At 33.5% G+C, this 258,070-nt stretch overlaps 31 protein-coding genes, 1 long non-coding RNA gene, 2 other non-coding genes and 1 pseudogene across 52 annotated transcripts; 18 read left to right on the top strand and 17 right to left on the bottom strand.

Moving 5' to 3' along the window:
- Positions 1-5,920: 5,920 nt before the first annotated feature.
- On the bottom strand, positions 5,921-6,624 carry LOC110012707 (uncharacterized). Its single transcript, XR_002287914.2, has 2 exons — positions 6,472-6,624; positions 5,921-6,338 (listed from the first exon to the last, which is right to left on the bottom strand). It is a non-coding gene; the product is annotated as an uncharacterized LOC110012707 (long non-coding RNA).
- Positions 6,625-9,305: 2,681 nt separating this feature from the next.
- LOC105172817 (WAT1-related protein At1g68170) lies at positions 9,306-14,175 on the bottom strand. Of its 2 annotated transcripts, none has more exons than XM_020697417.2 (7): positions 13,452-14,175; positions 13,235-13,297; positions 11,090-11,206; positions 10,737-10,995; positions 10,487-10,645; positions 10,200-10,351; positions 9,306-9,750 (listed from the first exon to the last, which is right to left on the bottom strand). In XM_020697417.2, exons 1-7 carry the CDS (start codon positions 13,652-13,654, stop codon positions 9,483-9,485), a joined length of 1,221 nt encoding a protein of 406 aa, XP_020553076.2. In that variant the 5' UTR covers positions 13,655-14,175; the 3' UTR covers positions 9,306-9,482. The 2 variants fall into 2 exon arrangements, with proteins under 2 accessions (XP_020553076.2, XP_088742152.1); XM_088886026.1 differs by having other exon boundaries at positions 13,514-14,175.
- A 5,962-nt stretch (positions 14,176-20,137) lies between these two features.
- LOC105172585 (actin-2-like) lies at positions 20,138-22,829 on the bottom strand. 2 transcript variants are annotated; one of them, XM_088885790.1, is made up of 5 exons: positions 22,638-22,829; positions 21,947-22,008; positions 21,464-21,850; positions 20,553-21,166; positions 20,138-20,440 (listed from the first exon to the last, which is right to left on the bottom strand). In XM_088885790.1, exons 3-5 carry the CDS (start codon positions 21,666-21,668, stop codon positions 20,375-20,377), a joined length of 885 nt encoding a protein of 294 aa, XP_088741916.1. In that variant the 5' UTR covers positions 21,669-21,850; positions 21,947-22,008; positions 22,638-22,829; the 3' UTR covers positions 20,138-20,374. The 2 variants fall into 2 exon arrangements, with proteins under 2 accessions (XP_088741916.1, XP_088741917.1); XM_088885791.1 differs by lacking the exons at positions 21,947-22,008; positions 22,638-22,829 and having other exon boundaries at positions 21,464-21,856.
- A 2,748-nt stretch (positions 22,830-25,577) lies between these two features.
- On the top strand, positions 25,578-29,281 carry LOC110012682 (cytochrome b-c1 complex subunit 6-1, mitochondrial-like). Its single transcript, XM_088885628.1, has 5 exons — positions 25,578-25,717; positions 25,875-25,905; positions 26,425-26,509; positions 28,878-28,967; positions 29,071-29,281. Coding segments are annotated over exons 2-5 (210 nt in total). The 5' UTR covers positions 25,578-25,717; positions 25,875-25,903; the 3' UTR covers positions 29,104-29,281.
- Positions 29,282-34,336: 5,055 nt separating this feature from the next.
- LOC105172586 (uncharacterized) lies at positions 34,337-39,178 on the top strand. The gene is made up of 2 exons (XM_011094091.3): positions 34,337-36,543; positions 38,945-39,178. The coding sequence occupies exons 1-2, from the start codon at positions 34,507-34,509 to the stop codon at positions 38,951-38,953; spliced, it is 2,046 nt and encodes a 681-aa protein (XP_011092393.1). The 5' UTR covers positions 34,337-34,506; the 3' UTR covers positions 38,954-39,178.
- Positions 39,179-41,352: 2,174 nt separating this feature from the next.
- On the top strand, positions 41,353-42,248 carry LOC105172587 (vacuolar iron transporter homolog 4). Its single transcript, XM_011094093.3, has one exon. It carries the CDS (start codon positions 41,429-41,431, stop codon positions 42,086-42,088), a length of 660 nt encoding a protein of 219 aa, XP_011092395.1. The 5' UTR covers positions 41,353-41,428; the 3' UTR covers positions 42,089-42,248.
- A 3,968-nt stretch (positions 42,249-46,216) lies between these two features.
- ATRZ-1A (RNA-binding (RRM/RBD/RNP motifs) family protein with retrovirus zinc finger-like domain-containing protein) lies at positions 46,217-49,069 on the bottom strand. 3 transcript variants are annotated; one of them, XM_011094094.3, is made up of 4 exons: positions 48,911-49,069; positions 47,709-47,839; positions 46,553-47,058; positions 46,217-46,449 (listed from the first exon to the last, which is right to left on the bottom strand). In XM_011094094.3, exons 2-4 carry the CDS (start codon positions 47,817-47,819, stop codon positions 46,446-46,448), a joined length of 621 nt encoding a protein of 206 aa, XP_011092396.1. In that variant the 5' UTR covers positions 47,820-47,839; positions 48,911-49,069; the 3' UTR covers positions 46,217-46,445. The 3 variants fall into 3 exon arrangements, with proteins under 3 accessions (XP_011092396.1, XP_020552929.1, XP_088742139.1); XM_020697270.2 differs by lacking the exon at positions 48,911-49,069 and adding an exon at positions 48,647-48,781; XM_088886013.1 differs by lacking the exon at positions 46,217-46,449 and having other exon boundaries at positions 46,549-47,058.
- A 6,257-nt stretch (positions 49,070-55,326) lies between these two features.
- LOC105172589 (peroxidase 43) lies at positions 55,327-58,481 on the top strand. The gene is made up of 4 exons (XM_011094097.2): positions 55,327-55,619; positions 55,888-56,073; positions 56,156-56,318; positions 57,882-58,481. Exons 1-4 carry the CDS (start codon positions 55,419-55,421, stop codon positions 58,289-58,291), a joined length of 960 nt encoding a protein of 319 aa, XP_011092399.2. The 5' UTR covers positions 55,327-55,418; the 3' UTR covers positions 58,292-58,481.
- Positions 58,482-61,085: 2,604 nt separating this feature from the next.
- On the top strand, positions 61,086-63,192 carry LOC105172818 (putative clathrin assembly protein At4g02650). Its single transcript, XM_011094393.3, has 2 exons — positions 61,086-61,980; positions 62,065-63,192. The coding sequence occupies exons 1-2, from the start codon at positions 61,332-61,334 to the stop codon at positions 63,168-63,170; spliced, it is 1,755 nt and encodes a 584-aa protein (XP_011092695.1). The 5' UTR covers positions 61,086-61,331; the 3' UTR covers positions 63,171-63,192.
- A 1,704-nt stretch (positions 63,193-64,896) lies between these two features.
- On the top strand, positions 64,897-70,222 carry LOC105172590 (Mitochondrial substrate carrier family protein). Its single transcript, XM_011094098.3, has 6 exons — positions 64,897-65,346; positions 65,446-65,521; positions 66,214-66,309; positions 67,721-68,237; positions 68,808-68,943; positions 69,790-70,222. Exons 1-6 carry the CDS (start codon positions 65,230-65,232, stop codon positions 69,982-69,984), a joined length of 1,137 nt encoding a protein of 378 aa, XP_011092400.1. The 5' UTR covers positions 64,897-65,229; the 3' UTR covers positions 69,985-70,222.
- A 3,397-nt stretch (positions 70,223-73,619) lies between these two features.
- On the bottom strand, positions 73,620-74,717 carry LOC105172819 (NAC domain-containing protein 104). Of its 2 annotated transcripts, none has more exons than XM_088886045.1 (3): positions 74,457-74,717; positions 74,015-74,280; positions 73,620-73,929 (listed from the first exon to the last, which is right to left on the bottom strand). In XM_088886045.1, exons 1-3 carry the CDS (start codon positions 74,536-74,538, stop codon positions 73,795-73,797), a joined length of 483 nt encoding a protein of 160 aa, XP_088742171.1. In that variant the 5' UTR covers positions 74,539-74,717; the 3' UTR covers positions 73,620-73,794. The 2 variants fall into 2 exon arrangements, with proteins under 2 accessions (XP_088742171.1, XP_088742170.1); XM_088886044.1 differs by having other exon boundaries at positions 74,376-74,714.
- A 9,537-nt stretch (positions 74,718-84,254) lies between these two features.
- LOC105172591 (uncharacterized) lies at positions 84,255-88,679 on the bottom strand. Of its 3 annotated transcripts, XM_011094104.3 has the most exons (3): positions 88,483-88,679; positions 86,141-86,669; positions 84,255-86,044 (listed from the first exon to the last, which is right to left on the bottom strand). In XM_011094104.3, the coding sequence occupies exons 2-3, from the start codon at positions 86,352-86,354 to the stop codon at positions 84,444-84,446; spliced, it is 1,815 nt and encodes a 604-aa protein (XP_011092406.1). In that variant the 5' UTR covers positions 86,355-86,669; positions 88,483-88,679; the 3' UTR covers positions 84,255-84,443. The 3 variants fall into 3 exon arrangements, with proteins under 3 accessions (XP_011092406.1, XP_011092401.1, XP_011092403.1); XM_011094099.3 differs by having other exon boundaries at positions 84,255-86,669; positions 88,483-88,678; XM_011094101.3 differs by lacking the exon at positions 88,483-88,679 and adding an exon at positions 87,997-88,437 and having other exon boundaries at positions 84,255-86,669.
- Positions 88,680-100,123: 11,444 nt separating this feature from the next.
- Positions 100,124-104,659, bottom strand: LOC105172593 (beta-xylosidase/alpha-L-arabinofuranosidase 2). The gene is made up of 7 exons (XM_011094105.3): positions 103,893-104,659; positions 102,537-102,824; positions 102,274-102,443; positions 102,069-102,166; positions 101,626-101,976; positions 101,130-101,540; positions 100,124-100,952 (listed from the first exon to the last, which is right to left on the bottom strand). Exons 1-7 carry the CDS (start codon positions 104,307-104,309, stop codon positions 100,381-100,383), a joined length of 2,307 nt encoding a protein of 768 aa, XP_011092407.1. The 5' UTR covers positions 104,310-104,659; the 3' UTR covers positions 100,124-100,380.
- An 18,925-nt stretch (positions 104,660-123,584) lies between these two features.
- Positions 123,585-130,692, top strand: LOC105172594 (BRASSINOSTEROID INSENSITIVE 1-associated receptor kinase 1). The gene is made up of 11 exons (XM_011094107.3): positions 123,585-124,199; positions 124,705-124,837; positions 124,933-125,004; positions 126,023-126,166; positions 127,114-127,185; positions 127,278-127,349; positions 127,429-127,508; positions 127,948-128,079; positions 128,154-128,495; positions 129,457-129,851; positions 130,042-130,692. The coding sequence occupies exons 1-11, from the start codon at positions 124,103-124,105 to the stop codon at positions 130,357-130,359; spliced, it is 1,857 nt and encodes a 618-aa protein (XP_011092409.1). The 5' UTR covers positions 123,585-124,102; the 3' UTR covers positions 130,360-130,692.
- Positions 130,693-130,779: 87 nt separating this feature from the next.
- On the bottom strand, positions 130,780-135,015 carry LOC105172595 (protein RAE1). Its single transcript, XM_011094108.3, has 11 exons — positions 134,742-135,015; positions 134,493-134,579; positions 134,038-134,115; positions 133,764-133,957; positions 132,871-133,012; positions 132,215-132,295; positions 131,719-131,847; positions 131,551-131,628; positions 131,377-131,448; positions 131,084-131,164; positions 130,780-130,987 (listed from the first exon to the last, which is right to left on the bottom strand). The coding sequence occupies exons 1-11, from the start codon at positions 134,793-134,795 to the stop codon at positions 130,937-130,939; spliced, it is 1,047 nt and encodes a 348-aa protein (XP_011092410.1). The 5' UTR covers positions 134,796-135,015; the 3' UTR covers positions 130,780-130,936.
- Positions 135,016-140,473: 5,458 nt separating this feature from the next.
- On the top strand, positions 140,474-145,006 carry LOC105172820 (aminotransferase ALD1, chloroplastic). Of its 3 annotated transcripts, XM_088886022.1 has the most exons (11): positions 140,474-140,600; positions 140,712-140,737; positions 140,820-140,893; positions 141,028-141,144; positions 141,455-141,517; positions 141,655-141,759; positions 142,342-142,392; positions 142,782-143,102; positions 143,584-143,790; positions 144,436-144,546; positions 144,644-145,006. In XM_088886022.1, exons 1-11 carry the CDS (start codon positions 140,539-140,541, stop codon positions 144,656-144,658), a joined length of 1,152 nt encoding a protein of 383 aa, XP_088742148.1. In that variant the 5' UTR covers positions 140,474-140,538; the 3' UTR covers positions 144,659-145,006. The 3 variants fall into 3 exon arrangements, with proteins under 3 accessions (XP_088742148.1, XP_011092698.2, XP_020552824.1); XM_011094396.3 differs by having other exon boundaries at positions 144,436-145,006; XM_020697165.2 differs by lacking the exon at positions 142,342-142,392 and having other exon boundaries at positions 144,436-145,006.
- A 6,676-nt stretch (positions 145,007-151,682) lies between these two features.
- Positions 151,683-158,736, top strand: LOC105172596 (sulfate transporter 1.3). The gene is made up of 15 exons (XM_088885964.1): positions 151,683-151,905; positions 151,998-152,093; positions 154,653-155,198; positions 155,560-155,608; positions 155,691-155,895; positions 155,987-156,161; positions 156,263-156,328; positions 156,416-156,529; positions 156,618-156,734; positions 156,926-157,052; positions 157,134-157,420; positions 157,508-157,698; positions 157,851-157,936; positions 158,049-158,125; positions 158,239-158,736. The coding sequence occupies exons 3-15, from the start codon at positions 154,875-154,877 to the stop codon at positions 158,374-158,376; spliced, it is 1,956 nt and encodes a 651-aa protein (XP_088742090.1). The 5' UTR covers positions 151,683-151,905; positions 151,998-152,093; positions 154,653-154,874; the 3' UTR covers positions 158,377-158,736.
- Positions 158,737-158,963: 227 nt separating this feature from the next.
- On the bottom strand, positions 158,964-159,066 carry LOC148785180 (U6 spliceosomal RNA). The gene has a single exon (XR_016061806.1). It is a non-coding gene; the product is annotated as a U6 spliceosomal RNA (small nuclear RNA).
- Positions 159,067-161,731: 2,665 nt separating this feature from the next.
- XYP1 (Bifunctional inhibitor/lipid-transfer protein/seed storage 2S albumin superfamily protein) lies at positions 161,732-163,752 on the bottom strand. Its single transcript, XM_011094111.3, has 3 exons — positions 163,325-163,752; positions 162,910-162,936; positions 161,732-162,136 (listed from the first exon to the last, which is right to left on the bottom strand). The coding sequence occupies exons 1-3, from the start codon at positions 163,665-163,667 to the stop codon at positions 161,967-161,969; spliced, it is 540 nt and encodes a 179-aa protein (XP_011092413.1). The 5' UTR covers positions 163,668-163,752; the 3' UTR covers positions 161,732-161,966.
- A 4,794-nt stretch (positions 163,753-168,546) lies between these two features.
- Positions 168,547-169,594, top strand: LOC105172598 (chlorophyll a-b binding protein CP24 10A, chloroplastic). The gene is made up of 2 exons (XM_011094112.3): positions 168,547-168,824; positions 168,911-169,594. The coding sequence occupies exons 1-2, from the start codon at positions 168,613-168,615 to the stop codon at positions 169,458-169,460; spliced, it is 762 nt and encodes a 253-aa protein (XP_011092414.1). The 5' UTR covers positions 168,547-168,612; the 3' UTR covers positions 169,461-169,594.
- A 1,734-nt stretch (positions 169,595-171,328) lies between these two features.
- Positions 171,329-172,271, top strand: LOC105172599 (early nodulin-93). The gene is made up of 4 exons (XM_011094113.3): positions 171,329-171,474; positions 171,622-171,683; positions 171,769-171,844; positions 172,074-172,271. Exons 1-4 carry the CDS (start codon positions 171,387-171,389, stop codon positions 172,169-172,171), a joined length of 324 nt encoding a protein of 107 aa, XP_011092415.1. The 5' UTR covers positions 171,329-171,386; the 3' UTR covers positions 172,172-172,271.
- Positions 172,272-174,874: 2,603 nt separating this feature from the next.
- On the top strand, positions 174,875-177,018 carry LOC105172600 (plant/protein). The gene is made up of 4 exons (XM_011094115.3): positions 174,875-175,146; positions 175,285-175,405; positions 176,380-176,554; positions 176,685-177,018. Exons 1-4 carry the CDS (start codon positions 174,946-174,948, stop codon positions 176,902-176,904), a joined length of 717 nt encoding a protein of 238 aa, XP_011092417.1. The 5' UTR covers positions 174,875-174,945; the 3' UTR covers positions 176,905-177,018.
- Positions 177,019-177,916: 898 nt separating this feature from the next.
- On the bottom strand, positions 177,917-182,945 carry LOC105172601 (protein LNK1). Of its 4 annotated transcripts, none has more exons than XM_020697137.2 (9): positions 182,787-182,942; positions 182,113-182,223; positions 180,966-181,540; positions 180,570-180,888; positions 180,399-180,470; positions 179,469-180,134; positions 178,668-178,819; positions 178,325-178,460; positions 177,917-178,226 (listed from the first exon to the last, which is right to left on the bottom strand). In XM_020697137.2, the coding sequence occupies exons 2-9, from the start codon at positions 182,134-182,136 to the stop codon at positions 178,140-178,142; spliced, it is 2,031 nt and encodes a 676-aa protein (XP_020552796.1). In that variant the 5' UTR covers positions 182,137-182,223; positions 182,787-182,942; the 3' UTR covers positions 177,917-178,139. The 4 variants fall into 4 exon arrangements, with proteins under 4 accessions (XP_020552796.1, XP_020552797.1, XP_020552798.1 ...); XM_020697138.2 differs by having other exon boundaries at positions 180,570-180,885; XM_020697139.2 differs by lacking the exon at positions 182,113-182,223 and having other exon boundaries at positions 182,787-182,945.
- A 2,873-nt stretch (positions 182,946-185,818) lies between these two features.
- Positions 185,819-190,707, bottom strand: LOC105172821 (putative pumilio homolog 7, chloroplastic). Its single transcript, XM_088885595.1, has 6 exons — positions 190,668-190,707; positions 188,278-189,875; positions 188,041-188,203; positions 187,568-187,731; positions 186,787-187,045; positions 185,819-186,252 (listed from the first exon to the last, which is right to left on the bottom strand). The coding sequence occupies exons 2-6, from the start codon at positions 189,849-189,851 to the stop codon at positions 186,145-186,147; spliced, it is 2,268 nt and encodes a 755-aa protein (XP_088741721.1). The 5' UTR covers positions 189,852-189,875; positions 190,668-190,707; the 3' UTR covers positions 185,819-186,144.
- Positions 190,708-194,159: 3,452 nt separating this feature from the next.
- On the top strand, positions 194,160-196,829 carry LOC105172602 (uncharacterized). Of its 4 annotated transcripts, none has more exons than XM_011094119.3 (4): positions 194,160-194,386; positions 195,495-195,651; positions 196,003-196,146; positions 196,466-196,829. In XM_011094119.3, exons 1-3 carry the CDS (start codon positions 194,201-194,203, stop codon positions 196,134-196,136), a joined length of 477 nt encoding a protein of 158 aa, XP_011092421.2. In that variant the 5' UTR covers positions 194,160-194,200; the 3' UTR covers positions 196,137-196,146; positions 196,466-196,829. The 4 variants fall into 4 exon arrangements, with proteins under 4 accessions (XP_011092421.2, XP_011092420.2, XP_088742277.1 ...); XM_011094118.3 differs by having other exon boundaries at positions 196,462-196,829; XM_011094117.3 differs by having other exon boundaries at positions 194,161-194,386; positions 196,475-196,829.
- Positions 196,830-198,062: 1,233 nt separating this feature from the next.
- Positions 198,063-206,145, top strand: LOC105172603 (potassium transporter 7). Its single transcript, XM_011094120.3, has 10 exons — positions 198,063-198,504; positions 199,755-199,983; positions 200,062-200,310; positions 200,474-200,524; positions 201,811-202,071; positions 202,856-202,908; positions 203,016-203,130; positions 203,342-203,596; positions 203,968-204,490; positions 205,326-206,145. Exons 1-10 carry the CDS (start codon positions 198,250-198,252, stop codon positions 205,861-205,863), a joined length of 2,529 nt encoding a protein of 842 aa, XP_011092422.1. The 5' UTR covers positions 198,063-198,249; the 3' UTR covers positions 205,864-206,145.
- Positions 206,146-206,941: 796 nt separating this feature from the next.
- On the bottom strand, positions 206,942-209,742 carry AOX2 (alternative oxidase 2). The gene is made up of 4 exons (XM_011094121.3): positions 209,285-209,742; positions 208,299-208,427; positions 207,455-207,943; positions 206,942-207,180 (listed from the first exon to the last, which is right to left on the bottom strand). The coding sequence occupies exons 1-4, from the start codon at positions 209,633-209,635 to the stop codon at positions 207,121-207,123; spliced, it is 1,029 nt and encodes a 342-aa protein (XP_011092423.1). The 5' UTR covers positions 209,636-209,742; the 3' UTR covers positions 206,942-207,120.
- Positions 209,743-214,093: 4,351 nt separating this feature from the next.
- On the top strand, positions 214,094-222,970 carry LOC105172606 (Calmodulin-binding transcription activator protein with CG-1 and Ankyrin domain). Of its 2 annotated transcripts, XM_011094122.3 has the most exons (13): positions 214,094-214,372; positions 215,437-215,556; positions 215,835-215,950; positions 216,714-216,802; positions 217,492-217,534; positions 218,067-218,208; positions 218,328-218,435; positions 218,538-218,684; positions 218,772-219,319; positions 219,712-220,403; positions 220,684-221,257; positions 221,566-221,892; positions 222,676-222,970. In XM_011094122.3, the coding sequence occupies exons 1-13, from the start codon at positions 214,333-214,335 to the stop codon at positions 222,793-222,795; spliced, it is 3,066 nt and encodes a 1,021-aa protein (XP_011092424.1). In that variant the 5' UTR covers positions 214,094-214,332; the 3' UTR covers positions 222,796-222,970. The 2 variants fall into 2 exon arrangements, with proteins under 2 accessions (XP_011092424.1, XP_088741950.1); XM_088885824.1 differs by lacking the exon at positions 214,094-214,372 and having other exon boundaries at positions 215,437-215,552.
- A 2,674-nt stretch (positions 222,971-225,644) lies between these two features.
- LOC105172607 (putative protein phosphatase 2C 10) lies at positions 225,645-230,009 on the top strand. Of its 2 annotated transcripts, XM_011094123.3 has the most exons (6): positions 225,645-226,122; positions 226,216-226,324; positions 227,210-227,449; positions 227,680-227,956; positions 229,152-229,306; positions 229,403-230,009. In XM_011094123.3, exons 2-6 carry the CDS (start codon positions 226,286-226,288, stop codon positions 229,535-229,537), a joined length of 846 nt encoding a protein of 281 aa, XP_011092425.1. In that variant the 5' UTR covers positions 225,645-226,122; positions 226,216-226,285; the 3' UTR covers positions 229,538-230,009. The 2 variants fall into 2 exon arrangements, with proteins under 2 accessions (XP_011092425.1, XP_020553170.1); XM_020697511.2 differs by lacking the exon at positions 225,645-226,122 and having other exon boundaries at positions 227,217-227,449.
- Positions 230,010-231,118: 1,109 nt separating this feature from the next.
- Positions 231,119-238,674, top strand: LOC105172608 (outer envelope protein 64, mitochondrial-like; annotated as a pseudogene). The gene is made up of 13 exons (XR_016067721.1): positions 231,119-231,535; positions 231,953-232,105; positions 232,286-232,410; positions 232,822-232,947; positions 233,295-233,477; positions 233,628-233,772; positions 234,063-234,231; positions 234,992-235,126; positions 235,294-235,491; positions 237,297-237,420; positions 237,509-237,560; positions 237,914-237,983; positions 238,293-238,674. The product of XR_016067721.1 is annotated as an outer envelope protein 64, mitochondrial-like (transcript).
- A 1,297-nt stretch (positions 238,675-239,971) lies between these two features.
- LOC105172822 (metacaspase-1) lies at positions 239,972-242,402 on the bottom strand. The gene is made up of 5 exons (XM_020697049.2): positions 242,033-242,402; positions 241,419-241,743; positions 240,974-241,085; positions 240,633-240,830; positions 239,972-240,308 (listed from the first exon to the last, which is right to left on the bottom strand). The coding sequence occupies exons 1-5, from the start codon at positions 242,400-242,402 to the stop codon at positions 240,252-240,254; spliced, it is 1,062 nt and encodes a 353-aa protein (XP_020552708.1). The 3' UTR covers positions 239,972-240,251.
- A 1,375-nt stretch (positions 242,403-243,777) lies between these two features.
- Positions 243,778-243,863, bottom strand: TRNAY-GUA (transfer RNA tyrosine (anticodon GUA)). The gene is given in 2 exon segments: positions 243,778-243,813; positions 243,827-243,863. It is a non-coding gene; the product is annotated as a tRNA-Tyr (tRNA).
- A 1,126-nt stretch (positions 243,864-244,989) lies between these two features.
- On the bottom strand, positions 244,990-247,819 carry LDL1 (LSD1-like 1). Its single transcript, XM_088885611.1, has one exon. The coding sequence runs from the start codon at positions 247,745-247,747 to the stop codon at positions 245,267-245,269; it is 2,481 nt and encodes an 826-aa protein (XP_088741737.1). The 5' UTR covers positions 247,748-247,819; the 3' UTR covers positions 244,990-245,266.
- A 1,169-nt stretch (positions 247,820-248,988) lies between these two features.
- On the top strand, positions 248,989-250,838 carry LOC105172610 (7-deoxyloganetin glucosyltransferase). The gene is made up of 3 exons (XM_011094126.3): positions 248,989-249,517; positions 249,681-250,051; positions 250,141-250,838. Exons 1-3 carry the CDS (start codon positions 249,082-249,084, stop codon positions 250,720-250,722), a joined length of 1,389 nt encoding a protein of 462 aa, XP_011092428.1. The 5' UTR covers positions 248,989-249,081; the 3' UTR covers positions 250,723-250,838.
- Positions 250,839-251,028: 190 nt separating this feature from the next.
- LOC105172611 (7-deoxyloganetin glucosyltransferase) lies at positions 251,029-254,365 on the bottom strand. Its single transcript, XM_011094127.3, has 2 exons — positions 253,801-254,365; positions 251,029-252,226 (listed from the first exon to the last, which is right to left on the bottom strand). Exons 1-2 carry the CDS (start codon positions 254,309-254,311, stop codon positions 251,301-251,303), a joined length of 1,437 nt encoding a protein of 478 aa, XP_011092429.1. The 5' UTR covers positions 254,312-254,365; the 3' UTR covers positions 251,029-251,300.
- Positions 254,366-258,070: the final 3,705 nt, after the last annotated feature.

Here is a 258,070-nt window from a genome sequence, read left to right as displayed (position 1 = left end):
TTGATGAAATTGAATGTACGTCCTGACTTGTTGTTTGTGAAATGGTTAGGACATGCGATTAACTATTTTAACTGTACATAAATCATACAAAAAATGTATTGTACTTGCTATATAATTAGTTTCAAGTTCGACCAAGTTCAATTTGAATTAGAATTTTTCATTCCTACAAATTACACTCGTGAGAACTTTTTCACATTTTAAATATTATTTTAAAATGTAAGTATCTCTGTAAATAATATATATTTTTGAGAGTACATCGTAATCTGATATTTTTCTCTCAATTGAAGTTGTTAGAAATCTTGTTTAAAAAAAATAAATAAAAAGGAACATTATTGTATATGTTCAAAATTATGATGTATTTCACATACATGTATGCAACTACTTGTGTAGTTTATTGTGACAAATTCGCATATGTACGTGTCTAGGAAAGCATGCCGTATATACATATATATATATATATACATATAAATACGTATATTGAGAGGTAGACATTATTTTTTATTAATATATATTTAGATTTTGTTACTAGACTTTGTACAATATTTTGTATACGTGTAACAATGTATATGTACGTGATAAATTATACGTACGACTACTTATATAGAACAAAAAACAACAACATATCAATTAGTTTCATATATAATACATTTAAATATACGATCGTGACCCAAAATAATTAATGATACTAATATTTTATTTTTATGCCTCCATCCTTCTAAAAAAATAAATTATTTTCAGGATATTTTATATACTTTTAATTAAAGGATTAAATGCAATTTGCCCTTATAAAATTAAAAAAATTCAAAAAAATCCCTATATATACAAAAAAAGATACGAAAAACCCTCTATGCAAGGAGGCAAAGTGCATCATTTTTCAAATATCAAGGGCTTTTTTTGTATCTTTTTTTTTTATAAGGGATTTTTTGAAAATTTTAAATTTCATAGGGGTAAATTGTATTTAACCATATTTTTAAATATCTTACAATATACTTCCTTTTTCTCTTAAAAAAAAAATAAATCTTCTTTAAGTTAGCATTCAAAGCTGGAAAAGAAAAGGAAAAATAAAAATTGTGCTTTGCATTGTGGAGAATTCCTCCGGTATTAGTTGACTCTGCCATTATAAAAAGCAGCACGCTTTTTGAGCAGCTTCACCAAATAAAGTGCGACTTCTCAAGAATACTTAGGGTTCATATATAGTGTGCAAGGAGCTGAAACTGCCTGGTAATAGCTGCTGTTTAACTCCTAATTTGATTACAACTCTTTATATTAAAAAATATTATGTAAATGATAAAATGTTACGTAATATTTTTAATTTTTTTATTAGAAATAAATATTGTATGATTTTGATTTTGTTGCAGTGACATGAATTTTACTTTAATTGTCGTCTATACCTATACCTATACTAATATAAATAAAAAAGATAATTTTTATTGTGTCAATATTACTTTTAAATTAGTTTTCGAGCTACTTGCTAGATGAAATTCTCCAACGGCCATTGCGAGGGGCAAAGACTGTGCGAATATTAATGACGGTTTGTGAACTACCCGTCGCAAATTTCGTAGTTTGGACCGATTATATTTTATGTATTTTGCGACAAAGATTCCAACGCATTTTAAGGAGGACGATAATTTTGAACATGTTTCATCAATGTAACGGTTAAGGAATGGTCATTTGCGACTGCACTGTCGCAAATGTTCAAGCGTAATTTGGGATGTATTGGCTGTCGAAAATTTCACACGATTTTGCAATCGATTGAATTGTACAACTGTTTGCGACGATAGGTGTGTTAAAAATCAATAGTAATTTTTTTTTAATTTTTCTACTTAATTTAATTGTATTCTTAAATTAGATTACATTATATTTTTAAATTTAATTTTAATTTTTTGTAAAAAATTGAATGGAAGACAATTAAATTAAAAATAGAACGAGTAAATTAAGAAAATGTGCTTTTCGATGAAAAATGTAACAAAATTCAGTACAATTTTATTTTAAAATTAAAAAAATACAAAAACAAATAATCATATTCTAACATGGGCTCCTCCTATTGAAACAGTATTATGCTTCTAGTCAGACATGAACCAACCAACAAGTATAATACACTTATAATATGATTTATTTACAATTTAAGGAGAGTGGTCAATTACATAATAAGTGTATTACACACTACAAAGAATTAATTTATTCTCAATATTATAAATCAATACGGCTAATCTACATTATCTAATATATAGTTCAAACAATTTCTTCCTAAATTCATTAGCAAGTAAATTTTCGTTGCAAAATTCATTACCAAATAGATTTCTTATATTAAATAAAATAGATTAACAACGAGAATTTTACTTATTAATTAGCTCGACGATAATTTTTTTTGGTTGATATTGAAATTATTTTTTTGTAGTGCTATGAACAGGTGGAAATTCAGACGCACTTATTACAGTACAAAAAAGTTGACAAAAAAAATAATAAAAAAGAAAAGAAAAGTGAGAATTAAAAAGCATTGACAATATGGAATTATTTTTTACCTAAAAAACTTATCTTGCTTTTTGAGATTTGCATCAAATTGGGAAAATACCCATTCATTAATCCAAGAATTTTTCCAATTAAAGGCCGCCTGAAAACCTGATCAATTTTCCTCTAACATGCAAAATTTTACATAATACGCAATCATTATCGATGTGGTGCGGGTTTCTTAAATTATAATAGTGCCCGTTATAACTTAATAACGTAGGTAAGCGTTCCATATGATAATAAATGAGAAATTTGAGTGGCTTATAAGTCCGAAAACCTTCTCTTTCTAACGAAGCGCCTTTTTAGGGCGAAACCGTGAGGCTCATACGAAATCAGAGCGGGCAACACCTTGCGCAACAACAACATAAATCGAGTTGCAAGCCGCCTCACTTAGTAAAATAATGACGAGGTTATCTATGATATTTTGGTCCAGATGAATAAAGTGAGGTTTCATAAATAAGTTTAAAATTATGAGTTCTAGTTTCACCAAAGGGTATTTGTCGCACTTCATATGAGTTTATTGTAATGGATATTCATTTTGATTGTAATATCTATTTATTGTACTGTGAATTTATTGATCGAATTAATATATTTACGAGTTTTTGATATTAATAATGGCGAGGTTATAAACTTGAGACTGATATCCCATGATATGCAGGAATAATTAAGGTTATGAATTATATGTAATTCTATCACATTTGTTTAATTTATATAAATTTGTTTTCTCACTATTAGCTTCAAAATATTCAATGGTATATTAAAATTGTATTAGTTGTATTAAGTGGGGGAAATAATACATTTAGTCTTATAAGTTAGGTACGTTTTATTTTTGATCCCATTCATTATAGGATTAGTATTTTTAATCTCTCAACTTACAAAAATTAACACTTTTGGTCCTCATCTACTTTTTGTCTACAATTTAATGGTGTAGAGTACGTGACTAGCATATGAACGTTAAATATTTTTGGTTAGAGAGAAAATTGATTTGTTTTTCCCAATTAATTGGTAACAATTATTTTCATGATTTGAATAGTACGTCACTTATTGTGTAAAAGTTGTCACCGGCAATAATTAATGATATAAAAATACTGCATAAATTTGTTATTATAAATAATTAGCGACATATGATAGCGAATAATTGTTAGAGTAATTACATTTTGTCATTTGAACTATGCCCATTTGTATACTTTATCATAAAGTTTTTTTTTTTTTGTCAATTTACTATCCTAACTTTATGAAATTTGTACATTGCCATATACGATTGTTATTTTGTTGATTTTCTACTGGAAAAACATCACGTGTTGTGCATATGTGCAAAATACCACATCACATAACTTTTAAATATCACATGTGCACTGCATGTAATTTTTTTTGTTGATAAAAAACTTGATTGAAAGATTATTATAAATGACAATGTGTAAAATTTCGTAAAATTGAGATGGTAAATTGACACAAAAAAAAGTTTAAATTTCGTATAGTATAAAAATAAACATTGAACTTTGATTTAGAGAAAATATTAATATTAAAGGTGGGTTGCAATGGGGAGTGGGTAGTTGTGGCTGTTAGCACAAACGTGTACTCCATTCATATCAATTAGCTGCAAATTCAGCTTTCACCACTATTCATATATATAAAAACTTCTTGTCAGAATTTGGTTTGTCGAATTAAATTAATCATAGAATAAATGTATCACATTTGTCATATAATTGGTTACTTTTTCTACTACATATTAATTACACGATAAGTGTATTACACTAATTATATAATTAATTTAGATTTGATCGGACCAAATTCAGATTAAAATTCCATATATATATATATCAAAATTAAAGCATTATCATAACAATTTGACATGGTACAAAGATTTGGAATATGGACTGCAATTTTAGCTATAATGGTACCAATACTTCATCACTTTATTGCTTACACTTATCAACCCATCCACAATTCTATTTAAGTGGTGTACAAATAGATAACATGAAAATTAATTTGCTTTGGTATGGAAGTCCAACAATTCTTATTATTTTTCCAGGTACATCTCATCCACCTTTCATAAAATTTTATATTTTTTTATATATATTATTTTATTATTTCAGACCTCAATATAAGTAATTTAGTATTTGAGTAAGAGAGCTTCTTCCTACATTAATTTTTTATCATAGATTTTAATTAAATTAATAACTATTAATATTTATTATTTTTTTAAAAAAAGGTCCACATACGTTCGTTTCACCACTTAAACCAAGCTTTGTTGGCTTCTTTTGAAAATGGCAACAATGTAGGTATGGAGAGGAAACCTAAACCTATCGCGTCCTACTCTGTGATAATCACAAGCCTCCCTTCCCCTTCCCCTTCCCCTCCCCCAACCCTGTAAGATTCATGAAAACTACCTTCGTGCCCGACTTGGAGCCCATTTAATCAACTTTGATCTACCGGATCTATTGTCATACATATTGATTAGTCATCTGAACGTACATTACTGAAATTCTAAAAAATTGTGAGCATTATCTCACATACATTAATTTGTAGTAACTTATTATTTTCTTGGATTTTATAACTTAATTCTTTTTAAATACAACATCGAATTATTATTCGAAATTTTGAGGTAATGATAAATTATTAATTGTATAAGAAAAAGAAATTATGGATATATATATATATATTGACGGATAACATAACATCAATAATGCGAAACTATAATTAGTAACAATTCAAAATTACCACTTTTTACATTTATAGTCGCATATGTATATAAGTTGGAAATTTGTGTAAGGCACATTGCAATGGAACGCTTTTACCCTTTGTACACAGTTAGAGAGCTTCTTCCTATCTGCGTTTCCTTCTTCCTTTATTTCTGTTTTTGGGTTGGGAAACAAATAGCACTTTTTTGTGCACGTCCTCGTCCACCAATTACACGATAAGTATAATTATGATTGATAGATACATAATTCAAAAAGTATAATCAAACACATAATATATACAGTTCTATTTACTATAATATTGGTTCGATTTGATTAAATTTGATTTAGATCATAACTTTTCCTAAAAAATTACGAAAAAAGCAGATACAATCTTTACATAAACAAGAAAACAAAGAAGAATTATATTTGTTAAGATATCATTTTTCCGCATCTAACAAGTATTTATGCGCATCTACGAGATGCCATGAGATCGATGTCGTTATGTAAAGAGGCACCCCTTTCCATTAAGATCGATGTTCTAAATTCTCCGAAATTTTCCAATTAAAAATATTCAACGGTCCATATGAATTCAACAATAAAAGTACTAATGGAAGCCGTTCGGGTCTTGTATTCTACTTTATGTATACATGCCACGGGTATAATTACACACAGTATTTATACATATCTAAGGAAACATAGAATACAAGGAGAATATTCGTATAGAATATCGATTTGAACTAGAAACCTGTACTATTATAAATGCCTTTTTTCCAATATATACGTAAAATGATGTCATAAAGTGAAATACTGATATCACCTCGCATAGTTTCATCCTTCTGAACTAATATATATCACCTGAAAGTTGTGAATTATATGAAATTGACTATGCAGTAAGGGCTTTGAGATCCCGAAATTACATAACCAGGGTATACGATCGGAATTAACGACCAATTATTTCACAGACATCCTATCATAGTAAACACGCAAACGAAACGATTAATGTTGTTTTAGTAGAACGGAATTCAAACAGGGATTTGGCCCTGTATTTCTCATCTCCGCAATGGTACATCTTGCCTCACCGAGATAATGGCAGTCCATGATTTTAATTGACCAGAACTTCACTTTAGAAACGCCCGTTAGCTTCAAGTCCTGCCAATGATGGAAAAGATCATGATTGCAGGCACAGCAAGAACAAGAATCATAGTACAATCCAGGTGTCAAACACGTGCATATGGTGGTTATTATCAATGTGAAAAAAGATGTATTGTTTCCGAGTTCTGACCCTAAGTTTCTTGAGGATTTGAATGTGTATGTTTGCCATCTAGTCCGCATGTGAGATAGCAGATGTAAATTTACCATCTTGACAAGCTAGGCAACAAAATCATTTGCAATTACAAGAAACAGCTTGAATTTCCTCATACATGGTATGATCAAACTTCTGTACCTGCATCACCTTGTAATTACCAGATAAATCGACTAACTTTAGAAGGGCACAGATGGTGGTAAGGAAAAACAAGATGGAAATTTATATTCTCATTTTCCTATTGTTTGGGGATGAAATAGTTTCCCAACCTTGTTAGCTGTGGTGGGAGGAAACTAGGATTAAAACAGATTCTTTACCACATTTTAGACAAAATATTAGTTAAAAGATAACAAGCAACAGAATTTCGTTCCATCTTCCACCAATATCCTAGCTGTAGAAACTATACAAGATTGATATCTTTAGAATTGTTTTGTTTCTTCCGCTCAACCTTCCGTACACCGTTGGCAAATCCAGTGTTTTGGTAAAGGGGAACTAGGTGGACGGGAAGATAGAAAAGACACAGAAATTTATTTTTCACTGTTAGTTTGGAAACCGGGATTGCTCATAATTATGAGTAACACTTGAGGCATAACTATATTTACATAAAATCCCTGCTCAGAAAGTGTGTGACTGATCATGTTTCCTATTTCCTCCATACACATACACAAGAAACGAAAACAACTTTGCTTCAAACAAAATGCAAAGTCAAATAGATGAGTAGCTTAAGTTGAACTTCATGTTTCTCAAACTTAAATCTACAATAAATCAAGTCAAGAACAGTTGAAACGAGCTTTTACACAGGGTTAATTCCAGATGAACTAATCGTGACAACGACAATGCGCATATGAGCTGAGTTTTTGCATCAATTCGGATTTGTTCACTTTCAAAAGAACAAAGATCGATCCGTTCTACATATTCCCATCACTATTCTCTTTCAGGCACTCCTATTTCCCTCTCCACCCACAAAAGTCACACACATCTCAAGCATAAATCAAGAGAAACAAAAATGTCAACTTGCACTATCCCCCTCCTAGAGTAGTGCTTTCTATTGTCCGTATGAAATGATACACTATGAACCACTAAACGGAAATATGACAAATCCCACTATGTAGCATGGGACAAGCTCTTATCTACATCTAGTCATATTTCTTATACTTGATTATATTGTAAAATTCTAGCCAACGAATCCAGCCAGACCTGAACCAAACCAATCGCACAAGGGTGATTTGTGCACAGGTCATGAAGAATTACTAATCACATGAGAATTACGGCGTATTAGACTTGCTATGACCAGGTCTACTTAAGAAACTTTCCCAATTATCAGTTACCACTAACAGCAAGAACTGCCAATATTAGCATACATACTGAATCAAGACAATCTTGCAGCACAAAATATTTATCACAAAGAGTGGAAATCGGGAACAATACCTGGACTGCACCTAATCTGGCACTTGCGATCGCAGCGAGCAGTAAGCCTAGCTGATAATTCCCCAAAAAAAAGTAAAAATCAGAAATCACAAGGGCAAAGAAAACCCACCAAAAATCATGAACCAAAAAGGGAAATGAGGAAGAGTAGAGAGTAATTTACGATCAGGTTGGACGCAGGCAGTAGAACAGCCGTCGTAACAGTCGGAAGCGTCGGACTTAACAGAGTCCATATTTGCTGAAATTAACAAAAGAACCATGGTTAACACTATCACCATCTTCTTCTCCATTTCTCCTCAATCCTTCCTTCCTTCAGTTTGCTGCTTCTGTATTTGTCGCAAATGCCTTTTGTAGACATACCCGACGCCGCAAGATTTGACGGCTTTTTGAAAATTTGACTGCATTAACGGGAAACCGCGGCGGACGCCGACAGCCACCAGTTCTGAACATGGTGGGACTGGGGCATTAGGAAAAGGATAATATTAAAAATAAAAATGCTTATTCCTTATTTATATATAAATATTAAAAAAGCAATTTTTTTTTAATTTATTTATTCTTTTAACAGCAAATTTTATTCTCTCCAAAAAATTAAAGTAAATATATTTCTCTTAAAAAAAAAGAAATTAAAGTAAATATATTTCAATTTATTGTTATTTGTATGTTATTATAAATAAAAATAAAAAATATGTTATCTTTCAAAATATTTATTTATTGTGAGAAAAAGAAAATACAATGAGTTTTGCCTTATATTGTGTTTGAAAATACGTATTTGTAGCTAAAATTTTCAAATTTATAATAATAAATCAGTAAAATTTTCCGTCCTGTGTGTAAATATATATTTGTTGTACTTTGATCCTTTATCTTTTGAACAAACGCATTTAATTGAAAATTTTTGCGTAATGGTCGCTCGCAGAAAATACTAATGTAATAAGAATAGAATAAAACGAAATTTTTCACAAGAAAACCACACATTCTCATTTTTCAAACCGGAGTTTGGATAATTATATATCTGATCAAATGATTTGAAACCGTTTAATTTTTATTTTAAATTATTTTTAATACCATATATATACGTAATCATTTGAAATTCTATTCTCAACTAATTCGGACAAATTTAAATCCATTCCCAAAACAAAGTCTTGGAAAGATTCAATATATACAGACCATGTTCTAAGACACAGGCGGTGTTCTGTAAAAACAATATATATATTTATATACACATACCACGTGAAAGAATAAAGTGTAATTTACTTTTTTTGTAATTTAAATTACAAGGGTTAAATTGTATTTTATTTTTTTATAGAGATTTTTTTGTATTTCTTTATTAACACAAGGGATAAATTGTATTTAATCCAATTTACAACAGAAAAATTCAATTCGATCATTGATTGGCTCGCAAGGGACTGCAATGTGTTGTACGGAAAATCTAAAAATTTACATTAAATGTTACATGACTACTATTCTATTAATTTTTTTTGTCCATTTAAATCAGTTTGAAAAAAGGGTTACCTAAATCTAGTTTCTTTGGTTTTTTTTTTTAATAGAAAATCTAATATCATTTACGATTATGGGTATATGTAAAGACCACCTAGAATTTCGGAGCTAGCATGAGAATCCCTTTTGTCTTCTTCTCTTTCCTCCTCCGCGTCCGCCTCCTTTTTGCTGCTGCCGCTGCCGCCATGGCTACTGCCACTCCGCCGCGGCAGCGGCATGTCGACGGCCACTTGATGCTCTTGATTTTCCGGCATCAGCTGGGACACCTTCTTCAATTCCTTGCCTTTTCCCCATAACACAACGTATAGTCCGCCCACGATCAGTATGGCCCCCAGCACCCTGCACCAACCATTATATTTATCGTGTAATTGATTCACATCTGAATAGTCTCGATCCAAACTAGAATGACCCAATTTGACTCCATACATTAAAAGACGAAATTATACTTTTAGTCCCATAGAATATAATGAAGTTACACACTTTTAACATTTTACTTTAGGAGATTTTCAAAATGGTATCAAAATTTAAAAAAATTAACACATTTAATCTTATATTTTATCGGTTTTCAAAGTAGTTCTAAAATTAGAAAAAACTCGACACATTTATTCCCATAAATCCTGTAAATTAAGCAGAATGCTTAATGTATTGAATTTTCTCAATTTTAAAAACTTTTTGAAAATTTTGTAATATAAGGGACTAAAAATTTTGAACCCTCTACATATTTTGAACTCGGACTAAAAGTGTAATTTTGGCAAGAAAGTAGTGATTGATACTTGGATTTAACATACATTCCAAGATGAAGCTTCTCTTCCAAGAACAAAGATCCAGCAATGGCCACAATGACAAGCATCAGCGGGTTGAATATCGACACGAACAGCGGCCCTCTCATCCGCACACACCAGGCTACCAGGGTAAACATCAGTCCTGACCCGACAACCCCCTGTCCAAATTTCAGCAAAGAAATCAGATCAACACTAAATTACCTCGTACGAACTATAAGTCTGATGATCACATGCATGCATGGATAAAGAATGTAATAAAGACACTATATATCAAAATAATTTATAACACCTACAGCAACAGCTACTGTAAGAAGCCTTATATCCCACCCAAGAATCCAGTTGCTCCAATCCCTCTCCATGCAAAGAGCAAACGCGACGCTCTGAAGCGATCCCCACACCGTCATCATGGCCGTGATGGAATAAGGGCACGGGTAGTGCTCCGAGGCCTTAGCCTGCTCAAAAAGAGATTAAAACCATGTATCGTTTTCTCCATGTTTGGAAATCAAACTATGAATGTAAGAAAAACGTTTGTTTATCAGACACCTGAACGATCAGCCAGAGTGAGTAGCAGACACAACTAGCCAGGGCTAGAAAGGCACCCAAAACGAGGTTATGACCGGGCACGTGGCTCTGCTCAGCTTGATGATGTGTCTTGGTCATTTCGAGGAGGTTTATGTTTGTGTTCCAAAGATTGAGCTCTGGGCCTTTGTATAATGTGAGGAGCATCGCTCCGCCTATGCCCATTATGGTACCAAGAACCTTTGCTTTACCTGCCGATGTGTTGAAGCCCAGTCGTTCTAACCTGAATTATTAATGTATATGTAAGAAAGTTTGAGAAAATTAATGAAAAATGATGATGATGATGAGACAAAGATTTTAATATTGTAATTGCATGCCTTAAGCAAATGGCAACGAGGAATGTAATGGCTGGAATGAGATTGGTCATGGCAGAGGCAAAAGTTGCAGAAGTGAGAGAGAGGCTCTTCAAGTATAGGTTTTGGCCCAGTGATCCCCTGTAAATTTGATCAGGAAGAACTGGTTTAGTACACAAAAAGCCCTTGAAATTAGAGAAACAATCCAAATATTAATTATCATGGATTAAAATTAAACTTATAGGAAAAAAGGAGATTATATTTTTAATCTCATATAATAGAGAATTCAACACTTTTTGTTCTTTACTTTACATTAATTTTTAAAATGGTTCCAAGGAAATCTCATCCCGTGAAGTAGAGAACTAAATTTTTTCAATTTTTTGGACCAATTTGGAAATTCTGTGAAGATAGAGACCGAATGTGTCTAATTTTTTTTTTAATTTTGAAAATTGCGTAAAATATATGACTAAATGTAATAAACTCGCCATTCTATGGGACTAAAAATATAATTTTGTCAGAATTAAAATTATACGTATTTATATTTGATAGAAATTTATATTTGTATGTGTAACCCATGAAATAAATAAATACCCTAAACTTGAAATTTAGTTTTCAAGTTAAAAAATTCGAAATTCCTGATGAAATCAACAAATTCTTGCATTATAAATTGAGGAAATTATACAAAAACTCCATCCCAAAAATTATTTTTTTATATTCAAATAATTTCATAAATTTTCTTTTCTCTATCTACAGAAGTTTCCAAAAGTTGTTTTTTTGCAGACATATATACTAAAGGTGAATTTCTCATTTAATTTCAAACAATCAACAAATGAATCACTTCAAGAAAATATGTCAAATTAAATAGGGCAAAAGACAATTTTCGTCCCACAGCTATAGGCCATTTTCGTTTTAATCCCGTAAGTATCTAGGGTTTCAATTTGGTCCCGTAAAACTGAAAAATTCGCAATTTTAGTCCAAATTTCGCCGGAAAATTTTGTGGGTCGCCTTTAAAATTGGGGGCTCGATCTTGATTGGCTGGAGAAGCTGATGTGGCGCATATGTGGCGCATACGTGGAAATTAAAAAAAAAAAACGACGAAAATCGAGCTCGCGACCGTCGGCAAAGGCGGAGGATGGCTTTCGTCAAATCTTTGCACAGAGGTGACGAGCAGGTGGTTCGTTCGGACGAAGGAGAATACGCCGGCGGAAGGTGCAGTCGCTGCGGACGACGACCGAAATCTTCAAAACGATGGATCTTTGCACCTAGTTGATGAAAATGGATGAGACTAGTCCCATTAAAACCGCAGTGAGGAGACGAATCCAATGGTACCAATCCGCGATCGTGGGTCGTCCTGTCGCCGGCGAATCGACAGTAATTGTCCGCGGCGGTCAATTTCAAAGCCCAGTCGCTGTCGTGGTGGGATCTCAAAATTGGTTGAGGGGTTTTGTTCTCCTTGATGTGGGGAATCGAATGGTATATGTGGTGGCCAGAAATTCCAAGTAACGGCGGCGGAATTGAAGAGAGAAGGTGGCGGCGACTGGCGGGCGATTTTTAATCCACATCAGTCGTTTTTTTTTTTTTTTAATTTTCACATATGCGCCACATCAGCTTCTCCAGCCAATCAGGATCGAGCCCCCAATTTTAAAAGTCACATGCATCGCATGTGACCTTTTCCGACGACCCACAAAATTTTTCGGCGAAATTTGGACTGAAATTGCGAATTTTTCAGTTTTACGGGATCAAATTGAAACCCTAGATACTTACGGGACTAAAACGAAAATGGCACCTCAATATAATTTTATATATTTCAAATTTCTTTAACTAATTTCTTAATTAAGATGAAGCCAAGCAAGATGGAGCCAAGAAAAAATTAATAAAATAAAAGTAACTATAATTAATATTTAATGGTAGATATATATATATATATGTGTGTGTGTGTGTGTGTGAGATTGTAAGAGTCACCTGTCGATCGTCACCAAAACTGCAGTTACAAAGGTACAATTTACACGGCAATAATTAAATTCCAACCACATTTCACACACTTAGCCAAATTTTTGTGGATCAACACTCTTCATCTTCAAAAGGGTCACTTTTCTATATACGAATCTGTATGTAAAGCTTTTGAGGGGTGGGGGGGGGGGGTGGGGTGGGGGTACGTAGAGAACTTACCCGAACAAACCACAAAGAAAGCCATAGAACCCTATCTTCCATGTCAACTTGGGCCTCTTTTTCCTAAACCATCAAACAAAAAGCATTCAAGAAAAGTTAATTCTATTTTGAACAGGTTTCATTTCATTTAAAATATACAAGAATCGTACGGAAAGCCGATTCTTGAATTTTCTTGCATGCAAATTAGAGAAAAAAGGGGGGGAAATTAAAACTCAACCTTTCGACAAAAAATGCAATAGGAAGAATAAAAGCAGCACCAAACATAAATCTGTAGCCCACCAAGATGGGGAGACGCATGCCGTCATTTGCAGCAAGTTTATATCCGACATTGACGACTGCGATTATGGCTTGAACCATTACCATAATCAGAGTCGGCTTCAGCCCGTGTAGATTATTGCAAATCTTTGCCCCTGCATCCATCTTTCTTTCTTCAATCTCTCTCCTCAAGACTCAGAGAGATAGAGAGAGAGTATGAAGAAGAAGAAGAAGAAGGAATTAATAATATCTTTCTTCAATCTCTCTCCCCTCAAGACTCTGATCAATCTTTAACAGAAGACACTGCGCGATCTGTGTCTGCTTTAATTATAGTCAAGAACAGAAGAATTATTCTAGAGAGAGAAGACAGTGAAGAATCAGTAGTAATTGTATGTTGCCTCAGTCTCTCCGCAAGACTGACTGATCTGCAGACAGTTCTGCATGCGTGTCTGTGTCTGTGTTCTGTGTCTTCTTTAAATACAGAGAAGAAGGGAAGAATTAATCTAGAGAGAGAGAGTGAGAGAAGAAGAAGAAAACAAGAAGGTGTATATCTAGCGTAAGTTGTTGCTTGTCATTCAAGAATAGGGATCGGGAGGGGTTTTTTCATATGAACAGGAAAAGTTCAAAGTAGGTATATACACATGCATGTATTAATAGAGAGAGAGAGAGAGAGGGATTTTGTGCTGGTCTAGTGCCGCTCTTGTTCCTCAATCTTGAAAAACAACATTTATAGAGAGAGAGAGAGAGTATTCTTGCAAAATCTGAGAGAGAGAGTGTCTGCGTGTATTCTTGCAAAGTTAGAGAGAGAGAGAAAGGCAATGTTTGGATTCATGTTTTTAATATTTTAATATTAACTTCATAATATATATATATAGTAAAAACATAATAATACGATTATGGATATTGAATAATTTATCCATATCTTATTATAATATATAGTACGTAATTCTCAACAATTCTAACTTAATTGTACATAACTATTGATAGTATTAAATTTTGTAAAAAATATTATTTGATAAAAATAAAAATAAAAATTAAAAGTTACCCGTTGACTCTTTTTTTTTTTATATATATTTGATGTGGGATTAAGAAGAAGTGCTAGGAAAATATAAAAAATGCCCTTCATTAAGGCCGTTTTAGTCATTTAAGCAAGGATCCGCGCATTTTCCATCGGTTGGATCGAAAGGACCGGACCCGGGTCTGTCTGCCCTTAAAGACCCGGACAATTGTAGCCGTCCAATTATGGACGCCGGCCAGTAGGATGTGACCACGTGGCTGGTCAATGCTACCTTGTTGTACCCTATATATAGACCCAAAACGCCGCAATTAAAGGTAACTGTTCTACATTTATTGAGATCGAACCTTGTGATCGCACACTTTTCTCTCGATCAACCTAACTTGAGTGTCGGAGGGTCATTGTCGAGGACGTGACCGACGAGCTCATTGTTCTTGTCTTATTCTCAGGGAACTCAAAATCTGATCTCGGAGGAGTTAGCTATCTGTGACGAGTTCGTGTCTCGAGATCGTTGAATTCGAGCCGGATCAATATTTTTTGTGTAGGAAATAGTTCTGCTTTTTTTTTTTTCTTTCTTTTTATTTGGTAAATTTGCATAATCCTAAAATATTTTTAAATACTCACTAATTAACCTTTTTCATTAAAATCTTGATAATAAATTAAAATTCCTCATTATAAATAGTAATTATTTCAAACAATGTGAACCTTAGAATTGCGTACGTCGTTTGAGTCCTAATGAAACTTATGACGTTAGCACTTGCATACATATGAGGTCAAAATTGTTGACCTTAGTTGGTATTAATTGTGTAAGATTTCTGTGAACCAAAACCCTAAATCATGTGATTTTTTTAAAAAAATTGTCCCTTGATTTCAACACATTTTCTTGATGATTGACAGATCTTCTGTTGGAAATAAATTTTAAAATTTTCATATTTTTTAAAATACTGTCATTATTTTATTATTTCATAATTTTCAATAATGACCCATTATGTTGCGAGTTGATTATCGTATTCATTATATGATCATTGGACTTTTAATATTTATTTTATGACCCGTCACTAGAAAAAATATAATTTTTCACTATGGTTAATAACCATGATAATAAAAGGTTATAGTGGATACTTATTAATCACGATTGCTCAATAGCCATTGGCATTATTTCTACAAACAAGGCCAGAACATTTACTATAGTTAAAAAATTATAACAAATATTTTGATCATAAAAAAATCTATGGTGATTGTTGGTCAAAAGTTAGTTTTTGTATCGATTTTGTTTGATTATAGTAGATAGTATTGTTCTATTATGATATTTAAGTCCTAGTAATTTATAGCATGGGGAATAATTATTTTTTTTTTCTGTAGTGCCTCTTATCGCGATTTATGATTTGATTTGTAATCATATTTATTTTCAATTTATAATATGATTTAATAGGGCCATTATTTCATATATATATATATATATGTCATATATTTTAATCTATATAAAGAGGTCATTTGAGGTGTTTGGAAAAGTAAGACGACTAGATACTTTATTCTTATTCTTACAAGTATTTGAGTATTTTGGTAATGTGACTGTTGATTGATTGGTCTCTTTATGGTTGTGCATATGGGATGAGACATTGTTGAAAACTAATATGATTCTACCGCGAAGTTATGGTTACCCATTAATACTTACACGTAAGGAGACAAGAATGATTTTGGGACAACGACAAATATCCATATGTGCAACTATTCTAATTATCAAGATTTGTGACATTACTATATGAATTCTGATAATTTATTGTATTGATATTTATATTTGAGAGAATATAAATACGAATGACACAATATCCACAATACTTTCTGCTGGCATCGAGCTCATATGATGTGAAAAATAATAGGATAAAGCTTATACCTAGTAAACATTTGTAAGAATTTTAGGGATATCTGAACATCCACTAACCAATTTTCGATTTTCTTAAAATCTGCTCTCTAGCACTCTTTTCGATATTTTTGACATTCTCTACACGATATTAAGCTTGTTACGTTTATGTTTTTATTTAAATTATCTTATTTTACTCTTTAAAATACCTTATTAATTTAAATATCAAAATCCATAAAAAAATCCTTCGATCTGTATGGTACTACGTACGAATGGGATTCCATAACCAATAGAAATGTGATGGTTCACCAATTATCCTCTTTTCAATTATAAAAGAATAATATGAATTCCATAAATATAAAATGGATTATTATAAACTCAAAACATACAATTAAAATAAAATAAAATGAAATGAAACTTTGGAATTAGAGAGCATAAGTAGAAAATTAAGGAGTAAAAGATAAAGGCCGAAAATAGGTATGGAAAAACTGACGGCCGTGCATCTCATGATCGAACCATTCAATCACGAGATGATAAAGCTCCGCCACACAATTTCCATCCGGAACTTTTATCTTTTTCTTTTTTTTCAGAATTAATTAATTTATTGAACCCATTCTTTTTAATTTATTACGTATTTTCTTTTTTTAAATAAAGAAGGATTAATCCAACATAGACCTTATTTGAAAATGATGAATTATATTTTCTCCAAAAATAATATTATAAAATTACACTTACACACCATTCGAGAGTTCATTGTTTATGTATACCCGACTCCCTTACACTAGGGTTTGAATGAAAAATGTCAATATTAAAAAAAGATTATAATAAATATTTAATTTTATCCATTATTTAATTTTATGTAATAATTTTTTACTAATAAGGCGAAAAATATAATAATATTAACATCACTTTATATATATAGATATATAAATATATAACATTTATTTCTTTATTGGATGGCTAACATTTGTCCCAAAATCTGTCCCAAATTGGAAAGGTTTTGGGACGACGTCAGACGGATTTGGGACGAAAAGTTTGCTCTAGTACTCACTGTCCCAAAATAACAAGGTCATCCCAAAAAGGAACAAAAAATAGTAACTGTTTGAAACCATCCCAAATGTTGCTAATTTTAAATTTTAATATTTTTGTTTTGAAAATAGAATTGTGAATTATACATTGAATTTAAATTATTTTGGCTAATTTTAATTTCTTTCTTATAAAAATATTGTCTTCAATCATAATTTTAATACAGTAAAATTTCCTCTAACAAAAAATATAAAAATAAAAAAAGAAAATTATTTCTTTAAAGGTTAACTAAAAAAAGGGATGATATTCGGGATGACACTCTGTCCCAAATAAAAAAGAAAATACGTTCGAAACGCCGTCCCAAAAATTGTTCAAAAAATACTACGTCCGATTTAAAAGTTAAGTCCCAAACCATCTGTAAGTATGTTCCAAATTTATATTTTACTTATTCAACTCAAATAAAAAAAGAAAATATGTCCCACAAGTTATTCTAGACACCATCCCAAACCATCCATGAGGCTGTCCCAAATTTGTAGTTCAATTATTCGTACTTTGGGTGGATTTTGGAACGGTTTTTATAGCTTGTCCCAAATTTCATCCTAAATTGTAGGACAACTTCAACAAATTGTCCCAAAATCATCCGAAATATTTTTCGACGAGTGTTTTCAGATGGATATTGTGGCGTCCCAAACCTAATAAGATTTTTTCTTTTTGTAGTGAGTATAAAAATATATATGAGAACATTAAATGGGGGGCAAAACTGAAAAATTATGTCAGTTTCTTTTGTTGAAATTATCAGTTTTTGTCTAAATCTTGACGAAAGGGGGTTATGTAAAAAAAAAAAAAAGAATTTCTGAAAAAGTGTAAGTCCAATTTCAAAACTTCTTTTGAAAAAATTAGGACCTTCATAAGACATGCAAGTTAGGTAAACATGGAGAATCCCAACATTGAATTGGACTATGTGTAGCTAAATTTGTCTTTGATTTAAAACTTTATTAATAATTAAGAAAGAAATGATTTTCCGTCTCTAAATTTGTCTCTAGATTTCTTTTTAAGGTTTTTAGACTTTATCTTTTTTGCAGTAAATAATGAAAATTACTATTACAACAAAGCAAGATATAGTTAGTAGTTATCCAAATTCAAAAATTGATGCGATCAACATTATTTTTCTTTTATATATATAAGTCAAAATCGAATACTTTACAACTTAAATACTCATAGTATTGAACAAATACGACGTCCACACTATATATGTTAAAGTACAAAAATACACTTCGATCTTAAAAGACTTAGCTGTTTCCAAACAAAGATAGGTCGATTACTAGTCTAACCCAATGATGTCACCATTGTGATTAGCTGTTCGAGTTATTGAGAATCCACGGCTAACAATGAAGAATATAAATTGACGTAACGTATTAAATGACCACCAACTATCAGTATCCCTCACCCCACCATTCTCGGAGAAAAATTGTATTTTGGTCTCATAAGATAAATGGTGTTACATTTTTTATCTCACACCTCATGAGTTACTATATTTGGTCTCATGTGTTACATTTTGATCATTTTTTTTAATTATACACCAATCACAACATAAGTGTATTACATTAGTCATATAATTAGTTCAAATTTGACCAAACACGACCTAGGTTAGAATTTTCCAATAGGGAATTAATGCTGGTTTTTTTTGTTCTTTCAACTTGAAAGTTAATTGATTCTTGTATTTTTTATAAATTAGTTCTGTAATACTCTCATTATTAAATTGGGCACATGAGAAATTTAGTAACTTCAAATGGGTGAAATGCATTTTGCCCCATTTGTTATTTTTAATGTTAAAAAAATTCCCCTATAATAAAATAATTGCAAAAAATCCCTTATGATACAAAAAATGTAGAATAAAACCCCTCTTGGATAAAAGTGGCGTAGACGTGCCTGTTATGCAACTATTTTACCTCATTTTGTCTATTAAATGAAATAATTGCCCCCTTATTTAATACAATATTTATTAATAGTTTTATATGTATAATAAATATTATTTATTTTATATTTTAAATATTTGTACATATGAAACAAATATAAGTGGGTGCAGCATTCAAATGGACGACGGAGTTGCGGCGGCGGTGTAAGGGATTTGTTTGTTGAAATTGGTTGGGGGTGGGGCAAAGTTGGTGGGCAGGGGTCTTAGGTGGTCGTTTTGCTGAAACTATTTGGGTTGGTTGGGGGAGGGGGGAAGAAGATGGCACTGGGGGCGAAGAGGGGGAGGCAAAGGTGGTAAGGTGGACGCCGAAGTAGGGGGGAGATGGGGGTGGTGGCTGCAGCCAAGGGGCAGGAAGGGGGCGCGGTGTATTGGTTGTGGAAGGGGAGAAGGTGGATTTGCTTGGCTGCCAGTGTCCTCCGCCGAAGGTGGGGGTGGGGATGTATATTCTATTAAATATATATTTATATATTATTATTGAATATATATTTACTTATAAATATATAATTTGATAAGACAAAAAATATAAATTGCTATCAATAGAATCTGACCATTGATTTTTTAATCATGTAAAATCTAACTGTTTATAAATAAAGGTATAAATGTAATTATTTAACTAAAAATTTGAAAAAAAATAATAAATCGGAGTGTGTACCACATTTTTATATATAAGGGGATTGATTGCTATATTTTTTAAATTACGAGATCTTATGCTATTATTTTTTTATTATAAAAGTTGTTTTTTTTTAACATTAAGAATAACAGGGGGGTAAATGCTTTGAACCCAACTTCAAATTATTGAAGAAATAGTGCCTCTGCAATACTCTCGTCTTTCAAGAACACACAGTAAAAATATAGGAACATCAACCTGGGAAAAAACAAGTCTCTCGTACCGTGGATATGAACATAAACAAACGTTTGTCCAGGGCAGGACAGAAAACAGAGACATGGACTAAGTTTCACACCTTTGACAGACACATGGATTCGACGTTCTTGAAGGCATTAATAACCTTAGAAGCATTTATGATGAACGATGGCAGGGCCGGACTCCTCGTACTCGGATTTGGTTATCCACATCTGCAGCATGTTCATGTAATGAATGGGTCAATCATATCGTCGAGGTTTTCAGTTGAAACATAGAGAAAGACTAAATTCTTTGAAGCAAATTGTGTGATCATTGTAGTTTTACCTGCTGAAATGTGCTAAGAGAAGCTAGAATTGATCCCCCGATCCAAACGCTGTATTTTCGTTCCGGAGGCGCCACCACCTTGATCTTCATGCTGGTCGGAGCGAGTGCGTTGATTTCCTTCCCCATACGGTCGGCGATTCCAGGGAACATGGTGGATCCCCCGCTCAGCACAATGTTAGAGTAGAGATCCTTCCTGATATCAACGTCGCTCTTCATGATTGAACTATAGATCGTTTTGTGGACTCCGGGTAATTCCATTCCGAGGAACGATGGCTGGAACAAGACCTCCGCACAACGGAACCTCTCCGACCCAATGGTGATGACCTGTCCGTCTGGCAACTCGTAGCTCTTCTCCAGGGTGGAGCTGCTCCTAGCGATCTCCATCTCCTGCTCATAGTCGAGGGCTACGTAACCGAGCTTCTCCTTCAAGTCACGCACAATTTCTCGCTCCGCCGCAGTGGAGAAATTGTACCCTCTTTCCCTAAGGATTGTTATTAGATACTCCGTCAGATCACGTCCAGCGAGGTCCAATCGGAGGATGGCATGGGGAAGGGCGTATCCTTCATAAATTGGCACCGTGTGGCTTACACCGTCGCCAGAGTCCAAGACGATCCATTTATAAAAGCAAGAAAGCATAGCCAAGAATATATTACGCAAACGAACAATTTACCCCTCATGAAGAAAAAAATCAACAATTTGCCTCCCTATCTATTTTAAAATAGAACAATTTACCACCTATCTAAGTGATAAATTGTTTCGTCTAGAAAAACACCGATAATGTTTTACTTCCTTATTTTTTTTTAATTTTTTGTGCATAGGGGTGTTATGCACACACCCAATATCGCGGGGGCTGCTTGTATTTTTTTTTTATAAAGGGACGGAAGGAAATAAAGCTTAGTTGGAACACAAACCTGTTGTCCGACCACTAGCATAAAGAGACAACACGGCCTGGATGTTAACATACATCGCAGGGACACTAAAGTTTTCAAACATGATTTGTGTCATCTTCTCACGGTTAGCCTTTGGGTTCAGTGGCGCTTCGGTGAGTAGAACAGGGTGGTCTTCGGGCGCAACACGGAGCTCGTTGTAGAATGTGTGGTGCCAAATCTTCTCCATGTCGTCCCAATTGTTGACAATTCAATGGGGTATTTGATGACGAGCATGCCTCTTTTCGACTGAGCTTCATCGCCAATGTAGGCGTCCTTCTGGCCCATCCCAACCATCACGCCAGTGTATTTGGGTACACCTATGACACTGGGAAACACAGCCCTTGGAGCATCGTCCCCTGCAAATCCAGCCTGCATTGGAATAACAGAGGACAAGGGACAGCAGAAGTTGAGGTTTATGTTTTGTCTTGTCTTGGTGAGGGACAAACTTCAATGGTGAACACAAACCTTAACCATTCCAGTTCCATTGTCGCAGACAATCGGCTGTATATCCTCGACATCAGCCATTTCTAGCAACACAGAACAACAAGAAAGGGTGACTCAGAGCCGCCAACACAAACGTACGACTTTCAGACCAGTGAAAAATAACATTAATCTTGACTAACTTAGACGTACAGCCAGATATCTGCTCAAAAGATTTACAGAAATTACACAGTATGCTAACAGAATACATAAAGGGAACAAACTATATATACATACTCGCAGATAGTTGGACTTTACAATCACTTAAGATTTACAGACATTATTCCGAGAAAAATTCGATCTAGTCAAGCGAAAAGCAACTCAATCTTCAGTCCGGTATCATTAAAACACAGACACTGCCCTAATCATATATAGATGTGTAACTATAAACAGAAAAACACATAAAATTAAGAACATACACAACGCAAAATTTTCTTACAAGAGAAAATAAAAAAACCCCCAAATTAAAACACAAAAACATTCGTTATCAACTCGAAACGTACAAATAAACAAACCCCAATTTCGATCGAAGTAAAGAATCCTTCAAACTCAAGAATCAACCATGGAGACAGGTACGAAAACGAGTGTAAACAACGTTCGGACTTCGATCGACTTAGAAACACGCACATATCATCACGAGCTACATGTGATCACCAAAAGCTAACGTTATTATTACCAGAAAGCAACATGAAAGAGTTGGTAAGAGTACCCGTTGATGGTGAGAGAAAGGGGAGAGTAATTTGTTTGGCAGTTCTGTTGGTATGGACACTGAAGACGAATAGGGTAGTACGGAAACTCTGAATGGGTATGGTAAGAACATTCAGTGAGTAGAAAATCTGCAACTGGAAACCATATCATAATATTTTTTCCATGTTCCTCCGCTGTCAATTTTGAGAACTCACAGAGTAGTTAACGAAAAATTATTACTCGAATTAGATTTGATTGAATCAAATAAATTAAAATTTGCTATGTCATCAAACATTATTTTTAAATGGTACATCCATTACATAATAAATATAGTACACGTACCATATAATTCATTTAAGTTTACACGAGTTAGATCCAAACTAAAATTTCCATAGACCACATCCGCCCTCTGAAATTCCAGTTCGGACAAACCTAACTCTTTTTCGTTATAATTTAGACAAAAAGTCCTGATGTTAGAAAAAATATTACATACCTCTCTTTTAATATTCTCATGTAATAATTTTATACTTATACGGATAATAAAAATTACTAATGTTGACCTTACTTTATACATATATTGCATTTATCCCGTTATAAGCATAAAAATATATATAAAAAATTAAATAAGAGGCAAAAATATTTATTATTGATGTTAATATTTTTCTTTCAAATCTTGACTGAAGGTGATCAACTGTAAATGAAAAAATTAGAAAGGGTGTAAGTGTAATTTTTTTTCTTTAAAAAAGTGTAATTTCACATTTTAGATGGGGTGTAAGTGTAATTAATCACATTTATTAAGATAAATTACAATGATTATTTTTAGATTTGACATAATTACAGTCTAACAATTAATTCAATTCATTAATCTCCATTATATTTTTATCCATTTTTTTATGAATTAACCAAAATGCATTTCTGAATTATGGTCAAACTTGTTTTTTGAAATTTTCTTAAACTTTTTTTATGGATTAAGTAGATAATATTTTTATACTCTTTAAAAAAAAAAATTCATCCACCTTGTTTGATCTTTTTATAATTTTTAAAAAAAGACTACAACAAGAGTAAAATTGTTATTTCAAATCTGTATTCAAGAATTATATATGATTTCTTCAAACATCATAAAGACATTTATAATTATTCAAATAACGAGAGTGTATTCGAAATTATGCTATTAGGTAATTATAATCTATACTAATATAAAAAAACCTTTTTATCGTACCAACTTTTGAATACTCAAATTTATCTTTTAACTCATTTTGTATCTTAAAAAAGATTTGGTCATAATAGTAATTTCTATATTTTCAATAATATCATAATTTAATTTTTTTTCTCTCTCAACCCACTACTCCATATTTCTTTCTCATCTCTTCGTTTTTTCCCCTTACAAACTTCTAAATTTTAATAAATCAATAATTATAATTTTTTTCCTCACAATCTTTCATATTTTCGATAAATCCATAACTATAATTTATTTATTTTTTTCTCACCTTACCCCACGTTTCTTTCTTTTCACAATTTTTTTTCTTTATCTCCCCACCTCACACAACATTTGCATCTTTTCATGTTTTGTTTTCATTTCATCTCACATTATGGTTCTTTTTATATATTTGTAGAGACCGTTTGCAACAACAACTAATTTAACAAAAAAAAAAAAAAGAAAGTCAATAGTCACTCATAGGTCCTCATCACGAAGATCATAATCGCCCATCCATAGGCCGCCGCATTGGCCTTTACTGATATGGAATTAAGAAAAATACGAGGTGTTATTTAAGGATTCAATAAATGATAGTACTTTTATTTCATTAGATGATTGGTTCATGTTTTATTTTTTAAAAATAAATGTATATGACAATTGTTCATATATTTAATACATAAAGCATTTAGTATTTTATGAATCTAACTGTTAATTAATTTTAAATTATATATTAAAAAATAAATTATAAATAAAACACTTATCTACACTCCTATTTATAAGAGTTGGGGTAAGAAAAAAAAAATGAGAAGGCTGTTGAGCATAATTTAGATATGCCTTGGTTCCTTGAGAAGTCCACTTTTTGGGGATGTGGTTGGTCCAATTGTGTGTTATGTTATTTGTATCTCTTGTTGATATGTTTTTCGATTGGCATGTCATTTGAAGTGTGAATGAGTTGTTGATGTGTCGGTTTAGTTGGTTAGGCCAATGACGGTTTGAATTTGAATATTTTTTTTTTTATAATAATCACGCACCCATGTACACATCTAATGTTTGAACATAAGACATTCCATAAGGAAGTATTGTGCTTAAATCATTAGGTTGTTTCGCTTCCCCCTACAAATGGCTTCAAAATTGAACGTGGACTAACTTCTAGGTTTCAGTTGGCATATTATTTTAAGTGTGGAGGTGTTGATGTGTTGGTTGGGCCAAAGACGGCTTGGAGTTATTTTATTATTTTGCACAATCACATACCTAACACACGCACACATCCAAGATTCGAACATGAGACCTCCCATAAAGAAGTCTTGTGCGAACCATTAGGTTATTCTCTCTTCCCCTGAAATGGCTTGAAATTAAACTTGGATTAGCTTGAATCTTGTCAATAAGTTTCAATTGGTGTCTTTGGCCCATCGGGTTTAGTGTGTATAATCAGTTAATTTTTTATTTTAATTGGGTCTGAATTTTAAGTCAATCAAACTGATTATTTACTTTGAATTCTTAAAAAATTTGAAACCCATGATACCAACTAGTGAAGTAAAAACAAATAATTTTAGCCAAATACCCACTTAATATAAACCAAAAACTTTTTTATTATTAGAACTAAAAACAAATTAATATGAAAAATTCACAAAAAGCATAGTGAAGTAAAAAGAGTAAATGTCGAGAAAGCCCCTGGATCCACTTGGCGCCTTTTAGAGATTTCTAATTTTCAGTTATTAAAATGAAACCAGTCAAGGGCAGCGCGTAGCATACGCACCCGGCGCACGTTACTTGAGGCAACCAGATCCCCAACCAAACCCCTCTCTCTATAGTCTAATTTATCTTTCCGCTTCCTCCTCGCTGCTCCCTCTACCTCCGCCACCTCGCTTCCTCCGGTGAGTTACTCTGATTTTGCATTTCTCTTTTGGATCCATTTCCCATTCATCTTTTTCTTCGATCTCCATTCTAGGGTTTCGTTTTACGTATTTATGCTGCGTGCTTATTTTTCCTCGGTTTGATAAGTGGACTTATTGGATTCGCTTTGTTTTGCAGGTTGCTTCGCTTGATTGTTAGATTTAACTATGTAAGTATTGTTTTTTGTTTTCGTTCAGAATAAATGCGTTTTCTTCAGGTGTATTTATTTATATTTTGGATCAGTGAGTGACTGTGGTTTTGAAACTAAATATAGTGGTATTCGGTCTAATCTGTAGGGCTTAAGCATTTTTTGGGATTCCGTATGGATGCGACCCGATGAGATTATAGAAAATGCTTGGAATTCCTTGAGTGAAGAGTTATAGTTAGGACTTACATTGCTTGTTTCCAGATTTTGGATGTAATTACTAGTTGCAGAAAAAGACTTAATCTATAGGGTGGTTTCTGCGACATCAATATGATTAATAACAACAAGAATTGGGCTTCTTTAAAGAGGCGTAATCTATTCTAAGAACAAATGAAATTATCTTTAGTGTTCTAGAGAAAACACACTTTGGGCAAATGGGGTGATTTATTGCTACCAGTCGTGCAGTTTCTCAGAATTTGTGTGTTTGAGCTGTATGTAAGACTTAGTCTCCTAACCGGTTGTTTGAAAATGCTTGTAATTTAGGGCCGACGATGAGCCTGTAGATCCGAAGAGGGAACTCGAAGACCGTTGCAAGGCACCATGCACACGGCCACTTAAAGAATATCAGGTGATTTATATTTGAATGAATTGATTGTTATCTGATGTTTAGTACGTTTCACTAGATTTTTAGTTCCTTATATCGCTTTTTTCGTAATGCATAATTCATTGAATTAGTTATGTAATGATTGTTTTCCATTTTTGTTGAGCTTATTTTTCTATGATCTTTTTAGGCTTATGCCTATATGGTGGGGGTGTACAGGAGCAGCAATTTGTCCCTTCTGAATATGCACATTACTTAGGAAACATAATAATTGTTAATTTTTTTGGCTAGTTTGAATTACTTTTCTCCATCATATGCTATAAATATAATATATTAATATATTTAGAGTCCGTTCAACTCTTGGTTTTTGAAAATTATAATTTGCATATGTGAATGTTAGTTGTGTATTCACCATGATCATTTAATTTTTTCTCAGAGTTACTATCTTGTATGTTCAAAGTGCATACTACAGGGATATAACATTTTTCATTATTTGAAATAGGTTATTGATAGAAACTTATTGTTCTCTATTCAGAATATATATATATATATAGTTTCATGTGGTGTTCGGAAATGGCCAACTTTTAATTTTCTTTCTGTCGTGTATTGTTATTTGTTTTTTAAAAATTGTTTTGAATGCTAATCTGTCACATAAGTTCTTTTATATCTTATCAGCCTCTTTGTCATGCATTGGTTATAGTTAGAATCATGTTTTGAAAAGAAAGAAACGGCTTCTGCAGAGAGGCGGGTGTTTATACAGACCCCCACCAGAGGTTTTTCCAAGCTTCAACCTGGGGTGGGGTGTTATACCTTTGGATTCTTATTCTCAATGTTTTAAAACCCGGACTGGTCATCAGACCAGAAAATTCAGTGGGTTACTGGTCGTTGGTTCAACTATTGGTCCAACTGTGGTCGAACCGGTGACATCATATATATGTAATAAATAATTATAAAATAAATAAAAATTAACTTTAATATTTAAATAATATAAATATATTGAAATATTTTGTGTTTTAAATATTTTCCTCTTTACAATTAATATTTTTAATAATATATGCTTATAATTAAGTAACATAAAATAGATATGTAATAACCTAATACGATAAATGTAGTATAAAAATACAAAAAATTCAAATAATAAAAGTCAAGCCACACCCAAAATGAAGAAATGGGAAGAAAATTAGGATTTAAGCCTATTTTTAAAACAAGCCAAGACCCGGCCGCTTCACTGGTTCGGCCGTCCGACCACCGGGTCGGCCGGTTCTCTAAAAAACACGGTTTTTGGCTTCCACCGGCTTTTGTCTTTCACCCATCCATTTTATAGCCCGGTAAACGGTTCGGGCGGTTCGACCAGGCGGTCTAGTTGGGCTTTAAAACACTTCTTATTCTATAAAAGCGAAAGTAAGAACTCATATTGTATGATTTACTTCCGCGATTACTTTTGTTGTGTTCTGACTACCTCTTGATTATCTATCACTCTTATGATGTTTTCCCCCAGCTTTTATCCTATACTCTCTGTAAAGCACCCTGTTGTTCTCACTTGTGCTTGTGTTAATTTTTTGGCAAGTGAAAAATTGTTTCCTTGCTGATAAACTTTCGACCCCAGATGAATGGTATGAAATCACCAAGTTTTTACAAAAATCGCTTAGGTTGCATTTGGACGGAAGGATTTTTGAGGGAAAAATTTGAAATAAGAATTCAATGCCTCCATATTAAATGGATTTGATATTTATTACAATGCCACAACATATAGTTCAAAATGAAAGTTCCAAGGATTTCAAATCTTTTGTGGCATGAATTTATCCAAGCAAGTTTGATGGATTTGTTATTAAGGATTTTTAAAATTCTTAGATCCAAAATCCGTTGATCCAAACACAATCACAATAATAGATACTCTAAAACCTGGAGAGCAAGTTCAAAGTAGTATGTATTGCAATGGTACTAGTTATCTTTGACCATTTGGTCTCTGGCTATTACTATTAAGGCACACCTCCTCCAATATGCCATCTAATATCCTTTTCTTTTTCTTTCCTTTATTTGCCTTTCTGTTTGCAGTTCTCTTATGTTATATCCCTCTTTCTAATCCTTTTGTGTTAAATTTATAACAGTGATGATTTGACAGAGAATTGATTGCAATTTAAGAACCTGTTGAGGAGGTTGATAAGAATCTTTTAATATTTTATTGAGGTAGCGGGCAGCTTGAGCTTTTTCTTAATGAGTTGCTGTGCATCAATTTCAGAGAATTCCTGCCTGTTTCCTTTCAGTGGCTTGTGTGCTTCACTCATAATAAACCAGTTTAGATGCATTCACTGTATGGATTATACTTGATTATGCTAGGAAATCAACAAAATAGATTGCATAATATGAAAATTCTAATATTCTTTTTTTCTGACAGGCATGTTCTAAGAGAATTGAGGGTGATGATTCTGGGCACAAGCACTGTACCGGACAATACTTTGACTATTGGCGCTGTGTTGACAAATGTGTAAGCTCCATTTCTCCACTTTACCTTCTTTGTTTGTGTTCCTTTTATATTGTCAATTCCTCATTGTCGGTGCTGATTTACTGTTGAATTTTCTTGCATGCAGGTTGCCACTAAGCTATTCACTCATCTTAAATAACAGAACAGGACGTGGTTTGTATAATAGAGCCTGATTATGCTCTTTTCTTTTTAAAAGACGTAGGAATTTGATTTTGTTATTGCTACAAGCTACTGATGCTTTTTGCGCCCAACTCCTTAGCTCCATGGAATTTTGAGGCAAGGAGGCTTCTTGGATCAATAAAATGAGAATTGTGGAATTGAATCTTTTTTCACGATGATTGAATTTCCTCCGTGTTTGGTGCCGGCTGCGGTATTTTATGCACACGATTTTGTTGCAGTTATATTACCATTTCTTTGTTTGAGACGTATACAAAGTTTCAACTGAGCTAGCATATGTTACATTCTCACAATTAGGTGAATGGTGTTATATTGGGCAGAAAGAATTGTGTAAGTTGAAGCAAGGATGTAGTGTTCTCACAATTATCAGTTTATAGGCATAGCATTGGCCTGTGAATGGGCGGGTAGTACATTACTTGGTTGGGGTCTAGGTTTTAGTTATTATGGTTTGAGTTTGGGAATGCCTTCCGATTAACAAGTCCAATAATGTGAAAATACCGTAATAATATAATTTCATCAAATATGATTTTGCCCTTCAGCATTTTGGACCTTATACATATATATATCTAATTGAGAAAAAAAAAATGTATCCCTTACCATATATATCTAATTGAGAAAAAAAATGTAGTTAATGTAATTATAAATAATTGCAACAATCCAATGAATGAAAAATTACACTGGTGCTGGTTTATTTGCACCCTGCAATTTTAAAATTTTACTCAAATTTTATTTAATTTATATTTTAGAATTTATAGCTTTTTTTAAATTATATAATAAAAAATTTACAAGCTCAATATATGTAAATCCCAATATTGATTATATATGTTAAAAATTATACGTAAATATATGTAAATCGTGATATAACTATATATATTATATGTATAAATTTGTATATTTTACAATACATTTATAAGTTTGATAATATTTTAAAAATTTGGCAAAAATTCAATTATATAACAACACAAATAAAAATTAAGTAAATTTGGACAATTGTGTAAAAATATAATGATTGTAAATATATAGATTTTGCATAAATTCTAGGATAAAATACACTCTGCCTTCCTGAATTATTTTTTATATAATATTTACCCCCTAAATTAATAAATATGACACTTAACCCCTTGGTTGGACAAAAATGCCCTCATCCTTGAATAATTAAATCAAGGATATTACATTATCACCAAATTATTTTTAGACTAATTTTTTTAATAAGTGAAGAATTTAAATTAAAAGTGGAGTATAAATTAATATATACGGTAAATATATTATAAATATAAAATAACCAACAACTCATATATGTTTTTTTTAAAAACAATAGATAAATATATATACTTAACCAAAAGTTAAATAGAAAAAAATAAATAAATAAGTTTTAGCATATTTTTAAAGAAAATATATTCAAGAAACCAATATGTAATTACTCATTTTTATCTAAAAAAATAAATAGTTGATAACTTATATTATCAAATTAATAAAATCTTTTCACGTAAATTTTTTGTGCATTTATTGTATCCATTCATTACTTAACTTTGAGTTTGTCAAAAAACATAAACTTTGAACTATTTAACTCACTAATTGTATTTTACTTTATTATAAATAATAAATATTTTTTCAATAAATAAAGTTTAATTAAAGTTAAAATAAAAAATTGCTAAAAGAAAATTCTTTGAACAAAATATATATAATAATACTGTTCAAAAATTTAATTGTGGGGGGTAAGGTTTATATTTATTAGTTTAGGGGTAAATGTTACATTAGGGCAAGGTGTATTTTACCCTAAGTCTATGCTAGAAAAAACATAAATTTTTGGTAATATTTATTTTAAGTAATAATAATTTAAGATATGTTTTTGAAAAATAATTTTAATTAATTTTTTTTGAGGGTGTAAATAATAAAAATATTTAGTTACAAAAAATTAATCTATATCATGGGTGAGGGGTAATTTGTTATATTTTATAATATAGAGGGTAAATGGGTAATTCGGGGATGGAAAGTTCTGCCCAATCTTTTAAATACTCGGTTTAGATCAAACAAAACAATTGGTGAAACTCAAATAAAGAAAGGAGAGATGAGGGATCAAGAACACAAATTCTTGTTGAAGAAGACGGCAATGCTCTACCGCCGTCCACCACCACCGCGGAATATGGAAACCCCACCAAGAGACGGTGAGTCCGCTTTATCCCCCATCATCTTTTCAAGAGCCATCTCCTCTCCATCCCTCTTCTTCACACTCCGCCGCCTCCCCCTCTCGGAGCCCGGACAGTGACACCACCAATTCTGCACATTGTCAGAATTTCCCACTTCTCACAGGCCCAGTCTTGAAACAGCCACTATCCCGGTAGAAATATGGTTCAAGAATCCCATCCACTTCAAGAAAGTTCCAACACCAAAATATTGGTCAAGAATCCGATCCACTGCAAGAAACTTCCAACGGAAACATAGTTCAAGAGTCATACCCAGTTCCAACACCTATCGGCATGTGGCGGCCGTCAGCGGTGTTCTGCCACTTTGAGTTGTATCTTTCAATGTTAACTTCTTTACAGAATTTGATCGGTTTCTTGATTGAAGCAAAAGGCATTAGTCATTGTGTTTAATTCTGGAGACTGAAGCGCATGAAAGATTGGCTCAAAGAGATAGGCCAATGATGGAATCAAGTACCGCGGGAAAGGCGATTAAGAATATTTCTGAACCTGAAAATCTCAGCACCGACGACATCGCCAAGGTCTCAATTGTTTTCCAAATTTTTCAATTATTCTTCAGTTTTCATGTTTTTTGGCTTTTCCCCCTTAAATTGTATGTATAATATATAGTTGTATGAGTTGAATTCGAACTTTTGTTCATTGTTGTCTTGGCATATTTATGAGGGATTTCTCGTTTGAAGTATGTCGGATTGTTTAAGTTCAAACTTGTGTTGTTCAACAATACTATTTCTTGGCAGAATCGATATTTGATCTTTAAACAATTCCTGAATTTTGTTTTATGTGTTTGCTACTGTATCGATGTTTTAAGGTTAGCATCAGTATGCACGTGATCGGAATGCCTATATCATATTTGGCTGCATTCTTCCTGTTGATTGCATGTATTTTGATGAACCTAGGAAGTTCACTGAGCACATCTGTCATCCCCAGTGTTAATATGCAAGTGTTGATAAAATATCAACAAGTATACTTGGTTAGAAAGGTATGTCGACTAGGTATAGTTTTCTGCAATATTTCTAGTGGTAGATTGAAGAATGAGGCAAGTTGGAAATGCAAAATTGACATACAGAATGTGCTGTTTTCGACTACTGTTTCATTGTTCATTCAATCTGGCCTGTTGGCTATGAAATATATATAACTACAGTGTCCACCGAGTATTGTAAAATTATGAAAAAGTGCCTTGGGAGTATACGGGCAGGGATGGAATACCACTCAAAGCTCATCACCAATCGGCAGGTGTGCAGATGGCGGTGTTCCGCTTCGCCAACCTGTGGCGAGAATTTTTTTGGGGTCTTGAAGCTGTCGAGAGAGACCTAGTGCCAAGGGGGTTGTCATCTGCAACTTTTGAGTTGTATCTGTAAATTTGTTATCTTCTTTACACAATTTGATCGGTTTTTTGATTGAGAAAAAAGGCATTAGTGTTTGTGTTTAATACTGGAGGCTGAAGAGCATGAAAGATTGGCTCAAAGAGATAGGCCACTGATGGAACCCAGTCCTGCGTGAAAGCGAAGAAGCAGATTTCTGAACCTGAAAATCACAGCACCGTCGGCAATGCCAATTGGTCTCAGTTGTTTTCCAAACTTTTCCCATAATTTTCCCACTTTTCATGTTTCCCTAAAATTTTATGTCTAATATTTGTATGATTTCATTATTTTCTTGGCATAGTGCTGTAATTTTGAGGTTGACTATCTTCTTCTTCGCTGTCATGCACAACTTGATTCCACCATTGGCTCTTCTCTTTCAGTTAATCTTTCATTCTCTTCTGTCTCTGCGATTGAACACAACCGTTAATTTCTCTTTTCTCAATCAAGAAATCGGTTAAATTTTGTAATAAAGACAACAAATTTATGGATACAACTCGAAATTGCACAAGACAACCCACTTTGGTACTAGGTCTCTCTCCACAGCTTGGAGACCTTGAAAATTTTCTCTCCAGATGTAGGCGCGGCGGTGCTCCGCCGTCGAGCACCACCTGCCGATTAGAATCTGTGCTCGGCAAGAAAGGTTTAAAGAGAGCCGTACGATCAAGAGCTTGACTCAAGCAACAAACGACAATGTTTCAACATATTTGACACCACCCACGTTCAAGCCAACCAACGACGTTTTGGAGGGGCGACCGACTCAGATGAACGGTGCAGATGAAGTGCATCCAAAGGCCGTAAGACCATTCTGTTGTTAATTAGTTTCCTTGTATTAATTTTCTATTAGGGTTTATTTTTTTTAAAGTTCACCTTCTTTGTTTTATTCTCAGTTTTTTATTTTTATTTTTCACTTGAATCATAATTTAAAATATATTTGAATTAATATACTTTGTGATTTGTTTTTATGAAAAGATGTGATGTAATGATCAAATGTATATAAATTAAAATATTTTATACAAAAAATTATGATAAAATTAAAAATTTGAGGGTGGTAAAATAAATAATCTATAGAGAATATTAGCTCATAAAAATATTTTTGAGAATTATAAAATTATAATTTATAATTCAAAAGAGCATTTTGGTCAGTTCACTATAAAAATTGGATGAAAACCTAACGGAATGGTATCATTGTTAGGTGGACGATAAAATTAGGGGGATATTTGAAAATTCAAACAACGAGAAATTATTTGTAACTATACCAATTTCAGAAAAGATGATTGTAATTTACCCTAATTTGGATTAAATTCACTTTGTCCCCCTCGACTGTTAGGATGGTATCAAATACCACCCATGCAGTGTAAAACATCAGACACCTCCCTCTAAGTCATCTGGTTTGTAAGTGAAAATATCGTAACAACTTTATAAGTTCAAATTTTTATAAAATAAACGATGTCTGTATCGAAGTTATAATTATAATAATAGTTACATGTTTATTCAAAGATAAAATTTATGTAAATATTTTTTTGAAAAATATTATATTATCACATATTACGGTGTAGTTATAATTTTATAAAAAAAATATGTATTTTAACCGGTTGTAAATATAGTTTTTCCAAAACAAAGAGAAAGTTAAAAGAAAATGCGTGGATAGGCGAGTAGAAGAGTGTAAAACTACCAACGGTTGCAATTTCTAAAACCCTAACTCTGGGAATTTTCCCCATTTTCGAGCGGAGTTGCCTATTTTCCAGCGGAAAATGGTGAGTGCAAATTGAATATTAATCAAAATCCTGAGAGAAAATTCTCAGCATGGCGCCTTCTCCTACTCCGTCCTCTTCCAAGAAGCTTCTCATTACCGAACCGAAGCCCAAGTCAGTGCTGCCTCCGAATTCCGCCTCCTCTTCCTCTACCACGGCGACGCCGCCGCCTGAGAAGAGGACTCGGGATCAGCCGAATTTATCTGACTGCCATTGTTGTGGCCGACGAATTAACCACACCAACCCCAAGGATCGACTTCAGCCCCTGGACAGTGTTTGGCGCGTCGTCCTTCTCTGCAGGAAATGTCGGAAGAATGTTCATTCAGGACAGATGTGCACCTATTGCTTCCAGGAAACGGTAAATTCAGGGGATCTTTTTCGGTGCAGCGTGTGTGAGCGCAAGATTCATAAAGATTGTGCAAGGGATTACGGGAATTGGACGCCTTGGTGTTATTTGGGAGCAGGTTTGGAGGGGTTTAGGGTTTGTGTGGATTGCTGGGTTCCTGAGTTGCTCAAGAATTCAATTAAGGGTTGTGGGAGGAGTGAGAATAAGGGTGGGTTGAAAGATAGGGGTGAGGGTAGAGATTTGTTAGAGAAGGTGGTGAAAGATGCAAAATCTGATATGGAGAGGAGTGTGAAGATGGTGGCAAATGCAAAGGAGCAGAAGTTGAGAAGGGCCAAAGGGGCAAAGAATGCAGTGGATTTGGCCAATGGTGCGTCGGATTTGTTGGCTAAGACGGATAGGGATGGCTCAAAGGCTGAGAATTCGAATTGTAATGCTGCAATTGGAGTTGTTGATGATGCAGAACTGGCAATTCATTTACATAGAGCTATTAATAGTTCACCAAGAATTTTGAGGAGTAAGTCCCTGGTGAATTCCAGTGCGTTAGATGTTTTGCAGATTAGGGATTGGAATGGTTTGTCATATAAGAGGTCTCGCTTAGGAAAAAATCATGGTGAAGGTCAGATGCTTGGGACATGTGCTAATGATGTGGAAAATGAAAGAATCAATCAGCCTGGGGAGAATGCTTCACGTGTCAATGTTAATAGATTAAATTTAGGATTGTTACCTTATAAGCGGGACAGGAAGAGAAAGATATGGTGGGATGGTTTATCATATAAGAGCTCCTGCTTAGGAAAAAATTGCGTTGAAGGTCAGATGCTTGGGGCATGTGCTAATGATGTGGAAAATGAAAGAATTAATCAGCCTGGGGAGAATGCTTTATGTGTCAATGTTAATAGTAGATTAAATCTAGGATTGTTACCTTATAAGCGGGACAGGAAGAGAAAGATATGGCAATTAGATGATCAGAACACTGTAGACACTGAATCTAGGTCCAGCCAGCCAGCAGATCTAAAGTTCAACTTACTACATTCAGATGATGCTGGGACTAGGGGTTTAATGAAGTGTGGTGCTGATATATTAGAGGCTTCAATTTGTGTTAACACTGATCGATGTAATTCATGTGTAAATGTTGGTAGATTTGGGAAAGAGCTTGTAAGTTACAGGCGCACTAGGTTCAGACAGAAGGTATGCGAAGTAAATGGCTTGGGTGATATTTCTGGTGAATGCAGCTCTTTGGATGACCATAGAATGGCCTTTAAAGAATCTGAGTCTTCTGGATCAGATGATGCAAAGCTTAGGACAGGTAGTCTAGGCAAGAGTGACACGGCAGTGATTTTGCCAAATGGGACTTGCGACCTACAACGAGACCGCTATCATCTAAAGTATGGAAAGAGAGGCACCAAATCAGGCTCAAGCCTGCTTTGTTCCGGTACTTTTCTTAGTAAAAATCAGGTCTCAGCACCTTCTTTAAGTAACTCTGAGACTGGTTATTCTGCGAAATGTGATGTTGAGTTGATTTTGCCAAATGGGAGCAGTAATCAGGACCCTGACCGCTATTGTTTTAAGTACTCCAAGAGGGTAAAAGGCTCCCAATCCGGCTCAAGTTTTGAAGTACAACTGCATTCTGATGCTTTTCTGAATGAAATTGTGGCTGCTGCTCCTGGAGTAACTACAAATTGCTCAGCAGAATCTAGGACTCTGTCTGATGTTTCGTTTGACTCATTGACTATTGACTGTGATCAGGTAAAATAATTTGTATGAACCTTTTGGCTCTCCTAAACAGATTATGCAGTATTATAATTGTGTCAACTTTGTGGATGCAGATTATGGTGATGCTTTATATTTCTGTTGCTTCTTGTCCTGTTGTGATTATTATTGTTCATTAGGTGTAAGACTTTGCTTCAAAACCGGTGTTTACATCTTCAAAGTTGAGGCCACTGGTAGATCCATTGTCTCGTGACTTGAAAAGTTATGTTTCCAGCAAGAGCAAAAATCTGTTTTGCTTCCTTGTGTTCCAGTATGTTGCCAATGGAAAAGTTGGGCTACTAGACTGTTCTTATTCTTGGATACCACACAAGTAAATGAAATTTCATTTTTAGATCTCAGGGGAAACTCGGTCCAGTATGGACTTGAATTTCATAACTTTTTTTGCTGAAATTGGTGGTGGTATCTGGTGAAATTATGGGATAGATTGTTTGAAGACCATCAAGCTAGCATTTAGGCAATCACCTAGAGTCAACAAGAAAAAGTGAAGTGGAAAATCAAGAAAGTAGGACTATCTCCGGCTCTAGTTATTTTTTCTTCAGTCTTGTTTATACCTTTATGTGATTGGATGCTAGTCCTCTCTTCTTTTTAGGATGAATCTTGGAAACCACATGTCCTATGTATACCTTTCTTCTTTCTTCTTTTATTGCTTTAAATGTTTTTCCATAATCTTTATTTATGCAAGCCGTTGTTAGTCATAGCAGAAAAAAGGTTTTGTGAAGGTCTTAGTCCATATGTGTTAGAAATAGAGTAAACTGACTAGGTCAGGGAGATGATCGCGGGGGTTGGGCAACTTTTGGTGAATTGCACTTGCAGTTGAAGGTAGTACAACACCCCTATATAATTTCTCTTTGGCAGCACCAGAAATAGAGATGATGTGAGAAAGAAGAAAGGGAGGAGAAGAGAGAAAATTGGATTGTAGTTTCCCCTTTTTTCCCTCTATTCTCAAGGACAAGAGAAAAACAACAATAGGATCATACCTTATACTACCCTTTTTCCATAACATTGAGCTGCTGCTTCAGTCTGCAAACAGTGGCTCCAAACTACCCTTCTGTGGAATCAAAATCACATATCTGTTTTATTTACATTAGATCTTGCAATACAGATGCTGCATTGGTAATGTTGGTTCCAATAGTCATGGCTCTACAAATTGGATCTTTGTGAATCATATAGATGGTTTTGAAAAACATGCGCCGGTACAGTTCTCAGGAGTTCATTTAAACCATGTCAAACTGAAAGAAAAATTCAGGACTGTACTGATGGAAATGAAGTCAAAGGTTACGCAAGGATAGCTTGCTGGTTCTTTTGACTATACTTAGTCTACCTCTTGGTCTATTGCTGCTTGTGTTTGTTTCTTAATCATATCTTCTCAAATTCTGGCTGTCTTGTATCTGAATAGACATTGTGCTCTGTGTATATGTTATGCCTTGCACATAAGTCCCCTGGATGTTGAAATCCTGGTGAAAAGAATAACCAACTTCTGAGTGCCTTAAAAGTGTGTGGTTGACTTTAATTTTGTTTCTCATCCCAAATACGACCTTAACATCATCTGCTTGATTGGTGGCTGGCCTGGAAAAGATCCCTGGATTTAATAAAATGAAGGAAAATACATTTAACAATTGTTTGCTATATATGTTCTCCTCGAGTAAAGTAACTTCAGCTTTGTGCAGAATACTTTCTTGCAGTCACCTAGTGCATTGCGAGGCATTAAGTTCTCATTATCAGACATCAGTTTCAGTTTGAGTAGGGTTTTCTTTTGGTTCAGGAGTCGATCAATTGAAAAAAGACATTTTATGGTTGCTTAATTTCATCCATTAAGGGTTTGGGTTTGACTGAAGATGATTTGTCGTGACATCTTGTGCTGAATCTTTATTTTCTGTGTCTTCTCTGATTTTATAATTGCTTTCGTCCCCTGCCTTTGGCCTTGGTTTATCATGGATCTGGAACTATTTTTCTTGTTGCAAGAATTCTCCTTTTTATTTAAAGCTGTCATAATCTGGAAAATACTAGCAGGGTTATAAGATTATTTCTATGATTTAATATATCCAAGGAAAGGGACATGAACCGATGCAGACAAGTCTGAATTGATTCTCTTGTGATTTTCACTAATATACATATATATTTTTTTGAAAAAAAAATTGATTGCACATATCTGACAATGCATATTGCCTGATAAATTTTTCCACTATAATTCCCAAGCATCTGCAAGTAGTGAAGGGGTTTATAATATCGTCACTGGACTTTAAATGTGCATAACTAGGTCAGCCAGTAATAATCATTGGTTTGGCTCGATAGTCGAGTTACAAGTTCATAAGAATATTCTGTGATCTTGAACATGTGAACATAGGGTTCTCTAATATTGTTCTTACCCACTCTGCAGATGATGTAAAGATCCCACCAAAGATGGTGGCTGCAAAATACCATGTATTCCTTCAGTAAACTGGCGAAAATTGTAAAGACGGCAAGAGTAAGAAATCAAGTATTCTTTCCTGTTGTATTATGATAAAAAAATGTATGCTATTATTGAAGTTAAAAGAGTGTTGGTTGGTGATGGTGATATTATTCGAGCTTAGTCTTGCATAGTGCAATATTACATGCTGTGGCCATTTGCTGATGATTCCTGTATAGCTTTCTTGAGCATAACAAAAAGTGCCCTAACCTGGGAATGGATCAATACCCCATCATAAGAAAAGAAAACAAAGTAATTTGCTCTAGTTATTATTCATCTTGTTTGTTTGTACTAAAAAGATGGGACTTATCCACGTTCAACTGTGTGTATTCATTCAGTCATTTAGTTGGCTTCTTATTGCTAATTTTAACTAGAGATCATGACAAGTTGACTGCAACCCAACCCATATATACCTACAACCTCAGTTTTAATTGTGAAATATTCATCATTAATGCAAAATTTATATTAGTCTCATAATAAAGAGAATGGAGAACTACTGTTTGCAAAAGAATCTGCATATGTACCCAAGTTTAGTAAATCAGATTGAAATTGAAATCTTTATTTCTGTAGAAATTTAATTGACAATTTTGGTTTTATTTTTATGAAAATTCTATATTGGACTTGGTTTTGGTGTTTGAATGTTCGATTTATATATGCATATATATTGATTATTTCTTTGCTTATCAAAAGAAAAATAATAAATGGACATATATCTAATATTTAGTAATTGTATTTTAATGAATATTCGATTAATTAATATTGTATGGAAATGCTGAAAATAGTTGGATATTAATCAGTAGAACCCAGTGTGTTTAGAGGTACTGAATTTTCGATAAACTGACAATTTCAATTTGATTTTATAAAAATGAATACCTTTGTGCGTGACTTGAGAGTCATCAGAGTTTGCTATAAATTGCAAATATATATAAACTTGTGGTTAATTATTTATAGGCACTTTCTTAATTTTTGCACAATCGGACCTCAATGCAGGACTTGGCCTGCCTCCTCTGGATGGATGCAAATTCGATTCAATCTTTTTATTTCTCAATAAAATTTTCTAAAAATTAACATTATTATATTAAAAAATAGATTTATTTTGTAAATATATATTAAATAAAAGTTAAAATTTTGTATATAGTTATAACTATTATAAATTTGTGATGTGTTTGCCACAAACCCGATTGAGTACATAAAATAAAAATCTGTCCTCAGACCCACCAAAGCATAAAGCTTTTACTCACACCAACCTAATTAAAAAACATAAATCAGAAGGTAATAAATATTTCTTCTCAATTTTTTCTTCCTTTTGTCTACTTTCTTGAGCGCCACCAATTTGTATCACTGCCCACCAAACACAACGGCAGCGGGACGGCGGAGCAAGCAACCGTTGTGTGTGGTTCGAACAAAAGAGTTTAGGGTTATGGTTTCATGTCGACATGCATGGAACAAATGGGCCAAAAATAAAATTTAATTTTTAGAGTCGACTAATATTTTTTCCTTTGCTTTTGGTAGAGGTAAATTATTAACATTAGTTGGAGTTATATGGTAAAAATTATCAAAATAAGTTGTTACAGAACTAAAATTATAGTTTTTTCTTCGTTCTTTGCTAAATTTAACTGACTTGATCAATCATGAGTGAATGCTCTCTCTCTCTATATATATATATACATATCCTTTGAATGCAAGATATTTATATATATATCCAATATATATATTTATTAAGGTGGATGGTGGTGCACTAGCTATGTCTATGTGAATAATTTATGAAAGAAGCTTGTGGAATTTGTGTGGAATGCACACTCCTTCAAATAATCTAATGCCACTTACTGTGTGGACAACACACATTCCTTCATATTTTATATCTTATCTCTTTCACGTCTCCCTTTCTGCAAGTGCTGTCCTAACCAGCAATCCACCTTCACATACATATATGTTTCTGTATATGTATATATTTTCATTTGTAGGGTTCTTGTCTGAATCATTGCTACACATAAGTAATAATAGGATTTCTGGGCTTCCAAGAGCTGATGAAATTTATGATTTCTTGTAATAACAGCTACATATATCAGCTTTTATTTTGTCTAATTAATTCCTCAATTTTATTGAACATGAAACTTATAAATTTAAAGTGTAGATTAAAGATCATTTCTGCATGCATGTTTTCCTTGATTTTCCTGAGGAATGTACATTTGGTAATTAGACCAAAGAGGGCTGCTATGATTTTAGGCCTTTGTATAGTTTATTACAATTGATATATTTTAATAATCCCACCAAAGGCTTGTGCTCTTCAAACTACAATATTTATTTTTGGACAATTTCTCTATATATACCCTCTCTCTCTTTGCACATTTGCATGCATACTCAAACAAGACAACTTATAGTCATTACAACCATATCTAGTTACATATCTCTCTCATGGCTGCATCCAACGATGTCCAAATTGTTACAATCCCCAAGGACAGTGTAGACCAGAACCAATGCAACCTCAGTGTTGTTCCTGAAGTAGAGGAATTTGACTACTCAAAAAGGGCACAGTGGCTCCGGGCGGCCGTTCTTGGAGCCAATGATGGATTGGTTTCGATTGCATCACTTATGATGGGAGTTGGAGCTGTTAAAGACGATGTTAAGGTCATGATCTTGACAGGGTTTGCAGGGCTGTTTGCCGGTGCTTGCAGCATGGCGATAGGCGAATTTGTTTCTGTGTATTCTCAGCTGGATATAGAGGTAGCCCAGATGAAGAGGGAAACAATAATGGTCGAAAACGACGAAGAGAATGTGGAGAAGGAGAAACTTCCCAACCCTTTCCAAGCTGCCTTGGCATCAGCCCTAGCATTTTCGTTAGGGGCGATTGTGCCGTTGCTGGCAGCTGCTTTTATAGCTGACTATAAGGTTAGGCTGGCAGTCGTAATGGCGGCAACCACCGCGGCTTTGGTGGCGTTTGGCGGTGTGGGTGCAGTGCTGGGGAGGACGAATGTGGTGAGGTCTTGTTGTAGGGTGGTGGTGGGAGGGTTGATGGCCATGGGTATCACATTTGGGCTGACTAAATTGCTTAGCTCTAGGGGTTTGGAGATGTGAGTGCAAAGTGGGAGGTTAGGGTGTCATAATTTGTGTGTGTTTTCATGTGTAAAATGATGTTGGGGTTGTTGGAATGGATTGGAGATGGTAAGCATTATGAACTGTAACATGTTTCTCTTGCAAGCTTGACATGCAATAAGGTTGGATGTTTCTGTTGTAAGCTGACTCTTTTGCATGTTTAACAAATTGCTCTTTCTTTATGGTATAATAATCATTACATCAACACACATATATATATATATATCCCATAATTAAAATAATCAAATTATGAAAGTCATTGTTAAAGTTCAATAATGAAAATCGAACATGAAAATATAAACAAATAATTCTGATAATTTGACTATATATATTTGATGTTGTCTGTCTATCTATCTATATATCTATATGTATTAGAGTCAAAGTCATGCACATAAGAATTTATAAAATCTTTCAACACTAATATTCTCATATTTATAAAAAATGTTTTTAATATTATTCTAAAAAAATATATAGTTTTTAATATTTTAAAAACTTTAGGGATAATTACACTCTCCTCTTCTTTGAAAATTGGTATAATATTTTGCACATAGATCCATGTGATTTGAAAAATATAGCTAATAACCCTAAGCTTTACTTTCATCTAGCGAATAAGTCTTCCCATTAATTAAAATTGATCGAATTTGCTGATATTAGCAAAAAATTGAGGAAAAAAAACCCTATTATATCAACTTTTTAAAATATTTTTGTAAATATCAACAAAATTCACACAAAGGTACCTATTTATAGACAAAAGTCAACTTTAAACTATAAATGTAATTTTTCGAACTACTGATAATTACATCAAATATCAAAAAAAAAAAAAGTATAATTGTTGAATAAGTATCACTTTTCGTCCCTCAATTATGTCACTCATCCAAATTAAATCCCTTATCAGACTTAAGCCGTCAAGGTTATAGATTCAATCAATTTTTGTCCATTTCGTTATCTTTCTGTTAGTTTTAACGGATTAAAAAGAATAAAAATAAAAGACATTTTAGCTGCAAAAAGCACTCGAAATCACAACTTTCTAAGAGAGAAAAGGTGGCCCAACCACTTCATCAACTACACAACTTAATTAAATTAATTAAGTTAATTAGTAGTTATAACTGTAAAATAAAGATCATTTTACACATCTCAAAGTCGTGCTTCAAAATCTTAAAATTAATCAACATTAATCATTACCATCCTATATATCATGATGACAGAAAATTTAAATTATAACCAATCAAAATAATAAAAACATCAAATAATGCCATAAATCACATCACATCAAAAAAGACATGAAGTCATAAACAATTACATAAAAGTCATGTCATCAAATACACAAATACATTTGTTATTACCGATATTGTTTTTATGTATTTGATGACATAACTTTTACGTATTTATTTATAAATTTTTATGTGTTATAATTTACGATACTGTTTAATATTTGTGTTATTCTCATTAGGTATATCACAATATATAAGATGATAATGATCAATTCTAAAAAATTTTGATATAATTTTAAGATGTTCTCTAACATTCATGTTTTTTATTTTACAATAACGTATAATTGATGGAACTTACAAGCATGAAGGGCTAAATTTGATGAAGAGGAAACATAAATATCCAAATATGAATAGTGGTGCAATTGAGGGACTAAAAGTGATAATTTTACCTTGCAGATATTCCATTTTAAGTCGAATCTAACAAGTCTAACCTGTTTGCGTCGTAAATCCGCGACAGTTGGGTCATGTACAATGGCAAAATTCTAATAAAAAAGTGTCTTCAGACATTGAACATATTAATTTAATTGTCTGTTTGTTTATGTTTTCATGTTGGATTTTATTATTAAAATAGTAATTAAAGTGAAAATAAAATATATTTATATGTATTCTTGTTAAAAATATAATTTGATTCTACAATTTAATATAAAACACAATCTCATATACTAATCAAAATATATTCTCATTTTCACACGAAAACTATACAAAATTACAATAGCAAATATCCCGATATCTTTTCATCCTTCTATTCTTAGATAGGTAAATGTTCATAAATCAAACATATTGAGCATTCAGTAATTCAAGCAAAATTTCTGCCTCAGAAATAACATGTATTTTTATGCTTGTTCTAACTTCCAAGAACAAATAACAGTCGAAAAAAATCATATTTCAACCATGTTTACACTGAACCACCACTTCACTTGGCAAGATCAGAGCATCTTCAATGGCCAGAACAAGAAAAATACAAGGTAAAGCATCAAACTTAAGGTTAGATGACCTGCAAGTTGCAAGTCATAATGGTACAGGCCCTGCTTGAACAAGTTCAATCTCTAACCACAACCACCATATCCTTTTTCTCACGCTATGTATGAAGTAGTTCGTTCTCATGCATCACTGAATTTTTATGAATGTACGGAACTGAAATAATGTAGCAGCAACCAAGATTCCGGATATTCAGAGCTTCAGGGAAATTGAGAATGCAATAACTAAAATGCTGGACAGATTATTACAATAAGAGAATAAAAGCTCACAAAGGAAACATAGAAACAGGACGTAGGGGGACTGGACAGAATCTTGGATATTGACATCAATTCACTCGAAAGAAACTTGCAACATGCATGAAGAAACAACTAAGAAAATTCACCATGAAGAGCAGGCTATGGAGGTAAAAGTACAGATAATAGAAAGAAAAGTTCGTGCATGAACAGAACAGGCTGTTTCACCATTAGCTAAGCTACAGCACGAGAAAGAATACTAACATTCCTAACAGAGCTATATGTTATCATCCTCCGGTCAGAATGCATCACATACCATGGAAACAAGTAGAACTTAAAAAAAAATAAATATCTTTAAGATCAACCACAAGAATTCCTGATTCCAGTAACAACAGATCAGAAATTGGATGGTGTATCCTCACAAAGGTAGGTACAAAAAGAGTAACACGAGGGATAAAATTGGGTATCATCTGCTATACATTCAAGTTAACAAGGAGTCGAGCAAACCTACATTAAAATGATAACCATGGCTCAATTGAATGAGCAGAAATGATAATTAGTGTATGCGTCATTTATGAATATGTAATTGAAAAAATATAATCATAACATGCAAAATATAGTGGAGATTGAAGAATTTGTATTTTAGAACCTTCAATAGATGGAAAAAGAAAAGTAAGAAAGAAAATTGAGTTCAAGTTGCAGCCAATGCAGATCTTGAGTAAGTTCGCTCTGGCCATGAAGGGAAAGGACAAAATCTCCTCTGCTCGGACATCTTTCAGAGGGAAATACAAGGCAAAAGGCAGGTGATGAATAGAAAACTTGGGTCAGCCTGATATTTTTTATTCCAGGTCACTCCAAAGTTCAACTTAGGCAGCACTTAGCAGTCTCCAACACACTTAAGGATAAAGTAAGATGCAAGCCTAGAAGCTCAAGCTGAGGTATGATACTGCACCTTGTAACAAACACGATCCAAATCTGAACTATATGATAGGACAGAAACAGAAACAGAACAAGAACCTCTCCCGAGAAAACGACACCAGACAGGATCATAGCAAAGCAGGATAGCAGTTGCTGAAATCGAGAAGAGTATCTATAGGAACTGCCCATGTTTAAGAGGAAACTCTTCCCTTCAGCCACCTTGCAGAAGACAAGGTTGACTAATGATAGAACTTGCAAAGTGCTTATTGCAATCCAAAAAGCTTTTTCAAGTTTATTAGTGTTTAAATGTATCCAATTAGCAAAAGCAAGCCAATCATCAACTTTCCAAACACGCCATTTACTAACCAGGCAGCCTGCCAAAAGTTTAGCAACGTTATCAATAAACAAGAACTGACTTGAAGTCTTAGAAAGGTAAAATATAACTGAAACAAGAAAAATATATTACCCGGTTAATCCCTTTTATATCTTTAAAACCCTGACTTTAGAAGGAGTATAGCTTCTACGACAGCCTCTCTAATTTTGGTGAGGAGCACACCCAGGGATGGGGCCATGTCTTATAATCAGCAATCCCGAGTTTTGACCTCATTCCAAGAACCATACAACTCCATACAGACCATGGGATGTGCAGTTGCCATGCGAAAAAGTATACAAATCCAGCATCACTTAGTAGCAGTGTAAGCAAGGAAGCAGACAACCACAACCAGCAGTAAAATAACATTCAAAAGTGTACGGTCAGATTGGAGTTGCACACGGAGCAATATAAGGACCCGACGAACAAAACTAGAGAACATTTCAGGAACACAACACAGTACATATTAGCCACTTTCACACTTTCAGAAGTTTGATCCATTTTGAGGAGCTACCAGGAGAAGACTTCATCATGATAACTGCACCCACAGCCTGAGGACCTTAAAATCTTCATCTGCCACAAATAGATAAATGATCCAATAAGGCATTTGATGTGGTTGAGACTAGAAATATAAATGCTCAGATTATTTTACATATCATAATAAGAAGTAAATTACCCGGATCGGAAACCCCCAGAGGCACGGCGATCATAAGGCCCAGTGCGGTCGCGGCCATATCGATCACCTCCTCCACGACCACCATCATCCCTGTTACGCCCTCCAAATCGATCTCCATTACGATCAGGGCCGTATCGGCCACCACCTCTGCCACCACCACGGCCGCCATACCTATCATCTCTACCCCCATATCGACCACCTGTCGCCCCCTCACTAGGACACTCCCTAGCAAAGTGCCCTGGCTTGCCACACTTAAAACACTCGCCGCCGCCATTTCCCCGCCCACTTCCATATGCACGTCCTCGATCACGATCACGATCGCGTGAGCGATCATTATCATAATCCCTGCCTGAACCTTGCTGAGGCTGAGCTTTGTCAACAGTTATGGTTCGACCATCTAAATCAATTCCATTCATGGCCTCAATGGCCTCTTCCATAGCTTGTTTTTCGTCAAAAGTGACAAATCCAAATCCGCGAGAACGCCCTGAGACCTTGTCCACAACCACCTAGATTGAAAGAAAAGATACACTTTCATGGTGAGAAGCCTACATCGGTACTCTTACAAAGAAATTTATGAGTCTCAACAAGACAAGAAATGCACCACAAAACACAACATATTTTATTACAATTGTTCTTCCACCTGAATCATTATAGCAATTAATTTTGTTAAAACAGATTTTCTGCAAGAGAACTTCCAGAAGCCCAACTACAATAATATACTCTTGTCATCAACCCCAGAAACGGATCTGAATTATACAGAACTAAATAAAAGTCATATCTTATGACAAGTTATAGTTAATGTATGAATAGAAACAGGCAGCGACACAAAAGCTGATCAACAACAAAATAGAATGGTCATAAAAATAAGCGCAAAGTCGATGTGAGTCAAGTAAAACAAACATGATGATAATTAAGATAAAATATGTTTACGATATAGCTCAAGTTCTCCTCAGTACGTAAAAAAAGTCAAAACTTCAAACAAATCTGTAATAACATCAAGCAAGCAAATTAGCAAACTCAGACTTTCTTCTTTTAATGAACTAACTCATTACAAGTTGGTTAATGAAGTCCTAGACGGTGATATGCTAGTTATTGAGAACAAACATATAGAGTTCATTCAAAATAAGTACTTCAATGCATTAAAACAAGCTATTACCTTTGCCTCAAGAAGATGTCCAAATTTCTCAAATGCGTCTCTGAGACCACGATCAGATGTTGACCATGACAGGCCACCAATGAAGCATCGATACTCAACATCATCTGACATGTTTCAAGCTACTTTCCTTCCTGGTGAGAAAAATAATACAAATCCAATTTTAGGCAATCGGATTATTTCACAATCCAATCATTAGCAGAAAACTAAAAGCCTTATTGCAGTTGTCATACCATGAATTTTTTTACTACAAAATACTTGTAGCCATGGACGCCCATTATTCTAAGTAGACCATATTTGTGAAGATTTTAATGTACTGAAAGTTTCTCCCTTGAACTTTTATCCTATCAAAGAATCTAATTCTGATATTTCACTTTAAAAGCAAGTGTAAGGATAAGACTCGTTACAAAAATATGTACTGCCTCCTACTTCATCAAATCAGTAGCTCCAACAAAAAAATTGTAGAATATATTCGCTATACACAGCTAACAAGGAAGCATATTACTCCAAGAATTTTGCCAAAAATGCCTTGATCACAAATATGGCAGACTCCACAATAGCTGAAGGAAAGAAAATTTTCAACAAGTCTATAGGAACAACAATTTCTTGACACAACATGATCACATGATGCATTCCCAATTTGACAAGAATTAGATTTTCCTGATATATATTTATTTAACATAATCTGCAACCAACCACAATGGGAACTCCACAGATCAATTAGGGGTTCTAGCACATAATTGCGATTCCACCACAATATGCCAATTACTCATGATTAAGTGGTTTAGAAATCTACGAGTTAAACAAATTTCTTACAGAAACATAATGCAACATGGAACCAAGCACTGAACTGCAACCCAAGCAACCTAATAGTTCCTCAACAGTTCAGTGATAACATGAAATAAATCCAAGACGATCGAAAAATAACTTTAAACACGCACATAAGTTGCGTATAAAACCGTTTCTTCAAAGTGAAGACAACCAGACTATAATTAAGCTTCAGCTCCTTCCCAAAATATTCCACACAGGATTCCTCCGATTCCGCAAATCATCTCAAGTCCGAAACAAAAGATTACCAAAAGGCAATATCCATCAAACACCAGATTGTTAAACTTAATTCAGATCTATTCGCTGCAATAATTCCCTAGAATTTGATTGTAAAATCAACTTCAAATACTTAAAAAGTTGAAAAAATTCGGCTGTACCTCAGCGAAGACTCAGAAATAGCGCACGAATCAGCAGATGTGGAGAGAGAAAGAAACCTGCAAACAAAAATCTGGCAATTCACTCAAGTGAGACGGAATTTTCGCTTTTGGATATGTATGAAGTTGTAGAATACTAGAACGAGCTGATAAAGAAATAACGCGTCGATCTGTCGTTGATTCTCGTCCGTTGATGAACCATTTCATGCTGACCGTTGGATGACAAGGTGATGCTTTGATCAACTGCTATCGCAGGGCATCAAGTGGCGGGCATCTGTATCACTTTTGGTTATTTATAATTTAACCCCAATTCTTATAAGAAATTCGGCTTTGAGCATTGACCTTTTCTTTAAGGGTTAAATACATTTGGTACCCTGCAACTATGTATTTACCTTTTAAATTATAAAATATAATAAAATATCTCCTCATGATATGGATCGATTTTTTATGATAAAAATGTCTTATTATTTATACCCTTAAAATATATCTATTATATTCATTTTGTAAAATATAATTTGATTTATTACAAAAAAATTATTTAAATTAATACTAACCAGAATTTATGATTTTTATAATTAGTATTGAGTCTGTATAAATTCTGTAAATTTACAATCACTGTATCTTTATATAAATGTTCAAAAACTTACATAATTTTCGCTTTTGTTGTTATATATATACATATTAAATTTATTTTAAAAATAAATTATCAATACAATTTTAAATTATTACATCGAATATATACATACACACAAACTATAAAATATGCAAATCTATGATATGATTAATCTACAATATTCTATAAAATTTTTTAGTAATAATATGATATATAATAATTATACGCATATGTAATTGAACAAAAACTTACAAGTGACGTACTTTTTTATGAAATTACATGTATTATGTATTTACACATATTTATATATATTTTTTAACATAAATAATTTATTTCGCAAATTTTTTATATATATTGAGCTTAAAAATATTTTTTTGTGTTACATAATGTATAAAAAGCTAGATTATTATTTTGTAAATAAAATTTTAAATTACTAAAAGTAGATTTAGAAGAATTTTTATTAATAAATCATACTTTAGGCAGTAAAATGAAAAGTATAGGGGATAAGTAACAAGGGATTTTTTGTCCTATTAATGTCAAATTATTTTATCAGAGAGGATTTTATAAGCTTTTATACTCTAGAGAATAAATGCGATAATATGTATAATTCAGGAGTGTAAAATATATTTAACTTTTATTTTTAATTACAATCTGGTGCCTTGGAAAACTTAAAATAGCTTAGTTGGCTGCCTCTAGTTTCAAGAAACCCTTGCAACCTAGGGAGAAAAGAGGGATAAGTGGGCAGGATTTTAATCAATTGTATTTTAGGTATTTTGAAATTTTAAATTAAGAATTGTGCTATATTTTTCATATCTGAGTCCATAAAAACTTTAGTTTAGAATTTGCAAAATCTTAGTACACTTGAAATTGATTATATAAAGTGATATGATTTACTATTCATTATTATCCGCAGAGATGACAACGGGGTGAATTTACAGCGACTTTGTCAAAACTCAAGACCATCCTGATCAAAAAAAGTTTTGGATCCCAACCCGTTAATATTTTTAAAATATGATTATAACTTTATAAATATGAGATAGTAATATTAATGAAAGGTTTTGTAAATTTATATGTGCATATTTTAGATATTGAAATATTTAAAAGTTTTAGAATATGTACTATTTATATAAATATTAAAATGTTTATAAACTATTTATTTATATTATTATTTAAATTTACAACAATACTGAGTTTATATAGCAATATTCATATAAATGGGTTGGCATAAAAAGGCCCAAGCAGTGTAAAAAGAAAAAAGAGATGTCAAATTCCAAATGATGCAAGATCTAATGTGCCCCCAGCCTAACTTAGGTAAGGCCTCAAGGTGTCCCTAGGAAGCCTAATCTGGATAGAGTCGGAGTCCGACAGGAGGCGATATCAAAAACTAAATTAGTAAAAAGAAGTCAAATCAGTCCAAAGTCGAAAGGACTCAGATCCAAGAAGGCCTCACAAACCCACAAGTAAGCTTAGGGACTTGAAATCTGTTAATCAAAGTTAAAGCCCATATCACATGGCATCTACAAGTGACCTAGGTGGCATTCATATAAAATCTCTAGAGTCGCACCTCATAAAATCAAATAAGGACCAACAACCCTATCGAGGATACATAGCGCCTCCAGTCAAAAGTAACCTATAAATACTAAATGTTTGGACTCTTGCTAGGAGAAAGGTGTTTCCTCAACCACCTAGCCGACATCATTATCTTTAGAAAATATCTTCATCACACTAGACTCTAACCGCTCCACGAGAATCGGAGGTCTCTAATCGCCAAGAAATAACCCTCCACCGAATCCAAGGGATTCTCCAGCCACCGAGGATCTTCACCAAATCCAAGGGGGATCAGCTCCGATTGCTAGGGACCCTCACTGAGTCCGTGGTTGGTTCATCTAACCACTTTGAGATCATGTTCTACTAGTGGGAGAAGGCGATTGGAGCCTACATACTATAATTTTTACCTTCATGCTACCACTTTAATTTAAAAGAATATTGAATTTCATACCTAGAGTTTCAATTCAATATCAATCTCTCATTTGTATGTGAAAATCGAGCAATAATACTATTTTAATCACTCATTTATACTCTTTTAGTTTTTAGCACTTATTTCATTACTTTCCACTTCAACTGAACCCAAACACCACATCTTTTACTTGCGTTATGTAGTATATGTAAGTATAAATAAGTTATATATTTTTATATATGTATAAATATATTTTATAAAATATAAAAAAAATAAAAAAAAAGCTAGAGGTTTGGGGTGGGTCCGGGTCCCGCCCCGAAACCAATTCAAGGCTTTAAAATCCGGCCCAACTTCATACAAGCTTTAAGATTTTATTTTGAAAATGTCCATCGCCAGAAGAGAAGGATTTGAGACTTATAAGTCGTTCAAACTTTTCATGTGTAATCAATGTAAAACACTTATATACATCTTTACGTACATATTATATTTATTTATATAATATAAAAAGATATATTAATTATACAACATATACAATAATACTTATAATTGGGGAAAAATGCAAGAATCCCCTTGTGATATTATAAATAGGTAAATTACCCCTTTATGAAAAAATAAATAGCAATTTACCTCTCTGTATATTTTAAAATACTACAATTTATCCCCTATAATTTTTAAAATAAAGCAATTTACCTCCCCGTACAAGGGGGTAAATTGCTTCATTTTAAAAAGTACATGAAGGTAAATTGCTATATTTTTTTACAGGGGAATAATGTGCTCATTTTTAATATCACATGGGTAAACTGCTATTCACCCCTTATAATTGTCATGATGTTGTCAAATTGATTGCAATTAGAATTTTTCAAAGAGAATAAAAGTAAAAAGGGGTCTGACAGTTTGGTAAACACTATAATGATGGATTTGAAATTTTTACAATTACAGAAAATTTTAAATTTTACGTTAAAAATATTTACTATATTAATAGTGTGCTTCTTGGTTTTCTTTATAAAGAAAAGATTGGTGAAGATAATTATAATTGTGCAAGAAATTGGGATGTTATTGTTCTAGCGTCTCTTTCTATTTTCTTTATTAAGAAACGCGTGATTAAGAGAATCATAAATAGTCGTGCACACGTTATCAATAATGATAAAGCGATGGAGTACAAGGAATATTAACAGTCGGATAAAAACAAAAGACGTGTGACTTCGATGCGATTTCTCCTTTGTTTTGTTTTTTACGCTTTTGGCAATTCCTCACTTTATTGGGAAAAAACCTGATAGAGACAATGTTGAGTGTTAACTATTCATACAAATTTTGAATCTGCAAACATAAATTACAGGATTAGAAGAAAAAAAATATGTAAAAAAATGAATTTTATAAATTTTAATAAAAATAAAAAGTACAATCTTTAAGAATGAAGATTATAGCGAGATCCAACGACCAGAAATTTTTGTTCTTGAGCTCTTTTAAATCTGTGGGAAAAAATTATGAGTTACTTTGAAATACAGTATCAGGGTTTTGAAAATTTGATGCTAAAATAGACGTGGAACTATCGCAGTTGTAGAACTTCATCGTGACAAAGAGTTTCGAATTTGCGTTGGACTTGAGTCGTTCGAATTTGTTGTAAGTATGTAGTGCGTAGACTTGTCGAATGAATTTTCCTTTTTATAGACAAACTTTATGCAAATTTTTAGGGAAAAGTATTATTTTAGTCCGTTAAGTATGCATAATTTTAATTTTAGTCCGATAACTATGTCTATTTTTATTTAGTTTCAGTAACTTACAAAATTGCTTACTTTTAGTCTTCTGGCAAATTTTCGGACAATTTTACCCCTATGAGTGGACTAAAACTGCCTTTCAAAAGTTACATAGGGGTAAAATTGTCCGAAAATCTGCCAGAGGACTAAAAGTAAGCAATTTCGTAAGTTACCGGATCTAAACAAAAATGGACATAGTTATCGGACTAAAATTAAAATTAGGCATACTTAGCGGACTAAAATAATACTTTTGCCAAACTTTTATTTGGACTTGATATAGATACGTTTTTAACTGGGCCGTACTTAAATATGATTAGACTCAATTAATCAATTCAAAAAAAAAATTATATTTATTTTGAATCTGTCTGTGAAAAATGTGTAAGTGCTAAATTTGTTATCAACTTTAATTTGCAACCAAATTATTAGTCAATTTTGTTTGAGTTTTATAGTTAGTAATTTTGATACAAAAAATCTCAATGTCTACGTATTTTAATTGCATGTCGTTTTCGTTGTTAAAGGAATTGCATAGTGTTCACATAAGAAAAATAGAAAAATGAGACAAAATTTCTTTATTAGTCCCTCATTTATACTTTTCATCCCACTTTGGTCCCTCATTTCTTGGATGCATCGTAATAGTCCCTCAACTTTTAAACATGTTGTATGGTCATTGACCGTCTAAGTTTTGATGAAACCTAATTAAAGTTGATGAAATAATGTATTATTGAGAGGTAAAATTGAAAAATTCATGTACTTGAATAATTTTTCAATAATTCAAAAATATCACGTACTCCGATAATATTAAATATTTTATAAGTAAACAAAAATAGATATCTCGATAGAACAACTACTAATTATTCAAATTAAATAAATATTTATTATAACTGAAAGTTGAATATATTCTTAAAATTTTGCAATGTATATTGAATTTGGATTTTAGTATAAGTTTCTTATAAATGTAGAAAAATAAAGATGGTAGAAAATTATAAAATAATAAAATATTATAATCAATTTCGATAATTAATGTTGAAAAAAATCAGTCGGCTTAAAATAAAAAAAAAAAGAAAAATTGATTTAGATTCATACAAAATCTTTTCTATATATATATTGCCTTATAATACCTAGGCATAAAATACATTTATTATATTTGATTTTTTTTTAATAATTTGTAGTTGTTTTATTAATATTTGTACTTTTATTTAGTTACAAATCATATTATTATTGAAGTATATGATTTTTTTAATAATTCATAAATTATGAAAGTACACGAGTTTTTTCAATTTACTCTTCAATTCATTAGTAGAATATTTTATCCACTTTAATTAGATTCCACTAAAATTTAATGATAAGGAACCATAGTAAAATCTACATAAAATATAATGTACTATTGCGATATATTCGTAAGTTAAGGGACTAAAATGATACAAAAAGTGAAGATAAAGTACTAATGAAGATATTTTGACAAAAAAAAATAATCAACTTTTCACAAAACATTTTTAAATATTATGGAAATTGATGCCCCAAAAATATATAATTATTGATCTAATTAAGACAAAATCATAAATAGTAACACATGGAATAATTTTGAATGGGACCTACTATCAATTCTCTTTCTTCTACAACTTTAAATGCATTTCTTGATATATTTTTATAAGAATTGATTACATGTATTATTAAATTTTAAATATTAGCAATTATAGCAAGATGAATTATTAATAATTAATAATAATTCAATCAATAAATAATCACTATCAGAGTAGAGAACTACTTATAAAATTTGAACCCATAATTTTATAATTATGAGACCTCACCTACACTGCTAAAATGGTACTTATTAGTGTATATATTTTTTTAAATATAATTATATAATTACATACAATACCTCAATAAATGGAGTCATGCATCGATATTCGATCAATCCATCTCCGTAATTAAGAATAATAAAATAAATTACAATAAATAGTTATACAAATATCCACAGATGTGTGGGGCTCGAATCGATTTATAGGACCTTCATATTAACTACTAGACTAATACATCATTGGTTATTGGCGTACAAATATATACATACAACTCCTCCATCTATATATACATCTCCCCAACTATCTCTTTAATTCCACATGCATAATTAGCAATAATACAGCTACAGCCATTCCCTGCACTTTCAAGTTCAGTTTAGTTTGGTTAACAATGGTACTTTCTTTCATACTCCTTCTGATCACTACTTATTTCCTCGGATTCTCCCAAAGCCAGCTCCAAGTTGGGTTCTATGACTCCACCTGCCCCAACGCCGAGGCCGTCGTCGCCGCCATAGTCCGCGATGCCGCTGCCTCCAACCCAAACACCGCCCCCGTCTTGCTCAGGCTTCACTTCCATGACTGCTTCGTTGAGGTAACCCTCCCTCCCCCCCTTCAATTTTAATACATTCTTGCATACAGTGAAAATTCTCGTTATTATTACACTTGTTATGTGATTAGTCACTTACATGGTTCAAACTTTCTTTGGCTAAAATTCCTGTACGGGCTAATGTCATGGTACACATTGGATTTTTCATTGCAAATTTGCTGCCTAGTGTTTGATTAAGACCGAAACAGACAATGATCGGAACTACATTAGTTGATTGCTATACATATAAGTTTGATGCTCTTGAACAATCCAGGGGTGCGAAGGGTCGATTCTGATTGATAACGGGCTGGAAACGGACGAGAGACAGGCGTTCGGGCATCAAGGAGTCGGAGGATTTGACATCATAGAGAGAGCAAAGTCCCAATTGGAAGCTGAGTGCCCCGGAACTGTTTCTTGCGCAGATATAGTGGCTTTGGCTGCCAGAGATGCTGTAGTTGTGGTAAATATTGCTACTATAACTGACACTTTCGAGGGAACTCATTGTCTGTGATTGTTGCTGATCGGTCTGCTTGTAAATTCAGGCAAAAGGGCCGTTCTACGAGGTGGAAACAGGGAGAAGGGATGGCATGGTTTCGAATGTAACATTGGCGGACGATATGCCGGACGTTGGCGATTCCGTTATGAGCCTGAAAGCCAAGTTTTTCAAGAAAGGCCTCAATGAGAAGGATCTTGTGGTTCTCAGTGGTAGGATCACACACCTCTTCTATTTTATCATTTCACTTGTTATGTAATTCGTGTACAATTTAAGTAGAGCTACCAATTATATAATAAATTGTAATATAACTAGTCAACTCAATTCAGATATGTAAATAGATACATCTACATAGGCAGAAAAGTCGTGCAAACCTGGCTAGATACATCTAACTACTCACGTTATATGTTATTATACTTGTTATGTGATCGATCACTCTATTAAAATTGTAGCAAGCATCGGTCACATAAAAATGCAATAGCAAACACACGTATGCTTGCTGAAAAATGCAACTTTTGTGGGTGTCTAAGTCGGTAGACATGCTAAGATAGATGATCTTAGCTTTTGATTAATGCAAGAAAATTCGCAGAGTTTGGAAATAATTTTCTAATTATGTATTAGAAAAGATATATTCATCTATATTTTTTAAAAAATAAGAAGAACAAACCAAAAATATTTATCATTTTTGAATTCCAAAAAATGTAAGCAACCCCTATAATATTGTAAAAGAGCAAATTATCTGTCTATAAAAGAAAGAAATAGCAATTTTCCTCTTTATATTTTTTTTCATTTAAAAAAATATAGAAAGGTAAATTATTTCATTTTAAAAACATATGGAGATAAATTGCTATTTTCTTTTTATAAGAGAGAAATTTGCTCACTTACAATATCACTGAGGATAAATTGCACTAAACCCTTTTTCAATTTGCAGTGAATAATGTAATTCATGAGCACTTGAGTGATTTTTTTTGCTTTTTTAATTGTCAAATAATCAATTTAGGTATAAATTAATTACAGGGAAAAAAATATGGATGTATAATAGCATGCACGTGAGGGTTGAACTGATGGGACATAATTAAAGAATAAAAAAAGATTAGATAGATAGATGAGTTGCATGTGAACAGATGCAAGTTGCTTTCACATAAAAATAAATTAAATGGACACAATTAAGATTATAATTTCCATTTTATGTAAAAATAATTCCACTAGCTAATTAATTTAATTTTTTTTATAATGTGGATAGAAATGTTTAATTATGAAAATTCAATTTAAATCCCATTACTAAGTTTGTGTGATGTCACAAAATTAATGAACGATAAATTAGCTTTGATCTATATTTATATTTTATAGTTTTTTTTCGGACAAAATGTGTAATATTATTTCGAAATAAATACAAATTAATGTGGATAAATATGAATACCCTAGATATTTTTCATGAATATTGGTATGAAAATAAGTTGTCATGTGTGATATTTGGGTCATTGGTTAGATGATGAGGTAGGATGAAAGGGACTACATTAATTAGTGATAGGGGATATTTTATTTTCAAATTTAATGCAGTTGCTTTTGAGCTCTTTTTATCTAATAAAATAAAATTAATTACATTTAGACCCTTGTAAATGCGAAACAATTATCTTAATTACACTTAGACCTCCTTTGATTAAGTGTAATTATGTATTTCTAGAGGGGTTCAAATGTAATTAACCCAAAAAAAATCATAAAAAGTCGATGTTTATGTTCTTCATTTGCTAATTTTATCCGTTTTTTATCTTTAGCTGCACATACAATTGGCACGGCAGCATGCTTCTTCATGGGCCAGAGGCTCTACAGCTTCACGCCCGCTGGCGGCTCAGACCCATCGATAAACCCCGTCTTGCTACCGGAGCTAAAATCAACGTGTCCGGAGAAGGGAGACGTCGGTGTGCGGCTGCCGATAGACAGAGGCAGTGCGGAGACGTTCGACATCCAAATCCTGCAGAACATCAGGAGCGGCTTTGCTGTGCTGCAATCCGATGCTAGCCTGTATCAAGACCAGGCCACGAGGAGCGTCGTGGACTCGTATTTCGTGCCGTTCGGGCCGTCGTTCGAGGCAGATTTCGCCAGTGCAATGGTGAGAATGGGCAGGATTGGTGTGCATACAGGGTCGCAAGGCACCATCAGGCGGACTTGTGCTGCTTTTAATTGATAAGAACTCGTGTGTGTGATTAGCCTTGGTGTTTATATGGCCCTAATTCTACTTATACATACATACATACATACATATATATATTATATGCTCCATTATTATGTGTGATTTGTTTATTATGTAATTGATGGGAATATAGTTTGTAATGGACACATAATTAAGTTTTATAAAAATATGTGTTTAGGTATAATTGTGCGATTCATTACGATAATTTAAATAATACATATTTAACTATTTATCATGTGATTGGTTACGCTGAATATCTCATAAGACAGCCTCAGACTTCTTTGTCTCTTTTTGAGGTGTTTGCGCGTTGAAATTAATTATTTCAAATATCTTAATTAGAAACTCTTACTTTTTGGAGTTTATAAGATATTAATTTTTTGAATTGTTCGAATAAATAAAATTATAAAGCTTGTAAAATATTATTGATGATGATCTTATAATTAATATGATAAAAATCAAACGAGTTTTGTTAGAGTTTAGGGTTATTAATTACAATTAGATCCCCTCTAAAAATATAAAACTACAGTTTCTTTGAAAGAAGCTTAAAAAAATACAATCACACCCCCTCCAAAAATTTATTTTTTACATGCAATTTTCTTTTGTTAGGGTTTAGACGAAAAATATTGACATCAACAAAAAAAATATAAACTTTTAATTTATCCCTTACTTAACATTATATGTAATAATTTCGCACTTATAAGGAAAATTATATATCTGTCCTTGTAAATCAGGTTTAAGAAAAGATACAATCCTTTCATATCCCATCATCGGACGTAGACTTTTAATCGAACCGAGTCACCAAAGTCAAGGCAAGGTTGCTGCTAGCAAGAAAATAACCCTTGGCTTTGATAAATATGCCGTTATATTACGAATGAGAATCAAAAGTATTAATTTTATAAGTTATATGACTAAAAGTGTTGATCCCATAATGAATGGGAGCAAAGTAAAACAGGCCTAATTTATGTGACCAAAAATATAAAAATAACAGACATGAGAATGTTAAATGAGTAGTAAAATTAAAATTTTATATAATTTTTATTGCTTAAGTCGGCATTTTTGGTCCAACAAATAACAGAAAAGAGGGTTAGGTGTAAATAATTTTTTTTTTGAAGTAAGTGTAAGTTTAATTTTAAAACTTAAAACAAAAAAAGTATAATTTCGTGTTTCAAAAATAAGGTCTAAAAAAAATTAACCCTAAACTTTAAAAATAAGTTACGCACGCCTTATAGAAGTTTATAAACTGTTGATATCTTATCTTTTTTTTCATTTTATACACTCCTTTATAAAAAAATTTATCCAACACGTATTAACATTCTATGAACACAGTATACATCCGATCTAAAGTATACGGGTAAAATTCATTTTAATCTCCGTCTTTTCAACTCATTCCAAATTAGTCCCTCTAATGAGTGGTTTTTCTATATTAGCCTTATGAAATTCTTTTTCTTTTTTATTACATAAAATCATTTGCCATTCACTTTTTTATTTCTAATTACAATTTGATCCTTCTATTTTAAATTTTTTTCCATAGTTTTACACCTTCTGCTAATTTTTTCTCCATTACAGATTATTTGATTTTGAGGAAGCCACACTAAATTGGAGTAGATTTTCTATCACAATTACTATTTTGATTTTTTATTTCATTTCACATATACAGATTTAGACCATGTTTATTTTAATACGTAAGTTTGTATAAAAAAATTAATATAAATTAATATAGTATTTACTTTATTGTATGATGGCTCGATATAAAATCAAAACTCTATATTAATTACTGTTACATCTGAACAAACAAGCTTTTTTTTAATATAGTGGTTTTTTTTAATTATTATTTTTATTATTTTTTATTTTTTTTTGGGTGTAAACTTCCTCCCAAGCTCTTTAATCTTACAAACAAGCTTTTCCCCAGCTTGGGATATCCATTTTTGGTAGCTATTTTTCTGAATTTGAGTTGACCTTTTCTTTTTTTTTTTTTCCGAATTTTCTTTTGTAGATCAGTAATAAATAGAAGGATGTGAAAAATCAGATATGAGCATCATTGTAAAGGTAATGTCGGTATTGTAACTTATTTTTCATAATTCTCGAATATAAACATATTTTTTACATGGAGAACGAGGTTGTCCGAATTTATCATCGAATCAGCCGAAGAACCGAAGTGGCCATTCTGCTCCATGCAGTTTTAGTGCAAAGAGGTGATTTTGAGAGAAAAAATTTGTTGTGCATTTAAATTTAGTAGACAAGGGCTAAAAAGTAATTTTGCTACCAAAATCACGAGGATTCTTAAAACTAAATACTTGATAAAATTAATGTAGTTTTGGTAATTCTTGTAAGTAATGACCTTACAATTTATACTAAATATTTTTTTATCATTCATTTAGATAAAGATGATCCTATCACTTATTTAATTCCATTTTCGAAGTAAATGAGGCCCAAGTGTGTAAAATTTCTCCGTAAATATATGACGTAATATTTATACACGTAATGCTCATGCATAAAATGAAATAAAAGATCTAACCGGACAATCAGTATGGCTAACACCCAATAGGATTACACAGATTGATGTAATGATTATGGCCTAAATTAAAGCCAATTTTTCAGAATAAATAAAACATTTTTCTGTGGTTTAAGACAATCAGTATGGTTAACAACCTCATTGATCCATTGGGGACATCCGGGTTTGACGGTAAAAACTGAGGATAATATCTCGTAATTAAGATGAAACATGAAATCAAAAAGATAAAGGGGGAGACAGAGAAGAACATTCTTGTCCGAGCCTGGTTTGACGAGCAGTTTCCTTCTCTTTTTTCACCGTATCTCAATCCCTGACAATAGATATACAAGTGCATCAACTGTTTGTATCAGTGAATGTAGCTCATGAAACATAGTTATTCCTGATGATGTATGCACATATGTTAGTGTTTGTGAAAGAGTTGATCAATGTTGGGCTCGATTTTTGTCAGATTCGACACGTATTTCTATATGATCGAGCAATCAAGATCGGCATATAAGAGACGGGTACCCCAAAAGAACTCTTATGGCTACAAGCAAGATTAGAAAAGCTATTGGGGTAGTGAAGGATCACACCAGCATTGGCCTGGCCAAGGTGGGCGGTGGCACCTCCGTTTCGGACTTGGTAGTAGCCATCGTGAAGGCCACCCGACATGACGAAAACCCACCCGAAGACCGCTACATTCATGAGATCTTATGCCTGACAATGTATTCGCGAGCGATGGTGAGTGCTTGCGTGAGCGGCATTGCCAAGCGCCTCAACAGGACCAGGAATTGGGTAGTGGCCTTAAAAGCCCTCATGCTTGTCCATCGGCTCCTCACCGATGGTGACCATGCCTACGAGCGGGAGATCTTCTCCGCAAAGCGGCATGGGACACGCTTCCTCAACATGTCTCACTTCCAAGATTCCTCTGGGAAACTGGATGCATGGGACTACTCGGCATTTGTTCGCAACTATGCGCTGTACTTGGATGAGAAGCTTGAGTTTAGGATGGAGGGCCGGGGACAGAATGGAGGTTCTGCATATAATGAAGAAGATGATGAAGAAGTTGTTACGTCCAATGACGCGTTGGTGCGGGCTACACCCGTGTGTGAAATGCAGAATGAGAGCATTTTCTCTAAGGTTGATCATCTGACACAGCTTCTTGAAAGGGTTTTATTATGTAGACCAACAGGTACTGGTGTAGGTTTCATGGTCTTTTTTCATTTGGGAGTTGCACATGTGAATAATATTGTGAAGTGAATTTCTTGTAATACAGGTGCTGCAAAGCACAACAGGATTGTGGCTGTGGCTCTCTACGCCATAGTGAAGGAGAGTTTTCAGCTATGCTATGACACAACAGAAGTAATCGGGACGTTGATTGAGCGGTTTATGAAGCTTGAAATACCAGATATGATAAGAGTTCACGCCGTCTTCTGTCGCATTTCAAAGCAGTACGATGAGCTAGATGCATTCTATGACTGGTGCACGACTGCTCGGATTGTGCCCCCTTCCGATTATCCTAAATTTGAGAAAATTCCACAGCAGAAACTCGATATGATGGATGACTTTGTTCACCAAAAGTCGGCCATGTTGAGAAAACGGAAGGCGGCCACAAGAGCTAAGCCAAAGTCCAAACACGTTGAAGAAACAAAGGCGGCAGAAGCAGAACATGTTAAGCATGTAATCAACGAGGTGTCACCAGCTGCACAATTGGTAGAAGCAAGAGAGAAAAACGAAATAAACGAGGCAAAAGAAGATGAGAAAACTCGAGAAATAGGTGATTTGTTGAACTTGGATGAAGATGCACCAAGCATTGAAGAACAAGAGCATGCGTTCGCATTAGCTTTATTTGATGCCGTTCCAGCCACAACCGCTCCAGCAAGTACGCCCACCCCATGGGAAGCCTTGAAGAACTCATCAGGAGATTGGGAGACGGCATTGGTTCAGTCCGCAAGCCATTTGTCAAATCAAAAGGCATCTCTTCCCAAAGGTTTTGATACATTGATGCTTTATCGCATGTATCAACCAGGGGCAATGGCTCCTACCGTTGGTCCTACGGCCACTGGAAGTTCTAGTAGTGTGGCGCAAGGGTCAGCGGGAAGGACGGCCATGCTGGCCTTGCCAGCACCACCGGCAGCCAATGCTGGAAACGACGGTCCATCATCAAGTACTGATCCTTTTGCCGCTTCTCTTGCGGTATTGCCACCAGGGTATGTCCAGATGTCTGAGATGGAGAAGAAGCAGAGATTTTTAGTAGAGGAGCAACTATTTTGGCAGCAATATGCCAAGGGTGGGATGCCGGGACAGGTGGGATTAGCAAATGTACAACAACAAAATCCTCATCAGTATATAATAGGAGGCGGATCGGATCTTCTATTATAAAGTCTATTTCTATCTTCTGCTCCATTCATCGTACACACGTCATATATATAAATCTTTGTTAAAATAAAATATATAATGTCATTCTTATATATACGGTATACGTATGTTGAATGGAATAGAAGATGGACTATGATTTGCAACAGATAATTCAATCCGAATATGAGGTTGCATATAGAGGTAGTGAAGCTTTTCTTTCTCTCTACTTAGAGTTGGCTTCTAGAAACACTCGCGTTGATGTAATCTATGGGAAATTCTAACCCATATCAAGTTGAGACGGATTTGAACTCATTATATGACAAGTGTAATATATTTGTCGTGTAATGGATGTAAAATTTAAGGAAAGTGACCAATTACATGATATATGTATGGCACTTGCTCTACAATTGATTTGATTTGACCGAATCTGACTTAGACAATAATTTTTTTATAATCTAAAAGTTAGGAGAATGCCAAAAAAATAATTATGAATCCATGTATATAATGGTTTTTTAAGGTGTTTTTATACCATGCCAAGAGTCATCAGGACCAAACAACATCAAAACTAAGTAAAAAGTTCATGTTATGTAGAATTCTGTGAGAAATTTGCCATAGTTCATTGCGAAGAACATGTGCATTCAGGCGTGGGATCTACACATTCTAGTTCATCCCACAACATTGTGAATTTTGTAAAATATGAAACCACAACTTTATTTCCTTGAGAAATCGAAGCAATTTCTCACTGCAAATTATAGATCATAGGTCCATTTGTCTGTCCAAACCTAGCTTCCAACTGCAACCATAGATTTCTAGCAGATTTAGCATAAGAAAAGGCCTTTGCCATATTGAATTCATTAGCCACGAAAATACCATACTATCTGTTTCTAATCCCCTGCTTAAACTCTTCAGTATTTTCAGTAGGTTTTGGATACGTTCCATCAATAAAGGACAGTTTCATTTTTGCAGTAAGTGCAACCTTAATGGACCTACTCTGTAACAGATAATTATTTCGCATCAACGGGGTGGAGACCAAAATCATACCTCGAAAATCCGAGCTATGAATCTTCAAATCTTCCGATTCACTAGCCGCACTCGCACCTGAGGTTGAGCTGGAACCGAAACCAGAACCAGCTGCTTCATTCATCACCATTGTTCTTTAGTTGTTTATAACTACCACTTGAGGACTATATATTCAGTATCCAGAGACCATCTGTAACAATCAATATACTGATTATCGACATGAAGTATCTATATTCAATTAAAAATTATCAATAAAGTAGAAAAATAATTACTACAAAAGTAGAATAACAAACCACATCTACGTTTACCAGCTTTAATTTTCTCAATTAAGCTACACCTTATTAGAAAATTCTGAATTAAATTAAGGTAAATTACAATAAATTCTCTTAAAAATATAATATTATAAATATTTTTAATTATTTAAAAAATTATAATTCCCCTCTTGAAATTAATTGTCATTTAATAAATATCCCCTACAATAAGTTGTTATGAAGGAGTATTTATATTAGACGACCATTTATTTAAAATGAATATTTGTATATTTAAATAATAATGAGGTAATTATAATTACGACAAATTTCAAGGGTTCATTGCAATTTACCGATTAAATTATTAGTGACAATGACTTGGGCCTATGTTATGAAAAGGTCAAAGGCCCATTTATTGTGGAATAGGCCCAGCCCGAAGGGCAAGCTATAAAAGGGGAAAGAGAGAAATGGAGAACAGAAACAGAATAGAGAGGAGGAAGGGAAAAAAGGAGAAAGTGGAAGAGCGGGAAGTATCAGAAGATCAAGAACAAACGACGGCGCTGCGGTGGCGGCCGGAGAAGTATAACCGCCGGTGAGGGCGTGACTGTTGGTATCTGCTGGTTATTTTGGTCGGAAAAATCAATTAGGGTTTCCTCACATTGGCTTAGCCGCCAAAGGCACAACTACACTAAGAACAGAGCATGTCATTCTGCGAGCGCGCCAAACAGAGGGATTGCCTTTGAAGAATGTGGAATTTCTTGAGAGATTGTATTTAGTTTGCAACTTAAAGTGTAGGAGGCATTTCATTTGTTAAGATGGATGAACTGTTGAAGAATAAGACATTCGCGGTCCATGCAGCTGCTGCCTCATGGTCCGTGGCGCTAGGCACTGCCATAACCTACCCACTTGATACTCTCAAAGTCTTGATACAGGTTTGAAGACTGAGTGCTTGTATTGCATTCGCGCTTACCCCTATATAATCAGTTTGTTCAGTATATATAAGTGGGATTTATGTGGACAACTGAAAACAGGTTGGTTCCAGCACTAAAAAACAGTTAGCTGTGGCTGATGTTCTTTACAGAGTTCAAGCTTTGTCAGGATATTCCGGTAATTTTTTAGATACAGTTTTTGGACATTTCTTCTGGATGGGAGTTGGGTGAAGTGTAAAATTATTGTGGATTTGTTTGTTATCACTTCTCTTTCGGACATTTTCATCCTTGAATAAGATAATAAGCTTTGCTTCAAATCGAGCATATTATGTGTTCACACACGCTTTATGCACAAACGGGAAATGGTTGCTCCATATAGTGATAGAAATTATTTGGCTAAAAGCGGAGTAAAACGCACAGAATGGACGTTGTTTAAGAACCAGCTTGCTTCTTAGGGATTTAAACAACACCTGAGGGAGAATTAACAAACAGAAGTTGTTGGGGATATGGGGTTTCAGCTGCATGATATCTATGGTCATCAAGAATGTGCAAGTTAGCTTGAGTCATATTGAATAATGAAAAAAATCACACCTTTTATGTTTATACTTAATGGGATTTAATGGTTCATTCAGTATGATGTTTGATTTCTTGCTCACTCAAGTCTCTAGTGTTTGTTTTCTGGTACGTCTCTGCAGCACTTGATTGAGGTTTAACTAATCTGTTTTGCCATTTGTCACATTATAATTTGCCTCTAGCGTGCCCATAACATCATACTCTTTTTATTCTGAATTCAAATTTTCAAAAGTTTTGGCATTCAGATTCTTGGTCCTCCATGTGAGAATCATCAGATATTGACCTGCTTTATTTTAGGTCTGTACAATGGTGTTGGATGGTTGACTTTGGGAAGGACATTAGGTCTGGGAGTTCGCTTTGGTGTTTATGAGTTATTGACAGCATTCTACAAAGGTAAATTTACTTTGTGAATTTATTATGTACTTTAACTTCTCTTTGTGACTCTGCTTCTGGGCGAATGCTGGTTTTCCTCATCTTATCATGATTAAAAAACGACTCCATAATGCATTCGTTTTTTCTATGAAGAAACAAAAAGCTAATAAAATCAGCTTGTGGACAAATACAAGGAGGACTAAATTGATCCCCATCTTCATGCACCTCCCAAGAATATCTAGGTGGTAAGGAGAGAGTTATGCTATAAGACCTCTGACTCTCAAAATATATAACTTGGAGTGAAAAGGAGAGCGTGCCTAGTGTCACCAGGGAAATGTTGATTTCATGAAACAAGGAGGTATTTAGATGTCCTTATAAACATATTTCAGATCACTTGCATCATGTTTAGGGCTCCAGCGAGGATCTTCAGTTGTATATGTCACATATTTGTTCCAGTAACCTATTAGCTACAAATTCACTGGATAACTAACTTAATTTCTACTAAACAAACTTTATAAGAAGAATTACTGAAACTAAAAGAGTTGCAGCAAATGGGTCAAGCTTTACAATTAGTATGTTTTAGGTGCCACAAACATCCAAAAGCATCAGTGAAGATGAGAAGCAAGTTGAAATGGCTCATAGAAACTTTCAAGAGAAAGGGCCTTCTGCAATATGGAGTGAGACTATCAAAGAGAAGAGAGGAGCTTGTGAGTTTTCAAAATAACAAAGTTATACAAGTGGAGGAAGAATAATTGTTGTGAGGCAATAAGAGAAAAATTTGGAAGTGTGATTACATAGCTTATATGAGGATACTCTAAATTTGGTGTATAGTGGAAGAAAATGCTTATGATAAACATCATTCATCATATGCTGTTGCTTTTTTCTGGTCTTTGTATTGAGCAGGAGTCACTAACAAATGTTAGTTGCAAGAGTTTGTGCATGCTGACTTTGCCTTTTTTTCTGTTTGAATGGTTCAAAGTGACCATGTTGCAGATGATGTCTTAATGCTTGGTCAATAAGCTTGAGGCATGATTTTTATTGTTTCAATCCTGGTATCTGGAAACAGAAGGCTGCCTGCATCACTTACTGCTAACTAGAAATAGTAAATTCTATCTTTTCCAGTTACAGAAAGGGAAAATATACCAGTTGGTCTGGTTCCATCATGGTCACTGGTTCAGTTCTAGGATAGAAGCCTTCTGCTGGTTTATTTTGTACTACTTTTCCATATTGCTGTGGTGATCTTTTGTTACAAATTGCTGCAGACAAATATCTTTGTTCATCTGCATGGAAGCATGTACACACTCTTACAAATTAATGTATGAGAGAAAGATTACTATCTGGTTGAAGTGTGGGTCCATTCTTCTTGAGTGTGTTTCGATCAGCTAACCATATATTATATTAAACGGTGCTCACACACATACTTCTTCATCAGATGGTCGGGCAGATGGTAATGTGCATGTCTCTGAGGCTCTAATGGCAGGATTTGCTGCTGGCATGATGGAGTGTCTTGTAAGCTCTCCATTTGAACTTATTAAACTTCGCACCCAGGTGGCTTCTGCTTCTCGTGTATTGAACTCTCAATCTATTGCTGAAAAGAGTAGGGCTTCCTCTTTAGTTTCAAGATTACTGCCTAGGTATTCCCTTGACATGACTGCAATGACAAACTCTCTTGGTCTCTTGTCTACCTTGACCACTAAACAAGCAAATATGCTGGATGCTTTGAAAGAATATCCATGGATGATGACAGGATCTGGTAAACCTCCAGCTGTGAGTAATGTTAGAATGCCATCGGACATTATATCTTTGGAAGGATGGGGTGCTCTGTGGAGAGGTCTTAGATCGGGTTTAGTCCGAGATTCAATATTTTGTGGCATATTTTTCTCAAGTTGGCAATTTTTACACCAAGCTATGTTGAACTGGAAAGCTGTGGGAATGGACCCTGTGCCCAGGTTTTATTCACCGCTTGTTGATTGTCCATTTAAGTTCTCATGGTCAACTAAAATCCCAGATTTAGTATGAAAAATGGTTTCTGAGCATTGCTATCAGTACAATTTGTTGTTTATTTCTGTGCATCCATCGTAGAACCAGAAATGTCTTGGCCAAATACTTAGTCTTGTCAACCTTCTGATATTGTTGGTGAGTCTTCAGCCAATGAAAATGTACAAAGTCTACTCTTTTTTTCTCATTTACGCGCATTTCTTTCTTTCTGCTATACTTCTGTATTCTCTGCCATCCTGTTTGGTATTTGGCATAGTTGGCTACAGCTTAGGATTATCATCTTCAGCAACGTGCAAATTTGATATGTGATAATAGGTCAGTAAAATGGCATAATCTAGTGATATTATTTGTTTTTCTTCCCTTTATGGTCACAGTAGCATTTATTGCTACTTGGCAGATGTACCGTGTGAATCAGAGGTGCACCTATTTATGATTATTTGATGGGATAACAGCAGTATTGTTCTTATTGGGCTGCTTTTTTGTTTTTGCTTTGTTTTCTTACTATAGAAGATGTTTTTCAGGTATGATAATGAAGTTGGTCCTTTATCTCCAATAGCTGTTACTCTTGTTGCTGGAGTTTCTGGTTCATTTGCTGCAGCCGCATCTCATGGTTTTGACACTACTAGAAGTCGATCACAATGCACTGTTCTGCCTAAGGTATGGTACTTGACGAAGAGAAGGGTTTGGTGGAAGATCAGTTTCAGAACTACTCTCCACTTGATAGTCATAAATGCTTTTGCAAACTCTTCAATGCGTCCCTGGGTTCTTTTGTGTGAATGGTTCCCATTTTTCATGTTTACCATTTCGTACAAGTGAATGGTGGTGTTTTATAAATAACACCTGCTATTGCTGAATGTTCGCTTGCAGAGTAAGTGGAGAGGTCCTGGATTGTTGACTGGACCTGGAACTATAAAAGAAAAGGTTGTTAGCCAAATCATAGAATCCGGAGAGGGTGGGGAAAAGGGGCCAAGATTGTAAAGATTTTGAAGGAGAAAGTAACATAAACGGGAGGCTTTCTTAGTAATTGACAGTGGTACTCCTTAGTTGTCTCTGCCATTCTGCTTTAAATGCGGCTTCAATTTTATGTACAACAATTTTCTTCAAGAAAATTGTTGATATGGTATTAAAATTGTTGTTACAATGTTAAGAAGTTAGCTCTCCAGCGTGTCAGCCTTGTAGATTTGCTCCAGGGGTCTTATGGATGCCATTTTGGTTATCACTTTAGTGTGTCCCAGAATTTCTTCTAACTAAAATTTCAGATAGCGTCTACCCCTTGTCAGAATGCCATTTGTTACATTAGAAAATGCATCATAAATTGTTAGATGTCTGAAGTGACAGGACGAAAGTGATGCAAAAGGGGCGAGTGTACATCATAGTCATTACTGGTTATATATTCCTTTTGAAAGGTCAAATAATATGGCAAACTGAGATCTAGGGAGGCAGGTTTTGTTTATTTCCCCCTCTTTTTTCATACTTAATACTATTTTTAATTGCTTCCTGCAGTATGTATCGATGGAGAGGAAATTTCTTAAGTGGAGTAAACCTGGGAAGAGATTTGAGAGGCTAACTGGGATCCACCCGGCTGATAGAAACTTACTACTGAATGGCATATGGTTGCGCGTGGCTCGTTGTGGACTTGCATCATCTGTCATTGTAGGAAGTTACTTTTTCACTATTAGTCACCTGGTCTCTAATTGAAAGTTCCTGCATTGGGAGGACATTGGATTTGCACTTTGTGGTCCAATACACGAATTTGGATTGGAACGGGTCTAAAATCCTTGGGCCTTTTATCAAGACGAGCTACTGATCTGCTCGATTTGCTTATGTTTGATTTTTCTGTAATATGTTTTATAATTTACACTTTGGAACAACAAAGCAGCCACAGAGGTTTACTTCCTCGTCAAATCCTAATTCAGGTTCATATCCTTTTCTCTTAGTCCATCTTATCATTGTTGCTCTTATCTCATTACTTGCTAAGATTAATCGTTCGTCCTAAAACTGAACATTTGATGTTAGAGCTCTTTTTAGTAACTATTGTTGAACGTGCTTTCAGTATTGCATTAGGATTATGATTAATTATTGCAGTAATGATAGGTGTCGAAGGTCATAGGACATGTTCATTCAAATTTGAGATATATCTGCCTAGAGTAACTTGAGGTTCGTTGAGCAATGAAATAATAAGTCACTAGTGTTTGTCATTTTGTGCTGCAAGTGGCATTTCCACTAAGCGCAAGCATGAATATCATCCCCTCTTTGAACTCTATTTACCTATACTTTCCAATCCAAGAAGTTGTGTGGACTGAGTTTAAGCTTTACTTTGACCTTTGTAATTAGCTTTACTCAGAAGCTACATATATCGGGCCAAATAGTTAGGTATTGTTTTTAGTTCTCCATGTGACCAATATTCTTTCAGATAATTATATTACGCCTCCTCAATTATGGTTAAATTACAAAAAGCATCCACATTGTTTGAATAATTAAATTGAGATCCCTTGGCAGTAATTTTTTAGTACACTGACACTGGGGATGTCATGAAAACGTCACTGAAAGAGGTTAGTGTAATTACTAAAACTAATTGAATTACTTTTTTTGTAATTTGCAATAATTTAGGGGGTGTTAGTGTAATCATTCCATATCTTTTTCTCCTTTCCTTTCTGTACCAATCCGTCATGCCCAGAGACTCCAATAGAACCAGTTGGCTTGTGTTTGTGCCAAATTTTCCTCTCTTTCCTTTTGGTGTCTCTATCGATGAAACTTAAAAACTTTTTGGACAAGTGGGTATAGGTCCATGAGGGGCATGTCTTGTGCAATCATAGTGACTTGAAATTTGATTTGGTCTTTTCGAAGCAAAGCTCAAAGAAAAAACAAACCATCAAACTGATACATGGACTTGCCTTTGCTGACAATTAATTGCATTTAGACATGCACCCTCTCTCTCTCTCTCTCTCTCTCACACACACACACACATGCATGTGCCTTGTTTCTAAATGCAATCTGTATGGGTGAGATGATTGCATCTGCATGCTCAGTGCTTACTAGCTAATTAAGCAATGAAATAGTTTTATTATACGTAGAAGGGCTTCATGTTTTGTTTGTACAATTTCTTTTTCTTCTTTCTTAACTCTGACTCAATTAAAGCTCAAGCTGTTCCATGGGCTTTAGCTCTCCTATAATGAATGCTTAGAAAACTATGTAACTTTGATTGGTTCATAATTAGATTCGAATTTGGATGCCTTATGTTTTGACTTATCGAAGTAATTTGATCAATTTCCACTGTTTAATTCCCTTAACCAAATGCCTAAGTTTAATTTAACTGAATACTAATGAGCTTGAATAGATATTACTTCTTTAATTCAGATGTTGTGTGTGTTGAAGTAAAGGAACAGACTTGCTGGTGTAGAGTGAGTTTGAATATATTTTGCTTCTTTTATTCAGATTCTTTTTGCTTCCTCACACACAGTTGTTTTTGTGTGTGTGTGGAAGTAAAGGAACAGATTTGCTGGTGTAGATATTTATTTTGATGTTCTGTGCAGAAGATGCTATTATTTTTTTATTGGGCACAAGATCTGGATTATAGTGTAGTCAATTTAAAAAAATTGGTTGGAGTATAAACAATGTCAACCTAGGAAGTTCACTGAGCACATGTGTCATCCCATAGTTAATATGCAAATGTTGATAAAATATCAACAAGTATGCTTGGTTAGAAAGTTATGTCAAGTGGGTATAGTTTTCTGCAATATTTCTAGTGGTAGGTTGAAGAATTAGGCAAGTTGGAAGTGCCAAATTGACGTAGATTGGGCCCATATTATGGCATGGTTAGTAGTGTTTTCTCAGGATGTTATCTTATAGAAGTTAGGAAAGTTTCTAAACCCCTTTTTATAGTGTAATTAATTGTCCTCTTCTTTCAAGAAGTTGATCTTTGAGAATGAATGTAGACGCATGCAAGTAGTATAACTCTGTTGATGCCTGGAGGATGAGACCCGTTCCTATGTGAGTGTCTGTCTGCACACCACCGGTTCTATATAGATCAGGAAAAGGTTCTTACACCTTTGTATGTTGGTATATTGTATCCCTCTTCTTTATATTTTGTATAGATGGATGTGAATCAGTAATAATTGCTCGAACGATGCCCCAATTTTAAATGCATTAATTTATTAAGCCAAAAAATAAAGCTACACTTAGTTAATGCCCATTATTGTGAAAGCAACTTGTTTAGGAAGCTCTTTAGATTGTGGGAAGTGCTTTCTAGGATTGAGTTCAACATGGAATCAGTACAATGTGCATTGGCCCCTATAAATGAACAAGGCATGTGCTTAATTGGACATATACTACTTTGCCTTATCCAGAATGTTCTGTTTCTATTACTGTTTCATTGTTCTGATAATACAATATTTTGTAGACATTCTAATTATATATATGTCAAAAGGCTTGCAGGCCAGTAATGGAGGACTACTGCCTACCGCTAATATACACAGTTGTTAATTATACAGATTCTTGACGCAATTTTATTTACCCTGTGATTGATTGAAATCATAAGAACATATTTCCTAGAAGTGCTATTTGTGTACATTATCGTATTAAGGCCAATAATATAAGTGGCAACCTTATGTTTGATTTTTATTTTGGTTGAATTACAACAGATTTTTTTTAAAAATTTGTTATAATTATAAATACTCCTCGTTGTTTTAAAAATTACAAAGACCCTTTTTGAAATTAACGACCGTTTAATAAATATTCTTCACAATAAACTGTCACAAGGAATTTTTGTTAGACGATTGTTAATATCAAAAGATATTTAAACAAGATGTAATTGTAATTATAACAAATTTTGTAAGGGCCCACTGCAATTTACTATTTTACTATTACATTCTATGTGAATATGCTTCCACTTTTTCAATGAGGGGGAAAAAGAAGTTTTGAATTTTGAGTTTGCTTGCATCAGAAATGACTGAATGCCTCCCTAAGCACCCACCCACCCACCAGTAGAAGAAAAGAAGAATGTTTTGTGAAACAGGACAACCACCAAATACCAATCATGTCATATGTAATGAAAGCTACAAAAGGGTAATCAGACAAGAGGAAGTTGAACAAAACAAACCATATAAAACTGCCCCTCCAAATCCCCAAATTGTTTCCATTTGGGCCCCACCAACCCCCCCATCTTCCATCTCATCATCCCTCCACGTGAGATTCCCCCAACCTAAAAACATCCATCAAGTGCACAGATTTCTCAAGCAACACCCACTTTTCTCTATTTTGATTCACCCCTTATCTTTTCTTGCATCATCTTATTTCCACGTGTCAGCTTTCAGACAATGCCATGTCACCATACATTTCCAAATTTTTTTTCATTAATTTTGAGCTTCATATGAAAAAGTGTTACACATTTCCTAATAACCATAATGTCTTGGAAATTTAATTCTACAAATAAAACTACATATATAGCTATAGGCCAACATAATTATTAAACCTTAGCTATTCTTTCTTTTTTCTTCTCTTAAAACTTTTCTAGTTAGGCAAGCTGATCTCATCGAGATCGTCCATCGACAGAAAAACTTCATCCAAGCATGAAAGCTCTGTCCCCTCATCGTGGTCGTTGTCGCCTTTCTCATACACTAGACAAACCACCCATTTACTATAATCCTACAAAAATATATAGAAAAAATTATAATTTACACTAATTGAATAGTATGACGAATATAATAAATTTTTTGATTTTTTGACTTACTATCTTGGAATTTCTCCTTTTAGATGATCTACTGGTGGAACTTGAATCCATGAGTCTATATTCCTGCATAATCCAGTTGGTCTTGACGCCTTCCGAGGGTTCACCAATGTAAAAAGCACAGTATTTCTTCATACCAATTCTTTGGCCAGAGCTTGAAAAGATTGGTTCTTCAACCCCTATAGACTGCCAATATCCACTCTCAGTAACCCTACTTTGAGTCCTCCTGCTGTAAAAATACCATTTCCTCCCTTCAGCCATTGCTTTACCTACAAACAATCAAGCAAGATTAATTTCGTGAAAATTCACCAAATTCGTTGTTAATATACATTACTTAGCTATGGGGCGTAAGGTTTATATATACCATCCAGGTCCCAAGGATCATAGGGATAGAGATCGAGATCTGGGATGACGTCTGGATGGCAAGGCAGAAGCAGGGCCTTACGATGGAGGAAATGAACGACAAGTTCCTCGTCCGTAGGGAAAAACCGGAAACCTGGTGGCAGGTTGAAACTGCTATCCCCCATTCTAGATGAGAGCAAGTGATCTTGATATATATATATATATATATATATATATATATATTCACAAGAGTACTTCAAGTCCAATAATATTGGAGATGATGAGCAAATAGTAATACTTTGATCACAAGAAGTGTGTGTGTGTGTGTGTGTGTGTGTGTGTGTGAAGATTGTATTGTAGATGAAGGGTGAGGCTGCTGTATTTATAGTGAGCGAGGGAGGGAGGGTGGGTGGAGGGGTGATTGACGTGAAATGGAAGGGGTGTGTATGTGTGTTGATGAGCAGCAGCATTATCATAGGATGAAGAATGGTGATTGTGTTTTTGTTTTTGTTTCAAGGGCGGGGGAGTTTGTAGAAAACGACGTTGGATGCTTTTCAAGTAACGGGATCCGTTGCCAACTTTGTTTGATGGGGGGATTCTTACTATTTAGGGATAATTATACTCATTTTCTCTAAAATTTGATATAATTATATGTAAATCTTTAGTATTCTTAAATTTGCTTTCGTCTAATAAATAAGTTTTTCTATTAATTAAAATTGATCAAATTTACTGATATTAACAAAAAAATCAAAATAAATATATATTTTTCATAAATTGACTTACTACTAACTTAAAATTTTGATGACATAAGTCATCATCACACTTCATGCTTATATCATCGGTGTCTCATGCCATCAACGTGGCATTGTGGCAATGGGTTCAGTTTGTGGACCTTTGGATCTTAGGTGGAAGGGCCCACCTAATGGGAGTGCCCGTATACCAAATCATTACCATAAAATTAATTTATAAGATGTCCAAATTATTGAGTTATCAGATAATTAATCTTGCAATTTGGAAAAATTTTAGTCTTGATTGAGATTGATTTTACTCAACTATTAATGTACCAAATACTATTATAATACCACTGAAATGATTACTCTTTATTGTATTATACATTGATTATACGATAAATTATATCAACAATTCTTGTAATCATATAAAATTATAAATATATTCATTGAGATTGTAACTATTATTTACGCCAACATCTTCTTGGGAGAAAAACTAATTACACAAACGTTCTTTTAGGAACATTACATCAATATATTCTCAGGAGATCTACTTGTAATATTATAAAGAGTATTAGGTATATGTATAATTAAATTTAATTTTAGGAGGGTATTGATGTAATATAAGATATAATTAATTTATTACGTAATTTACTCAAGTGGGATTGAATCTAATTAATTTAAACTAAAATAAATTTGTTCGTTTGTTTGTTCGCTCTTTTAATTACACGTCACATATATAGCATAAATATGTAAGATATAATATGAAATGTAATGAAAAAAAGAAAGAATCAGAATATTATTTCTTGGGATATATTCTTCACTCAGTTCTGATCCTTCTGATGGGATGGAATCTTAATCTCTTTGTGATGAATAATTAATGAGATATTAAATTGATAATGGTTTCTGATTTAGTAGCCACTCATTTTTGGATCTATGATTAATGATTAATGATTAATGATAAATGAATAGATTAATTTATGTGGATTTTACCACACAAAAACAAGATTACTAAGTAAAGATAGTGCTTATCTATTGAAATCCAATCAGGCCTTTGCACTGTACCTATCTTGGGATATTTCAACATCCTTCTCTCTTTTTTTCCTCAGGTTCTACAGTTCTGTTTAATATATAAACACAACATATGTAAAAATTAAGAACAATCCAATCTAGTTATTCACCAAAATAATAACATGATAAAACAATTACAAGTCCTAATTATTTGACCCAACCCACCTTGATCTCTAATCTAGGCCAACAAAACCTACAGTTGTTTACTTTATTATCTGTATATGAAGGATAAAATTTGAAATTTGGGAGCAAAAGCTTAGCGACTCCAGAAGTGAGTTCATATAAAATAAAATGGTCGATCAAGATAGTTAAACGCATCATATTGCTTGAAACATTATCGATCAAGCATGTGATGTGAATCTGGCTAAGACCAAATCACATATAACTACTTTATGTTTTTCGTAAAAGGACACCCAAGTGGGAGTCGAACTATAAAGCTTCTATGGCAGCTTAATGCTGCCCCAAACTGCCCTGTTAACTGTCCAACCCTGGGTTCATTGACCAGTTAGCAAGAACCACTTGATCAAATTTATAGAGTCAGTCAAACAATCATATAAAAAAGAGATCATCTAAAGAGTCCATGCATACTGAATATTATGACGAAATACACATTATCTATATAAATAGGACATGTTGAATACTTATATAGACTCTAAAGATGACTGTTAACGATTGGGATTGATGTCTTACGACTTAACAAAAATGAGGTTATGATTTATAATTTCCAGTACATGTGAGAATTTATTTCATGTATAAGACTTTGTTTCTCATTTTTCTCTCTGCAAACAGTTGGTTATAAATGAAAATGAATGTATTCAATTTTATAATATGATAATATGTAATTATCTTATTCTTTAAAAGGACTTTATTTGGGATTTCCTAAAGGCATGACAAACAAATTCTTTAAAACACTTACCAAGCACTTTTTATAAAAGAAAATATTAACAAAGCCAAAAAGTGCAAATTAAGTTGAAAAAACAAACATCTTGAAAGGTCAAATTTAACCAACTTTGAATCTGTCCCCCACCCCCAAAAAAGAAAAAAAAGAAAAACTCTAACTTAGTGAAATTCTATAATTTCTTATAAATCATATATAAAAACTTCTGAAATTTTTTTTCTATCTATAATTACTGAAAATTCATAAAATATATATCCAATATCACGCACATATCAAATACATATAAATATCTATATAAATTGTACACATCTTGTAACTATCCTAGATATCATGCCTAGAAGCAATATGTGAACCAGTAATGTTGCAGTCCCACAGAAATGCAGACTAATAGTAATTTTCTCTCCACAGATTACAAAATTTTGTGCATCGGATTCTGCTTTTTCCCATGCCATCCAATTCTAATGTCTGTAATTGGCATCTTTTGCAGCCAAAACAAAGCATTGTTCAGAGTACAACCATGAATTATCCACAGCATTGAGATTAAACCCATTGTGGGCAGTGCTGAAACATGATGAGAAAAAGACTAGAATGGTCAGGAAAAGGACAATATATGATTCAGTGGCATTAGCAAAATCCTGAGAAGATGTTCAAATTCTGCAGTCATAGTCTCTCTCAATTAATGTCCTGAAACCACCATTTTTCACTATGTGTTTTCAATCCCCCATTGGCCCACTATCTCAGTGAAATTGCTCATTGTTTTGGTGTGTGTCCATTTCATCATGGGCAAAACCAAGGGTTGTACAATTTTGGGTTTTTTTTCTTTTCTTTTTTCCGTGTATATATGGTTAAGAATTAGGGTGGCACTTGTAGCAACCTAATCAATCTTCGTTATGTCATGACCTATGCCAACTTATGAATGTATCATACATCAAGAAAATCAATGGGATTAGGCACAGGTTTGGTCCCATCTACATAACACCACCAAAGGATCGATTACAATTCAAAAAAGTCGTAGTTGACCATATCAAACATTTCAACAGCCAGTGCGAGTAGCGCAAATTGATCCGATTTGCATAAAACACCATAAAAAATGATCGAGTTCAATCCAAATTTAAACGATTGATGCAAGTAACGAAAGTTTCGCCCCTTATGCATAATAGCCTCAAAGCATCACATAAAATATATAGAAGCTGATAATGATCTCGCAAGCCAAAGAACGTCTGCTTGATAAATATTTGTGAATTGCGATCAATACTTAGAAAGGACCTGAAACCTATGACATAGGGGTACTACCCCAATCATTCAAAATTAAGATTGGAACCACTCGGACCACTACCCCTTTCAAGTGTCGAGTGTTGTACAAAGATGCTTGTAACAATCATATTTGATCATGGGCTTCTTTCTATTTGGTTTTGACAATCACCAAATAGTTTCACCTTTCAAGTTAATGTTCTTGACTGCACTAATGATAACTACAAGCATAATGCAACACCACACGTGGAAAATTCTCGTCCAAACTCAATACAATTACATCCAAATTGATGATTGAAAATAAAAATTTACAATTGTCATGTGATGGATCAGGTTTGATCAATCTTTACCTGAATCATAGTTTTCAAATTTTTATGTTAATTCTTAATTGAATAGGTATATATAAGGTTAATTGATACTTTGCACAATGATTTTCTTTTACTAAAGTAATGAATGAAACAAGCAAGGCTAGAAGAAAAGAATGAAATGACCATAATGCCCCTATATTACCTCCCCAAGATACATGTTCAACAAATGTAGTATGGTCCTCGAAGAAATTATGAAAAATTGAAAAGGTGTGAATAATGATTAATATATTCTATCAAGAATCAACTACAGACACTTAGTTTAAGTATTAGAGAATTGGATGGAAAGTCTGAGACCTTTAAAATTTATTCCAACAACATTTTAAAATTGAGGGAAACGTGAAATAAAGTGGGTTAGATAGGTTTGGAGAGAGGGGGGCCATGGATTGGATGCATGTCAAGAGAGGCGTATAAGAATTAAGGAGAGATTGTTTGTTTGGATGAATTGAATAAATGATGTGATGAGTGCATAGTTAGTGTAGTGTCACTTCTGTATAGACACTATGTGAGAATCCACTTCATGTTCTTAGTGGCAAAACAGAAGTCATCTTTATCACTTTGGTGTCATAATATCCCTTTTTGCCTAACTAGTACTGCTAGTGGATTTTCATCAATCTTGATAAAAACAATGCCTCATTAATCAGCCATGAGCCTACTTCAATAATGGAAACTTGACCCTTTTGTTTTTTTTTTCCTAATCTCAGCATCTCTTTATTTTTTTTTTTTTGTGTGTGTGTGTGTGTGTGTCTTTTTTACTATTTGAAAATAGAATAGGTGTACTCTATTTTAAACGGAAATATCACTTATTTTTTGTTTCTATAGTTTCTATTATTAATTTGAATATGTAGTTTTATTTTTAGTGTAAAAGCATTCATTCACATTTATGATTCGTATCTGGTTTGTTAATTGGTGGAGAGAGAATATGGCATCAATTATATACTTGCCAAAGTTTTTATTTTTATGGAAATTGCAATAGAAACTAAATCGCAAAGTGTATATATTAAGTATTGCTGTAGTATTATTAGTATTGTATTGACATATAATCCAACTGACTCAACAGAATTTATATTTATTAGAAAATGCTTTTATTTAGTTGTTCTGATTAATACAGATTTCCGGAGGTCAGGGTTAGCTAAGGTTCTCTACGTAGTTGAGTAAAACGAACTGCACCCTACCAGATTATCAACTATCAACTGTACCTTTTATTTCTTTCTATGTGTAAAAAAATAGTTTTTGGTAGATATGTACGTGAAACAATTCTTGAGTCAGAGTTTGAACAGAAAAAAGGTCCAGATATGAGAAACTGTTGATTTGTGTCTTATACTATATAAGGCAGCTGAGTTCAGTATGAAACTTATTTACTCAAACTAGTCTATGGTTGCAGAAGTAATAACTCAAGCATATACGAATATAACCAGTATCCTATTGTGTTTTTAGCCAAAAAGTGAAGCATAAGATTTTGGTAATTTGTCTTACCTCATGCATCCATGTGAACTGTTAGCACGGCTGTGTCTGCCTGATAATAGCATTGAGCTACAGATACTATGCAGTTCGATCTATTTTTAGAGATAAGAAACTGTCAACATATAGATGTAGTAGGAGAAAGTGCAGGCAGAATGCGAGCTTGATTTTATTGTAATACCTGTGGCCTTCTCATACATCTCTTCAGGGTTGGTCTTTTGGCAGTTTTGCACAACACAAGGGATTAGAACCACCTAACAGCTGAAACGAGCTCCACTTTGGAATATTATTCATAGTTTGAATCAGAAATATAATACGGGCACTACAGAATTATAGTATATCTGCGAGTATTATTCAACTGTCTACTGACTTGTCTGTTGTTTCAAAGCCTAAAACGTGAATTCAATCTGAATCAGTGGCATGTACAGTGACGTCAGTTGTTTTTACTTTGTTGCGAAAAGCCGAGTCATATCAACCGGTATTTGTGGCTTCTTCATCAGGGTCATCCCTGATCGACTTAGAAATCTTACCAAGTTCAACAAATGCAGGCAACCTTCTACCAGAACCACGTCCATACAGAACGTTTCGTGAATGAGCATCCATTTCTTGGCTTGAGAAAGGTATCTCAATTCCGTCATCCTGAGGTGTCCAGCCAGGCGGACTAAGAGTAGTATTTGGGGTTGGGCGATTGGAAATGTCACTTAAAGAAGTTTGTGGGGCTTGGAGGGATGATGCAGGCAAGTCTATTGGTGTTCGTGCTGATGACAATGGGAAGGCATCTGCTGCTGCTGTGACTTGGTTAACTGAGGGAAGATTTATGCCCTGTGATGATGAATTTGATTCCTCTAAATTTTCGTTCATTTTGGAGAACTATACCAAGGCAACATTGCAAAACCATATCCAGAAACATAAAAGAATTATGGACTATAAAAACAACCAATCAATAGCTGTTATCGGCAATTAATTTTTGATTCATTGGTAGAGCAACATGAAGAAAAAGGAAAGAAAGATTAGATAAATTAGTTTCCGTACCGGACCCCTGCGATACCTGAGTGATTCACGAGGTTGAAGCACCGCAACTTTGAGTTCAGGGTACTGTTTTAAGTCAAGTTTCAATAAACAGAAGTTTAACAAGAATACGATGCGTTTTCAGTTCTTTATTTGTTTAATCTTTTTCTTTTTTTCATCAGTCCTGATTCGTGAAAGAACAGGAAGAAACCAGATTTCACCTCACCCTCAGATAAAACTTATAAATAAAATTTGATCATAACGTTCTTGGTAAGAGAGAAAGAGAGGGAGAATTTAACCTGGCATTTGCAACCAGGGGATCTACCACGACAAGAACGACATATGTCAGACTTGAGTTCGCTAGTCGCACTCCTGCTACCGCTACTGCTACCCTCTAACAATGATGATGAAATTCAATTTTGGACATACGAACGAAAACTGTTAATTCCGAAGTAGGTTGACATTGCCGATGATCCATTACCTACTTTATTGGACTTTGGCTTTGGAATTCTATCATAAACGAGCTCATCCTCATCGAGAAGTGAGAGGATGCTTTTTAAGGACGTAAGCTGAGAAGTATCCAAATCGCGTTCCTTTCCCGAACCGCGTCCCTTTCCCGAACCGCGTCCCTTTTCCATGGAAATGCTCTGCAGTTTAGCATCAAATGTAGGATTACTGAACATTCAACAAATATCAGTAAATTTTTTGTCGTGTGCACGCTGAAATTATTGCGCAATCCTGATCTGAAACTTGTAATCTTCACTAGGAGAAAAGAATATATATATATATGCAGACGTTATGCCAAAACAGTAGATACACAAGAAAACTCTCTAGAGTGATTGGTTGCAGGTCAAAAATTCAAGCAGCAGCAGCAGCAGCAGCTCCAGACGCAAAGCTAAAAACATCAAACACAATGCGCAGAAAATACGGTTTCGCGCCATTTCTAGGTTTTGAAATCTCGAAAGGACTACGCAAAAATTTCAGTAGAATCACGAACGAGAAGACTTACAAACAGGTTTCAGAAACAGGAACTTATGACTACTATACCGAAAATATCCGAGTCTAGAATCCAGCAGTTGTTAAAAAGCACGCAAAACCAATTCCGCAACACAGTTACAACAGTGAAATTCAAGTTTCCATCAGTTATAACAGCGGAGATTTAGCAAATGTGATGAACTAATCATCATCCTGAAATCGCAAGTGTTTGGTGCAACGCAGTTGAAATGAATCAAAATCTGCGAATCAAGAGTAGAACAGAAACTCTGACTCAGCGCGAGGCTTTTGCCTCTTCTCCGCTTCAATTTTGCGCCATATTTTGAAAACTCGGCGCGCTCCATGCAATATTTATACTGTTCTGCTACAGCCTACAGGTGGGAGGACGGAGTATAAGGGCAATTTAGACCTTTCCTAAGCCATGAAATCTTATCAACTGTTTTTTCCCGGCTCTCCTGTATCAGTAATTTGTGGGTCCCTTCACATAAGCATAATTCTTTAATATAATTTAAAATAAATTTTTATAACTGTGTGCGATGGATCATTTTGTTTAATAAATTCGTAATTTTAATTTATTTTTCACTCTCACATCACTCCACGTTTCTATTTCTCTCACGAACGTCTTTATTTCTCTTCCCCTTGCACCATAAATCTTTTTATATAGTTGTCAGAGCCACGTGTGATAACAACTAAATTGATAAAATATAACAAAATAATAACTTTATATTGAATTTACGGAATGGTGGTAAAAAAAAAAAAAAAAAGATGCACGTAATAAAAATAATAATTATTATTATCAAAAGACAATGGAAGAATAAAAAATTAGATAATTAAATAAATTAAATAAATATTAAAAAATAAAAACCAACATACCAAAAAAAGCGGGACGTCAAAAGGGTCCTCACCTTAAGAATAAAGCACATATTACGAGCAAGCTACAATTGGGAATGTGATATATATATATATATATATATATATATATATCACCTTTTTCGCACGGGACGAGGGTAATAGTGTAATTTCAATAAAAATATAAATTAAAGGTTAATTAAAGGTTTATTACAAAATAACATTACATTCATATCCCATTTAATATATATATATATTATATATACACATATTAAATATATAAACAAATTAATTAAAAATATTGTGTATGTATTTAAGAAAATAGGAGGTATTATTGCAAATTGCAAAGTCCTACAGACTTAGACTCATGAGAAGGGTAATTTGGCTCATAGAATTTTCTATTTTAAATAATATTGTATTCTTTATCTTTAATTAATATAATATGTATAAAGATTATGTTATTTATTTTTGTTTAAAAAAGAAATACGGGATGTGTATATATTAATGTGAATAGAAGATTCACTTTCATTTGAAATTAAAATTCGATCTGACAATTTAAAGTATTTGGTGTATGTTGTTAAAATCGCATGCTCCAAAATATCTTATATATGGTGTTAACATCACGCGCATATCAAAAGGGATTGTGATCACGCACAATCTCCACAGATTTTAATATTACTTTTGCTCGAGAAATTGATATGAAGTTTCAAATAAGAGTTAAAAAAAATTATATGTAAAAGATTATGAACGTCTACATTATAGTCCTTAAATTTAGTAGTCAAATCTTATTTTGGATCATCCCTAAAGAAAAAACGAAAATCATAGCAATAAATATAGGTTAAATTACAATGGGCTCCCTTGAGATCTAGCATAATTACAAATATCCTCTGATTTCAATGGTCATCTAACAATTAGCTCAATTCATTAGTTTTCATTAGGTTTCCGTCTATTTTTTGTGGTTACCTAAACAAAATGTCATTATGGACTATAAATTATAATTTTTTACTTATTTTTTATAATTTTTTATCCATGTCATTCGTTTTTTTATCATTTTTATTTAAAATTACATGTATATACATAACAATGATAAAGTTGACAATTTTAAACTTTAATGCAATGATTACATAACTTTATCAAACATCAAAAGTATATTCATAACTTTTCAAACAATCGGGATATTCATAATTATGTTAAATATAAAAAAAGCTTATTGTAATTTAGCCCTATATCTAAGTATCAGATTGCATGGTAGCAGGAAGGTGTTTGTACAAATATGGTGGCATAATTACAACTTCATTCAAAATTCAATTGCATTTTACAATAAAACATTCCTATTAGACCAACACAAGACATCTCACAGTAAATTACAAGACCTTCTTCAACTGTTTGTACAATTTCCAGCGTCAGGAATTCACAACTACAACAACATAGATTCACAATTGGATGGATGTTGTGGTAGAACCAGTTCAAATCCCATCAATTGCATTATTCAGATTTCCTCCCAACAAGGACAGGAGTCCCCCACCGTGCACTCTCCCCTCAGGAACCATGAAATCCAAGCTCTTTCTGCCATCACCGCTTCTGGTGTCACCCCCCGTGCTCGTTTCTGCCTGCTGTGGTCTTGGGGAAAATGACGAGGCCTTCATCGATAAAGGAACGAGTACTTGAGGAGGGATAAGCTGTTGTCGTTTGGCTGGCTTCTCAAGTGAGTCGATGGAATCTGAGATCACGCTGACACTGGATGATGAACACGTGTTGTCGAAACTGCTCCTCGCAGCAGAGGTAGCTGGTACCAGTCCACGGAAGAGCCCCGGCCCAATCATTCCTTCTTTCTTCGTCTCCCGACCCTGAAGCAGGCTGGTGTGAGCAGCACACAGCCCGCTCTTTCCCCTAGCAAATTTCTCGCATTTTCCCTCGCCCCAGCTGCACCTCTTTCCACCACCGTGGGCCTTGCAGAAGTCAGTGCTGCCCTGAGCGCTCTTACCGCAGTTTTCAAACTTACACCGTTTTCCCCCACCGTGTCTGACACAACAATCAGTCCTGCCACGGGCGCTCTTGGTACAGCCTGGAACAGAACACCTCTTTCCTCCACCATGTGCGACACAGAAATTTGTACCTCCGTGCACGCTTTTAGGGCATATCCCACCACCGTCAAACATGCAACGTTTTCCACCACCGTGCCCTTTGCAGAGAGGCGTACTCCCTTCGGCACCTTTAGTGCAGCCTGCAAATATGCATCTTTTTCCACCGCCATGTGCTTTACAGAACATGGTACTCCCTTGAGCACCTTTAGTACAGCCAAGGAATTGACAACGTCGTCCACCGCCATGAGAGATGCACAGACCAACCTGTCCCTCGGCACTACGTGTGCAGCCTTCCACCTTGCACCTCTTTCCCCCACCATGCCGGATGCACAAACCAGACTTCCCACGTGCAGCTTTCGTGCACCCTCCTGGATGTCCACAGCGTCTTCCACCACCATGTGCTATGCAGAAATCAGTCTTTCCTTCTGCACTTTTAGTGCATCCCAGATGCTGACACCGTCTCCCTCCTCCGTGGGCTTTGCAGAATGCCGTTCGACTCTCTGCACCTTTGTTGCATCCCGGTTTCTGGCATCTTTCCCCACCGCCATGGCCGATGCACAGACCCGTTGCCCCTCGTGCTCCTTTTGTACATCCAGCAAACTTGCATTTCTTTGTGTTACTGCCTTTGTGATCTGAAGATACTGCAGCACTTCCAGGTTCGGATATGGCGCTCATGGAGTAACTAGAGACAGCTGAAGGCTCAGAGCTCAACTGGGATATTTGGCAATGAGATTTTGCTCCAAGTTCGAAAGACTTATTCGCCAACACAATCTCAGCATTTTCCATTCTTGGTGCCAAAATAAGTCTTGTCATATAGCCACCTGATTTCTTGGCTGATGTAGAACCCTCATCAACAACAGGAATTGCAATTCTGTTACCATCTGAAGATACTTGATCAGGTTGACGAGGTGCGTTGAAAGAGCTGTGCATGGAAGCTGAAAACTCGAGTACATTGGAAAACGCATCGGTTCCACCAGACAGACCTAGTTTCAAAGTTGAATCATGTTGAGACGACAACCCTTGATTAAGAATGCTTGTCATTCCTTTGGTTCCGCTACCCCGAGAAGGAGAATACTCACCAGAATATGCACTTGGTGTAGGGCCCAATCCAAGAACTAATTTGCACCCGTCGTCTGGAGCACTCGTGCAAATACCTCGACCGCCAATATTAGTCTGACTGTCCCTATAGGGGGCAGTTTCACGTGTACCGTATCCGAAGCCATCCAACCGCAAAGTAGTGTCTCCAACATTACCATTTTTTGTGAAGTCACCACCATAGAAAGAGGAAAACATTTTGTCTTGCTGAGACCAATCAAATCCCTAAACTATCTTTAAAGAATGAAGGACCAGTACATGAAAGAATACTACTGAATTAACAGGAAAATCCATAAATTAAAATGAAAAAGCCAAGAGAAACAAATCCAAACAAACTACCTCCACCGCTCACAAAACCCGATGTATCTGATCTATCCATTATAAACTGCCTCAGAGAAGCACTGCGTTTATGAAGACAACCCGATGGCGAGTGTTATATAGGAAACTGAGTCGGTTCAATCCAAATATACATGGAACCAAACCTAACTAAAGGGATCCTTAAGATTGAGCCACCTGCCAGAAAAAAATAAATGGCTTAGTTTCACAGCATATACAAAAGGATAAAGGAATCTCACTTCAAATCAAGTGATTCAAAGTACTATCAAGAGTTTCAAAGAATGCCACAGAACCGCAAGGTTCAGAGTACTAGGAATTTTTGCATCTTCTAATATTCAGAAATGATCAGTGTTGGCTAACCAAATAAAACTTCAGAGACTGAATAGAAATCTACATTTGCCAGATACAAGTGGGTGCATCATGTGATAAATAAAACACGCGTCTTCTAGCTCGAAAGTATTCTCACAAAGAAGCAAGCACAGCATAGAGCAAAGTAGCATCTAGATTAACAGGATCAAAATTATATACTGGCAATTGGGTCGAGGCGACCCAACCTACATCGGTAAAGCTGATAGATCCAAAATGCTGACAGGCATTTTAGGTCAATGCCAATGCCACGAAACAAAATGATCAGGGAATCCTATCTCCAATTCGAAACAGAGGGCTGGGATCTTTTTGGAAAATTTTTAAACAAATAAGTACCATATTAGAGTTTCCAACTTAACCTTTTCCTTCCATCTAATGTAAAATAGAAATGTTGGAAGAGAAAAAAAAGGAACTGAAAGTATTAGTTCTGGAACCTCCCCAATATACTGGATAAATATGATCAACACTTCACATCTCAGATACTGCCAAGAACCTTACTCAAGGGATCAGAGTTAGAGAACTAATCAGATCAATGACTCGATTATGAGACAAATAGGTAAAAAGATGATAGCTTGGATGCCCTCTTTTTACACGAGAATGGGTACATGTTATGCATCAACCTAGTCTATGAACCAAAACTCATACGTCAAAACATAATTATACAGGTGAACAATCCTAAGAGAAAATCAGAACTTTGTATCAATAAACACTGCGTCAAACCTGCTTATTGGCAATATTGATGACTCAACATAGTAACTATTTCCACCCCCACCCCCCAAGATCACGACATGCTCGCTTCTCATGTAATTCATCCAACTGATTTCTAAGCCACTTGACCGAAACTGCAAGCTGAAAAATGAGTTACCAATTTCTTGTGCTTCTATATATTACTGTCTTCACTCTATTCGTACAGGAAACTTTACAACATGAATACCTATTTCCAATCCGTCAGCTATAAATAACCACACAAGAACTCGGGAAGAAAGTTGACTTATCTCAAACTCGAGAACGAGTTTTCGGAAAATTCTAAGTTTGCAAAGAACCCTTTAATAGCTAAATATCAATCTTCATTCCTTCACATTATTTATCAAGTTTTACAAGAAGTTCACCAAAAAATATGAGATCTATGGATTTTTACCAGATAACAACGGATGAGTAAAGAGTCAAACCTCTTCTCCAGCTTATAATAGCACAATCTACTACATAACTAAAAGGAGAAAACTAATTACAGAACTCCTGTTTCTGGACTAGAAAAATTCACAACCCACAAGATTAGCTTTTTGTCTTCAAATAAAGCAAAAAGGAACACTCATCAACTGCATCCATAAAAAAGCCTATGAATCCTGAGCAACTCATGTCAAATTCCTCAGCTATCAACACCCAAAAAACTAGAACAGTAGCATTCCAAGAATCAAATTTAGCCAAGAAAACATGGGGAGAAACCCCATTAAAGATAAAACATTTCAGGTAATTCCCATAAAAAAAAAATTTAAGAAAAAAGATTTAGGCCCACATGCATATTAATCAACAGAAATCCAACAAACCACTTTGCTTCTAAAATACACTAAGTTCACTGCACTTCAAGAATTGGATGGCACAATCAAAAAGTAAACAAGAAAATTACCCTATAAAGCAAACTTTCTACAAACATGGAACCTCTCTCAATCCATCAACACCAAGCCAAGTTTACCAATCCAGTCTAGAGAGAGAAAGTGAGCAAGAAAACTGAGAGAGAGACAGGGAGCGCAGCACACAACTGCAAGTCAGAATAATAATCCCAGAGAGTGAGAGAAAAAGAGAGGGAGCTTAATTAAGACTAATGACGAGTTAAACAGAGCTCCACCCCAAAGATTCTTGATTAAACAAAACTTGGATTCCCAAAAATGCCCCTCACGACCCCATCAAGACCACTGCTCCTCTTGACAGTTTAGGGCAGCAGACCACTGATTTGGACAATTCATACTTTTTGGTGAAAGCCACAGTTTGACGGTTTTGCCCTTGGCCAAGTGAGTATTGGCGGGTTACACTAGGGAAAGTTTGGACTTTTCACGACTTTTATTGTTCTTGCAAATGCTATGAGATGAGGAGGGGATGGGGTAGTGGAAATTAGTGGCGGAGGCGGAGCCTAAATTAGCTTTCATGTGGACAGCGATTTGCTTCCAAAAAATCTTTAGCTAATATAAGTTTGAAAAGCTGGCTTATTAGGCTCCCAACACTCCGCCTTACAAACATATTTATAAATTAATCTCTAACATAACTCTCAAATTACATAAACAAATCCAACTCGTAATTATTAAGCTCTAAAATAGTACGTCTTTACGAACTGAGCTAATATGTATTGATGTTAATGTATTTTTTGACTTTGTTGTCTTTAAAGTATCAATATAAATAAGTGATAATTCTTAATATCTGTTACCACCGTTGTAATAATCGAAGCAAAAGTTCCGTTAGAATTTTCAGAAGAGAATGAAGTAGTGTTGTACCTCACAGTCAGATGAGTGGTTGTATTTGTCGATCAGGTGACAAGTAAATGATAAAACTTTATTGTCATGAAAGATATACTATGATGAAGTTGAATCCAGAGTTGAGGGTGATGATAAACTGTTCGTAACAAGCTGACAATCTCCTTCAAAAATAACTCGTTCCCGATCAATATGCCTTTACTCCAAAATTCTTTTATTCTTTTTCTTAGCTAGTATATACTCTCTTCCCATAAATAAAAATTATGGGGAGTAAAAGAGTTATTGTTCTTGTGAATGTTACTTATAATTATCTGGTAATGGTTCACACATTTATTAATTGAATATTTACACTTTTTTATTTATGATTTATTTATATAAATCATCATTATTTTTATGTAAATCAGTCATGACAAAAAATTGGGATAACATGTGTAATATTATTGACATTTTTAGGAGAAGTATGTGTAATTTTATAAAAAGTATTGGTGATTTGTGTAAACGATGTTGACATTTTTTATGGGTATATATGTAATTTTTCAAAATGCATGAGTAGTTTGTGCTAATAGATCATAAATTAGGGGTTGCAGATGTAATCATCCCATATTAAAAATTTTATGCACTGCTAAAATATGTAATTATAAAATCTTGGGTAAATTACAGCAGGCCCTCCTAAAATTTATTATAATTACAAATATTTTCTTATTATTTGAAAATTTATAATTTTTTCTAAAATTACCGATCGTCAAACAAATATTCTCCTACAATAAACTGTCACAAGGCGGTATTTATTATACGATCGTTAATTTTAAGGGAGTATTTATATTTATAACAAATTTAAAAAAAGTCCATTGTAATTTACCCTAAAAATTTTAATACAAGTAAAAATATCAATATATACAAAATATTACTCGGCATATACTATAATAATTTATTGGGTGAATAGCAATTTAACCTCCTGTGATATTAAAAATGAACAAATTACTTCCTTATGAAAAATAAATATCAATTTACCCTCTGTATTTTAAAAAATAAAGCAATACCTTCATGCCTAAGAAGGTAAATTGCTTCATTTTTTAAAACATAGGAGATAAATCACTATTTTATTTTTCATAGGGGGTTGTTTGTCTATTTTTTATAATACAGATAGGTAAATTACAATTTATCCATAATTTATGTTTGAAAGAAAAGGAAGAAAGTGGAGCTTACTCGGCTCGGCTCGGCTCGGCTCATTAAGCTCCACAACATAGGAACAAGAATTAGTTAGGAGGCGTTGGCTGCCTGTCACTCACCCACACGAGGCTGCTGACCTCAGCTCCCCATTCGCTGCATCCAATACGACATCTTTATTCGTTGGGAATCTGCTGGATCGCCACGCGTCTTGTCCTCATTGGGAGGATCCACAATTATTTTCTGGAATCTTACCTCACCCTGACTTTTCTCCTTCTCCAACTGCCACATACTTTCTGCCTTCATGTCCTCAATTAGCACCTCATCACCTGCGCCTTTGGATCTGTGCCCTATTTTAACTGTACGGACATGTGTTACTAAGTGGGATTTTTTAAAAAAAAGAATATTTTAGAGAAAATTTAAGTTTACTCCAAACTAAAATATTTAGGAAATTATGTCTTAGGTATAAATTTATTTTATCAAAGCACAGAATTTATTTAATTTAGGCATAAGTTAATTGATGTGTCGTCAGCGATCGTCGATGCATTTGGTGCGGATAATTTGAATTATATATCAGTTCAAAACCCTTTATTAATATTAATTTATTAATCAGCTCAATCATCTATTACATAATATCGTAACTAATGATATATATATATATATATGTTGTGTTACATTGATGAATAATAATGTCTATATCGTCTTATAAAGTAAGTCGAATCAAATACGAATTTATTTACAACAACAAACTCGATGATTTGATAATAAATAATTATTTTAATTTATTTTGCATCTTGTCCATGTTGTGTGGATGAGTCCAATGATTTTGATAATATGTAAATTAAATCCAAACATTCAACGACGAGTTAGGGGACGGCTCACTAGAAAAAAAAACTTTTTAGGGACGAAATTTTCGACAAAATTTCATCGCTAATAAAAGTTTCAATTTGAAACTGATTGAAAAATTAGGGACAGAGACTATGGAAAAGAGGAGGGGGGGGGACGGAATAAAAGAAAAAGAGAGTGCGGAGAAAAGTTATTTTCAATTTTTTTTTCAAATTCGGTCCAATTTCATTTCAAAACAATAGGAAATAAATTTTCAATTTATTTAAAAAATTAAAATAATTATATTTAGGACTCTTAATTATTCATCATTGAGTAATAAATTGTTATTACAATACGGCCGAATAGAATATAAAAATAATATTTTTTTTATATGTTTACAAAATAAGAATATGAAAATTGGATGTTACCACTTACAAGTATGTTATTACAATCAATCATCCTTACACTACATATTCAATCGAACAATTCAATTTGAAATCCAACCATTAGATAGGATCATCTTGATTGCATATTATTTTTCTTTAAATTTCACATAAATCCAACTTGTCGATATAGATATATCGTATTTGAAAAATTATGTTACTTTTCTTGGATAAATGCGGAGGACATTTTCCAACTGATTTCTGACGACACTTGTTAATCCATTTCAATTTCGTCCCAAAACAGTCGGAAAATAGTTTTTATTTTATTTCAAAAAATTAAAAAAATTAAAATAATTATGTTTAGGACCATTTCCAATGAATTTTGTAATACATTTTGTGACGGAAAAATTTAGTCTTGACAACAGTTGGAATTTTCGACCATCACAATCCATTGAAAAATTCATCCCAAATATAACATTTAGGGACCAAAGTTGCGACAACCAATCGTCAAAAATTCCTTCTGGAATCTTACCGTTGCAAAAAAATTAACAAATTGTGACAAACTCCATCAAAAATCTCAGACGCTTTATGTGCCGTCGGAAATTCTCTCACAAGACTAAAAACATATGTATTTAAATTTGCTATGATTAGCGATGCAAGTACTTTCACGTCCTAATTTTAAGCGGAATTTGCGACATCAGGTTCTATTTTTCGACAGATTGTGCAATTTTTTCATCTATGGAAGGATTCGATCAAAAACTAATAAAATCCATCAGACTTTGGAAGGAAATTTGCGACCAATACAAACCGTTCGAATTTTCAATCCTAATAAAATATTTTTTTTATATAATAAGTCCTGTAGTCATGCTAAATATAGAATTCTTATGCTGATCGTTTTTTCTTCACCTATCAGGAATAAAATAAAAAGTATATATACTTATTGTAAAAAAAACTCAAAAGGGACTCATGCATTAAGATATTATGCCATATTCCCTTGCCTTTCAATTATCAATAAATATATATTAAGATATTTTGTAAATGGGGAGGGGACCAATATTAGAAAATATTTAAAAAATAAATATATATGTGAATGAGAGAGAGAGAGAGAGATTTAATGAGGACCATTGTCATTGGAAAGACCTTTTGTTTGGTATCTCAAGTATGAAATTATGGACTTTGTCTCCACAATTAAATAAATATATATTTAATATTAAATTTTATTTTTTTCCCAAAATATTTTTAAAATTAAATTTTGGCAAAACTTAATAATACAAAGCTCCTAATTAGACTTCACCAATCAGAAAACACTATTGATAAGGTCTATATATTCTTATTTTATTATGGTAAAAGATAATTAATATTGTTTAATAAGTTAATATTCATTATTAATTAATATAAATATATAGTTGTTCAGGACTCAGGAGATGATCCAATTTCAGAGAGGCAGACAATACTTCACTAATTAATCATATACTGTATATTTTTGTTTTCCCAAAGTCTTCCGCTACTCATTTTACATCATCGTTATTTGAAAAATTATCAATAGCCCCCTGACTTTAACGGTCATCTAATAATTAACTCAATCCGTTAGTTTCTGTTAGGTTTTCGTCCAATTTTTGTGGTAATCGATCAAAATATATTTGTGTAATATGAATTATAATTTTATATATTTTAAAAAAATAATTTTTTTTATGGATTACGTGGATACTTTTTTTATCAATTTTTTAAAATTTTCCATCTACCTCTTTTGATTTTTTTATACTCTTTTATGTTTTTTTAGATACAGCCGGGACAAAGTTGATAATTTAATACCTTCATCCAATGATTACATAATTTTGTCAAACATTAAAGGGGTATTTGTAATTTTTCAAATAACTATAGGGTATACGTAATTATATCAAATTTTATGAGAGCTCATTGTAATTTATTCTAAATTTTATGATATTAATTAATCACTAACTATTTTGATCATGATTACTGTACAAATTTATTAATACAAAATATATTTATACAATAATTAGATGGCAGAATTGTCAAATTCAAATTTATTATTTTATATTATTAAGTTCGAATAATAGTTTCAAAAACTTTTGCATTTGAAATATTTCAAAAAAAGATATTCAAAAGTAAAAATAAATAAATTTAACTTTCTTAAATGGGGTAAAACATATATTTTCAAAATCTGAGAGGGGCAAAGTGATGACATGCATAAAGTTGAGGGGGCAAAATGTAAATTCTCCCTGCTAGCTGTTGTTCTGCTTATAATATATATGAAATGTCAACTTGCATGTTAAACTTAAACCTGAGAGTAGCAGTGGAAGCGGTGAGGAGAAAACGACAAAAAGAGATAGATGGCGCATAGGTCTATGCACCACACACGTGTCAGAAAGCGACTGGCGGAAAGCAAGCGACGACGATTGGCTGAAATAAAGCAGGAGAAATTAACCAAGTGCGAGTGACGCCTCAACAACGCATCGGAGCCTACTAAGAATAGTACAACACAACTTGGTTTTTATCAATGATGGAGTGGAGGGGACCATGCGATTGCACCCCACTCACCAATTATTCTTTTTTTTTTTTTTAATTAAATCACCAGAGAGTGGGGAGCTTTTTGGAGTTCCCAACCATTCTTTATTAAAATTAAAAAGCGAGCAAATTTACAACGAGAATAGTACAACAATTTGCTCTTGTAGTATAGTCATAATTGAAACGGGACGTTGAGTTGTTATATAATTCCCCTCTTTTGAGGTTTGATATAATTACACATAGATTCCATGTTGATCGAAAAATTTTACATATAAAGTTTACTTCCGTCTAACAAATAAGTCCCTCCATTAGTCAAAATTATCTGAATTTGCTTATATTAATAAAAAACCGAATGAAAGTTGATATATATCATCGATTGACTGATTACTAACTTATTGCAGGTCAAATAATTTTTTTGTACTAAACTACCCTTATAACGGTGAAGATATACCTCCTCACATGCATTAACGCATTACGACGTATGAGGGTAATTTGATCATTAAAAATTTATTTGATCTGTAATAAGTCAATCAAGGATTAATGTAGATTTTTTTCTGACTTTTTTTTATCAATATTAGTAAATTCGGTGAATTTTGACTAAATGAGGACTTCTTTGTTAGATATAAGCAAATCTCAAAAATATTAAATATAATTTTTCAAACCACAAGAGGTTTATGTGTTAAATTACACTATTGCTCGAAAGGGATAAATTTTAGTACAACGAAAATCGCCCAATCGAAGACATAACCTTTGTGGCACTTATCTAGTCAACTATTTTGTTCCCAATTATTGACAATAAACTTATCTAATTTTGACAAATTGCACTAAATAAAGTCAAATAAGTACCATGAAAAATAAAAAGTTGGCGACCTTTCAGCACCGCAAAATCACTTATCATGATAAATCACTTTTGCGACGAACATAATTAGTGGACGACCATATCAGGGTTCTGTGACGTGATAAGAAAATACATCCTAATTAATTAAATTAATAAAACAAATTTTTCTAAAATTTATCTTAATTATAAACTTTCTCGTTTTTTAAAAAATTATAAATATCTCTGAATTAATGATCGTTTGACAACCACACCCTCTTGACAGGCCATTGTAAGGGAGTATTTGTTATACGATCGTTAATTCTAAAAACGTATTTATAGTTTTTTTTTCAAGAAAACAAGGGGTATTTAAAATCATAGCAAATTTCAGAAGAATCTGTTGTAATTTATTTATTTTTTAAGTTAAACGACCACGAGGTGGAGAAAGCTTTTTGGGGTCCCCATCCCTTCTTTATTCAAAAACAGAAAATAGACAAATTTACAACGGGGAGTACTAATTTCCTAGTATCACCTGAAAAATCATAAATAAGGAATACTACTCCCTTACAATCATCAAAAGCATAAATAAGAAGTATTGTTCCCTTACAGAAATTAACTAGGTGTGCTATTGAAAAAGAGAATCAATTGGAGACGATAATCCAGCATGTCAAAAAATTTCTGTCAATTTACCCGGATCATCGAGACCAACTTATCACCTGCAAAAGCTTCCCCGACCACAAAAAACAGAAAATGTAAAGATCTATAAATTACCGTCAAATTGAGTCAAAAGTGAGGCGTGTCAAAAAGTTTCTGTAACATCACTAGTTAGCAACGAATATATCTCAATTTCAAACCTCTATAATAAACCATTCTTGATTTAAATATTTTTTATTTAATTAATTGGGATGATGCCAAGTTGCGGAATATTCAAGAAGATGCAAAAATAGGCAAATTCCACTTATTAAATTTTAAATATTGGGAGGTACGTTGTGTTAGAAATCCTACCTAGGTGGACTGTCGGATGTCTCTGTCTTACCAACTAATTTCTTTTATTTTTATTATTATTATATCGATTCAACTAATATATTATATAATTAAAAATAATAAATAAATTATAATAACGGGTTTCGATCAATTCATAACTATAATTACAATAATTTATATAAAATTAACGAATATCTATATGTTCGGTGGAATACAAAATCAATGACCTCGAGCATGTTAATAAGACCTTAATTTTAACTATTAAATTAAAATATTACTGGTGTCTAACCCAACCAATTGATAATAGTAAGGTTTTCTTATTTTTCTCCAAAAAAAAAAAAAAACCCTCAAAATTGTGATATTCTTTCTCTAATCTTATACTATACTTATCAATTTATACGCTGTACAAAATATTTTAAATAGCTTATTGGAAGATCTTACAAGCGTCTATTGAAATTTTGTAAAAAGATTTAAAGGAATCCATCTTATTTTTTGTTTTAAATATCTTTTTTTGAATAAAAATATTAAATTGGACTAAACCTGTTACAACTACTCCAACTAAAGAATTTAACGCTGTGAGATATCTGTTCCATCAAAATTGTCGAGACACTGCTCAAATTAGATATTATAATTTGAGCAACACACTAATCAATCAAACATCGTAACCAACCATCATCACTCTTTAATACACCCACGTAAAATGATTATTTTTATATTTTCGTGAGTGAAGTTCGGGATCACGTTAAACTAAAGACATTTAACTTATTATATCTTAATAAAATTGATATTTTTATTACAAATTGAACTATTATAAATTTAAAAAACATTATAAAGTGTCTCTTTCTAAAATATAAATATTAAAAAGTTGTTGTAAATATAAAAATTATAAAAAAAAAAAGGGTTAGCAAAATCAATCAACCTCAAAGAGAGGTGTGTGTATATATAATCCAAGTGGGAATGAGGGGGTCCTCCAAGAATCAAGATTGGTAGTTTATGAATCTTTAAAAATATATTATTGAAAAAGACAAGTAATGCTATTTAATTTTGAGGCTTCTTGTACTTGGGAAAGGGATTGGTTTTCAATTTTTGATTTCTTAATAGTTTTTAATTAGGGTGATGGGATCTAAGTAGGGATGGCAATCCACTCGACTTTTTGGGGTTCCAACTTGGACTTGTTTGCAATGGGACGAGTTTGGTATTTATCAGGTTCGGATTCAGAACGGGTCCTAAAATATTGGATTCAATCGGGTTTGGAGTGGGTTACTAGTTTTGTACCGAACCGCTCCGGTCTTTTTTTTTTAAAAAAAAATATTTTTTATTATTTATTTATTCATATCTAATATATTATTAATAGAAAATTATGATATTATAGGTAAATTTTTAAATAATTTTGCATATATCCAACTCTATATATAACATATCAAAAATAAAATAGTTGGATTATAATTTATTTTAGAGAGAAAATTATGTTAAATTACCTAGTTTTACAATGATATTTAGTATTACTTATAGAAAAAAATTAGTTGAATGTATTATTCGTATTATATAGTTTACTTTAGATAAAACTATGCTGATTTAAATTGATATTACTTATTGAGAATTAAAAATGAGAATGTTTTGTTAATGAAAATTATATTAAAGTACCTAAATCTAAAATAATATTAGTTATTAAAATTAATAAAAAATGACTTGATTGTATTTTTTGTATTATATAATTTATTTTATATCAAAATTTATGTTAAATTACTAAATTTAAAATGATATTATTTAATAAAAATAAAACTTTATTGAGTGTATACTTTGTCTTATACAAATAATTTGATATTGCAAACTATGTTAAAGTATTTAAAGTAAACTAATATTACTTATTAAAAAAAATATTAGTTGAATTTTGTTGTACTATATAATTCATTTTAAATAAAAAAATTATATTAAAGTACTAAATTCAAATTAATATTATTTAATAAAAAAAATAAAAACTTAAATTGAACGAAACAAGACGGATTTACGGGACAGGACAATCCGGAGCGGGGTATGGGTTCGGGATCTAAGAAACGGGGCGGGTCTCGAGCTGGACCAACTCACTCCAGACTCGCTAAGTTGCCATCACTAGATCTAAGTAATTAACAACATATTTGGAAATTATTATTATTATGATGATGATGATGGCGGTGGTTAATTACACTTTTCTCTAAAAAAAACTTTTAAAATTATACTTGCATCCCTTTGAGAATTCTCTATTTATAATTACACTATTTTCATTTAAGTTTTGAATAAAAATACCGAAAAATCACAAACTTCATTCTTACCCCTCATTTCAGACTAGTGTGTGTTTGATGAAATGGAAGTTTATAAATTTTTACTGACTTTAGTATTTTTGGTCCAAATCTTTACGAGATGAACACATTTGTAAAATAAGAATACCTTTTTTCTAAAAACAAAAAATCTATAATTTTGTATGTTTAGAAGAGGTGTAAGTTTTATTATTATTATTATTATTATTATTATTATTATTATTATTATTATTATTTTATAATTTATAATTAGAGTAAAAATATATAACTTTTCTTTTTTTAATTTTCTACCCAATAATCAAAGCAAAATATTTCTTTTTTCAAGGTTTAATGATCTGCAGAAATAAATTTAGTAGAGATGTATAGAGAACTCTGACGTAAATAATTGTGCCGATTTTTGGGCCTAGCATGGTTTGATGCAGATCCTCTAATGAGCCCAGGTAGTTTTATTGGGCCAGAATTTTTATTTTTCTTACTTAAGAAGGACGAAATTATAAACAAGTAAATGTATTTAATTGGAAATTCATGCACTAAAAAAAAAAGTACCGATTTGATTACCTGTATATTCTTAATAAACATTCAATTTTCAAATTAGAGTATATGATATCACATTTGATTAAGTAGGCCCACATGGCCCATCTTAAAGCCCACTACATAGCCCATAGGTAGTTGTTCAAAAAATGTAAGAGCCCAGCCCAAAGATCACCCAGTCCAGGGCCCATTTAAGTTGGAGACTTAAAGTGGCTTTGAAAGTTTAGAGAAATAATCACTTAAAAAATCCTTGGACCATAAAAGGTTTCAAGAGAAGTCTTGTGGCTAGTGTAATTTCTTGCACAATTTTATGATAAAGTTGACCTAGAATCTAGGCATATAAAGTTCATGCTCAACCAACTCCTACGAATAAGAGTCTAGGTTGGTCAAAAGGGGTAATTTTACTTAAACTATTTTAGGGTTTTTCTAATTGGGTTTAAAAATGGAGTAATAAGAGAACTGTAAGTAAAAATAGATTTTATAAGAGATAATTTTGTATTGGTTAGGAGGAAGAGATGGAAATGAAGTAAAACTCGATGTATATGAAACTCTTCAAGAGTCCAATTTTGTTTCCGATCAAAATTGGGCGACAAAGTGAAAGTATAAGACAATAAAGACAAAAAACTATAGTTTTCATTTTTTTTACTTTATTAACCATATATATCTATATATATATATAATTTTTCTCCAATTCTTTTTTCATTCTTGTTGATAATACTGTACATAATTGCCAAAGAAAAAATAACAGAGTCGCTGAAAATCTACTGCATCGAAGCCAATAATCAGGTAAACAATCTTGTTAGTAATTTTTATTTATTTAAATTAAATAGTTAAGAATAAATGAACAATACTCATTTTGATGAATATTTTCCATGTATTCTTTCTTTAATATTTGTCAAGATCATTATTGATTTAAGTATTAGAGTTTTTCGTATGTTGTTGATTAGTCCCCCAAACATATTAGGATACTCAACTCGTCATTGACATTTTACAGTGGTATGGACTCAATAAACATCATAATAAAGGTTTGCTTATAGTTGACTAGCAACGGTTGCACGTGGTCTCCTCACATATAATCCAACTGAATGCAACGGAAGAATTATTCAATTTTTTTCTTCAATTAATGACAAAGTAAAATTAAAATTCCTAACAATTATTGCCTCAACCTTACTATTTCAACAAAATCAAATAGAAAAGAGAAAGAGAAGAAGCATTGAACATAAGGGGCAGGTAATAGTAATGTAAGCTTTAGTAGACATAAACTTTAAAGCCTCACAACTTTCACAACCAACATAAGATGAAATGGCATAACATGGAATTCCTTTCCTTTCACAATATGTGGTTACACAAGTTGGGCAATGCATTTGAAAGAATCAAAGCAAGAAGAAACTTGTTACAATTGTGATCAAATACTTCTTCCTCTATCCAATCTTGCCATATTTTTCCTTTCTTTTCTCTTAAAAAAGAAGGGAAAAAGGTGATAAATATTTTTTTTTGGGAAAAAAAAGATAAAAAAAAATGGCAGTGAGGATTTCTTCAAACCCTCAAGTTCAAGGAGTGTTTCAAGCTTCCCACATGAAGAAGATGCTCTCCCAAGGCGACTTTTCGGTTGCCCTTCTCATCCACGACACTCAAATGCTTGCAAACATCGACGTTGAACCTTACCAGCCCTTCGCCCTGTGGTTCCAAATGCAGTTTTTGGAACCCTAGCAAGTGTTTTTGAGGTGCATTATGAACTTGCGGGGGGCTAGAAAACAAGAAAACAGTGTGACTTCCACTCATATGCCCTACGTTTTTCACTCTCACGTGAATGTCAAACCCTAAGTTCTTGCACGTATGGTCAACAACATCGATGGACTTACACATTGATGAACGACAAACGTGCCCTTCTTCCAAGGGCACGGACACAAGCTTTGGTGCTCTAACTAGGTTATGGTTGAATGTGGAGTAGCTCAGTCCATCCCCGAATGAGAAGACCGTTGGTCCCTTATAGAAACGATATGTTCGACCAGGGTAGCCTGTGTCAGGGTTCGGTCTCATGTGCATGTCTGTCATGTTAACCTTGTCTGCATACGATTGTGGATACCAAGTCATTGGTAGTCTTCCACCTACAACCCGGTAAATTAGCTGTTGTTAGAAACCGTAAAACAGATTGTGAAACATGTGGAAAAATAAAAAAGTCAAGCCCAATAATGTACAAATTTTACAAGGTCTCGAGATAAATTGCTCATGCCATGTGCCTTAAAGTTACCCTTTTTTGTTATGTTAGGATTAGGAAGGCTTACTTGGATTGTAATAACCAAATATCACATCAGCAATTGCAGCTCCACCAGCCTCTCCGGGGAAACCAACCCATAGAATGCTAGTAACTTTTGGATCATCTTTAGCAAACTGAACATCCATTCCACCTCCAGACATTATGACAAGAATCACAGGTCCCTTTGACACTTTTGCAACCTCTGTTACCAGAAGTTGCTGCTGCCCTGGAAGAGTAATATCCACCCGGTCCAGGCTCTCTCGCTCGATTGATTGATCTGAACCCATAACCAGAACAACAGCATCAGCCGCTGCTGCTATTTTCTTGGCAGCATCCACTTGAGCAGAGCCACACGACACATCTGCACAGCCTGGCTGATAGACTGTGGCCGTAGAGGCTGTCAGGCCTTGCAACGGAGTCGTGTACTTGCATGGAGTCCCTGTGAATCATTGAAAATTAAGTGATACTAAAAACTAGAAGAAAATTTTCATTCATGAGACCACTGATTGAAGAGGTGGGAATACCTTCATAACTGCCTAACATGGTGTGTGTTACATTAGCATTGGGACCGATTACTGCCAAGGACTTGATGGTTTTGGGGGACAATGGCAATGACCCTTCTGTGTTCTTGAGCAAAACGATCCCTTCTCGTGCAACTTCACGTGCAAGTTCCTGGTTTGCCGTTGTGCACACATCTGTCGGGCCAAGATTTCCATACAGTTGCTTGCTCGGGTCACCATCGAAGAATCCCAATCTCATCATCGTCGCAAAATTGTTTGACATGGCGCCGTTAATGACTGTTTCATTGAGTAGTCCACGGTCTACAGCAGTTTGAGTGAACTTGCTCAGGAAATCTCCACAATTTAGATCCAAACCTGCATGACAGAGTGATAATCATCTCCCTTTAGTAATAGCTAAGGAAGTGATAAACTCTGATCAGTCTGTTTGATCAATCAAATCTGCAAACCTGAGTTCATAGCCAAAGCAACAGTCTCCTCTGGTGTTTTGGTATACTTTTGGGTATAAAACATCTCATTCAATGAATCACAATCTGTAACAATGTACCTGCACAAACAAAAAACACAATGAGTATCTCTTTTAGTGTTATGTCCCGTTTTCTTAGGCAATAAATGTTCGACAATTTTCCATTTTAGGGCAAATGCAATAGATACCCGTTCAGCTTCCACTGGCCTCGAATCACACCATATAACAGGTCAGGGTCACCACAAGTCGGCTTGCCGTTGACTTGATTATACGAACACATGACGCTAGCAACATTTCCATCAAGAACGCAACTCTTGAACGGTGGCTGGAACGTGTCGTCCAAATCTTGCTGTGTTACCTAAATCATACACAACATATTAAGAAAAAAAATCCCATTTTGTGACAAAACCAGAGAAAAATCATATCGTTACAATTGTTCTTGTCCATCTACCAGAGCATTGAAATTGTATCTCTGTATCCCTTTCCAATTATCCACATCATAAGCAGTGTAATGTTTACAGCATGCAGCAACTTTGAGTCTGTCTTTATCTCCGTCATCTCTTTCTTGCAGACCTCTTACATATGCTGCCCCGTATTTGCTGGAGAGCAAAGGGTCTTCTCCGGCAGTTTCTTGGCCTCGTCCCCATCTGGGATCACGAAATATGTTGATGTTTGGTGACCAGAATGTCAATCCAGCTAATCCGACGTTGTACATTGCTCTGGCCTCTGTGGAAACCACCTGAAGACATCAAAATTGTCAATGCTTGATTACCTAATACAGTTGTGATCTTAAAGATTAGTTGCAACTTTTGTCTAATCTAATGTTATCATACAGCCTAGCTAAAGTGTTCATCACTATGGGCAGAGGTTCTAAGGCTATTACTATAGGAAACGAAATTAGGGGACCCGTAAATCATGCTTGCAACAACAACGGTGACATATCTTCATTTGTTGACCAGTCTTAATCAGATCAACCTTAATTTCAAGGCCGAGATTTATTAAAGCAAGAAAGCAGTGAGCTTTGATGATTCACAATCCAATAATGAGGAGTCCACCTACTTTGGAAAAGCAACTTAAACAATTCACAATCAACTACTTTATTGCTGGATAGGTGTTGTGATTGATACATTCAGCATAACATCGTCTGTAATACGACAACATAGCATGCATACAAGCTTGCCGTCCGCATCTGCATCTGCCTATAACGTAACCAGTGCCCTTAATATAAAGTTTAAGATAATAATATGATGGTGACATACGTCGTAACGTAATTGCCTTCCAGATTTACATGAATATCTCGCAAGAAACCGCGTATCGTTTTCAAAAACTCAACAAGAAAATGGATGTGTATACAGAAACAGAGAGCTGAGTGAAGTGAAATCCCAGAAAATTATGACTTTGTCAATTATGTTTGAATGTTCTTGAACAGAAGGGATGTAAACAAAGATAATCCTAACATCATCTGTCGGCTTAAAGAGCAATGCTAATGAAATTCACTTCAGAAACAGATCCAGATGCATAAATTCATCAAACAACCACTGCAAAGAATTTAGATCCATTGAAATTAACATTGGAGACTTCCTGAATTGGACGAAATTAAAGACATTACTGATGGAGACAACAGAACCTACATTTTCTCGTGCACCAGTTTCTAAGATAGCAAGAATTCACAGAGAAAAACACAGAGTAAAAACAATCAACAGGGCCGAAAAATCAAAGCAGGTGAAGTAAAAACAGAAGGGTTGTGAAGAATGAAGCCGGAAAATCAAAATGCATGATTAAAACAAATGAAGCAAAACCATTTTACCTTTCCAATGATTTCGAACAGGGACTCATTGAAAGTGGCGGCAGTGAGAATGACCTGAGGGAAGCTAGTGGCGCCAGGAACCAGGCCCGAAAACTTGGTTCCAGGCCCGACGTATGAAACTCCATGTAAAGCCTCAGACCACCACTGGTAATCGGGTATGCCAAGCCTACTCACTCCCTTTGCAGTGTTCACAAGCCACCCGATTTTCTCCTGCAATGTCAGCCTGCCCACCAAATCAGCCACTCTGGATTTCACGTCCAATGACTGGTCACAGAAACTGAAATTCTTGAGCCCGGGATTGTTCGACACATCGCAGGCGAAAGCGGGCTTTGTCTGAGCAAAAACGGGCCTGGAAATGAGCAGACTGACGCAGAGGATAGAGAAAGAGAGGAAAAAAGAGTGGTTTGCAGGGGCCATTGATTGAGTTGCTTATGACCTCCTGCCAAGAACTGAAAAGCAAAACCAAAAAAAAACTGAAAATGGGGGTGTGAGTGAAGTGAATGTAACAGGAAGCAATCTTGAGAAGTGGAATTTATAGAGGTGATATAAAGATTATGGGATTATTGTAGACATGTTTGTTTTCTTGCAACCCGTGATGGATAAATGCAATATATACACTTGGGGTCCATTAAATATCACCTTTTACACCAGGGAATCTCTCTCTCTCTCTCAAGAAAACTCCAAGATCTTGAACACAAAGGCAGGACTGTATGAGTCCGTGAAAGATTATGTTTTCTATTATATAATTTTACGATTTTCAATGAGAATTCGGCTTTGTTTGCAGACAGGGAAAGAGTTATCTTCCAGCTTTTCTTTGATATATAAATATATATATATATATATATATAAAGAATTGAATGCCGGTTAAAAAATGGCGAAATGGGACGGTGATAGATACAGTTTTGGTGTGTATCTATCAATCTATATATATACCCATGATCGGTACGAGTGGGTTGGGACGCTGAGTTCAGTTCTTTTAACGTTTGTTTCAGTATAATTGGATTGAATTCTCTACTTTAAGTACTTTTTTTTGTATTTTTTATTTTATTTAATATTTAGGATAAATTACAATAATTTTCTAAAATTTGATATGACTACGAATACCTTCTTTTTATTTGAAAAATTACAAATACATCTATGATATTGATAACATTATGTAAATCTTGAATAGGAGTATTGAATTATCAACTTTTCTCTTAATGTTTTTTTTTTTTTAAAATGAAAGTTTCTAAATAAATTGGATAAGGTGTATGGAAAAAATTGAAACATTCTAAAAGACTTGTCCACTTAATTCATAAAAAAAATTCATAAAAGTTTTAAAAATAAATAAAATTATAATTTATAATTCACATATGCATTTTGTTCAGTTTACCACAAATATAGATGAAAATTTAACATAGATTAACAGAGTAAGGTAGTTGGTGGACGGCTGTTAAAATCAAGGGTATTAATAATTTTTCAAACAAAAAATTAGTATTAGTATAATTATATCAAACCTGAAAGAAGCTCGTTGTGATTTACCCTAATATTTATTATTATAACACGTAATATTTTTATACATATAATCCAATTAAAAAATACAAATCCATACATGATTAAAGATAGAGCATGTCATAAATATTAGAAAAATTGTTACTTACCAAATGATGTAAATTATTCAAAAAAAAATAAACAATTATATTATTATAGATATTTAAGGGTATAATAGTCATTTCAAATTTAAATATTGTAAATTTACAAACTGTCATTTCTGATAAATATATGTAGTATAATTATGAAAAACATACAATTTACCTCCTGTGATATAAGAAATGAGTAAAAATCCTTTTACGAAAAATAAAATAGTAAATTACCTCTTGTGGTTTGAAAATTGAAGCAAATTACTCCCTTATCAAATCGTTGATAGAAGAATAATTTGTTTCATTTTACGAAACACCAGAGGATAATTTCGCTAGCCAAGTCGTGGATGGATGTTTTTTATTTATTCCTTTTTTAAAATATATATATATATATGTACATATATATTGTTCATTGATTATCTCTTATTTTTATTAGAATGTATTTTTGATTGATAGATTTGAATTTGAGGAAAGAATTTGGAAAAAAAATTTCAAATGACTTCGTTTGAAAATAATTTAAAAATCCATTAACGTTTAGTAAAATATGATTCAAAATCAAAATTAAATAATTTTAAATTCTTTAAATTTAGAATTATCGAGACGAATTCAAAGTATTTGTGATTAAGTATTTCAAATTTTTCGATCCAAATGCAACCTCAGATTCTTCCTTATTATTTTATGTACCACACATGGAGGAGGAGTTCGAACAAATTATGAAAATAATTTTGTCAATATAGAGAATACATATATATCTATATCTACAGGCCCGAGGTCTTTGAAAAATTATATGAATTGACTAAAATATCCTTATACTATTTTATTTCATAAACAACTATTACTTTTGATTATTTATTTACATCATTGATTATTTATTCATGTAAATTCAAATTTAATATATTTTGTTTAACGAATCAAAAAATTTTATATAAAATATATTTTTAAGCGTATATATCGAATGTGGCGCTACTACTCGTTTAAGATAACTAAATTATTACAGAATGAACTGTATCGGAGACTATTAATATTCTTATTATCTTTCACTTTTATTTAAAAAAATATATCAATTTAATTCTCGAGGCAATTTTCATGAAAAATTTTATTCTTCTTTTCTCAATAAAAATATAAAGTACATTGGTTTTAAAAACAGTAGGAATTAATTAAGAGGGCAACACTATTTTTTTAGCTTTATTGCAAGTTGATGATCTATGAGAACATTTAAAGTAGAACAAACAATTTAGTACTTTCAAGAATAGATATTTTATTGAGGCACTATCAATAAATTTAAGTTGTTGGGTTCGAGTTTCACGAAATGTTTGGGTATTTATTTCACTTAATATAAATTTATTATAATAAGTATTTATCTCACTTAATGTGAGTTTATTGGTCGAATCGATGTGTATCTTAATTTATAAATATTGATATAAATCATGGAATCACCGTTTTCTATAAAGGAAAAAAAATATTTTATTTACGAATTGGGATAATTATACTGTTCTCCTTTAAAATTTAGTGTAGTTAGATATAGAACTATGTAAGTTAAAAAATTATATTTAATACCCCGATCGTTTGTTTTTATTTAACAAATAAAATTATCTAATAGTCTAAATTTATTAAATTTTAAAAAATTATTAAAAAATAAAAATATAATTTTATTATCAATCGACTTATTATAAATTAAATAAATATTTTTATAACAATATTGTTGGTGGTGTAAATGTAATTATTTGTAGGTGTAAGTAGGTGATGGCTATGAAAGCCGAGCGGGCCGGGAAGTAAAGGCGGAGACGAGAACGGGAGGAAGTAAAACTATAGTAAAAAAAATTGACGCAGTCTCTCTAATCATAGGGGAGGTGCAGAAAAAGGCTTGGCGCGGCCCGTGATTGGTCGGCGAGATGAGTCGAATTTGGCTTCTGATACACCCACGCAATTTTACCAGCTGTCAATCATTGGACTGCTCTGATAATTGTCGCCGTCGGCCCCACCTTTTTTTTTTGTGTGTGTGTGTGGGGAGGAAGGGGATAATTACATTGTTGTTCTTCAAAATTTAATGTAATTATACATCAATTCATTATAATTTCAAAAATTATATTTATTATCTTTAATGTTTATTTTTATTGAATAAATAAATTTTTACTAGTTAAAATTCACTGTATTTGCTGCTATTAACAAAAATACATATATTAACTCACAATGGATTTATTATTGACTTATTGCAGGTCTAATAAAATTTTTTATGACTAAATTAGCCTCATACGTCTTCATGCTTTAATGTATGTGAAGAAATATATCTTCACCATTATAAGGATAGTTTAGTTCAAAAAAAATTATTTTACCTAGAATAAGTCAGTAATCCATTAATCAATGATAAATATCAATCCTTATTCAATATTTTGTTATTACCAACAAATTCAGTGGATTCTAACTAATTGAGGGATTTATTTGTTAGACAAAAGCATACCTTAAAAGTACTGATGTAATTTTTGAAATTATAAAAATTTACATATAATTACATCAAACATCAGGGTTGGGAAGTGTAGTCATCCCTTTTTGTTTTTCAATCCACTTGACTCCTAGATTTGATTTCATTAAAAATACATAAATAACAACACAATTTCATTTTCCTATGTTTTCTTTTTAAATAGGAAAAATATTTCGAAAATGAGAAAATTCTATTATTTTTTTCTTATAGTGTTACTAGTAACTTGTGCTAATTATTTTATTTTACTTTATTTCATTGTTCATATATATTTAAATAATATAAAAAGATATTTTTTATTTTTCACGTTCTTTGAAATTTTTTAACACGATCAGTATTGATTTGCGAGATGCTTTCACTTGAATATTATCTGATATGCACGATTAAATAATAAACTTTAAATCAGAGTTGTTGTCAATATTTTCTTTAATTTATTAAAACTTTGTTGGGTACTGTCTCAATACAGTGAAAACCTATCCCCTTCCTTAATAACCTAATCTGAGGACGAACAATTGTGGAGAAACTCTCAACAAATCTCATATAATACTTAGCTAGTGATAAGAAACACCCAACTTCAATCACATTCTTCAGTGTTCTTTATTCTATAGTAACTTTTATTTTTGCGGGTCAAACATGACCTTGTCTGTAGATATTTTTCGAAACAGATTCAGAAATGAAAACACGAGGGAACTAATAAATTATTATTCAATGTAATGATTTACGTTTAACGAATTTACAAGTTTTATATTAATGTCCATAAATTTAGTTCATGCATATGAAAATTATTGAAAATATTTTTTTAAACGTCTATAATATATATATTTTCAATATGAAAATAACGTGTTCAGGAAATAATTAAATTCATACTATTTTCAATAATATAAATATAATGGTTGTCAAATATTTATTTTTTTTAAAAAAGAAAAAAGTATGTTTCAATCATTTAACTATGTAATATAGTCGTTGGATTTAAATTAATTATATAATAAAGTTAATATATTTATCATTTAATTTAATTTACCTAAGTAAGAAGAATTTATCATGTACTTGCACCAAATATTACATGTACACGATCGTCACTGGTGAGGCCTTGAATTCCTTGATTTTCATTGGGCGTCACATTTTCCTGGGCGCAAACTTCGTAAGATCTCATCATTCCCGGATGGAAATCAACGGACCGCATATAAAATTGTCAAACAGTGGGATCCACCGTACTCACATATCCTCTCCTATCCGCATGCACCGGCTTTCTGCATCCTTCATTCTTCTTTTTCTTTTGCTTTCTCATTATAAGTTTCCTCATCTCACATTCAACATAAAATTAATTATAAGGATAATTATATTTTCTTCCCTTGAAATTTAGTATAATTACACATAAATTTATTATAGTTTAAAAAATTATATCTATTATTCATAAAATTTGTTTTTGTCTAACAAATAGGTCCCATCGTTAGTCAAAATTCATTAAATTTGTCGATATTAATAAAAAAAAAACTTAATAAAAAATAATATTGACCATTGATTGACTTAAAACTAACTTATTGCGGGTCAAATAATTTTTTTCAAACTAAAATACCCTTATAACAGTGAAGATATACTTCCTCACATGCATTAATGCATGAAGACTTATGAGGGTAATTTGATCATAAAAAAATCTATTTGACCTGCTTTCAGTAGTAAGCCAATAGGGAAAAAATATAGAGTTTTTTCTAATTTTTTTATTAATATCAACAAACTCGATAAATTTTGACTAAGGGATGACTTATTTGTTGGGCGAAAGCAAATCTCAGGGGTACTAGATATAATTTTTCAAGCTATAGGAGGTTTACATATAATTACACCAAATTTTAAGAGAGAAAAAGTGTAATTATCTCTATTATATTCACCGGGAGCAAAGTATTAAGACCCTCTCAAGAAATGAGATTCTAATACTTCAAACTCGTACTAGTCATTAACAAAAGTTCGTCTTAAGATACAAAATATATAAAGATATTGAATGAAGTGTAAAATTAAAAATTTATATAATTTTTTACTAATATCAATATTTTTCATACAAATTAATTTTGCATTTTCAGAGTGGGTCTCGCGTCTAATTAACCCTATAAAATTCTAACAATTAAAAATTTTAAATTAGATAATCGTTTAAATGATTCTTGTGTGTTCGAATTCCATTACCACTTATAAAAAAGAAAAAAAAAATTCACGTGCAGCATAATTTAGCACGTGAATGGGAGGGGGAGCGTAGTAATATAATAATATTATTTGGTGAGGAGGATAGAATGTTATTTTTTTTTAATATTAATATTATTCTTCTTTTTTTAGTTTTTTTATTGAAATTAATATATGCCATTTAATTTTATTTATTTTTCATTACTCTCATCTCGTTATTGTTTTTTAGATCCTTTAATTGATTTATTATCCGCACATATATTTAATCTAAAAAAAAAGATTTTTTGTCATGATTAATTCATATAGTCAAAAATAAAATTTCGTGACAACTACTAATCAGACACTATTGCGTAACTGCTATTAGCAGTTAACTTTGCACGTAAATTCGAAATATTAATTATAATTAAAAATTATGATTAATATTTTGACCACTACTGAAATCATGTCGAATTTTTAATTAGATGTCGTAACTTAAAATTCCGCAATGTTTTTGTATGAAATGTGGTTGATAGTATTGATTTATTATTTATATGATGTAGGAAGAATTATTTATTTATTTATTTTTTCAATTTGAAATGGATTATATTATGTTAAATAAAATGACAAATTTCAATAATAGACACTTTTAAAAATTTTCAAGATATCGTAAATGTGAATACATGACTGTTACTTTATACTTTATAGTCAAAATAGTTTTATTAGTTTATTTATATGTATTGTTTAATTTAAAATTATTGATGTAACGACTATATTTTTTTAATCTTTAATTGCAATGGTTGGATCATAAATTAAGATATCAATATTAAATAATTTTCTTTTCCAACAGTTTAAATTTGTATTCATATAAATGATAAATTGCAACAAGCTCCCTTGAAATTTGACATAATTATAAGTATCTATTTATTATTTGAAAAATTATAAATATCCTCCTGAAATTAATGGTTGTATAACAGATAATATTTTGTAACAGCCCATTGTAGGTGGTATTTTGTTAGATATTCATTAATTTTAGGGGATATTTGTATTTTTTCAAACAACGAGATGATAATTTAATGAGAGTCCAATATATTTTACCCAGGAAAAAATTCAAACAACCTCCTTGTGATATCGCAAATGAGCAAATTTTCCCGTTATGAAAAAACAAACAGCAATTTACCTCATTATATTTTTAAAATACAACAATTTATCCCCCTATGATTTTTAAATGAAGCAATTTACCTCCCTGTATAAGGAGGTAAATTGCTTCATTTTAAAAAGTACATGGGAATAAATTACTATATTTTTTTCATAAGGGAGTAATGTGCTCATTTTCAATATCACAGGAAGTAAATTGCTATTCACCCATTTTACCCATATATATGTATATGTATGTATAAAGATTACGTAAAGACACTTGAACAAATCAATATTAGTTGAAGATTTTCGGACCCTTTCCATGTGCCACAATCGCTAGCAAACCTGATAGCTTGAATAATTAAATGAATATATATAATCTTAATTATTTCAATGCGATCGCGAAATACTAAAGAAATTAGATGAAAATTAATTACGTTTCGGGACGTGTTAATTAAGAGAGATTGAGTAGTAGGTGTTAGGTGGAGAGGATTATGGAATCCACATAATCACGTAATTAGTTAATAATTAATATTTTATTATAGTATAAATAATTAGGAGATTATATCGTGGGCATATAATAGGGCTGGATATGGACTAAGGAATCCCGACGTGCAGTTCATGATTGATGGCGGAAGAGACACGTCCGCCGTCGCGATCATGGACCCGGCGGTGATGTGGTGGTCCTCGGTGGACCAGGGGGCCAATCAATGGGTGGATATGCTTCAAATTATTAGGATTTATCCCAACTACCTCAAAAATAGCCTCTGTGGATATTTTAATTTTAAGCGGTAATTATAGATAGATTTCTTTTAAAAATATAAAATTATATTTCTTTAAAAAGATAATTTTGTAATTATATTTACGTTCCTTCTGAAAATTCTTCATTTATATATAGCCTCATTTTATTAGAGTTTGGATAAAAAATACTGATATCGGTAAATTTTTCTTTTACATAAATGTCTAATTTTGCTACTCATTTTTAACATTTTCATGTAATAATTTTGTTATAATGAATATTATAATATATATCAAAATATTAAATAAGGGGCAAAATTGAAAATTTATGTAAATCTTTTTTTCTGCTAATGTCAATATTTTTCATCCAAACCCTAATGGAATGGAGTCATGTGGAAACAGAGAACTACCGAATGATTTATAAGTGTAATTTAAAAAAATTTGGGGGAAAATTATAATTTTATATTTTTAGTAGGGGAGCACGTGAACTTGTAATTAACCCTAATTTTGATTAACTGAATTTATTTTTTTAAGTTTAAAATAATAAGAATAATAGTAATTTGTACTAAAATAATGTGATTTATTTTTTTAATTTCCGGAGGTATTTTCTCGATGTAAGTCAAATAAATTTAAGTCGGGCTGCTTTAACTAATTCAAAAAAATATGAAAAATAATTGAATAATATTGCGACGTACGAACAACCAGGTGATAAAATATTAGAATTATTGATCATATATAGTAGGGTCAATTATTCTTAATTTTTTTAAAAAAAAAATACGAAATTATATTTTTTTTAAAAATAAAATTATACTTACACTCCTTCTCAAAATTCTTTATTTATACCTGACCTCCTTGTGTTAGAATTTGAATAAAAAATATTAATATCATAAAAAAATTATATAAATTTTAAATTTTGCGCATTATTTAACATTCTCATGTATATTATTGTACTTAAACAGATAATATAATACATATATATAGTGGTGTTAACAGTATTACATTTTTTTTTCTTATAAATACAGTTATTACATAGAATTGTCAGATAAGGAATAAAATTACAAATTTACATATATATTTTTTTATTAATGTCAATATTTTTCATTCAAATTTTAACGACGTAAAGTTAGATGTAAATAATAAATTTTTGAAAAAAATGTAAGTATATTTTCATTTTTTTTTTCAGAAGGGGGAATATAGTTTTGAATTTTAATAAATGATCTAAGTGTAATTAACTCGATATAGTAATAGATGGTATGGTCTTTACATTTCTTTAAAAAGTAATTAAATTTCTGCATCATTATATTAAAAATATTCAGGTAATACTTATATAAATGTTCATATATGTTTTTTTATTTATCAAGATTGAAATATTCTACATATGTTTCTCCTCTATTTTTATTTTTTCTTCCCGGAAATAGAAAATAAAGTAATAGGGTGGGGGAATACTAAATAATAGTTTAAATTGGGGTAAATTACAACTGTCTTTTCTGAGATTTTGTATAATTATAAGTATCTCTCATTATTTAAAAAAATATAAATACTCCCCTCAAATAAAAATAATTACGTAGCTCCTAGGCGGTGAAGTACATATTACTATTTTACTCTTGTTGAATTTTTTAAAAAATAAAAAAATATTTTAAAAAACATAAAAGAATTTTAGGGTAGGTGAAATAAATAATCTAGAGAAAATATTAGTCCATAAAAATATTTTAAAAATTATATATATATATAAAATTATAATTTATAATTCAAAAGGGCATCTCGGTCCTTTCGCCACGAAAATTAGATGAAAATCTAACGGAATGAGCTCGTTGTTAGAATGGTGTAAAATTAGGGAGGTATTTATAATTTTTTAAATAATGAGAAAGTATTTATAATTATACCAAATTTCAATAAAAGATACTTACAATTTACCCTTTTAAATTTTAAATAAAAATATATATTAAGCGATAATAATTTTAGTTTGGACGGAGGAAAATTCTCCAAAAGAAGAATGACAATTATATTTTATAAATATATTATTAATTGTCCGTAATACCAATTTTATATATAATTATTTATTGGATACTAACAACTATAATTATTGAAATTATCAAATTAAAATTTTATAATAACTTAATATATAATTAAAATATTATTATTGTTGTTAATAACTAATACATATACACAGGGAGCATTTGGTCTTTTTAGCAATTACTTGAGTAATAGGGCTCCAGCTGTCAATTTAAGACAACTCAGTTGTCTGGCCCACACAATTATGTCAATGTTGCTGCTGCCCAATTCAACCTGTGTTGAAATTGAAATGTGGAAAGCATGCGTCCTAAGTTCAATTGATGAAATTGAGGCCCGTAATTTTAAAATTAAGGATTTAAATTCTACTAATATAAAAGATATTCTCTTGTTTCAATAATTGTATTTAATAGGTATTGATCAGATATAATTATTTGATATTGATAATAATTATCAATTTATTAAATAAATAATAGTTGATCATTTTTATTTTAAAAAATATTTAGAAAATTTTAAATCAAATAAATTTGTTTTTTGTTGGAAATTAATCATTAAAAGATTTTGACATTTGTATTTTTTTTAATCACGTCAAATTAATTTAAATGTGCATTTTAAGTGTTTGAATAAAATAAAATTATAAAACTTATAATATATTAGTAACAAAAATTCTTTTACTAATATGTTCGAGAAATTGAAGGATCAATTAAAGTCTTAAAAATAAATTAAAATTTTCTTAATTTCACAAAAGAAGGTATAAGTGTGTAATATTTTATTTTTTAATGTTATAAACCCGTCTTCATGAAGCACTTTCAAGCGTATTATAAACTCACAAAAAATTTATAAAATATTTTAAAAATTTTATAAGCTGATCCAAATACTATCTTAATTTAATATTTTAATATTATATTTTTCCAAAGAACCAGACTTCAAATTTTTCAAATTTTTTTCCAAATATTTTCAATTTTTATTATAGTTAAAATTAATTTTTTTCTTACAACTTTTTTTCTCATTACAAAAACAAAAGAGTTTGCAAACATCCCCAAACACATAAATGCTTTTCTAGCTGTCCTGTGCCCATTGTGCCCCACAGGGTGTTTGTGGGGTTAGTTAAAGAGATTTCTCAAATCAATGTTGCTTTAACTCTTGAGCACAATCATATTCCTTCTCAATTGATAATATAACGGTGCGGTTTCGATTTTTTTTTTAATTTATTTTAAATTGAATTGTCATTTACGGATTTATAAAATAATGTTTTAAATTGTTATTTTTGAAATCAAAACTAAAGGTGCAGTTTCAGACTGTTTGACAATTTTAATACTTATAACAAAAATAAGTTGAGACTAACAAAAAAAAATAAGAATAAGTGTTTGTATGTAGCAAGCAAAAAATCAATATTGTGCACCATAGACCACCAACAGTTTTCATAATTTTAAGTAGAATAAAGTATAAGATCATATATATTAATTCAATAAAAAAACACTTAATCTAACAAAAGCCAATGGTCGATTTTAGAGAGAATAAAGATAAAAGGCAGAAAGAGATAAATATGGTAAATTACAACGGTCTACATTGAAATTTATCATAATTACAAATACCTTCTCGATATTTGAAAATTTATAAATACCCTTTTAAAATTAACGGTTATCTAACTCCTATAATAGATTGTCACAAGTGGGTATTTTGTTAGATGATCATTAACTTTAGATGGGGTATTTGTAATTTTACAAACAACAAATACGTATTTGTAATCCTAGTAAATTTTGTAGAGTCTGTTGTGATTTACCCATTTAAATTTATAGATATAATTACATTGATATTTATTTAATTATAATCAAATTGTAAAAAAATATTCCTACTTTTAAATAATTATATTAAAATTTATTGTTACTTATAATTATGATAAAATAATATATATATATATATATATGTAAAAAAAAAAAAAAAAAGAGCTTGATTTGCAACTGGAGTAGTAACAAGAAGAACTCTCCAAGAAAGTAGCTTAGATTTTTTTTCTAAAAATATAAAAAAAATTGCAAATTGCAATTTACATTAATTATTTTTTGGTGAAAGAATAAAGTTTGATGTTGACTTAGTATAAAAGAAAACATGAAAGAGCATCAAGTAGTTCCAAAGCAAAAGGTGGTGGTCTCCTCCAAGAATGGATAATTACATCTTGGAAAATGAAATATTTTATCTTTATTTGTTTTGATTAATCACTTTTAGACCCTTATAAGAATATAAAATTATACTTTTCTCTAAACAACTTTTTAAAATTACTCTTGCACCCCTTTCGATTTTAACTTTTTGCAATTTTACCCCTTCCATTAGGGTTTGGACGCTGAATGCTGGCCTCAACAGAAAAATTACATAAATTTTTTCAATTCTACCGTAATGTAGTATTCCATATAGTCTATTGAGAAAGATATATTAATAATCTTTTTATAATTGTAAGGTGGTAAAAGGTGTAATCGTAACAAAATATTGCTCCCGAATAGTACCGTTGCATGAAAAAAAATAGCCATTTGATGAATGAAAATACAAACAATATCGTTAATAATTTGTACGGAATGTTGAAAGTTACGTAAAAATTAGAAGTTATATATATTCTTTTTTGTCGGGGTTAGTATTTTCTATCGAAAATCCTAATAGGTACAATTATAAAAGGAAAATTCTGAAAAAATGTGCAAGTTTATTGGGAAAAAATATAATTTTTTTTGAGGGGATATAAGCATAATTAACCATTTCTTTTTAATCACAAATATGAATGTTAATTTTGCATCTATTTAGCTTCAGATGATCAAAGTATAAATAAGACATCAATGTTAATACTTTCTTTAATATATATATATATATATATATATAAATCAATTACATTATCACTGCAGGGAAAAATGTATCAACAACTACAATGATTAAAGGTTAATCTTTATAAATTAACTATTAATAATTTATGATCGAAATACAATTATTATAAAAATAGATCAAGATTCACGATTGCGAATCCAGAATTTTATATAATAAAATGGCGCTCATCAGCTCGTCTAGATCTAAATACGTCACATGAAGTATCATCTGTTTCAGTCAGAGTATCATGTTTCTGAATTTATACCAGATTTTTCGTCTGTATTCGAAATAATGTACAGATTAGTATATATATATATATATATATATATAAAAGCTCACAACCAATCAAAATATTTCTAAAGATAATTAAAAAAAGGGACCATACTTATGATAAATAGTACAATTTTGGTTAAGAAAATGTAAAGTGGATCTACTTTGAGCTTTAGTTTTGGAAGGGAACATAAATATGAGTGGGTCTTGAAATTTATGATTTCTAACTTAGGATGAAAGCTACAATCCCCACTTGCTGTGAGCCTTTGTCCTACCTATGCAATAATTTCATTTGTCTGCTCACATGATCTTACACTTGTGCATTTTCTTTTTCCTTTTTTTTTTGGAAATAAAAATTAAAAAAATTATCAATATAATCGATTCTCGGATGAATTTTGTCAGACTTGAGACGGGCTCCACATTTTCTTAACAAAACTCGAGACTTGTCCTGTCCCGAATCCAAACCCACCACTTGAAATCTATCCGGCCTTCGGACTCGATGGCTCTAATAAACTATTATTTTTTTTATAAATAAAATAGTATAAAAAATTTCTGTATTCGTTACATTTCAGTAAATCGAACTTCTTATTTAAATTCAATTTGATCGATCTATCAAATCGCGAACACTTTTAGTATTAGTCCAGAAAAGCCCATTGGGTAATAAGAGATTTTCTTTTTCAAACATAATTAAAAACAACTAAAAATGAGTGAATTTTAGTGGGCTTAGAATTACATGTGAGTGAGCAGATTTTAATTGGTCAAGTGACCATAGAGTTATTATAGTTATTGGGCTTACAATTTATATGGGCTGGGCCTATTACATTATCAATTTTCTTAGACTTTTGATTAATAATTTATTCAAAAAAAAAAACATATTGATATTACCTTTTTTTTTTATTTTAATTAAGGAAAAAGAAACCCTAAGAATAATCATAATTGTGGGATTGAATTGTGAAAAGTGGGTAATGAGACAAAGTGGTGCACGTGCATAATCATGTTTGGTTACTTTATTGGCAGACAACTAAACATCATTTGGATTTTTAATAATGCAATCACCTGACCACCCAATCAACACCTAATCATCATAATTTTACTTATTTATTTTTTTTATTCAAAAATTCCAATTAAGTCCCCTCTACATCTTGGAATTAGATTTTGGCACCCCAAAAATATTATATTCTTATCCACATCCCATTTCATAGGTTTCTTTTCTTTCTAAGTTTTCATGTGATATCATATTAAGGTAAACTAGAACAAGATTTTTTATATTTTGTGTAATTATGAATATTGTTTGAAAAATTATAAATATTTTTTAATATTTTATGAAATTATATAATTTTTGGATAGATGTTTATAATTATCAATTTTATAATTAATGATTTTTTAAAATAATAATAATTATAAAAAAATGGGGCAAGATGGATTGAAAATTTTGAAATATTGTTAAAAGAATTATCTACTTAGTTCATAAAATATTTCAAAAATAAGTATTGTTATAATTCTTAGTCCACAATTGAATTTTAGTCAGTTTACCACAAAAATGGATGAAAACATAACGTAGATTAACATATTGGATTAATTGTTAAATAACTATCAAAATAGAAAATATTGATAATTTTACAAATAACAAAAAAATCTTTGTATTTATTCTAAATTTCAGGAGAACTCATAATAATTTATTTTTTCTATTATTATTATTATTATTATTATTGGCGCAACTCATTTCTTCATTCGATTATGGAGATATCAAAAATTGATTAAATATATTCAAATACTTTAAATTTTTGAAATTTTACAAATTTATGATAGATAGTGTGATGCCCCTAAATTATTAGGCCAAGCTCACAAGTTAGGCGTACTAGTCTAGTCGACTAAAAACCCAATTGGCTCATCAGCAGAACAGATAAAGCCCATCATCAGAGAAGAAAGGCCCACAGGCTAACTTACTACTTTAATAAACTGGCAGACCAAAAAAACAAGTTTATTTCAATCGTACACGTCATCATACAACTGGGAGGACATGCCATATAGCTTGCCAACACATCTGTACACATCACCTAAAATATCTCCAGGTGGTTCCAAGTAAATCGGTAACAAATGAATTGGGAAATCCACAAAAACCAACTCCCAGATTTTTAAGTAGATGTGGTAGGGTTCCGTCCAACTCACGTATCTCAGTCAAGGTTGTTAACTGATTGAATCGACTCGCTAGAATCGTTATAGGAAAACTTTGGAGGCTTGGTGAGTATAACTTGAATTCCTGACTCTGATAATACAGGATTAGTTCTCGGACTTGAGGAATCATGGTAGTCCCATGCATATGATGACTATATTTTGGATTTGGCGAGAGATGACTGTATTTTCGATGTGGTCGTTATAAGCTTGTCTAGTGTAGTCGGAGTATGTAGTGAGGACAATGGATTTCAAAATAGAATCTGTCCCTTATCAGTATATGATGGATATATCTCCTATGCGCTCTGAGATGGTTTAGACTCTCTAAGTCTATGACCATAGTGATTGGTCGAATACGAAATGATTTTCTTTGTCGATCAATAGAATAAAAGCATCTCAAGTATTCAGCATAGTTGACTGATCCAAGATGGGAACCGATGTCCTACTCCATGCCCTAGACTAAGGCCTGGAGATAATTGACGGAATGACTATACCTGTATGGAACTCGAGAGCCTAAATGTTAATGCTAACATTCACCTAGTCTCTAGTATCATGGACGATCACCTATCGTGACGGGCGTTTTCGATTAATGGTTAGTTGAAAATAATTAATTAAATTAAATTTAATTAATTATTTGTGTTGGACACAATGCCCAATTTTAGCTGAAGTGAACCTAAAGAGTCACACATAAATCACTATAAAATTGGTGGAATTAATTCGAGAAGAAACAAATTAATTTAATCCAATTAAATTAATTCAAGGAGAATATATATAATTTGGATCATTTATTTAATAATTCATTTGATGGATGACTCAAGAATTAATTAACTAGATTAATTAATTTTTTTGCTTAACACTTTTAAATTAATTGGATTAATTTATTAGGTTTGGCTTAATCAATTGATTGAACCAATTAATTAGTGTTTGAGCTTAGATTTGTTTAATTGGATTAAATAGATCTTTGGACTTTGTTGAGCTAAAATTAATTTAATTAATTATTATCCAATGAATTTTGGTTGAGCTTGATTAAATCAAACCCGGTGCATACTTCAAGTCCAAGTCCATTTTGAGGGAAGTTGGAGCAAGTTAAGAAAGAGTTGAAACTCCTCACCATGATGAGCATCATGGAGTGATTATTTCATCATGGTTGAAAGTTATATGCATGTGTGTGTATAAGTTGTCTTGGAGGCAAACTTGGTAGTTATTGAATTTTGAATTTAATTGTACATAATGTACAAAACTACACACATATCCTATCTAACCAAAACACATAAGCCACAAAATTTTGCTCCTTTTCTCTTTCAAAATATTCTCCTTTTGTTTTATATTGAATTTGATTCAAGTCAGAATATAAAACAATCCAAAAGCACTAAACAATAATATTTGTTTGGATTTATTTTTCTTTTTGTTCTTTGTTCTATCTAGCAATAAAAAAAGAACTATATTTATTTCATAATGTGGTGTGGACAAATCAGAGAGCTTCTAATTTGGATTCCAAAGTGAACGGAAGAGGAACGAAAAGGAAAACAACACATATTGTTGCTCATCTAAACAAACAAAAAGTAAAGTTTCATGTTATATTTCTATGCTTTTGTTTAATCCTCTAGCCACATGTCTAGCATACTTATATGTATGTTATTATGCTTTTGACAAATACCAAACACTCGAGAATTTAAAAGGGAACACTCCTTTGAACCGTTTTAAATAATTTTTTATATTTCACGCTTCCGTTGCGTTCCCCGACCACACCGATTCTTTCATCATAGTGTATAAATGATTATTTCAAACTCCTCATTTTTAAGAAATGAAATATTTATACTATTTATTAAGATTGAAAGCCTCAGAGTAATTAATTTTAATTGACAAAATGTAGATTATCTAACATACCCTTACTTTATTATTTTCCCATAAATAATTTTACTTTTTTTCATTAATTAGTTATATTAATAACTTTCTACCCACACATATTTAAAAATTAATTCATTATTTATTTTTATTTAATTAAATAAATATAATAAAAATTTGAATTATATATACACATCGAATCGAATGTGTGCTGATTGCTAATATCTATTAATTATCTAACTGCTCCATATATTCTGTATCAAATGTAGCATCTACAAGTCTGTGTTTGCTTCCCATACAAAGAAAACGATAAAAGAGGTTCATATCATAAAGGACAGAATGGTCCTTTCCATTATTCTAATGGGGGAGGGAGAGATTTGCCAACTTGATGATGAATCTTTGACCAAGGAGGGCATAAAAGGTATTTACTCTTCTTCCTCCTTAGCCAACATAAATTGATCAATTACAAGTATTTGATATTAATAATTACAATATTATTTATTAATTATTAAAATTTATAATATAATTATAATTAACCCACTAAAAGAAATTAAGTGGGTTCATATACAGCATACGAAATTACACTTTTAATTTCATAAAATAAGAGATTACTATTTTCAATTCTCTAATTTACAAAAAAGTTTAAACAATTTAAAAAATAGGCAAAATTCGACGCATTCAATTCTATATTTTATTAAAATTTAAAAAAAATTCAAAATCAAAAAGTAAATTTAATCTTATAAATTTTATAAAATAAATGACTAAATATATTATTTTTTTAATTTAAAATTATATTAAAATTTTCATAACATAAAATACTAAAAATTTAATTCCGTGTATTTGATATTGGTAGAAGTTAGGTAAATATCATAAATTAGAAGGCGGGAGGGGAGAGTGGCAAAAGCAAAACTAGCTTTCACCATCGTTGTTATTCCATTTTCTCCTAATTGGCGGCGCCCAAGGTGGCCCCATTTTTACTTTGACCAGACTTTTCACCCCCCCCCCTCTCTTTTTTTTTTAAAAAAACTTTTTAATAAAATGTGATATTTTTGTAGAATGTTATAACGATTTTTTTCAAGTTCTATTTTAGTGAAAAACATAATATTCTATTTTTATTTTCGTCAGACGAAAACAAAATATTAGAGTATGTATTTTTTTAAACCATAAAAAAATTACAACGATGTTTTAAGTTATAATTTTTCTTAATGATTATTTGCTTTAGAATTGTATTCAATCCAATGATTATGAATAAAATCGATTTATTAAATAAAATTTATGTATATAGTTGTTGACATCAAAGTTTTAAAATAAATTATCAATTAAAAGTACACATAAATTGATTAATAGTTGAATTTTGAATCAAAGTTCATAACAAATTTAGATTTTACATATATTTAAAATGACGAAGTTCGCATAAGTGACCATATCAAGTTTGGGGCTTATGCACTTTGATAGATTAATTTAAAACAAATTGAGTCAAAGCATGTTCAAGTACAGTTCGTTAGCGGATGTATCCATATCAAAATTTATAGTTTTTAAGCCCAATAGAAGTAAGCAAAGCTACCTATGCCCTATTTATGTCTATACAAAAGAGGGTCTTTACAAATCAACACGTATAACACACGATACAAGATAATAAAACACACACAATAAATAAAAAAATGACTAAAGTCCAAAAGCTCTTTGTCACGATGAAGTTCTGCAACCGCGAAAGTTGTACGTCTTTCTTGGTGTCAAATTCTTCAAGCCTTGATTTCATATTTTTTAAAATAACACATTGTTTGCTTCACAAATGTAAAGGATATTACGCGTCCTCATTCGTAAACAAGCTTCAAGCCTTGATCAAATCCAGAGAGAAGAATCAGTGCATAATTTTCACTTGAAAGATTGTAATATCCTTTTTATTTAAATTAATAAATATATTTTGACCGTATATTTCTTGTCTCGTAATTATTTTTTTAGAATCGAAAAATTGTGTGACCAACAGTAATTCAAGTATAAAAAATCAACCATCAGAATTTGTGGTTATCTAGTTTAATTATATTAGTTGCTTCATCCTATTAATTAAGGCCAAACCCCAAGTTTTAAGGTTTTTGTGTTGTGGTGTTTTTAAGGAGTTTTTGTGTAAGGTTTATCTTTAAACGGGGTGTTCGTATGGCTGTAATTTCCCAAAATATATTGAGTATTTATGTATTTTGTCATAATTTCAGGGTGCCAATATAATTTATTATAAAAAAATTGTCATAAATATATATATATAGTAATATAATAATGTGATCATATAATATAATTTAATGATCACAATTTTACGTAATAATATTAGCTAAATTGGTAGGAAACAAATTTAAGAAAAAGTTGTTGGATCTACATGCATGCATATATTATATATACATAATACATACACATATATATACATATTTATTTAGAGAGAGAAAAGGAGAGAAGGTTTGACTAAAGCATCCATTCTTTCTCTCTCTTCCTCTGCAACGACTTCAAAGTTCAAACCCCATTCCCATTTCCCCTTTCACGGACCGTTGAACTCTCTACTCTACCCCCAAAATTTTACTGAGAATATATATTTCCTCAAATAAATTAAAATAGTGTAAAAAGGAAAAGAAAAACCCTTTTCCAATTTCTTCTCTCTTCCCAGTTTCTTGCATTCCCCATAAATCAACTCAAATTTTATACTACTGTTTTTTGTTTCTTCTGCTGCTCTGTTTTTTTAATCACTTCTGAATTAAGTTCTTGCTTCTTTGGGCTGAATCAGTTCAGCTCAATTCAGGGGTTTCTGATTGATAATTTTTGTTTTTTTTTTCTTTTTCTTTTTGGTTGCTGTTGACTGACGAGGTTAGGTGGATGGTTGTGTTGTTTAAATTATGGAAAGTGGGGAATAGTGTATTTCTTTGATGAAGAATCTAGGTTTTTAGGTGGTGAAGTTGGGGTCAAAGTTTCTTATGGATCGGTGGTCAATGGCCACGATCTTGTTCTCTGGTTTTCTCTGCTTAATTTTGTTGTTCGCAAGACTGTCGCCGGTTTCTGCCAATGCTGAAGGTCTGTTATTTTACTATTATGACTAAATTTATTTATTTATTTTGGTTTTTGCGCCTCTGATGTATTCAGTTTCTCTTGGTGAATTTAATGTGATGGTTGCACGTTGACTTGAACAAATTTCCAGTTGAATGGTAATTTAATGTGTGTTAGCCTGGAATTTGTAGCTTTCTGAGCTAATTGGAGATGATTGGCCTTTTAAAGATACGTTCTATTTATGGGATGCCGTTGTTTGAATTTGTTTCTATATCAATATATGGAGGTTTTACAAATGAAGCATATTAATGAACTCTCAATTTAAAGAATTGTTCATGACTTTGACAGTATTGTTCTGTTCTCGCTGATGGTTGGAAACGTTTTCCTGTTTTCTAGTTAAGCCAAGTTTCAATGAGAGTGGAGTTTAATCATAAATTGTTGGATTGGTGATTGATAATGTTCTTCTGTTCTATTGTAGCTTAACTAGAGTAGAAAAGTGTACTTTGAATTATAACAAGATCATGTGTGGCAGGTGATGCCTTGAATGCGTTGAAGAGCAATTTGGCCGATCCTAACAATGTTCTGCAGAGTTGGGATCCAACCCTTGTCAATCCCTGCACATGGTTTCACGTAACGTGCAACAGTGAAAATAGTGTTACTAGAGTGTAAGCCTGGTTTTATCTCTCAAGTTGAGGTGGTCTTTTTGCTCCTCTTGCAGCACTATGAGATTATAGAATGATTTTATTTGTGTTCTTTACAGTGATCTGGGCAATGCAAATTTGTCTGGTCAACTGGTTCCACAGCTCGGTCAGCTTCAAAATCTACAATACTTGTAAGTTGTGCTTTTTCATATCCAAATTGAGATAAAACAGCTATGTTTTCTGCATCATCTTTTTTCTGATAATATACAGTCATTTGTAAATATGGTGGCATTTATTACATTTCATGGTAAAGTTTTTGTGCAACTTAAATTGACAAGGGGTCTAGCGAGAATTTAAACTTTAGTATATTAAGAAGAAAATGGCGCAAAAAGAGGTATATTTTGACGAATGAATTGGACTATGGACTATTATGTTTCAACACTTCGTTATTAGTAGACCATATACTGAATTCTTCACTATTGTTAAGTGAAGCTTCACACTTCAATAAGGAAGTTGTTTGTTTTGACGGGGAAAGTTGTATTAAATAATGTGGTTAATTTTCGTTTTGTGAAAAATAAATGCCAGGCAGAGTTGTGTATTAGTGATTTCGGGCAAGATTTGGATTCATTATCTTTATTGCAATTATTCGTGTGGTTAAGGGTACCAACTCAATCCCACATCACTTATTTGGAGGATAAAGATCATGCTAGCTACTGCCTTAAAAAATTAAGTTTAAGAAGTCGTTAGACCAATAACTGAGGCTTCTAGAACTTTCCTGCTAATTTTGTATTTAAACTGATTTCTAACGTTTTATATGGGGATTGGTTAAGTGAAGGAAAAGGATTACATGTTTTGGCTGTACCAACTAGCTATTGAGGTCCATGTGACTTATGGACTTTCGAATTCCATGCCAAATTTAGGAAGATTTGTGATCAAGTCTAATGTAGGTCGGGTTAACATGAATAATTCACATCCTTTCATGAACGTGGAGCTGACAATCGAATTTGGGTGTATGCTAAAGCAATAGCTTACCTTTGATGATGGCTTAAGCCTTCTTTTTTTTGGTTCCTGAATGATCTTTAATGATTAATTATCATCTGAAATCCCCCTCACCAGGAATTCGACAAAAGAGGGAAAGAAAGAAGAAAAACGAAAATATCTTAGACTCTCACGTTCCACTCTGATCTATATATCTCTCTTCTCCTGCAGGGAACTTTACAGTAACAATATTAGTGGAAGAATCCCAAATGAGCTGGGCAACTTAACCAACTTGGTTAGCTTGGATCTTTATTTGAATAGATTAAGTGGTCCAATCCCCGACACATTGGGCAAGCTTCAGAGACTACGTTTCTTGTATGGATTTCTTTTTGTCAGCCTTTCTAACTCTGCATTTGTGTCTCTTACTTTTTTTTTCTCAAAGATGTCTTTCATACTTGCCATTTACAACTAGGTGACATACATTTAGAGCGGAATTACTGAAGGTCTTTAGAACTAATTCTTTCATATATCTTCTACAAGATATGAAGTTAAAAGGATAAAAAATGGGGCTAGACAGCCTGTTGTTTGTGATCAGTAAATCTCAATTTGGCTTCTCAAAATTAATTGTATAACTTACTTTGAGAAATAGTTTTCTATTTCCATTAGAAGTTATAATACACCAATTTTTTGGAGTTCTTTTTGGAGTTGGCATTAAGTTGGAAGCTATGATTGACTTTATAGGAATCCGTGGTTTTGTTCTTCCAGAAAAACCTATGCCGAACACATGCCTCTTTCAGACTTCTATTTGGAAATATTCTAAAATGTCCCAATACTATATATATACACACACACAGATACCTTTTTTAATTTATCATATAGTTATTACATTAATTAAAAATATATATTTGCATCTTCCAATCAGTAAAAGTTTGGTGTGACAATCACCAACTAAAAGAATTATTTTCTAAAACTAACTAACAATAAATTCAAAATTGCATCAAATTCATGGATACATTGCTCAAAGATACCTATCTTCAAGCCCACTTTCCTGAATCATTCCTGAGACAACCCCATTATGGACAAAACTTTCTCCAGCATGTTGTTCGACTACTCTGCTTGACTGAAACATTCTGAGAAAATAATGTTTTTTAACTCCATTTTGAAGAAACTAAGTCATAAAGCCCACATTCTTGAGTTTTCCATATTTCTGTCATGAAGACATTGGATCTATGATACGTATGGATAACATTGAGTACATTGTTTTCCCTATGTTAGTGACTGCTTTTGCTAAGCTAAATGTTCTTTGCCCTTGAACAATGTAGGAGGCTCAACAATAACACTTTGAGTGGACAAATTCCCATGTCTCTAACCACCATCACTACGCTTCAAGTCCTGTACGCCAGAAGTCAATGGATCATCTTTTGCTTGCTGCTTTTACCTTTTGTATTTTGATGTACCAATATTTATTTGCATGTTTGATATGCAGTGATCTTTCAACTAACCAGCTTACAGGACCAATTCCAGTTAATGGGTCCTTTCAACTCTTCACTCCTATCAGGTTTAACTGCAATTGTGTTTGCTTCTGGTATGGTCAGTGGAGTGATATAGAGCAATAGCTGACTAATGACTTCTTTCAGTTTTGCCAATAATCCCTTGGAAGCTCTTCCCGTATCTCCGCCTCCTCCACTTCCACCATCAAGTCCAACACCTTCTCGAGGTTTGTCCCCACTCTTCGTCTCATCATCTATTACTTTCCTCAGTTTTCTCCTTTCTGATTCTGTTAGGAGGATTAAGATTTGGTTGTTTAGTTTTATAAATATAATCCGGGGACAACTTTTGAAGATGTGGATGCTTTTACGTCCGCAAGAACATGTATTTTGCTACTGAGAAATTTGAGCATTTGTGTAGAATGCATTTTACCCAACATTTTTTTTCTTATATTCATTCTGAAATTGGTGTATCTTGGATAAATTCAACTTTGTGTTGTCAATTCAAGGACTAATGTGCCATTTTTTCTTGAATTGACAACATTGACTTTGTAGATTACGATTTGTCAACTGAACAGAGTACATGCTTACAAATAAATTACCATCGTGTAGATTATGATTTGTCATCTAAACAGACAGCACAGGCTTATAAATAAATTGCCATTGCAGTTGGCAACAGCGCTACTGGAGCGATTGCAGGAGGTGTTGCTGCTGGGGCTGCTCTTCTATTTGCTGCCCCTGCAATTGCACTTGCTTGGTACCGAAGAAGGAAACCACAAGATCATTTCTTTGACGTTCCTGGTTAGTGGATTAATAAGGTGAATACTATATGCATGTATTGTCAGTTTTTTATGTATTATCTGTATATTTTGCAGCCGAAGAGGATCCCGAAGTTCATCTGGGACAGCTCAAAAGATTTTCACTACGTGAACTTCAAGTCGCGACGGATAATTTTAGTAACAAAAATATTCTTGGCAGAGGTGGATTTGGTAAGGTTTACAAAGGCCGATTAGCAGATGGTTCACTAGTGGCAGTTAAAAGACTAAAAGAAGAGCGTACCCAAGGTGGAGAGCTGCAGTTCCAAACAGAAGTAGAGATGATCAGCATGGCTGTGCATCGAAATTTACTTCGCCTGCGTGGCTTTTGCATGACGCCAACAGAAAGGCTGCTTGTTTATCCTTTTATGGCCAATGGAAGTGTTGCATCATGCTTAAGAGGTTCTTGATTTTATTTTTGCATTTCCCTATAAACTGTACTCAAGCTTCTTGGTCAGGTGTTAATTCTTAGGGTATTATATTGGCCACTATGTAAAGTTCAACAAACGTGTTTTGCCATGAACCTGTCATCTGAGAAGCGAATAAGTACTTTTACCAGTCATCATATTGATGCTAATTGCTTCACATGTGGGTTGCTGTGAATTGTAGTGATTCACGCTCATAGTTTTCATACTTGATATGATATCTTAATCTGGATGTACGGTGATCATGCTGAATCGAGGTAGTTATCTACTTGAAATAATATAGAAGGACTTCAATTTAAGCGATTGACATGTGTTCTGCAGATCCATAATATTAGCATTTCTAGAAATGGCTGAAACTTCGGAATGTTGTTTGGTATCTTTTGGATGAAAATTCTAGTGATTATATGCCATGATTGCCATTTGCTTATCTAGTTAGCTGTAACAAAAGTTTTTTCGTTCAACTGCTGTTAGTGTGTCATCTTCGTGGAATTAAGAAAATGATATGTGGAACGTTTACAGTGGAATCCTTGGAAACAATTGCCCTCCTCATGTAAAAAATCGCAGTAATAAACGGGCATCTATTTCTTTATCTATTCATTATCAACTGGAAATGATATCTGTTGTTTGCCGCAAACACCACTTCTTCAGCTGTTCTTGGCTTTGAACTTAAATGTTGAAACTCTTTACTGGTGTAGCAACTGCATCTACAACCAGCCATATCCACTACCACCTAGTTCATATCTCCCGACTATTTTATCAATACACTACATGTGCATGCTTTTGAATATATCCTAGGATATCCTTTACTTGGCTGTTGAAGTGGTAAGTAAGTTAATAATTTCCTTATCTGACTCTATGAGATCACGTACAGTAGTCTGCTATGGCTTCACTTGTATTTGTCTTAGTTTTCAAATGACCTTTTTGTTTCACTATTTCAGAGCGACCTGAATCACAACCCCCACTTGATTGGCCAATTCGGAAACGGATAGCACTAGGGTCTGCAAGAGGACTTGCTTATTTGCATGATCATTGTGACCCTAAAATCATTCATCGTGATGTCAAAGCTGCCAATATATTGTTGGATGAGGATTTTGAAGCAGTTGTTGGTGACTTTGGGCTGGCCAAACTCATGGACTACAAGGATACTCATGTTACCACGGCTGTACGTGGAACAATTGGTCATATAGCACCTGAATACCTGTCTACCGGTAAATCTTCTGAGAAAACCGATGTTTTCGGCTATGGGGTCATGCTTCTTGAGCTCATCACTGGGCAACGAGCTTTTGATCTGGCTCGGCTAGCTAATGATGATGACGTCATGTTACTCGATTGGGTGAGCTTCACTTCACATACTATCATGTTGCTACATCTGAAAGCTTACAGAGCCAAAAACTTTTTTCTATGATGCACTAAAGTCTTCCACGAAAATCTTGTTTCCTGGTTTTGATATTCTCTTTTGCTCGTCTCATTTAATTGCTGCATAGTGTGTTTTGATACATGAATTCTTCTTATTGTGATTTCAGGTGAAGGGACTTTTAAAGGAGAAAAAGTTGGAAACATTAGTTGATGCGGATCTTCAGGGTAATTACATCGATGAAGAGGTGGAGCAGCTCATCCAAGTAGCTCTACTCTGCACACAGAGCTCTCCAATGGAACGTCCCAAGATGTCGGAAGTCGTCAGAATGCTGGAAGGCGACGGCTTAGCTGAGAGGTGGGAGGAGTGGCAGAAGGAAGAAATGTTCCGTCAAGAGTTCAATCACACACATCACCCGAACACCGATTGGATAATTGCCGACTCCACTTCTAACATCCGACCTGATGAATTGTCTGGGCCAAGATGATTGATCAATGGTTCAGTTGTCTGCGCATATCCTGAACTCTTACAGGGAGGCCCTCTATATTTGATTGACCTTTATCATCTTTGTATATGATTTTCTTTTCCTCTTGTTTTGTTTTAAGTTTTCTATTTTGTTGGTGCTCCAGCATTTTTACGTCCCAGAAGAGAATTTTGATGTTGCAGGAATGTTTATACCTTATAGGTCACAAGTTGTATTTTCAGGTGCCAAATCCACTGCAGGAATCGCGGTGAAAGCACCAATGTATTTTCATTTCTTAACAATGCGCTTCTATTGAATAGCTGAATGTTGTTAAATAAGAATCAGGTTCGTTCTGCAGCAGTGTTTTAATATCAGAATAAGTTGCATTTTCTTTCAGTAGTTACATACAGGAAATGTAGCCTTTCAGGGGTGAAAGCCTCCAGATTGATGAAATAACACTAGAATGACAAGAATGTACTATCATTGTATCCAACAAACAAAGTACAGCATGGTTGGAGTCGTACGCTTTAAAGGACCACTACAGCTCAAAAAGTGAATCTACAAACGAATAATTTCAGTTGTCTAAATGCGGTGAAGAACTTCACTTTCTACTGCCCGTTGCAGCACGTGGTTTGGCTTTCACCTCAGCATCCTGCATGAATAGCAGAGGTAACAGCGATATTGAGTCAAATGGTTCTGATGTTGATTAAAAGAAACTTGAAACAAACTGCAATATGATCAAAGAGACCTGAGGCAGATGCAGGTATATATAAGTCTTTGCTGTTGATGGATTATGATTTTCAGCACCCTTGCCCCAATCATAACACACCTGAAATTTCGAAGAGTAGAGAAGTTTAAGTGCACGACAGTGAGCATGTCTTTTTCTATGAACACACATAATGGAATCTCTGAAGTATCTAAGGGTTGTATGACCATCAAACTGATTGCTCCAGAAGTACTATCAGGACTAAAAATCTTAACAAAGAGTGTTGTTCCAGAAAATCGTGAAAATTCTTCACTGAACACAGTGCCAAAGCATACCGCATATGCAAAGATGGAACCATCGTTGTTGAAAGTGCTGCAAGGTATTGGCTGATTGCATCTCTGCATAGCCTAAAAATAATTAACAAAAATGAACAGTAGCGAGATGAGTACCATATATAAAGTTTAGCATTTTAGATAAGAGTCCCTAAAAGAAACAGAAGTGTGTTATACCTTAAGCCTCTGTTTGCTATCTTTGTCCCAAAAATTGAAGGCCCCATCAGACCCGGCAGTGGCAAACGTGTGGTGTATCTGAGACGGAGCAAAGCTTAGAATTATGTGACAAATCAGGAAATGTTAAATTGCATCTACCTTAATGAACATTCAAATAAAATATCTTACAGGGTGAAAATTCAGTGAGTTAACAGAGTAAATGTCATTGCCATCCCTGTGGCATTTGAAAGTAAAGTTTTTACTTGATTGTGAATCATCAAGGTGGTGTACACCAACTCTTCCTTCAATAGATCCAACCTACAAAACAATGTCAAATGTAGCAGTATATAATGAGCAAATTTATTGTTAAACCGAATCCGGGAGAAGGCAAGTTCTTCCCCAAAATTAGGACTCTTACTCTAAACTCTGGGAATTAAAATTGCCAATTCCATATCATGTTCTGATTACTCTTGCAACTGATACTAATATTCTTCTTCACAGTTCCACAGCTCAACTGCTTTGCATATAGATTTCACATGTCTCGGACATAGGTTTACATCATGATATATTTGTGCTACACCGTTGTTGCATCATGGTAAGTGTCACCCAAGGAAATAAGAACAACACAACTTAGATACTCAGGTAGATAAAGATTATCTACATGATGCAAGGACAAAGAACTTACCAAGAAACCTTGCTGATCAGGGAAAGCAGCTAGACACCTAGTCTGGTACTTTAGGGGTGAAACAATCCGCTTGAACTCAGCCTGACATATTCCAGAAGATATGGGTATCGTGTTTGTGGAGCACAATATATCAGATACCTCATATTGCATTTGATATACTTTGTCAATCAAAGATAGGTAAAGCTCAAAAATACACACAAATGTTCAACTTTTCCCTCTGTCATTCTGCCAGGGAGGGGAGTGGGAGACAATAAAACACCAATACTATCCAGCAGTAGTAGAAAAGTATCTTTTTCCCAAGTGACCAGTTAAATCAAGTTTGCTACTTATAACTAGAACTAAATTGTGTCAGAATGGTGCATGCATTAGGTCTTATAAGAATGAGATACAGAGTAAAGATAGCTGCACATAAGCAAAGATCACACATGTAGATGGCCACAAGACTCAACATGTAGTTTGACCAATAAAGTCATATAAAGGATAAAAGAAGTTCAAAGTTTAATCTTCAAACACAGATTTATATTTTTATGATTTTATCTATCAATAGCTTCTTCCATAAGTACATTTTGTAAAGTACGCAACATTTGACTAATATGAGACTGTCAAAGGCTTCATGAAACAGGCCAGATTGATCACAAACTTTATGAGGAAGAAACCTGAGGGTTTTGCAAGTTGAAGACTATAAGATTTCTATCAGCAGTTCCAACAACCATAAGTGGATGTCTAACAGTAAGCGCGTAGCAGCGCTCAGGAAGTTGTTGCACCCAAGTTGGATTTTGCTGTCTCAGATCCCAATACCTGAAAAGAACCAGCACCTTAAATTTAAACTCTACCATGACAGTAGGAAACTACACCTCCAAAGATAAAAACATCAGACCTCAGAACAACAGGATAAAATTAAGCGGAAAGATTTCACAGAAAATGTTAAAAGTACAAACTATTATTGGAATTGTAATAGCGAGTATGTTTATATTTTCAAACTGCAGAAGTGTTTAATGCCGATGAAGGAGGTAGACTCAATACTAGATAAATCCACAATAGATGAAAACATAAGTCAAGATCAGCATGAGGCCCCAACACAAAGAAAGTGCCCCAGTTGGTCCACACATCCAAAATATTTCCATGCACAGAGGGAGGGGCACATAAATATTGGAATACCAAAACAAACACCGTTTCAATCTGAGCTCTCTTAACAGAAAAGAAATTTGGAAGATTTTCTTTTCCTAATATAGGAATATAGAAGTTATCAATGCTATAAGGCACCAAATGTGAAATGCATAAAGAAGCAAAAGAAACTTCCGAACATACAATGCTGATGAATCCTGCTTGCTGGAAAGTAGCCTAGTTGATAAGAATCCAGAGGTAATTTCCTCTTTTAACACATAAATGTATGGGAGAAACAAGCAACCCTTGCTTTTATGCACCGGGAAGACATGATCATTATTCAGTGTGAGCTAATGCACACATGAACTTGAACATGCTATAAAAGAAGAAACATAGCCAGGCCTGACTTCTCATAGTAACTTTGGGAAGGCACCAACAAATTCACCTTAGTGTCTTGTCCAAGCTTCCAGTGACTAGGAGATTCATCTCTGGGATCCAAGCGAGCTCTTTAACAGGGGCGTCGTGCATGGCCACTGTAACGGGTTGGCCACCAGATAATAGCGGCCACATTTTAACTTGCTTGTCACAGCCCCCAGAAAAGACAGTTGTCCCATCGTCCTTCCATGTTGAGCACAAGACCTGCCAAACTTGCAAAGTGAACAAAAATGGGCAAAACAAATTCACCTGATGATGATCAGAGGATATAAAATGAACATTACTGGCTGATCATGTGATATTGATGCCTTTGGAACAGTGCCAATGGTGGTTCCTGATCTAGTTACCTCCCAACATCGTACCTACAAACAATTGGCATAGCATGCACCACGTTAGCTTTTTCAACAACTAAAGCAACAGCAGAAGCATGATCGTAAACTCCTCTTTTCACCTGTACCCATAATTGACCACATGAAAAAGCCACCACAAACACAAAATTTCACATGAACATAAAAGAGAAAATTGTGCCTGCACTTCATAGAATTCTGTAAGAAACTGACATCATAGCTACCAAAAGAGTGCAACGAACTTGGTTCACATTCGTCAAGCAAAACTAACACCTTGTCTGAAGGAATCACTTACGGAGCAACTCACAATTAGCAAGTACACAGATAAAGAATTACTCCAAATGAACACGAAAAAGAAACAACAAATAGGAAACTTCATAAAATAAACATACCTGATTATCCCACGAAGCAGCCACCAAAAAATTGGCCTTAGGACTGAAACTCAGGCTTGATACTGAATCCGTCGGAGGTTGCACCACCTTATGCAAGAAAAGGGAACATAGTATATCTCAATAACCACACACTATCAGACCAAGATACACAAAAACAGAGGACATGAATCAAGAAACAAAACAATAAACTAGTCGCATTAAAAATCGCTCAAAGCTCCAAAAAAAGTACAACAAATAAGCCATAATTACCTCAGTGGAACGGTTAGGATTTAAGTTAGTCGAAGTAGCGCCGAATGCAGACATTTGAAAATCTCGTTAAACCCTAAATCTCAGCTTATAAGCGCGGGAAGAGAAATCCAAAAATGCTGCAGAAATATCCCAAAGGGATGCAAAAAGCAAAACAATTATACTGTTTGTGTGGGAGAGTGAGACGTATATCCTATACGTATTTATACACGTAGACCGTAGAGTGTCGAGAGAACGCTACGCCGTATATACATTAGCCTTTGTAGAACGCGACTATGCAAAGCGGGAAAAATACATTAAAATTATTATTAATTTAATAATAATATTTTACTTTATAAATACCAGGGGTAATTAGTTTTAAACCCATACCAGAATGCAAATTTACACTTTGCCCCTTAAATTTTCGAAATTATAGTTACACCTATTTTAAAAATCCACACTTGACTCCCATTAATGTTAGAATTTGGACGAAAAATTTTGATAATAGCCAAAAAATTATACAAAATTTTAATTTTACCTCTAATTTAATATTCACATGTAATAACTTTGTATTTATATGAAAAAAACATATGATTACGAACCTTACTTCCTGTATATATATATTATATTTATTCATTTATAAGTTCAAAAATATATTTGAGAATGTTGAAAGAGGGATAAAATTGAACTTTTATGTATTTTTTTTTTTTGGTAACGCTAGCTTTCTTTTTTATCTAAACTCTAAATGAAGGGAGTTATGTATAAATGGATAACTTTTAGAGTGGTGTAAATGCAATTTTATATTTTACAAGAAGTCTAAAGTGTAATTAAGCTTAAATATTATTAAATTCCCAAACCATAGGCCCATTTCTTCAATGTCCCGTTTAAATGGGTTGGGCTATAAACGATACATAGAGGTAAAAGACAGACCTAAAAAAAGTAAAAGCCCAATAAAGGCCCAAATTAGACCATCATCAAGATTGAGTGTTGGGCTGATTTGGGCCCATTAGGAGGATAAAATTCAGTCATGAAATTAAAATTTATGATAAGCATTATTCAAACTAAAATCAAAATACTTATCATACATTAGTAAATTAGGAGGGGAGGGGGGGGTCATCACCCTCATGGAAAACGAGTCTGGTGATGCCATCCACATAAATTTGTATCTATATAAGCTATCAGTTATTGGATCATACATAGTATTATTATTTTATATTAATTCAACAATTTGCAGTTTTTATGAGTACAAATTTACATGACATAAAATTCCCGTACAAAAGATAATATTTAATAGTGCATTAATACATTATTGATACAATTGGAAATTTGAAGGATGTCTCATGCAAGTTTCTTGGAAGTTCTTGAGAAAGTGTGTATGGGATTTTTCTCATCAAATTTCCATTAAGATGCAACTTCTTGGAAATAGTTCCAATATTTCCTATCCCTTAATTAAATAATTTTAATCATTAGCAATTCTACTATATATATATATATATTTATACTATATGATTTTGAAATAAAATAATTTAAATAATATAATATGTGATGTATAAAAGAATTTGGAAAAAAAAGAAAGAAAGTGTATGGATATTGTTAGGCTTGGAAACGTCAAACTTATAGTGATGCATGCATTCTTATTGCATATGTATGGCTGCTTGACCCTATTTTACTACTAAATTTAAAACGTGAACTATTCACAAAGTGATCAATAATGTCCTAATTTAATGGTTAAAATTGTGATTTTATGAATAAGTTTAAATTTTACGGACGTGTTTGTTTGTCTCATTGTATATAAATTTATTGTAATTTGTTTCATTGATGTTCATTATATTAATATTTAAATCGATGTATTATTTAATTTATTAAGATATTGATGTAATTATGGTATTTATTTAACGTTCAGTGCACTATCGACATACAAAACAAGATGATCAAAAGCGAAAATTTGGATGTGGTCATATGTCTAGAGAAAATTTAGATTTGAAAATGACAAATTTCTTGTGATAATATATATATAATGTGTTATTTATATATTATTATTGGGGTGCATATATCTCTTTCAAAATAAATATAGAATGTTGAAGAATTTTATTTTGTCTTTTATACTTTCATTTATTTGAATTTTCTTTTAACTAAAATTTAAAATTTTTGTAATTTTTTCTTAGTTAAAACCAATATAACTGTGGGATTTTGCATACATTTCGATTTTATTTTTGTTAATAAGCTGTGTAATTTTGTTTTAAAATTGTAGTTATAAAGAAGTGCTTATCTGGTTATAATTTATAAAATATTGATATATAATGATAATTTTATAATTGATATGATTAAAAATAAATTAAGAGCTTTGTTCTTTTTATTATGATGTTTTCGCCTAGTGGTTAAAACTGAGGTCCCATGAACAAGTTTGAGTCTCTTCGAACGTGTAGGTATTTGTAATTTATTTATTATTCTCGATTATATTAATATATTAATTGAATGAATATATTGATCAATTTAGCAAAATATTAATATAGTTATTACGTAATTACCTCTTAAAAAAATTAACTCCTTTCTTTTGCAGAAGAACTTATATGCTTCTAATTTCTTAATTTTAGATTGTATGAGTTTATTTTTTCAAAATACTCCACAATATTTATAAACTTTTATATACGTTATAAAGTATTTTAAAAAAAATTATAAATTCACCCAAAAACACTGCTTAGATTCTCATAATATATATATATATATATATATATATATAGATGACTATAAAGACCAGATGAGTACACTTTCCGTTTCATTAGTTTGTAATTTTTATTAATGGTCTCATAAATTATAAAGATTTATACTTTTAGTCCTTTCATCGAATTTCGTTAGTATTTTGACGTTAACTTTGTGGTCTTTTGAATAACGGCCATGTGCATTTGTATTTTTTAAAATTATGGGATAATTTAAGTAATAAGACTAAAAGTGTACGTAGTCTAAGTTATGAGACGAAAAACATGCAATTGTCACTGATTGAGTTAATTACATTTTGTCATTCGAACTATGATCGTTTTTATATTTTGACATCTAATTTTTTTTTTTTTGTATCAACTTACCATTTCAACTTTATTAAATTTTGCACTTTGCTATTTAGGACTGTTTTTCAACCAAATTTTTGATCGAAAAAACATCGCATATAGTACACATGCGATATTTAAGGATTATGTAATGCGATATTTTTCATATATGCACAACAAGTTATGTATTTTTGGCTGAAAAGTCAACAAAAAATCGGTCATATATGCTAAAATGAAAATTTCGCAAAATTGGAATATCTCAGTAGGTTTAAAAAAAATTCAATGATAAAATGTAAAAATATGCATAATTCAAATGGCACAACGTAATTTACCCTTATTAATTATATAATATAAACTACAAAAAATAAAATTAAAATAACATATCAAAATCTCTTAATTTCACAAGATAACACGAGCAAGTTGTAATAAGTTGTCCTATTCAAGAAAGTGTGGTCCTTTGCGTCCTACTCCCTCCTCCATAAATATAAAAGAAAAAAGATTTAAAATGTACGACTAGTCTCGTAATTCAGATTATTTAACGTTCTCATTATTTAATTTATTAAGATAATATTTTAATTTTGTATTTTTGTATTCTTACAATTTCAATCATTTTTTTTCACATGAAGTCCAACGGAGGACCGAAAAGAAAAATATAGAGGACCAAAATACTACTTTAAAAATTCAAAGGACAAACAAGTCAGATGACTAAATTACTGGAACAAAAATACATTTAATAATAATAAAAAAAAAACCCTCCTAGCTAGCTTTTTGGATTTCAAAATTTCTTTATTTTTTATTTTTATTTCCAGTTTTCAAGAGCGTGATGTGATTTCAGTCAAACTGAAAATGAGGGCATGTAATTTCCTGTCAGTCAAATTTCAAAACTGTGGTAATTTAATTTAGGTGCAGACGGTTTTTGACGGTAATTTCACCTGAAAAAGACAAGTCCAGAAGTATATTTTTTGTACATATGGTGTTGTTTTCAAATGTTGATGTCCAAATTTAGGCACATGTCCCTGTTTTTATTTCTTTGCACACCTTTCCTTTTCTCCTACCTTTTTTTTTTTCTTCATTTGTTATAAAACTTTACCAAATTTTATTCAAATGACAATAATGTAAAAGAATTTTTTTTTTTTTTTGGCGGCCTAGCGTAAGACGATCACACAGGCTGCTAAGTAAGTGTAAAACTGGCTGGTGAGGTCCGATGAAAATTTTATGTAAGTTTACATGAAGTTTTATGGAAATTTTCGACGAAAATAATAATGTATATTAGTAATATATAATCATGAAAATGAACTTTCGATACGTACTACATTTGAAGCTTTTTTAAGGAAAAGTTAGGCGTGCTTGATTTTCTATAATTTTGGGAGAAATTGTTAATTACGTACAAGGTTGCTAGAAATTGTGGTGAAAGTGAGTGAGTGTGTGTGTGGAAAAGCAAAAACAGGTCACTTACTTTTGTTTTGTCTTTTGAACAGTTGCTGAGTCGGAATGGTTTTCTAATTTGCTGTATGGAAACGGAAAATGGACAAATTGCCTCGACATTTCTAAGGTGGAAGATGTATTTGCCTATGAATTTCTGTCCTGTCAGCTTAAATGTGACTTTGGTTATGTATCTTTTTGCATTTTGACATTTTAATTGTTTATCTTCTTAGGATAGAAAATAAGTTCTATAATTTTTTAATTTCTTTTAATTTTGGTCTTTCAGTCACCAATATTTTTTTCTAAAAAAAATATTTGAATTTGGACCTTTTGTTCCCATTTTAAGACTAAAATACGAAAAATACAAAAAATATAGGACGAAAATTACATATAGTCCATCTCCTGTCTTCTCAAAATTAGGACTAGTTTGCATGAGACTTGTATTGACTCTTACAAAAGAGCCACCAGAACAACCCCTCTTGTCTCTTTAAGGATGACTAGTTGCAAGAAAAAGATTTTTTTGTTTTATGTTAGAAATTGGACCATCGTCTAGTATTGTATTAAAGTCTAGTTAAATAAGACCGTAGGAAGACTTTTATGCATGCATTGGGCTTTACAAAGAGAATACCATGTACACGTTTCTTTTTATTAAAAAATAATTTAAACTTTTAAATAAGATAGTTGTTCACAGTTTTACCAATATGGTGCTGTGGAGATTGGTTGTGCAACCTCGAAGTTGCATTTAGACACACGACTTAATCCAGCAAGACCCTGTTTGGATCAAACTCAAAGACTAATTTATTTGAAAGAAAATTGGACATCTAACGGTTTCTACAACCTGGTAGCTAGAACCAAAATTAGCCACTCTTCCTAAATTATACACCAATTATATAATAAGTATATTGCACTTGTCATATAACTGGTAAGGTTCGACCAAACCCAAATCTGAATTATTGTTTATTTCTAGAAATACGAAATGGCTGCAGTCTTAGGACAGTTGTTTTGTAAGTTTCCCCTAAGCAAAGAGTAGGAGAAAAGGAGACCAAACAAACGAGGTCGGAATTCTTGAAAAGTTACTCGTGTTCCGGTCTACATTTTGTAAATTACATGGATGCAATATAGTCAAACTACTACTATCAAGAAAGATCAGAACATATACATGTTACGATGGACGATGCTGAGCCGCTAGATCTTGCATGTGTACGCATCTAAAGGAGTCACGACTCACATGGGTCGTTCCTTTGACACTGCATGTGTATAAATACCGCCGACGCCTCTACATGCCACTCATCTCACTCTATATTTTGAGATAACTAACGTTGGAGATCAGCACAATTATAAGTTAGCAGATCGCAACGATGTACAAGAGCTTGTCTCTGAGTTTCATGCCTTGCAAGGCCATGTTGCAGCCTAGAGCTAGGTAATTAAATGTACTTAATTATATTAATAAGCTTTATTTATTTTGTAATTGTCTAATTATGTTGAAATTAATTGCATATATACGTAATAGTGCATTTTTTTTAAATTGCAGAATCACAAGACAAGACAGTGAAAATTGTATGCTATCAACCCTTTTCGGTTTTTTCGATCCATCGTTTATGGTAAGAAAGTTGTTGAGCTGTTTGTATGGTTCATGCAGTTGTTGATTATCGTACAAAAGTTGCTCGTAATCCGACAATGGAGAGGCTGCAGCGTAACTATTTGTTCCCTGAGGTTGGTCGACGATCTTCTTAATCCTCATTCTTGCAGTAGCATTTGATGTACATCAATTTTAGTGAAAACGTCTAATTATTCGAATAAGACTATGTGATTGATCAATTTTATTAAATTGTAAATTAATAACGCAGATATCTGCCCGTGAAGCCGAACACATGGAAAAGTATCCTAATGCAAAAGTGATAAGCCTTGGGATTGGGGACACTACACAGCCATTACCAGATGTTGTAGCTTCCAGCATGGCTAATGTAAGTTTTCAGTTATATAAATTGTAATAAAGTTTTTTGTCGGAACTTGATTCTGTCAAACTAATCCAATCATAGAGCAAGTGTGATTAGTCACTTTTCTTAAACTGTACATCAAGCACATAAAAAGTGCAGTGATTGGAATTTACGTTCGGCCCAGTCGGGTCTGGATAAGAATTTCTATAGATTAATGTCCGAATTTGTCTGAATAAAACTACATTGCCAAAATTGAGGTATTATTAGCTATTAGTATATCGTACTATTAGTTAATAGTATTAGTAAAATTCTTCGTTCGTAATATTCCTTTTTTCAGTACGCACACAACCTCTCGACGCGCACGGGTTATAGAGGCTATGGAGCCGAGCAAGGTTGTAAGGTATGTCTGATTTTGTATTTTGCATTAATTGGATGAACGGAAATAAGTTAAGACACGCTACGGGCAAACGTTGATAATGATTTTGACTGTTAATTTGTTTGTATAACGTTAACTTTGTGCAAGAATAATAACTGCAGGAACTGAGGAAAGCCATAGCAGAGACATTTTACAAGGACATGGGGATACAAGGCAAAGAAGTATTCGTATCCGACGGTGCACAATGTGATATCTCTCGCCTCCAGGTATAATATACGTAGATACATACGTACGAGGACTCAAACGTGTATAGTTTTTTCTTAGCGCTCGTTTGGTTTCCGTGATTTTCTATAATGCATAATCATACGTTATTGACCGATACTAATTTGTGAAAGTAGTACTTTTGCCATACTTTTATAACATTTTTTTTGAAAAAATTAAACATTCGCTTTGTTCTTTTTTTATTTTTAATATTGGATATTAATTTATTTGAACTTATGTTTTGTATGAATATTGGGAAAAGGAAATCTTCCAAAAGAATTTTAAAACATTGTATTTCAAGAAATATTGAGAGTTTTTTACCTAACCTTTTATGGTAATTATTTATAAACTATAATATTAAAATAAAAATAATCTAAAAAAGAATATTGTTTCAACATAGTATCGGATTGTACTATCACATGGGATATCACACATCAAATCAAACAATATGTAAACTAATGATGGGATTAATTATCAGTCCATTTTTTATCGTACTCAATTACATCATACATAGTCATATCACACAGACCAAATGATACCTTATTGTACTAAAACAAAGTGATCTGAGGTTGTATTTCCGGTTGCAGCTGCTCTTTGGGTCCAACATGTCCATAGCCGTTCAAGATCCAATTTTTCCGGTGAAGCTCCATTGCTTAATATCCAAATTTTATTGTGATTTTACTTTAGTGATAATTATATCGTCACCCCTGAAATTTGGATATTAAATAAAATACCCTTAATTTTAAAAACTTACCACTAAACACCCCCTTCAATATGTTTAATTCACAAGTCCCTTCTTTTTCGTTTATTTTTCAGAGAAAATTTGTAATGTAAAATATGACTGTAGAGATTGCATTGTGATTTTTAAAAAATTTGATTAAATTTTCATAATATAACATCAATTTCTACGAAAGATAATTTTATTATCGTTTATTATCATTAAGACAGGAATGTTGAGAGCTTTATGTTTGTACCTAGGACATTATATGCAGTTATGAAATCATTCTTGATGATTTTCTTACAATAGGCCTACGTAGATTCAAGCGTCATAATTGGGCAGACGGGCGATGTTGAGAATGAATCAGGAAGATATCGGAACATTGAGTACATGAAATGCGGACCTCACAATAGTTTTTTCCCGAATCTGTCGAAAGCTGCACGGACGGATATTATCTTCTTCTGCTCTCCCAACAACCCAACTGGGCATGCAGCATCACGGGAGCAATTAGAACGACTCGTCGGATTTGCACAAGAGAATGGTTCGATTATTGTATACGACTCGGCCTACGCTTTCTACATCACAGACGGAAGTCCTCGTTCCATATATGAAATCCCTGGTGCCGAAAAGGTTATTGATTTAGATGATGTTTGGCTAAACTTAATTAAATTTTTTTAATAAATTCATACATTAATTAATTTGTTAATGTATTATTTTCGTTTATAATATATTACTTCTTATTTTATAATAAGTCATAGAATTTATAAAATGTTTGTAGTGACAACGTTTGTTACGAGCAAAGTTGAAATAACATGTTAAAATCTTAAAAACAAGTCTGAAAGCTCCCAATTTTTATTTAGTTTACAAGTTTACAAATATCTAATATTTTTTAAAAAATTATATTTTACATCCCACAATTATATATTTGTATCTATAATAGTGGGGCAAAAAACGCAAATAGATGAGCTTATAAAACGTAAAATTTTATAAATATTATCAAACACTTTGCAACGACTTGTAAGCTACGGGAACAACCCCTTTAAGCAATAATTTTGGGACAGGATCGCACAAGTTTGTCTACTAACGTAGGAAGTGAGTGATGATGTGACAGGTTGCAATAGAAGTCTCATCCTTCTCCAAGATTGCTGGATTCACAGGGGTTCGTCTTGGTTGGACAGTGGTGCCCGAACAACTCTTGTATGCCAACGGTTTTCCTGTCATTAACGACTTCAATCGCATTGTCTGTACATGCTTTAATGGAGCTTCCAGGATTGCTCAAGCTGGTGGCCTAGCTAGTTTATCAAAACACGGCTACAAGGTAAAAACAACCGGTTTGTCATTTTCAGTTTTCGATTTTTGAAATTGTAATTAAAGATAAAATATATTATGTTTATTCATATTTTAATTGAAATTGTATTTGTTTGATACTACAGTTCAATATAAAACACAATCTCATTAACTGATCCAAACATATTCTCATTTAACATGCAAATATATACAAAATCGAAAACACATATTTTCTACTCAAAATAAAAACATAACAAACGGGCCCAACCTTGTATCCCGTTTGGAGTCAGTTTATTTAAGAAGTCGGTTTATCAGGAAAATTACATCAACATTCTCAAACTCATGTTTTGTAATAGTATTTGCTAGAAATCTATAATGTAATAAAGTCTAAAATGTGGGAGATATACTATAAATTTTCAAAACTTAGGGACTTTTTTGATAATATATCAAAATTTTATGGGATGTAAATGTAACTATCTCAGCGTTTACAATATCTCTGATACTAGGAGTCAGTTTACATTTCAATGATTCATTTTTCAGGCCAATTTATAATGTAAAATATGATTGTAAAAAATACAATATAATTTTTTCAAAATTAAGGGGTTCTTTTGCAATAACCCCAAATTTTGTAGGATATCATCAGAATGATCTCATTATTTTGCAACACTTGTTTCAGGCTGTAATCTCGCTCGTTGACTACTACAAGGAGAATGCGGAGATACTACTGGAGACATTCGAATCGCTCGGCCTAAGAACTTACGGAGGTGTAAATGCGCCTTATTTATGGGTACACTTTCCCGGTTCGAATTCTTGGGATGTATTTAATGAAATTCTCGAAAAAACACACATAATAACCGTTCCAGGTAGTGGATTTGGACCGGCAGGTAAAGAGTTCATAAGAGTTACAGCTTTCGGGCACAGAGAAAACATCCTGGAAGCTTCGAAAAGGTTGAGGAGTCTTCTCTAATACACAAATCAAAGGATTTTCGGCTCAACATGAATAAAAAAATCCTGGAGCAGTGACTTGGAATGAATTTACCATTCCTTGAGGACTATTTGGAGATTTCAAGCAGGCAATATAGAGAATAATACTAGAATAAGAGGACTGAAATGAAATTTCAGCATTTTAGCCCAAGGTGGTTTTGCTCTTGTGTTAGCTATAATCAAATGTGACTACTTTCTTTCTTTTTCCTTTGTAATGCAAATACGTGGTAATAACATTTCCAATAAAATTTTTTAAGACAGAACTCTGTTAAAATATTCCTGTCCGGATATGTGTAACTTAGTAGCTTAGCTTTGAACTGAAATTTAATGCAAATAGTTATATATCAAGACTTGAATTTGGTCTGTACATGATGAGAAAGAAAGTTGAGAAAATAATTAATAAAGAACTCGTCTCCAATATTCTATGACTTCGAAATTTGAAAAAAAAAAAAAAGTTTATTTTTAAATAAATTCCCTTAATTTACAGTATTTAAAAGAAAGAGTTTTAACTCAAGTTATGAAAAAAAATTGGATTATATGAAAAAATTATGAAGTTGCACTAAAAAATATCATAACATCCTAACAATAATATGGTCAAATATGAGGCCCAAAGGGCAAATAAAAAGTATAAAAATTAACTAATTAAAGTTAATTGAAAAATGAAAAAAAAATTAACGAACGCCCAAAAGTTGTCGAAACGATGAATTCCGACCTCCTCAAAATAAAATGTTGAATGATTAGTTACTTCTCGAGAAGATGATTGAAACGATAAGTCGATTGCCTCGTAACTTTTTTTTAAAATAAAAAATTATAATTATTTAAAATTTCACCATCAAATCATGTATTCAAAGCAGTATATTTTCGACTTCCGTCGGAGGATTGTGGGGTGATTTGAGAGAGTTTATTTTGTGGATAAAATTGTTTCATTGTGGTCTTTGTTTTGGTTGTTTTCATGTAATATATTTTGTAGAACATTTTAGGCATTTTTAGAAGCATATAAAAAAGCTTTTAGAAAACATTTTGTAAGATATTCTTACACATATTCTTGAAGGACTTTAGAAGTCTTTCTTCAGCCTTTAGATTGTTTTGATTCTCACCGTCTATTTGAGATGGTGAGTAGTATACATAAGGGGTCTATTATCTCAATATGGTGTGTAGTTTTCTTATATGGTCATAATTGAAAATGTGTTTTAAGGTACTCGGCTGGCGCATAACGCCTGCACTATATTGTATTATCTGATGCTCGTGTATTGTTCTGCATCAATATATGAATGTCTTTGTTGCGCATATCACCTCTGAGTGCTCAAAATGCACAAACAAAAGATAAACTTTGCAACGAAATATTAAAGTACAAAAAAGATCAAATATGTTTCTTATAATATTTTTTAAAAAAAAACATATATAATCTTCCGAAAATAATTTGAAGGTGGCGTGTAGAAATAGACAATCCCTTTGCTTATGAAGCAATGTGTACGTCGAAATGGAAAGAAGTATGAAGTCCAAAAATCATTTAAATTAAGAGGTTCTAATGCATTTTAGATTGCTTATCTACTTTGTATTAGCGTTTTACCTCTAGAAATATAGATTGCTAATCTAAGTAGGCAATAGCTCTACTAAACAAGAAACAAAGATATTTACATAGAGTAAGTAGTCCTTATTTACTGCTTTTTTTTAAATTAATAAGTTCCAATCTAAGTAGTGTTTGTTAAAAAAAAAAAAGAAAAAATTCTATCCACATAAGCAACAATTTTCTCCATCAATAAATATATATTGAGTTGGTATAAAAAAAAACTATTGACCACTACAGTTGGATATATTGTTGTTGGGATTAATCTCAACTTATTTGAACTTCATCACATTCTTACTTAACAAACAAACATTATAAACTTCTTTTTCCTACTAATAACTTCAAATTGATCAAAATTAATAAAAAATAAAATAAAGTGAAAGAGGCATAAATTTTAGTCTAGAAGGTGGGCTAAGGATAGGGGTGTAAATGAGTTGAGCTCGACATTTTTTGGTGAGCTCGAGCTTTGATATAATTTTTTATTATTTAATATTATTATTATTATTAGATTAAATCATGGAATTGAATCACCAAATTTTTACATAAATTTATAAGTAATAAAATAGATTGCATAATGTATACTATGTTATAAATATACCAAAAAATAGTATAAAATTTTAATTTATTGTTATAAATATAAACTACAAACTAGTTTAATAGTAATATAATTAGTAAAATATACCTAAAAAAATTCATACTGAACAATTTAAAATTGTAGAAAAGTATCCATTATATGGGATAGTGCCATTAAAATATATAAATATATATTATAGTTGAGATTAATATATATCCACAATTTACAATAAATTTATACACCTATATTAGTATTACATTAATATAACTATCATCTTACATTGTTAAACAATATGGGTTAACCGGGCCATCAAAATCCAGATAAAACCGTTAGATATGATCAAACTTACTGAAAAATATATTTGGTAAAGTTTTAGACTTATTTGATATACGGATGTTCAGATATCGTACTCGAAACATAAGAGTAATCATTCAAGATAGTGTATCATTAAATCAGGCCATGTGATTTTAAATCATACCATCTGATATGATTTAATGAACACAGTATATATTTAAATTTGGTATGAATCGGGTGCCCGAATTTGAAGATATCATAATTATTGTTTAAACTTTTTGATCTCATTATATATATAATAAAATAATAATTAAAATTATTCAACCATTATTTTTAGATTAATTCATAGGAATCACTAAATTTCGACATAAAATTTATAAATAATAAAATAGATGCATAATGCATAGTATGTATATTGATATAAATATAAAACTCAAAAATAGATAAAAAAAAAATTCATAAGTGAATCACTTGTCAATTTAAAAAAGAAAAGTATAACACCATACAAATATATATTAAAATATAGCATAAAGTTTATATGTTTCATATTAAATAATAATTTTAATTATAAAAATATTATAATTTACTAAGTTATTGACTAAATTTGTTTTTGTATAAAGGTTAAATATATAAATAAAAGTACTATAATTTATTATTATTCAAAATAAAATGTATGATATTGATTAATAATTATAGTATACGGTCAATTTTAAGTATAAAACTGATAAAGTATTTAATATGAAATTAAATATATAAAAATTTTAAAATAAGAACACACACATATATATATATATAGAAAAAAAAAAAAGCTCGCGAGCCGATAAGCAGAGAGAATTGAACTCGAGCTGGTTCGACTCAAGCTCAAAATTGAGCCGGCTCGACTCGTCTATCACCCCTAGTTAAAGATATATGTAAAAAAGTCTACAACTTTTAATTTCAATGTCTTTAAGTGCTTTTTTGACAATTAATAGTGGGTCTTCTGCAACTGCCCAATTTATCTAAAATATTGAGTTCAGTCAATAGAATGTCATAGTCCATCTTTTGAAATATATATATATATATATATATATTTTATATATTTTTGAAATATCAAAGAAAAGTATTTTTCAGATCATAGAATTTTTGGATTGATTGTGAATATTCTTAAATAAAATTTCCCGATAATCATATAAAAGCATATTTGTATTAATAAATTGACCTGTTCCACTTATATTCAGAAACACATATTTCAATTATGAAAATAATGATATTACAGAAAAAAAAACAAATAACAATTTCAGTCATAATTTGAGTCTAAATCGGACCGATTCGACGTAAATAAAAGACACGAACCCAATTGTTCTTTGGACAATAACTTTTAGGGACGAGGGTATTTCATCCTTTTGAGACCAATCTACTAATTTAAACAATTCTAACATTAATATCTGTAAAATAACACGCACCCGGACACACACACACACACATATATATATATGGGATAATTATATATTATATTTTTTGAATTCAGTGTAATTATATATAAATTCTCTGTATTTTGAAAAATTATATTTAGCATTTTAGAGGCTTGCTTCCATCTAACAAATTAATCCATCCCGTTAGTTAAAATTTACCGAATTTGCTGATATTAACAGAAAAAATTGAAAAAGGAATCTATGTTTACCTTCAATTGACTTATTACTGATTAATTGTAAGTAAAATGAATATTTTTATGACCACATTACGTTTTCACATGTTAACGCAAGAAATGAGGTATACCTTCATCGTTGTAAGAATAATTTAGTCGAAAAAAAATTATTTGACCTGCAATAAGTCAGTCGAGGGTAAATATCAATTTTCATTCAGTATTTTGATTAATATCATCAAATTTGATAAATTTTGACTAATAAATAAATTTATTTATTGAACAGAAACAAACCTCATAAGTGTTAGAAATAATTATTTAAATTATAGATAATTTAAATATAATCACACCAAAACTCAAGAAATGTGTAATCATCCCATGTATATATGTTGTCCTAAATTCTTGTCATTAATATTAGCATTTAATTCTTTTTTTGGTAATAGTGATGGGAAGTCAATGGTATAGGTAGGGTCCAATCTACCGGCAGCTTCGAAGAAAATGCGACAAAGGGACAACATGCCTTTAGACAAACGGACACACAAAGTCGCATTCGATTATATTTTAGATTCGTTTTACACTTTTGATTTTTCACAAGTTTCCTTTGCTTTCAACCTTAATAATTTCGACCATTGAACCTCTTTGAATGATTAACTGAGCAAATTCGTCGGGTCATGTGATTGAGCATTTCAAATTTGTATTTTCTAATACAATTTAAATGTAATTTTTAGATTTTGATATTTTAATTTTTTTTAATAACAAATAGGTCCTGTAACCTTTTAATTTCCTATGATTTTGATCCTTTAGTCAACAAAAATCGTAAATATCGCGGATAAAAGCATGCGTTCAGCACATACTTTTTTTTAAATTGGAATTTTTGTTCCATGAGATTAAAAGTGTTAGTTTTTAATATTTACAAAATTAAAATGAAAATTCCGTACCAATAAAATAAAAAAAAATTAAATTACAGAAAAAAAATATTATTTTCTATCTATCACCAATTATTGTGAATTATGGAATTTGAAGAGTCAAAAGCTACACAAGACCAACTAGTAGCGTCTGACTTTTCAAAACCCATGGTACAAAACGTCAACGTTTCCTAAAAAAAAAAAAATAGGGTTACGGCTACTCCAACTTTTGCTTATTCTGGACTAAGAGGGCGTTTGGATGATTTTATTTAAAATATCTTATAAAATATTTTGGGATAGTTATACTCTTCTCTCCTAAAATTTGATATAATGATATATAAATCACCTATGATTTGGAAAACTACATCCATCACTCTTAAGGTTTGCTTTCGTCTAACAAATTAGTTCATTCGTTGGTTAAAATTCACTAAATTTGCTGATATTAACTGAAAAAATTGAATGAAAATTAATATATATCATCGATTGACTTATTACTGACTTATTGTAGGTCAAATAATTTTTTCGGACTAAACTACTCTTATAATGGTGAAAATATACCTCCTCATTTGCATTAACGCGTGAAAACATATGAAGGTAATTCGATGATAAAAGGACTTATAAGTTAATAATACGTCTAACAGAAGGACTGATTTGTTAGACGGAAGTAAACCTCAAAGTTGTAGATGTAATTTCTCAAAGCACAGGGGATTTACGCATAATTACATCAAATCTCAGAAGAGCAGAATGCAACATCCCAGATACTTTTAAAATTTATAAGATATCATAATTTATATTTAAAAATAAATTTTTGGGGTATTTAAGTAAAATAATAATAAAATTTATAAGATGTTAATAATAACAACTTCATAAATTAATATAATCAAAATTATAAGAATTTGTTCAATTGTAAATATAAATTTGGAACTCCTTAATTTTCCTAAAGTAATTTATAAATTCAAAATATTTTATTTTTAGATTTTATAATTCTTTTAATAAAAAATTTGTCAGATACTTTTCCATATCTTATAAATTTTTAAATATTTTTAATAGTTTATAAGCTCGCCAAACCCTATCTAAGCTAGAAGCTGAATGATTTAATTGCAAATTTTAAAAAGTCAATTATTATGAGCTTGTTTCAATTTCATTGCACCATTTACACCTAAATCAAGAAAATAAAATTAATAGCTTGCACTATATATATATAGCACCCTCCTAATTTATATATATATATTATATTAATATTAATTATTTTTATATACTATGTATATATATCATTAATTATATTATATCATTTTCTCAAAACCATGGATTTATATATATGTCAAATTGAATAATTAGAACATCTATAGGTGCATGGAAATTGGAATTAATTTCACACAATATTTTTTCTTTGATGTACTTAATTTTTAACTTTGACAAAAAATTGGAATTAATTTCACACAATATTTTTTCTTTGATGTACTTAATTTTTAACTTTGACAAATATATATAAATATATAGATAAATGTAAATTCATTTAATATTATCACTTACAAAAACATGACAGAGTAATTAATTAGGTTCTCTCTCCTCATTATCTTCACGCATGGAATAATTGCACTGCTCTCTTATGAGGTTTGGTGTAATTATTTTTTCAAACATTTTTGTAATTTTCGCTAATGTTTGTTTTCTCCTAATAAATAGATTCATCAATATTCATTAAATTTGTTCATATTAACAAAATAAATAAATAAAAATTCATATTCATCCCGATTAATTTTTACAGGTCAAATAATTCTTTTTTATCAAAGAGGAGCGATGTAAAGATCCTTGATATATATTAAATAAAATAAAAAAATGGAAATTGCATAATCCGAATGACCCCTTCTTGTTATCACATCAAATTACACTAGAATCCAATTGGATACAATCAAGAGAAAGAAGAAAACAAAAAGAAAGAAATGGGATAATGTTGAGATAGGAAAAAATTGCAAATTTAGTCCCACAAAATAGACTTAATTCATAGGGGTTCCCCTATAGTCTCTCCTACCACTCTCCATTTGTCATATACACATGACACATCTCTCTCTCTCTCTCTCTGGATTATTAATTACAAGTGTGGATGAGAAGAGAAATGAGAGTGAGTTGACGATGGATCTCTGAAGAATTCAAGGCGGTTGCATTCATTGAACCTGGACGCATGCAAATCCCTCCTCCAACCAGTATCTCCTCTCCACTCTCACTACTACTCTTGCCATATCAACACTCAGTTACAACTGTACATGTGGTTGACCTGTATATGTCTGTGTTGCAGCTAGCTGAGCACGATCAAATAGGGAGGGAGGGAGACAGCTAACTCACTGCCTTTCATTCCATATATGCATATATAGTCTTCTCATTCACCACACAGGTTTCACTATTCTACTCTCTGCTTCTTTTCTCTCATCCAATCTTAATCATCTCAAAAACTGACATACTTATAATCATGTAATAATTATTACAATTATATAATAATACTTGTCGTGTAATAAGTTCAGTCTTGTAATCCAACCAATAATTTTGAGACGTAAATGGTATTTGGGAGGGACCCTCCATCCATGAGAAATGATCATACCAGTTCAAACAAAACCCCTCTCTCTCTCTCTCTCTCTCTCTCTTTGTTTTGGTTTACATTTTTATTTTATTTATAGATATTAAATGTGAAATATCTTCTTTTTCTTTATATTTAATATTTTCAACCGGAGATTGTTAATATTATTTAGAGTTTGTTCGGATGAGTTTATAAGTTTTTTAAAACATAAATTACATTTTAAGTCCCTATATTTTGCTAAAATAGATTTTCTAGTCCTTCAATTTTTTTGAAGCACCATATTGGTTTCTATCTTTGTAAATTATTACATTTTAAGTGAGAAATACGCGTTTTCTTTTTTTTCTTTTTTCAGTTAGCATTCTCATCAATGTCTAGGACTACGTGTCAAATTTGATAAATTAAAAGATTAAATGTATTGTATACAAATAACTTAATTTAATCATTAAGTAATATAGGACTAAATGTGTGAAAAATATGAACAAAGTGCAACACACCTACATTTACAGCACTAAAAATAATTTAAATAATTTTTTTAGATAAAAGTAAGACGTTCCCAACTTTTCTTGAAAATTTTCACAATCTCCTATGATATTAACCGACGAAAGTATTCAGTTGTTGGGGAAAAATTATCTATCAATACTAATATTTTATAAACCCTATAATTTTATTTTATTCAAATTCTTTAAAAATTTATTTTTAAAATAAATTGTAACAACTTATAAATTCTTGAAAACATTTATTAACAAGGTATCATATATAAAATAAATAAAAAATTTTGAGTTCAAATTTTACTATCACTTATTTTATTACAAATGAAAAAGAAATAGATTACGTGGTCAGCTTTATTGCAATGCTTAATAATATATATATATATAAACTTGTTCACGTGTATATCAATTAATTATTAATATTTATGTATGTGTCCAAAAGTAGGCTTTGGGTTCACCGTAGAAAGTTTGTACACGTCGAAAAGTTTGTGGGGTACACATTTTTACAAGAGGAAAAATTCAAATTCTTTCTAATAAAAAAGGGAAAAAATCAAATGTTTTATTTATTAAGAAAAGGAAAAAAAATCTAATTCTTTTGAATTAATTTGTTCCTCTTTTTTCTTCAGAACTGGGGCCATTTTGCAGTATCTTTTTATTATATATAAATTATATGTATACATATGTGAGAATAAATTACAACGGATATTCTAAAATTTATCATATATAATTACAAATATTTTTCGTTATTTAAAAAATTATAAATATTTTTTTAAAATTAATAATCATCTAACAAATATTTTTTCATAAAATTTTAATTTTGATATATTTTATCTTGAGAAAAATCCAATAATTATTTAATTGATGGTGTTGCTTTCTATCTGCCTGAGAATTGAGAAACGTGAAGAAGAGTCAATGGCACTAATATCGGCTGAGGGCGGAGACTAGAAACTGTCTCCTCATTACTCCTTATACTTTATTTTGTTGAATATCAGCCCTTCTTAGAGGGATGCACAACACACTTTTTCTACCACAACTTACCTTATTTATGACCGACTGCCTAACCTGGCTATTAGAGCTCGTCACTTTATATGGGTATATTATGAAATGACGAGAGTTATCATATAATATTGGCATAATTATATTATCTTTCTGCGTAATTACAGGCAAACTTCATGTGGTTTGAAAAATTATATTTAGTCGTGATGTTTGTTAATGTTTAACACATAGATCGCTCCGTCGGTTAAAATTAATCGAATTTACTAATATTCGCAAAAGAGTTGAATAAAAATCTATATTTACTCTCAAAGTAAAACAAATCTTTTTATAAAAAAATTATGCTTATACATTTTCACACGTTAATGCATGTGTATATATCCATACTTGTAAGAGTATTTTTATCAAAAAAGACAATTAAGTTAGGTTTCTTGACTAGAAATTCTAATTCAGATCGAGTTTGGTCTCGAACCAATTATATGGTCAGTGCAATATACTTGTCGTGTGATGTACAATTCAAGTGTATCATACCTGTTTTATAATTAGTTTGGTTCTACCGAGCGTAATGCGGTTTGAATAATTACAACGAATCTGATCCGACCTAACCCTTAAAAACCTAAAAAGGAAAATCAGCTTATTATAAGCTGCAAGAGAATTATTAAAGGTAGTAGACTAGTATACAATTTTAGACTTCAATCTGAGGTTGTCAGTAGCTAAACTAAAAGTCAACTCATGATCTCTACTAGTTTATGTATAAATCCAACCTTATCTAGTGCTAGAGCTGCAAAATCATCAATCATTCATCACTAAAATAATTCTTTGTCAACAATATGAACTTAGCTAATATCCAAACGCTTCCTCTTAAGGGAATTCTGAATGTAGTTTGTTTCTGATCCAGATTCATGATATCCCATTTGTTCCTGCTGATTCGATACAGTTGACTTCAGTTGCTTGCAGCTTATTTAAGCGATAAGTTGAGCTACCATGTTGCACATTCTCATCATATACACTCCCTTCTGCTTTATTTTTTCTTGCACACTAGCTAATAATTAACAGCTTCCTCTCTTGCAATCTGCATTCGCTACGTCTTCGTCTCAGGTGATTGAATTCTGCAGCCACGATGAGTGGCGGTCGCGTCGCAACCGAGACTGATATTGCTAGTGCAGCTTCTTCACGCCGGTACACTGAGAATGCGCCTTATGTGCACAAGGTGGGAGTGCCCCCCAAACAAAGCCTTTTCAAGGAGTTTACGTATATGTTCAAGGAGACGTTCTTCCACGATGACCCTCTTCGTCCCTTCAAGGACCAACCGAGATCACGGAAGTTGCTGCTCGGGATCCAGGCTGTTTTCCCTATTCTTGATTGGGGACGACGGTACAAACTTCACATGTTTAAAGGAGATCTCATCGCCGGACTCACCATCGCCAGCCTCTGCATTCCTCAGGTAATCAGGAGTTCGATCAAGATGGCATTTGCCTTGAGTTTATAATTACTTCTTTCTCTTTTTTCGGATTGGATGACCAGCACAGCAGCCCTCCACGAGTTTCTTAGAGCGTGTTTGGATGAACTTTTTAAAACATCTTATAAATGTCTGAAAGTTTATAAGGCTTTGTAGAGCATTTTCGCATCAGTTATAAAATATTCGTTATTAATACTTCATAAGCTGTACAATCTTATGCTCAAAATAACCTCTAACATCTTATAAGTTTCGAAAATATTACTTGTAAGATCTTTTTTATACAAGTTTAGCCAAACACCCCCTCAACTGATTTCTGCAGTTTCTAATTACGTCCGTCGTCATGCAGGATATCGGATATGCAAAACTTGCAAACTTGGATCCACAGTTCGGACTATGTAAGCTTCGTTACATCGTCGAATAAATGTACGTTGATCGTAAGTAATTTAACACCTTGAAACCTATTTGTTTTGATTGCAGATAGCAGTTTTGTTCCACCACTGATTTATGCCATCATGGGGAGCTCAAGAGATATTGCCATTGGGCCGGTGGCGGTGGTGTCTCTCTTGCTAGGGAGTTTGGTTCAAAATGAGATTGATCCCAAGCACAAACCCGAGTATCAGCGCCTTATGTTTACGGCTACGTTCTTTGCTGGAGTCACTCAGTTTGTGCTCGGTTTCTTCAGGTATTTTTACCTTTTCTCTCATCGTTATATGCCTTAAAACGGTCAACTAGTAGCCGTTCTCTTGCTATGGTTAATTAGTATTCGCTCTCAGGTTGGGTTTCTTGATCGACTTCCTGTCTCACGCGGCAGTCGTCGGTTTTATGGCCGGAGCGGCCATCACCATCAGCCTTCAACAGCTCAAAGGCTTGCTTGGTGTGAAGAAGTTCACCAAGAAAACCGACATAGTTTCTGTTATGCGTTCCGTGTGGACTAACGTGCATCATGGCGTAAGATCATCGACCTTCTTTTCTCATCTTTTCCCACAATAAACATGCGAAATGCATTTTCATCTACGACGCTAAATTAATGTATCTCATTTGTGTTGCAGTGGAACTGGGAGACTGTTGTAATAGGAGTGTCATTCTTGGCCTTTCTGCTCCTTGCCAAGTACATTGTAAGAATCCTTACAGCTAGTTCTGATCTTTTCGTCCTGATTGTTAAGTTATATTTCCTCGGAAAGTAAGACTTATACCCTCTGCAGGGGAAAAAGAACAGGAAACTGTTCTGGGTTCCTGCAATAGCTCCATTGATTTCAGTCATCATTTCAACCTTCTTTGTCTTCATCACTCATGCAGACAAGAAAGGCGTCCAAATTGTGAGTGCCTTAACAGCAGCTAATTTATTCTAAGACTAGTGTCATTTGTTAAACTTGTGAGAAACTGACATGTTTGCACTGTTTGAAGGTGAACCATATTGAAAGAGGCATCAATCCTCCGTCTGTGCATAAAATCCATTTCACCGGCAGCTATGTGGGCATAGGTTTCAGAATCGGTGCCATTGCTGGAATGATCGGACTTACGGTAAGCCACAAACCTCTACTCAATATCAATATAGTTAGAGACACAAGATTTACGTGGTTCACCTAATTAAACGTCCACGGATGGGAAAAGTACCACAGTGTCAGAAAGAGGTGAAACATAGTGTCAAATGTTAGCCTGTCTTGACTAAAACATGAATCTAGTAAAAGGCCTATTCACTTAATGTACCACAGGAAGCTGTAGCAATTGGAAGAACTTTTGCAGCAATGAAGGATTACCACTTGGATGGCAACAAAGAAATGGTAGCGTTAGGCACGATGAACGTCATCGGCTCAATGACATCTTGTTACGTTGCTACGGGTCGGTATTACCTCATTTTGCAAAGTATATTGCATATTGTTACCTTCACCTTCTTCTGACGAAAACACGTTTTCCTGATAGGATCATTTTCACGCTCTGCTGTGAACTACATGGCCGGATGCAACACTGCCGTCTCAAACATTGTAATGTCGATCGTAGTACTCCTGACATTGGAACTGATTACCCCTTTGTTCAAGTACACGCCGAACACCATTCTGGCCTCGATCATCATATCGGCTGTGGTGGGATTATTCGACTATGAAGCGATGATTCTGATATGGAAGATCGATAAATTCGATTTTGTTGCCTGCATGGGGGCCTTCTTTGGGGTGGTTTTTGCATCGGTCGAGATCGGCCTCCTCATTGCGGTAGGGAAAGCAGCAAACGCTGGAGAAAAAGTTACATATAATATATGAATACGAGCCTGAATTACAAACGGTTTCTTGACATAACAGGTCGCTATATCATTCGCCAAGATTCTTCTCCAAGTTACACGGCCTCGGACAGCAGTTCTTGGTAAGATACCGAGGACTACAGTTTATCGGAACATTCAGCAATATCCCGAGGCGACAAAGGTTCCCGGTGTGCTGATTGTGAGAGTTGATTCTGCTATCTATTTTTCCAACTCAAATTACATCAGGGAGAGGTATAAATAACTTTATTTTCAATTTACACTCCAAACTTAGGACAATCTCTTGATAAACTTCTGATATGTACAGAACAAAAACAAGTGTAACTTGCTTCTACTGATGACATAGTTTTCTCAGAAATAATGAAGCTAGAATTGTTTTTTTCCAGGATACTGAGGTTGCTGGCTGATGAGGAGGAAGAGCAGAAAGCGAATGAACGGCCGAGAATACAGTATTTGATAGTCGAAATGTCTCGTAAGGAAGCTAAAATCCTCATTGTCCTCAATTTTTACATGCATGTCTCAAGGCAAAAAGTACTGTGTAAAAACTAACTCATCATGAGGCTAAACTTTTGTTCTTGTTTCAGCTGTAACTGACATAGACACTAGTGGGATCCATGCCTTAGAAGATCTCTACAAGAATCTGCAGAAGAGAGATGTACAGGTAAGTACACCGTTCAATAACAAATATCTTTATCCAAATCAGGTTTCGGACATCATATCTATACACTTATTAACAACCTTTGCATTGAGTTTTCTTGTTCTCGCATGTTTCAGCTGGTTCTAGCAAATCCGGGGCAGATAGTACTGGACAAGCTCCATACATCGGACTTCGCCAACACGGTTGGAGACGACAAGATCTTCCTCACCGTAGCCGATGCTGTCATGACATTGGCACCCAAGATGGAGCCCTGACATCATTTTCCAATCCAAATAATCACAGTTTCCTCGTCGTATTAACGTTATACTTACCAGTTGGTCTCTCAAGTAGACGACGTACCGAGTTTTGAGTGTGACAATTCAAGGGATTTACACTAATTGAATACATCATTGTAAAGCTATATACCACATATAAGTGTTCAAAACCTCCACATATATCCTGTTTGTCTGTGTGTATTCTCGTACGTGTTTCTTCGATCTTTTCGTCCCTTGTCTCCTTTGTCTCTTTATGGTTTGGTTTTCAATGTTCCCACAATGATCTTGGTCGATCACTGTTGCTATATTTCTGTGTATTGAGCTTAACGGTTTTGAATGTATCCCTAATTTGATTTGTTACCACGAGCACGATGGTCCAATCATAAAATTAATCCTAAAATTATATGTTTAAGTATCACGAATTCAAATCTGGTCGAGAGATAGAACATTGTCATCTGTCCTGTAAGAATTTCACTTTTACATCTCTAATGTGTACTAAGAACAACTCATTTAGATAACATTACTACAGATTTTGGCAATAATCAACGTCCCTATGCGTGAGTAAGAAAATTAATTCGTACACGATCATATATATATCTATGTATATATTTATGTATGGCATCCTTACACAAGGGTTCGTGCTAATTTTCTCTGTATCATTCCAATTTTGTTGAATGTCTCTGAAGAGACAAAACAATTTACATAGCGGCCCGTCCAGGTGCTTAAGCCCAGCACCATAATATAATTATGGGCTATTTGCACCCACATCAAGAGTGATCCAACATACAAATGATCCATTACTCGAATGGTGAGATTGAGATCAGATCGTGAATTCGAGTCTTATAAATGTAGGTATTTTAACCCATTTTTAATAACAATATATTGAATCTTTAAATTTGCAATTAATGATGCAGTGCAAGATTGCAAAAATAGTATATTGATTGATTTAGAACTACTAATGTATTTTCAAAAAAAAAATAATAAAAATGATCCAATATCTTATATTACTAGAAAAAATTTAACATTTGACCATGGTTGATTAGAAATAAATAATCGTAGTAAATAATCAGGTTACGGGCACATAACGGTTGTTGACTGTATTTTTTGTAAGTGTGATTAAAATATTTATCACGACAACAATATTTTTCATGGTAGCTATAACCAAAATAATTTTCATTGCGGATAATCTGATTTTTTGCATTGATTTTTATTTAATTATAATTAATAATAATTATTTATCGCAATTTTAGTCAACTACCAATTTTGTGAATGACAATTCCCGTTCTACGGCAGCTTCAAAATTATTTAGTTTCCTTCAAAAGATTTTCATTTTTCGTAAATTTTCCACCAAAAACTTTGAATTTCTGAGGAATTTTTATATTTTTTTATTTTCTTGTAAAATATTTGTTTCGTGCTTTTGTTGTCCGTTTACTTGGGTGATGGGGGTTTAGGTACTGCAAATAATTATATATTCATCAGTATTTTGATAAAATAATAGATATAAATGCTGTATTGCTTACTTTATGCCATAATTTGAGGTTGAGATGTGAATTAAATTTGTATATTTTCAAATTACCCCTCACCCTATTCACCTACCACTGCTCATGATATCAAAATTAAACAGCCCACGAATCGATATAACATCTAGGCCTGTCAACGAGTCGAGCTCGACTCAGGATCTTCGAGTTCGAGCTCGAGCTCGAGCTCGACAAGCTGGCCGAGGTCAAGCTCGAGCTCGAGCTCGACAATGTATTCTCGAGCGAGCTCGCCAAGCTCGACAGCTCGAATCATTATTATTATTATTATTATTATTGCTTTAAATCATGAGATCGAATCATAAAATTTTACATAAATATAGTTAATTATGTTCATACCGTCTGATATGATCTAATTGACACAGTCTTGTATATATTTAAATTTCGTATGAATCGGGTGCCCGAATTTTAAAATTTCATAATTATTGATTAAATTTTTTACATTTGGTAAAGTTTTAGATTTATTGGGTATACGGATGTTGAGATATCGTACTCGTAACATAAGAGTAATCATTCAAGACGGTATATCGTTGAATCAAGCCATGTAATTTTAAATCATACCGTCGGATATGATCTAATGGGCACAGTCTTGTATGTATTTAAATTTCGTATGAATCAGGTGCCCGAATTTTAAGATATCGTACTTATTGATTAAATTTTTTAATCTCATTATATATAATAAAATAATAATTAGAATTGTTCAACCACTACCATCATCATCATCATCATTATTATTATTGTTGTTGTTATTATTATTATTATTATAATTTTTAGATTAATTCATAGGAATTACTAAATTTTGACATAAATTTATAAATAATAAAAAATTATAAGTGAATTAATTGTCAATTTAAGAAAAATATAACGTAAAACAAATATATATTAAAATATAACATAAAGTTTATAAAAAAATTATAAAAAATTAAATATAATTTATAATGTCATATTAAATAATAATTTTAATTATAAAAAAATTATAATTTACTAAATTGTTGATTAAATTTATTTTATATAAAGATTAAATGTATAAATAAAAATACCATAATTTATTACTATCCAAAATAAAATGTATGATATTGATTAATAATTATAATATATGCTCAATTTTAATTATAAAACTAATCAAATATTAAATATAAAATTAAATATATAAAAAATTCAAAAATAAAAAAATATATAAAAAAATAAAAAAATATTCACCGCTCGCGAGCTAGTGAACAGCCAAATATGAGCTCGAACTCAAAGTCGAGCCGGCTCGACTCATCTGCCACCCCTAAATTAACATCATATTAAACAATATTATAAAGTATTAATTCTTGAAAAAGGGCATTAATGGCCAAACAATGTAATTAACAAGAACATAAAAACAACATAAAATTAAGGTAAATCACAAGAGTTAATCTAAATTTACCTTAATTATAAATACATTTTCGTTATTTGACAAAATTATAAATATTTTTTTTAAATTACTACATTCCTAACAAATAACATTCCTACTATGCCCTGTTACAAACAGATATTTATTAGGATATTTTATAATTTTTAAAATAATAAAAAAAATATTTGTCATTATGATAATTTTTTTTAAAAAAATTATAACTAATTTTAAAATTCATCAAAAAACGGGTAGGGCCCACTTAAATACGCCCGATTTCTTCCCCAAGATCAGGCCAGCCTGACAAATTGTCGGCCGGCATTTGGGCAAGTAAATGCGGTACTTGAACCGGATATTCAACCTAGTCTGCCCAAGTGTTAGAAACCAATCTTTAATCCATATTATTACCTTATATTTGAAATGGAAGCACTCAAGAACAGTAGCATAGACAAATGAAAGCATCATCATAAGTAAAAAAGAAACACAAGTCAATAAGAATTCTCATATCATACTAACAACAAACCACCTCAAACTCCTATGTACCCCTTCCTTCCTGGTCTCAACACATTGAAAAAAGTCTAGCCAGATCGAGTAAGCTCCAGGCAATTTATAAATATAACATCACAATGGTCGGTCGGAAAATGACCGATACCCAGAAAGAGCTCCCGCCGTCTGTGCTCCTAGAATAAAGAAAAAGATACAGCAGCAAGAACGAGCAGCCCGATGGAGGAAGTGAGTGAAGAAGAGCCGGAGCTGCCTGGAGCTGGGGCTGGAGCAACGTCGTTGGCTCCAATAGTGGCCGTTGGAGCCCCTGCAACTGTGCTTGGAGCTAGTGCCAATGGCGAGAGAGCTATAGCAGGACAATATTATATGACCAGGTTAGGGGGAGGATGGTAATGTATATTGAGTTTACAGGATCAACGGAAAACCAAGAACATTTCATGCTCAAGAACAAAACTCAAAAGAAAAGTCAACACACTAGATCAAACTCTAAATAAGAACTTCCAACGGATGAAGAATCAGCTTACAAGAGAAGAATGCATGTGTGTTAGAATATTCGTGGCAAGAAAAACATAGAGATACATCAAGATGGACTACAGACATCTACAATTCATAATCAAGTTTGGGGAGTGATCGTTACCAACTGTCAACTTCAAGAATTTTCCTCAACAAACTAAACAATTCTCAAATGCAAGTACGCGATACGATGATCTCTATAAGAAAATCATTGTCGGTCCTTCAGCTAATCAAATTAATACTGCTTACCTGAAACTAAGAGGAAATATGAACAATCTAAACATACAAGGTCTTAAAAATCGGAAGCCAAAAACTAAATTCTCAGGACTCGCAACTAAAAGATTGAAGTTTGAGCGACAACTAGAGCATGGGTTGCAGATCAAAATCTTCAACATTAGATATCAGCACCTATGCCTTGATATGCTCATAAATGATATACCATCAACGTAGCTCAATATAGATTTAGAATTTAATTATAACTCGAGCCCACAATAATTCCAACTTAGTTATGATCATCTCTATCTAAAACTACATCAGAATTTGAAGGAAAACATGAAATGGAGATAAAATTAGTCAGAACTCAGAAATGAATAGATCTGCATGTACCTGGGGCAGCACCAGTGCCAATGCTCACTGTTGACAGAAAGAACAGGAAAAACAAGAACCTCAGGTTATATTCAACATACAGAAAGATGAGAAATTAGGATCTGTACAAGAACAGATACAGAGTACCCAAAAAATAAAAACAAAGAAAATGCTAGAAGGAAATTTAATTAGAAGAAAAAATCCCAAACCCCACCGCCAATAATTTATGAATAAACAAAGAAGTACAGAGAAAAATGTAGAACTCATTGATCTCAAGTCCGCCGCAGAAATGGGTCCACGGGGAAAAATTGAAAGCCATTAAACAGAAGTGAAAATTTACGGCGTGGCATTTCTCCAGCAAACTAAAATATACGCAGAAATCAACAACCCCAAAAAACTCTGAAAAGAATTGGAATTTTGAAAGGAAAAATCTTACATCCACAGTTGCTGACGGAGGGAGCAGAGACATGGCAAGCGGAAGGCAGAGTCAAGGCCTTGGTGACATTCAGCGTAACTCCCAACTGGGCGCTGTTCTTAAACCCCTCGCAGAGACACTCGGCGTCAGTCTTAAGCACAGTTTTCAGCCCAGAACAGCACGTTCCCTCCGGCTTCTTCGTCGTGCTTCCCGCCGTCACGAACGACAAACAATCAGCCATGTTCAGTACCAGACTCGAGCAGTCCACCGCCGGCGCCGGCGCGGAATGCCCGGCTGAACCCACCGCGACTAGAAGCCCAAAAATCATGCAGAGAATAGGAAGTCTCAATCCCACCACCGCCATTTTATTCGCCTGCACTCGATACAAAAAGCAGGTGCAGAGAGAGAGAGAGAGAGAGACGGATGGGAATGTTAAGTATTGTAATGGCTGTATATTATATATATATATAAAGGAGAGTGGCAGAGGTGGAAAAAGAGAGGTGTGTGGAGGGGTATGATGGGAATGGGTGGGGGGACAAGTGGAGGGCTGTCCTTCAATGAGGTGTTCTCCTCTATATATATATATATATATATATCTATGATAAATATAATATATTTTATATATAATTTAAATAAAATAATCAATCATATAATAAATATATTATATTTATTTCGTAATTATAATTAAATCAAATAGAACTTGATAAGAATTTTTGCCTTTGAAGATATGATTTTTAGGGTTGGAGGAATTTGGGAATTGAGAAATGCAAAAAGACATAGATACTAATAAATTGATTTAGTGGTTGTTTTATTTAAAATTATATATCCGTACCCCCCATTATAGTTTTTTTTCTAAGTAATTATTACTTTTGCCCTTTAATTTGATTTTTCTATTTTTGTAACGGTATGAAACCATATGATTTATTTCTATGTTTAACTTGACAGTCAAACATGCCCTTTATTTTATTTACTTTTTCTTGTTAGATAAATCCCATTTTACGACTTTTTGATTATACAAAATAGCAATTAAATAACTCTAGATTGAAAAATTAAAATTTATCAGTTCAGATCGCAGGCTGCAACTTGTTTGTATTTTGAATTTATCCTAAGGGAACTTGAAATAATGATATCTAAATATTAATGGGGATTTAATGTTAACAACATAAGAGATTTTTATGAAATAGGATTCTTTAATTACACTTTCTTCCTAAATACTATGGAAAATATGTGTGCAAGTATTTATTTATTAAAGCTAAAGTTAAGATAAAAAATCAAAATGTGACCTCTTTTTTTTTTGTTTTTCTGTGTGCAATTTAAAAAGGGTTTGAAATATATAGTAAAAGGTAATTTTATTTATTTGTAAGGGTAATATAGTAAAAGGTAAATTTATTTATTTGTAAAGGGTAATGTTTTTCCTTGTAATGTTGCTGGGGTCAGGCTCACTCAACACTGTAGTGTTGCTTTTTCGAAAAGGCGCTTTTCCGCCAGAATAAACGTCCCATTTAAATGAGTTTTGAAATGCGAGTAAAAGGCTAATTTGTAGGTTGAGAAATGATTGGTTGGGTCACGCCACCTGTCCTACTCTTCCTCCAATTGCGCTTTTTTCTGTCCGTTACTCTATGCGGCGCGCGCCGCTTTTGAGCTAAAACCCGCTTTTAGCTTTTTCTTTTCAAATTTGGTCAATTTCCAGACGATGCCCAACCATTTATACCTTTTCTTTTTTCTTTAATATTTTATAAAGGGTAAATTATAATATACATATTTTTTATATTGTTATAATTATAAATATTTTAATTATTTAAAAAATTATAAATATAATCAGCAATCATTCAATAAATAACTTCTTACAATTAATTGTCACGAGAAAATATTTGTTAGACAGTCGTTATTCTTTTTAAAAAAATTGAGGATTGTTAAATTTTCCATTCTAAACTTTGACAAAAATTCGTCATTTTTTTACCATATTAAATTGGTGAATTAATATTTTATAAGTTTTATAATTTTACTTTACTTAAATACTTTAAAAATTTATATTTAAATAAAACACTAATTATTCTATAAATGTTAATAATATGTATGAATTTATTTATCGTATTATTTAGAAGACACAAAAATTTCTTAAAATAAATATTTATATTTAAAATGATTTCTTTTTTCTTTTCTTTTTCTTGACCACAACAGTATTTGAAATTGTTGCATTTGATTTTGAGCAGTAGAAAAGTGATGTGACTCAGCTTTTGCACGGAAATTTGACTCCCCAACAATACGTCGGCTAATTATTATTTATATATATATATATATTAAAATTATAAACCAAAAATAATAATAATTTCTAAATATTTTTAGAAATAAGTTATGATTTTAATCTTTGTTTTAACTTATAGTGGTTTTCTTTAAATAATAAATAAAAACTCATATATTGATAATAAAAAGAAAAAAAGATTTGAATTTATAATTTCATAATTACAAGAATTTAATTTCATTACTCAAACAGAAATACATCGACGTCTTATTTACAGCATCACATGTTGTTGTTTTTAAAATATGACGAGAAATAATTAAAAACACCCCATTACTATATATGTCAAAATAAGTCGAAACGAGTCGACATAAATTGTAAGCATCTTATATTTATATAAAGAAAAATCAATATTAATACTTATTTAAAAAAAGCAAAAATTATAATAAACAGAGTTGTAAATGGTGATTAGATCAATATCTGGAGAAAATGATGTCAAATTATTGTTGAATTCTTTTGTCCAACTTTAAACAGGCAAATCCAAATCCAATTTTCTAAAGCAAACTCATCTAATGATATGTGATTTAAGGAATAATTCAATGATTTTGCCAAAAATAATGACTTGAAAGTTGAAACTCTTCCTTATTGTCATTAGTATCGGATTGAATTTTTATTGCATTTGTTGCTACATTTAATTTATTTAGCCACGTTTGTAAAATATTCTTAAATAAAATAAACGATCTGATTTTTTTTTATATATGTATAGTGTGCATTTATTAAATGCAATAAAATATATAGCCGATTTTGCAATATAGAATTAAGTTCGGATCAGTATTTGAATTGTCTATATCACGGTATATTTATGTTTGATCTGTCTGTTTTACATATTCGAATGAACTGACGACTCTAATTTCTCATTTTAACCACTAAGAAAAATTTGTTAAATTCTTCTACCATTATTAAGAAAAAAAAAATTTAATAATTCTAGAAATATTGCTATCTAAGTTATTAAATTTCTAATATTTTTGACAATGGTTGAGCCGTACTTGATTGTGAGGGCAATCATTGTTGTTAATCCTTCACCATGCGCACCCCTTTATTCCTTCATGCCCCATTCATATTTAATGTTACATAATTTTCTTTAGGAACTTTATGCTATTTTAAGCTCTATGCCTTTACCACAATATATATCCTTCCAATTAAATGTTTCCAATCATTTAAAAAAATAGTAAATGGAGTATCTTTCTCCAATATTTCCTCTAAAATTGGGGATAAAAAAAAAAAAAAAAAACAGTACTCACGTAGATCATACTATCACGTTGAAGGATTATGTAAATCGCAAAGTAGAGGCGGAACCATAAAGTTCCGTCATGGAAGATTGCGTTTGAGCGCTGCGCAGCAGCGATCTCCATCCCTACAATAGGAAAAAATGCAAAACACCTCATGTGAAAGAAAAAAGGAATTAGTAAACTATCTTTTTATGTTTTTTAAAATGAAGCAATTTATCCCTTTTAGACACAGAGAGTAATTTTTTTTGTTTTTTTTATAGAGAATAATTTACTCATTAACAATATCATAAGGAGGGTAAATTACATTAAACCCCCTTATAATAGATTTATAAATACATTATGTCACGAGTCTATTAAGAATTAGTATCTTAATGTGTTGGAAGACAAACGCAGATTAGGACTTTTACTTAAACCCACCAAATATCTTGATAATTAATCAAACGCATATTAAAAGTACGACAAACATTATACCTTTTATAGTACCTAAAATTTGACGGTCCGAGAATAACATTTACTGTTAAGACGTATTAACAGATATAATTCGCTATCTATTATTACAACACAAATATAGCACAGCATCAACCTCGTCCAAAGTAAAAGAACAAAATTCCTCTCAATCTTTTTTGTAATAAATAAGAAAAAAAAAAAAAAAGAAACATGTGGAGTGTCATAATATATTATGGTCACATGATTGACAGTCATTACGAAAGATGGGAATTGGAAAAATTTTCAAAGTTGTAGTGTGAATTATTTTTTCGATCACATGAGAATGAGATGATGGTATTGTATTGCAATCTCGTGAAAAAGCGTGTATTAAAGATTCCAAGATGGGGGGGTGCATGCTATGATTTAAGAAAGTGGGCTTCACATTTGATGAAATGAATTAAAAGCGTGGTTGGTGAAGGGCCCTCCAAACCACGCCATGCCCATCAACTTTCGGTGCCTATAGCCTATCATCATCACTCACTACTTTCCTCTTCTCACCACATTTTCCTCCCATTTTTTAAATTTTTTTTTTTTGTATTTTCTATTTTCTATTTCAGAATAGTTTTTTTTTATTATTATTATTACCATTCTTTTGTTTTCTTCATTCACTATAATATTTTTTTTTATTTGCATTCAGTATAAAATTAGCAAATGATGAGAATATTCAAATCATATCAATACGATATCAATTTTATTGTTGATTTAATTTACGATACTAGTACAAAGAATTAGTTCTATCGAAAATCCCAATAGAAAAATTGAATTTTTTGAGTGCATCAAAAGTCGTGTATTTCAACTTAATTACGTAGGCCGGTGATGTTGTGTAATTACTTTTTTTTTATAGTTACATGTACGATTCAATAAATATATTATATTTATTGTATAATTAATTAGATTCGACCAGATCTTATTTAGATAATAAATTTTTCGATTTAGTAATTTAATAATGTATTGCATATATTTAAATGAAGTATAAAATAGAGGAATTTAATAGTAAAAACTAAAATTTAACCCGATGTCTGAGCCTATGGCAATCGTCAAGTCCGTTGGAGCAGACCAAAACTAGAGGACCAGATGTTGTAGACGTGGATGCCACCGTGTTAGAAGGTGTAGATGGACACGTTGATCTCATTGGTCAGAAATCTATCCATGCAACTTCTCAGATTCTATGTCTGGATTTCACTTATCCTCCTTAGATCCCCACACGACTCTCCTTTTGATTCCATCGACAGGCACTGCCACCCTGATTTAAGACCAAAATTTTTTATAGAGAAACAAAGAGGAAAAGAGATCAAATGGCTTCCACTTCTGCTGCATTGGTAAATGGCTTCTTGACTGGTGGCAACAAGAGCCAGGCGGCCTTGCTCTCCGCCCCGATCGCCACCAAAGTTGGTGGCTCTGCAGCTCCCAAGAGGCTCATTGTGGTGGCTGCCGCCCCTAAGAAGTCCTGGATCCCGGCGGTTAAAGGTGGCGGCAGCTTCATCGATCCCGAGTGGCTCGATGGCTCGTGAGTTTTCTTTTCGATGAAATTCTTGAATTCTTCCTCTTGCTATTAGGCTTTCTTTAGCTAAAAGCTATATGAATGATTTACAGACTCCCTGGAGATTATGGTTTCGACCCGTTAGGCCTCGGAAAGGATCCAGCATTCTTGAAATGGTACAGAGAGGCTGAGCTCATCCATGGCCGGTGGGCGATGGCGGCAGTTGTTGGCATCTTCGTCGGCCAGGCATGGAGCGGCATCCCGTGGTTTGAAGCCGGGGCCGCCCCTGGTGCCGTGGCGCCTTTCTCATTTGGCACCCTCCTTGGAACTCAGCTCCTGCTCATGGGGTGGGTGGAGAGCAAGAGATGGGTGGATTTCTTCAACCCGGAGTCGCAGTCAGTCGAATGGGCCACTCCCTGGTCAAGAACTGCCGAGAATTTTGCCAATGCCACTGGCGACCAAGGCTACCCTGGTGGGAAGTTCTTTGATCCACTGGGCTTTGCCGGTACATTAAAAGATGGAGTTTATATAGCTGATGCTGACAAGCTTGAGAGGTTGAAACTCGCAGAGATTAAGCATGCCAGAATTGCTATGTTGGCCATGCTGATCTTCTACTTTGAGGCAGGGCAAGGGAAAACACCCCTTGGAGCTCTTGGCTTGTAAGGTCCTCATCTGCAACATTGTTGCGTTCGCAGTGTAGAGAGTAGCTCAATCAATCATTTTCATGCTCAGCGTTAACCTCAGGATAATTCAGAATTCTTGAAATATACACGAGCATTGCATTTCAGTGAACAAAATAGATGTGGTGGATAACAATTAAGATGCCGTAAAAAACAGCAGAGAAAAGATGTTAGATTTGAAAACGATGAGAAACCTTGAGATTCAATCATTCAAGTAGGCTGGTGGGAAGTTGAATCAATGCTAAGCAATCTTCTTGCCACTTATAGTTATCAGAAACTCGGTCTTAGAATTTTAACCTGAGCTCCTATCCAACTCTTGGAAAATGGGGAAGCCGTTGCAAAGATTGTTGAAACTATAATCAATTGGTGCACAGAGACTATAATGAAGGCAGATAAGATAACCCATGCCAGTTGCCATCAAGAACTCACCCTTACAGACCACTTCACCACGGATGTATGCTTTTCCTTCCATCTTCACTATTCCAAAGTGTTTCTGCAGCTTGACGAGGTTCATTCTCATTACTAAGGTGTCTCCTGCAATTACCGGCTTTCTGAATCTGGCAATTGCCGGAGGTCATCAATAGCATATGCATCACTTCTTGCACAAACACAAATTTTGAGAAGAAAAGCCTATTGGAACTTAGTGGCATATGGAAAGAGTAGCTGTAAGTGCCAACATTGTTTTCAGTTATGCTTATAACAGCACTTGTGAAGATTTCTCTTCATACACTTGCCAAGAACTACTTTCTTGACTAAACAATCCAAATAGAAGATACGATTCAGCACCTATGCTTCACAGTTCACTTATCAGATGAGAGACAGTACCCTTGTGACAGTTTTAGGACTTCATAAATGGCAGGCGTAAGTTTAGCAAGCAGCATAGCTTTTCAAAATGTTTCAAACGCTAAAAGGAAAAACTCAACTTCCCAATAACATAAAAACCTTCAGGAAAAATCCTTGAGCAACGACTTCTCTGTAACTTGGAGCCGTTAGCCTTAAACGACCTGGAATACTCTATTAATAAAAAAACCTAAAACCGCCAACAACTTTGTTTTTTTGTCCGACAACATATTATTACTCAATTGAGGATTATTAATTAAACAATGTTCTTTATTCTTCTCAACTCCAGATCCAGACCGTTGGGCAAAATCCAGATGAGTGGCTCAAGTCTCACCCATGGTTTCTGCTATTTATTTGGTTTGCTGGAAAACCAGTGGGTAAAAAGGATATACAAAGCTGCAGGAACAGTTCTGCAACTTCATGCTACATTAAAGTAAGGAAAAATAAATACATTAGATTTTTCAGTAATTAGAAACTAACATGTCCAAATAATTGAATTGTTATACCCCAGAGACAACCTAACGAGTCGAACACAAGACTTTTATATCAAATGCCTCATACTCGAACATTCCATGGTTCCGCTCTGTTCCAGGTGTATTTGGACCCAATTAAATGGACTAAAAGCATACCCCGTTTGAGAGTTATAGATCTTATTGTGTTGTCTATTGTAATAGTATGTGTTATTTAGGTATATTTATCTAATATTATTGATTATGGTACAATTGTTGTAACTATTTTTGTTAAGTATTGATATTTGACGGAAATAATTATAATCGAGTTATTTTATTTAGTAATTGTTGATTATTTCAAATAAAAATAATAATAAAAGTTCAAATATAACTCGGGCTCAAGTTAAATGAACTTAAGAATATTACCAGCATTTTCTGACAAATGTGGAAAAGCAGCAGACTGAAGGAATCAACCGACCAACATAAACAAAACAATTTGCTCCAATTCCGACACTAAAAAAAACCATCAAATTCCGTCTCTTCAACTGTTATAAATACCCAACCACCTTCTTACATCAATTACACACCTAATAAACGTCTACGTAGAGTATTATTACAACATGGCCAACAATATTGTAGCTGCTGATGGCTCTTGCACTTTGGCTTCCCTCGACCAAAAGCTAGCCAGTGCCAAACGTTGTTCTCATGGTACCACAATATTTACTACTCCTCTCTCTTCATTCATCTACATCATATATACATCAATTGATGATGATTCTGATACTATGTTTTTATGTTTTTGCTCTCGTCTGTTGAAATTATAGTGATCTATATACACGTGTTGTGTGTTTGCAGAAGGTGTTGTTGCAGGCGCTAAAGCGGCCGTGGTTGCCACTGTCGCGGCTGCTATTCCAACGGTAAGTTCCTCCACCTTATTACATGGATTCTTGAATTAATGTTGCTCGAAATAATTAATATGTGTGAATGTATATATAATTGCAGTTGGCAAGTGCAAGAATGGTGCCATGGGCAAGAGCCAACCTCAACCCCACTGCACAAGCTCTTATAATCTCCACAGGTTAGTATAATTACTTTGAAGAAAAAAGGATATTTGCACAAATATCCCTCAACTTGGGCCATATTATATTACAACAAAACCTATTAATTTTAAAAAATTACAAAATGCTCCCCGTACTTTATTTTTTTAAATATATATTGTCTGTATAATTAGACTTAATGTCAATCAGAGTCAATGTTATTACTATATTTGAGGAGTAACATAGAACGTATCGATGGAATTATGACAGTGGGAGGAATGGCTTATTTCATTGTAGCAGACAAGACTGTTCTGGCAACAGCTCGTCGAAACTCCTTCAAGGGACAACACAGTACCGTTGAAGCTTGACTTCTTTTTTCTTCTTTTAGGGTTTGTCTGAATGTTCTGTAATATTCATATATTGTTTGATCATCAATATATAGATAAATAAAATTTGCTTTTCTTCCCAGTTGTTATATATATGGTAGCCATCGTGGCGCGTTCTCATTGCATGAATATAAAAAATAATTTTTCACACTTTAAGATATATCATAAATAAGAATAAAATACATTAATTGGACAATTAAATTAAAGTAAAATTTAAAAAGTTAAATAAGTTAATTATCTCATTTTGTGGATCACGAAAAATTAGCGTAGTGGTATCAAAATAATTATGTTGTATCTGCAACACCTCTTTTCTTTATAATAGTATAGTATGAATGGTTGCATACAGTAATCTAACTACAAATTAATATTAAAAGGGTAAATTACACTTTTACAATTACGTTGACACTCCTTGATATTAAGTTTAATTACATAAATACGATTTGTTCTTTGTGAAATTACAAGTGCATCCCTTGAGGTTGTAATTGTAACTACAATTGCATTCCCCTATTCAGTTGCAAAATTTTCCTCAAGGACCCCCCTATAAGTTATGGTATACTAATTAATACCCCTAAAGGGGTGTATTTATAATTTATAAAAAAATAAAGGATAATTGTATAATTAAACTTCACATCAGAGAAGGGAGTGAAATGCAATTAATCCGAACAAAAAATATAAACTAGAAAAAGGAAGGAGGGTGATATTGTGTGGTTTGTGTACTATTTTATAGCAATATAACATGGGGAGAACATCCGTTCTTGATTCTGAAATTGCAAAGTCTAATGTGATAAACACCCCCCCCCCCCAACCCCCAAAAAAAAAAGAAAAAAAATCAAAGTACCATATAGAAAGATCCATCAACCAATATAATTCCAAAGAGTTCTTGAAATATAGGGTAAATTAAAACAAGTTTCTTGAAATTTGACATTATTATAAATATTTTTTTATAGTTTAAAAAATTATAAATATTGGATTGATGTTTGATAAAATTATGTAATTTTTGAATAAGAGTTTGGAATTGTTAACTTTACATTACTGTATTTTAAAAAAAAAAAGTTAAATTTGAAAAACTATCAATTTAAATATCCACTTAGTCCAAAAAATTAAAATATTTTTAAGAATAAGTAAAATTATGATTCATACTCTATAAGGGCATTTTGGTCTGTTCACTGTAAAAAAATATATGAAAACCTAACGGATACTAACAGATTTGATTAGTTGTTAGACGATCGTTAAAATCAAGAGAAATTTGATCATTTTCCAAACGATAAGAAGGTATCTTGTAATTATATCAAATTTCAAGATAAGTTGTTGTAATTACCTTAAAATATATCACACTCTCTCAATCATCTTTTATTTCACTATAAAAAATGAATTTGTTCATCATAAACCAGAAATCATAAATATCAGACAATTTAGTAAAAACTTAATTGATGTTTCTAGCATGTTTTTCTAGTTAATAACTAGAAACTGAAACTCATTCAACGAGTATGTAAAATTTATATTTTTATATTTATTAATTAATTGAATTATAAAATATATAAAATAAATAATTAATCAAAATCGACCAAAAAAATTGATTCTAAGTATATACATAAATAAAAACGTATTGATATAAATAATTAATAAAAAATAATTATGTATGAAAGAAATAAATATAAGTAAGGATATATTAGTAGGATGATATTTTGTTCACAAAAATAGTTGTTTTTAATAATAGTATCTTGTTTGTCTATTTACTTTAAACATATTAGTTGATTTAGAAATATTGAAAACTAAATTAATCGGAAAAAATTCAAAAAAAAAAAAAAAAAAAAAACCCCTCGAGCCCTAACACACTACAAGAAAATAGAATATTAGTGACAAAAAATACCAAATGACAACTTTAATATTATCACTGATTATATATATTTAGTGGCGAGATTGTTTATTTTGCCACAGTAAGAAATTTCATAATTTTAATAATTATTCTTATTTGATAAAATTTATTATTAACATGAACTAATGACAAAAAATTGTGTACAAAGTTATCACTAAACAATTAGTGATGATCCAATAACAATAAATAATAGTTGTCATTATTTTACGTTGTCACTATAGATGTGTCACTAATTGTATTTAGTTACAATTTTATACTATTTTTTATCACTAATAATTATATAGTGACAAGATAAAAATTAAAATCACTTAATATATATTATTAACGATAATTTTAAAATTATCGCTTGATAGTTTACCACTAAAATCATATTTTCTTGTAGTGACAACTAGTACAAAAACTTAATATCAAACAAAAGAATAAAAACACCAACAACAACAATAATAATGCCTGTCATGACATGTCGTTTTAACGCCATTAAACTAATTTTTTTATTACATAATTATATCAAATTTTTTAAATCATATAATATCAATACGTAATTGCACCAAACTTCGAGAAAAGAAAGTATCATTATTCCAAACTTTATTGATAAAAAATATATATATATAGTAGAATAGTACTAAAACAACGTGGAGTCACTTTTATTAAAAAATATATATAAATTATTTAATTAAAAATGTAATTGTTGAGATTTAAAATTAGTGTGATAGTATCATTATGTGGTCTTTTCTATTTAAAGTATTATAGATATATAAAACAAATAATTTGTCTTTTTTTTTTTTCACAAAATGAATGGTTTGACTAAATTCGTAACCCTAAACTGAAATATCTGGGAGCGACGGATTCTGGCATATCTGTAGCAGAGAGAATCGAAACGATGAGCTTAGCTCTGCTGCAAGGCTACTCCTCAGCTGAAGAAGAGGATGATGATCAACAGCAATTATCGCGAGAGGAAATCTCCTCCGATGATGAGGAAACCGACGCCGTTCCGAGGACTAGCCGTTCCTACAAACCCTTGTTCGATCCAAATCCCCCCTCTTCTTCCGCCTTGCCCTCCGCTTTTGACGCTTTCTCCGAAGTAAATATCGGAAATTTTGTTGCACAAATATGTTTGTGTTTTGTATTTTTTAAGTCTACGGTTTTGCTCGAGATCTTGCCCATGTATGTTTTCTCTCTCTTTTTTGTTCTTCTTATTTGGTGGGAAAAATTATTGGAGATTTCAGGGCCGCCGCAGTTTCTGAACAATTCCGTTCAAGAGGATGCAGCGAAAGAGGATGGGCAGCGGTGGAAGCATGGTGGTAGGAGAAATCGTAAAGAAAAGAAGGATTTGCCTTCGGGTAAGCAACTTCATCTCTGCGCAGCTTTATTTGCAGTTCTTGTTCTAATATCTAGTCTTTTGCAAGTTGTTCGGTGTTCGTGGAATTTTAAACATAGGACCTAGAGTTCGTCTGCCCTCTTGTGTAAGATGATGAGTAGTAGCGAAATGAGAAAAGTCAGGTTTCAGGGAAGTAATGAATGTCTTTCTCATGATGTTGTTTGACAGTGAAGTGGACTATAGTTTTTGATGGATGTCATTGTAAATCTGGACCAATATGCTGCTTGATTCTCTTCTCCTACTTTCTTTGTGGTTTTACAGTATGTGTATAAATAAGTAAGGTGCATGATGAAATAGATTGCAATATTAGCTGGTCCAATAGGTTTAGGTCTTTAATGATGTTCGCCTCATTGATGCAGTAAGATGTATCGCATAGCATCTATTATTCTTTTATTTCATAAGAGAATACCGCATTTGCCCAAAACCCTGCTCTCACAACTTCATGCATGATTCATCCCGGCCTCTAGTCGGGCTTTAACTGCATGTGTTTGAAAATGTAATTGAAGGTAATGTGAAAGCAGGGGTTTTCTAGCATCTGGTTTATTTTCAGAATCAGCCCTGTCTCACTCCTTCATATATCTGCAAAGACTAAATTTTAAACATATCCTAATGTGGCAGAGCACTGAACACTCACTGGTAGTATTGGCATGAAATACAATTACAACGAGCTATTATTTCTTGTTGGACTATGTCCTTGCTGGCCCGCTTCATTCATTTTGTTTAGTTCCAGGCGTGGTGTCCAGTGATCACAATTGTCCATCATCACTATGTTTATTATTTGGTATTTCCAGGGTAGAAACATGATGATGCCCTCAAACGCAAAATTATTGATGGAACCAAATTAGGAAGGAGAGCTAGTATTATCTCCTCATGCTTCTTACTACTTTCTTTGGATACAGCTCCACACTTCTCAACTTTGCCTTTTGTTATTGGTAGGCGCTGTAGTGGAGTCTAAGCCTCAGTTGGTCGGAATACATGAGAGAGTCAGAAGTGATGTTGGAAGCAACATCTCGCAAGGCCAGAGTGGTGCTTCTACACCCACTGCACAAGGAGGAAGACGCATGCCAACTGTTAGCAACCCCAGTGCAGAAGATGCAGCTGAGCTCTTGAGGTTTGTATTCCACCATCTTCTGCTGAATATCACATCTTGTGAAACCAGTCAAGTTCACAACATTTTGAATAAATGATAGCATAGTACTTAAATATATAATATTTGCTTGCCTTGTCCATTATGCTTGCAGGATGTGTGTGAGATGTGGAGTTCCTAAAACTTACTCTCATACAAAAGGGATAGTCTGTCCAGTTTGCAGTGACCGACCTGTGGACTCAGATAAAGAACCTGTGAAGAAGAAGGGCTCGGCCATTAAAGATAAAGAAAGGAGCAAGAGAATGAAGGGCCAATCCTCACATGCAACATGGAAAAGTGAAACAGAGATGCAACTCCGGCAGCAGTTTGATTAGCAGTGCTGTTTGATATTTTTAGGTTTAAAGTTGTAGAACCTCGAAACATGTTGCTGAACGACCTGCTTCAGTAATTACACACTCAGGGAGCATGTAGTGCCAAAATTTCTTGTCTGTCTTGGTTTCCATGTCATTTAATCACTCTTCTTCCCTTGTGGTTTGGTATAGCATATATCGCCACTAAATCTAACATCAGGATATCCTCCTGTAAGAGTTGACTAACCATTGGGAGGGAGTGAAGAGGAAGTTCTAGCATACGAGTTACAGCTTCAAACGTTACTTTTGGAATTCACCTGGATAGTGATTGCAAAGCTCATCTGAAAGTGACCTCGTACATACACCGCAGAATGCTCTGCATGTGTGTATTCTTCCTCAAGTGAGGTTGGGCAGGACTACTGACAGAAAGGGGTCTACCGCAGCCATTGAGATGTGGGACTCCCTGGGATAGGGTGGAATGGAGCACAAACCTCTTTCTTCATTGTTGGCCCGGGCTCTAAACATTTCTTCTTTGCCAATATACCTCCAATCTCTGTGATGCTACAGTGCTATAGAGTGCACAATCTAAACTCATTTGCATTCTGTGTGACACATCAATAATAAAGGAAATTTCATGTTTGATGAACACAGTAAGATTTTCTAGAAATCTAGGAAATAAAGATAATGGATTCTCCAAAAATCTAGGAACTGCCGTGAAATGGCCCCTTAGGTCTACAGATCGCCATGGCTGGAACTGGGAACAGGAACGTTCATAGTGAACAAGAAACACCAAGAAGACTATTTTATGTATCCAAATGTCAAGTTCTGGAAATCTTAACAACTTTGTGTGCAGATTATATTATCACATCGTAAAAGATAGATCTAATTGGATCGTCCATGTTATCGATTCAGAAAACTGAGCCCAGATGCAATTTTAGTACTTGAGGGGTCCCATGAAACCAAAGCAATTGGGATTACATAACACACAGGACTAATAGAGATCACACCAGCAGGTACAGAATAGTGAACTTAGAGATGGCAACATCAGAAAAATTCATTCTCCAGAAAATGGAATAACTTATCAAACTGTTACAAAGGGCACGAAAGTAGATTAAAAACAAGAAAAACTAAAATATGACATAAGAAATATGAGATAATCTGTCTTTTATGCTGGAGAGCATTTCTGTACATGGTGCATGGCAATTTCACTCTGCTGAAGCAATATTCTCTCGATCACTGTAGTACAAGCAATCAACCGATCAAGAGACCTTCTCTACTTCAAAAAAGGTTTCTTTGCCTACCAAATTCTCAGCCCATACAGGTGGACTAGCAACAGACCCATGAACCTGCTCATAACACAAGAAGTCAATGTGGTCCCATGATAAGATTTTGCATGGATCATTATATACAAGTCGTATCTATGGTACATGTAATAAAAGCTCACCGCACTAGATGACTTGGAACGAGATGAATCATGGGGAGGTGGGTTAGATTGACCTGAAGGCCTGTGAAACAATAAGTGTGCGATTGAACGATCTATAGGATTTGTATTTGTTTCCATATCCATGAAACCGGTGCACCTGTTAGGAAAAGTCATTGGACAACATCAATAATAAGAGAACACAAGGAAACATACAAAAAATGTCTACTTTTTACAGTTAAATCAGTGGAAGAATGATTTCTGTGTCTCAATTGATGTATGAGCATCAGCACATGCAACTAAGCACTTCTTGCTTGAACTTTGCATAAAAAAGACAGATAAAGGAATCAGTAAAGAGGTAGCATACTTGTCCGTTCCTTCAGCCACAGAGGCTTCATTTGTGGCATCTCTTTTATCTCCACAACCAGCATGCAGGTTTGCATGGTTATGTCTTTGTTCAGCACTCTGAGCCAAACGGTACAAACTGTCCCTTATGCATAACTTTGTTCTCAAATCCAACTACATCAAGAATGCATCACATTTAGTCTCCAAGTAGCTGAATATATAACAGGATATAGCAGTTTAAGACTTGTATTCTAATTATTAATTTTGGACTCTTAACCCATCCACACTGACATGTACTGCAAATCTGGTGACTCAGTCTAGAAGACATGAACTTTATGAGCTCTTTGCTTGACATTTTAAGTTTAACAACCTGAACATCATGGAAATTCTAGTTTGATGTCAATGCTTTAGGGCAGCTTCCACCAGATGCTTTTTACTTTCCCAAGATGCAATGCCCATGTTATTAAAGTTTTTCATGCATTTGACATTCCTTCAACATCTTATTGTCACTGATGACAAAAATTTGTCATGCCCGAGAATCAGACCAAATAGATAAATTAAAAACGGGACGCATATCTTGTTTCACAAACACAAAGAAGTTAATCTAAGGGCAACAATTCATCGTTCCAGCTAAACCAACTGGACTCCGTCACCTTGATCATTTATTGACCATTTGCTAAAGCAACTCCATGATAACCTAGTATAAATGAAACAGACATGTCAAAGCAAAGGTGCGGCTTTTCGGACAAGCATGCAACTAGATGAACCTATATAACACGTCAAATATCAGAGCAAGCTTTCTATAACAGGAAGGAAGTTATACCCGCTCCATAACAAGCTGAAGCTGGCGAAAAGTAGCTGCTTCTAGTGAAATATCATCCAATGCCGCTCGTTCTTGTATGTTTAAGGAACCTAATTCTGCTGGAGTCCCTGAGCTGCCTCCTTCTGGATCACTATGATTCTCATATTTACCCACTGAAAAAGGATTGAACATGGAGGCCTGCAGTGTCACATTTCCATTTTCTAGGCCGCTGTCCATTAGAGATCGACTACTTTGACAACTATGTTGTCGTTCTCCTTGTTCACATGTTGCTAGAGCAGAGACCTCAAAAGGTGGGTCACGGAAACTCTCGGTACACTGCACTTGCGGGGTTGTATGGGATGAGTCTCTTGGCAAAACAGATGTTAAGCCATTAGTTTCAGATTTGACAGATGATGGTTTAACATTTACTGAAGCTGGATCAGATAAATGACTGTTATCTGAACACACATAAGAGATAGGATTCTGTAAATAATTACAAGAATCAGGAAAAGGAGCATCTTGTTGCTGTTCCAAATGAACAGATCGGAAAGCCTGGTGAGAAGGAAGCTGCATTACTTCATTTGCTAGACCACTTATATGACTGAAAGTGCCATTTGCAAGATAACCTTCGTTGCTTCTTGCCCCAGAGTGGTTCTGTAGATTGATTTGCTTTGTTTGCATATTATTCTGCCAAAAAGTATCACACATAAATTAGATACAGTCATTCTGATTGGTGAACTTTCAATTGAATTCTCACATATGCTAAAATAGAATCAAAACTGAACAGAGAGTCGGAAATTTCAATAACTGTACAACCCCCAAGTTCCTCCCCAGACAACAGCAGCCATAACTGTGGGATAATCAAGTGAGACCTATTTGATAGTGGGTGCAAAAAATCAAAACATGAAAACTAATTCCTTAAATAAATATAATCAGTAAAACCCACTGTACCATTGAAGCACCACCAGTTCTTGAGGGGCTGTTAATCGAAATTGCTGGCTGAATTTTTCCATTAGCTCCTCCCTTCAAAACAATCATGCAGCAGTCGTCATTCTAAGTTACTGGCATAAAGTATTAACAAGTCTCTAAAGAACAGAGGAGCAGGTTCAGACATATACTAACCTGCCTGTGAGGGATAAATCCATCTTTTCTATCAAGTGGAGCAGGTTCAATTACAAAAGACGTATAGGAATCAGTTTTCGCTGAGTTCGAAGAACTGTTCTTGTATCCAATGGGTGTAGTCATAGCAGAATCATTTGTAGAATAGACCTTCGAGGAGTCATGGTTTTCTGAGATCTTTTCCATTACATTTGGCTCTGGACATGGAAACTTAACATCTAACTTCAGCAAGTCTCCGCACCCTCCTAGATCATCTGTTGATGATAGCCAACCCAACTCATCTTCTTTACTGACCCCAAGACCAAATGTTGAATCACAACTTCTGGAAGACAGGGCACATTTATAAGTGAAAACTATATGATAATAGTGAAACCTGAAAAAGAAACAGTTCATCATTACCTAAACATCCTGTCAACATCTTCAAAGTTCCCTATTTCAGGCCAACCATAACACAGGAATTCACTAGAATCTTTGTTCTCAGCATTTTCAAAGAAATTGAGATCACAGCCGTTCTGATTTATGCCACCAAGTGGATAACTAAAAGAGTTGTTATCAACTATGGAGGTCTTGTCACCAAGAATGCTATTGTGGCCACAGACATCAAAGCCTGCACTATTGATCTTTAAGCTACGACTCGACGGCATGGAATTAGCAGAAGTTAAACTTGATGCTTCTGCTGGGTCGCTGTCAGATTCAGAAGTAAATGCACGATTTTTTGGTAGGGGCCATGAATCTTTTTCCAGCATACTGTTTCTTCTTTTACTCAGACTTGAAAATCCCCCTTGTTCTCTCCCCTGGTCCACATATCCCTCAACAGATCTATCTCCACTGTAATCAGAACTACTAGTTAATTCACGTCGGGGTTTCTTGTGGCTTTCTCCCAGAATGAAATGTTCATCAAGCCTTTTAGAACCAGGATGTGGCACTATATGGTCACCACTAAAGCAAAATTCATCCCAAGCTATACCTTCAAACTGTAACAGCAGTTACCAAATTTTAGCTGTAATAACTGCAGAGAATACTTCCAGATAATGAGTAAAAGAATGACCAAATTGCTAGGAAGAGAACTCGTGAACAATGGGACACAAGCCAATTATTCAAGTTATCCAACTAAGCATCCACGACATCAGGGTATAGCCGAAGCTTATATAACAAGTAATTTGTCATGCTTCATCAAAACAAATTAACATCTGCATCAAAGGGTGAGACATGCGTCACGGTACCATTACTTTTATCAACTTTCTACATTTCCATGAAAATCATATGGAAAAAATTCTAACAGACAATCCATTAAATGAGAAATATATATATATATATATATATATATTGTCACACTGATACTTCAATTGAGCAACGCGCTCATTATTGCTAGATAACTTTTTACAGATTAAATAAGCGATATATACCAGAACAACCACGAAATAATACAAGATATCATATAATCAAGAGCTGCCTCTTTCAGCATCTACTAACACAGTGCAAAACTAACTAGACAATTGAAAAAGGGGTATATCAGACACTCCGGCAGATCAGAAAGGGAAGTTACATTATACATGCACAAGTCTGACATTTCTCGAAGCACTCAGCCTGAACTCAAACTGTATGCAGTTCTCTTCATATTTCGTACCAAATTCTTCCTTGACCTCAATTCAGGATCCTCCAAAACAACAAACCAACCAACAGGAATTAGAACCCATTCACTAAGATCCCAACCCCCAAAAGAAAAAAAGAAAAAAGAAAAGAAAAGAAGGAACAGAGATAGAGAATAAAAATGAAAATGACCGACGACTAGCTGAGCTAATAGAAAACATCCAAAGAATCCAAGTTCCTCGATTTGTCAGCTATAGGGATTACCAGTGCACAGACACTAAGAAAAACAGGGATTGAGCATACACCACCCAGAAAAAAATTTCCCCACAAAAAAATTAACTAAAATTTTCAAGATGGATCAACATAATTAATCAAAACAAGTAATCTCCTAAAAGCACAAAAAAATTTCAATTCTCCGGATTTCCAAATTTTTTTACAGGTAAAGAACCAAAAAACCATCATCTCCATTTTTCAATCGCTTCCTTTTGTTTTGAATTCCCAAACAACCAAGCAAGTATGAATCACAAAACGAACTAACAAATTTAAACAACCAAAAAACCCTCTAAAAAAGCAAACATCTAACAGCCAGCAGCTAAAACTCAAACAACCGAAGCTCGCCGGAAAACTCACCGGAAAATCAATCAAACTCCCCTACAGCGGAATCCTCACTCCTCAAAACCAGTCCAATAAACCCTAACTCCGATTCTTCCAATCACCAAATCTAGGAGGTTCTAGAGAGAGAGAGAGCACACAACGGAGAAAGTTTTCTTCGAATTTTTTTAAATGGTTCATTGAATAAATAAATTGGCTGGCCATAAAGCGCCACGTGGCTTGGAGTGGCGGCAGAGCTGACGGGTGGGTATCGGAACTCGTGGTTGAGAGTCCGGGTCGAGATACGATCTCTTTCTGCCTTCCCATTGGTCCACGTGTGACCCGGGTAATTGTGAAGCCGACACGTTGCTGTGGGATCCGGTGGGCGACGGGTAACCGGGTAGGGCACAAGGTATTGCTGTTTAGTGGAGGTACAAGTGGGCTAGTGGGCTTTTTTGGTAGTTTGCTTGTTTTAGTGTTGCACTTGTACTATTATTTTACTTTATTTATTTATTGGTATGGACTATGTCTGATTGATTTGATGAAATTGGGTTTATTTTAATGTTTTCTTTTTTTTTTTTTGGGTGATAGTGACCCTTTTTGAGGTGATTTGTTAGGAAATATCTTTTCCAAAAGTAGAAAAATAATTTTTTTTATAAAGATAAATTACAATAGCTATCTTTATATCTATTATAATTATAAGTATTTTTTTTATTATTTAAAAAATTATAAGCATCCTTTAGAATTAGTGATGGTCTAATAAATACTCTCTCATAATAGTCTGTTGTAAAGAGTATTTGTTAGACGATCGTTGTAGCACCCCCTAATGGCACTAGAACTACATCTCCTCTAAATATTATAATTAGAATAAACCCTATTTATACATGTAATTATACACCTAATTCATTCTCTGTGGAGTATATATATACACATGTAATCACATCATCGCCACAGGCACAATTGACGCATCATCTACATATAAAACACCGCGAGATAAAGTTTTTATAATTAGTTCGCACGTCACCCACATTTTATTACCTTATACACCCTAGGAACGTGATTTCCATTATTACTACATACTACGGAGAAAATCACATACCGGCGCGACCTCACTGAAATACAAGTTTTAAGTTTAGTCCTTGGTGGGTAAAAATCTGTACCTGAAAAATGTTAGCGGAGAAATAAGCCTGCAACTCAGTAAACAAATAACTGACACTATTTATATATGTATATCAAGTGTAGTCCAGACAAGACAAAATGAGCAACATATATAAAATATAGTTAATTTAACCTCAACATAATCAACTTTAACACGTAACACAGTCAACTCATCATAAGATAATCAACTATACTTCTCTTTTCCTACTCTGCCAGAAAGTGATATAGTGTTCTTCTCCATCAACTCAATCTCACCATTTATTATATAATGTTTAGGTGAATCCCATTGACATGCCATGGAGGCTCATCAATATCAGGTCGCATCATAGCTCTTTTCTTTTCATTTTGCTACATAGGTTATTCAACAACTTCAAGGGGTATTCACATCACAAGTATATTCAATTTTCAGCATTCCCTCATTTCCACATATCACTATTCTAGTAAGCAGCTAATGACATAAAATCATATATTGACACATTTTCATTTACCTGCTCCAACAGTAAATCATTTAACAAATGTAATACTTCAATATATTTTCTTATTTCACTTTCACAACATAATCATTCAAATTAAATCATTCACCACTCATACATTTCCAAATAAATCAGTTTCAGTTCGAGTTATAGACTTATATAACAATAATATCACAAAAAAAACAAAAAAAACACATATAGATAGCACTAATTATTCACTTACCTCAATTTTACAATGTTTTAATTAACAAATAGACAATTGATCAGTCCTCTACTTTATCCTCAAATCCTGTAATGAGTTATAATGCAAATAATTAGTATATCTAGAATATCGTAATTTTAATTGAATATTAAATACTATTAGTACAATTTGGAATAATTTTTTAATATTTCATTTCTATCATATAAATAATTTTTTAATATTGTATCATATAAATAAAAAAATTGAGGGATTCCAACTAGAATTTGTGGGAATAAAGTCATAGGATGTGTTTGACATGTTATGTTAGCGGTGGTGGTCAGTTCTATCCGTTATCCATAACTACATATTATGTAGGCGCAGAGGCCATAGAGAGAACAAAGAAACCGACCTTTTGAAAGCTACCCCCACCCCAAAAAAAACAACCTATGACTGAGAAGATTGATTTTGCAAGTAATCTCTCTCCCAACCTCTCTCTCTCTCTCTCTCTCTCTCTCTCTCTCTCTCTCTCTCTCTCTCTCTCTCTCTCTCTCTCTCTATCCATTTGTGCAATATTGCTTGTATTTTATTGGTTTGGTTTTAATTTTTGTTATTATATGGATATTTGATATCAATTAGTGAAAGAAAGAAATTGATTTTTGAATATATTAATATTATTTATTATTTAAAATTATTTTTATAAATTAAATAATTACTTATCACATAAATATAAACATTACTTGTCAACTCACGATTCATACAACTTTGAATTAATAATCCAAAACCCACTTAATTTTTCATTCAACCAACGATTTGAGTTTTAAAAAGTTATCGTGCAGTTTCAATATCTGAATTTATCTTTTTTACATTAATTATTTATATAACGTTATTGAAACTTAAAAGATATATTTGAGTGAGCGTATGGACTTTTTGAAATATTATAAGTTGTTTTTATAACTTATAAATTGTTTCGAAATTTTTGATTATTTATTTATTTTTTATAAAGAAGTTATAATATCAAAAAGATAAGATGTTTGGAGCTTATGTGCTTTTAAGAGGAGGTAAGACATTCTCAATTTATTTTTGAAATGTTTTATTATGCAACAGAAATGATAATAACCAAAAATTGTGTTTAAGTTTAAGTTGTCATTATAGAGAAATTATTAATTATGAATGCAAGTAATGACAACAAATCATAGCAACAGAAAGCGCTACTTGTACAGACTGTGTTCTAAGAAAGTGCATTTTAAACTAAGCAATGCTGAAAGAAGAGACAGATTAGATTGAGTGATATCCAATTCTGCTCTGATACAATGCTGCAAGAAAATATCCTGCCTATATATATTGTACAGTCCAACGGTAAACATCGCACGTGCTAGGAGATAAAAACGTTATTCTGGACGATATATCGACAACAGAAAGCAATAGTACACTACATCTCCATGTTTCAAGCAGAGGGTGTCCATCGATGATGATAGAGTATTCGCGAGCAGAATTGAAGCATGAACACGACGAAAGGCAAGTCTCCTTATGTAGAACCGGCTGAGAACAACAACATATACTTACCAGAACAAAGACAGTGGATGGATCACCTCTTGAGAAGCTTGTGAGAGAAAATCCTCTTGGAATATGGACTGTTTCTTGATATTGCCTTGTAGGACTCGATAGCAGCGACCAAAGAATTATGGAGACGACCCTGATTTCAAGAAGGAAGAATCAGCAAATTCTGGAATGATGAGGAGATAATACAGATCTTGGAATAGTAAATATTATACGATTCTTCTTCTAACAACTTAAAACTTTTGAAAGAGGGAGGTGTCATTCGACATGGTGTTAGAATCAAGCCAAACGAAAGGTCCGGAATTCGAGTTTTGTCACCACACATTTATGAAGATGCGTTTCACGTGCTAGGTTCTGTGAATAGATTCACACACTGCATGCACATGAGAGAACATGTTAAAAATATTGAATATGAAATGATTCTCCTCTGGCAGCTTAACCTTAAGACAATCAGTCATCGTGTTTGATTTGATATTTTATTAAAGAAGGTTTGATTGACAAGAATCGTGGTGGTTCCACCATGAAGCAATATCATCATTGTCTTTAATCCGCATAAGGGTGGTTTCGCCATTAAGGGAAAGCTGTGTATGAGGTAATCCATGGCTCAAATAGAGTACAAAATTCTTGAAATTCGAAGCAAAACTAAATAGTAGACAATTGAATAGAGTACCTCAGAAACACGGAGAGCTGTTTGAACAACATAATTTGCATGTGGGTCCTGAAGCAACCGATCAAAGTACGTAGCAGAGAGCAGTTCATGGATGATCTTTGACCGCTCTTCTTCATTGCATACCACAAGACACTTTTCAACCACATGGCTACTGAACTTTTGTGTAGAGAGATGCACATAGTTTCCCTCGAACTGAGACGTCAACTTGGACATGGCACATGGGATCTTAAGCCCCAAAACAAACTGAACGACATAGTTTCTGCATTAAAAATTTGATCCAACTTTCAGGAAGTGTGATAACAATGTAAATAAAATTTAAAGAATCAGGAAACCACGAGGTACAAGAATTAAAATAACAGCAAAAAAAAAGAAAAAACAATTCAAGTATCATCAACACTACATGAAAATTCAGAAGTAGAAATGAACCGTCGAGAGATAAGGACCACCAATCACTAAATTATAATTGATTGCTCCCTCCCACAGTTGGTTTGCATATAATTTTCCAAGTTACCAGCAAACATGAGGAACAAAGCTTTGAATTTCACATTCCAGCATGTTAGCACTACAAGATTCCTGAACTTGTACAAGAAGAACAAAACTCCAATCAGCAAATGCAAGGGACTCAAGTCTTGCTTTTGTCGTCATATATATGTTTTAAAATGTTTCAGCATTACGTAGAAGTAGAAATTTTGAGTTGGCTGTATATATGCCAATCTCTTGGCCATAATCCATGAACATTTTACAGCCAAAAAGAAAAGAGTACGGCAAAGAATTTGGTTACCCAAATGCATCTTGAGCAAGCAGAAGTCCATTTGCTGAAATCTCTGCAACCAAATTTTCACGATGTTCTCCAGTTGAACGGCTGATGCAACGTTGTAGAACACAGCATCCATGCTGATGTGTTGCAATATCGACACAATACTTGGCAGCAGCAACAAAGATGAACTAAAAATAGATGGTGAGATAGAGTTAAACAGCTTAAAGTACAAAATGCAAAATCTGTTCACTGTGATAATAAAGAGAACTCCTGCTACAAAGTTTTCTAAATTGCCAACTGAATATGAATTCTCCATCCACATTAACAACTTATAATTACTGACACGTTATGGGACAATTGAGGTCTGATCAATCTGAACGATGCTCGACGATGATAAGTATTTCAAAGAACATTGAGCAATATGATAAAACAGTATATAGGCATACTGTACCACCAAGTACCTCTTACGATCACTAACGATTTACGAGAGAAATTACCTTACTGTCTTCACTAGTAAAGCATTGCAGGCACCTCTGAATAACGTGATTGCCATTTAAATCTTTGATGAGGGCGAGAAATCCAGGTTCAAGGGCTGAAATAGCCAGGGAAATTTGCTGCGTCGTTTTAAGTGTCTCAACCAACTTCTGAACCACTCTAGTGCTGATACAAAAAGAACACACTTGTTTAGTCGACCAGCGGGTTAATATGGTTAAGCGAGTATCTGATGAACATACCCATGCGTATTCAGAGAGATCCTAACTAGCTCCCCTGGTTCCTCAGTTACCCTGAGGAGTATGAACATTCTCTGCTCTTCATTGCACACTTCTAGCAGTTTCTGCATGAGATAGTTTCCGAATGGATTCATCATAAGTTCAGCTGCATGATCAATTATTTCATTGAATATTATCTGCACATCTAGAGAAGTTCCTTCATCAAACATCCTTTGCAAGAAGCGGCAACCATGTTGATCCTTTGCTATGTGATATATGTGGCCTCGTGCTTCTGCAAGGGAGCTACATGTTGTCGAAAGGACGTGAGGGCAATACATCTTGGGACTCTGGCTACAATCCTGCACTGCAGCATTATGGCGATGACTGCCGTCTAGCTGTGACCCCTTTTCTTGAATCTTACCCGAACCACTCCCATGATGAAAACTCCTTGTATTCTGTCCCCTTGGACGTGCATGTCGGGTCATCCCGTAATTAAAACCTTTCCCCTGAAGGAATAAACTATCCTCCCTAGTAAAGGGTTCAACACTCACTTGAGGCACTCCAGCACACAAAGGCACTTTGTCTCTTCCATTAGGCACTGGTGGCTGGTAATGAAGAAGATTTTCCTCATTGTAGTGAGGCATCAGCTGTGCCAACCGGACAACGTTAGGTGAATACACAGCATGCTCAGACTCAGTCAGGTTCATTCCGTTTCGTGATGGATGGTACAAACTTCCACCACCAGCCGATGAATTATCAATAGAGGATGATACATTCGACACGCTAAGTCCCACTGGAAAGTTGTTGTTAGCTGACATATTACATCTATAAAATTGAGGACTGAGAGCAGAGTTTCCAAAATCGGACCGAGAAAACAATCTGTCAGATTGACTCGGGGAATAACAGGATCCCAACAAACCAACCTGCCCCTCGAAATTCATAGGTCTTATCGGAACAGAGAGATGGATCCCTCCCCAATCTGAAAGATCCTTCCTATAATTGTCAGATGCTCTATATTTATCAAAACTCATCCCCCTAGGCCCATTGAGAGATTGATCACGGCATTGGATACCGTATGGAGCTACCGAAAAACCATCTTGCTCATCACCAATGTACATTTTACTGAAATTCCTAGACAAATTAAAAGCATCAACCAAATTGCTCTCATTAGCCTTCTTGAAATCCAAACAAAACCCATTCCCAGAAATCAAGTGGGATTTGAAATCTTCGAATTGGGGTGGGGTTGGTGATCCAATATCAGAAAATGAACGCCCACCACTGGAGAACAAACTAGATGAAGAACCATCTGATTGTAACGAAAACCCACTGACAGGGGATGATGTACATGCATACTTATGCTTCAAATACTCATCACCACACATACCATGAACATTGCCCTGAACCTGTCCATGTCCATGACCATTCACACTTTGAGTCACACATGATGCATGCCCATAACCATGATCAACGAGATTGTTGTGATGGTGATGGTGATTATGATGATGATGGCCATTGTTAAGTATGTATTGAAGATTCAAAGATGATGTTGCATGAGGGATCTCACCCAGTAACATCTCCAACTCATCATCATCCTTCATGTTTTCTTCACTCCTCTTCTCAATCTTCACCCCCTCAAACAACAAACAACAACAACAACAAAAAACACCCGAGAAAAGATACAATAAACACCGGAGATTTCACAACAAAACTAATGCAAGAATCAAAAAGCCCGCATCAAGAACCGATCAAAAGAAAACAAACTAACAAGAACCCACTAGAGATCACACTTGTTTAGCATCTGGAATGGCCTCAGAAATCCAAAAACTTAAACATGGAAAAATGGGATTCGGGTGGTGAAATTTCAAAAGCATTTCATCTTTTTTCTTCCGAAGAAAAATACCAATCTCCCTCTTTAATCAAATTTGGGTTCTGGGTTTTCTGTATAGAAAAGAAAATAGTTGGTGAAGCATGCAAAGATGAGTGGGAATTGGGATTACATATATGGTTTTACATACATAAAATACTCTTTACACAAAAAACACACACTGGCACAGCCTCACACCATAAAGATGAACAGAAGGATCAGAGACTCTCTTTCTCTCTCTATGATTCTCTCTCAGCCTACATCTATATATACAATTTTCAAATACGTCACATCATCTATATGTATATATATATGTGTGTATATATATTTGTGTGGGAATTCTTCTCTTCCACTTTTCTGGACTGAGAAAAGCTCTGTAGAATACAGTGGGCTGGCGGCACACGCAGACACTACTGTAGTGATTTCATCAAACGGTTGTACGCAATAAATCAGAGAACATTAATTCTGTTTGATGTAATTTAATTTTAATATCAGCTAATTCAAAATATAGATAATGATGAGCGAAATTAAGAAAAACGGATCTGCTTACTGTTGAATAGATCTTCACAACTTGTTTCTCTCCTCCTTTTTCGAACTACATATGTTGATCAAATCTTTTACTATAAAAATAATAATTTATTTTTTTTATTTATATAAATTTTATACGTACATTGCATATATTAAACAAAATACAAAATGTAATATAAAATTATCATCAAATATCTTAATTGCTATTTTATTACGTCTTGCTTCATTTAATTTTCATTTTCAATTTTAAATAATGGTGAAAACATATTCGTTTGTACGTATTTTCACATAAATTACTTTACTGTTATTCTCATTTTAATTTCTATCTTTTTAATATATCTACATATATATAAATTTAAGCTAAATTACACTAACATCTCCTTAAGGTTGGGCCAAACTACCTCCGACTTTTGCAAAATTATGACCACACCCTTTAGGGACCGTAGTTGTTATTTCGTAAAAGATTGTGGAAAATTTTGTATATTTTAATTTAATTTCAAAGGGTGTTAATATAATTATTTAAAATTTATGAATTTTGTAAACTAATCATGATTTTTTTTCTTCACAATACTGATACGACATTAGTAACAATTCTAAATCAATAAAAATTATAACAATCAATTTTATTGAAATAAAAAAGTACATTGATTTCACACAATAACAATATACAGTACAATTTCTTGAGATAAATTTAATTATATTCTTATTTTTACAAAAAAAAATTACATATGAAATTAAAAACATATATTTCTCATTGAAAATTAATAATTAAAATTAAAAACAAAATCAAACATATATAACCAAATGTTTCATTTTATTTTAAGGTTGCGGGTAATTACAATATTCGTACTGATTTATGTTTTGCACAAATTATCCTGGTCTTTTGCATAAATAATTTTATGTGGGTACATGTGTAAGTATTTTAAAAGTATAGGTGATTCGAGTAAATAATGTTGATATTTTTAATAAATATATGAATAATTATTCAAAAATATGAATAATTTATATAAATAAATTATATATCGAAGACGTAAATATAATTATTTTAAAATTATAAGTCAATTGCAAGAATTTATAGAATGTTATTATATTAAAGCAATCTGCATAATAATTTCAAATATTTGCCATCAATGACAAAATATTCGTTTACATCTATTAGCAAACGTCAATCAACTTGCAATTTGTCACATCAAATCTTCTCTCCATATATCATATTGTTTTCCGTATTATTATTATTATTATTATTATATTATATTACACATTCGTGTAATTTAAAAAACATATATATAATATTTTAATATTTATTTTTGTCAAATAACTAAAATTTTGATTAGTTGAAATTTGTTGAATTGGTTGATATTAGTAAAAAAATTAAATTTAAAAATATATTATTTACCTTTAATTGATCTGCTAATGACTTACTGATCAGAAAAAATTTATTTGACCTGTAATAAATTAGTATTAAATCAATTGAGAGTAAATATAAAATTTTTTATTTTTTTTTCATAATATCGACAAATTCGATGAATGTTTTAACTAATGGGGTCATCTATTTAACGTGGAAGGAAACATTTATAGCGGCAGCAACTCTTCGTAATTTTTTATTGTAGTATGAGAACGCAACACCAGAGCTTTTGGATGCAATAAGAGAAGTTAGAGATGAAATACAACTATATTTAAATTTTAAGAAAAAACAAACAACAATATAATCATATTTTACTAAGAGGGTGTTTGGCTACACTTATAAGCTATTTAAATCATCTTATAAGATGCTAGAGAGCTTATAAGCTCTAATTGATACTATATTTATTGAAAAATATAAATTCAAGACGTTATAAATTATACGATTAAAAATAATCACTGCAATTAACAAAAAAAATATTAATTATATATCTATATTAATATTGGACTAATATGAATGTACATATATATTATTCTTATTCAAAATTTTAGGTAATAATTCGTCATTTTTTTGTTAATGTAAAAAGATTATTTATTAAATTTTTATTTAAAATTAAATTAATGTATATTATTTACAAAAGTGTTTTAAGAATGTTTAAAATAAATAACAATTTTTTTGATTCTAATTGTATCATGCCTATTTTAGTCATTTTACCAATAAAATACCTTATTATGTCAAAACACCCTGACATCTCATAAGCTTCTAAAATATTTTATAAGACGTATGAGCTTATAAAAAAATATTTTTAAAAAGTTTAGCCAAACACCCTCTAAGTTGTCCTAGTTATATCTATAATTTTATAGAATTATTAATTTATAATATTGAAACGACCATAAATTTATAAAAGAAATTTTCTAAAAAAATATTATCTTATTAATTTATCAAAATTGTTAATTTAGATATTCGATCAAATCGGGACCGAGATAATTATAATTTTAGTAAATTCTAAAAAATCCTATTATAATTTACTAAATATTAAATGATATGAATCATACCGTATAAATACGATGTTAAGCTAATATAATATGATTTTTTATGTAAAAATATTTTATTTTTTAACTTTATTCTAATTTGATCTGCCAGTTCAGTAAAATAAGACAATAATGTGAAAATGATAGAGTTGATAGGTCATAGTGTCACAATCCAACACTCATTCATTTATAGGGTATTTTGTGTGTTTGCTAATTCCTGCATAACTCTAATTCTTAGGTGTTAATTCACTTATAAAAAATTAAATAAAGAGCTTTCTCTAGACCCTACTCCATGCATTATTATTTATATATTATAAGTATCTACCTATTTATTTTCTATTTTTTGGATAGTTAAATAAAGAAATATTCTTTTTTGCTATTGATTCCATTTTAAAATAGTGAACACAATCACAACTATAAACTACGACTGTTTATAATAATTTTTATTTATTTTTAAATAAGTTGTAAAAAAAAATCTTAAATTAAACAGTAGCAAAAGTCGAGAATATTTGAAAATAAAATTGAAACACGGGAGAAAAGTTACAATTTTGATGCTCGAGAAAATTATTTAATATTTATATATTTATAATAATTTACAGACGTTTGTAGGGAGTTGTTTGTAATTTTTATATTAATTTAAGTAGTTCAAACATCGAAATTGTAAACAAATCCCCCCAAGTTTACCTTCTTATAGCATATTTTTCATAAAATTTACGAATAAGATAGATAAAGGGGGTGCGGTTGTAAGATCGGGCTCTCATTCGGCAATGTAAATAATTTATTAACTTGGATAATTAATGTTAGTCGACCAGTAAGTCAAAGTAAACACTACCTAAGTAATTTTAAAAAATAATTTTTAAAGTTTATAAAATGCAAACTAAAATAATATGAATTATTATGATAAATATTAAGATTTGATAATGATTCAACATTGAACTCAAATGGACTAATCTTGAAATTTTTGAATTTCCCATCCACCCAATATTAACATTTTGGCCACTTCACTTTTTTGATTTTACCATTCTACACCCTCCAAATTTCAAAATTACAATCAAGGTCAATAATAAGGTAAAATAAATGCGAGATGAAGCAAAATGGAGGGTGGAAAAGAATAAAGGTGCAATGGAAGAGAGGGAGAAAGAGAAGGCGAAAGCGGGCGGGCGATGGCCGGCATCGATCGCCAATCTGACGGAGATGGCCTCGAATCTCGATTCTCTGAACAAGCTACTCATCAAGAAAGTCGTATACGTGGACAACGAAACCTTCGCCAAGGCCTCCCTCAGCTCCGAACAAGCCCGCACGATCAAGGTCTATCTTCTGCTGCTTATCGGTTTTTATTTAAATGGGGTCTAGGAGGTAGTAGGTAATTGCTTCAAATTTCGTATGGTGAGTATCATCTGCTCGTTCTTTCAAGAAATAAGAATCTGGGTTTTGGGATTTTATGGGCTCTTCTTGATGGACAGAAGGTGCTTGTGGAAATTCTCTACGCAGTCTACCATTATGGTTCACTTAATTCTCACTGGGTTTAAGTTCTATGTTAGTTTTTTTTTTTATTAACATTGTCGTTTTTCGGTTTCCGGGTTGTTGAATTTTCGAGGCCTTGGTATGAGGATACTCGGTGTTTAGTTGCGCGCATTTTGTGATCTTACTGAATTGGATGGTGATGGTGGATCATTATCACTTACTCTTCATGCTCTGTATGATTTTGTATTTCTTGTTTCCTTGTAAGTTTTTAATTTACATTATCATCTCGTTTTATGTTTTTTATGTGTTACATTTGTTGGTTTAAGTGCGCCTTGGAATTTCAAGTCTAATCTGCCCCAATGACTCGATTGGTTTCATTTGATTTTTCTTTGTGCGGGATGATCTTTGGTTATTTTTCTTTTTTGGTTTTGGATCAGGGGTTGTCGGCCCATTATGACTTTCAGTTGGCAGGGATCTTTTACTGGTTCTTTCTATCAGCTGAGCCAATTTTTTTTTTCGGGCCTCATAGATTTCTTCATGCTGAAATGGAATGTGACATTTGCTTCACAATGACCTTAAAGGTTGTCCGTAGAACTTAGATTAAGGCAACCCTACACGGAAAAGCTCGTTGTTCAATTGGAATGAAACCATGTCATGAACTTTTAATTCGATCCCCCTACATCCTCTCATGCATCCTAGTCCCACATACTTGGATTCATTTATTTAGTTATGCATTCTCTTTTTGTGTGTGTCTATGCATGTTCATTGCCCTTGGAATTTGCTCCCTCCAATTGTCTTGCTGACCTGCTTTTTGAAGTAGAACGCTGTACCACCTTGTTCATGACAACTTTAGGGACCAGAGTCTATGTCATAAGCATTCCCTTTTTACTACTTGAAGGACTGAGACCTTATTGACAGGATTGCATTATACAAAACTGTTGAATGACTGCAGGCTCTTGAGCAAAGAGTGGAGACTTTAGAAAGAGAACTTGATGCTGCCATTTCGGCCGCTGCCCGTGCACGTACTGAAAAACGTCAGGCTGAGGCAGCGCAGAAGGCTGCTGAATTGCGTCAACAAGAAATTACAAAAGAACTTGAAAACACCACTAGTATGTCTCTGCGATTTCCATTTTTCAACATATAAGTACTCTGAAATCTTATTAGTTGTAGGCAATGGAAAAGGTATTCAGCCCAATTCTTGATGTCCTCACAGTTAATACATGGGAAATTCTACACCAGCACTTGTATTATCATTCATACATGAGTATGGTAGAGACTCTGTTACCCAAGAACTAGATATCCAAGTGTTTCATGAATGTCATCGTGAATTATTTCCCATTGTGTCTGGTGGATAATATGGTTTGTTTTCTTGCATTAGAATTTGCAGTTTTTGACTTATATGCCTTTGTGAAGGACCTTCCAGTGTGTGTAGTTGATAATATATCTTCTCTCTATTTCAGAAGTGTTTGAACTTCATATGGAAGAATTGCGTGCAAAGCAGCAAGAGATTTCTAAACGGGACAAAGAGATAAAACTTCTCGAGTCTATAATCCAGACGCTTGGTGGCAGAGAATCAATTTCTGCAGATGGCTAAATCCTTTCATGTAAGTCTGCTTTTTTCATATGTACCTAGAGAATAAGAGAAGAAACTTATTTGTGTAATTCCCAATACATTGATTATGTAAAATTTTCCAATAACTCGATCATTCCTAGTGTCAAAATCGTTAATCCTTTTAACTTCTCTTACTTCAACTTAGCTGAATGCATCAGTACATGACATGCTGTCATCTATATGGACTCCTCGTAATGCAGCCGATCTTACACTGATCTCTGCAATTTTCAATGATGATGTTTTTACACCTGATAATATGCACGCGCAACTAACACAATGTAAAATGCATAATGAACTCATGTCGTAGTTAGAATGGGCAGGCATGGGAACTTGCTGAACAGGCATACAAGTGGGAGATCTTTACAAGAGTCATCTCATCAACTGCGATGAAAGAGCGGTGCAAAACTCTGATGAAATGCAGGCATACACTTGTTTTATTTGGGTTTAGTAATGAAGCACTTTGCCAGATAGGAGAGCACTGTTATCTTACAGGCAGAAAGTCGTAGTTCAAAACCTGGTTTGGATGGAATTTAATCCCGAAAGTTGTTATTGAAAAATGAGAAAAGCCACAAAATGAATTTTGCTTACATTGGAAATGCAGGTTTGTACTGTTCAAACACAAGACCAGGCAACGGAGAGGTTGGACATGATTATTATCTTGGTGGGATTATTATCTTTGTGGTCCATGTGATGCTTTGGTTGATGTATGTTTCCCGATTTTGACTCCAATTTTTGTTAGGTCCTCAATTTTTATTCAGTTCTCATATAAACATTCATTATCCCTCAACTATACCATCTTCATCAATTACCCTTCTAAATTAAAGAAATCTTCAATTATCCCCTTATCTTTATGATAATCCTTTAAAATAAATAAAAAGTAAACAAAAATACTCTTGACTATTAATAATATGCTATAATTCACTTTAATGCCCATACTTAAATATTTCAATCAATCTGACTTCAATTTTTATTCATTTATGATGTTAATAAATTAATATTGAATTAGTCACATATTGATAAGATCAATGTTAGTGCTTTTAGTTTAAAGTTATGTTTGTGGATTACACTAGATTTAATTTTAAAGACAACAATATTGCAAGTGGCCGTCGAGCCTGTTGTTTTGGCACCACAATGACAAGTGAGGTTATTTGGGAGTTAATGAGGTATTTTTTTTTGTCTTTTCATGTAAAAACTCTATTTTACTTTGACCTAACTTCGTGCTTAATACATTAGATCTGTCATTTACTGTGAATACCTAGACATGTCATTTTGATAGTTATGATTTTTATCCATACCTAATATATTTTCAGTAAATGCAGACTTGGACATATATCTATAGTAATAATTTTTTGGGTTTGGGCAGAGCCTATATTTTAAAATACCATTGGGTAAAATTTTAATATGCAAAAATACTTCTTTATTCGTTAATTTAAACTTTTGCTAATTATCAATACAACTTTGTGTACACTCAAGTCCGAAATAATTATTTAAATAAAATAACTACTTTGGATACAAATATCTAATGACAAATCCAATAAGTGATAATTTCATATTATGAAAAAAAATATTTAAACAGTTGAGCTCCTTCTCATAGTATAGAGTCTTTCAAAATTCTTTTTTTTAAGGCAAAATTATATTTGGATTGATGGATACGATTTGAATTTATTTGGATAATTTTAAATTTAAATAATTTTAAACTTGAATTATTTTTTATTAAATATTAATAGATTTCAAGTCACATATAGATAGCATCAGGGAATGAATTGTTATAAAATTGATAACAGCAAAGTCAAAGCAATTACAGGGGGCAGAGTAGATTTTCTTGCTTTTCAAAGGGCTTATTACCGATATGCTATATCTGAAGGGGTCAATTGCAATTTACACAAGAAAAGAAGCCCCAAAGGGTCGTGCGATGTCCGTTGGATTGCCTTTTATTTCAGACCCCCATGCTGCAGAAATCAGTTGAGAGATATGCCCCAAAATCTAGGGGCGAGATCAGTTTCATAGATCAAATTTTATTGTGAAATTGGAAAAGCGGACATTTGATTATTAAATCCCTAGATGCATAGACTTACGGGGAAGTATACGTAAAGGGATGGCGGAGGAGGGATCGGAGAGGGAAAATGTGGGGTTGGGGTCCATGGATTCGTTGGAGTCGCGATGGGTGTATCAGGACGAGGAGGGGTCGGAGATGGACAATGACGGAGAAGATTTTGGAGGAGGGTCTCCGCTGCGCGATTCTGACGACGAAGATAATATCGAACATAGGTTGATTCGGACGGGGCCGAGGATTGATTCGTTTGATGTTGAGGCACTTGAAGTTCCCGGTGTGCAGAGAAATGATTTTGAGGTACCTTTTTTTTTTTCCTTTTTCTTTTTTGTGTTTACAAAATCTCTAATTTAGTTTGATTTGTTTGTCCCTGTGGTTATTATATGTGGGGTTTCAATTTCTTCTCTTTCTTTCTTTCTTTCCTTTTTTTTTTTTGGGGAAAGAAAGTTTCTCGTATTTTTGGCTGTAAAGGAGTGTATTTCATAATGTTCTATGGATTTAAGTTGGTGATCCTTATTTGAGAAAAACAAGTGTAATGATTGAGCATAAGAGCTTAGGACTATGATGAAGTTACCAGTCTTGTTTTCACCAATGCTGACATGAACTTTGGTATAAACCCATTTAGTTTTTATAAAGTAGCTGGTGAGTGATAAACAATTTCCTGATTTATTTCTGATGAAAATTTCATCCGGGAACTTCACTCTACTTCTGGGAATGCTCTCGTCAAGGAGTTTAGACCTCCTACCTTGTTCAGAAAGAAGCATTTTGTTCTATTATGAAGTTTCATGTTTCACTTCTCATATCCAGACTAATGTATAGCACTAGGTACCTGTGAACTATTATCCATCAAATTTCATTTTTCTCTATGCTCTTCGTAAATTTTTAGATATTTGGCATTAAAAAGAAATACATTTTTTTTTATAATTACACTCCCCTCCCCTGAAGTATAGTGTAATTACACATAGAACCCCATGTGGTTTGGAAAATTACGTCTAGCACCCCTGAGGATTGCTTCCGTCTAATAAATAAGTCCACGTGTTAGTTAAAATTCACCGAATTTACTGATATCAACAAAAAAATCAGAAAAAAATCTATATCAATCCCTGATTGAGTTGCTGCAGGTCAAATAAATCTTTTAATAACCAAATTACCCTCATATGTCTTCACATGTTAATGCACGTGAGGAGGAATATTTTCATAGTTTAAGGTAGTTTAGTCCGAAAAAAATTATTTGATCTGAATAGGTCAGTAATCAGTTAATGAAAGGTAAATATCAATTTTTATTCAATTTTTTTATAAATATCAGCAAATTCAGTAAATGTTGACTAATGGAAGGATTTATTTGTTAGACGGGAGCAAATTTCAGGGTTGCTAGATGTAATTTCCCAAACCATAGGGGGTCTAAGTGTAATTATACCAAACTTCGGGGGAGGGGAGTGTAATTATCTTTTTTTTTTTCGAAGAATCATTTTTAGTTTACATTTTGAATATTTTCACATGATAAAGCACAAGTGTTTGTGTTGGTGTCTTGATCTGAAACATAATTGCAGGATATCACTTTGAGCTGGAGAATCATACTGGCTTTTCAGACACTTAGTGTCGTTTTCGGTGATGTGGGAACTAGTCCATTGTATACTTTCAGTGTGATGTTCAGCAAGGCACCACCCACTAGCAATAAAGATGTTCTTGGTGCATTGTCTCTAGTTTTGTACACGTTAGTTTTGATTCCACTTATCAAGTATGTCCTTATTGTTCTTTGGGCAAATGATGATGGTGAAGGTATATCTCCTTTTGGGCTTTGCTTTACACCATCCATGCATAAATGAGTCAGACTTCTTGTTTGGCGAATCCCTGCAGGTGGTACGTTTGCTCTGTACTCATTGATCTGTAGGCATGCTAAAGTTAGTCTTCTACCAAACCAACTTCCATCAGATACTAATGTATCGAGCTTCGGACTGAAGGTGCCATCACCTGAACTGGAGAGGTCACTGAAAATAAAGGAGAGACTTGAAGCTTCTCTGACACTAAAAAGGCTTCTTCTCATGTTGGTTCTGGCCGGTACTTCAATGGTGATAGCTGATGGCGTTGTTACACCTGCTATGTCAGGTGCATTTTAACAGATTCAGTCTTAGATAAGTTTTATTATTATTTGAATATATCTTGCTCTGCTGAACCAAGAAAGTGAGAACAGTCGCTATATGTATTTCTCTTGTAATGTTTGTTTGATATTTGGACTTTGGAGTTGATTACAATCCTATCACTTGTGCAGTTGTATCTGCTGTTGGTGGCTTAAAGATTGGAGTTTCAGAGATTAAGCAAGGTGTTTGACATTCTTCTACTCAATGAACTCGAGAAAACCTAAAATTTGTATGGCATTGTTATGCTATTTTTCAACTGCTTCAATTGTTTTGCTATTATTGAAATTTTCTCTTGTCAACTTTAAGCTAACATCATATCTAGAAATACCAGGTACCCAACTGTTGTTGGCTTGTTAAATACTTCAAAGATAAAAGGAAATGGTTAAAATAGGACTGGCCTTTACTTCGTTCGCAATTTGACATGGAAAAGTAGTCACAACACATATCATTTATAATATGTTGCCACTTCAAACTATCTGCGACACTGTGGTTTGAATTTTAGATGGCCTTTGCTTGAGTTGATTAGAAGAATGCAGCTCATCATAGAATAATTATAAGATACTGCTTTAATGAGTTGAATTGAGTTTGCCTATTAAGTCATGAAGTGTGAATATCTGTCATAAGATGCTTCCCTACAAACTATTTTGTGGAAGATCTGAGAAGATGTCTGCTGAGAAATTTAGGTTGCTGGTCTGGTGGTCTGTGGTTTGAATTTTAGATGGCCTTTGCTTGAGTTGATTAGAAGAATGCAGCTCATCATAGAATAATTATAAGATACTGCTTTAATGAGTTGAATTGAGTTTGCCTATTAAGTCATGAAGTGTGAATATCTGTCATAAGATGCTTCCCTACAAACTATTTTGTGGAAGATCTGAGAAGATGTCTGCTGAGAAATTTAGGTTGCTGGTCTGGTGGTATCTTTACATTCTTTCTACAGTTAGTTACTGTGTCGACACAAAGTCTCACGGATCTTGATTGAGTGGGAACCGCCTCTTGTCATTTTTGAAGGTGGGATTTCTTCAGCTGTGTGATGTTTTCTTGTGGTTTTGCTAATATTTCACTTTCTTTGAAGTACGAGAGGCAACAAAATGAGCCAGCCTCTTGGATTAGTGACTTGCTAATCCTCTGATTCCCACATAAGACGGGAATAGATTAAGGTCTTACACAAAATGAAAATATTTGTTATTATGAATCACTAACACTTACTCAATGCTGTACCACCTGAGAGATCATTGGATCTTGCTGCCGCTCATGAGATGCTGCTCACATAGGTACCACAAAGTGTTGTTGTGAGAGTCATTTCATTTTATGGCAGTATCATACATTTATCCAATGGCTCAGAAACCCACTTGGGTTTTCCTGGATTTACATTTCATTTAAATGTGATCTCATAATTTTGAAATTCCTGTAATCACGACTTTCAGTGATGTACGAACAGCTGATTATGTTTAATTTCTTTGAACTGCAGATCATGTGGTGAAAATCTCGGTTGCATGTATTATAATTTTGTTCAGTGTACAGAGGTATGGAACAAGTAAAGTGGGGCTTGTAGTTGGTCCTGCCTTGTTCCTGTGGTTTTGTTCTCTTGGGGGCATTGGCATATACAACATTATCAAATATGACGCTAGAGTTTTCCAGGCATTTAATCCAATTCATATCTATCATTTCTTTAAGCGCAATTCAACCAAGGCCTGGTATTCCCTTGGTGGCTGCCTTCTTTGTGCTACAGGTAACTTTACAGTAGAATTTGTTCTTTCGTTTTCCTATTTCTTAGTTTTTCTACCTTAATAAGACACTCTTAGAATTTTCTCAAGTTAGCCATTCTTATCTTTCTCTAGTAGTCTGCTTGGTGTCCGCTTTCTGTTGCAACATTATTACAAATTCATTTATGTAACTGGGTGTTCTTATGATGAGTTATTTTCGCTTTCTCTTTATACGAGTTCTATGCACAATATCTTGGATTGGATATTAATACCCGTGTTTCTAGTGTATATACGTGTTAGAATCCTTCAAGTTGTATGCTTAATAAGTGATCAGACATTCATGAACTAATGCATCCATATTTTTGTGGAGAATCCTCTCTACCAATGTTCCGAAATGAACAATTGAACTGGTTTAAAAAAGAACTTTCGGTGTGATTTAAAATTTCCACTTCTGCTACCTTACAGTTCCTTGTGATATGGCACTTTTGGTCCTCTGAATGTCTTGTTCTTAAAGAGGTCCTGATCAACTTTCTGTATCAAAAACTGAACAGTTCATGCAAACATTTTATTCTGTCCACAGTGGCAGAGTCCCCAACAGTTAACATTATCACTTGGCCTAATTTTAAATGATTTAATTTCTATAACTGAAATTTGGCACTTGCATTCCAGAAAGTTGAATGCCTTAGAACTCCCTGTCTATGTTAGTTCACCAAAAATATAATTTTAACTGTTGTCTTGAATTTTTTCTTTTAGTAATTATACAAAAGCATTCCATCTGATTGATTTCTGATCATCAGTTATATGACTCAGGTTCTGAGGCAATGTTTGCAGATCTTTGCTATTTTTCCGTGAGATCAGTTCAGGTAAGTAGTAAGCTTAGCAGTTCTTCCTTTTGTTGTTTGTTTAAGAGAACATTGTGTCATTGCTTTTACAAATTTTTCTTACCAACTATTTGACTTGGTTACTGCAGCTTACCTTTGTGTTTCTTGTATTACCTTGTCTTCTACTGGGTTACCTGGGTCAAGCTGCTTATCTTATGGAGAACCATGCTGACACAACACAGGCATTCTTTGCTTCTGTTCCAAGTAAATATAAAATATTCTTTTTATGACTCTGATGTACTTAATACTTTAATGTTAAATTAAGAAAGATTGATAGCATATCGTAACGGTCTTCATTTAGCTAAGCTAATGTCTATGATTTTTCTTTTCTTCATTCAAGACTTCAGTTTCTATTTTTTTATGATATTTGTTTGAAAGGGAGAGTGATGATTCAGGGTTTCTTTCTCTTCTGCAGGTGGAGCTTTCTGGCCTATCTTCCTCATAGCCAATGTCGCTGCTTTGATTGCTAGTAGAACTATGACTACAGCGACTTTCTCATGCATTAAACAATCGACAGCACTTGGCTGCTTTCCTCGTCTTAAAATTATACATACCTCGAGGAAGTTCATGGGCCAAATTTATATTCCAGTTATGAATTGGTTTCTACTGGCGCTAACCCTGGTTTTAGTCTGCAGTATCTCAAATATTTATGAGATTGGAAATGCATATGGTAATTATCTTTTTGCTTCTCTTTGAAGTTTGGTTCATTGGCTACCTAGTTTTTCTCTGTTTCATTTAACTTTACATCTTATATGTATAAATTTGGTAATTTCTCACATGCATCTAGGATAGGCCTTGGATATTTGCATGCCAACCCAACACCTTATACGATCCAGTTGGCTAAGGTTATAGTGGTATCTTGTCTCTATTGTGGTGAATTTCACCTGATAATGAGCAGCAGGAAAACAAAGATTATTTTGGTTGTGGAAATAGTTCACTACTTTTTGTTCATTCTGCCATATATTTCTCTGCCATACAAATACCTTTGTGCAATAGAATTAGGCAGGCTTCTTGTGGTCTGAGTTGAATTCTTTTTTACAGGCATTGCTGAACTCGGAGTCATGATGATGACAACAACCTTAGTAACTCTTGTGATGCTTCTTATATGGCAGATAAACATTCTTATTGTGCTGAGTTTTGCATTTATTTTCTTGGGATTGGAGTTGACTTTCTTTTCTTCAGTTTTATGGAGTGTGGGAGATGGAAGTTGGATCATACTGGTGTTTACTATTATCATATTTATAGTAATGTATATCTGGAACTATGGGAGCAGGCTAAAGTATCAGACAGAGGTGCAGAAAAAGATGTCGATGGATTTGCTTCGGAAATTGGGTCCCAACCTAGGCACTGTGAGGGCTCCTGGCATTGGCTTGCTTTACAATGAGCTAGCCAAAGGCGTACCTGCAATATTTGGACATTTTCTTACTGCTCTACCTGCTGTGCATTCAATGATCATATTTGTATGTATAAAGTATGTTCCAGTATCTGTTGTACCTCAAAGTGAAAGGTTTCTGTTTAGGCGAGTCTGCCCCAGAAGCTACCACATATTTCGTTGTGTTGCCAGGTAAGTCTCCTAAAGTTTTACTGCCTTATATTAGGCTATGTTTGCTTTCCTTAACCTTACCATGTCTAAGTCCGCTTGAGCCCCAATATGGAAGCAATTTCCCGAATTTGTTTAGTAAGTAAGATAGGCTTCACATATCTGAACTGGAGATGGAAACATCTCAAAGCCGTTTGTTGTGGAAAGATAAAGTATCATGTACTTTTAATTTTGTTGAGTTAGTATTTCATAGCACAGCTTCTGATATTCATGGGGATGGTTTTGTTGTTGGCTTATGATGACTTAATGCAATCTTTTTGAGTAATGAATTTACAGTTAATTACAGAAACTTCTCCTTGGAGTTAGTATAATTATAGAGTATACCTTCCCCTTTTTGAAATTACAAAGACCTCGCATCATTCAAGTTTTCAATATTTTACAGGTCAATTGTAAGATAATATTATTTTATTTTTTGTATGAATCTCTCAGATAATATTACCTATTTTTCACATTCCCTATATATATTGCCATTTCACATGTGGAGTAAAAACAAATGTTTTTCAAACAAAATTACATAATGAGAAGATGTTATATATAGAGCATTGGAGTATATCATGCAAACATATTCTAAATTGTCATTTGACACAGAATAAGTAGATACTGAACACTAAAAATAATCTTCATATGTTATCCCAAAGAAAAATATCCGTGCGTGTATTATCCATAAAAACATCTTTAGCATATTCAATACCTTACATCCTGTTTATGGGATTAGACAGAGAACATTATGCCCCTCTAGGCTTCTGAGAACTTAATATGAGGTGCATTTAATTTTTATTCTCAACTCTGCCTCCAACAGATATGGCTACAAGGATGTCCGCAAAGAAAACCACCAGATCTTTGAGCAGATGCTGATTGAGAGTCTTGAGAAGTTCATTCGCCGGGAAGCTCAGGAAAGGTCTCTAGAGAGCGATGGTGATTGCGAGTCTGATTCTGAAGAAGAGAATTCTTCATCAAAAACTCTAATAGCTCCCAACGGGAGCGTTTATTCACTTGCTGTCCCTCTCCTAGCCGAGTTCAGTGATACAAGCAAGTTCATTCCACAAGCAAGAATGTCGGAAGAAGAGAAGCTAGAGACCTCTACTGATGAGATGGCTGTTGATGCCGAGCAAAGCCTTGAGAAGGAGCTGTCTTTCATACGCAAGGCAAAGGAGTCTGGGTTTGTATATCTTATTGGCCATGGAGATATTAGGGCAAGGAAGGATTCTTGGTTCATAAAGAAGCTTGTTATTAATTATTTTTATGCTTTCTTGAGAAAGAACTCCAGGAGGGGAACTGCAAATTTGAGCGTTCCGCATTCACATCTGATACAGGTGGGCATGACTTACATGGTCTGAACTTTTGGATTACGATTGAATTCTATAACACCAAGTCGAACAAGAATCTGGCTATCTAACTGGTTGAGGAACTAGTCATACTTTTGCAGCCACCGGTAGGTTTTGACATGGGATCCAGGTTTTTTATACATGAAGTTCTTGGATGCTCCTTAAATTGTGCATTGGAGGAATTTTGTAAATCTCAGTGCTATTTCTTTTTCTTTTCGTTTTTTGAAGGAAAATATCATAGTTGGAGCTGTTTCTGTGAACTTATTTATATGAATGTGATCTTCAAAAGTGCAATTTGTCTTTGTTTACTTAATGATTTTTAATGGTTAATGTCATCCTTCCACGTTATTCTTGATGCATGAGGGTTAAAAGTGAAAAATCGTGTTCCTGTAACCTGTATGCAAGGGACATTAAAGTTGGGAATCATTCCTGTGTGATTCGAGCGGCTCGACGTTCAGGTGAAATGGTGCAATCAGCCACTCCTGAATTGCTGTTACTTTTAGTTTGAGTTTGGACGGAAGGACGGACGGTACTGTACTTGAAATCATTTGAGTTTAAAAGTTCATTGTAATTCTGATCAAAATAACCTAGACTTGCGGATTTCTTAATGCAGTATTGAGTTGGGACTTGATGCTTTGTTATCTTGTAATGCCTTTTTTTCAAACGTATTCTTGTGTTCGTTCTAAATATCAACCAAAAATTGCTATAATTGGCAACTATTGCTCCCTGGTAGCTATATATTAATAAGTTATAAATTAAGCCTTTCGAATTATACAACTGCAAGACAACATTACGGATGGAAAGATTCATTATCTTAACTAAAACTTTCCAACATTTATATAACTCATGACTATTGTAGAAGAGGTTTAATTTTGTAAGGAAATAATATACTTTTCTTATTTCCTACAAAAACCCACCCAACATAAATTACAGGAAGGAGGGCTATTCCGTTTCTTCCCTAATATTTTTATATATTATATATTAACTATCATCATTATATTTTCATCCTTTATTTTAATACAAATTTAAAAAATATCCCATATTGTCTAAATTCATTTCATCTTTTTTTTTTTAATTGATAGATAAGATATAAAGTAAAAGCAATCCTATTAATTTCACTTTATTGTGGCTTGTCTCCACATCCAACATACATCCATATTACAGACACGTACCACATAAAATATGAATAAGCAGGTTTTATTGCGTATTGAGTCTTGCATATACTAGCAACCAAAGTTTTTTTTAACTAATGCACCATATGAACAGACCTTAATGATATCCAATAGGAGCTGGTGAATCTCTCAGTTCCTTCCCCTGGAAGTGAATATCCTGCAAATTACAATAGAACTCAGTATTCCATGCGATAAATATATAGCATCGATGATAAGAGTTGCATTTTTATTTCATTAAAAAATCAATGCTTTTCTTTGGCTTTCTGATCTATAGTCATTTCATTTGTGTAGGCCCCTGCCGAGATTGAACGAAGCAAGAGGCTGGAATAAATATGAATACTATAAACACAACCAAAGCATGCAGCTGAGACATCTCAAAGGATAACATCATAGACAAAAGGGGAGAATTCGAGATTATCAGGGGAACTCACAGAAGCAAAATGGTTGACATCCCGGTGATGTGCTTCATCAGCTCGGATGACAGTGATGACATCCTTGAGAGTTGCATCTTTAGGAAGTCTCCAGTAGTCTATTGCAATAGCAGGAGCAGGGACATTTTCAATTGCACCACTATCAATATCCTTCAAGAACTCAGTATATGAATGTATGGCCTCTTCTTCCAAATAACCAACAATTCTATGAGCCAGTTTGGGAGATAGCATGTAAAGTACAAAGAAGGCATTGAAGAAGACTCCCTGGACGGTGAGCACCAGCAGTCTCTCATACCACTTGGGCTGCACAAGCTCTACCATGGTCATCAAATGCATCCTCTCATTTTCAGCTTCTTCAAGCAATGCTTTTATCCAACCACCACTCTGCTCAAACTTGCGCAGAGACCTCAGGTGCAACAGCATTCCACCCACCATACCTGGAACACCTGCCACAGTTTCAAGCATCATCGCTCGACAGCCATACCGCCTCTGCAAAATAATGCTATGTATTAGATTTATTAAATCAAATACAGAAGGCGCAGTCAAGCTTAATTGATTGGAAGACAGTACTCCAAATAGATATAGCTAACAATCAGTGTAGTGAAGCAGGAAAAAGAAATATACTCAGTATACCCACTAGACCAGGTCTTCATCTATTCAGCTGAATCCATCTTAGGACATCTTTGGAAGTGAGGTGTGGCTATATCGCCACAGACAGTCGAGCTCGTAAAAAGAATCAGAACAAGATAATACTAAGTCTTACATTTTCAGCGTAATAGCACACTAGCAACCGCATTCATCACATGAGAACAAGCAAAAAAGTGGATGTACCAAGATAACAAACCTGGAAAAATATATCTGTCGGAATGCGAAGAAGTTTCACTGTCCGATATGCTACTTTGTCAATAAATGTCTTCGGAACATGGTGCTTGGTAAGATCAATTGATAAGTCTGGCCGATAAGTCTCCCACGGCTGCATGATCAAAGGAACAAGAATTCAGGTTGCCGAACAACCACAGACATATAGTTTTATTACTGTTGATCATGACCTATTTATACGGCTATCTAACATTCTTCCTATATTTTAGAAACAATACAACACGAATTTGCAGCCTACCTTAAGTCCAGATCATGGAGTGTGGGTGTTAGACAGCCACTACAAATTGAAACATGTTGTAGGACACAACAATTGCTCAATACAAAATCAATTTCAGCACAAACTAAACTTGCACGCGACAGTCCTAAAATAGAATTCCTATATCGAGCTGCTTCCAACACCATTGCACATCTCCAAAAACTTGGCACCCTTTCACCTGGTCAGATCAAATTGGGCCCCGCATACTCCTACCGACACAACTGACCATCCCAAGACAGAAATCTGCACACCAGAACTCCGGCTCTGTTTCAAACTAAGCATCTACCTCACGTTAATTAACAGCAACCCTCTATCATGGATCAATTTCACAGGAAAATTCCATGCTGATTTTAAGTCGCAGGTGTACTTTATCCACCATCCCAACTATAGGGAGCTTCAGACTCCTAAACTGTATTGACAATTCAGAAAAACCATCTATCATCATTTCAACATGAAGCACCGGTGAGACTTGTTCTCTCAACCAATATAGTCAAACTATCACGAAGAATTCAGAGAACAGAAAACACTTCAATGATGTATGGAGAATTAGGATACGACATATAAACAGATGCATCCTTAGTACAGGACATATTTATCATAATCAGTACAAACACAGAGCGAGAGAGAGAGAGAGAATATAAATAGCATTCCACCGGCACATGTATTATGTATATATGATGATATGATTATTTTACCATGAAGCAGTTCCAAGGCCACTCCGTGCCATCTTCTCTGGTAACTTTAGGTCGCGAAATACCCCAGTAGCTCGAAACCACCACGTCACCTTTCTCCTCCTTTCTCGTCACGCTTTTACTCTTATCGTCTTTCTCTGCCACCGCCGACGTCGAAGAAGACTCCGCGGCCGTGCTCATCATCCGCCTCCACCCTATCAACACCATACTCAACCCACGTGCCTCCAACCCAGACGCCGCTGACACATCCAACGGCGTCAACGCTCGTATACCCGCAGCCGCAGCACATGACGACACGTAGTGACCGCCGGCGACCGCGCGCTTCATCACCGATCTCGCCACCAAGTAGTTCATTTCCGTTATTTTCACCACAAACACACGCTTCAACTCGCCCGAGAGATCTGGAATAATTGAACTGGCGGCTTGCGAAGGAGAGAAATAATCTGCTGAGAGCGGCGTTTGCTGAACCAGATACTTATAGAAGGTGCTTGGGTCACGTGGTGAGACGTTACTAGCAGGTGCATGTACGTCACGGGTAACTAATAATTCTTTAATTGCGTCGGGAGGGTTGAATTATTTGCCAATGTGACGGTTGCATTGACTGCTACTAAAATGATCAAAATGCCCTTCCATATTACCTGAATGTTTGGGGCTGCTTTTTGTTTCTTCCTCCCCAAGTTTTACCGAAAAAGAGTTTTACATGGTGTGAGCGGTCGCAGGGGAAGCAACTTGAGGTCTGCTGCCTGACCTCCACGTGGCTGGTGGCGTTGGTTGACCTAAGAGATAATTTCATTTATGTGTATGATCTTAGTTAGGGTTTAATTTTGTTTTAAAGATAAATTACAACTGACTTTTTATGGGGAAAATTATTTAGAAAAGGTAAAAGAAAATGATAAAAGTGAGGTGATTTTTAAAGTATAAAAAAATAGACAGTATCACTGCCACTTTTAATCGTACTGCCAAATTTATAAAAAAACATTGTGTGGAAGCAGGCTGCTTTTGCAGAAAATTTAGCAGCACCAGCCTACCATTTGAAGACATTATGGCATATCACAGATAATTACCTCGAAGGCACAAAGACATTATGGGATATCACCAATGCCATTTAAGGACTTTGATTTAAACATGCCCACACAACAAAGACGTGATAATCACCCCGGACGAAACAGACGACGTTCACCTTGTGGCATTGGGGGACATTAATAGTGTAATAGAATTTTGCTGTGTATGTAATAATTAATTTTTTAAATAAATAATCATTTATTGCATCTAAAAAACTATTACATACACAAAGTTATTACATTGTTACTAAGCTTGACGAGCTTGATATTGTTGGCGAGCACGTACTTATGGTCTATCCATTTCGTTTTGTATCTGAGTCGAAACGTATCTGCCTGGACCTTGGTGAAATGTTTGATTATGCACAAGTTCAAAATCAACAAGATCCCAATACTTTTCCCCAAACATAGGCTCAAACCTCCCTTGATATGTCTTTTTATATGCTCGAATACTATAGTATTGTGGAACAAAATTTGAAGCATTCACCCCAAAATATCGACATGCTTAAATTGCAAGGGAACAAGGAATTTCATGAGTTCCCTACTTGCCACATGAACGCTGATGTTGCTTCAATTTTACTACATAAATATGGGAACCTGGCCGGTCAAGCTTAATGTTAGCACCGAGGCAGATTGTTGGTTATAGTCAAACTTCTGAACAATGTGAAGTACTGCCTCACACTGTTGAGGCTCGAATAATCTAAAAACATAATCAACCTACTGCTAATTATCATTTATCATGCAATGACAATGTGTTGTGGGCTCCAAAAAATATTGTACTAAGTGAGAGAACGTTATTTGTCAATCGCCACTATCGGTAAGCGTCTGACACCTTTTAACACTCCATTTATATATTCAAACATGTTTGTAGTTAGGATACTCGTTCGCCAACCACCATCATGGGATAACGTCCATTGGGTCTTGTCAACCCCCCCGCCAATTTTATGCTTCCTTATTAAATCCTCTAATCTCCCCCATTATTCATTCAAATTCATGAGCACTCACCTCCGCACAACCCTCCGACAAAGATCCTTAAACTGAATGTTGCTGAATTTCTTGTTGGAACACATGCCATAAATAAAACCGATAAACCCCACGAGGAAATTTAAATGCTGGAACAAAATTAATAGAATTGATCAAGCCACTGTGACGGCCCAAAAATAGACAAACTTGGTCCTCTTTACTAGGTAGTAAATGCTTGGAAAGCATTTCCAAGAACCATCGTCATGATGCTACTGATTCTTCATCCATGAGCGTGAGTGCAATCGAAGTACATGCTGATTTGCATCTAAAGTTACTGCTACCAATAACTTATACGTATACTTCGTGCACAAATGGATTTTTGTCTAGACTTATAATATTTTGACAATAACGAGGTCCCTCTATACATGGTTTGAAAGCTCAAAACACGTAATTCAACATTTGTAGCCCCGATCTGCTTGTGTCCAAATGCAACCACTCCACAATTGTCCTCGGGTTCCATTTCTGCAATGCAGCTATAAATATGGGAAACTTTCTTGCACAGAACTTTCCCAAGTACCATATATTTGTTCTCTAGCTGCCTTCAAAGCTCACCATGCCTTATGATAAGAGAATTCAAAATCAAATCGATCTTTTGCATTCTGTTGGCATATTTGATATCATATGCTGAGTCTTGACGAACCATATCAAGCAAATGTGTTGCAATCATACTCTTACCCAAGTTATGATGACCAACAGAAATCTCATTCATTAGGCATGTATGTGGTCCGACGTACCTGGTAATTTTAAATAATTTCATATTTGACTTGAATATATCTCTTAGCATCACCCAATCTCTGCATCATATTTGCAAGCAATCTTCCACAATTTTGGTTTGCTCTTAATGATTCGGGATTCTCGTCTTGTACATCGGGCCAAAAAATCTTATACACTTGCTTTCAAGTGGTCTTTACTCTTGAAAATCATTTCGACAGCGATCTCTCCAGTGTTTGAGACATAAAATTACCCCAATTATCAGTAGGGATATTGTTCGAGTTGCCAGGTACCTCTGGATGTGTTGTTCAGAAAAATGGAACAACCGAAAATAGGTTAGTTGGTTCACAAACGACGGGCATGTTCAAATCAAAATGATTTTGTACTTGGCTTGCCGACTCATTTGCATTATTACCAAGTACATCCATCATAATTGGAATGCTGACATCATCATCATTTTCAGGATTATTATCATTTGGCACTCTACTTCAATCTCATCTGGTTCTGAATCCATTTGCTCATTGTCTAAGAAACTGCCGGCTTTAGACTCGTCGTTTTGTTGATTGTATGTAGATGGACTTGTACATGAAGATGGACTTGCATATGAAGATGAGCCTACATAATCTTCATTAATTCCAAACCTGCCCATTGCTTGAGCTACTACTGGCCAACTCGATAAATCTTACATTAACATAGACATATATGTTCCCACTTACCAATAGTCGGATCATCTGGTACAGTATTTTCACGAATTTTTTCTACTTTGACAAAAATATCAATAGACACACATCCATTCACCGGATTGGAAAGTAATTGCATATCCCGAGCCTTCTTAATGGCAGCACCGTTTCCCTCCTTTGTCCAAAATTAAATATTATGTATTTAAAATATATATGTAACTTAAAATCATTCCAGTCGAATTCAAGTTCTTCATACAAAATTAATTCTAGCTCAGTAAATATAGTACTATGAGATATTTTTATAAATTCGAATGAAGGACGATCATAACTTACAAAACCATTTGAATTAATTCGTTGATCTTCAAAATGTATACCAATATTAACAGTGTTCTGCTCTGCTATATATTCACAACAAAATAAAATACTATATCAAATTTTTAGCTTTTAACAATATTATAATAAGAATATTCAAATACATAAATAACAGAAAACTTTAATAAAAAAAAATTACTATAAGCCTTTTTAATCATAAATTCTCAACTTGTTCCAACAATAACACAAACAAATTTTTTTTTTTACTAGAGAAGAAAACATAGTTGTGAGCATACAAGCTTAATTAATTATAATAACTATTGAAAATTATAATTAATAATTAATAAATTCAATAAAAAAATAGTAATCGTCTGTCCGCGACTTCTAACAATTCTTTTTTGGGTATTATATATTTTATTTAGATTATATGTTTGTTATTTTTTAATTAATATTAAAATAATTAAACCAATGATTTAAGTTGTAATAAGAAAAATCTCTCTACCTTATAACTTTTAGTTTATTTGAACTTAATTAAGAGAATATAAGCAGAGTTATATTTTGAAGCACTTTCCTTTAACTTAATTTAAGTTATAATTTTAAAAACACTTAATTTAATTTTCAACTTGTTTGTTTATATTTATATTTTTAATTTTCAGTAAAAAAATATATTTTTAATTTTGTATTAATTTTCGTGAAAAATATGAATTATTTGAATTATCTAATATGATTGTATTTTATATTAAATTATAGTGTTAAATCAGTATATGTCCAACAAGTATACATACAAATAACCGTATTTTGCTTTAATTACTGTTTATTAAAAATTGAAAATGAAAATATAAATAAACAGAGAGCGACACGTATTCTTATGTGGGCCAAGAGACTGCAAGATAACTAAAACCAAATGGGCTCAAACAAAGTCTTTATTGGGCCGTCTGAGAAACGGCCCAAAAACTCATTATTTTAATCGCTCTCACCAAACACCGGCAAAATGTAAGGAAATAATCCGGTGTGTTCATTGCGGATGGTTCACAATCGTCTGTCCGCGGGCCAAGTGTCGGGAGCCCATTGGTTTGCGCGAGTCTCGCTGACTTTACTTTACGACTGACCTCCCCCAGACTAAAGCGCAGTAGCTGCTCTAATCAAATCTTGGCGTTCGCTCTCATCTCTCTCTCTGGTTCTCGCTCGCTCCCGTTCTCGCGCGTATCTGTGACCTGTGGTATATGAGCTGACTCGAGAGTTATTGTCTACTCTGATCCAGTCGTCCATGGAGGAAAGTGGATCGTACAATCTAGGGTTCCGATTGGGTACGGTTTCTATTCCACCCCTCACTCCAAATCGCTCCTTTTGGTTTCTTGAATTTAAGGTTGGGTTGTTGTTTCGTTGAAGATTTTGGGTTCAACCTTTGATTATAGTAGTTTCTTGTGGGGAAATTTGATAACTGGAGAAAAGAGGAGACAGAGTAGATTTTGGAGTAATCTGGTAGGTGATGGATGTTTCTGCGACTTATATAGGTCCGGTTGATCATGTAATGGAATTCATTTTAACTGATCGATTTTCAGCTTAATTCCTAATTAGTCTTGATGGGTTTCATTTGTCTCTCGTGAATTTGGGCATCAATGGTTATACACTCCCTTGCATAGGGTTTTGGTGTGTATGAAGAATCTCATTTAGATGTAGTTAACCAGAAACCTGTTGGTTTCTGGAGAATAGGTGGTGGTTGCAGCCTAATACAGTTATTTTTAAATGTTTTGTTATTTTTTAGCTCGATAATGCTATAGGACCAAAATATTTGTGTCTTGTTTTAAAAGTTAAACATATTGTAGCTGGCTCTTTTTTCGTAATACCAGAGAAGATTGTGAAGATGTCTTTGATGACTTAATGTTTTTGTAAGAATGTTTTAGAGTTTGTGGGTTGCGTCTTTAAAGTACTTCAACCTTTTGTATATATACACACCTGTTTCCGGCCCCCAAACACACACACTCACACTCCACCACCACCACCACCACCACCACCACCAGAAAAATGAAAAAATTACATAAAGGTTCTCATACATTTATCAAATATATATAAGTGATAATTTGCCATGTCTGTAACATTTTGATTTTCAAACCAACTTTTTTGTTTTTTGGAGCAGCTTATGAAGTTCGAGTAACAGAAGCATAATTCTTTTCCTCTATCTATCCTCCCATCATCTCAACTTTCTTCTTGTTCTTTCTTTCTTTTTATTTTCCTTTTTTTTTATTATTCTTTTCACAACTAAAACATCAAGTTATATATATTCATCCAGGCTGTAGAAAGCACTTTTTTGGGGACTGTAGTGTTACTGACAGCTGGGAAGCACAACTAATTTCTTGTGTTCAAAGTGCAGATATAAAGCAGATACTATTAGAAGCCCAGCATCGGTGGCTGAGACCTGCTGAAATTTGTGAAATCCTGAGAAACTACGAAAAGTTTCATATTTCCCCAGAGGCTCCAAATAAACCAGTCAGTACGTCTTTTTCATCTAATCAGTCTTATCTTCACTATATAAAAAGTTAGAGTTACTTGACTACACAATTAGATGGTTGGTTTATCTGTTTTATCTGATTTCTTACTGCCTTGAACATAACAAGTCCATCTAGAAACAGAGAAAACTGGCATTTATACAGTAAATGGACAATAGAAACCTTCTGTGCACATGTTGTGAATACCTAGTCCTGTTTACAAGATTTATTTTAGAATCTTTAACTGCAAATCAATTTTCTGAAGATGCATCATCTTTTTCAGGTGGTTCTGTTTTTCTTTTTGATCGTAAAGTGTTAAGGTACTTCCGCAAGGATGGGCATAATTGGAGAAAGAAAAAGGACGGTAAGACTGTTAAGGAAGCGCATGAGAAGCTGAAGGTAAGAATGGACTGCATAGTAAACTAAGATTTTAGGTTGAAGTAATAGTCATTATTAATCTGTTGGAATAGCCAGAGCATTGATTGCTGTTTTCATCTTCCCACATAGTATTACTATTAAAACTGCTCAGCCCTATCAGTCTGATATGATAGTCAAGTCATCAGTGTCTAAGACGGGCCATGTTTCTGATAGGACTGTCTGTGATTAAACCAGTTGATATGCTTTTGAATTATTTCGGCGTGTTTCTAATAGGTGTCTCTGTGATTATACCAGTTTGATCTGGCTTTTGAATTATTTAGCATTATTCAGTAACAGTTCATCCAATTGACATTAGCCAGTAACCAAAGGTTATGCCGATTCTTGAACATGTGACTCTCTTGATGATATTATAAATATCTTGACTTTGCTAATTCATTTTGTTTGAAACTTACATGAGATAATGTAAACATGATCATTATACCCTGAATTTCAACAATTAATCCTAGAGCTGTACATCTGCATTGCTTCATGTATATCCTAAAATAGCATGATTAAGCATTTCTAGTAATCTGCTTCAGATAAATTTATTAGTTTAGCCGCAAAATATTATTCAATGTGGACCTGTTGGTGTTGTTGAACCATCTCCGCAACCTTCCTTAACAATGCTGTGGTGCACATTGATTCATCAAGGAGTGATGACACACTTCTCGTATCTCTGGTCCATCTTTTTTAAATCTTTTTGGTTTTTGCTATAGACTAAATGCTAAATGTCATTTTTCTTCAGGTTGGAAGTGTTGATATGCTGCATTGTTACTATGCACATGGAGAGGATAATGAAAATTTTCAAAGGCGCAGCTACTGGTTGCTTGAGCAGTAAGTATAGACTGTTCATACATGATTCACTCACACAAATCTTTTCTGCTGCATCCCTGGGTTTTATATTTGCTTGGTTTCCACTTTGCTGTAGCTCTCATGGCTCAGCCATGTCACCATCTTATATTAGGTTTAAGTTTCGTCTGTTTCCATTTTCTTCAAGGTTCAGTTCTGTATCTGATCAAATTTCAATGTGTATTATCAATTGCACATCTCTCTACCTCTTCAAAACGTCCATACGGATTGATTGTATATGAGTACTAAGTTATCATGTTTTCACTCCAAGTGAAACTCTCATCCTGTTATTATAAAGAATGAAAAATTAACTCTTGAGGACCTGAGGTGTAGAGCAATAGTTGCAAATTACAAGGTCTGAATCAAGCTCTGAATAGATCAATCATAATTTATTGGTCTCCCAGAAGATAAATAGACTAATTACTACTAGTACTCATCTAATCTTTTGTGTTGTGAATCAGTATGTCTACATTTCTTTTTATCTTGGAATGGAGACTGATGTTATCATGTTACAGGATTTGTTGCGCCATGTTGCTTTGACACATTTATACCTAATTTGTGTGTTCTCATTTACTTGAGATGGGTATATTTGGAACTCGCCCAATTACATCCTTACAGATGATTTTGTATCTTAAACCACTAAACTTAATCACCAAGTTTTGTTAATTGTGCAGGGATCTCATGCACATTGTGTTTGTCCACTATTTGGAAGTCAAGGTCAGACTCAATTGACATCATTGAATAACATTTATCAGTATTGCCTGGCTGTATTTTTTATTTCTTGCTTCACATGAGAAGAGGAACAGTTAATATCCAAGTATTCCTCACATCCTCACTGTTCCTACCAAATTTATACTTTCTCATGCGGTAATATGTATGGTTTGGTGGCACTGACTGCGAATTGTAAAATCGGAGTACATCTTTCTTAGCCTTTCCTGAGAAACTGAAAGCACAATTACATAATTTCCATTGCTTTAAGTAATTTAGAAAATGGTCATTTAGCTTTTTGAACTGAAAACTAAATGCATGCAGAATGGATGGTTTTAAAGTGTAGTTTTATGCATATTCTCCTTCTGATTGTTTTATGCTTTAGTAGTTAATCTATAAACATAATTTGAGGAAGCATTTAGTACAATTAGTGATGCTTGTAGATGAAACTTATATAATTATAGGGAAGGAAATTTTGGACTTTAGGAAGGCAAAAAGTGGATACTGATAAGTTCATTTCATCTTAATTTTCCTTCTTCAGGGTAATAAGACAAACCTCGGCGGCGTCAGAAACAATGACAGAGTCGTATCAAATTCAGAAAATGAAAGCTCATTGTCTTCCAGTTTTCGTGGAACAAGCCCAACCAGCACCTTGTCGTCTGCATACGAAGATGCCGAATCTGGTACAGCTCTCTCGTCATCTCTTTGTTACATGGCATTTTGCAAATCTAGGACTTAATATGGAAATGACTTGCCTCCCTGTTAATTTCATTTAAACATGGTGCACATAAACCTACTTCAGAGGGTAATCACCAAGCAAGTTCCAGATTTCATTCATATCCAGAGTCTCCATTGACTGATGATAATCATTCTGCCCAATCAAGCTCTTATAATCAGCTTTTTAATCCAGGTATTTAAATTCATTTTTCTCTTGCTTAATTTTTGGTGTTCAAACCCATGAAGCACTTTTAGCAAACATAAGGTTGTTTAATGGTTTCTTCTTCATTTAAAGGAAATCAAAATGTCCCTGCCTTGAATTATGCATCACTTTTGCGGGGGAACAGAGATGGAGATTTTGGTGGAGACAGTCTTGTATGTGGGGCTCAAGAGACAGGTGATTTTGCATTATGGCAAGAAGTTCTTGGAAACCCCACTACAGGTATTATTGCTTATAACAACAATCATTCTCATTCTAAAAGTTTGTGTTTTCTAACTGGATTTAGATTATATGCTGTTTTTTCAACAGGAGAGATTGCTTACAAACCAGAAACTGGGTTTTCTCTGCCTGTCCAGGCCAATAGGCAGGCTCTCAACAGTTTGTTTGAGGAGAAATCTCTTTCCTCAGATCAAGGGAATGATGCAGGGCCATTTTACTCATATCCTGAGCAGAAAGGCCAGTCTGGGGAAAACAACCTTCAAATGCTCCTCTCTGATGCAGAAGCTGGAAATGTAATGAACCCAAATATGGAGAATGTTATGGCAGCAATAGGGAACGAGAACTATTCTTTCCTCCTGAAGAAGCCTCTGATTGGTGGTTTGCAAACAGAAGAAAGCTTGAAGAAAGTTGATAGCTTCTCCCGGTGGATGGCTAAAGAACTTGGAGAAGCTGATGGATTAGATATGCAGTCAAGTAATGGAATTTCTTGGAGTATAATAGGGAATGAGTATGACTCCAATATGTCAGCTCAACTGCAAGTCGATACACACACCCTGAATCCTTCTATTTCCCAGGACCAGCTTTTTAGCATTATTGATTTTTCACCTAACTGGGCTTACTCAAACCTGGACACCAAGGTACTTGGTTTTAACCTTTAATTTCTGTGTCGGTCTTGGAGCGTAAAACCTGCTTATTAATAAGCTAGTAAAGATGTTGTGCTTCTTTATATGGAAGTATAAATTGTTCTACTGCTCATGCATAGCTGCTTTAGATGTGAATTAATCTGCCAGTTCCTCTCTCTGATGGGGAGCTTTGATTTGACTAATTCACTTCCAATGTTGTCTTACAGATTCTCTCTTAAGCGAGCATCCAACAATCATTAAAAGTGTTGCATGTTATTATGTTGATGCATAACCTCACGTTAGTATAATATGCGTATTCTCATGCTAGGTCAACATTGACTAATTGAAGGGTGAATCTACTGTAATTATTATTATTAACAATGTCTTCTTGTTTTGATATCAATCAGGTCCTTATCACTGGAACATTCCTGAAGAGTGAAGAAGAGTTGTCCAATTGCAGATGGTCTATTATGTTTGGAGAAGTGGAGGTTCCAGCACAGGTTTTGGCAGATGGGATTCTTTGCTGCCGTGCGCCACTCCACAACCCTGGTCTTATTCCATTCTATGTAACTTGTTCCAACAGATTGGCCTGCAGTGAAATACGCGAATTTGAATATAGATTTGGACCTGACCAAAATGCTGATGCTGTTGATGTCCATGGAGATAGTGCAATTCTGATGCATCTCTATCAAAGATTTGAGACAATATTGTCCCTGGAGCCCGTAGGCAGTCCTGTAAGTTCCGCAAAAAATGACCTTGAGAAACAAAGCTTAGTCAACAAAATCATTTCGTTGATGGAGGAGAATAACCCAGAGTCCAAGCTAACTCCCAACGATGACACATCACATCTGAAGGTGATCGGGGAGCTGCTCCTCAAAAAGCAGCTGAGGCAGATATTTTACTCGTGGCTTCTTCACAGAGTAACTGAAGATGGCAAGGGGCTTACAGTTATTGATGAAGGAGGTCAAAGTGTGTTGCACTTAGCTGCTGCTCTTGGTTTTAATTGGGCCTTCCAGCCGATTATAGTATCAGGTGTTAGTATAGATTTTCGTGATGTAAATGGTTGGACAGCACTTCATTGGGCAGCATTTTATGGCAGGTATTCCTTGAACTTAGCTTCTGTTGCACATAAAGCACGTGAAGGGCCTGGATCTAGTTATTTTGTATTTTCTCCGAGCACAGGAACTGTGCTTTTGGAGCAGAACATGTTCTATTGCTTTGTTGACTGTAATGATTTTTTACTGTTGAGCTTTATAAACATTTCTCCCATTTTGTGGACCTCTTAATCAGTATTTCATTTCAGATCAGATTCTGTAAAAAAAAGGAACAGAGATGTGACTCTTGAGGATCTATTTTAACATTCTCTTTTTGTTTAATAGGGAGGACACAGTTGCTGCCCTTGTGTCTCTGGGTGCAGCTCCAGGAGCACTTACAGATCCATCTGCTGAATATCCACGGGGTAGATCTCCTTCTCACCTGGCTTCTTCCCGTGGACATAAGGGCATATCTGGTTTTCTTGCTGAGACTGCCTTGACCACGCATCTCTCATCTCTTAAAGTGAATGATGACTGTACCAAAGAAGTGTCTGGGCTGAAAGGAATATTGACAGTCTCAGAACGCTCAGCGGTACCAACAACTGAAGAGGACGTTCCGGATACACTCTCACTCAAGGATTCACTTGCTGCAGTCTGTAATGCTACACAAGCAGCAGCTCGTATTCACCAAATTTTCCGTGTTCAGTCGTTTCAGAGGAAGCAGCTTATCGAACAGGATTCTGATGAATTGCTGACTCCAGATGAGCATGCTATTTCTCTTCTAGCTGCTAAAGCATCCAGGTTCAATCATTCTGATGGTGTAGTCAATGCTGCTGCGCTACAGATACAAAAGAAGTATCGTGGCTGGAAGAAGCGGAAAGAATTTCTGCTAATTCGACAAAAAATCGTTAAAATCCAGGTGCTTGACTTCTGTTATATTAGAGTGAACCATCTCAATCTTTGTAGTCTTGAAATAGATTCACATCTTTTTTCCTAATCAGTGAAGAGGGGCTTGAATATGGTATCTGTGCTTTTAGATTTCTGTAAAAAATTATCAGGCACTTTCTCTTTCGTAAAATGATGTAGAAATCAGGCTTCTCCTGCTTTTCTGAATCTGTTATAGGCTCTAAGCATGAAGACTATTCCTTATTTGATTGGTGTCTACTATTCTCTTTTGAGAGTGCCAACCATCGAAATAACTGACTTGACCCTGTTTTGTTGCTGAAGGCTCATGTAAGGGGACATCAGGCCAGGAAAAAATATAAACCTATTATCTGGTCAGTGGGGATATTGGAGAAGGTGATTTTGCGCTGGAGACGTAAAGGAAGTGGATTGCGTGGATTCAGATCCGATGCAGTCCAAAAAGGCCCCGATACACCTAGCCTCATGCCGCCACAGGAAGATGATTATGACTTTCTGAAGGAAGGAAGAAAACAAACTGAAGAACGGATGCATAAAGAACTTGCTAGGGTGAAGTCCATGGCTCAATATCCTGAAGCACGAGCTCAGTACCGTAGGCTGCTAACTGCTGCACAAGGTTTTCGTGAAACTAAGGTAATTTGTGTATCTGGTAAAGCCAATGCAAACATCACTACATGTGCAAGGTGAAATGCTAATCTTTCAAATGTACTGCTGTTGGTATAAGTGCTCAGTAGTAAGTGGACTCTCTTCCATAAAAACTTAATAATGAATGATTAGTCTTCAAGATGCTGTGTAGTGGTGATATTGGAAGGAAGCCTTAGTTTTATAAGTTATACAATCCTTTGGAGGGTTTGTTTTTGAAAACAAAAGTGAAAAGGGAAAAAAACTTAAGGTGGAGTGATTGAACATTTACAACTTTATCAATAAACTGCAGAATAAGTTGGTTGCTTATAATTTGGTTTAAATAAGCCTAATTTAAGCCGTAGAAAAGCAGCAAAAGATGCAAGTAAAAACACTCTTTTTAATATTTTTTCAATAATGAATTGAAAAAGGCTTGCAAACACCTCTATATATGTTTATAAATACACACACCTAGTGTGTGTAAAACCACAAACGCAGATCCACCAGAAGTTTGCAGGTGGATGGAGCCTTCCTCCCCCACCAAAACACTGTAGACTTGGCTCTTTTGCTTAACAGCAGGCTGCTTTTTCCCCTTTTTTCTCGGAAGCTGATTTCATGCTCTGGCCTCTCCTGCTTCTGTTCCTGCACTGTATATATATACAATTTCACAATGCTTTGGTTTGACATATATTTCTTGCAAAACTTATGAATGATGTCGTTGCAGATTCATTAGTTATGCAATCCAAGAAGACAGTGTCTCTAATTTCTCTTTCTCTGTTCGTGCATTATTTTCAGCATGATGCTTCAGATGTGATCCCAGACAACATGGAGGACATGATTTACCCAGAGGAAGATCTACTTGATGTTGCAAGTCTGTTGGATGATGATACTTTCATGTCTCTGACGTTCCAATGAGCTTTCAAGTTTCTCGTCTACATTAGATACATACACCTAGCTACTGACTCTAGCTTATTCTTACCATAAAAGCATCTTACAAGTTTTTAACTTCCCTTTGTATATATTTTGTGCATGCACACAGATTACCAGACCTTGCAGAATGCTTATAATGATATTTCCCATTGCTTAACAAGGATGCATCTGCAAGTGTTATGCTGCCCTGAGTTTCCAGTCTTTTTATATTAACAGTTCAGTACTTTTGAAGATATCTAATCACTTGAGTAAATTGTAATGGGTTCTATTGAGATTTGTCCTAATCACAAATACCATTTGAAAAGTTATAATTATTCTTTTGGTTTTAATAGCGGTCTAGTAAATACATTTTCGTAACAGCTCATTGTAGGGGTATTTGTTAGACGGTTGTTTTATAGGAGTATTTGTAATTTTTTAAATGAGGAGTCTTTTATAATTATGACAAACTATTTTTGGGCCTGTGATTGCAACTGTGGCTGGACTAACATAGTGCTGAGTTTCAGTTCCAGTGGCAACACAAGTCGATGGTGAAACGATTTTCATGATTTTTCATTTGTAATTCTTTCTCTGGTTTTTTCTTTCCTACTTTAAAGTTTGGATCCGTCAAAAAGTTCATCAAACTTGTGAGGTTAGGTTCGAACTGTTTAAATGATATTGAAAGTTGGAGTTTGGTTGCTCGTGGAGTCTATTATTGGTTCTTTAGCTAGTCAACTAAATTGTTTATTGATGTGCACTAATAAATAATTTAGCTATTTTATTTAAAAAAATCACACGGAATAATCATATAAAAGAAGGTTATTTCCATTATAAGGTAGAGCCTAAAACATAGTTTGACCTGATATTATTAATTTGAGCAAGTTGGTATATTCTGAAGAAAGATTAAAAGCGTTTGCGACTTGTTTTTTTTGAAACTTTTCCAAAATAAATAAACAGAAAATGCTCCACATGATGAAGGTCCCATATATGATAATTGATGACATCTATCATCCTCTTTCTTCTTTGGAAGACATTGGTTGACTTTCTTTTACATCATATGTCTCTTGATTTTTCATCCCATTATAATATAATTAGTTTAAATCTGACTATCATAATAGAATTTTTCATTTTATTTGTTCAACTTTTCTTCTTTTGTGACAAAATGTTTTTACTACTTTGGAGTTGTAAATTATCATAATTCTTATTTATATAGAATTAGTAATTTGTGGCACATTTATAACTTCTGTAGATATTATTTAAAATACAATATATATACAATTTATTATTTAATAATCTATATATAAAATAATAAATTATACAAAAAATAGTGACAAAAAAATGAATGAATGTTAAGAAAAAAGAATAATTATTGAAAGATAATAGGGGTGTGAGAAGTTAGATGGGGTGGTGGGAAGTAAGTAAGTAAATAAATTAATAAATTAAATTAAATATTAAAATTGATATATCAAAATAATTTTTACAGTAAATTATATTGACATCTCATGATGTTAGGCTAGAATATATATATATATATATATATATTTGTAAAATTATAACTATAACCCCTAAGGGATTGTGGTATAATAATTTTCAAGAATGTTTGGGTAAGGTTTGTTTCTGACTAGGATTGTAATTATGAGGATTAAATACACTTTGCATCACTGAAATTTGCATAAAGTGCATTTACACCTCTAAATTATAAACGTAACAGAATAGCCCTTCATGATACATACTAATTTTTTATGATGTAAATGGCCTAATAATTTACACCTAAAAAATATCTCTATTACGATCATTCTCCTAAATATTATTTGAATTATTATAATTTTTTTATTTAAGATAAACACCACCCAAAATTTACAATTTTTATATTGAGTATAGAATCTGTATAAACTCCATAAATTTATAATTCTTATATGTCTTACACAATTGGTAAAAAAATTACATAATTTTTGTCTGTGTTGTTATATATATATTAATTTTTTTTTAAAAAATAAATTACCAATACAAATTTAAAATATTACATTGAACATATTTATACTGTAAAATACAAATTTATAATATAATTAATATATAACATTCTATATTTTTTAAGTGGTACATTTTTATTATGTGTTATGTAATTGAATAAAAATTTATAAGTTGTATAACACACTTTTTCTATAATATCATATGCATTATGTATTGACACAGATTTACATGTACATTTAAACATAATTTATTTACTTTGTAAAATACATTTGCATATATTGAGCTTATAAATATTTTTTGTGTTCCATAATTTATAAAAACTATAAATTCAAATATTATTTTTAAAATAAAATATGAGTAAAATTTTAAATCACTAAAAATAGATTGGGGGAGATATTTTAATGAAACAAATTTTAGAAAGTAGAATAAAAAAGTATAGGAGTAAGTGAGAAGGGCATTCTAGTCTTATCATACCAAATTATTTTGTCAGGAGTGTTTTTGTTACTTTCACACTTTAGGAGCGAAAATGAAACAAAATGCATAATTTAGGGGTGCAAAGTATTTTTAATATTAGTTATAATTATAACTTCAAGCAGTATATTTATAAAAATATAAAAGAATTAACATGAGGAAGTGTAAATATAATTTACCTTTAAAAGAAAAAAACAAAAAAAGGAATGTCAGTGGTTGGTAAACAAGAGTTAAAATGATGGAAGGATCAAAGTTGAAAATAAAAAGTACAAGGCTGACCTAGAATAGGGTCCCCCACAAGAAAAAAAAGACCAAATCAGAAGAAAGTAGTGTGTTCATTACACACAATACATTATTATTACAAGAACCCTTTTTGCCTTTTGCAACCTATGAGACCTTTGGAACAAGAAAAGGGAACCGCAACCAGCTGTTCTGTATTAACAAAATCGAAAAGTAGTTGCTCTCCAGAGTCCTGACTGCTTTTTTGTTAACATTTTTACTTGGGGACATTACACTACAAAAATCATTAATAATGTAGGAACAGCAAAGACAAGAAAGTCAACAAGGGGGGAAGGCCAAATTCTCTCTTGGCAGCCATTCTTGCCGGCGCAACCACCGAATCCCACCACCCTTTTCTTTCCTTAACATAACCAAAATCCCTTTGTTTCACTTCCCCTTTTATCTTCCTTCTTTCTCTTGTCTGCGGATATATATTAATTCTTGTTTATATAGTCAGCATAAAAGTTCAACCTTTTTTCTCTACTCTGCAGATACATTTCTTGTTTGTATACACACAGTGGTTCTTTCAGGATCAAAAGGTTCAATTTTTGTGAGGATGGTTCGTTGTGTATCTTCTTCCCTCTTGGTTTCTTGATTCTCGGAGTTTTTGGATCGGTAAGTTGAAATGTTTCGAGGATACCCATGTTGTGATGTCGAGCTTTTCCTCTCTGTTTTTTGATGATCAAGATCCTTTTGTTCATGTCACAGGTTTTGATTTTCCCTCGAATTTGAAGGGTAGATGTTGGTTTGGAGAGGGGGGTGAGGTTTTCTAAGTTCAATGGACAGTCTCTGCTGCTTCAATTCTGTTTCCTCACAGGTGAGCTATTGTTTTGTCTTTTTTATTGTTACTGCTTTCTGCCCTTTGTCCCTTAATGTTAGTAGGGAGTTGATTAGGATGTTGATGGATGAATTTTCAATTCTTTGTATTCATGTGAGCTGTTTATGATGAATTGGGATTGATTTTATCTTTCAAATTTCTGTTTGGCTATTCGTGATTGTTTGAGTTATGCTTGTTGCTTTAGTTTTGAGTTCAAATATTGGGTTTTGGGGGCTAGAAATATTGTACCTTATTATGATGTTGGACATTAAGCTGTGGGAAAAATGAGTTGTTTGCTTTGGAGGTGGGCAACGCAATCGTTATAAATTATGTTGTCCTGTATAGTTGGTTTGAGGTACTTCTGTCAGGAATTGTATTTAGTCAAAATTGAGAATGCGTGCAGAAAGTATGGAAAGAAAGGTGTAAAATACTAGATTTACGTTATTCGGAAAAATCCTCTTATGTCCACAGCTGCTCAGGATCAGTTTCACTAAGATAGTTTTGTGTGAGTTACATTCAAATGTCGCCCATCAACTACTTCGACTAGGGTGCTTGTAATACATTGTAAAATTACAATCCCTTCGGACTTATTGTAATGTTGGGGCACACTCCAAACTTCGACTACTTCAACCACCAAAAACCTTTCAGAGACGGATGTGCATTCATGAAAACTGGATTTTTTTTAAAAAAAATCCCTTCTACATGTGTTTGTTATCGTATGATCTTTATGTCTAGTGTGTCAACCACATCTTCATTGGACTGCTTTGTTCCAATGCCAGTAAGTCCCGCAGATTGGATTAAGTTTAGAACTTATCCAGTGCTGGTCAGCATTATCTCTAATTTTTCTTGTTTCACTCATTTGTAGTGAAAGTTCTTTTCCTTTAGCTTTCAGGAGGACGTCCGTCTCTTGGCTCGGGCAAGGGAAGCAGCAGTAGGGGACATGTGAAATACGGGTTCAGTTTAGTAAAGGGTAAGGCGAATCACCCTATGGAGGATTACCATGTTGCTAAATTTGTGCAGTTTCAAGGTCATGAGCTCGGACTATTCGCTATATTTGATGGGCATCTAGGAGATACTGTCCCAGCTTACTTACAAAAGCATTTGTTTCGAAACATCTTAAACGAGGTTAGTTGCTCCCTGAAAGAATTTTATCTTGTGTTAACATTTTCTCTCTTCGATTTGAATACGCCTATGAATATCTCGTTTGTGGAGTCTAATCAGAACTATGTAATCTTGAAATTCTTGAATCAGCCGTCGGAAACCAAAGCTTCATAAAATAACATCAAAAACTTCTTCCTTTGCTTATTCTTTTCGTTATGTTATTGGCATACAATGAATGTGGTGAACGATTACAGGAGCAATTTTGGAATGACCCTAGCTGGTCCATTGCAAAAGCTTACGAGAGAACCGATCAGGCTATTCTCACTCACAGTCCTGACCTGGGAAGAGGCGGATCTACTGCCGTCACTGCGATCCTCATAAATGGTCGACAATTATGGGTAGCGAATGTCGGAGATTCACGGGGAGTACTTTCCAGGAGGGGGCAGGCAATACAAATGACTATTGATCATGAACCCAACACGGAGCGTGGTAGCATTGAAAACAGAGGTGGATTTGTCTCAAACATGCCAGGTACTACAAATTTCATTCAAATGCTAGGCTTGATTTGGTTCTATTTATAAAGTGCTTTTTGGTCTTTGTAGATATGTGATTCTGAGTGTTTTTACTATGTTCGGTTTTGTGTTTTGTATTAGTTTAAGATAAATAAACATAATTCAAAACACTAAACTGCACATTTCGTAAACACATAGGCAAACATTCAGGATGTCTTTTGCTGTCTTTCGGACAGTGAAACAATGAATTTGGTGCATTTGCTAGCAATTGTTGAAGCACCATATATTTCTGATTCCTCCTTGAGTTGTTTTATTTAATTCTGTCTGAAAACTGCTTTCTTGAAACCATACATCTGTGGGTCTCAGTTACGAATTTGGTGATATTCTTGGAGACCGGTGAACGACTAAGAATGATAATTTGAAGTCTGCCATTTTCGGGTTTCATTCTCGATTTTGTTGAAAATAATAAGTAGTGGTGGTTGTGAAAGTCGCTCGACGATAATGTGGTTGATTGCCATTCAATCAACAAAAACGACTATGTATAACTTTTAAGAGAAAAACGGCCCTCAACTTTTGAAAATTCCATTACGTGTAAATTTTTATTTCTCGTAGTAATGTTCTTCACAATGTCGTTCGTGTGACTCCTGCATGATTGTGCTTGCATTAATAGATAAACAGTCGAGTCTCGATTCAAGATACTGGACTGTGCTGATCTTTTAAGTACATTTTACGTTATGTATATATGGATTAATGAACTCCATACAGTAGGTGTAAAGAGTAATCTGGGGATGTTTGCAATAGCTTGTGCTTCTGTGATTGGAATAAGTTATAAGTTTAGCTTTAGTGAAAGTTGGGGATGTTGGAACAAAAGTATAAAGTGGAGAAAAGTTGAAGACGGAGTGTTTACGTAAAGACACTTAATACATACAATTTTACTAATAAGTTGCAAAAGTTGGTTGGAGCTTCTTATAACTTTTGGCTTAAATAAACTTAATTTGAGCAGTTCAAAAGCATAAGTTGTAAATCAAAAGCATTGTTTGCAACTTATTTCTAAGAGACGACTGTAAGCATTTAATCTGAGCTATTGTAAACACCTCGTTAATGGGTAGAAATATGATACAAAAAAGAAACAAAATGAAAAATGAAAACGAAAAGTTGCATTCTTTTTTTATTTGGAGCAGTAAAAGTCATAAGTCTTTGCATGCTTGTACCAGGGGACGTTGCGAGAGTGAACGGGCAATTGGCTGTTTCTCGTGCCTTTGGAGACAAGAACTTGAAGACGCACTTACGGTCCGACCCCGACGTTACAAACGCTGAGATTGACTCCGAGACCGACCTCCTGATTCTTGCTAGTGATGGTCTATGGAAGGTTTCTGCTCTCCCCTCAACTTTTCTTTCTATTTTTAACTTCCACCTATTAATTAACAAAGCCGCCCCTCTCACTTTGTCCGTAAAATCACTCCAGGTAATGTCTAATCAAGAGGCTGTAGATATCGTGAAGAGGATCAAAGACCCCCAGAAGGCAGCAAAACAGCTAGTGCTGGAAGCATTGAACAGGGATAGCAAGGACGACATCTCATGCATCGTCATCCGCTTCTAGCCGTAAAGACAGCAATGTTCCCGTGTTGAAACTTTTGCGTACACTATATTCTCGCAATCCGACTGAAATGCGGCCGGTCAAGAATCAACATGAGAACTCTGCAAGCGTCTTGCCGCACCCAGGCTGTAGTTGGAAGCATTAAAGCTGCCGTTGCATCGTTTACTATTTCTTGATTTCTCGTTCCTGTAGATTTTCACCATTTTTTTTTCTCTGTAATTTGCATGAACACGACGAATCAGGATGGGGTGTTTTTTCTACAGTAATTTTCTGTCCGAATCCACACAGGGATGAAATTCCAGAGGTATATACACACACACATATAAACAAGCTGCAGCCGTTGTTGGGCCGTGCTCTGAAGACTGAAGAGAGGTTTATGGTTCGTAATTATTAATGTTTGTCAGTTGGTAAAACTGTTGATTTAAATTGACTACCAACAACTTGTTGATTATATTTGAATTTTTTTTTTATTGAAGTTTATAATATTTTGTTGAATATTTATTAATTCCAAATTCGTGTAATACGGAGTCATCTGAATTTTTTTACCGAAAATCTTAGCTCAAATTCAAATTTATCAATCCAGATGTAGCCTAAGGTTATATTTGGATTTGAACAAAAATATTTTATATGACTTAACGGTAGAAGAATTTGAAATCCATCAATATTCAATAAAATATAGTTCGAATTTAGAGTCACGGGATTTAAAATTTTTTGAATTTAGAATTATCAAAACAAATTTAAAGGGTTTACAAGAAATTCATAATTTCAAACTCATCAATCTAAATACACTCTGTAATTATTTACTTAATAAGTTCTTAGCATATAGAGACAATATTCTTCTCTTTTGAGGTTTGGTATAATTATATAAACTTCATGTGGATGGAAAATTATATTTAGTGCTCATGATGTTTATTTCCGTCTAACAAATAAACTTTTTCAATAGTCAAGATTCACCAAATTCGTTCATGTTAACAAAAAGATTGGATAAAAATATGTATTTAACTTGGATTTACTTATTATTGATTTATTGCAGGTCAAATAAATTTTTTTATGATTTCCTCAAAAAATGTAATGTTATGCTTTCTTCCAAAAAAGTTCTACTATTATATTTGCATTCTCTTAAAAAATTCACTGTTTACACCTGACTTCTGTCATTAGGGTTTAGACGAAAAACATTGATGTTAGCAAAAAATTACATAAATTTTTTTATTTTACCTCTTATTTAACATTTCCATATAAAAATTTTGTACCCATAAGAGGAAAATGTAATGATATTAACCTCACTGCACATCATATATCTATACAATATATATCCAAATATAAGTACAAATATACTTGTAGAAATATTAAATAAGGTGCAAAATTAAAATATTATATAATTTTGTTTGTTAGCGTCAATTTTTTTTATCCAAACCCTAACGAAAGAGAGTTACGTATAAAAGTGGAATTTTTTGAGGGGATTTAAGTGTAATTTTAATTTCTTTAAGAGAAAGTATAATTTTATATTTTTTGAAGGGTGTAATTGCAATTAACCATATGTATATATTTATGACTTGCATGAAATATCTAGTCTTTGTCTCTCCTTAAACCCTCTCTCTCTCTCTCTCTCTCTCTCTCTCTCTCTCTCTCATATACTAAAACCCTTCTGTATTTCTCTTTCTTTCCACCAGAATCTAAAACCGTTTCCAGGCCTCTGCCATTTTTAGCCGACTATTCAACAGAAATCCTCCTTTGAGTTTTCATTTCATTTTCCGAGCGTCAAATGTCAAAATTGTCGAAGCTTAGTGCATCCAATCCGAGAGTATGGGTGATCGTCGGCGTCGGCCTTGCTGGAATTTTGATCCTCGCCGAGGTACAACGGCGTCGGATCAAAGCCAAAAGCTCCGCCAAAGATGATTTTGGAGCTTTTGTCGAACGCTTTGAGCTTCTCCCTTTTCCTCAGCCACCACCTCCGGCCGCCCGGCTCCCGCTCTCTGGCCTCACCTTTGCCATCAACGACAAGTATATGATCACTCCCTTTTTGGTTTTGTTCTGTTTCTGCTCTGCCTCTTTTTTAACTCTCGTCGTACTTCTGTACATTGGATTTCGTGGTTGACTGCTCTTTTTTATAACCTTTTTTGGTAAAAGGATGTTAGATAGTGGTTTGGTTTTTATTGAAAACGTAAGGGCTGGGAAAGAAAGACTATGGTTCAACTTTCTGTTCAGAGAACATTTTGGATGTTGGTTAAGCTGGAATTCGTGTTTTATGTTGAATTTTCGGACGTCAGAAATAAATTGGGTGGATGGTGAATTTAGTCCAAATAATGCCACTGTAATCATAAGGGATAAGTGTCTGTGGAGGGATTGAACTGTAATTTCATGCAAGATATATGTCTGTGGAGGGGTCGGACTTATTTATTTTTTGCGTATACTTTGTAGCATTGATGTAAAGGGCTATGTGAGCGGACATGGAAGTAAAGATTGGAAGAGGACACACGAGGCAGCAGAGAAAACAGCTATAGTGGTGACAACAATGCTGAGAAATGGCGCCACCTGTGTGGGCAAGACTGTAATGGATGAAATTGGTTTTGGGTATTCTTTTTTACTCTGAGTCAGCATTTCTAAAGCACCCGAACTGAATAAAAGTTGCTTACTTGTTTTTTTTTTTCTTTATTATTATTTATATTGTGGGTTTAGGGATGACATTAATAGTCATCGTTAGATGATATTGCGGGAAAATAAAATCTTGTCTTCTTCTTTATGTGATTACAGGATATTAGGGGAAAGTAGTAGTTATGGCACTCCAACAAACCCACAAAAGCCATCTCATGTTCCGGGTGGCTCGTCTAGTGGATCAGCAGTTGCTGTTGCCGCCCAGCTTGTAGATTTTGCTATTGGTATGATATTTTTCTTCTTAAGTTTAGAATACTGCGATCACTAAGTTCTCTTTGTGTTACTGTTGTTTTATGTTTCTTATCAAGATTTTATATACTAATATTTGTTTTAAAGGAAACATTTTGAACTCAATTTCCTAAAAATTCACAACATAGAAGGAAAGGGAAGTATCTATCTATATATATGTTAATAGATATCATGCTTCTACACTTTTAGAATCTTTGATGCCATAGTTCTTAATATGGATCTGTATTGTTATTTCTGGTACTTATTTCGTTTCTATGTTTTTGGACATAATGGTGGCTTCATTTTCTATGCAATGCAGACATTTAAATCGACTACAGTCCTCTGGAAGATGTATTACGTATTGTTAAGATGTCTCTGCGTACCAATGATATGGGCTCATATTGTAGGTACTGATACAATTGGTTGTATAAGAGTCCCAGCATCATGTTGTGGCATCCTTGGATTCAGACCATCTCATGGGATTGTATCTATGATTGGTGTTTCCCCAAATTCTCAAAGTTTAGATGCTGTAGGTATGTAACCACACCGCTTTTTTTGAAACTCGAGAATTCTTGTCACATAATCTTGTTTGAACTGCCAAAAATAGTGATCAAGTCTGCTAACATTTCTGGCCAAACATAAGTATCTGAATATAATTGCCTTCTTTTGTGGTGTTTGAAAGTTGTAAGAGCTGGATTAGTAGCCGATAAGCAGATTGGTTCAAGAGGATTTATATGTAAAGAAGGAACATTAGTTCTGTGTTTAGTTTTGGTCATTATTCATCTTATTTTGTTGTCAAGTCACTTGAGTGCCATGCCTTTGGTCAGCTCCTCTTTTTGCCATATATTTAGTAATAAAATAGTAACAATTGCTGCTTCAGGATGCTTGGCATTTGATCCATCTGTTTTGCATCGTGTGGGACATTCTCTGCTTCAGTTAAATCCATTGGAACCTAAAAGGACAAGATGCATGATTGTAGCTGATGATCTTTTCCAGCTTTCGAAGGTTCCCATGCAGAAGACTGTCCATGTTGTAAGCAAAGTAACAGAAAAGCTAGAGGGCTGTAAGTTTCAGTTTGTTGATTGATTGTCTGTGGTATTTTTGTTTCTCTGCTTTTGATAAATTGGTTTCAGGTAGTATTTATCAATTGCAATTTTTGGCCAAAAATGAATAATTAAAAGTATGTTACTCTCCTTTTGTTTTTAAAATGCAGACCAGCCACCTAAGCATGTGAATTTTGGTCAATTCATTGCTTCAAATGTCCCAAGCCTCCAAAAGTTTCGCGAAGAATCAACAAGCGAGCAAAATGGAATATCTAATTTGAAAGCCCTGGCTTCTGTAATGCTTTTACTACAGAGGTATTGCACAAAAGTGTGAATGTTTTTGCTACATTGGTCGGACTATTGGGCTAAACAAAATATTCTATCTTACTTTGTTAGTTTTTTGGATATCTTGAGCCACTCATTCTGTCAGAGAATTAGCTGTAGTTTCTTTATCATATTAATACTTCCATTTTAAGTGTTTTGGGCATATCTTCCTTTCTCTTACTGAGGCAGGGAGTAAATTTTATTTTGTGATGAAAGGTCAAAAGTTAGACTTCGTTTCAGCTGAGGCATTGATTTCTCTAACCAGCTTTTGTGCTTTTCAGACATGAGTTCAAAACAAATCATGAAGAGTGGATTAAGTGCGTCAAACCTAAATTAGTCTCTGATATCTACAATCGTGTTTGGGCAGCAATAAACACAACTCAAGAGAATGTAAAAAGCCTATATAAAGTTAGAATGGAAATGCGAGCCTCTGTACAGAGTCTCTTGAAGGTACTAGATCCTTTTCCAGTTGTATAATGGTTGAGACTGAATTGAGATTAATGTTGGAATTTTTCAGGGACATTAAAATATCTATGTTTTGGCTTTCTGGATTCTTAATTTTTTTAAAGCTCTATGACTCAATTGCAAGGTGTGATTACATTCACCTCTCAACTTGAGTGGAAAGCAAGTAGTTGCTATATAGGACTATTGGACAACCTTAGTTGGCTAGAAGATTAAAATGTGCATATATTTCTACTTTCACAATTAAACATAAATTTTCATTTGAATCTAGAGGTGTGCATCAACATGGTTAATGTGGTATATGCATGACAGCAATCAGTCTTGCCTCCTCTGGTACTGTTAATCCTCCATGTGATCAGCTATAAATGTTGGGTAATACCTATAGAGATGACATTTGGAAAGCCGTGCGACATAGTATCCTGTTCACCAAGACAAGAGAAAGCGATCTGATGTAAAACATTTGAAACTTTCATTAAATGGTTTTATCATGGAATTGGGTACTTTATTCACTAGATCATGATACAGAGATCTGATGACTATATATTTATTAGGTGCGAAATGCATCATCTGGTGGTGAAGTGTAAACAAGACCTTGATATTTCAGGATGTCACTTTGCTAATTTAGGATTGATGTTATCTTGATTAGTTGGACCTGGTGTATCTTCTACATCAATGAATGTGCCAACTTTTGCTCTCTTAGTTGTTGGTGTGCATCTAATTGGTTTTACTTGTCTGCTTGTTTTTTAAGGATGAGGGGATATTGGTAATTCCCACAATCGCTGATCCTCCACCCAAGCTGAACTCTAAGACATGTCTCCCTGCACAGTTCTATGACAGAATTTATGCTTTGTTAAGCATTGCGAATATGTCTGGAGGTTGTGAGGTAACTCATTTCCAATGTTTAGCTGCTTCTGAGAAATCTTCTCCATCCATCAAACATTTCTCGAAAGAATTTAAACATTCAATTGATCTATTTCTGAGTTTCTCTTCTCAATTTCTTATTCCTCTTTATGGTAACAATATGATCATTTTTTGTTTTTTGATGTTCAGGTTGCCATTCCATTTGGAAAACACGATGAGCGCCCATTTTCCGTGTCCTTTATTGCATCCCATGGAAATGATAAATTTTTACTTGATACTGTCTTGGATATGTATGCTTCCCTTCAAGAAGTCAACAGTATTTCCAGTTCCTCACCATTACCATTTACCAATGGCGACATTGATGCGGCTGAGCTTCTAAAAGAAAAGGTCCTTTTTCTTCAACCACTTTTTTGCTTGTTCAGTTGAATGCTCAATTTTTGTCTTCTAAATTTTCTTCATGGTTTTTTTGATCCTATCAGGTTATATATAATGGTGGGGTATCATTGTATTTTGATGTTGTTAATATTTGCATGGCACTGTTTTCAACGTTTAATGAGCCATCTGTTTTGGTGGAACTGCTGTTATTTCGTATTTGTGTTTATGATTGTTGAATGAAGACTTAGAATCCTTTTTTCGTGTCTGTGAACTGTAGTCCTTGCCAACTTTTGCTTTTTAGGTATTTTATAATTTTGACTTTGTTACTTGTTTCCACAAAATGCATACTTGATGTCTAAAGAATGTGCCATTCTCTATTGATAGTAAATTTTATTCCTTATCAGCATACCATAGACTTCGATCTTGTTTAGCACTATCCGGAGTATAGTTGGGGAAATTTGAATGATTACTGATAGTGGGAATACAAGGCACAACATCCACGGGTGACATCAACTGATTTTGAGAAATAAAAGTGCAGACAACACTCTATCCAGATTCCAGAAGCATAATAATTTATAGACAATCTCACTTGTTTCCTAAGCTTCAAACTTTCCTGTGCATCTAAAGCACAATCTCTATCTCACTTTTCTCTAAGCATTCACTTCGACACATATTGTCCTATGATCTCAGTCTATATACTCTTGAATTGCTACTAATTCATTGAAACAAATTACTTTCCATTGTATAAGATTCTTCATGTTTTATGGAATACACTTAAGCTCACATGCTTGTGCATCTTTATCATGATAAGCACCATTTTCTGTTGGGCGTCATCTCTAAATTTATGTGGGTAGTGGATAATTTGAAGTATTTCTGCAGAATGCTTTGCAAAGCTATTGGCCGCATTTCCTAGTTCACATTATAAGGGATGGTTTAGTGGGATTTGAAATCAGAAGGAAAACTTTGTGGCCAACCCAAAATGAGTTATCCTAGATTGTTCATCTAGGACCATATATACTGTATAACTTTGGATGTATTACGATTGTCCCCTCGATCTCATAGTGTCACGTATTCTGAATTTTTTTTCTGTAGACATGATGTTCATTTACAGGTTTAATGGTATAAAAGAAAAAGGAAAAAACGACTACCTGTGTTTGCTTGCACGTTGCTGAATGTATTTTGATTTAAAGTTGTTCTTTTCCTTTGGGTTATGCGGCTTAATATTTAGGGGCATTGCAATGAGCTCCCTGAGGTTTGACACAATTAGAAATACCCCTCGTTGTTTTGAAAATTACCAATACCCCCAGACCAAAATGCCTCTGTGGACTATGAATTACAATCTTATTTATTTTTTAAAATGTTCTGAATTATTTAATGGACTAAGTGGACAATTGCTTACAATTTTTCAAATTTTTTCATCCACCATGTCCGGTTCTTTTGTGCAATTCTTTTTAAAAACATAAAAAAGTACAGGAGCAGAGGTGACAATTCCACACCTTCATCTTAGAATTACATAATTTCATCAAACATAATGGGCTTTTGGTAGTCTTCCAAATAACCAGGGGGTATTCATAATTATACCAAACCTTAGGGAGCTTGTTGTAATTTACCTTAATATTCAGTTTACATATTAGGACACTAATATGTCAATTTTGCTTCTTGCTGCTCTTTTTTTTTTCTTTGGGTCTTATGGAATCTTAGATGGTCCTATCTGCTTGTCTTTTTTTCCTCCTGTCAAATGCATCCTTGTGATGATTACATGATGTTACCTGCTTTATATGTGTGTATGTATATATATGTATATATTTGTTCTGCAGGGGAATGCTTCTTATAAGGGAAAACAATGGAATAAGGCTGTAAGTACACAGAAGCCATAAAATTGAAGGAAACTAATGCAACTTACTATTGCAATTGCACAGCTGCTTACTTGGAGTTGGGATGGTCTGATAGTTTCAAAATGTGTTTTTTTTACAGTAATTTGCGAAATCCATTGAAAAACCTATTGTTCTAACAATAGGCTTTTATGCAGCTTCCAACAAGCTGAAGAGGATTGCAGTAAGGCAATATCTCTGGATAAGAAGGTGAGCTAGTTTGCTATGTTTCTTTTTCCCCCTAAATATTGGTTTGTCATTGCATTAAGTCTTAAATCTTTTTCCCATTTACAATTGTCTTGTAGGGTCAATTTCATGTTTCACATTGAGCCTTAAGTGGAAATATTATGTAGTCTTCCAGAATTAGACGATTAATACAAAAATTTGTACTTCTCTCTATACATCTCTTCTACATTTTCGTGTGTCTCAATATTGTTAAATTCCGACATAGTTTTACTCTGTATTGCCTCAAATTTTCCTTCTAATCTGATGGATTAGGAAACAAAATCAAATGAGAAGATAAGAACATGCTAAAGAAACTATTTCACTTGATTGATTTGCAGAATGCAAAGGCCTATCTGAGACGAGGAACAGCTTGGGAATCATTGCTTTTCTACAGGGAGGCTTTTCAAGGTTCAATCATTTACTGCTATTTATTGCACGGTGCTATGTACATGTTCCTGCTTTCAAATCTCACTCTATGTGGCTGCTATCCTTCTGAAAATCTCCCTGCCTTCTAAAGGATCTGAAGTTGTCTTTTAACTAATCAGAGATAAACCCACGTGTTTTCCTGCCATTATTAGATCGCTAAGCTAATCAACATGTTTGTTAAATTCTTACACAGAAATGTTATTAAGTTTTACTGTTACTGTGATCCTACTTCGCTTTTTGTTGGCTGCTTGGCTTTTGTTAAAGTTCTGATGTACGGTTGGGTAACTGCAGATTTCAAGCATGTGCTTGTTCTCAAACCACAGAATAAAGCTGCCAGTCTCGCGGAGAAGAGACTTAGAGAATTGATCAGTTGATCTAGTTACAGATAGATATTGGTGGTAAATGGTAATATTTGGAGACTTCACGCAGAATAAAGCAGAGCGTTTCATTCTTTGAAGAAGACTCAAATTGATAGGAACTTAGCCTTGAAGTTTTTGGGAGTGTATATACTGTCCACTTAATTCTCAGTGCCAAAAACTGTCAACTGCTGTAAATATCTGCTATTATTTTCTTGGTATACTTACTGTCAACTGCCTAATTAACCCTATTTTGTTTGAACAGGTGAAATTTGATGAGATGATGATCTTCTGAATTCTTACCACATTTTGGGAAATCATTGCATGAATTTTCAATTATTACCACACATTTTGGGATTATTACCAAAATTCTATCTTTTTTCTGTTTTTGGAATTGTTATACTGTTCTTTTCTAAATTTTATGTAATTATATCCAGATTTTCTATAATTTTTAAAATTATATTTAGTACCTCTAATATTTTTTTTATTTAATAAATAAATTCCTCTAGAGAGGGCAGTTTAATAATTTTTTTTTTTTTGTGTGTGTGTGTGTGGCACTATGGTTTGATTATCCTTGTTTGGAATAATTTTTTTGTTGTTGTCATAATTATTGTTATTAATCACCACTCGTGTGGAAGCAACAGGGATTTATAGCTTCATTTAAATTTGGTACACATGTGATGTGATTAATTTATTTTTAAAATTTTATATTAGTTATAGATAAATATAATTTTTAGAGGGGGTGTAAATGCAATTTTAATTTTTTTGGGAAAAATTATAATTTTGTATTTTTAAAGGAGTTTAAGTATAATTAATTGAGATAAAAAAGTGTAATGCTCCCGTGTAAAGGAAACCGATCGAAATAGTGAGAGATGCACAGACAGACGCACGCCGTTAATGGAAACTTCACCGCCCACCATTGAGAAATCCATGCACACAAACCCCTCATCTCCTCTGCGGAAAGAATGTCGTTTTCTTTTCTTATTTCTATCCCTGTTTCAGCCCTAATTCCTGGAATATCTCAGTTTGGAGTTCGAGGAATTCAGTGGCTGCTATGCTGTTGCCTGCATTTTCATCGGTCATCTCCGGTGCCATTGGTCTCCGGTCGGTTTGATCCATCTATAGCATTGCATGTATGTTGGATTCACCTTAACTTGATAGAGAGTGATATTAAGTCAGCTTAGAACTCGTCTTGGAGATTTCATTCAGCGATGCCGTTTCATTTTGAGATGGTAAGTTGAACTCTATTCTCCGGTTCTTTCATATCGGTGATTCGACTGAAAACTGTGGAATAAACTTGAGTTTGTGGTGCAGATTGGGTGCCGGAAAAACTTATTGTAGCCTTTTCGGTGAGGGCAAAATTTGGTGAATGGAGATGCTCCGAAGATAAATGAGGGTGATGGGTTTATATTCTTGCTAAATCGATATGATTGAAATGATTTTGTCTCATTTTTTACAATATAAAACTTCATATTTCAACTGTTCTTATGTATAATAATGTTTATCACAATGAAGGGGCAGCAGATCTCTGTAATCTTTATGTTGCATATAAGGAAGAAAGTCTGAGTAGTAGGAGAAAAGATATATTTAGAAATAATTCGCAAAAGCTAGATATATGAAAAAGCCTCAAAATGTAAAGTATAATATTACTTGATATAGAGCCCAATAATCAAGATAGTCTGTGTAACAGGACATTAAGTATAATGTGACTAAAAGCTTTTAAACTTTACAAAAAAATAATTCAAGAATACAATTTTGGGATGGTGAAACCAAGTTCGAAGAATATGGTACCATGGCGGAACCTTGAGCTTTTTGCATACTTGGAAAACCTCTTGCTGGCTCTGCTGATGTTGTGGATTTTAGAATGTATTAAGTGGCGTCTCACTCTGCATGATCAGAGCTTGAACTCTGTATTGGTGTCGAACTCTTCAGAAGATGATAACAGAGGATCCTGAACATATTCTCAAATTCCTGTCAGGATTTTGATAATATACTCCTCATAAAGTATACATAAATGATCAGGATATTCTGGGAGTATTACTAACAGACTATTATAAGACCAAGTTTTGATATTAGAAACCGTGATGTATTTCAAGTTTGAGATGGTTCTGTAAAGTCACATGTTGTATTTGTATGCTAAAACTCATTGTGGGATAACGAGGATTATGTTCTATAAGCAGTAATACATTTAGTAAAAGTTAAGGGCAGTTTCGTGTACTCAGCTTTTCCACGTGATACATTAATAAAACATTCTTCCAAAGGATATGGAGAAAACCTGTAATATCTTGCGATGGAAAACTCTCTTAAGTCCTGCACGAAAGCATCCTACTTTGTCAACTTGCTTCAGGGATCTACGCATATGTTTGAGTATCCCCTTGTAAGTTAATTTTTGCTTGTTGATAACTGCTTGTTCAACTGCTCTTATGAAGGTACTTGTCATGGCACCTGTCATCTTATTATTCATCGAGAAAGCCTTCAAGAGAAGCTTCGAATAAGACAGGTATTTGACTTATCCTTCTGCATTATTTATTATCAAATGGATATGCTTGACTTCAGAGCATTTGCAACTATCTCTAGAAACAGAGGGCAAAAGGGGAGAATAAAAATATAACTAACTGATGTGTCGGCAGCCTGTTGATAATCTTCACAAGCACTAAAGCAGATGGCCTTTCCACCCATTGTATCCTTAGATTCTCCTGTTGGAGCCCGGTTATCATCCCATTTTCCGCTGGTGAATATTCCCAAGGGAAAAACAATAAAATTGATGGCGGAAGAATCTTATATGTCTTAAGCATTCAAGGATGTTTTTCCATGACCGGACCATGGGAGATCCAAAGTCATTAAGCTACTGCATGTAAGCTTTGGATGAATTTTAATATTGATGCAATAGGCTTCATGTAGATTATATTTGAAGGATTTAAAAGCCTAGATGGCGGTGCCTGTTTTCCCAGATGTGTGTGCTTGCGTGTGTACGGAAACGGCCAATAAGTGTACTTCTCCACTCAAATAACATGCGAAAATCAGGCAATAAGCCAAAACTTAGATTGAAAAATCCACTTACGTGTTCATGTTATACACATATGGCAAGTCTAGAACAGTTCCACTGTGACAAGAATCAATAATAGCATGCAGTGTGACACCCTGGATCAGTGGATTAACAATTGTTTTGTTGATGTAGTTGTCGGATACCATTCCATTAGTTTTGAAATCAACCGGGCATATTGTTTCATCAAAGCCATCAATCTCATCACCGTGGACACTACGTTGTCGGAACCCATGCCCTGAAAAGTAGAATACCAACGAGTCCCCAGATTGAATATCCCTCATCAGCCACTGGAAGGCATCTTCTATATTCTTCCTTGTTGGAGCCTGATATGGCTCTTTTTCTACAAATTGCATTGCATTTTTTTATCATGTTAGATAGAAAAACATCGAATCTAGATGTAAGCACTACAACTCTCCACCTTAATTCTTACTTATATTATTGCATCTAACCTTAATGTGAATTAGATTTGCCATAGTGATTGTGCCTTAATTTACCGTAAGAACACATTTATGTAGAGGCTTTTCTTGTGTGAATCCTTGATTCCTATGAGTTTGAAGGTTGGTGTATATCCTCTATACAAAAACCTGAAATATCTAAATGTTTAACATGGTTGAAGGAATGAGCAGTACCTGCAAGAATGAGGATGGACTCAGTTGGGAATTTGAATTGACCGACTAACAAATCTCTCATGTTATTCAAGTCATGTCTACTTCCCTTCAACTCGGACTTTTGATTCTTGTACTGGACACAACAAAGCAGGGCGCGTTTGTCCCTTCTTGGTTGGTTTGAGGTAACCACTGAAAGAACTGAGCTTTGAGATCTGCTGTATTGACTATTATTCACTGACCTTTTCTTTCTATGGCTATTGCAGAACCCCTTGGCTTCAGTGATGGCTTTATCTGGCTTCGTACTTGAACTTTTTTCCATCATGAAATAAACTTTGTCTTGGTCACTAGCTGATAATATTCTTTCGTGTCTGTCACAATTACTCTTAGGCATCAAAGATGATCTTCGTCAGTGCTTGCATGTGAGATTGTCAGATTAACGAAATCAGCAATTTTCTATCTGCATAGCAAGAAGTTGAGTTTTGTGGAGATGGACGAATTGGCATCATAGTTATATTCTGATGAAAAGGTTATGCATTAGTGTTAAAACAGGAAAATGTACTAGGATAAAGATTCTTGATCTTGACAGTCTTCTATACTGTTTAACATATGTGTGTGTGCTCTCTGATGCCATTTTGCAATGCATAATCCTTGAAATCGGTTAAATGCATGTTTAGTGTTGTCTTGGAGGATAATTATATTCGAGAAGATAAGTGTGATTGATGATATAGTGGGATGCTCTTTACATAGTGCTGTCTTTACATACAGCGGTACTTGAAAGAACCAGATGCCTTGCCCCTTTAATTGTAATGAATATGAACAGTACTGAGTGCCGGCTACACTCTGTGCCACGGGTAATGGCATGCTATTATTACTATTGTTATTAGAATAAATTTCAGCCACCTTCTCTAAATTTTGATATAATTATAAATATTTTTTTTTAAAAAAAGAAAATTACAAATACTCCCTAATGTTTGATAAAATTGTGATTGGAATTATCAATTTTTTTTAAATAAAAAATATTAAAAAATGATGTGGATGAAAAAAAAATTAAAAATTGTAAGAGAATTGTCTTCTTACTTCATAAAAGAAATTCAGATTTTTTTTTAAAAATAAATAAAATTATAATTCATAATCCACAAAGGTATTTTGGTCAGTTTATTATAAAAAAACTGGACGAAAATTTAATAAAGATTAACAGATATGGGAAACTAAGAAGGTATGAATAATTATTTAAATGATAAGAGAGTATTTGTAATTATATTAATAAATTTTGTTGCATTTTTTAGCTTTAATATTATTCCGCAAGGGATTTGAGTGGCTAATTGCTTTTATTCCCTTACTACTTTTTCAGAACAAAAGTTGTTCCTTTAAAATCAAAATGGGTAATCATGTATGGAGTGGAGTGTAACAAATAAGCGAATTAAGGATGCACATGACAGAAAATAAACTCAAACCCAGACTTGTTATAGAAACCACATTGTAACACATGCAAAGCAGAAAGATAGCTGAGATTTTGCATTCACTAAACATATATAATAAAAAGAACAAATTCAACATTCCAATATTTTGGAAAGAGGAGAATTAAAATGTGAAAAGAACAAAATAAAAGTATTCCAAAGTTTTGGGAAAGGTAAGAATTAAGATATGAAAAGAACAATTTCAGTCAAATATTCCAAAATTTGGGAAAGAAGATAGTAAATAAATAAGATAGATATTAGGTGTTGTAAGAAAATACAAAATTGAATAGTAATAATAATAATAAAATATCCGACCTGCCGGATTCGAACCAGCGACCTAAGGATTTCAGTGACACCACTACAGTCCTCCGCTCTACCAACTGAGCTAAGGTCGGTTGTTGCTTATGATAGACAACATAAAATTTTTATATAATTCTTACCGTAATGCGCTTAAACTCTCGCTACTGGAATTTTTTTTAAAATTATTTAATATATTTAGTGAATTTATGATAAGTAAGAAAAATAAGAAAACAGATCAGTCATCAGAGAAAGAAAGATATAAAAAGTTGGATAAGGGGCAAGGGACTTTTTATACATAGAGAGGTGAGAGGACAGTAAAGAGGGGAAAAATATATGTTTTGTTCTTTTCTCGTCAATCTCATTAGGATCCATTTACTTTATATTATTAAGTTGTATAAACAACAAATATAAAACATTTACATTATATTATAAAGACTTGTTCGGCTGTATTAATTATTTTTCTGGTTGAATAACTCAACCTACTTATAAATCTAATATAATTAATTTATTCTCCCCTCCAAATAATTGATATCATAAAATAACGGGCCATACTAAATATATTGTCCATCTGAAAAACAACCCATAAAAGATACAAAAGAATTGTGATTACAGAAATTTAAGTTAAGTTGTCCATCAATTTGTATCTACTGTCACTCACAATAGGGGCGTAAAGAAACCCTTTTTCTCTTTTTTAATATTTTATAAAAAATTTATAGTATTTTAAAATTCGAATAATGGTCAAAGATTTAGTTCAAAACCATTAATTCCATTAGCTTTTCACACACAAACACAAGGCCATTATTTTCAAATTTGGAGAGAAATATAAGTTTGGTTGCACTTTTAGTCCTTGAGGAACTCAGCAGCTTTTTGCTTGTGGTCCCAAATTTTGAATTCCAATTCCAATCTTTTTCCGGTAGTGTTTTACCCCAATATTTCTGTCAAGCGATCAAACAATGTTGGCAAACTGCTCTTCTTTCTGTCAAAGATTTCAATCCCAAGTCACCAACAGAGTTGCTAAAATCAACCTTGCTTCGGCAGATTAACAGACAACAAGAACTACCGCAGAGGTTTTTCCTCAGCCAAGTTTAAAGAGATTAATCATAAGTTCTAGTCTACATTCTTGTCGAATGCACCCACATCATGTGACAAATATAGACAGAAGAATAGTCGGAAGAATTATGCGGATGTACACTGACCAAAAGCCACACAAAGAAGGGAGGATAATTGAAGAGGCGATTAATGCAACCATGCTATATTTACAAGGCTGAGGTTAAACAAGTCAGGCTTCATGAGATCCTTTGAAGTTCTAGCTATCATGAAAATAAAATATCAATGCCCTACAACAAAGAGACTTTGAGAGGCAATCCTTCTAAGTTTAGAATGTATTGACACTATACAGCACTTCGCAGCTCCAGCTCTGCAGAACAATATAGCACAACTCCAAAGAACCAAAGAGTATGCATGAGTCCCATGAATTAATCTTCAAGAATGATAGAGTCTATGCTGAAGCTGATTTACCTGATTTGATTTTGCTGATGAGAGACTCTGCAGCATTACATAAGCTGTTACTTCCAACCAACCTCACCTGAAAGTTGTGGGTTAACATCTCCATCCTCTTCACATCTTCTTCCAAAGTATTCAGCTCAATGGCCTGCTTCCTCTGAATATAGCCATAGAGATATATATTATCAGAGTCCGACTTCTCGCTCCCAACAGCAACTCGCAACAAAGCATTTGATTCCATATCTGTTGACTGTGGATCAAACAAAATTGAAAAGCTGCCAAATGCAAGATCAGGTGTCTCAAACAGTGGATCCAAATCCTTGCTTTCGTAATTTACAGTATTCACTTTTGCAGCTGGAGCAACTGATCTCCTCCCGGCTACCCTCATTATGTGAGCAGCCTCTCTCATCCCACTGAGAAAAGCCCCATGCATTGTGGCTGGATACTGTTTGTTAGTGGCTTCTCCAGCAAAAAAAACTCGGTCAGCGACGTTCTCTGCGAGAATATCATAATCATCTCCTGAAGCACCAATTGCAACATAAGAATATGAGCCATATGAGAACTGATCCTGACCCCAACGAGTACAAACTGCTTGAACTGGATCTGGAACTGCAATTCCTTTTGGGCTGAAAATACCCTTCAAAATTTCCAACACCCTGCTTACTGATTCAATTGGAGACATCCTTTCAAACTTGACAGCAGCTTCTCCAGCCACAAGAGCAACAAGGAGAGGTCCACCAGCTACAGAAGAATAACTATAAAAGAGAAAGAATTCACCCCTCATATTAGGGTCCTCTGTCAAATGCCCGAAAGTATCAATTTCTCCACCCCAAAAATCGTACGGGAACAAAATGGCTACTTTATTTAATAACCCAAATCCTAGTCTCCCAATCGCATCTTTTTTCCTTTGAGGAAGCTCCGGTACAAACTCTATTTCTCCCTTCTTGAGCACCCCAAGTGGGACTGTGCAAAGCACCATATCACTCTGATACTCTTTCCCTCCAGCGTATACCAGAACCCCATCACTTCCATATCTCACGCTCTCTACTGGATGATCGTAGAAAATTGGAAGGTCCTCTGCCAAAGCCCTAATGAGCCTCTCATTCCCTCCAGGTATAAAACAATGATCCCCACCCATTTCATATGGGTCATCCTGATCCCAGAAAGCCATGGACAAATTGGACATCAGTGTGGCATTGGCATACTCAAGATTTGCCAAATGCCAATCCAATAGCATCCGCTCCAACGGCTCCTCCGCTACTTTATACACGCGCCTAAATGCCTCCAAGGCCGTCCCCAATGAAATGTCCACACTCCTGATCTCATCCATTATCCCCTGCCTAAGTTTACAAACCCTATCCAACAGTTTATTAAACGAGACCTCTACTTTTGAATCAACATCAGAATTAACCATTCGACCATTGGGCAAGTACAAAGGACAGATATCCCTCACCTTGTGAAGCGGAAACCCAAGCTGTCGGGCTAAAACCCCCAAAGGATTCCCATTAATTCCCGTCAAGACGCTGCCACCTAAATCCGCCGCACCCACAACACTCCCATCAGTTCCACTCATTTTCTTGGTTCGAACTCTACCTCCAGGCCTGGCCCGGCCTTCAAGCACAACCACCTTAAAGCCCAGAAAAATCAACTGCCTAGCAGCAACTAAACCTGACAGCCCAGCACCTATCACAATCACGCTTCCTTTTGGCGTTTCACTGAACAACTTGGACTTGACATCCTTGATCGCTGGGGCAACACCAAAATTGATATACCCATGGTGGAGAAGGAAATTATAGGCGGCGTTCACGAGGTTTTTGTGCTCGGCGCGTATGGACTCCAACACTTGGTCCTTGGTGAGCCAAACCGCTACATTTGACCGCCACCGGGCCAGAATGTGGTTGCGCACGATAATATAGTTGGCCTGCTCGGCGCCGCCGATTTGGGAGACCACATTCGCCTCGATTTCTTCCTCCGTGAGGGAATCTACCGGGAATCCAACAGATATTGCAATTAGGGCTTCAATGTCGACCTCCTTAGAGAGGTCGGCGGGCCCCCTGCGCTTGCGGGGTTGTCCGGAAGCAGAGTCTTCGAGGTCTCCGGTGGCGGAGGGTTTGGGCTGCGTGCGAAGAAGGCGAAGACGCGAGGCAGACGAAGAGATCATGTCCGTGAAGATTTTCTTGCGCCGGCGCCGTTTCTTGCGCGGTTGGGGCTCCAGTTGCGTTTGACTTTCCGGAGCGGTCCCGGCGGCGACATCGTTAATTTCCATGGGTTCAGCGGTGGAACCGATGATTTCCATGGGCTCAGAAGTAGATTTGGATATGGATTGAGAAACGGCCGGATCCTGTGTGGCATTATTTTCCGGGGAGGGAGCTATGTCGGTGGTGGAGTCTGGTCGTAACCCAATGGTTGCCGCATTATCTTCTGCGGCGGGAGCAACGGCGGTGGTGGAGTGTGGTGGTGACCCGGTGGCTTCCATCGGCCGAACCGCACAGCCCAGGCCAGGAGCTAGGGTTTTAGACCTCCGTTCACGTATCTATACTATCTATCTATTAAGTACCTTTTATGTGCATTTAATATTAATTAATTTTTTAAGAAAAAATTATATTTAATCCCACACGATACACTATATTCTATTTTTGGTCCTATAATTTATTAATTTAGCACATTTAATTCTATAAATTAAAAAATAGTACCATTTGAATAATTTTCTATCCTATGAAACCAAATATATTATAAATTTTTATCCTATACAACCAAAATTCTACAACTTTTATTGTACGAGATCAAATATGATGTAGAACCAAAACTACAACACCCTCTATTATATAGATTCAAAAATACAATTTTTTCTAATTAAAATAACGATTAAATTCATTTTACTCGTTATGCTGTGTTTACTTGGACTTCAAGGTCTCTCTGTCCTTTAAAATTTTATTTAAATGGACAATAATAGACTTATGCTTTGTTTTTTTAAATGTCTAATAGTCTTATGCCTTAATATATTAAAATTAAATTCATTTCAATTCTTATTATAATTTATATATCATTTTCGCCCCTTTAAAATCAAATAATTCAACATATGAATAATTAAAGATCATGTTTGTTTTATTTTTGGTAAATTAATTAACTACATAAAAGGTCAATACAATACAATATTATACTAATAAAATATAGTACTTACATTAGAAATAAGAATAAAAGAATATGAAAATATGAAAAAATCTTTCAAATATTAAACTAAGATAAAAACAAAAGAAAATACTTCAGATAAAAAATAAAAAATGATAAGAATTGCATTAAAAGGGCCTCGATTATTGTATTTTGATACTTAAGTTAGTAACATTCTAAGAGAATATAAGACAAATAAAGGGTAAATAGTTATAATTTTTTAAAATTGTAAGATTTGGCATTAATCAGAAATCATAAATTAATTGGATGATGATTATGAAAAACACAGCTTTTGATATGTTTTATAATTATGAAAGGAGAACCTCATAAATTAATTGATGTGGTGTTCGGTTTCCATCCACAAATTTATTAGGACAAAAACGTTAGATGTTATAGTCGTTAGTGGATTAACGCTACTTATTTAGTATAACACGACATATCTCTAACCACTACTGTCAGTTTTTGTCCATGTTTTGCTCATTTCTTTGTTAAAAAAAAAACTTAACACATCCAGTTGTATTAAAAAGCCTTCTATATAAGATTTCACACTCACACACAACACACACTAGAAAGTGACCAGATGGGTCTCATAAGCCCCATGCCCTGTGCCTCCCTTTTCCAGCTCAAGGTCATATAAACCCCATGTTCAAACTAGCCATACTTCTCCACCACAGAGGCTTCCACATAACTTTCATCAACACCGACTACAACCACAACCGCCTGCTCAAGTCGCTAGGCCCGGCCGGCCTAGTCGGCACGTCCGACTTCCAGTTCGAGACAATCCCTGATGGCCTCCCGCACTCGGACGCCGACATGACGCAGGACGTTCCATCACTATTCATCTCAACCAAACACAACTGTCTAGCCCCGTTCCGCCAGCTTCTAGCAAAGCTTAACGCTAGCTCTTCTTCGCCACCGGTCACCTGCATAGTTTCTGATGCTATAATGACATTTTCTGTCACTGCTGCCCGTGAAATAGGAGTACCCGTTGTGTGTTTCAGAACGACTAATGCCTGCAGCTTCTTGTGCAATAAGTATGTACCCCTTCTCATACAGAAAGCCCTGCTACCACTTAAAGGTAATTTAGGCATACTTTCGACCTATGTTCATGTTTTTTTTTTTTTTTTCTTAATTCAAGTCTTATTTGGATGCATATTTCTATGAAATCAGTTAATTGCTTAGGTTAATGTTATATCAGTCAATTCCTACATCAATAATTCGGGTCAATATTACATGTACAGATGCAAATTCTTTAACAAACGGGTTTTTGGACACTTCTGTGGACTGCATTCCCGGCCTGAAAAGCATTAAGCTATATGATCTTCCAACCTTTGTTCGGACTACGGACGTAAACGATCCACTGCTGAATTTTGTGTTGGGAGAAACGGAAGGAGCCTCAAGAGCATCAGCTATGATTTTCAACACTTTTGATGCCTTGGAGGCTGATGCATTGGCGGCCCTTAATCCACTGTGTCCCCCAGTTTACGCCATCGGTCCAGTGCATGCGTGTGTCGACCAACTCCCGGAAAACAGCCTCAAGTCGATGGAAACCAACCTCTGGAAACAAGAATCCGACTGCCTACTTTGGCTCGACTCAAGGAAGCCAAATTCGGTAATGTTGAGAATTATGTTCGTTTTGTATTTCAGTTTACATATACCCGGCAGGTGCACAAACTGTTCTCTTAAGTATACAAGTGACAGGTAGTGTACGTGAACTTTGGAAGCATAACGACGTTGACGAAGGAACAGGTGACTGAATTTGCACGGGGACTTGCTGATAGTGGCAAAGACTTTCTCTGGATAATCAGATCGGATTCAGTTGTAGGTGGTAGCTCTGCGATTTCAACGTTGCCGTCAGACTTTGTTGCTGAGACTAAAGAGAGAGGTCTAATATCAGGTTGGTGCCCGCAAGAAAAGGTGCTGAGCCACTGTTCTGTTGCGGCCTTTCTAACTCACTGTGGGTGGAACTCTGTGATCGAGAGCCTGTGGAGTGGCGTCCCGATGATATGCTGGCCGTTCTTCGCTGATCAGCACATAAACTGCAGGTTTACATGCTCCGAATGGGGCGTTGGCGTGGAAATTGGTAGGAATGTGAAACGAGACGAGGTGGAGAAGATTGTGCGAGAGATGGTTGGAGGCTTTGAGGGGAAGAAGATGAAGCATAGAGCAATGGAGTGGAAGAACAAGGCGGAAGAGGCCGTTGGAGTTCATGGCTCGACATTCTTGAATTTGGAGAGATTGGTTAAGGAGATCTTATTGTCCAAGGTTGATTATGTTGTGTGAAAGTTACAGCTTATGTTTCTTGATGTGGTGTCCGATGTTCTTGTTGAGCCTGTCTTGCCCTGTTTCTTGGGCCTGCACCTTTTGTCAAATATTAGCTTTGGATATTGTTCATGCCATCAGGTTGAAGTATATGGAGCAAACTAACATAAACATCAAAAAAATTCTCACACAAATCATATCTGATCAAATTAAATTAATCATATAATAAGAATGATACACTTACCATGTGATTGATTACTCATACACCAATCACATGCCAAGTAAATTATAATTGATTGAAACTAGCAAAGGTAAGAGCACCTACACTTTGGAAGTGAACGCCTACACCTTTCCATTATGATTAAATTACAGAAATCATCCATATTGTTCAAAAAATTACATCAATACCCTTACCAGTATCACGTCTGTGAGATGAAAACATCATCGACACAAAATGAAATCACTAACAGCAAATGCCAGCGTAATTATTCAAACAGTAGGACAATTCTTGTAATTCGACCATAACTGAACTAATATAAATACAACTCTCACTTTAGTATTTACCTATTAAGGTAAATCAATCTTGTTGGCTTCACTTCTTATTGCAAAAGCAATTCATTGATCAAATTTTCCAAATTCAGGTAGGAAGAGCCTCCAGGAGCAGCAGCCTCCTCTGCTTTCCTCTTCCACTCGAGGGCTTTCTCCTTCATTTTCTTTCCTTTCTCACCATCCATCAGCTCTTTAACCAGTGCCTCCACCTCACCCCTCTTCACATTGTTGTCTATCTCCATTCCCATCCCCCACTCCACACAGCTGAACCGACAGTTTGTCTGCTGCTCAGCAAAAAACGGCCAACATATCACCGGCACTCCACCCACTATACTTTCTATCGTCGAGTTCCACCCACTGTGTGTCAAGAACCCTCCAACCGCTGGGTGCTTCAAGACCTGTTCTTGCGGGCACCAGCTCATCAACCTGCTTCTATCTTTAGTCTCCGTCACAAACTCTGGTGGCAGCATGGCTTTGTCGCCCGCCACTAGATCCGGCCTAATGACCCACAGAAACGGCTTCTTGCTATTAGCAAGCCCCCATGCAAACTCGGACATCTGATCGGCCGTCATCACAGTTATGCTGCCGAAGTTCACATACACTACTGACTCAGGCTCCTTCGTGTCGAGCCACTCCATGCAGCTCAAATCTTCCTTCCAAAGACTAGATGCCATGGCGCCAAGTCTTTCGTCTTGAACGTGATCCATCATCAACTGGAGAGGGCCGACGGTGTAAATGCGTGGAAACGAGGCCGACAGCGCGTCCAAAACGTCTCGCTCTAAGGCGTCGAACGTGTTGATGATCAATGCTTTGGCTCTGGGCGCGGCTTCGGCTTCTTGTATCAAAAAGTTGAGCATGATGTCTTTAGGATCGGTTGTCCTAATGAAAGATGGAAAGTCCCTTAATCGAATATCCTTCATTCCCGGAACCCAATCAATCACCGTTTCGAAATGCCCATTTGTTACTTGGCTCATATCTACATTTAAAAATTAAATATTCATTGCATAATTAGGTTAAATCGAATCAAAATAACACCGACAACAACTTCTGACGACAAAATCATAATTGGCCCACATCACTGTGAAAGTCAGAAAGTGGCAGTGGGACTTTGATATTGGACTAAGGAGGACCATGAAGATATTATAAACAAATCACGAATTGAAATCTGGCCGCCCTTACATTGTGAGCTGTCTATTGCAGGTACAGTAAAGCACGTGGGTGCTATATCAATCAAAAATTCTAAGTACCATTCCTTTAAATTTAAAACAGTTATATAATAAATATAATATATTTAATATATAATTAATGAAAAGTGATTAATTATATAATAAATATAATTCATTTATTTTATAATTAATTTGATTCGACCAAATTTGGTAGGATCAATAATCTTTCCAAATCAACATGCATTTCCCCAATTAGTGTCCGAAATCTTTCACTACAGAAGATAAAAAGTTCACAAATCAAATTTGGTTTTATTAAATTAATTATAGAAAAAATATAATATATTTATTATATAATAATTTTTTATTATTTATACACTAATTGTATTGTAAATATATTGTACGTACTATATATAATTGATTTTAGATCCAATTAAATTTAATTAAAAGTAAAATTTTGTCGATAAATACCAAAGAAATAATGTGTCTACCTTATATTTATTTATTTATCTCTTTTTAAGACCTATAACCATATTTAACTAAAGAAGCTTTTTTTCAAAATTAGAAAAAAATTAAGAGATAGATATATATACATATACATATAATTTTGTAATTTTCGAATTAATTGTATTCAATAAAATAAAGTAAAATAATATTGAAAAAAATACAATTTAGCCTCATGTGATATTGTAAATGTGTAAATTACCTCTTATAAAAAATAAATTAGCAAATTATTCCCCTATATTTTTTAAAATTAAGTAATTAACCTCTCTAAACATAGGGGTAAATTATTTTATTTTAAAAAATACCTGAGACAAATTGCTATAAATAAATTAAAAGATTTTTATCCAAATAATTCTGGTTGTTTCCTTAGATTAAATATCGTACATAACTAACTGCCTTAGCAGTTGGATGTCAGAAGGATAGAGATTTTGAAGATTTTAGATTTTGATTAAAATTAAGTATATTATAATTAAAATATTATTGGTTTTTAAGATTTTCTTTTGGTTTTAAAAACTCATCAATCACAAATTTAATTTTTTATCGTAAGTTTGTATTGTATTTAATATATAAAAATCGTGTAAATAAAATATTTTTAAAATAGTAATTTTATTTATAATATATATAATACAAAGTGATTATAAAAATTAATTACAAGGATCTCATTTGAATTTATCATAATTATAAAAAATTATTTGTTGTTATTTAAAAAATTGTAAATCTTCTTTTTTGTTAAATCCTCACAACAGTTCATTACAAAAGTATTTATTAAAATGTTGTTAATTATAATAGTTATTTATAATTTTTTAAATAATAATAAATATATATATTTATAATGAATTTTTTTATTTAATTAAATAAAAAAATAGTGGATATTTTACACTACCTCGGAGAGGAGTATGTCCTTCCTCCACAAGACGGCGGTACTGTCTGTACCCCAAGAAACCACACGCACTCGTGGTCCAGAACAGCACCTCCGGCAGCCCGAACCTCTCCGCCGCCTTCAACGTGAAGCTCATCACCCCGTCGGAGACGATGCAGCTCACGGGCGGCGCTTCCGAGTTGAGCTTCGAGAGCAGGTCGCAGAAGGGTTCCAAGCAAGTGGTGGTGGTGGAAACACAGAGGGAAGGGACGTCCTGGGTGGTGTCTGCGTCCGACGGCGGCAGCCCGTCCGGAATAGTGTGGAAGCGGAAGTCAGACAGGCCTTCGACGGCGGAGGGGCCGCCGGACTTGATGAGGCGGCGGTGGTTGTACTCGGTGTTGACGAAGGTGATGTGGAAGCCGCCATGGTGGTGGAGGAGCTTGGCTAGCTTGAGCATGGGGTTGACGTGGCCCTGTGCCGGGTAGGGTATGCAGACCGCATGGGGCTTGGATTCGGGTCTTGGTAGGGAACCCATTTTGCTTATTCACACACAGTGAGATGAAAGATGATCAAACGAGAGCGCCGGAGGAGTGGTTCTTATAGAAATCATGAGGAAAAAAATAATATAAAATGTGGGTCGGATTTTTTATTTTAAAATTTATTTTATTTTCTATTGATTTGAAATAAATACTCGACACACATATCTATATATATATATTAAATGAAATAAATCATATAAGTTTGGCTTTTAAGCAATCTTGATTAAATTTTTTAAGTTATAAAAAATGGAAAAGAATATAACATGGCTTCAATCATCATTATTACTATGACTCGGGAGTGTTCATTTCGGTTGATCGAATAGAAAATTCAACTAATTGAAATTTTGAGATACCGTAATGAGATTTTAAACATCGAATCGAAATAACATATTTATAAAATTATAACATAAACTATTTGATTACCTATTGTAGGTAAGTAGCAATATACTTTTTCGGGTACTCTTCCAGTGGCTCGCAACCACGACCACGACCACAATGAACGCCTTTTATAACATTTATAAATCACTCGCTACTATTACACTTACATATATGATATATACATACAATTTTACTTTTAAATTATAATATAATTTAATTATATTTTTTTAATTTAAAAATAAGTATCAATTACATATTAATGTCCCCTACGTATAGGTATAGAATACACTAACGATGAGTAAATGGGATCGGGGACGTTAGGTGGGCTTCAATTCTCCATACCTCGAGTTATTACGAGTTCGGTAGTGATAGATCGGCATGTGCTTGCTACATTTTAGGTCACTATCGCGATATTATAATATAAGGGTAAATTATATTAATATTCATGTCAAATCACACAGACATTTTATTTTTTTAGAAAATTATAAATATATATCTGAGGACGTTATAAATTTAATTACAACGACACCCTTTATTCAAATGTAAAATTCATATAAATACTCTCTAAAAAATATTATATTAATACTTCCCCAGAGAGTGTAATTGTAATTTTATATATAAAATATATGGGGTGTTTGTATATTGTTGGAGACAATTTAGTATGAATCAGCCAGATTTAGAACTGGTCATATGATGAATAAATTATATTTGTTGTGTGATTGATGAGTGATACAAAGAGAGCAACGTCAGAAGAAATTTTACGTTTTACTATGTTATTGATTAAGGCAGGGCAAAGGTTGTTGGGCGTGATTTTTATAAATGTGGCTAAAAACCCATGACAATTCTTTTTGCTATGATTTATAGTCATGGTAAAAATAATTTTCATGGCTGATATCTAAGTTTTAAATTGTATTTTATTTAACTGTAATCGATAATAATTATTTACTACAGTTTTAGTCCATAGCCATAAAATTATAATCAATAATAAATTTTCTTCTAGTGTAGTCAACCATTTATAGTACGTGTAGTGGTAAAATTGATGCGCCGTGATTATATAGGTTTGGATCCCATCAACGTTTGATGCGCTGGCCTATTTTTATAGTAGTTATTAGTTTTATATACTGATTATCAATATGGTTGGTGTCGATTAGTGATTGGGCATTCATAATATTATTGTAATCGATTTATTGAGAAAAAAATAAATAAATCATGTAATAAATATGGGTAATTTGCAACAGCTTCCTTTCAAGTTAGCATAATTATGAATACCTCCTTGTTGTTTGAACCGTTTCAATATCCTCCTGATTTTAACAGTCGTCTAACAATTAGTTCAATTCATTAGGTTTTCATCATTATAATTTTAGTTATTTTTTAAAAATATTTATTTTTTATGGACTAAGTGGATAATTTTTTCTATCATTTTTAATTTTTTTTCATTCATCCAGTTCGATTTTTTTATAAATTTTTAATTTTTAGAAAAAATAAAAAAAATACAGTAAGGGCAAAGTTGATAATTTCATACCTCCATCCAAGAATTATATAATTTCATCAAACATCAGGGCAATTATATTTTTTTTAAATTTTTTTTAAATTTTGATTTCTTTATTTTGAATTAAAATATAATTTAAAAAATAAATATTAATTGTTTATTTAATTATGCACGCACAGTTGAGCATGACACGCACCAGTAATGGGGGAGCATAAATAAATTTGGTATCAAATCTCGAGGGATTTCTTGACTTAAAATTTTGTACTCATCTTCTTAGCCAAACATGTCCTATAAGAGTGTTTGGTTAAATTTATTGAAAAGATTTTATAAGTTGGTATATTTTATATGGGTTAATTATATTTTGCCTTTTGAATTCCACTCGTTTTTATATTTGTCATTTAAATTTTTTTTATGCTAAGTTACGATCTCAATTTTACGAAATTTTGTATTTCGTCATTTATAATTATTTTTTAACTAAATTTTTATATAAAAAATCCACCACATACAGTGTACATATGATATTTAAGGGTTATGTGATACTTTTCATATATGTACAACATGTGATGCTTTTCTGAAAAAAGAAAAATCAACAAAAAAAGGTTAAATATGTCAAAGTGCAAATTTCGCAAAGTTGAGTTGTGAGTTGACACAAAAAAGGTTTCGATAGCAAAATATAATTTACTCTATTTTATAAGATAGTTTTAAAGCTTAAAAAATGTTAAATTTTTAAAAATATTGCTTATAACTAAGCTCCTAACATCTTATTTTTAGAACTTATAAGATATTTTCCACGAAAAGATTTATCAAATATTTCTTAACATCTTATAATATGAAAATAACATAGAAACAAAAAATTGCCACACCAAACACCAAAAAACCTATTTTAATATTAAATTAGTATAAATTAAAAAAATAAAAAATACAGTATATTTTTAGTCATGATAAATATTTTAGTTATTCTCGCAAATACTACGACCAATAATCATTGTATTGCCGTGATTATGGACTATTTGCCGTTAAATTTCGAATCAACGTACCTAAATTGCAAATGTTTCATTATTAAAGTACCTATTTAAGGTATTTTTGCAACTTGATACTAAAATTGTAATAAGGCTTAAATTATGGTATGAAAATTGCAATTTTCTCTAAATTTATTTAATTTTTCATAAACATACTTTCTCATCTGGATCTTGACCTTCGAACTAAAGATTCCTACAGTATTTTACTTTTTAATATTTATTAATAATAATAATAAAAAAAATAAATAGAGCTGTTCCTGATTGCGTAAGCGGTTACATATTAATTTTGCGTGCCCACAACTCAACACTATTTCAAGAATTTAAAGACCTAACACATGAAAAATTATTTAAACGTAAATTAGGAGTGATAAGAGCAGGATTGGCAGTAATATATGGTTATAGTACTATGAATGATTATAATTGATAGAAAATCTTATTATGCATAATCACACGAAACAAACAAGGCTTAAAGGTATAGATATAAACGACTATGCATTCAAACCCTTTTTTTTTTTTTTTGTAAAAGAATTCAATCTGAATAATATTAATATAGATAAGATTAATTACACGTAACCCCCTCTAAAAATGTGAAATTATACTTTTTTGTCTAAAGAAGTTTTGAAATACTTACACTCTCTCTGAAAATTCAATGTTTATACATGTCCCCTTTTTTTTCGTCAGGATTTAGATAAAAATATTGACGTTAGCAAAAAAAGCTACATAAATTTTTAATTTTTATCCTCCATCCAATATTCCCATATAATTTGTACTTATAAGAAAAAAATATAACTTCACTCTACACACACACACACACACACACACACACACATATATATATATATATATATATTATCCTTTTATAAGTACAA

Source organism: Sesamum indicum, linkage group LG10 (genome assembly GCF_026168435.1).
Source record: "Sesamum indicum cultivar Baizhima isolate 11 linkage group LG10, ASM2616843v1, whole genome shotgun sequence".
NCBI classification, from domain to species: domain Eukaryota; kingdom Viridiplantae; phylum Streptophyta; class Magnoliopsida; order Lamiales; family Pedaliaceae; genus Sesamum; species Sesamum indicum.
This window is presented reverse-complemented; position numbering and strand designations above follow the sequence as displayed.

What these genes read in the sequence shown, in the direction of transcription:
- LOC105172817 (XM_020697417.2), bottom strand. Translation starts at nt 13,654, where the DNA reads ATGGATGCAGGGGCAAAGATTTGCAATAATCTACACGGGCTGAAGCCG. An exon ending in CTCGTTGCCATTTGCTTAAG is followed by an intron (nt 10,996 to 11,089) that starts GCATGCAATTAC and finishes TTAATAATTCAG; the next exon opens with GTTAGAACGACTGGGCTTCA. An exon ending in GAGAAGCTTCATCTTGGAAT is followed by an intron (nt 9,751 to 10,199) that starts GTATGTTAAATC and finishes TGGTTGGTGCAG; the next exon opens with GGTGCTGGGGGCCATACTGA.
- LOC105172585 (XM_088885790.1), bottom strand. Translation starts at nt 21,668, where the DNA reads ATGGAGAAGATTTGGCACCACACATTCTACAACGAGCTCCGTGTTGCG. An exon ending in TGCTAGTGGTCGGACAACAG is followed by an intron (nt 21,167 to 21,463) that starts GTTTGTGTTCCA and finishes GCTTTTATAAAT; the next exon opens with GGATCGTCTTGGACTCTGGC. An exon ending in CTCTTAGCACATTTCAGCAG is followed by an intron (nt 20,441 to 20,552) that starts GTAAAACTACAA and finishes AACATGCTGCAG; the next exon opens with ATGTGGATAACCAAATCCGA.
- LOC110012682 (XM_088885628.1), top strand. An exon ending in GGCCACTTAAAGAATATCAG is followed by an intron (nt 26,510 to 28,877) that starts GTGATTTATATT and finishes TTTTTCTGACAG; the next exon opens with GCATGTTCTAAGAGAATTGA. An exon ending in GGCGCTGTGTTGACAAATGT is followed by an intron (nt 28,968 to 29,070) that starts GTAAGCTCCATT and finishes TCTTGCATGCAG; the next exon opens with GTTGCCACTAAGCTATTCAC.
- LOC105172586 (XM_011094091.3), top strand. Translation starts at nt 34,507, where the DNA reads ATGGCGCCTTCTCCTACTCCGTCCTCTTCCAAGAAGCTTCTCATTACC.
- LOC105172587 (XM_011094093.3), top strand. Translation starts at nt 41,429, where the DNA reads ATGGCTGCATCCAACGATGTCCAAATTGTTACAATCCCCAAGGACAGT.
- ATRZ-1A (XM_011094094.3), bottom strand. Translation starts at nt 47,819, where the DNA reads ATGTCAGATGATGTTGAGTATCGATGCTTCATTGGTGGCCTGTCATGG. An exon ending in GACATCTTCTTGAGGCAAAG is followed by an intron (nt 47,059 to 47,708) that starts GTAATAGCTTGT and finishes CTTTCAATCTAG; the next exon opens with GTGGTTGTGGACAAGGTCTC.
- LOC105172589 (XM_011094097.2), top strand. Translation starts at nt 55,419, where the DNA reads ATGGTACTTTCTTTCATACTCCTTCTGATCACTACTTATTTCCTCGGA. An exon ending in TCCATGACTGCTTCGTTGAG is followed by an intron (nt 55,620 to 55,887) that starts GTAACCCTCCCT and finishes TGAACAATCCAG; the next exon opens with GGGTGCGAAGGGTCGATTCT. An exon ending in CCAGAGATGCTGTAGTTGTG is followed by an intron (nt 56,074 to 56,155) that starts GTAAATATTGCT and finishes TTGTAAATTCAG; the next exon opens with GCAAAAGGGCCGTTCTACGA.
- LOC105172818 (XM_011094393.3), top strand. Translation starts at nt 61,332, where the DNA reads ATGGCTACAAGCAAGATTAGAAAAGCTATTGGGGTAGTGAAGGATCAC. An exon ending in TTTATTATGTAGACCAACAG is followed by an intron (nt 61,981 to 62,064) that starts GTACTGGTGTAG and finishes CTTGTAATACAG; the next exon opens with GTGCTGCAAAGCACAACAGG.
- LOC105172590 (XM_011094098.3), top strand. Translation starts at nt 65,230, where the DNA reads ATGGATGAACTGTTGAAGAATAAGACATTCGCGGTCCATGCAGCTGCT. An exon ending in ATTGACAGCATTCTACAAAG is followed by an intron (nt 66,310 to 67,720) that starts GTAAATTTACTT and finishes CTTCTTCATCAG; the next exon opens with ATGGTCGGGCAGATGGTAAT. An exon ending in GGAATGGACCCTGTGCCCAG is followed by an intron (nt 68,238 to 68,807) that starts GTTTTATTCACC and finishes GATGTTTTTCAG; the next exon opens with GTATGATAATGAAGTTGGTC.
- LOC105172819 (XM_088886044.1), bottom strand. Translation starts at nt 74,538, where the DNA reads ATGGGGGATAGCAGTTTCAACCTGCCACCAGGTTTCCGGTTTTTCCCT. An exon ending in TGATCCTTGGGACCTGGATG is followed by an intron (nt 74,281 to 74,375) that starts GTATATATAAAC and finishes GATTGTTTGTAG; the next exon opens with GTAAAGCAATGGCTGAAGGG. An exon ending in AAAGGAGAAATTCCAAGATA is followed by an intron (nt 73,930 to 74,014) that starts GTAAGTCAAAAA and finishes ATATTTTTGTAG; the next exon opens with GATTATAGTAAATGGGTGGT.
- LOC105172591 (XM_011094099.3), bottom strand. Translation starts at nt 86,354, where the DNA reads ATGTTTTCCTCTTTCTATGGTGGTGACTTCACAAAAAATGGTAATGTT.
- LOC105172593 (XM_011094105.3), bottom strand. Translation starts at nt 104,309, where the DNA reads ATGGCCCCTGCAAACCACTCTTTTTTCCTCTCTTTCTCTATCCTCTGC. An exon ending in TGTTCGAAATCATTGGAAAG is followed by an intron (nt 102,825 to 103,892) that starts GTAAAATGGTTT and finishes TGATGTCTTCAG; the next exon opens with GTGGTTTCCACAGAGGCCAG. An exon ending in TGCTTTGGCTATGAACTCAG is followed by an intron (nt 101,977 to 102,068) that starts GTTTGCAGATTT and finishes TCTGTCATGCAG; the next exon opens with GTTTGGATCTAAATTGTGGA.
- LOC105172594 (XM_011094107.3), top strand. Translation starts at nt 124,103, where the DNA reads ATGGATCGGTGGTCAATGGCCACGATCTTGTTCTCTGGTTTTCTCTGC. An exon ending in GAAAATAGTGTTACTAGAGT is followed by an intron (nt 124,838 to 124,932) that starts GTAAGCCTGGTT and finishes TGTTCTTTACAG; the next exon opens with TGATCTGGGCAATGCAAATT. An exon ending in TGTTGCATCATGCTTAAGAG is followed by an intron (nt 128,496 to 129,456) that starts GTTCTTGATTTT and finishes TCACTATTTCAG; the next exon opens with AGCGACCTGAATCACAACCC.
- LOC105172595 (XM_011094108.3), bottom strand. Translation starts at nt 134,795, where the DNA reads ATGTCTGCATTCGGCGCTACTTCGACTAACTTAAATCCTAACCGTTCC. An exon ending in CAATATCACATGATCAGCCA is followed by an intron (nt 133,958 to 134,037) that starts GTAATGTTCATT and finishes CAAGTTTGGCAG; the next exon opens with GTCTTGTGCTCAACATGGAA. An exon ending in ACTCACTGAATTTTCACCCT is followed by an intron (nt 131,629 to 131,718) that starts GTAAGATATTTT and finishes GCTCCGTCTCAG; the next exon opens with ATACACCACACGTTTGCCAC.
- LOC105172820 (XM_011094396.3), top strand. Translation starts at nt 140,539, where the DNA reads ATGTACAAGAGCTTGTCTCTGAGTTTCATGCCTTGCAAGGCCATGTTG. An exon ending in GTAACTATTTGTTCCCTGAG is followed by an intron (nt 140,894 to 141,027) that starts GTTGGTCGACGA and finishes TTAATAACGCAG; the next exon opens with ATATCTGCCCGTGAAGCCGA. An exon ending in TTCAAGATCCAATTTTTCCG is followed by an intron (nt 142,393 to 142,781) that starts GTGAAGCTCCAT and finishes TTCTTACAATAG; the next exon opens with GCCTACGTAGATTCAAGCGT.
- LOC105172596 (XM_088885964.1), top strand. Translation starts at nt 154,875, where the DNA reads ATGAGTGGCGGTCGCGTCGCAACCGAGACTGATATTGCTAGTGCAGCT. An exon ending in GGATCCACAGTTCGGACTAT is followed by an intron (nt 155,609 to 155,690) that starts GTAAGCTTCGTT and finishes TTTTGATTGCAG; the next exon opens with ATAGCAGTTTTGTTCCACCA. An exon ending in TGCTCCTTGCCAAGTACATT is followed by an intron (nt 156,329 to 156,415) that starts GTAAGAATCCTT and finishes TACCCTCTGCAG; the next exon opens with GGGAAAAAGAACAGGAAACT.
- XYP1 (XM_011094111.3), bottom strand. Translation starts at nt 163,667, where the DNA reads ATGGCGGTGGTGGGATTGAGACTTCCTATTCTCTGCATGATTTTTGGG. An exon ending in CTCCGTCAGCAACTGTGGAT is followed by an intron (nt 162,937 to 163,324) that starts GTAAGATTTTTC and finishes TTCTGTCAACAG; the next exon opens with TGAGCATTGGCACTGGTGCT. An exon ending in TGGCACTGGTGCTGCCCCAG is followed by an intron (nt 162,137 to 162,909) that starts GTACATGCAGAT and finishes GTCCTGCTATAG; the next exon opens with CTCTCTCGCCATTGGCACTA.
- LOC105172598 (XM_011094112.3), top strand. Translation starts at nt 168,613, where the DNA reads ATGGCTTCCACTTCTGCTGCATTGGTAAATGGCTTCTTGACTGGTGGC. An exon ending in CCCGAGTGGCTCGATGGCTC is followed by an intron (nt 168,825 to 168,910) that starts GTGAGTTTTCTT and finishes AATGATTTACAG; the next exon opens with ACTCCCTGGAGATTATGGTT.
- LOC105172599 (XM_011094113.3), top strand. Translation starts at nt 171,387, where the DNA reads ATGGCCAACAATATTGTAGCTGCTGATGGCTCTTGCACTTTGGCTTCC. An exon ending in TGCCAAACGTTGTTCTCATG is followed by an intron (nt 171,475 to 171,621) that starts GTACCACAATAT and finishes GTGTGTTTGCAG; the next exon opens with AAGGTGTTGTTGCAGGCGCT. An exon ending in AGCTCTTATAATCTCCACAG is followed by an intron (nt 171,845 to 172,073) that starts GTTAGTATAATT and finishes GAATTATGACAG; the next exon opens with TGGGAGGAATGGCTTATTTC.
- LOC105172600 (XM_011094115.3), top strand. Translation starts at nt 174,946, where the DNA reads ATGAGCTTAGCTCTGCTGCAAGGCTACTCCTCAGCTGAAGAAGAGGAT. An exon ending in CTTTTGACGCTTTCTCCGAA is followed by an intron (nt 175,147 to 175,284) that starts GTAAATATCGGA and finishes AAATTATTGGAG; the next exon opens with ATTTCAGGGCCGCCGCAGTT. An exon ending in GATGCAGCTGAGCTCTTGAG is followed by an intron (nt 176,555 to 176,684) that starts GTTTGTATTCCA and finishes TTATGCTTGCAG; the next exon opens with GATGTGTGTGAGATGTGGAG.
- LOC105172601 (XM_020697137.2), bottom strand. Translation starts at nt 182,136, where the DNA reads ATGTCAGACTTGTGCATGTATAAT. An exon ending in CAGACTTGTGCATGTATAAT is followed by an intron (nt 181,541 to 182,112) that starts GTAACTTCCCTT and finishes CTGCTGTTACAG; the next exon opens with TTTGAAGGTATAGCTTGGGA. An exon ending in TTCAGCTTGTTATGGAGCGG is followed by an intron (nt 178,820 to 179,468) that starts GTATAACTTCCT and finishes TTCTTGATGTAG; the next exon opens with TTGGATTTGAGAACAAAGTT.
- LOC105172821 (XM_088885595.1), bottom strand. Translation starts at nt 189,851, where the DNA reads ATGAAGGATGATGATGAGTTGGAGATGTTACTGGGTGAGATCCCTCAT. An exon ending in TTACTAGTGAAGACAGTAAG is followed by an intron (nt 187,732 to 188,040) that starts GTAATTTCTCTC and finishes ATCTATTTTTAG; the next exon opens with TTCATCTTTGTTGCTGCTGC. An exon ending in CTTGCTCAAGATGCATTTGG is followed by an intron (nt 187,046 to 187,567) that starts GTAACCAAATTC and finishes TTTTTAATGCAG; the next exon opens with AAACTATGTCGTTCAGTTTG.
- LOC105172602 (XM_011094119.3), top strand. Translation starts at nt 194,201, where the DNA reads ATGGAAGAGAGGGAGAAAGAGAAGGCGAAAGCGGGCGGGCGATGGCCG. An exon ending in AACAAGCCCGCACGATCAAG is followed by an intron (nt 194,387 to 195,494) that starts GTCTATCTTCTG and finishes GAATGACTGCAG; the next exon opens with GCTCTTGAGCAAAGAGTGGA. An exon ending in AGAACTTGAAAACACCACTA is followed by an intron (nt 195,652 to 196,002) that starts GTATGTCTCTGC and finishes TCTCTATTTCAG; the next exon opens with AAGTGTTTGAACTTCATATG.
- LOC105172603 (XM_011094120.3), top strand. Translation starts at nt 198,250, where the DNA reads ATGGCGGAGGAGGGATCGGAGAGGGAAAATGTGGGGTTGGGGTCCATG. An exon ending in TGCAGAGAAATGATTTTGAG is followed by an intron (nt 198,505 to 199,754) that starts GTACCTTTTTTT and finishes ACATAATTGCAG; the next exon opens with GATATCACTTTGAGCTGGAG. An exon ending in ATATTTCGTTGTGTTGCCAG is followed by an intron (nt 204,491 to 205,325) that starts GTAAGTCTCCTA and finishes TGCCTCCAACAG; the next exon opens with ATATGGCTACAAGGATGTCC.
- AOX2 (XM_011094121.3), bottom strand. Translation starts at nt 209,635, where the DNA reads ATGAACTACTTGGTGGCGAGATCGGTGATGAAGCGCGCGGTCGCCGGC. An exon ending in GGCCTTGGAACTGCTTCATG is followed by an intron (nt 208,428 to 209,284) that starts GTAAAATAATCA and finishes TTGATCATGCAG; the next exon opens with CCGTGGGAGACTTATCGGCC. An exon ending in ATGTCAACCATTTTGCTTCT is followed by an intron (nt 207,181 to 207,454) that starts GTGAGTTCCCCT and finishes TGTAATTTGCAG; the next exon opens with GATATTCACTTCCAGGGGAA.
- LOC105172606 (XM_011094122.3), top strand. Translation starts at nt 214,333, where the DNA reads ATGGAGGAAAGTGGATCGTACAATCTAGGGTTCCGATTGG. An exon ending in CAATCTAGGGTTCCGATTGG is followed by an intron (nt 214,373 to 215,436) that starts GTACGGTTTCTA and finishes TTCAAAGTGCAG; the next exon opens with ATATAAAGCAGATACTATTA. An exon ending in AAGGTTTTCGTGAAACTAAG is followed by an intron (nt 221,893 to 222,675) that starts GTAATTTGTGTA and finishes CATTATTTTCAG; the next exon opens with CATGATGCTTCAGATGTGAT.
- LOC105172607 (XM_011094123.3), top strand. Translation starts at nt 226,286, where the DNA reads ATGGACAGTCTCTGCTGCTTCAATTCTGTTTCCTCACAG. An exon ending in TCAATTCTGTTTCCTCACAG is followed by an intron (nt 226,325 to 227,209) that starts GTGAGCTATTGT and finishes CTTTTCCTTTAG; the next exon opens with CTTTCAGGAGGACGTCCGTC. An exon ending in CTAGTGATGGTCTATGGAAG is followed by an intron (nt 229,307 to 229,402) that starts GTTTCTGCTCTC and finishes AAATCACTCCAG; the next exon opens with GTAATGTCTAATCAAGAGGC.
- LOC105172822 (XM_020697049.2), bottom strand. Translation starts at nt 242,402, where the DNA reads ATGCCTAAGAGTAATTGTGACAGACACGAAAGAATATTATCAGCTAGT. An exon ending in AACAGGCTGCCGACACATCA is followed by an intron (nt 240,831 to 240,973) that starts GTTAGTTATATT and finishes CTTCTCTTGAAG; the next exon opens with GCTTTCTCGATGAATAATAA. An exon ending in TCCATCGCAAGATATTACAG is followed by an intron (nt 240,309 to 240,632) that starts GTTTTCTCCATA and finishes GAATATGTTCAG; the next exon opens with GATCCTCTGTTATCATCTTC.
- LDL1 (XM_088885611.1), bottom strand. Translation starts at nt 247,747, where the DNA reads ATGGAAGCCACCGGGTCACCACCACACTCCACCACCGCCGTTGCTCCC.
- LOC105172610 (XM_011094126.3), top strand. Translation starts at nt 249,082, where the DNA reads ATGTTCAAACTAGCCATACTTCTCCACCACAGAGGCTTCCACATAACT. An exon ending in AGCCCTGCTACCACTTAAAG is followed by an intron (nt 249,518 to 249,680) that starts GTAATTTAGGCA and finishes TTACATGTACAG; the next exon opens with ATGCAAATTCTTTAACAAAC. An exon ending in ACTCAAGGAAGCCAAATTCG is followed by an intron (nt 250,052 to 250,140) that starts GTAATGTTGAGA and finishes TACAAGTGACAG; the next exon opens with GTAGTGTACGTGAACTTTGG.
- LOC105172611 (XM_011094127.3), bottom strand. Translation starts at nt 254,311, where the DNA reads ATGGGTTCCCTACCAAGACCCGAATCCAAGCCCCATGCGGTCTGCATA. An exon ending in AGGACATACTCCTCTCCGAG is followed by an intron (nt 252,227 to 253,800) that starts GTAGTGTAAAAT and finishes TTTTAAATGTAG; the next exon opens with ATATGAGCCAAGTAACAAAT.